General features: G+C 43.8%; 2 protein-coding genes across 5 annotated transcripts in view; one reads left to right on the top strand and one right to left on the bottom strand.

Annotated features, from left to right (window-relative positions):
- The first annotated feature begins 69,320 nt into the window (after positions 1-69,320).
- Positions 69,321-252,643, top strand: LOC311141887 (nuclear receptor corepressor 2-like). The gene is made up of 48 exons (XM_084177385.1): positions 69,321-69,467; positions 134,084-134,279; positions 135,115-135,227; positions 162,471-162,530; positions 164,238-164,415; positions 184,117-184,299; positions 186,441-186,557; positions 192,605-192,661; positions 194,950-195,002; positions 199,055-199,121; positions 200,478-200,650; positions 200,914-201,007; positions 201,682-201,860; positions 202,493-202,547; positions 202,675-202,773; positions 204,650-204,849; positions 208,228-208,388; positions 210,043-210,105; positions 215,730-215,872; positions 216,073-216,211; positions 219,032-219,446; positions 221,067-221,211; positions 221,633-221,882; positions 222,405-222,452; positions 222,875-223,042; positions 230,118-230,254; positions 230,360-230,510; positions 230,633-230,740; positions 230,904-231,007; positions 232,187-232,337; positions 237,950-238,069; positions 238,184-238,261; positions 238,394-238,638; positions 238,767-239,121; positions 240,285-240,524; positions 240,699-240,950; positions 241,065-241,217; positions 241,345-241,647; positions 241,865-242,048; positions 242,231-242,739; positions 245,229-245,362; positions 245,961-246,145; positions 247,139-247,267; positions 247,469-247,608; positions 247,721-247,774; positions 251,283-251,495; positions 251,815-251,991; positions 252,182-252,643. Exons 2-48 carry the CDS (start codon positions 134,175-134,177, stop codon positions 252,367-252,369), a joined length of 7,575 nt encoding a protein of 2,524 aa, XP_084033511.1. The 5' UTR covers positions 69,321-69,467; positions 134,084-134,174; the 3' UTR covers positions 252,370-252,643.
- An 11,000-nt stretch (positions 252,644-263,643) lies between these two features.
- The window catches only part of rflna (refilin A), a 10,646-nt gene continuing 2,614 nt past the window's right edge, over positions 263,644-271,675 (bottom strand). For all 4 annotated transcript variants that reach the window (XM_084177102.1, XM_084177103.1, XM_084177101.1 and 1 more), the window contains exons 3-4: positions 267,944-268,053; positions 263,644-265,570 (exon numbers count right to left, since the gene is read on the bottom strand). In XM_084177102.1, coding sequence (XP_084033228.1) covers positions 265,237-265,570; positions 267,944-268,053 — 444 coding nt within the window. In that variant the 3' untranslated portion in view covers positions 263,644-265,236. The remainder of the gene's footprint in view (positions 265,571-267,943; positions 268,054-271,675) is intronic.

Genomic DNA, 271,675 nt, shown 5'->3' with positions numbered 1-271,675 from the left:
AGTCCCTCTTTGCCATGAAAATTAACTTAATCCCCAAAACACATTTCCACTGCATTTCAGCCCTGCCACAAAAGGACCAGCTGCCATCATGTCAGTGATTCTCTCGTTAACACAGGTGAGAGTGTTGATGAGGACAAGGCTGGAGATCACTCTGTCATGCTGATTGAGTTAGAATAACAGACTGGAAGCTTTAAAAGGAGGGTGGTGCTTGAAATCATTGTTCTTCCTCTGTTAACCATGGTTACCTGCAAGGAAACACGTGCTGTCATCATTGCTTTGCACAAAAAGGGCTTCACAGGCAAGGATATTGCTACTAGTAAGATTTCTCCTAAATCAACCATTTATCGGATCATCAAGAACTTCAAGGAGAGAGGTTCAATTGTTGTGAAGAAGGCATCAGGGCGCCCAAGAAAGTCCAGCAAGCGCCAGGACCGTCTCCTAAAGTTGATTCAGCTGCGGGATTGGGGCACCACCAGTGCAGAGCTTGCTCAGGAATGGCAGCAGGCAGGTGTGAGTGCATCTGCACGCACAGTGAGGCGAAGACTTTTGGAGGATGGCCTGGTGTCAAGAAGGGCAGCAACGAAGCCACTTCTCTCCAGGAAAAACATCAGGGACAGAATGATATTCTGCAAAAGGTACAGGGATTGGACTGCTGAGGACTGGGGTAAAGTCATTTTCTCTGATGAAACCCCTTTCCGATTGTTTGGAGCATCCGGAAAACACCTTGTCCGGAGAAGACAAGGTGAGCGCTACCATCAGTCCTGTGTCATGCCAACAGTAAAGCATCCTGAGACCATTCATGTGTGGGGTTGCTTCTCAGCCAAGTGAGTGGGCTCACTCACAATTTTTCCAAAGAACACAGCCATGAATAAAGAATGGTACCAACACATCCTCCGAGAGCAACTTCTCCCAACCATCCAAGAACAGTTTGGTGACGAACAATGCCTTTTCCAGCATGATGGAGCACCTTGCCATAAGGCAAAAGTGATAACTAAGTGGCTCGGGGAACAAAACATCGACATTTTGGGTGCATGGCCAGGAAACTCCCCAGACCTTAATCCCATTGAGAATTTGTGGTCGATCCTCAAGAGGCGGGTGGACAAACAAAAACCCACAAATTCTGACAAACTCCAAGCATTGATTATGCAAGAATGGGCTGCCATCAGTCAGGATGTGGCCCAGAAGTTAATTGACAGCATGCCAGGGCGGATTGCAGAGGTCTTGAAAAAGAAGGGTCAACACTGCAAATATTGACTCTTCGCATAAACTTAATGTAATTGTCAATAAAAGCCTTTGACACTTATGGAATGCTTGTTATTATACTTCAGTATACCATAGTAACATCTGACAAAAATATCTCATAACACTGAAGCAGCAAACTTTGTGAAGACCAATATTTGTGTCATTCTCAAAACTTTTGACCACGAATGCACCACGAGTGCATTCGGAAAGTATTCAGACCCCTTGACTTTTTCCACATTCTGGAAAATACTGAAATATCACATTTATATACATATTCAGACCCTTTACGCAGTACTTTGTTGAAGCACCTTTGGCAGCGATTACAGTCTCGAGTCTTCTAAGGCATGACGCTACAAGCTTGGCACACCTCTATTTGGGGAGTTTCTCTCATTCTTCTCTGCAGATCCTCTCAAGCTCTGTCAGGTTGGATGGGGAGTGTCTCTGCACCGCTATTTTCATGTCTCCAGAGATGTTCAATCTGGTTCAAGTCCGGTCTCTGGCTGGGCCACTCAAGGACATTGAGACTTGTCCCGAAGCCACTCCTGCATTGTCTTGGCTGTGTGCTTAGGGTCGTTGTCCTGTTGGAAGGTCCCAGTCTGAGGTCCTGAGCGCTCTGGAGCAGGTTTTCATCAAGGATATCTGTACTTTGCTCCGTTCATCTTTCCCTCGATCCTGACTAGTCTCCCAGTAACTGCCGCTGAAAGAAATTCCCGCAGCATGATGCTGCCACCATGCTTCACCGCAGGGATGATGCCAGGTTTCCTCCAGACGTGAAGCTTAGCATTCAGGCCAAAGAGTTCAATCTTGGTTTCATCAGACCAGAGAATCTTGTTTCTCATGGTCTGAGAGTCCTTTAGGTGCCTTTTGGCAAACTCCAAGTGGGCTGTCATGTGCCTTTTACTGAGGAGTGGCTTCCGTCTGGCCACTCTAACATAAAGGCCTGATTGGTGGAGTGCTGCAGAGATGGTTGTCCTTCTGGAAGGTTCTCACATCTCCACAGAGGAACTCTAGAGCTCTTTCAGAGTGACCATCGGGTTCTTGGTCACCTCCCTGACCAAGGCCCTTCTCCCCAGATTGCTCAGTTTGGCCAGGCGGCCAGCTCTAGGAAGAGTCTTGGTGGTTCCAAACTTCCATTTAAGAATGATGGAGGCCACTGTGTTCTTGGGAACCTTCAATGCTGTAGACATTTTTTGGTACCCTTCCCCCAGATCTGTGCCTCGACACAATCCTGTCTCGGAGCTCTACGGACAATTCCTTCGACCTCATGGCTTGGTTTTTGCTCTGACATGAACTGTCAACTGTGGGACCTTACATAGACAGGTGTGTGCCTTTCCAAATCATGTCCAATCAAATGAATTTACCACAGGTGGACTCCAATCAAGTTGTAGAAACATCTCAAGGATGATCAATGGAAACAGGATGCACCTGAGCTCAATTTCGAGTCTCATAGCAAAGGGTCTGAATATTTATGTAAATAAGGTATGTTTTTTATTCTTAATACATTTGCAAACATTTCTAAAAACCTGTTTCTGCTGTGCCATTATGGGGTATTTTGTGTAGATTGAGGGGGGGGAAATAATTTAATCCATTTTAGAACAAGGCTGTAACGTAATTTCTTTAGGAAAAAGTCAAGGGGTCTGAATACTTTCCGAATGCACTGTAGGTTTACTTTTTAATAACACCTTTCCTGTTATATAACCGTTGGGAAATAATGGGAACTACTAATGTATAATAGGTTAAATCAAAAGATGGCAAGAAAACTCTCAACAGTGCCGTCTGTTTTCCCCTACTGGCTGGCTGCTGACAGTGACAGATATGTCAGAAGAGAAAACATTTATTGGGGAAGGAGGGCAGATATTCAGGCCTACAGCCACTCAGCAGATCACTGCTGGATGGGAGGGCATGCCACACAGTGTCAGGAGAGTCAGACTTTGTGTAGAAGGGCTATACACACCACTATAGTTAATGTTGCTTTCACTGCTAACATTAAAAAGACCAGTTTTGTAATATGGTTTGTTAACAGGAGCGCATAAGAAGACAAAGGCCAATTTAATGCAATGAATGATGTTTAATCAATTGTCTAAGTTACTTGGTCTTTAAGGACCGTTTGAAGGGCATGAACAGGCAGAAAACATCCTAACGAGAAGTGGATGTTTGTGAGGTGTCTCCTGTTGAGAGCTGGAGGGGAGATCCTCTGGCAGTGGAGACACGGCAGCATGTGGCACTATGCTGGGCACTACAGAAGAGAGTGAGACATGCACTTTAATTTAGAAATTATGTAATGTAGGCTAACATCTATTCTCAGTTACAACTCAACATAACTTACACTGATAAATGAGAACCAACAGCTTGAGGTTTGGAGAATATAAATAATTTTACATAAGAGATGACTATTGATAGGCTTTATAACCTTTGTAGGGTTATTTTGCAATAGCATTTCTTTATACATCAATATCTAAAACAGAAAATGTCCTGTTCTGTGGATTTACGCATGCTATCTTCAGCAGTGGTCTGTCCTTGTTCTGATTCGGGGCAGTGGGAATCCTTCTTGTTCCCCTTCTTGAATAGCTAATTATTTAAAGAGAAAAACATGTAAAAAAAAAAAAATAACAATGTCACAGCTGAACAACCTCATGATAATAACAATCACATCTACCACACCAGCACAACAACATTTATGATTGGTTTTGGAATGAATGGATGGTTTATGATTTTTTACACTCTGAATAGCATTATTGACTCACATTGTCTCCCACAACTGTTAATTTAAATAAGTCTGCTGTACCTTTAAGTTGCTCGTCAGCCTGGCCAGCCTTTGTAGGAAAGATAACTTCCCGCTGCTAGCCCTCACATCCTCAGCCAGTGGAAGAGCCTCAGGCCCGGTGGCTTTGACTGATGTTCTTGAGTCTGCCCTCAATGCCTCATTACATCTGTGGAGAAGCACTCCACTCAAAGACTTGACAAGAATCCTATCAAATGAAGAGTCCTGAGTCGACACGGCCAGTTGGAGGATTTTCTCTGAGCCAAACTCCTCCAACAGATTTTTGTAGACGGCCCTGTAGACTTTATGAATCCTCAGGTTCTCTGGATAGGCTTGGGTCTCAGAGCAGCCTGACCATGCACAGAAGACAGCAATAACTTTGGGGATCAGGTCTTGTGACTTGCGTGTGACGTCAACTGGGTACTCTTCTGTTGGGGTTTGGATTTTTGTTAGAAGTCTCACCACTAACATGCTGATGAGGCCGGTGAAGTCATCATCACTGCCCGAGTTATCAGAGGATGGGGTTGGAAGTGGGACATCTTTGACCATGTCTGGGCTGGTTGACATATCGTCCCTGACAATGTTCCGAGCTACACCAGAACAACTGGTGGTATCCACTTCCTCTGCATCCATGTTGGCCTTAACGTTTCGTGCTGCATTGGAGGTCTCACTCAGTGGTGTAGTGGTCCCTGGAGAAGTGGGTATACTCTCAGTATTCACCTTTTTTTTTTTTAAGTAGTCCAGAAAAAAGCCCTGTTTTAGAAACAGTGACATGTAAGACTATGATTTAGTTTACCCAAAAATATGTAATTTCTACTTGCACACTATTATAAAATGATCATGACTTGATTAGGAGCAGTTTGTAGTTACTACTGGTCACAAGAGCAGCCTGGATGAATGTAAAATGTATTTATCATGAGGCAAACAGGAAATGGTGTTTCGATTATTTTTTGCACATTTATTTAAATAAAATACTTCAAATCTGAAGGTGACAATGCATCCTTGTTCATATTGCTATATGCTTTGTTTTGAACATGTTCATTTACCGGTAAATCATTAAACAAAATATGTTACAACAATATTTAGTTAACAATTAACAAAAATATATGCATTAACAACACATCAACAGTGATATACTCTCTCAACCCAGCACTGGGTTTCTGACCTTTGCTCATACTACAGTATATTCCAGACAAATTTGCTTTCTGCAGGAGCTTTCACACTGCACTGTCTAGAACGCACCGAAGAGGCAGCACGATGGCTCTTCAACCAGGTCCTTGTATATTTTCTAGGATCAAACTTGGAAGTTGGTGGGCCGTTGATATTAATCATCATCAAGTTTGATATGTTTGAGATCAGAAGGACAGCCCTCTTGTCTGAGCTTATATTGTTCATAAGGCTAAAATTCCTCTCACACTCTGCTGTACCGACAGGGAATGTTTTCATACAGTTCATAAGTGGTTTTAGGTCCTTGGGCTCACTACTGGGCTCTTCCAGTAGGTCCCGCATCCCATTCAGTGCTTGGTCTGTGCACAAGTTAAATCGCTTGCACAGTCGCTTAACTTGTTCTTCACCATGGCGGATGCTGGGCTTTGATGGCCACTTACTCTGATCAAGGATGCTGAGGTCCATGATGGTCTCATCTTCAAAAGACAAGCGTTTCTCCAGATTGTTCACAAGGCTTTGTAAGAACTGGCCTGGATTGATAGACTTCAGCTTTGCATTTGTTTTCAGGGCTATAGACCGATACTCCCCAGTCTGTTTTGCTTCTAAAGCCTCACTATATTTCTCACCTGGACTCTCTTTGAATGACTGGATCACTCTGATTGAGCGTTTCAGCAGATGCTCTGCTCTGAGGAGCGTTATAGAACGAGACTGAAGCTCCTGTGACAGGAGACTTAGTTCATGGAGAGTGTCGTACATGAGGCCAAGGTCACAAATGAATTCTGGACTTTGAACACGGTCTAACAAACCTCTGTACATCTGCCTCTCTTTGGTGGACCTCATCTCATCACTGCAAGCATTTTTAAAGTGCTGCACAAGAGCTCCCAGGGATGTCCAAACAGCACGAACAGTCCGAAAGCTACTGGCCACCCAGCGTACATCCAAGATTCTGCCAATGCGAAGAAGTTGTGAGCCTACTTCAGCTGCTGCATTAACAAGTTCACGTTCATTTTTGTTTGACACACTATACAGAGAGTATAGCTTCTGGATAAAAGTTTTAAAGTGATTGACAGAGTTTACCTCATCAACTGCATCTGACACAGCAAGTTCAAGTCTATGGTTCATGCAGTGCCATACAAAAAGCTTTGGGAATCTCAAAGTCAGTCTGGTTGCTACTCCTGACTTCTTTCCTAGCATGACACTGGCTCCATCAGATACAAATGTTACCCAGTTTTCATGAAGCCACTCTTCTGTAAAGCCAGCATTAGTTAAACAGGTGAGTAACGCCTGTAATATGCCATCTGCTCTCTGATTTTCCAGTTCAACAAGTTCCAGGAATATGAACTCAGGGCTTTCTTCTTGAATTGATGCTTTAATAGAAACTGTCATGACAGCTTTGTGACTTAAAGAAGATGCCTCGTCAATTAGGACAGCTAACTTACTGGATGATGCTATAATGCTACTGATGATTTTGCTCTGCATCTCACTAGCAACATGTTGTATTATTTGTGTTGCACTGTAACGTGAATGAAGTATTGAGCCCATTTTTACACCATTCAGTTCCTGCAGCTCAATGAGGCTCTCATGGTCAGAAAAGGGTCGGTTCTTTTTGGCCAGATGGTAGGCTGTTCGAAACACAGCTTCAGTTTCCTTCATGTAGGACTCAGTCATAGTCTCCACTGTATTCTCAATGGCAGCTTCTTTCTGTTGCTCTGCCACCTTCACAGCCTGAGTGTGGGCCTTGGACAACGCATGTTTCCTCACCTTATTTCTCAAGATTGACAAACTTGTTGTTCTACTTCCCTGGCCAGACACTTGAATTTCAAAGTTCATCCATTCTCTTGAGAGCGATACACCTTGCTCCTTGTCGATCCCAATGGAGTTCACACTGCTACAGACCAGACATCCTGCGAAGCATAAACAAACAATGTAACTACTCCTGTATCCACAGCTGTACGTGTGCATGGTCCTTTACACACACACACACACACACACACACACACACACAAAGTTATCTGTGCCCACTGTTTCAGAAGTTACCCAAACTAGCAATCTACCTAAACTTACCCAATTTTTTGTTTTTGGATCCCAACCAGGGGTTCTTGGATTTGAAGTCTTCTGTTTGTTTAGCACTCCACAGGTCTGGCCAGTCATTATTGATGTCTACAGACAACAACAAAACTAATTATGCATCTCCCTGTCTCTCTCTCTCTCACACACTTACACACACACACACACACACACACACACACTACTGTGATCACAATAGTCATCAGCAAGACATGGGTCCCCCTCTTTACATTAACAATCTGCATAACCAAGTGGAAATATTTTCAGCAAGTGAAGCTGAAGCATACAGGAGATTAGTGAGTGAAATACTTGGGAGAGTTTATTTAACAAAAAAACAACAAATTTAACACAAAATGTACAAAATGTTATATAACAGTAGCATTGTAAAAAACAAACATGGATACAGACAAAATAAATAGAAGGGCAATAAAATAAATAACATCACACAGAAATTCAAAATGAGGCTTAATCTGTCAAAATCACCTTTTGTTACAGTGTGAGGCTTCACTTTTCAATAAACTGGAGATGCAATTTACTGCCTGTGTGTTCTGACCTGGTGGTGGTAGACTGGATCCTTCTCTATGCTCACACTGACTTGCCTGGCTAGCTCCCGGTTGAGAGCTGCCAGGGCTGCTGGTTTTAGGGGTGGGGTCTGCCTGGGCCTGATCTGGGCCTGATTTGTGCCTCTTTACAAAAAAGTCTGCAATATCTCCCTTCCTTTTCATGGTTACCTGTCCCTATACAAAATAAGACAGCCTGATTAGACCTCAATATTGTTTTAGGCTGAATCTTAAACTATTTGTCCCCATTCTTGTGTTTTAACTTACTTAAAAATCAACTACCAGCTTAGCTACTATGCAATTAAACTAGATCATATAGGTTAGTTAGGGCTAAGTAACTTGGCTAATGTTATAATTTAGGGCTTAGTAACTTGGCTAACGTTATAATTTAGACCTTTACAATAATAAACAAGCGTCATAAACATTGAGATAATCAGTTTCATCAGTCTGGTATGAAATTCTTATGAACTGGGTTGATTAAACACTTACTGAAAACCAACAATGCCCCGGTTTCCCCACATTATCCCAATCTACGTAGCTAGCTTCATAACGTTAGCCGACTCGCACTAACTATTGGCGGCAACATCTCTTCTCCTCTAAATGTGCAGTCACTGGCAATTTGCCAGTAGTTTAAAATAATGATTCATTTGGAAACCACCTTAAAACTTACCTCAGAATGATGTCTTCCATCAACTGGGGTGGCACACCGCCGCTTGTGTCCTTTCTTCATCCGTTGTTTGGTCTGCTGCCGTTATCGTAGTCAAGTGGCACCGGCACCTGAGTTTTTTTTTTTTTTTTTTTCACTGGCACCTGAGGTATTAGCGATATTTTCCTCGGCATGACCCGCCCTACTCTGCCTCTGATTGGCTCATCAGTCCTCATGCCTAAAGTTAACCAATCTAATCAGTGAAAGCAGCGAGTACCAGCCAATTAGAGGCAGAGGAGGGTGGGTCATGGCTTCACTATCCCCGAGGAAGAAAATAGGCAATCTGACTCACAGATATTACTGAATGATGCGCATCAGGGGGGATTTAGAAGTGGGTATACGCAATGCTGACTGAAAAATAAGTAGGTATACGCCGTATACCAGCGTATACCCTGGACTACACCTCTGGTCTCACTTGTTGCCATAATGACGCCAGAAAGACACAGCCGAGGGGAGGTCTTGCCACTCAATAGAATGCCCACATCAGTTATAGTGGTTTGAGATGCTTGGAGAGATTCAGTTGGAGAGGACCCTCTACTTTGTGCATCAGAAACCACAGAGTCCATGACCTGGCTTACCATAACTTTGGTAAAGAGACTGACTGTGTCACTAAATACTGATGAAGAAGAAGAGCATGAAATTCTATCTTCAGACACTCTAGCCAACACCCTGGCTCCCTGAGCCAAACTCGTTGAAGTTAAAAAGGGCACAAGGCTAGGAAGCAGGAGGCACTTAACAGACTCCTCTGCAAACAGCTGAACCAGCTCGTAAGTTGTGGGCTTCCCCACCTTGTCATTCCTCTTCAGCTTCGAAAGGACGGTATCAGATGCACTCTTTCCAGCCACCACTGTCAGTACCAGAGGGGTCAAGTTGCTCTCAGAAATTATGCGGTTGACTTGGTGACTGAGATCACGGGAGAGAGCACCAATCCTACCCTGAGATATGAACTCCTCCAGTCTAGCTATTGCAGCTGTTATATCAGGGTGAGATGTAACCTGCCCTTCTGCCTCTGGATATACCTTCTTCATGATGGTATCTGCTATCGCAAACATGCTTGTTCTGGCATCACACACCAATGTTTTTGGCTTAGTAGATCCGCTCATGTCGATGACTGAGCATCTTACAATGGGCTGAGAAGTACTCTCGGGTAACTCAGAAGGGATGGGAGTGCCAGGGAGTGCAAATTCCCACTCTGACTTCTGTGATTTGGCAGATGAGGATGACAACGAGGAGGAAAAGCGCAGTGACTCTTGATAGACCAGTTCCTCGCCACATTCACTGCTTATCTTCTCAATGTTCTCCAACATAGTTCCAACCACTTTATCTATTTGTGAAAGCTCTCCTGCAGTCACCATTTGGTCAGATTTGGACAGTTCTTTCTGAATGGAAACCAGAATATGGCTGAGGGTCTTTTTGGCTTGAGCCTTCGTTGCTTTGGCTTGTCTTTGCAATGAGAAATAATTCCTCATCTTTGCCTTCACATTGTTGTAAATAGTCTTTGCAGTTATCCAGATCTTCTTCTCAGATACTTCCACACCAGTCTGGGAGCTTACAGCTGCAGCCTTAGTGGCTGAGGTTTTCTCATCACTCTGTTGAAGCATAGAGTCTGCCTGCCATAGAGTAGTAGGAGACTCTGTGGGCAGGAAAATGCTCTTCATATCGTTCGCAATTGATCCAACAATTTCAAAAGCAGCTGAATCTGTATGCTTTGAGGAAATGGTGGATAATGCTGGCGACACTTGAGAATCTGTCTGGCTTGAACCGACTTTGCTGGGGAAGCGATCAACAGATTTGATCAGTATTTTTCTGACTTTGTTCGTTGCCTTCATCTGAAACGCTTCACTCGAGAGCTTCTCAATGACTGAGGCTGGAGTAACACTTACTCCCTCCAATGATGAGGAACTGGACACAGGCATGTCTTCTAGGTAAGACATGATACCATCCAAAAAGTCACAGACTTCGAGGGAGTTGTAAGAGGAACTCTCTACAACACTGGATGTGGATTCCAAATCTGCCCTCTCGGACCTATACACAGTCACAATCTGAGATAAGATCTCTTTGGTGCAGGGCTCCAGGTTTGGATCACAGAGAACAAGTAAAGGTTGGGAGTTCTCACTCTGGCATTTGCGGAGAGCACCACGTCCAGTTGAGTTGACCTCTTGCAGTATGGCCTCACTCTTACTGAGCAGAGGAGAGTTCTGACCATGAGTACAATCTGCTCTGGTCTCAAATGTTTTCTCTTCTACAGAGCCAGATGAATCACATCCACTAGGAACAGCAGATGAACTGCATTCTGCTACGGTTGATTCACTCCTTGCTGAAGATGAGTTCAGGGTTGAACCAGGCAGAACACTGGAGTCAGTGTGCCCCAGAAGCACAGCACTGGAGTCAGCTTTCTCCAGAAGTTCTTCCCTTTGGACTGCATCTCCACCCATTCTGTGAAATAATGCTTTTATCTTTGCCTGGAGCCTGTCACAGAGTCTACGAGCCGTGTGAAAGGGTTTTCGATTTGGCATACAGTGTCCCACTTGGGGATCTCTCTGGGTGCTTGTTGGCTGATCTAATTCAGCTTGCTTCATGATGTCTTTGACATCTTCAACAAAGCTATCAATTATGAATGGCGCCTCCGAATCCACATCGCTCTGTATGAGCCGAGTGGCCACGGAATGATGGATCGTGTCAGGGTCAGACACATTCATCAAGCTGGGAAAGACAGTAAATGAATGGGAATGTTGAACCAAACCAGAGGTTCCCCTGCGGAACCATCTCACTAGAATCTCGCTCACAGCCTTTGAGGCTTTGGTCTTGAACCTGGTACTTGACAGAATGTCAAGGTTTATCACCAATGCCTTGCAAGATATACACGAGTTCAGCTCCTCTGGGAAAGAAGATTCATCATCGTCCAGTTGCTCCACTGCAAGGTCACTGCCAGATGTCAACATTTTAACTTTCACAGCCACTTCTTGAAGCAGCTTAGCCGATTCTGCATCTTCTCCTTTCAATTCATCCACCATGTCTGCAATAACATTGATCACCTCTTCTGTTGCAGATGGAATGTAGGAATCAACATCTAACTGTTCCTCTGGAGTGGTGTGATCATAGAAAAACTTTTGGACCACGTTAATCATCTGTTCAGCGGCCTGAGTACCAGAGGCAATCGGGGAAGACCGCCCTGAAATGGTTCTACTGATGGTCACAGAGAGGGCCGAGTTGAGCTGTTCAAGCACCTCCTTGATAAGACCAACGGTCAGCTCAGGTGGGCAAGAGGCCAAAATCTCATGGTCAGCGAGTTGCTCCTGGACACTGCTGATGATACTGTCCTCTGGCATTCCCAAGTGGACTTTCATTGAGGTCTGGGAACTTTAAAATGAACAAGCAAAGCATGTTAATTGCTGTCTGAAGTTGGCAAATCGATCTCTTACTGCTAACAAATCTAACAAGCATTATAATTGTAGTATTCTAAATTTAATTTACATGTGTGCATTAGATATCGCAAAACACACCTGCTTGAAAGCTGGGAAATATTTAAAATGGAGAAGTTATTGTGCATCAGTTCATGAGTGTTAGGATTAACCGCACACACACACACATACATTATGGGGAACATACAGTACCTCTTGGAAGAGGGTGTGCTAGACCTTGGTTGGTGAGCCCTGCCGCCACTGTTACACATCTCCTTCGCCAAATAGTTCACTTCCTGGATGAGCTCCAGTCTTTTCTGCTCAAAGGCAGTGAAGGATCTTGCACTGCCGTCCCTCTTGGGTGAGTCAGTGTTGTCATAAAAGCCAGTCACCCCTAGAATGCGCGCCAGGGCCGGCAGCAGGATTTGCAGGGTGGTCTGTGCAATGAAGTTGACAATGGTCTTGCACAATTTGGCAAGCTGTTCCTTTGTCATCTGTATTGCACAAACAGAACAGAACACAGCAGGTTTGGCAATGAAACTGTGATGTAAAGTATCCTATATTGAACAGAATGCATGTTATCAAAATCATTTTTCTTGTCTGTGACTGAATTCAAAGTTGGATCAAGTCTGACAGATTAATGAACGTAATAGTAGAATATAATTATGATTAATTCCCCTCTCTTGATTCAACAGAACATTCCCAAATCAAAGGTCAAAGGCTGTTGGAGAAACGTACAGGTTTTTGTAATCCTTTATAGATCACCTGCCACTGCCTAGAAAATAAAAAATAAAAGTGTTTTAGTTGCTTTTTATTTCCTACTGCACAAGAGTTTAGACATGTAAAATATGTGAGGCTAGAGCAAAACATGGCCATAACATACTCATCAGTAAGATTGCGCATGAATGAGATGAGGATTGGGTAGCAGTACTCCATCTCATCTTTGTTGCCTGGGCCGAATGCAGCCTTAAGAGCATTCTTCTCCAGGAGCTCAATAACAGATCCTCTGTCCAGGTGTTTATTCCTCAATCCTAAAGGTGTGATTACCGTAGAGGAAAATTCTGGATAAATCAGACGCTTTTTCTCTTAATACAATACTTTGATAGTCCTATTGTAACAATTCTATTGAATAAATCTATCCATGCAACATTTCTTACTGACTCCAGTTTGACTACAGTTAGACTAAAGTTTCTAACATTACCTTTATCTGTGATATGCAGGTTTAGAGAACCAACATACTACAGAGGGAAAATCTATGACCTGCATCTGTATCAGTGCCCTGCTCCTCTGACTTCTTGGCACTACTTTTCCTCTTGGCCTTGGATAGAATAGAATAGATTCCAGATCACAAATAATAGACATGTTACATCAGGTCAATGCAGCTAATGTGACAATTGAGTGTTACTAGTCTAGTAGTTGCCCTGTCACTCCTGCCATCTTACCTTTCTTGTCTTCTTGGGCTCCTTCTTGAGCTGGGCCACTGGTTCTTCCTCATCAACCTTCCCCTCCCTTTGAGGATCATCATCATCTCTCTGTACTACCTGAAGGAATTTCATGTGTCAATGTCCTAGAGCTACAGCCATATCAGAGCTAAACTGGTGATTGACTTAATAGAGATAATTGTACATTTGTTTTGCAATAGCCTGTTATCTTAAATTACTTTTCCCTTATTTACATTACGAAATATTTTGTGTCATTTAACCTACCTTTTCTTCATCCATAATAACATACAGTATTTTTTATCTCGAAGAGCATGTCCTTGTCTGTGTTGATTGCATTCATGTAGAGTTTATTGAGGACAATATTGCAAGCACCGACTAATTAAGGGCTACATGCTACGTCATGGGATGTTAGACCTTTATGACGTTACTCAATATTTTTTGGGTGGAGCGCGGGAGGGGCTACATTAACATTCACTCATTAATATTGGGGGGGGAAATATATTGATCTAATCAGATTACACAATTTCCAAGGTGAAACGTTTTCGATACCGCTAGGCCCACAATAAAACAATTTCACTAGGCACTGCGACTCAGCAGGTCAAAACAGAAATAAACCTGGTCTAATTTCGTGTCCCCCTCTTGTGGATTTATTTCAGTACCCCATGTACCGTGAGCCAGTTGATAGATTTTCCGGCTACTTTCCAATTATCCCTCCTTCCTTCCAAAGCTTGCACTTGTTAACTGATTTGAAAGGAAATTACTGGTATAAGAAATATGGTGGAAACTACTGCGTCCCAAATGGCACCCTATTCCTTATATTATTGGGACTTATCCCTAGGCTATAGCCAAGACCTAAGCCAATTAGCCGTGAGTGCGAACCCAAAAGATTGGATAGCCAAAGGCCTATCAGAGCTAAATTGGTGATAATGTTCTACCTTCCCCAATATTTCACTTACCTTTTATTCTACCATAGCAAATGTTGTATCTCGAAAAGCATGCCCTTGACTGTGTTGGCTTGGCTACTTTCATGACGAGTTATGATAACAGGCCATTTCTGCAGACGCCGATTTTTAGTCCGCTACTTCATGGACTGTAGGAGTCTATGACATCACTATAGTTTTTTGGGGGGAGGAGCGCGGAAGAGGATAAATGGTTTTAAGAAATATGTATATGTCGCCGTCTTGTGGATTTATTTAGGTACAACAATGTATTGTGTAGGATCCAATTGATTGTTCTCTCCACATCCATGTCATAAACAGACTACTCCCTCACAGAGCAATACACATGAACAGAAAAGGGGTAACACTATTTGTTCAAAAGAACAGATTTGTTGTGAGAGTGATACAATTATTTGATACACCGCTAGGTGGCACTGTGGTGTCAGCATTGGGTTTATCAGGCACTTTTTTTCAGAAAACCCATGGCAGGTATAGCATCGCTCCCATGTCTGCACCTCCCTCTTCCATCAAAAACAAATTCACAGTTGATAGTTAGCTAGGCTAGGGTTTAGGGTTAGGGGTTAGGGTTAAGGTTAGAGTTAAAGTTAGGGTTTAAAGGGTTAAGGTTAGGGTTAGGGTTATGGGGAAGGGTTAGCTAACATGCTAAGTAGTTGCAAAGTACCTAAAAAGTAGTAATTGTTGAAAGTTTGCTAATTAGCTAAAATGCTAAAGTTGTCTGTGATGAGATTCAAACTCATAACCTTTGGTTTGCTAGATATTCGCATAATATACCCACCCATCCACCCTGACCAACCCCCCTACTTTAGTTTTTGCCTTAAATAACCATCTGTCTTATGTAACCATACCAAATGTAACATATCATAATAATGAGTGTCCCGGATTTACATTTACTATGTTACGTCTAGTCTATGAGACCAGGCTGATCACAGACATGAACAGAGTATTGGGTCATTGTAGTTATGAGTGTGAGTGTTAGAGATGGATTGGAGGATTTCGCTGTGGGTCACTGCAGAGCCAAGGATGGAGGACTTTTGTGGCATGACATAAAACCAGAAACCCCAGCATAGAAGAAACCTCTGAGGGCAATAATGGCTGGTCCCATTAAACCTGGGGGAGGAGGAGGTCGAGCAGACCTCAGAGGACAGTAGATGAATCACAGCACTTTACCAATTCATTCATATCATTAATGCTCTTGCTCCCCGAGTGTGTGTATGTTTGTGTGTGTGTCTGACAGAGGCATAAAGGGATGAAATACAGAATTGTGCGTTCATTTGTTGTAGCTTTCTATTATTGTAATAGATCATTTTCATCCCTAGCTGTTTAAGAATGAGGCTAGATGAAGTCAAACTTCTCAAACAAGAAACATGGTTGACTGTTTCCCTTCAGTCGATTTCCCTTGTAAAACAGCAATGATGCAAGCGCTCTGATCTAGAAGCCAGTGAAAATGAGAGGTTTTACAGCTAGCTGTAAGTTCAGCGCAGGAAAGCCCCCATGGCAGCACTTTGGAGTGTAGTGTTGTGTTTTCATATCTTCATTTCCATTGACAGTGTCTCCCGCATTCCGTTGGAGTAGATAAAGCAGTGCTGGGTAGAGCTGGTGGGGCTTTCAGAGTCAGTTTAATCTTTCTGCTCAGGCACAGGGCGGGCATCCAATGAAGTGTTTACCTCAGGAGGGCCTGATTTACCTCTGAGTGGTGACAAATGTGAGAGAAAGTGGGATCCGGGTGCTCTTTTACCGTTTTATGGATCTCTCTCTTTTTTCACAGAGCCGTGTAAGAAAGGAAGAAATGCCTTGGCTAATGACAGTCATATTCCAGTCAGAGAGATACTATCAATATTTGTGTTGACACATAGCCTACTGCTTCAGCCAGGATAGCAATACAGCTGGGGATTTGTTGTCGTCTGTCTGAGACGGAGATACTGGCTGAGCAGAATACATTTAGAGGTACATTGGGAAGAAATTCCTGCATATATGAAAAAGCCCACCCTGTGGGATTGAATAGGTTCAGCTGTCCCTGTGGTGTTCCTGTAATTATTTTAAGGTGATGCAAAGGAACATACAGTATATATCCTAGAATGGACAATATTTTATATTCTATTCTACCTTAATCCTGATAATAGAAACACATGGCATATCTATTTACCTAGCTTGCCACACTAAGGGATGCCATGGTCGGTCGGTTTCTGGTCACGGAGTCCCAGGGGGCTACCAACTAATGATGAACCTGCAATGATGCAGATCATTGCTACTGAATAAAGCCTACGTTTGTGTGACGTTCAAAGACCTTCAGCCATACCGAAGGGTTGTCATGGAAACCAATTGCTCCCCCTCTCTTCGCATATTATAGGGTTGGCAAAACAATGCCACGTGTCGTACAGTGTACCAATACTAATACCTCTATATGTGGTGTGGGTCATATCGATATACATTACCAGTCAAACGTTTGGACACACCTACTCATTCAAGGGTTTTTCTTTATTTTTACTATTTTCTACTTTGTAGAATAACAGTGAAGACATCAAAACTATGAAATAACACATATGGAATCATGTAGTAACCATAAAAGTGTTAAACAAATCCAAATATATTTTATATTTGAGATTCTTCAAATAGCCACCCTTTGCCTTGACAGCTTTGCACACTCTTGGCATTCTCTCAACCAGCTTCACCTGGAAAGATTTCCCACATATGTTTAGCACTTCTTGGCTGCTTTTCCTTCACTCTGCGGTCCGACTCATCCCAAACCATCTCAATTGGGTTGAGGTCGGGGGATTGTGGAGGCCAGGTCATCTGATGCAGCACTCCATCGCTCTCCTTCTTGGTAAAATAGCCCTTACACAGCCTGAAGTTGTTTTGGGTCATTGTCCTGTTGAAAAACAAATAATAGTCCCACAAAGCCCAAACCAGATGGGATGGCGTATCGCTGCAGAATGCTGTGGTAGCCATGCTGGTTAAGTGTGCCTTGAATTCTAAATAAATCACAGACAGTGTCACCAGCAAAGCACCCCCACACCATAACACCTCCTCCTCCATGCTTTACGGTGGGAACTACACATGCGGAAATCATCCGTTCACCAACACAGCATCTCACAAAGTCACAGCGGTTGGAACCAAAAATCTCAAATTTGGACTCCAGACCAAAGGACACATTTCCACCGGTCTAATGTCCATTGCTCGTTTTTCTTGGCCCAAGCAGGTCTCGTCTTATTATTGGTGTCCTTTAGTAGTGGTTTCTTTGCAGCAATTCGACCATGAAGGCCTAATTCACACAGTCCCCTCTGAACAGTTGATGTTGAGATGTGTCTGTGACTTGAACTCTGAAGCATTTATTTGGGCTGCAATTTCTGAGGCTGGTAACTAATGAATTTATCCTCTGCAGCAGAGGTAACTCAACGTCTTCCATTCCTGTGGTGGTCCTCATGAGAGCCAGTTTCATCATAGCGGTTGATGGTTTTTGTGACTGCATTTGAAGAAACTTTAAAAGTTCTTGAAATGTTCCGTATTGACTGACCTTCGTGTCTTAAAGTAATGATGGACTGTCATTTCTCTTTGCTTATTTGAGCTGTTCTTGCCATAATATGGACTTGGTCTTTTACCAAATACAGTGGGGGAAAAAAGTATTTAGTCAGCCACCAATTGTGCAAGTTCTCCCACTTAAAAAGATGAGAGAGGCCTGTAATTTTCATCATAGGTACACGTCAACTATGACAGACAAATTGAGAGAAAAAAAATCCAGAAAATCGCATTGTAGGATTTTTTATGAATTTATTTGCAAATTATGGTGGAAAATAAGTATTTGGTCACCTACAAACAAGCAAGATTTCTGGCTCTCACAGACCTGTAATTTCTTCTTTAAGAGGCTCCTCTGTCCTCCACTCGTTACCTGTATTAATGGCACCTGTTTGAACTTGTTATCAGTATAAAAGACACCTGTCCACAACCTCAAACAGTCACACTCCAAACTCCACTATGGCCAAGACCAAAGAGCTGTCAAAGGACACCAGAAACAAAATTGTAGACCTGCACCAGGCTGGGAAGACTGAATCTGCAATAGGTAAGCAGCTTGGTTTGAAGAAATCAACTGTGGGAGCAATTATTAGGAAATGGAAGACATACAAGACCACTGATAATCTCCCTCGATCTGTGGCTCCACGCAAGATCTCACCCCGTGAGGTCCAAATGATCACAAGAACGGTGAGCAAAAATCCCAGAACCACACGGGGGGACCTAGTGAATGACCTGCAGAGAGCTGGGACCAAAGTAACAAAGCCTACCATTGGTAACACACTACGCCGCCAGGGACTCAAATCCTGCAGTGCTAGACGTGTCCCCCTGCTTAAGCCAGTACATGTCCAGGCCCATCTGAAGTTTGCTAGAGTGCATTTGGATGATCCAGAAGAGGTTTGGGAGAATGTCATATGGTCAGATGAAACCAAAATATAACTTTTTGGTAAAAACTCAACTCGTCGTGTTTGGAGGACAAAGAATGCTGAGTTGCATCCAAAGAACACCATACCTACTGTGAAGCATGGGGGTAGAAACATCATGCTTTGGGGCTGTTTTTCTGCAAAGGGACCAGGACGACTGATCCGTGTAAAGGAAAGAATGAATGGGGCCATGTATCGTGAGATTTTGAGTGAAAACCTCCTTCCATCAGCAAGGGCATTGAAGATGAAACGTGGCTGGGTCTTTCAGCATGACAATGATCCCAAACACACCGCCCGGGCAACGAAGGAGTGGCTTCGTAAGAAGCATTTCAAGGTCCTGGAGTGGCCTAGCCAGTCTCCAGATCTCAAACCCATAGACAATCTTTGGAGGGAGTTGAAAGTCCGTGTTGCCCAGCGACAGCCCCAAAACATCACTGCTCTAGAGGAGATCTAAATGGAGGAATGGGCCAAAATAACAGCAACAGTGTGTGAAAACCTTGTGAAGACTTACAGAAAACATTTGAGCTGTGTCATTGCCAACAAAGGGTATATAACAAAGTATTGAGAAACTTTTGTTATTGACCAAATACTTATTTTCCACCATAATTTGCTAATAAATTCATTAAAAATCCTACAATGTGATTTTCTGGATTTTTTTTCCTCATTTTGTCTGTCATAGTTGACGTGTACCTAGGATGAAAATTACAGGCCTCTCTCATTTTTTTAAGTGGGAGAACTTGCACAATTGGTGGCTGACTAAATACTTTTTTTCCCCACTGTAGGGCTATCTTCTGTATACCTACCTTGTCACAACACAACTGATTGGCTCAAACGCATTAAGGAATTAAATTCCACAAATTAACTTTTAAGAAGGCACACCTGTTAATTGAAACGCATTCCAGGTGACTACCACATGAAGCTGGTTGAGAGAATGCCAAGAGTGTGCAAAGCTGTCATCAAGGCAAAGGGTGGCTATTTGAAGAATCTCAAATATAAAATATATTTCGATTTGTTAAACACTTTTTTGGTTACTACATGATTCCATATGTGTTATTTCATAGTTTTGATGTCTTCACTATTATTCTACAATGTAGAAAATAGTAAAAATAAAGGAAAACCCTTGAATGAGTAGTTGTCCAAACTTTTGACTGGTACTGTATATACTCAAACTCTGTGTACCAGTCTAGCTATGTGCCTCATGCTCATTGTTATGCCAAGATGATTAGTTTCAAAGCAAAAGGATTTGTAAACTGGTGGTGTTCCCTCAGTGGTGCTGATGTAGTGTTTTTGGTTACTACATGATTCCATATGTGTTATTTCATAGTTTTGATGTCTTCACTATTATTCTACAATGTTAAACATAGTAAAAAATAAAGAAAAACCCTTGAATGAGTAGTTGTGTCCAAACTTTTGGTAGTGTACGTATGCCATTTCTGAATATCTAAAATGAGGGCAACAGGATTTTCAAATTATAATAACCTACTGTGCATTGATAATGATAAGACAGCATACACTGCTACTACAACATTGCAATTCCTTCTTCAATTGATTGTGGAGTGGAACATTCCATTTGATAGCTAGCCATCTAAAGAATAAAACCCATATGATATGTGTTTATTGTCTGTTCTCTGTGGTCTGTCTATCCTGTAGGTGCAGCGGCCAATTGCTCTAAGTGATGAGTCAGACCCTGCTGCCTGATTCCAGGGACTCACAGGGGGAAAGATGTGCCAATGGTAATTGCTCTGTATGGGAGATAGAGTGAGGGAGCACCAGTGCCAGCACGCTCCACTTCCCCTAATATACTGATAGAAGGTGTCATCCGCCACTTTGAAAACGTACCATTGAGATATACAGGTAACTATGAAAATAAAGGAAACAACATAATGTGTCTTAATAGGGCGTTGGGCCACCACGAGCCGCCATAACAGCTTCAATGCACCTTGGCATAGATTCTACAAATGTCTGAAACTCTATTGGAGGGATGCTACACCATTCTTCCATGAGAAATTCCATCATTTGGTGTTTTGTTGAGGGTGGCTGTCTCAGGCGGGTTGAGATCTGGTGACAGAGAGACACACACACTCGTTAAACCCCCTATGCTCCTTTGAGATCCCTCTCTCTCATCAGTTTTCAGCAGCATCAGTCCAGAGCCAGATCCAATTCCCCCCCTGCCTCCCTCCTCTAATCTGCAGCAACTCACTAAACCCGCCTGTGATTTAGTTGGCGCTGCTATCCTTTGTGGTTTGGCTATTTTTAGACTTCATATCATTTATTTACTGAGGCCAGGGAAGACAGCCAAGTCACTTGACCTGAATTGCACTTCCCAAATACTCTCTCTCATTGGGGCATGCCAAATGCAATCAACAACTATAATTGAATATATCCAATAACAGAGGAACATAAACAAATCTATCAAAGCCTCAATTCATATCTAGGGATGTTTTGAAGGGAGCAGTTCCCAAAGCACTATCTATTTTTACCATTGTAAAAAAAAACTATACCGTTAGCTGTTGCTTGTATCTATTTGGAACTCCCTGTACAATACATTTTATTGTATCAAATTGTATGATGATAAACACCAGGGACACATAACAGTGAAAAATACCCCTATTTTCTGAGCAGCAAGTAAGTCATGATTTGGACAGTTGGAGATGTTTGTGTTGCAGGGAGGTAAGTTTACAGGTTGACACAATGAGACACTGCATGAAAAGGCACATTTACGGGTCAAACAAGTCCGAAAATGTACAGTTTGTGGAGATTTGCGGGCACGTGTCCAGCAGTGACCGGCCCGGCACATGTCCCGTAAATCTCAGATAATGGACCACTTTTGTGCACAGACATACACAAACATGTATATCCGGAAACGGTTCCGTAAATCCCCAGAAACGATCACACACGTCCACCCACTTACCAGGGCACATCTTGAAATTCCAGTGCATGCCTTTGACGTCAGTTGCAATACCTCCATCCACGTCCGCCCAAGTCTCTCCCATAAATGTCAGTAAATGGCTGTGTACTTGCTCAAGGTTGCGCACGCTTATTCGACCCACTGAATGCTAATGCTAGTCTTTTCTAGCTTGCCTTAGTGGCTGTCACTGCTATATTAAAAACACAATCAATTATTAAATGAATGATTGAATTACAGTGAATTAGGAATAAATGAATGAAAAATTTACTTTTAATTATTATTGTTATTATTAATAACCACACATCAGGGTTCCTACACCTTTTCAGAAATCAAATTCAAGCACCACTATCAAGGTTTTTCCAGCAACTCACGACATCGCTATCCTAATACAACTCTTAGTTCCTTGAGTAGCACACACAAATAGACTTCTTGAAGGATGACAATTTCAGTAAAGCAGGAGAAAGCGGGTAATAGCATCTGCATTTAGGCTAAGCAGGGCCTTAAACTAAAGTAACCGCCTATGGACGCTAGCCCTGGACAAAGCTGGATGACTCCTGCCAGTACTCTATTCTTTTAAAAACACTTGAATTCATCTTTTAAGTTCCAATGTGGTGCTTACATGGGTTAAAAGGGGTGGGGGGTATACCTTAAATGGAGGAATATAAAATTCAAAGATCAACAAAAGTGTTTTCAAAAGAATCAAACACAGTACTGACAGGAGTCATTCAGCTTGGCCCAGGGTAAACCTCCATTGGGAGTGCTATAGAGTTGAGGGTTGAGGGGTCTGTGGGATATTGGTTGCCTTGGTGAAAACTCTCCAGACATGAAGAGCATTAAGCATAACTGAGAGTTTCACTCTTATTCAGTGTTTGAATGAACAGAGAAAATGTAGTACAACATTAACAGCCGGTGACGTGTTCGTGCTTTTTGACATCGTACAGACACATTGTGCTATTGTGCTGGGAGGTACAGTGGGGGAAAAAAAGTATTTAGTCAGCCACCAATTGTGCAAGTTCTCCCACTTAAAAAGATGAGAGAGGCCTGTAATTTTCATCATAGGTACACGTCAACTATGACAGACAAATTGAGAAAAAAAAATCCAGAAAATCACATTGTAGGATTTTTAATGAATTTATTTGCAAATTATGGTGGAAAATAAGTATTTGGTCACCTACAAACAAGCAAGATTTCTGGCTCTCACAGACCTGTAACTTCTTCTTTAAGAGGCTCCTCTGTCCTCCACTCGTTACCTGTATTAATGGCACCTGTTTGAACTTGTTATCAGTATAAAAGACACCTGTCCACAACCTCAAACAGTCACACTCCAAACTCCACTATGGCCAAGACCAAAGAGCTGTCAAAGGACACCAGAAACAAAATTGTAGACCTGCACCAGGCTGGGAAGACTGAATCTGCAATAGGTAAGCAGCTTGGTTTGAAGAAATCAACTGTGGGAGCAATTATTAGGAAATGGAAGACATACATGACCACTGATAATCTCCCTCGATCTGGGCCTCCACGCAAGATCTCACCCCATGGGGTCAAAATGATCAGAAGAACGGTGAGCAAAAATCCCTGAACCACATGGGGGGACCTAGTGAATGACCTGCAGAGAGCTGGGACCAAAGTAACAAAGCCTACCATCAGTAACACACTACGCCGCCAGGGACTCAAATCCTGCAGTGCCAGACGTGTCTCCCTGCTTAAGCCAGTACATGTCCAGGCCCGTCTGAAGTTTGCTAGATTGCATTTGGATGATCCAGAAGAGGATTGGGAGAATGTCATATGGTCAGATGAAACCAAAATAGAACTTTTTGGTAAAAACTCAACTCGTCGTGTTTGGAGGACAAAGAATACTGAGTTGCATCCAAAGAACACCATACCTACTGTGAAGCATGGGGGTGGAAACATCATGCTTTGGGGCTGTTTTTCTGCAAAGGGACCAGGACGACTGATCCGTGTAAAGGAAAGAATGAATGGGGCCATGTATCGTGAGATTTTGAGTGAAAACCTCCTTCCATCAGCAAGGGCATTGAAGATGAAACGTGGCTGGGTCTTTCAGCATGACAATGATCCCAAACACACCGCCCGGGCAACGAAGGAGTGGCTTCGTAAGAAGCATTTCAAGGTCCTGGAGTGGCCTAGCCAGTCTCCAGATCTCAACCCCATAGAAAGTCTTTGGAGGGAGTTGAAAGTCCGTGTTGCCCAGCGACAGCCCCAAAACATCACTGCTCTAGAGGAGATCTGCATGGAGGAATGGGCCAAAATACCAGCAACAGTGTGTGAAAACCTTGTGAAGACTTACAGAAAACGTTTGACCTGTGTCATTGCCAACAAAGGGTATATAACAAAGTATTGAGAAACTTTTGTTATTGACCAAATACTTATTTTCCACCATAATTTGCAAATAAATTCATTAAAAATCCTACAATGTGATTTTCTGGATTTTTTTTTCTCATTTTGTCTGTCATAGTTGACGTGTACCTATGATGAAAATTACAGGCCTCTCTCATCTTTTTAAGTGGGAGAACTTGCACAATTGGTGGCTGACTAAATACTTTTTTCCCCCACTGTAAATCTGTGTGTCAGAGTCCTACATTTTCAATTCAAGAATGTCTTTACTATCTAATTGCCTTGGCAAAAATGTGTATGTGCACGCATCAGGGTTTGAACCGGGTTAGTTTGCTAGTTACCTAGCTAGTGTTAGCTAGATTATCACTAAAGATGGTGGTGTGCAAAACCACTAAATATACACCCATGCATTGTATGGGCAACAACAGTTTGAACATTAGTACAAACAAATTATCGAAGAGGCCTGTGTATAAAATGTAACAAAAACCCATGAACAGCTAGCCAACAACAACATAAGGTAAAAGTAGCTAGCTAGTAGGGAGAAATGGTAGGCTAGCTAGCGCCTAGCGTTGAGCTAGCTAACATTAGCGGTTAGCAATTAGCATGCAACCATTAGATACAAATGTCATTAAAAAGTAAACTTCTAAAATACATGTCATTAGTGTTGTTCATATGTGCAAACGTTTATAACAGAAATAAAAATAAATCTTAAATGCCATCTTGTTCTCATTAACCTACATACAAAGTTAACTAATTCAGTTTGGCTACACTCATATGAATGAGAAAATCTCACTTGTTTTTCACTCGGTCAAAACACGTACATTTTACATCAAAATGACCAGAAAACCCATCACAGTTTAGATAAACATGTTATCTCTAGATTTTGAAAGCGAAACTATGCTTATAAATGTTACAAACATGAAAACAGGATAAATAAGGAGACACAGAGAGTTGGCTTCTTTTCACTGGGCTTCTCTTCCAACACGAGGTAGAGAGGGACATGCCTGTGGCAGTTGAGAATTTACGCGACGTGCACGGTCCGGAAATTTCCAGAAACGTATTAATGCATAATTGGGAATTGAATTGAGAACACACAATGGTTCGGGGATGCGCGGAAAGTCTACAGGAATCCGCACACTCGCATTTTGAAATTCCCACCCACGACCGATCGTGCATCTCAAATTTCATGTGAATATAGCAGATCCAATTTCAACCAGAAACTCTGCTTTTCATGCAGTGACGTGTGTATGTGTGAAATAAAGTACAATTGGCTTCTAGGCGCCAGTTGTCATGCTAGCAGAATGGAAAAGACTCTCCCTGCATGGCAGCCAGACCTTTGGAAAGACAGCTCTTGATGTTGGCTCTGGGGAAGGAGAGCTGCAATGGCTAATGTTTAACTCACCACATCCATTCACTGGAACTGCAGCAGTGGGCCATGGAGCCAGGGGATAGAATAGTAGAATAGTGGTGAGGGGGTATGGGTATTGTGCTGGTCAGGAGAAGGAGTAAAAAAATACATGAGTCAGCGCCTCTCTCCTCTCCCCAGTCCTCTCCCACCCTCCATCCCCCGGTCACCCACCCCCTAAACAAACTCACACACATGCTGAAAGATTCATGTTCAACAAATGGAGGAGAGAGAAGGGTGAGTGAGGGCCCAGGTTCAGAGGTGTATTGTGCAGACAGCACCTCCACCCCCCTCTGAGGGCAGTAATCAGGGGCCCTGTCTGCAGGCCTGGGGGCCCAGGGGTGGCTGCCTCAATAGGATGTTATTTACTGGCCTGCCTCAAACCTCCTGCTGCCTCCTGCACTCCCATTGATCTTGTCCCGTCCCCCCATTCCATTTCCCCCCTCCCATTTCCCCCCTCCCCTTCTATCTTCTTTCCTTTCTATTTGGTCAATCCTGGGTGGGGGAAATGCAGACAGAGAGAGGCCTAGCGTTTCATCACTTGCATTGGTGGTGAGTCAACGTTTGGTAATGGGATCCATCATGAAGTAATAGACTATTTTTGTGGATGGATTGTAAATACATTCTCACTCATGGACTGAAGTGAAATTTCTCCTTATGGGGATGACATGATACACAGAGTTATGTTGGACAATCCTATTATTTTTCTCCACCATGCACTGGCCTATAGAGTAGCATGCCTGCCCATGGCTAGTTACAGTGGGGAGAACAAGTATTTGATACACTGCCGATTTTGCCGATTTTTCTACTTACAAAGCATGTAGAGGTCTGTAATTTTTATCATAGGTACACTTCAACTGTGAGAGAGGGAATCTAAAACAAAAATCCAGAAAATCACATTGTATGATTTTTAAGTAATTAATTTGCATTTTATTGCATGACATAAGTATTTGATACATCAGAAAAGCAGAACTTAATATTTGGTACAGAAACCTTTGTTTGCAATTACAGAGATCATACGTTTCCTGTAGGTCTTGACCAGGTTTACACACACTGCAGCAGGGATTTTGGCCCACTCCTCCATACAGACCTTCTCCAGATCCTTCAGGTTTCGGGGCTGTCACTGGGCAATACGGACTTTCAGCTCCCTCCAAAGATTTTCTATTGGGTTCAGGTCTGGAGACTGGATAGGCCACTCCAGGACCCTTGAGATGCTTCTTATGGAGCCACTCCTTAGTTGCCCTGGCTGTGTGTTTCGGGTCGTTGTCATGCTGGAAGACCCAGCCACGACCCATCTTCAATGGTCTTACTGAGGGAAGGAGGTTGTTGGCCAAGATCTCGCGATACATGGCCCCATCCATCCTCCCCTCAATACGGTGCAGTCGTCCTGTCCCCTTTGCAGAAAAGCATCCCCAAAGAATGATGTTTCCACCTCCATGCTTCATGGTTGGGATGGTGTTCTTGGGGTTGTACTCATCCTTCTTCTTCCTCCAAACACGGCGAGTGGAGTTTAGACCAAAAAGCTCAATTTTTGTCTCATCAGACCACATGACCCTCTTCCATTCCTCCTCTGGATCATCCAGATGGTCATTGGCAAACTTCAGACGGGCCTGGACATGCGCTGGCTTGAGCAGGGGGACCTTGCGTGCGCTGCAGGATTTTAATCCATGACGGTGTAGTGTGTTACTAATGGTTTTCTTTGAGACTGTGGTCCCAGCTCTCTTCAGGTCATTGACCAGGTCCTGCCGTGTAGTTCTGGGCTGATCCCTCACCTTCCTCATGATCATTGATGCCCCACGAGGTGAGATCTTGCATGGAGCCCCAGACTGAGGGTGATTGACCGTCATCTTGAACTTCTTCCATTTTCTAATAATTGCGCCAACAGTTGTTGCCTTCTCACCAAGCTGCTTGCCTATTGTCCTGTAGCCCATCCCAGCCTTGTGCAGGTCTACAATTTTATCCCTGATGTCCTTACACAGCTCTCTGGTCTTGGCCATTGTGGAGAGGTTGGAGTCTGTTTGATTGAGTGTGTGGACAGGTGTCTTTTATACAGGTAACGAGTTCAAACAGGTGCAGTTAATACAGGTAATGAGTGGAGAACAGGAGGGCTTCTTAAAGGAAAACTAACAGGTCTGTGAGAGACGGAATTCTTACTGGTTGGGAGGTGATCAAATACTTATGTCATGCAATAAAATGCAAATTAATTACTTAAAAATCATACAATGTGATTTTCTGGATTTTTGTTTTAGATTCCGTCTCTCACAGTTGAAGTGTACCTATGATAAAAATTACAGACCTCTACATGCTTTGTAAGTAGGAAAACCTGCAAAATCGGCAGTGTATCAAAGACTTGTTCTCCCCACTGTATATAGTAGCATGCCTGTGCATGGGTCAGTGAATGATTTATGCCTAGCCACTGCATGGTCAGCACATGTTCAGTGCAGAATGCAGCTTCAGTATCTGGTGTACACGTTGACTGCATCGTTGTCATGCGTGTCTGTTCTGTATTCCGGGTGCAAACAGATGTGCCCAATGATGTATATAAACCCTGGATTGTTGATGCTATGTATTGGCCAATGATAGGCTTTGAAGTACTCCCCAGAAGGAGCAGTCCTCCATAGTAAGGAATGGAATTCTACAGTATTCCAATTCAATGTTTAAAGGACAAAATTACATGTATTTAAGTATTTTGTTGTTGTAGTGGGGACAGTAACATTAGATCTGTCTCAAAATGGAAAATGTTTTTATAAATTATTTTCATTTTTTATTTTTATGCTTAGCTCACATAATATAATGTAAAAGTATGCATTAAGGTGTCTAATAGAATAAACGTAAACTATAGCTTCCAATATATTTTTTACAATGGTTGGGGACTGCAAAAATGGAGGCGCGGTGGCTTTAAAACAGCGCCCCATCGGTCATTTTGTGTATATATAAATCATTGTACGAGCCAGGCAGGATTCCTCTCTATATTGTTTATTTCTACGGCAACTGGATCCCATATGGGCACGCTCTCTATGATAGACCTTTTAGTGGAATGCTGGGCGATGCCTGGAATGTCTCGGCCATGATGGGAAACAGGTGTGTTGAATTGGCAGGTTGCCGGGAGATAATGGATGTGGATCACATGATCAGGGCTCTGCACGGACAACCCAGGGAACCCTGCTGCAGTACAGTACAGTACAGGACAGGACTGTATGTGCTCTCAGTACAGTGCACTCAGTACCCTCTCCTCTGGCACATCATGTTAATGTTATAGGGTAGGAAATGTCATAGGGTAAGGGTAGAGGGCACCCAGACGTACAAACAAACACAGATATGCAACCTTGCCGCAAACACCCATGAATGACTTACTATGTGCAGTACCTAGGAAGCTGAGCCGAACGGAGGTCATTCATCGGTTATTGTTCTGTTCTAACCACATCCAGAAATTACCTTCTGACAGCAGGGTATTCTGGTATCTACCACAGGCTGGAATGACACAGGAGAACAGAGGGTCTCTAAAAATACTTTGAGCATGCAGTCTGGTACATGCTTCTACCTCCTCCATGGAAGTCTATGCTCCGTTAAAGAAGACATTTTCAATTTAATCAGGAGGGGCACAAACAATCCTGTCCAAGAGCGAGAGACAAGATGGCATATTGAATAGAAAGCAGTACAAACCACCTCAAGATAAAAATATAATATTCAAAATCAGTAAGTTAGACTAAATATTAGCATTTCATATATTCGCAGTAAATAAAATTCAATCTGGATAATAACACAAAACAAATCATAAGGTTAGAGAAATATATCTACAAATATTACAACACGCAACACCCAAACATGTCCGAAGACAAACGAGGAGAACCAATCCCCAAGAGAAAACGCGACTCGTCGACTGATACAGATGATACAGTGGGGAAAACAAGTATTTAGTCAGCCACCAATTGTGAAAGTTCTCCCACTTAAAAAGATGAGAGAGGCCTGTAATTTTCATCATAGGTGCACGTCAACTATGACAGACAAATTGAGGAAAAAAAATCCAGGAAATCCCATTGTAGGATTTTTTATGAATTTATTTGCAAATTATGGTGGAAAATAAGTATTTGGTCACCTACAAACAAGCAAGATTTCTGGCTCTCACAGACCTGTAACTTCTTCTTTAAGAGGCTCCTCTGTCCTCCACTCGTTACCTGTATTAATGGCACCTGTTTGAACTTGTTATCAGTATAAAAGACACCTGTCCACAACCTAAAACAGTCACACTCCAAACTCCACAATGGCCAAGACCAAAGAGCTGTCAAAGGACACCAAAAACAAAATTGTAGACCTGCACCAGGCTGGGAAGACTGAATCTGCAATAGGTAAGCAGCTTGGTTTGAAGAAATCAACTGTGGGAGCAATTATTAGGAAATGGAAGACATACAAGACCACTGATAATCTCCCTCGATCTGGGGCTCCACGCAAGATCTCACCCCGTGGGTTCAAAATGATCACAAGAACGGTGAGCAAAAAACCCAGAACCACACGGGGGGACCTAGTGAATGACCTGCAGAGAGCTGGGACCAAAGTAACAAAGCCTACCATCAGTAACACACTACGCCGCCAGGGACTCAAATCCTGCAGTGCGAGACGTGTCCCCCTGCTTAAGCCAGTACATGTCCAGGCCCGTCTGACGTGCATTTGGATGATCCAGAAGAGGATTGGGAGAATGTCATACGGTCAGATGAAACCAAAATAGAACTTTTTGGTAAAAACTCACCTCGTCATGTTTGGAGGACAAAGAATGCTGAGTTGCATCCAAAGAACACCATACCTACTGTGAAGCATGGGGTTGGAAACATCATGCTTTGGGGCTGTTTTTCTGCAAAGGGACCAGGACGACTGATCCGTGTAAAGGAAAGAATGAATGGGGCCATGTATCGTGAGATTTTGAGTGAAACCCTCCTTCCATCAGCAAGGGCATTGAAGATGAAACGTGGCTGGGTCTTTCAGCATGACAATGATCCCAAACACACCGCCCGGGCAATGAAGGAGTGGCTTCGTAAGAAGCATTTCAAGGTCCTGGAGTGGCCTAGCCAGTCTCCAGATCTCAACCCCATAGAAAATCTTTGGAGGGAGTTGAAAGTCTGTGTTGCCCAGCGACAGCCCCAAAACATCACTGCTCTAGAGGAGATCTGCATGGATGAATGGGCCAAAATACCAGCAACAGTGTGTGAAAACCTTGTGAAGACTTACAGAAAACGTTTGACCTGTGTCATTGCCAACTAAGGGTATATAACAAAGTCTTGAGAAACTTTTGTTATTGACCAAATACTTATTTTCCACCATCATATGCCAATAAATTCATAAAAAATCCTACAATGTGATTTTCTGGAATTTTTTTTCTCATTTTGTCTGTCATAGTTGACGTGTACCTATGATGAAAATTACAGGCCTCTCTCATCTTTTTAAGTGGGAGAACTTGCACAATTGGTGGCTGACTAAATACTTTTTTTCCCCACTGTATATGCTTTTCACCACTGGGTCTGGTAAGTGTGGAAAGCGACCTGTTGAAGTCGATAAATGACAAATTGGGCATACTAGAATTGGTCAGTAAGGATGTAAAGGAGTTGAAAGCGAGTCTTGAAATGAGTGACGAAAAAGCTGCGATAATGGAGACAGAAACCAAAAAATTAAAAGTGACAGTCACTAGGATGGAAACGGAAGTTAGGGAACTTAAAAATGAGAACAACCTTCTGAGAGAAGCCTTACTAGACATCCAAACTAGATCGATGAGAGAAATTCTAGTACTTACGGGTATTCAGGAAAAGGAGGGAGAAATAACCGAGAATATTATGAAGGATTTCCTGCATACAGCGCTTCAAATCCCACTCGAGGCTGTCGATAAAATCCAACTCGAACGTGTATACCGTTTCGGACAAAGAGGACAGAAATATGATCGCCCAATCGTTGCCAAATTTGCATTTTTTTAAGGATAAAGCAATGGTTAAAAGCCTAGGTAAAAGACTTGCTGGCACAAAAATAGGCATGAATGATCAGTTCCCGAGGGAGATTGCAGAAAGGCGCAAAGTTCTGTATCCAATCTTCAAGGAAAATAGATTAAAAGGGAAACGTGTGGCACTTGTGGTCGATAAACTATATATTGACAACCAAATGTTCAGAGACACAAAGACTACTCCATGGCTATTCTAAAAGTTGTAATAGAGGAGTCGAATAATGGAACACCCAATACTAGCAATGATAGGGATTGGAATATTAAAGAACATTTATAGTAAGTATAGTATTTAAAAAAGGATAAAACGGATATAACAAGAAAAGATAACAAGCAGAATAATACATCTTCAAATACAACTAATTAGAACATGGCTTTTTTGGCGGGCAATTGTTGTTTTGGCGGACGGTTGTTGGAGTTGGTCCTGTGTTCTCCCTGGCGTCGTTTCCCCCTTGCGGCAGGTGTGGGGTGTGGGATGTGGGTGCGTTTGCACGCTCGGCCCATTTCCTCCGCAGTCAACCATGTGGTGTGCATTTCTGTGTTTAGAAAGGTGCGGCGTTAAGTGAGTGAGAGGGGAAATGGTTGCATATTCCAGAGCCGACGGGTGTCTATGAGCAGGGGTAGTGAGAGAGAGCGTTAAATTTTGTGTAGATGAAGGATATACATTTTTAAATATAGTATACATCTAATCTAATGTTTTATTGTCCTATCATGATGGAAAGATCCCCAACCCTATATCCTGGACACCCACCTGAGCGACCCATACACCAAAGAGAAGTTCCCATCTGTTTTATGGACCTGCTGTGAGTATGCAGCCTAAACAGAGAAATAAATGCAGTCAGAGACCTACTTGAGCAGCACCGCCCCCTCAAGATTCTGAGCCTGCCTGGCAGGGTTGGTCCTACAAAGCCAGAGCCCCCTGATGGGAGAGCATTATATACAAGGAAATTCTCAAAGCTGCTAATGAGAACCTTGAAGACCTTGTATCTAGCCGGTGGGGATTCCGGTGGGGTACCCCAATCCAGGTAGTGGCAGTGCTGGCAACACTGGCTGCAGTAACCCATGGGGAGGGGGGTCACACTCAGAGAGGGGGTTTATCATTGTGGCCCAGGTGGCACAAAATAATCAAAGGTCTGACTGCACGGAGATGCTTGGGAAAAATGGTTACAACGGGGGACCAGAGTGTTTGTGTCTCAGGTGAAGAGGGTGGATCTGATCTCCATCTCCTAGGACTTGACATAGATTAAGTACATTAATCAAATCTCACATTGTTGTCAATTTCTTCTCAATCTTGCATGCTTTCTCAATCAGCTGTAACTGTATGTGCACTCGTAAATCAGGTCCTTTCTTGAGTTGGGCTCTGGGATGTAACAACCGTTGAGTATCTGATTTTGTGGTGGATTGTGGAAGTGGGGGGTTGAGTGTGTTGGAGTATGTGAGTATGTGCGTGTCTGTTTGTCCGGCATCTGTTCTGGGTGGGTGGGGGTGTTGGGGGGGGTATGGGATGGACCGCGGTGGTTGTTTGCTGGGATAGTAATTGCTTGTCAATAGATTAAGTGTAATACAATGGCAATCCGGGTTACAGTGGGGGAAAAAAGTATTTAGTCAGCCACCAATTGTGCAAGTTCTCCCACTTAAAAAGATGAGAGAGGCCTGTAATTTTCATCATAGGTACACGTCAACTATGACAGACAAAATGAGGAAAAAAAATCCTGAAAATAGGTAAGCAGCTTGGTTTGAAGAAATCAACTGTGGGAGCAATTATTAGGAAATGGAAGACATACAAGACCACTGATAATCTCCCTCGATCTGGGGCTCCACGCAAGATCTCACGCCGTGGGGTCAAAATGATCACAAGAACGGTGAGCAAAAATCCCAGAACCACATGGGGGGACCTAGTGAATGACCTGCAGAGAGCTGGGACCAAAGTAACAAAGCCTACCATCAGTAACACACTACGCCGCCAGGGACTCAAATCCTGCAGTGCCAGACGTGTCCCCCTGCTTAAGCCAGTACATGTCCAGGCCCGTCTGAAGTTTGCTAGAGTGCATTTGGATGATCCAGAAGAGGATTGGGAGAATGTCATATGGTCAGATGAAACCAAAATAGAACTTTTTGGTAAAAACTCAACTTCGTCATGTTTGGAGGACAAAGAATGCTGAGTTGCATCCAAAGAACACCATACCTACTGTAAAGCATGGGGGTGGAAACATCATGCTTTGGGGCTGTTTTTCTGCAAAGGGACCAGGACGACTGATCCGTGTAAAGGAAAGAATGAATGGGGCCATGTATCGTGAGATTTTGAGTGAAAACCTCCTTCCATCAGCAAGGGCATTGAAGATGAAACGTGGCTGGGTCTTTCAGCATGACAATGATCCCAAACACACCGCCCGGGCAACGAAGGAGTGGCTTCGTAAGAAGCATTTCAAGGTCCTGTAGTGGCCTAGCCAGTCTCCAGATCTCAACCCCATAGAAAATCTTTGGAGGGAGTTGAAAGTCTGTGTTGCCCAGCGACAGCCCCAAAACATCACTGCTCTAGAGGAGATCTGCATGGAGGAATGGGCCAAAATACCAGCAACAGTGTGTGAAAACCTTGTGAAGACTTACAGAAAACGTTTGACCTGTGTCATTGCCAACAAAGGGTATATAACAAAGTATTGAGAAACTTTTGTTATTGACCAAATACTTATTTTCCACCACAATATGCAAATAAATTCATAAAAAATCCTACAATGTGATTTTCTGGATTTTTTTTCTCATTTTGTCTGTCATAGTTGACATGTACCTATGATGAAAATTACAGGCCTCTCTCATCTTTTTAAGTGGGAGAACTTGCACAATTGGTGGCTGACTAAATACTTTTTTCCCCACTGTATATGGCAAATAGAAATCCTATATGGATGGTGTTAAAAGATAGATGGGAGGTGTTGAATGGAATTGAAGGATGGGACTAATAACAACTAACAACAAACAATAACAAGATAACTAATCATGTAGGCACGCTGTGTCCATGATAAGTGTATGGGTTGTAGGTTGGGAGCTTTTGTGAAGGAGCACAGTTAGAAAGATATGGCATATAGAAGCAAACCGGATGGACATCATGAAAATGATTGGAGAGGTTGAGAGTAGAAGAAGTTCAGGAGAAAAAACAAACAAAATATAATTATTGTAAAATTGACTGAGTCCATAAAATGTAGATAGTAAGTATAAGCTGGAAGTAGAGGCCTAAGCATTGTTGTCCACTAGTTTACTCCAAGTAGGGAAAAGGTGGCGGGGTTGGAAAGTAATAAAAGGGGAATATATATATATTTTTTTAAAGGATATGTATGTGTGTGAGTATGTATGTGTGTGTGTATGTATATACAGTGGGGGAAAAAAGTATTTAGTCAGCCACCAATTGTGCAAGTTCTCCCACTTAAAATGATGAGAGAGGCCTGTAATTTTCATCATTGGTACACGTCAACTATGACAGACAAATTGAGAAGAAAAAAAATCCAGAAAATCACATTGTAGGATTTTTAATGAATTTATTTGCAAATGATGGTGGAAAATAAGTATTTGGTCACCTACAAACAAGCAAGATTTCTGGCTCTCACAGACCTGTAACTTCTTCTTTAAGAGGCTCCTCTGTCCTCCACTCGTTACCTGTATTAATGGCACCTGTTTGAACTTGTTATCAGTATAAAAGACACCTGTCCACAACCTCAAACAGTCACACTCCAAACTCCACTATGGCCAAGACCAAAGAGCTGTCAAAGGACACCAGAAACAAAATTGTAGACCTGCACCAGGCTGGGAAGACTGAATCTGCAATAGGTAAGCAGCTTGGTTTGAAGAAATCAACTGTGGGAGCAATTATTAGGAAATGGAAGACATACAAGACCACTGATAATCTCCCTCGATCTGGGGCTCCACGCAAGATCTCACCCCGTGGGGTCAAAATGATCACAAGAACGGTGAGCAAAAATCCCAGAACCACACGGGGGGACCTAGTGAATGACCTGCAGAGAGCTGGGACCAAAGTAACAAAGCCTACCATCAGTAACACACTACGCCGCCAGGGACTCAAATCCTGCAATGCAAGACGTGTCCCCCTGCTTAAGCCAGTACATGTCCAGGCCCGTCTGAAGTTTGCTAGAGTGCATTTGGATGATCCAGAAGAGGATTGGGAGAATGTCAGATGAAACCAAAATAGAACTTTTTGGTAAAAACTCAACTCGTCGTGTTTGGAGGACAAAGAATGCTGAGTTGCATCCAAAGAACACCATACCTACTGTGAAGCATGGGAGTGGAAACATCATGCTTTGGGGCTGTTTTTCTGCAAAGGGACCAGGACGACTGATCTGTGTAAAGGAAAGAATGAATGGGGCCATGTATCGTGAGATTTTGAGTGAAAACCTCCTTCCATCAGCAAGGGCATTGAAGATGAAACGTGGCTGGGTCTTTCAGCATGACAATGATCCCAAACACACCGCCCGGGCAACGAAGGAGTGGCTTCGTAAGAAGCATTTCAAGGTCCTGGAGTGGCCTAGCCAGTCTCCAGATCTCAACCCCATAGAAAATCTTTGGAGGGAGTTGAAAGTCCGTGTTGCCCAGCGACAGCCCCAAAACATCACTGCTCTAGAGGAGATCTGCATGGAGGCATGGGCCAAAATACCAGCAACAGTGTGTAAAAACCTTGTGAAGACTTACAGAAAACGTTTGACCTGTGTCATTGCCAACAAAGGGTATATAACAAAGTATTGAGAAACTTTTGTTATTGACCAAATACTTATTTTCCACCATAATTTGCAAATAAATTCATAAAAAATCCTACAATGTCATTTTCTGGATTTTTTTTTCTCTTTTTGTCTGTCATAGTTGACGTGTACCTATGATGAAAATTACAGGCCTCTCTCATCTTTTTAAGTGGGAGAACTTGCACAATTGGTGGCTGACTAAATACTTTTTTCCCCCACTGTATGTATATATAAAAAAGAAACATGGGGGATTGGAAGTGATGCAGACAAGAAAAAAAGAAAAAAATCCTGTCCAATGTGCAGACAGAGGGACGTAAATCACTTGTCTCTGTGTATCTGGGGTCTGAAAGGCCAAGGCAATATCCAGGATGAGACAGTCAAGATGGGGGAGGGGGCTTTAATGTGAGGGTGGTTGTTATTCTGCTAAACCTGCTCCTATTTAAGCTCAGAGGCAAACACAGTACACTCTTAGAAAAAAGGCTTACAAAAGGGTTATTCGGCTGTCCCCATAGACGGGTTGGTTGTTTAGCAACAAAACGGACGTGCGTGCAACTATGGGGCAAAACAGGCAGGGTTGACTTAGATTGTTGACAACGTGAACTATATTTAGTCTCCAATGTTTATTGAAAACATACATTTTCACAATGAGTACTTGTTGTCTCTCAAATACATAGTTACAGTTGTTGGTTAGCTAGCTAGCGAATTTTAGCATAGACGCGATTTCCGTCAAAACACCTCAAAACAAGACATGGTATCAAGAACAAGATAAAACTAACAAACAAGCCACCTACGATTCCCCACATGGCATTTTCTTGTCATTGTTGCTAGCTATCTGGCCATCCAGAATCACAACAACACACAGACTTCTGCCTCATTGAATCACCCGCATCATTTAATGACATTGTCTGTTAACCCATCTATAGGAGAATCCTTTTTGGTTCCAGGTAGAACCCTTTTGTGTTCTATGTAGAAAGGGTTCTACATGGAAATAAAAAAAGGGTTCTACCTGGATATAGCACCATTTTTTCGAAGAGTTTACACCGCCAGTGAGGAGTTTTCCATAGAAACTGGGACTCATTGTAGTGTAAGATTCTCTCACACACGCAGGGGAGGTAATTAACATTCATAACAACTTATTTCAGATTCTCGTAATGGCTATACACTAAAGTCACCAAATGTACAGCTAGATTTGCCTGATCATATAGTGTGGCTATGTTAGTGTCGCCTATTCTTTATTCTTCTACAGCTATTTTGGTATTGCCTTGTAGAGGGATAAGTACAGCCTTGAATATACATTTTTAGCTCAAATGTGATTATATTTATTTTGGCTTGTATTGGTATTTTAGTGTATGAAAATACAGCCTTAGCTACATAAATGTTTAGCTCTGCCACACATGCTAGGATTGCTGCTGTCAATATGGCTGTGTGTGTTGGTCTTGTGATGCTGTGTGTTTTGGTTTTGTGGTGTGTAGGGCTGTGGTGGTCATGACATTTCGGCAGCCGGTGATTGTCAAGCAAATAACTGCCGGTCTCACAGTAACTTACCGTTAATTAACAAACACATTTAGCATCTCCTGGCTTCCACACATAGCCTACAAGTCACTGATGCAGACCTTTGGTACATCTACATTTAAAAAAGTCTTATAAATCCATGTAATATAGCCTACACCATCACAATAAATCCATTATTTATTTTAGACGGGTCTAAAGAATCACAATATGAAGAAAATGTAGTCTATTTATAATAGCATACTCTGAGTTGTCCTTATGTTAGGCCCTGATCTGGCTATGCCATAAAGCTGTGGGCTACACTAGTTCATTTAGCAGACAAGATTTTCTTAGAATTCCGTGGCATTATTTTATATTATTTGATAGTATGAAGAATACAATTGAACATAGCTGAATTAAATATAAAGGATATTTTCTCCAAACGATTTGAGGGAGTGCACACATGCGATTTTTCTGTGTTGAGCTTCAACAAAAGGAACTGGTACTCCTATATGCTTAATTTAGAGTTATTTATGTAACTTTAATTGTGATACAAACGTTGGGCTATATGTTTTGATTTTTAATACATTCTAAATGCTGCATTTTGCGACTAATTATGATTTGGAAAATGTTGCATGAAAGGCATGAGCTCTGCTTTGTTTTTTTTGCGCAGGCTGTACACACTTCATCAGTCTTTCATTTACAATTTGACAAGCACTTGATAATGCCTTGAATTTCCCGGTGGCATTCCCTTTGTGTGGCTGTAATGCCCCCTAAACAAATCCATGCTTTTTGCGGCCAGTGGCCGTTGTGCCCTTGGGCTGAATATAATAATTATAATTCCCTTCTCCCGGCTGCGTGCTCCGAAGCACCTCTCACTCACATGGCTCTCCGTCATGTGATCGGGTCTTTCTCACAGGCTATAAGTGAAGACAGACACATCGGGGACACAACTGCGCGCGTCCTTATCCAATTCCGAGGTGCATATTGAAGATATTAGATAAACTGTCCACATTTACTTTTCGTCAGTCAACAAGATGAGTAGGCCTAACAAACAGCAAAAGCACTAGCCTATGTCAATCTACTATCCCCCATAGTACAAATGTTGACCTATTCTATTCTGTGTGAGAAATAAATATTCCAAACATAGTCTGGGATAGTTGTGGGATGCGATAGATCCCAAATGAATACAACCACTAGCACTAGCCACTAGTACTAGCATGTGGTCCTCTGTAGCTCAGCTGGTAGAGCACGGCGCTTATAACGCCAAGGTAGTGGGTTCGATCCCCGGGACCACCCATACACAAAAAAAATTATGCACGCATGACTGTAAGTCGCTTTGGATAAAAGCGTCTGCTAAATGGCATATTATTATTATTATATTATATTTAAAAAAGGCTGACACAACAGATCAGAACGTTTAGCTTAAAATGTTGATCAACTATTAGGCTATTTCTTCACATTATAAGCGCAGCAATGCGCACACAGCAGTAGGCTATAAACGCCAATGTTCCCTTAGCAGGAAAACACCAGGTGCTGTTTCTGGCCTTATTGCACACAAGCTGGGCATCATTCACAAGTGATAATATATAATTCACAAGTGATAGGCTAATATTGTCACCCATCAGACTATTCTTGATTTAATCTTGTAAATAATATATGTGTGAAATTTGTTTTGATTTAGAATGGACCATTATCATGCACCTGTCTGGAAACAGTAGCAGGGGAAAAAACATTTGTCATCTATGCACTTAAATAGCGAATGGATGACGCTTTTCCCGTGGTTCATTTTCACTCCTGTTGTAAAGAGAAGCAATGTGCTTAATATTAGGAAAGTTAAGAAATAAATATAGTAGGCCTAGCCTATAGAAAGCTGATGGGAACCTCCTCTTTTTAATAGAGGCCATCAAAACTGTTTTCTCACGCAATTGCATAGCCTATAGAAATGTTGCACAACATGAGCTCATGGGCTCTCATGAAGTGTTTGACTAGATTTTCGAATACATTTGCATTGATGTCAGAGTGATTAGAGGGACAATAGAGTGCTGAGTACCAGGCAGTTAGCAAGTTTGGTAGGCTACCAATGACCATCAGCAGCATCAGAGCTTGGAGAAGCCTAATTACCGTGACTAAAAGGAGCCATGGAATTTGACTGCCGTCATGACTCGTGACCACCGGTGTGGCAGTAATACAGTCACCACAACAGCCCTAGTGGTGTGTTGCTATGTAGCTAGGTGTTGTTGAGACTACTTCCAGCCTGTGAGCATGTCGATAATGAGCACCAGCCTCACTGACAGAATCGTTTACTGCCAGGAGGGCTGTGAGCCGGAAGGGGAGTGTGCATACCTGCCTCTAACCTACTTAAGCCTCACACTGCACAAATGGAAGAGTCGATATGCAACATGAGCTGCCCAGGTGGATAAATGTGAAAGATGAATGTGACGGAGAAGAGCTTAGTTTGAGTGTGAGTGTGTGTGTGTATACATGCATGCATATTTTTGCACTGTACTGTATGCAGATGACAGCATGTGAGAGTGATTGGTCCACACATATACACTGCGTGTACAAAACATTAGGAACACCTTCCTAATATTCCTCAGAACAGCCTCAATTCGTCGAGGCATGGACTACAAGGTGTCGAAAGCGTTCCACAGGGATGCTAGCCCATGTTGACTCCAATGCTTCCCACAGTTGTGTCAAGTTGGCTGGATGTCCTTTGGGTGGTGGACCATTCTTGATACACTCATGGGAAACTATTGAGCGTGAAAAACCCAGCAGCGGTGCAGTTCTTGACACACTCAAACCGGTGCGCCTGGCACCTACTACCATACCCTGTTCAAAGGCACTTCAATCTTTTGTCTTGTCCATTCATCCTCAATGGCACACATACACAATCCATGTCTCATGGACTGTCTCCTCCCCTTCATCTACACTGATTGAAGTGGATTTAACAAGTGACATCAATAAGGGATCATAGCTTTCACCTGGTCAGTATGTCATGGAAAGAGCAGGTGTTCCTAATGTTTTGTACACTGTGTATATTTACACTTATCAGCTAATCATTCTGGACACTAAATGGCTGGTGAGGGTCCAGTATGAATGGAAGAGAGAACTATATGTGTTCTGAATACATTAGGACCTTTCAGTGTAACAACTGAACTGACTGTAAAGGGGGACCTGCTTGTTGAGTTACATTAAGCTACAGAAATACATAAAATAAATACTGCATGTTTAATGGCTGCATCCACTAATGTCCGTTATGTACTCACATTCTACACTTTCTGAAAACTGGGAAAGTTGACTGGTTGGATGCACAGTCTTGATGTCAGCAATTGAGCTACATAGTTTCAGTGACTCAAGTCACCACCTCTTTCATATATCTAGGGAACATCCCCCAACTACCACACACGGACGCACGCACTCACGCAAACACGTACAGTGGGGAAAAAAAGTATTTAGTCAGCCACCAATTGTGCAAGTTCTCCCACTTAAAAAGATGAGAGAGGCCTGTAATTTTCATCATAGGTACACGTCAACTATGACAGACAAATTGAGAAAAATAAATCCAGAAAATCACATTGTAGGATTTTTAATGAATTTATTTGCAAATTATGGTGGAAAATAAGTATTTGGTCACCTACAAACAAGCAAGATTTCTGGCTCTCACAGACCTGTAACTTCTTCTTTAAGAGGCTCCTCTGTCCTCCACTCGTTACCTGTATTAATGGCACCTGTTTGAACTTGTTATCAGTATAAAAGACACCTGTCCACAACCTCAAACAGTCACACTCCAAACTCCACTATGGCCAAGACCAAAGAGCTGTCAAAGGACACCAGAAACAAAATTGTAGACCTGCACCAGGCTGGGAAGACTGAATCTGCAATAGGTAAGCAGCTTGGTTTGAAGAAATCAACTGTGGGAGCAATTATTAGGAAATGGAAGACATACAAGACCACTGATAATCTCCCTCGATCTGGGGCTCCACGCAAGATCTCACCCCGTGGGGTCAAAATGATCAGAAGAACGGTGAGCAAAAATCCCAGAACCACACGGGGGGACCTAGTGAATGACCTGCAGAGAGCTGGGACCAAAGTAACAAAGCCTACCATCAGTAACACACTACGCCGCCAGGGACTCAAATCCTGCAGTGCCAGACGTGTCCCCCTGCTTAAGCCAGTACATGTCCAGGCCCGTCTGAAGTTTGCTAGATTGCATTTGGATGATCCAGAAGAGGATTGGGAGAATGTCATATGGTCAGATGAAACCAAAATAGAACTTTTTGGTAAAAACTCAACTCGTCGTGTTTGGAGGACAAAGAATGCTGAGTTGCATCCAAAGAACACCATACCTACTGTGAAGCATGGGGGTGGAAACATCATGCTTTGGGGCTGTTTTTCTGCAAAGGGACCAGGACGACTGATCCGTGTAAAGGAAAGAATGATTGGGGCCATGTATCGTGAGATTTTGAGTGAAAACCTCCTTCCATCAGCAAGGGCATTGAAGATGAAACGTGGCTGGGTCTTTCAGCATGACAATGATCCCAAACACACCGCCCGGGCAACGAAGGAGTGGCTTCGTAAGAAGCATTTCAAGGTCCTGGAGTGGCCTAGCCAGTCTCCAGATCTCAACCCCATAGAAAATCTTTGGAGGGAGTTGAAAGTCCGTGTTGCCCAGCGACAGCCCCAAAACGTCACTGCTCTAGAGGAGATCTGCATGGAGGAATGGGCCAAAATACCAGCAACAGTGTGTGAAAACCTTGTGAAGACTTACAGAAAACGTTTGACCTGTGTCATCGCCAACAAAGGGTATATAACAAAGTATTGAGAAACTTTTGTTATTGACCAAATACTTATTTTCCACCATAATTTGCAAATAAATTCATTAAAAATCCTACAATGTGATTTTCTGGATTTTTTTCCCTCATTTTGTCTGTCATAGTTGACGTGTACCTATGATGAAAATTACAGGCCTCTCTCATCTTTTTAAGTGGGAGAACTTGCACAATTGGTGGCTGACTAAATACTTTTTTCCCCACTGTATGCATGCACACGCACGCAAGGCAAGGAGCTTTGTCAGCGATGTGGGAAGAGGGGTTGAGGTTTAGTTTCTGAGCTCCCACTGAGACAAGACACACTAATCCCTGTCGTGCGGTGTGGGGGTCTAGCTCTATATCGACGTTCTCAGGACCTTTTCAAACGTCCGAAATCAAAGTATATTTCTAGTGATCAGGCTGCTATATCTGAGACACCCCAAACTGTTGATGGAGGGGAAGGGAAGAGAAGGGGAAGGGGAGGAGGATGACGACAAGGAGGAGTAGGGGTGGATGATTTATTAATTAAATAATGCCACATCCAGACAGGCAGGGCTGTGATCATGGTTACACATGCCACAGCCAGACGCCACTGACAGGGGAAGAAAGAGGAGGGGAGGGGAATGGGCTCTGCCTTCCAGTCACCCAGGGCATATAGACCCATAAATACAGTCAATGATCCCAGGGAATGACACCCCTGCCCTTTACTGTGGGGCCTGTTTCCTCACTTCGCCATAATGACCCCCCCCCCAATGTACATGATACATTACTGCCTCAGCATGATGCCTCCAATTTTTATGGCAACATTTAACTAGAGACGAGAGCAGAGATATTTGATGTCATATGTATTAACTGGGACTGTGGGAGCCTACACATGTATGAATGGGCATATTACGGAGAGATAGAGATATGGGGATGGAGAAAGAGGGAGAGCAAATGATTTGCAGCTAAAACACACACACAGGTATGTTGGTATGTTCCAGAGAGCTTATAAATCGTCTACTGTTCCTGTACTCTGACGTAAAGTAGACATTACATTGTTACAAGCTCTACATAGGACACCCAAACAAAGCTTTTATGTCAGTAAATCATGCAGATCATAAAATGGAAGTATGATATTTTGGGGGGAATATTACAGTACATTGAATTAATGTTATCATGCAGGTGTTAGACATCTTATCTGTACACATGCTTATACTTTACTAAGAGTTATGTGTGTGTGTGTGTGTTCGCCATTCATGAACTAACACTTGATTGCCCCCCCCATTACTAGCTCTGACTTTGCTGAAAGCTACTTTATTGCAGGAAAATGTACTTACTATGACTGAGATATGTGGTTGTCCCACCTAGCTATCTTAAGATGAATGCACTAACTGTAAGTCGCTCTGGATAAGAGTGTCTGCTAAATGACTAAAATGTGTGTGTGTGTGTGGTGAGTAGTGAGTAGTCCAGCGTGTGAGGGGTTAACCAGTCAACCATCGTGCCTGGTGATGCATGGCTGACTCTTCTCAAAAGAGCATCATTAATTACATGCCATTATCAGAGCTGAATGCTGGCTGACTCAGATTAATGTTGCAAGGAACTGCTTCTAGGTTAAAGGTCATATCCTGTGTGTTAATGACCCAGCACCTCTGACCCCTGTGAGGAAATGCCTGAGAATGGGGACATTATTGCCAGCATACTGGGCACAAATTATTAACATGATTTAAAAAAGGTGTCCAGACAAGTGGAGAGAGAGAGAGAGTGTGCACTGCTCAAGGCAGCTATTACAGCTCACATAAGCACACACACACACAAACTGTCTTTCCCACTCATTGCTTTCTCAGCCTCAAAAGGCCTTGAGTATCTTCCAAGAAGGACAGATACATTTCTTGGTATTCAACAGAAAAGTGCCAAGGCTTAAACGCTACTTCTATATCATATTTCTCCTGCCCACACACACACATCTCTCCAACATTCAAAGATAATCTCTCCACTCGAATGTGACTCCCTAGTTCTGGCAGCAGAGGACTAAATTCCTACTTTGTTACACTCATACGATGACCACAAATCTTTTTCCATTGCTCCGTTTCCTCTTACTGCAGGGTTTCCCAAGCTCGGTCCTGGGGACCCCAAGGTATGCACGTTTTTGGTTTTTGCGCTAGCACTAACCAGCTGATTCAAATAATCAAAGCTTAAATTATGAGTTTATTATTTCAACCAGCTGTGTACACAGTGCCAGGGCAAAAAACTAAACGTGCACCCCTTGGGGTCCCCAGGACTGAGATTGGGAAAGACAGTCTTATTGTAAATAGGATATTCAGGCTGTTCATTGATTGTGTCTTACTGAGGGGAATAACTATTGTACAGGATTTCTTATACAATCAAACATAAAAGTTGTTTTTGATTATATAAACTGAAATAACAACTGATAGCCACAAGGCAGTAGTGTATTTTGTTCCCGTATCCAGTTCAGTTACATGAGGGTTATGGCATCATACTACTGTATTTATTGTAATGATACATCACTTTATGTATTAATGCTTTTCAGTATGATTTATCTGTAGAAGTCTCTACAAATAAGTCAATTCAGAAACAATGACGAAATCAATACATTATTGTTTTGTCTGTGATAGTAAAGATAGGGGAGAGAAGATTAAACCATGTGAGAAAATCGTGAATGTTCAGGCAGTGGATGCTTACAAGGCTGCCACTACGGTACTCTGTATTCTGGCTCAGTGGCTCTACTCTCAGAGGACCCTGTATTCCTGCATCAACATTTCTCCAGGAAGCCGACAGGCGCTTGGTTGAGTCTTGTATAGTGGAGTACTTTGCCTCCCTCTCTAGCAGGGATGTGTTAGTTGTGACCTTGATGTCAGCAGAGACAGACAGAAGCTGCTGAATAGGATATATTCCTCCCCCTTCCGGGACGCCCCTATACGGATGTGTGTGTGTGCGTGTCCTGAAATTTTACAAAAACAAAGCTGTGTGTGTGTGTAATGTGTGTGTTTGTTGTGTGCATGCTTCCTTTGATGCCAGACATTTAATTTTGACTGAAAGTGAGAGTAAGATGACTTTCCTCATGTCATTATATTGCTCTGTCATAGATATTAGTTTTGGGTGACTTATTCATAAATCAAAACAGAGAAATATAAAATAAATATCAGTTTAATTCAGCACTAGTTCAACTATGATATTGCGCTGCAGCGCTATATCTATTCATTTATTTGTTCTGAGGCCAGAGAACTTTTAGGGATCACCTAGACCATTACAAAAGCCAAGTTGTGCAGACATTGTGTTTCGGTAGCCGGGAGACCTGTCTGCTCCAGATGTAACTCACACACACAAACTTGAGTAGCATATTCACTGAGACCAGTGGCGGTCGGTGCCCCTTAAGATGAGGGAGGACAATATGTTTTTTTATGAGCATGATCTTATTTCTATTACAGCATATTGGATATCTGTCATTCATATTCCATTCACCCAGCTCAATGTAATATCGATAGGTTTAGGCTACTACATGATACTCTAAGTTTCCCTATACCCATCATGAGGTTGCTACAACCTATGAATTAAAGTTTACAACGTAGGTTGAGAAAATTTTTTGTAATCAAGGTGACAGACAGTGACATTCAATACCGCCTTGCACACTCTTGCCTGCATCTAGCTGATCTAGGTAATCATTAGTCCAACAGTTGCAAACGAGAGTTTCTATTGGACAAATTCAGGTATGTTTCTCCCCGTTTCGTTCAGTTTGAAACATTTTTCTACATAATCGGCTAAATGCATACACCCAAACACTGTTCACTTTCATAGCATTATCACTTTGCTCGTTGGAATTCCTTCTCGCATCTACACTCCTCTCTCACCTTTTTCCTTAACTTGTGGACTTCAGTGCACCACATATCAGCTGTCTGTGACCAGGCGAAAAAAACTTTCCAAACCATACCTTCATATCATAACCGCTACCCACAGCCTAAATCGTTGTCACCATATTCTCTAACATCATAGTCAACATAGCTAATAGAACTAACGCGTTAGCAAACCCGCTATAATCATGCAGTACAGTGTACAGTCAGCAAGCAGTTTAGCAGCTACACTGGTGGGCCCCGGTGGCAATATATTAATATATTAAAAGGTCCTGGGAATGTCGATATACAGCTAGACCCCCACACCGCATGACAGGGATTAGTGTGGGATTTACCTTGACTTGGAAGAGTTCCAGTGTTGGATAGCCATAGGCTAAACTAGCTCGGTAGCTAAGCTAGCTAAGTAAGTGAAAATAACATTAAATCAAATCAAATCAAATTTTATTGGTCACATGCGCCGAATACAACAGGTGCAGACATTACAGTGAAATGCTTACTTACAAGCCCTTAACCAACAGTGCATTTATTTTTATAATAAATAAAACAACAACAAAAAAAAAGTGTTGAGAGAAAAAAGAGCAGAAGTAAAATAAAGTGACAGTAGCGAGGCTATATATACAGGGGGGTACCGTTGCAGAGTCAATGTGCGGGGGCACCGGCTAGTTGAGGTAGTTGAGGTAATATGTACATGTGGAATATGAAATATAGCTAGCACTCTCTCTCACTCTCTCACTTCTCCTTAATTTAAGAAATGTATTTGTTCAAAACTGTTCAACTAGTGTCTTTCTCTCTCGAGTCAACTACTCACCACGTTATGCACTGCTAGCTAGCTGTAGCTTATGCTTTCAGTACTAGATTAATTCCCTGATCCTTTGATTGGGTGGACAAAATGTCAGTTCATGCTGCAAGAGCTCTGATAGGTTGGAGGACATCTTCCGCAAGTTGACATTTATTGGTTAAGTCTATGGAAGGGGGTGAGAACCATGAGCCTCCTAGGTTTTGTATTGAAGTCAAAGTACCCAGAGGAGGACGGAAACTAGCTGTCTTCCAGCTACACCATGGTGCTACCCTACAGAGTGCTGTTTAGGCTACCGTGTGTTTTAATCAATTATTTGGTAACGTGAATATATTTAGTATAGTTTTATCTAAAAATGACAGCTTTTTTAATGTTTTAATGGTCTTCCCCTTCCTCCTCTCAGGAGCCTCCACTGACTCAGACCCAGAAAACATAAGGAAATGGTAGTGAGGGCTATGGCTGCTGGTGAGCCCATTAGATCTGTCTAGTAACAGTGGGTCTTAAAAATAGCCCAGGCCTCTCCATTGTCCCGTGGCGGTTGGAGTGTTGGGCTGGCTACTGTGACTCATAGACAGCTTCTGAGGAAAGAAGAGCAGAGTTCTGGTCTGTTGGACAGGAGGTGTAAATGGCGGTGGTCTAAGGCACTGCATCGGAGTGCTAGCTGTGCCACTAGAGATCCTGGTTCGAATCCAGGCTCTGTCGTAGACTGCCGTGACCGGGAGACCCATGGGGCGGCGCACAATTGGCCCAGCGTCGTCCAGGATAGGAGAGGGAATGGCCAGCAGGGATGTAGCTCAGTTGGTAGAGCATGGCGTTTGCAACGCCAGGGTTGTGGGTTCGATTCCCACGGGGGGCCAGTATGAAAAAAAATTAACAAATAATAATTATAATTATACACTCACTAACTGTAAGTCGCTCTGGATAAGAGCGTCTGCTAAATTACGTAAATGTAATGTAAATGTGTAGAGAGGCTGAGGAGAGAGAAGGCAGTGTGAGGATGAACACTGACCTTAAAGCCACATGCTCTGTCTGTGGTGCTCCAGTCTGAAGCAGGCTATGCCCACGCATTGTATGCATAGGGTGCTCCTCTGTCTAGAGCAGTGTATGTACTGAGCAATGATATCTCTTTTTACAAGGAGAAGAACTATCAATCCACGCCAGGCCTTGGAGCCCTTTACAGTAAATATAGAAAGCAGACATAAAAAAAATGGCAATAAGCTAACTCTCCATTTGTGGCTTTACCTAACCTGTGTGATTAGCTGGTTCTCTTCTCACTCTGTCTGAAAGGCTCTTCCTTCAGAGAGTGTTACTCAATCCTGACGCACAGACTGACAGTACCTTGTGATCTCACCGCACAAAGCACATGACTAGCCTCAACTAGTACACACACACACACACATCACAGGCCACAAGTCAAGGCTTTGATGTACTCAGTGTGGTTAGATCATAAGGAACTGTCAATCCTTGGAGCTTGTGTGTGCCTCTGTGTGCATGCGTACGAAAGGCATGGCGAGAGAGTGGCAGACAGACAGACAGACTGAGAACATTTCTGTGATCCAAATCCCGTTAAGAAGTGAACCCCATTTATCAGTTCTAAAACTGTATGTGAGGTAACTTACAGCAAGTATCTGACTTTTCATTGCCTGTGATAAAAAGGTATCTGGTTTACTACAAATCAAAGTTAGTCACATGCACAGGATACAGTGGGTTTAAATGGTACAGTGAAATGTTTACTTGCAAGCTCTTCCTCAACAGTTCAATAATACATCAAAAATCAAAACAATTTATCCCACATGGAAAACTGGACAAAATTGTTGGCCCTAACCATCTCCAGTGGACAGGCAAAAATCATATTATTATATATTTTATTATCATATTGCCTTATAATAATTACAGAACTATGAACAATTCAAAATATCTGCAGGGTTATGCTCTCAGATATCTTGTCAGATGAAACACACTTTCCATGGCCTCATAACATATCACGTCTGTTTTATTCCAGTCCTCTCTGTTATCCCCACATATTCACAAGGACCCTTTAGACTGTGACTCTGCTGACATATTGTTTATGATCCCATATATAAGCAATGAGTAAATCAGCTCAGGTCACAAAATGTTTTGTGATGACCATAAAGCTTCCCCTTTAAACCACAGAGAAGGTATATGTAAGTGAACCTTATGACCCTTCAGCCTGTGACAGTCAAGTTCTGCTTCATTCTATTTCACTGTGTTATTGTGTGATCTTACAGATCCTTTAGTGTTACTGTTATCTTTCACAATCCTAACAATGACTGAAGAGCATAGCAATACTGTGTGGTGTGGTCTGTGTGTGTTTGTGAATAAGTATTTGTCTGTCTGTCTGTCTGTCTGTCTGTGTGTGTGTGTGTGTGTGTGTGTGTGTGTGTGTGTGTGTGTGTGTATGTGTGTGCATAGGCTCACTTAATTTATTTGCTCTGTATATTGAGCTACACCCTCCCTTCCTCCTCGAGCTGACAGCCTTTACTCTCTGTGTGACCACATTACACTGGCCTGTTCCCCTCCCCCACTGAGCGTGCCTTATAGAGCTGGGTCCTGGGGTGGACAACAGTGTGGAAAGCAGCCCTTTTCTCCAGTCCCACTGCTGTCATTGATGAGGTGAGCTAATGAATCTGCATGCTGTCCTCACAGGGATACTGAGGATACATCAGAGTATGGGTGAGGACCCAGCCACCTATTCCACCTCTCTCCAGACTCAACCGCCATTTAATTAGCTTTATTTATGGGGGTTCAGAGCTCTTCTGGTCCCTCCCTCTCAAAGTGTTCCTATTCTCTTCCTACTTCCCCCTCTGTATTTATTTCTCACTATCCCCCTTTCTTATAGCCTCCTCTTTCCTCAGAAACGATGTATTCTCTTCTTCCCACACATATTTTCCTGGCAACAAGTACTAGCCAAAGCCTTCTTTCATGTGAAGTCAAGATATGGAAAGCATGTGAACACACAGCACACTATCAAGGTGACAAAGGGCTGGATAGATAGCATATGTTTAGAATGGGATGGAGTCAGAGGGAATAGTAGCAGGCAGTCAGACTCCTAATGCAGGAGAAGCAGTGCGGCTCCATCCAGTATGGAGAGCTGCAACTGATCTGATTGGCTCTGGAAAGTGAGAACCACCTCAGCACTTCCAGCAGACCAGAGCCCTGTTTGAGTTGGTTGAATAGCAGAAATTCACCCCTGGGATTATGGCTTTGCCTTGACCAGTTAGTGTGGAGCAGGAGCCAGCGCCAGCTTTGTCTTTGGGCTAACGGGCTAATCAAACTCTTATCTTCACCGCAGGGGCAAATGTCAATTTACATGCCACTCATCCACACAGAGATGTTTGGTGTCTATAATTGACCATGTGGTTCAATAGCTGACAAGCATCTTCTATCCTGGTTGTGGTGTCTTAGGCCATAAGATGAGCTAGTACCACTAATCAGCCACAAACAAAACATTACTGCAGGGCTCAACAACAAAATCTTCATTGGAAAAAGAGATGCTGTGCTTAAAGAGCTTCACAGTAAGGCAACAATACTCCATCGCCTGATTTCATCCTATGTACTGTATATCTTAATGCTGTTACATTTCTGAGAAGTGAATGTTTTGGTTGTCTGTTTGATAGGCCTTTATGTTGTTTTATTGTTTGCATTGGCTTTCCTCTATCTATTGAATTCTCTTTCCAAGTGTTACTGCCAAACCTCCAATCCATTTGAAAACAATAAGATATACTGTATGTTGTACTGTAGGCCCTCCCTTGAACTCAAAGCTCCTTTGTAGATTGCAAAAACTGTCATTGACATCAAAAACTGTGAATTATAGTTTGCGAACATGTTTTTTTCATTTGAAAGAGGGATGGGATATTTCAACAATTCATGGAGGATATTAATGTCACAACTGTGATATTGGAATCTCTCCAGACAAGGTCCACTCTGTTTTGCTCTGGAGGGATACATGCAAACTAACAGATGGGTCACTGAGTAGAGCTCCAGCGACGCTGCCAATTTCATTACAGGGGTTCAGTTGGACCTGTAACAAATTTGAATAGGTCTGTCACGCCAACCACCACAGCCACACTGATAAAGAGATTTCAGATGTATTGAGCCCTACACAAAATACCCGAGATCACAATTATGTAATATCTGTGAATGTTTGTATTTATTCTATCAAACAGAAAATACTCTTCTTTGCACTGTGAGTTAATTTCTGCAGTTTCTGCAACATTTATGGCTTTCTAAGAAGTAAACCTCGAAAATGAATCATTTTGCAACACTTCTGCTTTTGTCAAACTGGAATGAATACGGTCGTGTTGGTATAGTAAAAGTAAGTCTATGTGGGAAAAGGAAAAAACAGAGTAAAGAGTACTTTGGCCGCAGTCCAGGTGGAGACAGACACAGGAAGCTGGAATTTCAACAATGCAAGCAGCCATTGAGTTCTTCAGTGGAATAGTGCCATTTATCTTTTAAACGTCTTTGTTGTGGTACTCAGAAAGTAGCAAGAGGTAGTAGGGTTTATGATGTTAACTTTTTAAAGTACTTTTATATCTGTTTTGTGCACAAAAATAATTCAGATCTCCAAGTGAGTTGTGCTTCCTCCAAAAATGTCCTAAAGAATTCAAACATTCTTGAAGACAGAATTTCAACAATTAATCCTGTCAACAATCACCTTTCTCATTTATTTCCTTTAATTTTTCCCTCTCCCTTACTCACTCCCAGTCCCTCGCTCTCATCCCCTTTCTGTAAAGATGGCGCTGACAGAGAAGGGCAACATCTTACGAGTTCCAATCCGACTATTAAGTGACATTTTTTAGTGTTTAACTTTTCTTTTTTTGTACAGAAAGTTCATACTATTATCACATATGACTTCCAAGCACTTCTGGACATCAGATCGACAGTAACTAACCTCGATTTCGACTTCAAATCTGACTTCAACTGCGACTCAGCTGTTCCCTTGTTCATACCGGACCCCATTCCTTTGTTTCATGGGCTACCAAAATGCAGCAGGCAAAGAGGCTGTAGACGAGCTGGTCACCTGATGAAACTGAGACGAAGAGAAAATCGACTGGCACTCCCCTCCATTCTATTGGCAAATGTCCAGTCACTCGAGAATAAGATAGGAGACTCTCGAACGAAACTAATCTATCAGAGAGACTTGAAAAGCTGCAATATTATATTCCTTGCAGAGACGCAGCTGGATGACTATGTATGTAGAAATCAGTGGTTTCTCCATGCAGCGGCACGATCGGACAAAGGCGGCCTCGGGCAAGTCCAAAGGGCAGGGGTGTGCCTCTTCATAAAGAACAACTTATGCGCTGCTTCCAGTGTGAAGGAAATCTCAAGCTTTTGCTCACCTGATATAGAATACCACATGGTAAGCTGCAGGGCTGTCTACATCCCTCCACAAGCCAAAAACACTTTGCCACAACAAATTGTATGAGGCCATAAACAAACAAGAAACCGCTCACCCAGAGACAGTGTTTCTATTGGGCAGAGACTTTATCACGGGGAGACTTAAAACCGTTCTACCTCAGTTTTACCAACATGTCTCCTGCACATCTGGGGGCACTAAAACTCTAGACCACTTTTATTCTACCCACAGAAATCCATTCAAGGCCCTCCCTCGTCCTACCTTCGGCAAATCTGACCACGACTCAATTCTCCTGCTTCCGGTTTACAAACAAAAGCTCAAACAGGAAGTACCAGTGATGCACTCAATACAGAAGTGGTCCGCTGAAGCAGACGCGAGGCTATAAAAATGTTTTTCTAGTACCGACTGGGATATGTTCCGGGATTCATCCGATAGAATTGAGGAGTTTATCACATCAGGCTTGAGATTCATCAATAAGTGCATAGATGACGTCATCGTCCCCACAGTGCCTATACGAATGTATCCAACCCCCCCCCCCCCCAACAAAGAAAAACAACAACATGGATTACAGGCAATATCCACACTGGGCTAAAAGCTGGAGCCACCACTTACAATGAACGGGACTAGGAAATGGACGCACGCATACAAGAAAGCCTGCTACAACCTCAGACGAGACATCAAACATGCAAAATAACAATATAGGAGGAAGGTGGAATTTTATTAAACCGGCTCCGGCGCTCGTTGTATGTGGCAGGGATTGCAGACGATAACAGATTACACAGGGAAACCCAGCCGTGAGATGCCCAGTGATGCAGAACTCCCAAACGAGCTAAATGCCTTTTATGCTTGCTTTGAGGAATACAACACTGAGTCTTGCGTGAAAACCCCTGTTGTTCTGGATGACTGTGTGATCTTGCTCTCCGTGGCCGATGTGAGTAAAACTTTTCAACAGGTTAACACTCACAAGGCTGCCAGGCCAGACGGAATGCCAGGGCACGTTCTCAAAGCATGCGCAGACTTCACTGACATTTTCAATCTCTCCTTGTCCCAGTCTGCAATCCCAATATGTTTCAAGCTGACCACCATTGTTCATGTTCCCAAGAACTCCAAGATAACCGGCCTAAATGACTATCGCTCAGTAGTGCTCACATCTGTAATTATGAAGTGCTTTGAAAGGCAGGTCATGACACAGATCAACACCATCCTCCCAGAAACTCTGGACCCACTAATTCGCATACGCCCCAACAGATCCACAGATGACGCAATCTCAAGTGCACTTCAAGAGAGGAAGTTATGTGAGAATGCAGTTCATAGACTACAGGTCAAATCAAATTGTATTTGTCACATGCGTCGCAAACAGGTGTAAACTAACAGTGAAATTATTACTTACGGGACCTTCCCAACAATGCAGAGAGAAAAAATTAAGAAATTGTAGAAAATATATAAAAAATGTGAACAAATTGAAAAATAATACCACAAGGAATAAATAGACAATGAGTAACGATAACTTGGCTATTTACACAGGGTACCAGTACCGAGTCGATGTGCAGGGATACGAGGTAATTGAGGTATATGCAGTGCATTCGGAAAGTATTCAGACTCCTTGACTTTCTCCACTTCGTTACATTACAGCCTCATTCTAAAATGGATTTTTTTTAAATCCCCCTCAATCTACACACAATATCCCATAATGACGAAGCAAAAACAGGTTTTTAGAAATGTTTGCAAATGTATTAAAAATAAAAAACTGAAATATCACATTAACATAAGTATTCAGAACCTTTACTCAATACTTTGTTGAAGCACCTTTGGCAGCGATTACAGTCTCAAGTCTTCTTGGGTATGACGCTACAAGCTTGGCACACCTGTATTTGGGGAGTTTCTACCATTCTTCTCTGCAGATCCTCTCAAGCTCTGTCAGGTTGGATGGGGAGCATCGCTGCACAGCTATTTTCAGGTCTCTCCAGAGATGTTCGATCGGGTTCAAGTCCGGGCTCTGGCTGGGCCACTCAAGGACATTCAGAGACTTGTCCCGATGCCACTCCTGCGTTGTCTTGGCTGTGTGCTTAGGGTCGTTGTCCTGTTGGAAGGTGAACCTTTGCCCCAGTCTGAGGTCCTGAGCGCTCTGGAGCAGGTTTTCATCAAGGATCTCTCTGTACTTTGATCTGTTCATCTTTCCCTGATCCTGACTAGTCTCCCAGTCCCTGCCACTGAAAAACATCCCCACAGCATGATGTAAATGCAGATCTAAAATGCTTCTTATTGTAATTTCTGCTCAGCATCAAACTAGTTTTCATTTTCAACCTCACCAAACTGACAGGTCTTTGACCCTGTAGGCTGTCTCATTGTTGTCGTTGATCAAGCCTACCACCGTCGTGTCTTCTGCAAACTTAATGATGGTGTTAGAGTCGTGCGCGGCCATGCAATCGTGGGTGAACAGGTAGTACAGGAGGAGACTAAGCACGCACCCCAGAGGGGTCCCCGTGTTGTGGATCAGCGTGGCGGATGTGTTGTTGCCTACCCATCAGGAAGTTCAGGATCCAGTTGCAGAGGGAGGTGTTTAGCTTAGTGATGAGCTTGGAGGGCACAATGGTGTCGAACGCTGAGCTGTTGTCAATGAACAGCATTCTCACATAGTTGTTCCTTTTGTCCAGGTGGAGTGTCCAGGGCAGTGTGGAGTGCAATAGAGATTGCGTCATCTGTGGATGTGTTGGGGTGGTATGCGAATTGGAGTGGGTTCAGGGTGTCTGGGGATGATGGTGTTGATGTTAGCCATGACCAGCCTTTCAAAGCCATCTACGTAAGATGCCGCTGACAGACATGGCAGCTCTGCTTCTAGCGCCTAAGCCACTTTGCAGTATTTTGTTTTTTGTGTGTGTTATTTCTTACATTATTAGCCCAGAATGTTTTGTGTGTTATTATATACAACCGTAAATAACTTTAGGATATCAGAGCGGCGGTAACTCATCAGCATTACGACCAGGAATCCGATTTTCCCGAATTGGATCCTTTGTTCGTACCCCCCAGAGCAATTGAATTTATCCCAGAGGCTGCTCCAAGACGCCGCCGGAGGAGAAGAGGTATTCGGAGTGGACTTCTAGTCCAACTCAGGAGGCTTGCACACCATCCACCACTTCCGAGTATATTACTCGTTAATGTTCAGTTTCTGGACAATAAAGTAGACGAGCTCAGGGCGAGGATCTCCTTCCAGAGAGACATCAGGGACTGAATCATGGCTCTCTCGGGATATACTGTCCCTGTCCATACAGCCAGCTGGGTTCTCAGTACATCGCGCAGACAGGAATAAAGAACTCTCCGGGAAGAAGAAAGGCGGTGGTGTATGTTTCATGATTAACTACTTATGGTGTGATTGTGATAACATACAGAAACTCAAGTTCTTTTGTTCACCCGACCTAGAATACCTCACAATCAAATGCTGACTGTATTACCTCCCAAGAGAATTCTCTTTGGTTATAGTCACAGCCACATATATTCCCCCTCAAGTAGATACCACGACGGCCCTCAAGGAACTACACTGGACTTCATGCAAACTGGAAACCACATATCCTGAGGCCACATTTATTGTAGCTGGGGATTTTAACAAAGCAAATTTTAGGAAAACGTTACCGAAGTTCTATCAACACATTGACTGTAGTACTCGCTCTGGTAAAAACACTCAACCACTGCTACTCCCCCTTCCGGGATGCCTACAAGGACCTCCCCCGCCCTCCTTTCGGCAAATCAGATCACGACTCCATTTTGCTCCTCCCTTCCTATAGGCAGAAACTCAAACAGGAAGTACCTGTGCTAAGGTCTATTCAACGCTGATCTGACCAATCGGAATCCATGCTTCAATATTGTTTTGATCACGCGTACTGTGATGTGTTCCGGGTAGCCTATGAGAATAACATTGACGTATACACGGACACGGTCACTGAGTTCATCAGGAAGTGTATAGGGGATGTTGTTCCCACTGTGACTATTAAAACCTACCCAAACCAGAAACCGTGGATAGATGGCAGCATTCGCTCTAAACTGAAAGCGCGAACCCCCGCATTTAACTATGGCAAGGTGACTGGAAATATGGTTGAATACAAACAGTGTAGTTATTCCCTACATAAGGCAATCAAACAAGCAAAACGTCAGTACAGAAACAAAGTGGAGCCGCAATTCAACGGCTCAGACACGAGACGTATGTGGCAGGGTCTACAGACAATCACGGATTACAAAGGGAAAACCAGCCACGTCGCAGACACCGACATCTTGCTTCCGGACAAGCTAAACACCTTTGTCCGCTTTGAGGATAACACAGTGCCACGATGTGTCTCGTTCTCCGTGGCCGACGTGAGTAAGGCATTTAAGCGCGTTAAACCTCGCAAGGCTGCCGGCCCAGACGGCATCCCTAGCCGCGTCCTCAGAGCATGCTTAGACCAGCTGACTGGAGTGTTTACGGACAGTGTTGAAAATGTCAGTGAAGACAATTGCCAGTTGGTCCGCACATGCTCTGAGTACACGTCCTGGTAATCCGTCTGGCCCCGGCCTTGTGAATGTTGACCTGTTTAAAGGCCTTGCTCATGTCGGCTACGGAGAGCGTGATCACATAGTCATCTGGAACAGCAGGTGCTCTCATGCATAGTTAAGTGTTGTTATCCTCGAAGAGCGCATAGAAGGTATTTAGCTTGTCTGGTAGGCTTGTGCCACTAGATAGCTTGCGGCTTCCCATTGTAATCTGTGATGGTTTGCAAGCCCTGCCACATCCGACGAGCATCAGAGCCGGTGTAGTAGAATTCGATCTTGGTCCTGTATTGACACTGCCTGTTTGATGGTTCGTCTGAGGGCATAGGGGGATTTCTTATAAGCGTCCGGATTATTGTCCCGCTCATTGAAAGCGGCAGCCCTAGCCTATAGCTTGCCTGTAATCCATGGCTTCTGGTTGGGGTACGTACAGTGCATTCAGAAAGTATTCAGACCCCTTAACTTTTTCTACATTTTGTTACGTTACAGCCTTATTCTAAATTGTTTCAAAAAAAATATCTACACACAATACCCAATAATGACAAAGAAAAAAACAGGTCTTTAGATATTTTTACAAATGTATTAAATAACAGAAATACCTTATTTACATAAGTATTCAGACCCTTTGCTATGAGACTCGAAATTGAGCTCCGGTGCATTACCGGTGGTAAATTCAATTAATTGGACATGATTTGGAAAAGCACACCTGTCTATATAAGGTCCCACAGTTGACCGTGCATGTCAGAGCAAAATCCAAGCCATGAAGTCGAAGGAATTGTATGTAGAGCTCTGAGACAGGATTGTGTCGAGGCACAGATTTGGGGAAGGGTACCAAAACATTTCTGAAGCATTGAAGGTCCCCAAGAACACAGTGGCCTCCATCATTCTTAAATGGAAGAAGTTTGGAACCACCAACACTCTTCCTAGAGCTGGCTGCCCAGCCAAACTGAGCAATCGGGGAGAAGGGCCTTGGTCAGGGAGGGGACCAAGAACCCAATGGTCACTCTGACAGAGCTCCAGAGTTCCTCTGTGGAGATGGGAGAACCTTCCAGAAGGACAATTATCTCTGCAGCACTCCACCAATCAGGCCTTTATGGTAGAGTGGCCAGACAGAAGCCACTCCTCAGTAAAAGGCACATGACAGCCCGCTTGGAGTTTGCCAAAAGGCACCTAAAGAAAACCAAGATTGAACTCTTTGGCATGAATGCCAAGCGTCACGTCTTGAGGAAACCTGGCACCATCCCTACGGTGAAGCATGGTGGTGGCAGCATCATGCTGTGGGGATGCTTTTCAGCGGCAGGGACTGGGAGACAAGTCAGGATCGAGGCAAAGATGAACAGATCAAAGTACAGAGAAATCCTTTATTAAAAACTGCTCCAGAGCGCTCAGGACCTCAGACTGGGGCGAAGGTTCATCTTCCAACAGGACAACAACACTAAGCAAATAGCCAAGACAACGCAGGAGTGGCTTCGGGACAAGTCTCAATGTCCTTGAGTGGCCCAGCCAGAGCCCGGACTTGAACCCGATCGAACATCTCTGGAGAGACTTGAAAATAGCGGTGCAGAGACACTCCCCATCCAACCTGACAGAGTTTGAGAGGATCTGCAGAGAAGAATGGGAGAAACTCCCCAAATACAGGTGTACCAGGCTTGTAGCGTCATACCCAAGAAGACTCGAGGCTGTAATCGCTGCCAAAGGTGCTTCAACAAAGTACTGAGTAAAGGGTTTATATAAATTAGCACAATTTCTAAAAACATGTTTTCACTTTGTCATTATGGGTATTGTGTTTAGATTGATGAGAATTATATATATATTTTTATCCATTTTAGAATAAGGCTGTAATGTAAGAAAATGTGGAAAAAGAATACTTTCCGAACGCACTGTATGTACGGTCACTATAGGGACAACGTTGTTGATGCACTGATTAATGAAGCCGGTGACTGATGCGTGTCACGGTTTCGGCCGAGGCGGCCCCTCCTCCTTGTTCGGGCAGGTTTCGGCGGTCGTCGTCTCCGGAGTACTAGCTGCCACCGTTCTATGTTTCTTGTTTGATTGGTTTTGTCTGTTTGTCACACCTGTTTTGTGTTATGTCTCATTAAGCACCCTATTTAGTTCCTTGTTGTTAGTTAGGTGTTGTGTGTAATTGTTTTCTTGCCGTGTTGCTGCGCTACCTATTTTGGTGCGCTATTTAGTAGTTTGCCTCCTTGTTGTTTTAGGAGAGATTTACGCACATGTTTAGTGCGCCCGTTTGGTTACGCCTGTGCTCGCTTTTCTCGCCTCCGGGCTGTTCTTGGATTATTTTGTGTTGATCTACTAAAGACTTTGTTTGGACTTAACTTCTGCGTCCTGCGCCTGATTCCACACCACACCTACCTACAGCAACTCTTGACAGAATTACACACCTTTTATGGAATCAGCAGGAGCACCCACCGACGTCATGGAGGAGCGTTTTCGTGGTCAAGAGGATCGAATCAACCAGATCGGGCACGCCTTGGACCGCGTCATGAACACCCTCCATCGATGGGAGACAAGCGGGGTACCCACACCCCCACCTATCGCACCATCACCATCGGACAGCCCGCCCGTCCAACTACCGGAACCCAGTGGGATTCGGCTCTCGCTCCCGAGGGCGTACGACGGCACCGCTGCCGGGTGTCAGGGGTTCCTATTACAAGTGGAGCTCTACCTTGCCACCATACACCCGGCGCCCTCGGGATACGAGAGCGTTTCCGCCCTCATCTCCTGTCTCACCGGCAAGGCGTTGGAGTGGGCCAACGCCGAATGGAGGGGAATAGACGCCGCCACAGTCACCTATGCGGAGTTCTCCCGCCGCTTCCGTGCTGTCTTCGACCATCCACCAGAGGGGAAGGCGGCGGGGGAGCGTCTATTCCACCTCCGACAGGGGATGAGGAGCGCTCAAGAGTTTGCGCTGGAGTTCCGGACTCAAGCGGCAGATGCAGGGTGGAATGAGAGGGCCCTCATAGACCACTTTAGATGTAGCCTTCGGGAGGACGTCCGCAGAGAGTTAGCGTGCAGGGATACTACACTAACATTTGACCAGTTGGTGGACATGGCCATTCGGCTGGACACCCTGCTCGCGACCCGCGGACGTCCCAGGTGGGGGCCTCCCATTCCACCCTCCAGCGCCTCCGAGCCGAGCCCGATGGAGCTTGGAGGTGCTGGCGCTAGAGGGAGGAGAGGAAGGAGCCCGAGGGGGGCAGTCTCCTGCACCAACTGTGGCCGCGGAGGGCACACCGCGGCTAGGTGCTGGGGAGGGTCCCCTGGTGAGGGAGATGGCAGGTCACACATTGGGGGGTCCTCCCAGGTGAGTAGGCGCCCTACTTACCCAGAGCTTTCTGTCGTACACATTACATTACCTGTTTGTTTCCCACAGGTTGCACCTCGTTCCCAGCATAAGGCGCTAGTCGATTCAGGCGCAGCTGGGAATTTTGTAGATCGTAAATTCTGTGTTAAGTTAGGGATTCCCCTCCTTCCAGTCGATAAGCCCTTCCCTGTACATGCCTTAGATAGTCGTCCGTTAGGATCTGGTTTGATTGGGGAGGTCACAGCGCCACTTAGGATGATGACGCAGGGGGGTCATGAGGAGACGATTCAACTCTATCTGATCGACTCTCCTGCGTATCCGGTGGTACTGGGGCTTCCCTGGTTGATTACCCATGATCCTACGATTTCGTGGCGAGAGAAGGCTCTTAAAGGGTGGTCTGCTCAGTGTGAGGGGCTATGTCTGGGTGTTTCCGTAGGGGCGACCTCGGTGGAGAGCCCGAACCAGATGCCAGCACTGCACATTCCGCCTGAGTATGAGGATTTGGCACTCGTGTTTAGTAAGACCAGAGCGGCACGGTTGCCGCCTCATAGACAGGGGGATTGTGCGATAGACCTCCAGATAGGAGCTGCGCTCCCGCGGAGCCATGTGTATCCTTTGTCACAGGAGGAGAAAAGGGCAATGGAGACTTACATTGCCGAGTCTCTGAGACAGGGATACATACGGCCTTCCACTTCTCCCGCGTCCTCAAGCTTCTTTTTTGTGAAGAAAAAGGATGGAGGTTTGCGTCCGTGTATTGATTACCGCGGTCTCAATCAGGTGACTGTGAAATATAGTTATCCACTCCCGCTGATTGCGACCATGACGGAGTCATTACACGGGGCACGGTTCTTCACAAAATTGGACCTCAGGAGCGCATATAACTTGGTGCGCATTAGGGAGGGCGATGAGTGGAAGACAGCATTTAGTACTACCTCCGGCCATTACGAGTATCTCGTCATGCCATATGGGTTAATGAATGCTCCATCAGTCTTCCAATCGTTTGTAGATGAGATTTTCCGGGACATGCAGGCGCAGGGAGTAGTGGTGTACATAGATGATATTCTTGTGTACAGTTCTACTCGGGCCGAGCATGTAGCCCTGGTGCGCAGGGTATTGAGGAGACTGTTGGAGCATGACCTGTATGTCAAAGCCGAGAAATGTCTGTTCTTTCAGGAGTCAGTTTCCTTTTTGGGTTACCAGTTGTCTGCGTCAGGGGTGAGAATGGAGGTGGACCGAGTGTCTGCCGTGCGTAATTGGCAAACCCCAACTACAGTTAAAGAGGTGCAGCGGTTCTTGGGTTTTGCGAATTACTACCGGAGGTTTATCCGGGGTTTTGGACAGGTGGCAGCTCCCATAACGTCTCTTCTGAAGGGGGGTCCGGTGCGCTTGCAGTGGTCGGCTGAGGCGGACAGGGCCTTTGGGAGACTGACGGACCTGTTTACCTCGGCTCCGGTGCTGGCGCACCCGGATCCCACTTTACCCTTCCAAGTAGAGGTGGACGCGTCTGAGGCCGGTATCGGGGCAGTTCTTTCACAACGGTCCGGCACACCACCTAAGCTCCGCCCCTGTGCTTTTTATTCTAAGAAGCTCAGTCCGGCGGAGCGGAATTATGACGTAGGGGACAGGGAGCTGTTAGCCGTAGTACAGGCCCTAAAGGTGTGGAGGCATTGGCTTGAGGGGGCTCAACACCCTTTCCTCATTCTGACCGACCACCGTAACCTGGAATACATTCGGGCAGCTAGGAGACTGAATCCTCGCCAGGCTCGATGGACTATGTTTCTCGCCCGGTTTGTGTTCAAGATCACTTACATCCCTGGGTCCCAGAACGGGAAGGCAGATGCCCTGTCCCGGCGGTATGACACGGAGGAGAGGTGCGTGGAGCCCATTCCCATACTACCGGAGTCTTGTCTGGTGGCACCGGTGGTGTGGGAAGTCGATGCGGAGATCGAGCGGGCATTACGCACCGACCCTAGCCCTCCACAGTGTCCGGTGGGTCGGACGTACGTCCCGCTCGAGGTCCGGGATCGGCTGATTTATTGGGCTCACACGTCACCCTCCTCTGGACATCCAGGTATTGGCCGGACAGTGCACTGCCTTAGTACGAAGTACTGGTGGCCAACGTTAGCCAGGGATGTGAGGGTTTATGTCTCCTCCTGCTCAGTGTGTGCCCAGTGTAAGGCTCCCAGACACTTGCCCAGGGGTAAATTACAACCCCTGCCCGTTCCACAGCGACCCTGGTCTCACCTCTCGGTGGATTTTGTTACCGACCTTCCCTCCTCACAAGGGAATACCACCATCCTGGTCGTTGTGGATCGGTTCTCGAAGGCCTGTCGTCTCCTTCCCATGCCGGGTCTTCCTACTGCCCTACAGACCGCTGAGGCTCTATTTACTCACGTCTTCCGGCATTACGGGGTACCCGAGGATATAGTGTCCGATCGAGGCCCCCAGTTTACCTCCAGAGTCTGGAGAGCCTTTATGGAACGGTTGGGGGTCTCGGTGAGCCTTACCTCGGGTTACCACCCGGAGAGTAATGGGCAGGTCGAACGAGTCAACCAGGATGTGGGTAGGTTTCTGAGGTCATATTGTCAGGGCCGGCCGGAGGAGTGGGCGAGATATGTGCCCTGGGCCGAGATGGCATAGAACTCTCTCCGCCACTCCTCCACTAGACTAACCCCTTTCCAGTGTGTGTTAGGGTACCAGCCGGTTCTGGCACCTTGGCATGAGAGCCAGATCGAGGCCCCTGCTGTGGATGAGTGGGTGCGGCGCTCGGAGGAGACGTGGAACGCTGCACACGTCCATCTGCAGCGAGCCATCCGTCGACAGAAGACGAGCGCCGACCTACACCGCAGTGAGGGGCCAGTGTACGCACCTGGAGATCGAGTCTGGCTCTCAACCAGAAACCTGCCCCTCCGCCTGCCCTGCCGGAAGCTGGGTCGGCGGTTTGTGGGGCCTTTTAAAGTCCTGAGGAGATTGAACGAGGTGTGTTACAGGTTACAACTGCCCATTGATTACAAGAATATTAACCCCTCGTTCCATGTGTCTCTCCTCAGGCCGGTGGTAGCTGGTCCACTCCAGGACTTTGAGATTGAGGAGACTCCTCCGCCCCCGTTGGACATCGAGGGGGCTCCGGCGTACACTGTTCGGACCATCCTGGATTCGAGACGCCGGATGGGGGGTCTCCAATATCTCGTGGAGTGGGAGGGGTACGGTCCGGAGGAGCGGTGCTGGGTGCCGAGGAGGGACATTCTGGATCCGTCCCTGCTGACCGAATTCCATCGTGGTCATCCTACGCGCCCTGCTCCGCGTCCTCCTGGTCGTCCCCGAGGCCGGGGGCGGCGCACGGCTGGAGCCGCACGTCAAGGGGGGGGTACTGTCACGGTTTCGGCCGAGGCGGCCCCTCCTCCTTGTTCGGGCAGGTTTCGGCGGTCGTCGTCTCCGGAGTACTAGCTGCCACCGTTCTATGTTTCTTGTTTGATTGGTTTTGTCTGTTTGTCACACCTGTTTTGTGTTATGTCTCATTAAGCACCCTATTTAGTTCCTTGTTGTTAGTTAGGTGTTGTGTGTAATTGTTTTCTTGCCGTGTTGCTGCGCTACCTATTTTGGTGCGCTATTTAGTAGTTTGCCTCCTTGTTGTTTTAGGAGAGATTTACGCACATGTTTAGTGCGCCCGTTTGGTTACGCCTGTGCTCGCTTTTCTCGCCTCCGGGCTGTTCTTGGATTATTTTGTGTTGATCTACTAAAGACTTTGTTTGGACTTAACTTCTGCGTCCTGCGCCTGATTCCACACCACACCTACCTACAGCAACTCTTGACAATGCGGTAACCTCCTGAATGCCATCGGATGAATCCCAGGAATATATTCCAGTCTGTGCTAGTGAAACAGTCCTTTAGCTTAGCATCCGCTTCATCGGACCACTTCCGCATTGAGCGCGTCACTGGTACTTCCTGTTTGAGTTTTTGGTTGTAAGCAGGAATCAGGAGGATATAGTTATGGTCAGATTTGCCAAATGGAGGGGTGAGGATGAGCTTTGTGTGTGTCTCTGTGTGTGGAGTAAAGGTGATCTAGAGTTTATTTGCCTCTAGTTGCACAGGTGACATGCTGGTAGAAATTACTGTAGGTAAAACTGCCACCATAGTGCCCTCAAAGCTCATCACTAAGCTAAGGACCCTGGGAGTAAACACCTCCCTCTGCAACTGGATCCTGGACTTCCTGACGGGCCGCCCCCAGGTGGTAAGGGTAGGTAACAACACATCTGCCACGCTGATCCTCAACACGGGGGCCCCTCAGGGGTGCATACTTAGTCCCCTCCTGTACTCCCTGTTCACACATGACTGCATGGCCAAGCACGACTCCAACACCATCATTAAGTTGGGCACGCCCCCATCCACATTGACGGGGCTGTAGTGGAGCGGGTCGAGAGCTTCAAGTTCCTTGGCGTCCACATCACTAAGAACTTAACATGGTCCACACACACCCACACAGTCATGAAGAGGGCACAACAGCGCCTCTTCCCCCTTAGGACGCTGAAAAGATTTTGTATGGGCCCTAGGATCCTCAAAAACTTCTACAGCTGCACCATCGAGAGCATTGACTAGCTGCATCACTGCTTGGTATGGCAAATGCACTGTCCTCGACCGCAAAGCGCTACAGAGGGTGGTGCGGACAGCCCAGTACATCACTTGGGCTGAGCTTCCTGCCATCCAGGACCTCTACATCAGGCAATGTTAGAGGAAGGCCTGGGAAACTGCCAAAGACTCCAGGCACCCAAGCCACCATAGACTGTTTACTCTGCTACCGTCCGTCAAATGGTACCGGAGCGTCGGCTCTCGGACCAACAGGCTCCAAGACAGCTTCTACCCCCGAGCCATAAGAACGCTAAATAGTTAATTAAATGGTTACCTGGACTATCTGCACAGACCCTATCTTGCACTGACTTTATGCACACTCACAAGACTATACACACACTACACTGACACTCTCACACAAACCCCCCCACCCCCACCCCACATACTGACACAACACAAACACACACTCTTACACAAACACATGCACTTTTTACACTCATCATATGCTGTTGCTATCCTGCACAGAGAACTAGTACTGGTACTTCCTGTATATAGCTCCATTCTTGTGTATTTTATTCCTTGTGTTACTATTTTTATTTTATTATAACTGTTTTACTATGCATTGTTGGAAAGGGCTCATAAGCAAGCATTTCACAGTAAAGTCTACACCCGTTGTATTCGGCGCATGTGACAAATACAATTTTATTTGTCTCAGTCTGAGGGGAAAGATAATTCTCCCAGAATGCTTGACCTGAGCTCTGTTGTGACTATAATAAATGCCAGGACTGGCAGAATGAATTATGTCTGGGCCTGAAATGTACATCACAGTCCAAGCAAGAACCTGGCATGTAATTCATTATATTGATGCTATATATAGAATCAGATGCCACAAAGAATCCATCACCTCCATTTAAACATCACATTTAAGCAGAGCCACATTACTTTTTGGATAAGGGACTTCATAACGATATGAGAATATATTTGACATTGCTTCAAATTTGAATTTGTATTGTAGTACATTGGTTTGGCCTTGGCAAGATGAGCACAAAATAGCCAACTGCTAGTTCTATAGTATTTTTTGAAAACTGACTTCCCAGCCCATAGAAACCATTATAATACAATTGACAACCTTCTCACAGATCATTTACTGTATATCAGTATATCAGTAGATTTAGATCAGTATACGTGATAATGCAGATTTAAACATGGTGATGGATATGTAGAGAGTGAAAATAAAAACTAGAGCATCAATCATCAAGGTCTCATTCACAATTGTTATGATTCAGGAAATACTGCATTATAACACAATAAAATTTAACATAGAAGTACAACATAATGAAATGGCCATCCATTATAGCAAGTGACAGTTTGGCAGGAGGTGGTTTGATATCAAAGCTGACATTCCACTGAGGGGGCCTCAATTAACCTAGTAAACTCCAGCTGCCAGCTTCTCTACTGAGAGCCTCTCTGCTCAAAGCTTTCATTCATCCTCCCTTTCTTTTCCCAGTGGTTTTCAGTTATTCATCATTTATTTGACTTGCTTAATGACTGTCTTCGATGCATCTATTAATGAGAGGAGGTGCTTTTATCTTCAGATGTAAACACTACTCACAGTAGTTTTTACTTTACTTTTCTGAAAATAAAACAGCCAAAATAAAATTGGCTCCCTCCAAGGCAGGTTGTAAATGATTACTGTAGTCACTATTATTTGTGCCGCTGTTGTAATAAACAACTATAACAATAAAACAGGTTTCATTCGTTTGTGCCTTTTAATGGACCTCTTTTCTATTTATTATGCCAAATGTAGTGTATATTGCATTCATCAGAAAGTGTCAAATAACTATGATACTGAAAACCATTGAAAGCCTAAGACTTTGTCTAAACACAAGGTTAACACTGCGGGCGGGGGATTGCTGCTCCTGATGAAGCACAGCTGTGGACATTAAAACTGGCAACTGAAAAACACTTTGTACTTTATCATTGAGCTGACTAATTGGGCATTGCAAAGATGGAGATAGATTAGTGAGACATACGCCAGGGTCCAGAAAGCCCAGCTGAAGTAAACAGAGCTCTTTCCTGCTCTGTGATGGGTGGATGGAGAGATGGTGGTTATGGTAGTTGTTAGACGGGGTCTCCCAAACCACAGAGCAAAAAGAAAAACACAGGAAAGAAAAACAATCTCATCTGACATCATGGAGCAGCAGGCTGAAGCTGAAATGTAGGTAAGATAAAACATGCTGCTCCCAATGTGACAATAACAAGTATAGTTAGAGAGAATAATGTTACCAAACCACCCATGCCTTGTTTAAACTATATGACATAATTCAAAACTGAGAATGGAAATAGGACAATTTATTAAAGCAGGCTACAGTGGGGAAAAAAAGTATTTAGTCAGCCACCAATTGTGCAAGTTCTACCACTTAAAATGTTCATCATAGGTACACATCAACTATGACAGACAAATTGAGGAAAAAAAATCCAGAAAATCACATTGTAGGATTTTTAATGAATTTAATTACAAATTATGGTGGAAAATAAGTATTTGGTCACCTACAAACAAGCAAGATTTCTGGCTCTCACAGACCTGTAACTTCTTCTTTAAGAGGCTCCTCTGTCCTCCACTCGTTACCTGTATTAATGGCATCTGTTTGAACTTGTTATCAGTATAAAAGACACCTGTCCACAACCTCAAACAGTCACACTCCAAACTCCACTATGGCCAAAACCAAAGAGCTGTCAAAGGACACCAGAAACAAAATTGTAGACCTGCACCAGGCTGGGAAGACTGAATCTGCAATAGGTAAGCAGCTTGGTTTGAAGAAATCAACTGTGGGAGCAATTATTAGGAAATGGAAGACATACAAGACCACTGATAATCTCCCTCGATCTGGGGCTCCACGCAAGATCTCACCCCGTGGGGTCAAAATGATCACAAGAACGGTGAGCAAAAATCCCAGAACCACACGGGGGGACCTAGTGAATGACCTGCAGAGAGCTGGGACCAAAGTAACAAAGCCTACCATCAGTAACACACTACGCCGCCAGGGACTCAAATCCTGCAGTGCCAGACGTGTCCCCCTGCTTAAGCCAGTACATGTCCAGGCCCGTCTGAAGTTTGCTAGAGTGCATTTGGATGATCCAGAAGAGGATTGGGAGAATGTCATATGGTCAGATGAAACCAAAATAGAACTTTTTGGTAAAAACTCAACTCGTCGTGTTTGGAGGACAAAGAATGCCGAGTTGCATCCAAAGAACACCATACCTACTGTGAAGCATGGGGGTGGAAACATCATGCTTTGGGGCTGTTTTTCTGCAAAGGGACCAGGACGACTGATCCGTGTAAAGGAAAGAATGAATGGGGCCATGTATCGTGAGATTTTGAGTGAAAACCTCCTTCCATCAGCAAGGGCATTGAAGATTAAACGTGGCTGGGTCTTTCAGCATGACAATGATCCCAAACACACCGCCCGGGCAACGAAGGAGTGGCTTCGTAAGAAGCATTTCAAGGTCCTGGAGTGGCCTAGCCAGTCTCCAGATCTCAACCCCATAGAAAATCTTTGGAGGGAGGTGAAAGTCCGTGTTGCCCAGCGACAGCCCCAAAACATCACTGCTCTAGAGGAGATCTGCATGGAGGAATGGGCCAAAATACCAGCAACAGTGTGTGAAAACCTTGTGAAGACTTACAGAAAACGTTTGACCTGTGTCATTGCCAACAAAGGGTATATAACAAAGTATTGAGAAACTTTTGTTATTGACCAAATACTTATTTTCCACCATAATTTGCAAATAAATTCATTAAAAATCCTACAATGTGATTTTCTGGATTTTTTTCTCATTTTGTCTGTCATAGTTGACGTGTACCTATGATGAAAATTACAGGCCTCTCATCTTTTTAAGTGGGAGAACTTGCACAATTGGTGGCTGACTAAATACTTTTTTCCCCCACTGTATGCCAAATCTAGGATTAAGAGGTGAATAATATTTTCTGGGATTTTGTTTTTAAGGGTCAAACTCTCTCTCTTGCTGAGAGATAATCTAAAATCTAAAGTTCCTCAATTGTAATTTGTGTGTCTTTTCTGTTAGATGTTTAGAAGGAGACTATGTGGTGGTGGTGGTGGTTCAGGGTCATGGCAGGTCCAGATGATCCAGAGTTAAACGTGTTCAGACCATTAACAGGGCACTGGCCTTCACCTACATCATCTGCTAAGCCCACAGCATGGGATGCTGTGATCTCCCAACTACTATTTTTCAATGTTAGTCAATGTATTCACAGCTTGTTCCCCTTCTGGGCATCAAACAGCACAGATGTAGAGGTCCACTCGAGAAACACTAAATATGGCAAAGGCTTACTAGGCTGATTGAATGAGTGGGCTTGAGGGAGAGGAAAGAGCAAGAGAGCGCGAGAACATGCGACCTATCGAAAGAGCTGAATCAAGAGAGGCGTTTCGGAACCATTCTCTGGGAGAGTAGACGCGACATTTGCCGCAAGTAATGTTAGAAAGGAGTGGAGCAAATGAGAACGAAAACTCTTATTTCGTGTGGATTACTTCTGGAAAAAGAAACCCCTACAAAAAGCGGAAACTAGTACAACATTAGAAACAACATACACAGATTGGAATAATACGGTAAAATAACACTGGTCACGGTATTTGTTAGCTATCACCCGTACTGCTGCTAAGGTTGTCACGCTACAGCTAGCTACTGTAGCCAAACCAGTATCATTTGTTAGGTTAGCTTCGACTCAGTTAGCTAGCTAACACAGCACTAAACAGTGCTAACTAGCTAGCTGACGTTATCATAAAAATAATGTTAGCTAGCTAGTTAATTAGCATAAATAATTAAGATTTACTGGCTGGTAGCGAGCCTTTCTAAATAACTTGGATTATCTAACTTGATGACTAGCTACACCTTGTCATAAGACAGCAAACCATTAGCTACCTAGCATAGTTAGCAAGCTAACTGGTAAGTGTTAGTCACCAACCAGGCATCTCCTAAAACGCACGTGTCTTCGTAATGTATTTTATCCATTTGGCTAACTAGATACAATTAATCATTTAGCTAGCAATGCCTAGTATGCCAGACATTCATTGATTTGTGATAAGCTTGTCAACACTGCGCTCGTGATTCACGTTGGTTGTTGTTGACGTGGGGGATCCTCTTAGTCTGATTAATCACGCTGTAATGCACAATTAATTGGTATAACTACAGCCTGAGACATTTGTGTGCAAAATCGTGTAAATGTTCATTACAAGCCAGAATGTTGAATAAAATTACATGTAAATTTACATGCTGACCAGACCGCTCGCGCGCATGTTGATTTTGTCCAGACGCGATCAGGACACGCAGGTTGAAATATCAAAACGAACTCTGAACCAACTATATTAATTTGGGTACAGGTCAAAAAGCATTAAAATGTATGTCAATTTTGCTAGCTAATTTGTGCTGGGTTATAAACATTGGGTAGTTTAGTGGTTAAGAGCGTTGTGCCAGTAACCGAAAGGTCGCTGGTTCTAATCCCCGAGCCGACTAGGTGAAAAATCTGTCGATGTGCCCTTTAAAAGGCACATAACCCTAATTGCTCCTGTAAATCGCTCTGAATAAGAGCGTCTGCTAAATGACTAAAATGTAATGTTATTTTACCTGAAATGCACAATGTCCTACTCTGACAATTCATCCACATATAAAAGGGTAAACCGAGTTCGTTTCTTCTTTGGACTTTATATGGCAGTTGGCAACCAACTTTAAGGTGCATTACCGACTGGAGTGTGGACCTCAGTTCATCTTTCAATCACCACGTGGGTATATGCTCCTAAAAACCAATGAGGAGATGGGAGAGGCGGGACTTGCAGCGCATCATGCGTTACAAATAGAACCAAGTTCTATTTTAGCGCCTGGGGCTACGCAGACAGTCGTTAATGCGTGCTAGCAGTGTTTGTGTAATGATTGAATAACATGTATGTGTACATTTCCTTTGCAACGCACATGCTGACCCCACCCCTAGCGTCACGAACTTGGTTTACCCTTTTATCTGTGGATTAATTGTCGGAGTCTTGTGCATTTCAGGTAAAATAACAACCCAATGTTTATATCCCAGGACAAAGTAGCTAGCAAAAGCAAGCTAGCTAGCTAAATTGCCATAAATGTATAATGCTTTTCGACCTGTCCCCAAATTAATATAGTTAGTTCAGAGTTCGTTTTGATATTTCAACCTGCATGTCCTGATCGCCTCTGGTGTGGGTGGACAAAATCAACATGCGCAAGCGGTCTGGTCAGCATGTCACTCTATCGGTTGTCTGTGCGGTTGGTCCTTCTGCTGCAAGAAATTTGAGACAAAATATCCAAGGGAAAGTATTGTTTACCTGACTTTTTTGAGAGCTGGTAGGTATATGGTTTGTTTCAGCTCCGAGGTAAAATTAGTTTTATGTTGGATATTCAGATTTCAATCTTTAACCACTATGGGATCCGTGTCCTGTATAAGAGACGGTTGAGCTAATGTGATTAGGATGGCTGTTGTGAGTAACAGCAAACTTTCCAGGACATAGACATTTCTCATATGGGCAGAAAGCTTAAATTCCTGTTAATCTAACTGCACTGTCCAATTTAGAGTAGCTATGTGGTCCTCTGTAGCTCAGCTGGTAGAGCACGGCGCTTGTAACGGCAAGGTAGTGGGTTCGATCCCCGGGACCACCCATACACAAAAATGTATGCACGCATGACTGTAAGTCGCTTTGGATAGCGTCTGCTAAATGGCATATTATTATTATTATTATTATTATTATTTATTACAGTGAAAAAATACCATGCTATTGTTTGAGGAGAGTGCACAACAACAAAAAACTTAACACGGCAACTGGTTTGAAACATTTACCTCTGAAGGTAAATAATGTACTTACGTTCATTAATCTTGCTCTGAAGGGTCCCAGAGATAAAATGTAGCATAGTTTTGTTTGATAAAATCCATTTTTATATTCAATGTAGGAACTGGGTTCTACAGTTTGAACCCCTGCTGTCTCTGGCTCCACACCCACCCATCTAGATGTGTGAGAGTTAGTGTATAAGCTAATGATCTATCATGTATGACATTCCTTGGAGTGTGTAAACTTATGTTTTTTATTACAATATAATTTTTGTATGTTCTCTATAGTTATGTACTTGAAAATATATCAGTTGACCAATTCTGCACATTTGGGCAGACTTTATACAAAATAGTCCAGTATTGCAATACATCACTGGATCAATCTGAAACTCTGCGCACACACTGCAATATTATATTCTGGCCTTTCTCTTGCATTTCAAAGATGATGGAACAAAATAATAATAATAGAAAACATTTTTTTTTTTTTCGAATTGTCTTTTACCAGATCTAATGTGTTATATTCTCCTACATTTAATTTCACATTTCCACAAACTTCAAAGTGTGTCCTTTCAAATGGTATTAAGAATATGCATATCCTTGCTTCAGGTCCTGAGCTATAGGCAGTTAGATTTGGGTATGTCATTTTAGGCGAGAAGGAAAAAAAAAAAGGGTCAGATCCTTAAGAGGTAAAAAAAAAAAGTATAGAAAAAGGTGTGGTGTTCTCCATCCTCGCCTGTTTCCGAATATACCATTTTCATAGCCTCTACGAATCTGAGATTGAAAGGGTGCGTTCCTAAATTCACTGGCTATCTACTCCGATTTCAGCGCACTCTCGTCTGAGTGTGCCAGAGCGCAGAATAACTGATGAATTTACAAACGAGCAACACCCGTTGAGTATGACCGGCAAAAAATATAATTAGATTGTTGCCAGCAGCACAGTTAGTCACCAATGCTTTAGATAACATGAAAACATGAATTTTACTGCTAGGGCGAGTAAAATGGTCAGAGTAAGGTGTTCTCTCATCTGTGTCTGGAAGTAGCTAGCCAACTTTAGCCAGTTAGCTTGGGTCCTTGACTGCCGTTGTGAGATCTGAACGCTCAGATCAACCCTACTCCTCGGCCAGAGTGTCCAGTGTGCACTCTGAACGCTCCAAGAGCGAAACGCTCTGAATTTATGAATGGACAATATGACAGCGCTCTGAATTTATGAATGGACAATATGACAACGCTCTGAATTTACGAACACAGCCGGTTTGTATTTTCAATGCTGACGCAATTCACATTCTGGCTTGCACAATATTTCAACAATGGCCGAGTTTAACCGAAGCACAGACCAAACGTTGTCCCACGCAATCAGCTGGCAAATTTCACAAGCACTTCCAGCTGATTGCAAGGGAATGCGCTCTGGTCAACAAAGTTTGGTTACATTCGGCTATTGTTTACATATTGTGCATCACATGAAATGCGTCAGGAGATGGAAAATACAAGGAACAGAACCTACCGGCGCCGCAAAAAGTTGGGTAAACAACACTTTCCTATGGTTAACCTATCTCAACTTCCTATCGCCAAAAGGACCAACAGCACGGACAACCTATAAAGTAAGTTTAAATATCATTATATATAACCTTCTGGCTTGTAGAGAGTATGGATTATTTTTTACATCGACTTCTTTCAGATGGATATCCATGGAGTAACCATGGTAACAGTGATGCTTGGTTCAATAGCTATTGACAAGAGAATCGAATATCCAATATAAAATGATATACCTACCCGCTCTCTAAAAAGTTGGCTAAACACTACTTTCCTGTGGATATTTTGTCTCAAATTTTGAGCAGCAGAAGGACAAACCGCACAGACAATTTGGTAGAGAACATTTTAAATATATTTTTATTTCAACATTCTGGCTTGTAAGGAACATTTACACAACTTTGCAGATTTGTAGTGCTTTTATGAGAAACAAACAGCTTTGTTGGCATATTATACAAAATGTATAAGCACAAATGAAAGGCTAGCTAACTATAGAACATGTTCTTGTTTGCCTGCAAATTACTTGCTTGCCTACTTTTATATGACATGTCTGAAAGTTGGGACAGAAGTGAAAGTTGTGCTGCACATAAAAATTCATAAAGAAATCAACAAAGGAATATCTCATGTCAGTGGGACAACCACTTCTTCTTTTTTGTTTTTTTTTATGATGGGGCGGGGGGTAGAAGGATTACTTTATACTATTCCAGGTATTCCTTAAAGAGGTAGGTTTTCAAGTATCTCCGGAAGGTGGTCAGTGACTCAGCTGTCCTGGCGTCGTGGGGGAGCTTATTCCACCATTGGGGTGCCAGAGCAGCGAATAGCTTTGACTGGGCTGAGCGGGAACTGTGCTTCCGTAGAGGTAGGGGAGCTAGCAGGCCAGAGGTGGATGAACGTAGTGCCCTCGTTTGCGTGTAGGGTCTGATCAGAGCCTGAAGGTAAGGAGGTGCCGTTCCCCTCACAGCTCCGTAGGCAAGCACCATGGTCTTGTAGTAGATGCGAGCCTCAACTGGAAGCCAGTGGAGTGTGCGGAGGAGCGGGGTGACATGAGAGAACTTGATAAGGTTGAACACCAGATGGGCTGTTGGATAAGTTGTAGGGGTTTAATGGCACAGGCAGGGAGCCCAGCCAACAGCGAGTTGCAGTAATCCAGACGGGAGATGACAAGTGCCTGGATTAGGACCTGTGCCGCTTTCTGTGTAAGGCAGGGTCGTACTCTCCGAATGTTGTAGAGCATGAACCTACAGGATCGGGTCACCGCTTTGATGTTAGCGGAGAACGACAGGGTGTTGTCCATGGTCACGCGAAGGTTCTTTGCACTCTGGGAGGAGGACACAATGGAGTTGTCAACCGTGATGGCGAGATCATGGAGCGGGCAGTCCTTCCCCGGGAGGAAGAGCAACTCCGTCTTGCCGAGGTTCAGCTTGAGGTGGTGATCTGACATCCACACTGATATGTCTTCCAGACATGCAGAGATGCGATTCGCCACCTGGTTATCAGAAGCGGGAAAGGAGAAAATTAATTGTGTGTCGTCTGCGTAGCAATGATAGGAGAGACCATGTGAGGATATGACAGAGCCAAGTGACTTGGTGTATAGAGGGAATAGGAGAGGGCCTAGAACTGAGCCCTGGGGGACACCAGGGGTGAGAGCACGTGGTGCTGAGACAGATTCTCGCCACGCCACCTGGTAGGAGCGACCTGTCAGTTAGGACGCAATCCAAGAGTGAGCAGTGCCGGAGATGTCCAACTCGGAGAGGGTGGAGAGGAGGATCTGATGGTTCACAGTATCAAAGGCAGCGGATAGGTCTAGAAGGATAAGAGCAGAGGAGAGAGAGTTAGCTTTAGCAGTGCGGAGAGCCTCCGTGACACAGAGAAAAGCAGTCTCAGTTGAATGACCAGTCTTGAAACCTGACTGGTTTTGATCAAGGTCATTCTGAGAGAGATAGCAGGAGAGTTGGCTATAGACAGCACGCTCAAGAGTTGTTGACATCTGAGGGATCGAGTGTAGGTTTTTTGAGGAGGGGTGCAACTCTCGCTCTCTTGAAGACGGAAGGGACATGGCCAGCGGTCAAGGATGAGTTGATGAGCGAGGTGAGGTAAGGGAGAAGGTTTCCGGAAATGGTCTGGAGAAGAGAGGAGGGGATAGGGTCAAGCGGGCAGGTTGTTGGGCGGCCGGCCGTCACAAGTCGCAAGATTTAATCTGGAGAGCGAGGGGAGAAAGAAGTCAAAGCATAGGGTAGGGCAGTGTGAGCAGGACCAGCGGTGTCATTTGACTTAATAAATTAGGATCGTATGTCGTCAACCTTCTTTTCAAAATGGTTGACGAAGTCCTCCACAGAGAGGGAGGGGGAGGAGGATTCAGCAGGGAGGAGAAGGTGGCAAAGAGCTTCCTAGGGTTAGAGGCAGAGGCTTGAAATTCAGAGTGGTAGAAAGTGGCTTTGGCAGCGGAAACAGGAGGGAGTGAAAAGATGACAGGTCCGCAGGGAGTCTAGTTTTCCTCCATTTCCGCTCGGCTGATCGGAGCCCTCCTCTGTGAGCTCGCAATGAGTCGTCAAGCCACGGAGCAGGAGGGGAGGACCGAGCCGGCCGGGAGGATAGGGGACATAGAGAGTCAAAAGATGCAGAAAGGGAGGAGAGGAGGGTTGAGGAGGCAGAATCAGGAGATCGGAGGGAGAAGGATTTAGCAGAGGGAAGAGATTATAGGATGGAAGAGGAGAGAGTAGCGGGAGAGAGAGAGCGAAGGTTGCGACGGCACATTACCATCTGAGTAGGGGCAGAGTGAGTAGTGTTGGAGGAGAGCGAGAGAGAAAAGGATACAAAGTAGTGGTCGGAGACTTGGAGGGGAGTTGCAGTGGGATTAGTATAAGAACAGCATCTAGTAAAGATGAGGTCAAGCGTATTGCCTGCCTTGTGAGTAGGTGGGGACGGTGAGAGGGTGAGGTCAAAAGAGGAAAGGAGTGGAAAGAAGGAGGCAGAGAGAAATGAGTCAAAGGCAGACGTAGGGAGGTTGAAGTCACCCAGAACTGTGAGGGGTGAGCCATCCTCAGGAAAGGAACTTATCAAGGCGTCAAGCTCATTGATGAACTCTCCAAGGGAACCTGGAGGGCGATAAATGACAAGGATGTTAAGCTTGAATGGGCTAGTGACTGTGACAGCATGGAATTCAATTGAGGAGATAGACAGATGGGTCAGGGGAGAAAGAGAGAATGTCCACTTGGGAGAGATGAGGATTCCTGTGCCACCACCGTGCTGACCAGATGCTCTCGGGTATGCGAGAACACATGGTTAGACGAGGAAAGAGCAGTAGGAGTAGCAGTGTTTTCTGTGGTAATTAATGTTTCCGTCAGCGCCAAGAAGTCTAGGGACTGGAGGGTAGCATAGGCTGAGATGAACTCTGCCTTGTTGGCCGCAAAACGGCAGTTCCAGAGGCTCCCAGAGACCTGGAACTCCACGTGGGTCGTGCGCGCAGGGACCACCAGATTAGAGTGGCAACAGCCACGTGGTGTGAAGCGTTTGTATGGCCTGTGCAGAGAGGAGAGAACAGGGATAGACAGATACATAGTTGACAGGCTACAGAAAACGGCTACAATAATGCAAAGGAGATCGGAATGAAATGAACTAAACATCTGGGAAAGCGAGAGAGCGGGGCCTCCCTCACTTACGTTTCACTGAAACACTCAAATATAACTCTCCCAACTTCCACTTTAGAAATTATAATTGTTGTAAACTACAGCGGTTCAATGTTTTCTAGGAATAGACTCTAACTTAGTTTATTCAGCTAGCTAACTTGGTACAGTATTCTTCCGTGAAAACCGTCCAGGGCACCGAATCCTATGACGCCATAGCCAACTAGCATGCCAGCCTCCAATAACAGGGTTTAGCACCAATACTCGATTACAACAAACCACCAGTGTGTTAACACGCCAAGCAGATCATTAGTGTCCGTGTCTAACGGTGTGTAAAGTTTTGGGTTAGTTTTGACAGTTTGAGTGAGTCCGTCGTCAATTTATTCAGCCAGTTAGTTAGCTAGAATAGTCAGCATACTAGCTAGCCATTGCTCTCTGCCAACGAACCAACCCCTCCTCCCACGGCACGAACACACAGAGAGAGCCAAGCTAACGTTAACTAGTCACCCATGTCCCGAATTCCAAGTGCAAAGCTAGCCACTGAATCGATTCAGCCAGTTCGCATCTATCCCAACGGAGAGAAAGCGTCTCCAAATATTAAAGCTAGGTCGTTCCAGCTATTGTTTACCTTTCGAGTACAGTAGCTACTAACTACCTAACGTTAACGCTTCAGATAATGAGGTTAGAAAAACAGCTGAATGGTAGGCAGCTAGCTGACATAATTACAGGTACTCTTAAGCGTGAAATAACATTGGAAACAACTATCCACAGTTGCTAATAGTTACCAGTAGCTACCCGCTAGGTAGTCCAGGTAGTGGGTTAGCTAGCCTCGTGCTTCACCGGGCTCAGCCGAATACAATACTTACCTACAATAATTACCTACAATAACCTACGATAACTACCTAGATAAACTACCTACAATACCTAACTACAATACCTACCTACAATCTAAATACATGGTTTAAGCTTTACTCGACACCATATAAGCCAAGCTTACCTCCCGCCAGAGAGAGACACAACCTCACCCGACGCCTCCGCCACTATCACTATCATGGTCAGAAAACAACTGAAATCTCTCTGTAGGATAAGTTATGGAATAGCAATTATTACACAATGTATTCAGAAATAATAATGCAGAGCAAACTCATATTTTAGCGTTAAAAGGTTTACTGACATTCATTTATAAGGGGTCTATCAGGGGCCTACATATATATGAGCCTCTTTTACAGTTAGCTCTACATATCAGACCACATCTTGATTGATTGATTCATATAAACATAGTGAAATTGCGCTGTAAGCATAATTTGAGGGAGCATGAAATTGGGGTAAGATGTTTTTCTTTATTTGCCCTTTGAGGCTCAGACCATAGTTAATAAGATCAAATCAAATTTTATTGGCCACATGCGCCGAATACAACAGGTGCAGACATTACAGTGAAATGCTTACTTACAGCCCTTAACCAACAGTCGAGGTAATATGTACAGTAGGGAAAAAAAGTATTTAGTCAGCCACCAATTGTGCACGTTCTCCCACTTAAAAAGATGACAGAGGCCTGTAATTTTCATCATAGGTACACGTCAACTATGACAGACAAATGAGATTTTTTTTCTCCAGAAAATCACATTGTAGGATTTTTAATGAATTTATTTGCAAATTATGGTGGAAAATAAGTATTTGGTCAATAACAAAAGTTTCTCAATACTTTGTTATTTACCCTTTGTTGGCAATGACACAGGTCAAACGTTTTCTGTAAATCTTCACAAGGTTTTCACACACTGTTGCTGGTATTTTGGCCAATTCCTCCATGCAGATCTCCTCTAGAGCAGTGATGTTTTGGGGCTGTCGCTGGGCAACACAGACTTTCAACTCCCTCCAAAGATTTTCTATGGGGTTGAGATCTGGAGACTGGCTAGGCCACTCCAGGACCTTGAAATGCTTCTTACGAAGCCACTCCTTCGTTGCCCGGGCGGTGTGTTTGGGATCATTGTCATGCTGAAAGACCCAGCCACGTTTCATCTTCAATGCCCTTGCTGATGGAAGGAGGTTTTCACTCAAAATCTCACGATACATGGCCCCATTCATTCTTTCCTTTACACGGATCAGTCGTCCTGGTCCCTTTGCAGAAAAACAACCCCAAAGCATGATGTTTCCACCCCCATGCTTCACAGTAGGTATGGTGTTCTTTGGATGCAACTCAGCATTCTTTGTCCTCCAAACACGACGAGTTGAGTTTTTACCAAAAAGTTATATTTTGGTTTCATCTGACCATATGACATTCTCCCAATCCTCTTCTGGATCATCCAAATGCACTCTAGCAAACTTCAGACGGGCCTGGACATGTACTGGCTTAAGCAGGGGGACACGTCTGGCACTGCAGGACTTGAGTCCCTGGCGGCGTAGTGTGTTACTGATGGTAGGCTTTGTTACTTTGGTCCCAGCTCTCTGCAGGTCATTCACTAGGTCCCCCCGTGTGGTTCTGGGATTTTTGCTCACCGTCCTTGTGATCATTTTGACCCCACGGGGTGAGATCTTGCGTGGAGCCCCAGATCGAGGGAGATTATCAGTGGTCTTGTATGTCTTCCATTTCCTAATAATTGCTCCCACAGTTGATTTCTTCAAACCAAGCTGCTTACCTATTGCAGATTCAGTCTTCCCAGCCTGGTGCAGGTCTACAATTTTGTTTCTGGTGTCCTTTGACAGCTCTTTGATCTTGGCCATAGTGGAGTTTGGAGTGTGACTGTTTGAGGTTGTGGACAGGTGTCTTTTATACTGATAACAAGTTCAAACAGGTGCCATTAATACAGGTAACGAGTGGAGGACAGAGGAGCCTCTTAAAGAAGAAGTTACAGGTCTGTGAGAGCCAGAAATCTTGCTTGTTTGTAGGTGACCAAATACTTATTTTCCACCATAATTTGCAAATAAATTCATAAAAAATCCTACAATGTGATTTTCTGGATTTTTTTTCCTCAATTTGTCTGTCATAGTTGACGTGTACCTATGATGAAAATTACAGGCCTGTCTCATCTTTTTAAGTGGGAGAACTTGCACAATTGGTGGCTGACTAAATACTTTTTTCCCCCACTGTACATGTGGGTAGAGTTAAAGTGACTATTAGGGGTGTAACGATTCGTTTTAACAACGATTCGATTTGTATCACGATTCATGGTTGTCGATACGATTCAAGGACGATATTGGTTCATTTAGAACGATACGATCTGAAACGATTCAGTGACTTGAAATCGATTCAGTAACCTTTTAGCCAAAAATTCAACCAGTGTGACTGAAATAAATACCTGGATACTGGACAGTGCAGGTGATGTTTCCTAGATTCCTGTTTCTTGTAAGGACCGCAATGGTGGCTTGATAATTTCTCGCTCGTCGGCTTCTCCTCTGTCGTCCGCCATGCTATGTTTTGTTGTCTTTGCGCCTTTGCGCTGCTGCTGGCGCGGGGCGATGACGTCACGGATAGGCAGACTGAATCGAGTAATGTTTAAAGCCTTTATCGTTAAAAGTGCTAAGAAAAAACATCCATATAAAGTCTGACGTGCTTAAATCCAATGGGTTATTTCCTAGTATCGATACAATCGATTTATTACATTTTAAAACGATGTTAGATTGATATATGTTGTCCAAAAGGCCAACTCGCCGAGCACAGATCGATGTAGTTGGATCATAGGAATATAAATCGATACATCGATGTAGTAGATGGATCGTTACACCCCTAGTGACTATGCATAAATAATAAACAATGTAGCAGCAGCGTAAAAGAGGGGGATGGGGTTGTGGGGCAATGCAAATAGTCCAGGTAGCCATGATTAGCTGTTCAGGAGTGTTATGGTTTGGGGGTAGAAGCTGTTAAGAAGCCTTTTGGACCTAGACCTAGAGGTTGTTATCCTGGCACCACACGGCCAGGTCTCTGACCTCCTCCCTATAGGATGTCTCATCATTGTCAGTGATCAGGCCTACCACTGTTGTCATCGGCAAACTTAATGATGGTGTTGGAGTCGTGCCTGGCCATGCAGTCATGGGTGAACAGGGAGTACAGGAGGGGACTGAGCACGCACCCCTGAGGGGCCCCCGTGTTGAGGATCAGCGTGACAGATGTGTTGTTACCTACCCTTACCACCTGGGGGCGGCCCGTCAGAAAGTCCAGGATCCAGTTGCAGAGGGAGCTGTTTAGTCCCAGGGTCCTTAGCTTAGTGATGAGCTTTGAGGGCACTATGGTGTTGAACACTGAGCTGTAGTCAATGAATAGCATTCTCATGTAGGTGTTTTTCTTGTCCGTGTGTGAAAGGGCAGTGTGGAGTGCAATAGAGATTGCATCATCTGTGGATCCATTGGGGCGGTATGCAAATTGGAGTGGGTCTAGGGTTAATGGTGTTGATGTGAGCCATGACCAGCTTTTCAAAGCACTTCATGGCTACAGACGTGAGTGCTATGGGTCGGTAGTCATTTAGGCAGGTTATCTTAGTGTTCTTGGGCACAGGGACTATGGTGGTCTGCTTGAAACATGTTGGTATTACAGACTCAGTCAGGGACATGTTGAAAATGTCAGTGAAGACACTTGCCAGTTGGTCAGCGCATGCTCGGAGTACACGTCCTGATAATCCGTCTGGCCCTGCGGCCTTGTGAATGTTGACCTGCTTAAAAGTCTTACTCACATCGGCTACAGAGAGCGTGATCACATAGTCATCCGGAACAGCTGATGCTCTCATGCATGCTTCAGTGTTGCTTGCCTCGAAACAAGCATAGAAGTGATTAAGCTTGTCTGGTAGGCTTGTGTCACTGGGCAGCTCGAGGCTGTGCTTCCCTTTGTAGTCGGTAATAGTTTTCAAGCCCTTCCACATCCGACGAGCGTCAGAACCGGTGTAGTACAATTCAATCTTAGTCCTGTATTGACTCTTTGCCTGTTTGATGGTTTGTCGGAGGGCATAGCGGGATTTCTTATAAGCGTCCGGGTTAGACTCCCGCTCCTTGAAAGCGGCAGCTCTACCCTTTTGCTCAGTGCGGATGTTGCCTGTAATCCATGGCTTTTGGTTGGGGTATGTACGTACGGTCACTGTGGGGACGACGCCATCGATGCACTTATTAATGAAGCCAGTGACTGATGTGGTGATGCAATCGGACGAATCCCGGAACATATTCCAGTCTGTGCTAGCAAAACAGTCCTGTAGCTTAGCATTTGCGTCATTTGACCACTTTCTTATTAACCGAGTCACTGGTGCTTCCTGCTTTAGTTTTTGCTGATAAGCAGGAGGATAGAGTTATGGTCAGATTTGCCAAATGGAGGGCGAGGGAGAGCTTTGTACGCATATCTGTGTGTGGAGTAAAGGTGGTCTATAGTTTTTTTCCCCCTCTGGTTGCACATTTAACATGCTGGTAGAAATTAGGTAGAACGGACTTAAGTTTCCCTGCATTAAAGTCCCTGGCCACTAGGAGTGCTGCATCTGGATGAGTGTTTTCCTGTTTACTAATAGCCTTATACAGCTCATTGAGTGCAATCTTAGTGCCAGCATCGGTTTGTGGTGGTAAATAGACAGCTACAAAAAATATAAATGAAAACTCTCTTAAATAGTGTGGTCTATAGCTTATCATGAGATACTCTACCTCAGGCGAGCAAAACCTCGAGACTTCCTTAGTATTAGATTTTATGCACCAGCTGTTGTTTACAAATATACACAGACCGCCACCCCTTATGGAGTCAGCCGTTCTATCCTGCCGATGTAGCGTATATCCCACCAGCTGTATGTTATCCATGTCGTCATTCAGCCACGACTCGGTGAAACATAAGATATTACAGTTTTTAATGTCCCATTGGTAGGATAACCTTACTCTTAGGTCGTCCAATTTATTTTCAAATGATTGAACATTGGTTAATAGGATTGATGGAAGAGGCAGTTTACTTGCTCGCCGTCGGATCCTTACAAGGCACCCCGACCTACGTCCACGATATCTCCGTCTCTTTCTCATGCGAATGACGGGGATTTGGGCCTTGTCGGGTGTCTGTAGGATATCCTTTGCGTCCGACTCGTTGAAGAAAAAATCTTAGTCCAATACGAGGTGAGTAATCGCTGTCCTGATATCCAGAAGCTCTTTTTGGTCATAAGAGACGGTGGCATAAACATGTACAGAATAAATTACAAATAACGCGAAAAACCACACAAAAAAATACAATTGGTTAGAGTGCTGTAAAAGTCAAGTGCATGCTTTCTGTTGTGATATTAAATGCCAGAGACCAGGCCAAGTGTTTAATTACAATAAAAGGCCTGAGGGAAATTAGCTCCAAATGCCATTCAGAGGATATTTGAATAATATGAAATGCTGGTGGTGGTTATTGAACAAGGTCAAGCCGCTCTGATGGGCATTTTGAGTAAAATAAATAGTCTAGATTAATAATATTTCTGTGGAATCGTCTTACAATCGAATATCAAATTCTGATTACGGCAAGAGTGCCTAGATCAGGGCTCTCCAACCGTGTTCCTGGAGAGCTACCCTCTTGTAGGTTTTCACTCCAACCCCAGTTGTAACTAACCTGATTCAGCTTATCAACCAGCAAATTATTAGAATCAGGTGCGCTAGATTGGGGTTGGAGCAAAAACCTACAGGACGGTAGCTCTCCGAAACAGGGTTGGAGAGCCCTGGCCTAGAGAACAGTTTGTTAAAGATTATATTTTTGACTTAAAAAAAAAAGCTGTGGTTTCATCTACGATTGGCTGCAATACAGCTACTATCTGCCTTGAGATGGTTTCTTCTGAGTTGATTGTGTCATGCATCATTATATGCCAAGCATATTACAAACACTTCCTATAAATTGAGTAAATCCATAATGCTCTATGTAGCAGCCTAAATAGCCTGTTTATTTTGTGCTTATTGATGCATCATTGAATGCTTCTCTGCTCAAGACCGACAAGAAACTGAGGAGGTGGGAGAACCTCTTTTATTATTGTAGTCTAAAGGTTTCCCCTGAATAGTGATGTGTGTTGTTGTTGAAGTGCAGTCCAGTCTCGCTCCTCTATTAAACAGGATCATCTGATCCAAGCAGGGATTGAGCTCACCAAGTCAGCTGCTAATCAAAGGTAGTGTGAGAAGAGGTGGTTTAGCCTTTTAAAACCTGTTAAATGTAGATTATAAACAATACCTAGTAATGCTTATACTGCCAGAAATATTCAAATCTCACCTTTCTGTTAAAAGTAGTTATAAATTACTGAGCTGTAGTCACTTTTGAGGACACAAGCTCAAGTGCACAGTACAAATATGAAAAATAATACCCCCCCCCCCCATTCAACAAAAGTGGGAGAATAAGGCTTGAAATGATTGAAATGCTTTCTAAATATAGTAACAATCAAATTCTAATCATCTTACTATAAGATTTCACCTAAACTGTATAATAAATATAATCATACTTAGTGACAGTACAAAATTGAACCATTTCAAATAACTGATGACAGATAATTATCTGCAGAGCGTCCTATGAGCAAAGCGGGGACTCCATTCAAATGTCAGCAGACTGGTTACAACTTCAGCTTTAGGTAGTGCTTTCTGAGATTGTTTCGGTTCAATTACGTTTTTTTCGATTTCAGTTTCAATCATTTTTTTAAACATGAAGCACTATGCATTATGTGGGTTGAATGCTGTAACAACACAGAATAAAACAATTAATACAAGTCCCATGATGGTAGTGACTGCCCATTACTGCTTATCACCTATTAACCATCATTTATTCACATTACTTTACTTTAATAAAATATTTCAGTTCTCGTGTATATTACATTTGTTTTATTTGATGACTTTATTATTTCATTCCAAGTCATTATCTCATCTCTATAGAGCTGCTGTCTGAGAAATCACTATTTTAGTAGTTCTTTAAAGTAAATAAGGCATTTTTATGACTGCTGAATACAAACTATCAATCACTTAGATAAAGTATTTTCAGGTAGAGATGCCTCACGAAGCAACTACTCTCTATCCCTCTCCATCGCACATCCTTCTGTCTCTTTTACATAGCAGGTGTGAAAGAAACACAAAGACCGGACAAGTAGGTGCACAATGGATTGTGTTCATTGTAGTTCATGACCAAATTTTATGTGCTAAACTATGTAGAATATTGGCCTGTTGGAACCTACAACTCCCTACTACATTGCACAGTTCGGGCTAGATCAGATGTATCTCTAGAGAAACTTCACAATGTGCACATTGAGCTCACAGAAAAAAACAACCAACAAAATGGAATTCAATTAATTCAATCGACGTCGGTCAATTAGTTGTTTTAAAACCTAAAAATAACCTACATTTCGGTTAATCGCTCAGCACTAGCTTTAAGCAAGAAGTGATTTCGTCCCTCTGTGACCAATAGAAAGTGGTCTTGTTTCAGTTTTACAAAATTATTTAATATTTTACCATGTTAAGAGCTCTAAATCCGTCTGAGAATATCACAGAGAGAAGGGACTGCTATCGCTGCATTCCCTACAGTCTCCCGTTTCATATGTCGTATTGCGAGCGGGGCTCTGAGGTTCACAGCCAGAAGAAATCGATTATTTGTTTGGATAGGCCAGAAAATGTGACGTGTTGCTCCCTATGCAAATGAGATGTCAGATTTCACATACTCCATCTCAGTTCAGAGCTGAAAGCGGCATCTGAAGCGGGACAACCAGCTCTTTCACGGAGTGTACAGCAATTGATGTTGCTTTCACAGAGCGATCTGTACACAAATGTCGGTAGGAACCGGTCCAGAACTGCTCAGTCCCCTAAATAGGGCACTTCACATCTAAGTTAAGTCCAGTCTCAGAGCAACCACGACACTGCCTGTCACCTGGACTCAGTCAGTCTAGTGGTTTGGATGGGGAAGGGTTAACCGTGCGTGTGAGTAGGGCTGGCACAATTTCCGTACAATTGTTGTAACCGATGGTTATGGATGAAGACGGGTATTAAAATAATGACGTTTTTTAACGAACAGCTGACTGAAGAAATTCATTGTTTGCTACAACACCTTGCGTGTAGTGTTGCATGGTATACCAAAACTTACAGTGCATTCGGAAAGTATTCACACCCTTTGACTTTTTCCACATTTTGTTACGTTACAGCCTTATTCTTAAATTGATTAAATTCATTTTTTCCCTCATCAATCTACACAGAATACCCCATAATGACAGTGGAAACAGACTTTTAGAAATGTTTGCACATTTATTATAAATAAAAAACAAAAATATCTTATTTACATAAGTATTCAGACCCTTTGCTATGAGACTCAAAATTGAGCTCCGGTGCATCCTGTATCCATTGATCATCCTTGAGATGTTTCTAAACTTGATTGGAGTACACCTGTGGTAAATTCAATTGATTGGACATGATTTGGAAAGGCACACACCTGTCTATATAAGGTCCCACAGTTGACCGTGCATGTCAGAGCAAAAACCAAGCCATGAGGTCGAAATAATTGGTCGTAGAGCTCTGAGACAGGATTGTGTCGAGGCACAGATCTGGGGAAGGGTACCTAAACATCGAAGGTCCCCAAGAACACGGTGGCCTCCATCATTCTTAAATGGAAGAAGTTTGGAACCACCAAGACTCTTCCTAGAGCTGGCCACCCAGCCAAACTGAGCAATCGGGGGAGAAGGGCCTTGGTCAGGGGGGTGACCAAGAACTCGATGGTCACTCTGACAGAGCTCCAGAGTTCGTCTGTGGAGATGGGAGAACCTTCTAAAAGGACAACCATGTCTGCAGTACTCCACCAATCAGGCCTTTATGGTAGAGTGGCCAGACAGAAGCCACTCCTCAGTAAAAGGCACATGACGGCCCGCTTGGATTTTGCCAAAATGCACCTAAAGGACTATGAGACCATGAAACAAGATTCTCTGGTCTGATGAAACCAAGAATGAACTCTTTGGCCTGAATGCCAAGAGTCACGTCTGGAGGAAATCTGGCACCATCCCTAAAGGTGAAGCATGGTGGTGGCAGCATCTTGCTGTGGGGATGCTTTTCAGCGGCAGGGACTGGGAGACTAGTCAGGATCGAGGGAAAGATGAACGGAGCAAAGTATAGAGAGATCCTTGATGAAAATCTGCTCCAGAGCGCTCAGGACCTCAGACTGGGGCAAAGGTTCACCTTCCAACAGGACAACGACCCTAAGCACACAGCCAAGACAACGCAGGAGTGGCTTCGGGACTAGTCTCTGAATGTCCTTGAGTGGCCCAGCCAGAGCCCGGACTTGAACCCGATCGAACATCTTTGGAGAGACATGAAAATGACTGTGCAGCGACGCTCCCCATCCAACCTGACAGAACTTGAGAGGATCTGCAGAGAAGAATGGTAGAAACTCCCCAAATACAGGTGTGCCAAGCTTGTAGCGTCATACCCAAGAGGACTCGACGCTTTAATCGCTGCCAAAGGTGCTTTAACAAAGTACTGAGTAAAGCGTCTGAATACTTATGTAAATGTGATATTTCCGTTTATTCTGTATAATACATTTGCAAAAATCTCTAAACCTGTTTTTGCTTTGTCATTATGGGGTATTGTGTTTAGATTGATGAGAAAAAAAAACAATTTAATCAATTGTAGAATAAGGTATAACATAACAAAATGTGGAAAAAGTCAAGGGATCTGAATACTTTCCGAATGCACTGTAGGTACTTTTTTGATTCTAGTACATGAAAAACAATTTGGTACTAGAATATTTGTTCCTTTTGGTACTCAAATGTGTTTCACGACATCTACTGATCGAGAGAGGATCAAGTCTGTCTATCAGCGCAGCCGGTCCCCTTATAGTGCAAGAGCACCTACTCATTGCTAGCGCTAGCCCAGTTGTCACCAACCTTTTCTGTGTCAAGATCACTTTCGCAGTCAAAAAGCAAGTCGAGATCTACCTCACAGATTTAAAAAAAACATGAACCTAATAAAAACAGTTCTGTAGGAATGAGGCCTAATTAGGGCTGATCCCATTTAGTCGACTGGTCGATTGTTTGGTTGATAGGCTGTTGGTCGACCGAGATTTCTTTAGTCGAGCAGGAGCAAAAAATATATCAATAATAATATTATGGTGTACAAGACACCTGTCTGATTCGGGCCTATCTGAGTGGACTGATCCATTGTGGAGGCCGTGGTGATGGCACAGTCCATCAGTCTAAGACATGCTACCGAAATTGTATATGGTTATATTACATAAGAACAATGGTGCAACACAGCGACCACAATCCAACACTTATTCCGGTTTTGGATAGTGGTCGCTGTCCGCGGTTCTGAAACACATTAGTGCGCTGTTGAATTGGCACCTTTACCTAGATCATGTTGCTATGTGCATAATAGCAAAGTTAACCAGCATATTGGTGTTGAGAACAATGTGGCGGAGGCAGCAGCATTTACATTTACATTTACGTCATTTAGCAGACGCTCTTATCCAGAGCGACTTACAGTTAGCATGAATGAGGAGATGAGAAAACAGCCCTTGCCTTATTGTCTAAGAAAAGTGAGGAGAGAGGAAATCTCAATTTAATTAGGTCTATAATCAATAGCCTAACTGTTAAATGTGCCTTGCTTTATAAATCATCAGTATATCTACAGAAATAAGACAGATAGTGCTTATGTTGCCTGTTTGAGTGTTTGTTTAATAGCCTACTGATTCCGTGAGCACTAAGCCTCATGCAACGACATGTCAAGTAGAACATTTCACAAATTCGACTGTTTTTAATCTTTACTTTGTGATCCTTGAATAATTTGCTTAAACAATAAATAAACCATTCCATTTCGGAAATTGCATTCACAAATTAATGCAACTGTTTTTAGACTTTGCTGTAATAAAGGCTTAACAGAAAACATTACAACAGACTCTCTGGTACGCTTATAATTTATTTAGTGTTGTTTACATTGTTCCAAATGGTCAGAAAAATTATATTGTAATCTATACAGCACCTGTTTGGCACACATAATATGCACGCAGCGCTTGCTCCTTACCTTTTTCTTGATCTCCAGTATTTTCCACAACTAGTGACATTTATTCCACACATCTGACTTCCCCTTTACCTCCTGATTAACCAGTAAACATTCCCCCGTTTTGAGTTTATTTGTCACGTCCTCTGCATCCCATTTTGCTGTCACGTGTTACGGTGTTCAGAATGAGTTATAACCAATGTATTGATGTGATGATGATATGCTATAGGTCAGGCCCTATTGTGCCCTATTCACACGGGATTCGTTTTATTGGGGGAGGTCGGTAATGTAATTATGTGCACGAGCACAAAACACCACATCTGTAATTTTAGTCCCGTCCGAATCTGCTATGTCAGTAATTGTTACATGGCAGGAGAGTAACAATTCCAGCCAGAATACCCAAGTGTTTTTGGGCGAACTCCAAGGTCCTCTGATAATACTAGTCCCGTGCGAATCGACGTCCCTGTGTTTTGAGAGAAATGTCTGAGTTTGAGAGGTGTTGCTCGCGGTTTGCTCAAGAAAACAATAACTCATTCGATAAATTGAACTAAGTGCTGCGCATAAGCTTTATATGAATGGCCCACATGTAGCCTATCAACTTTCACAGTGAATGCTTTTGTTTATATGTTTTGAGCATATTAATTGAATATTGCCAAATGCATCAGTAGAAAATATTGAACCTATTTAATGCAACCCTTGCTGTTAATAGATCACAAAGCAGCATACAACTGACCTAAACGTTTGGAAATGATAAGTTAACTTTCTCATCCATAGCCTTAAAACACATGTCAAGCGCAATGCACTGTTTAGCTCAAATTTGAAGGCTGGGGGGCATTTAGGACGTACTGCGGGTCGCTAAAATATCCTAATGATTATGATCACACTTCCTCAATTCAAATATTATGGCAACACTATACCAAAGATGGTTTGGTATGGTTTAGAAACTTGGGAACCAAGCTCGAGGTATCAGTATCACCTGGACATGTTGAAATACGGTATCTTCACGCATATAATAAAAACCTCCAGGCTTCTGTCATAACTGTCAAAAAAAAGAAAAAAAATGATTTCAAATCAAATCAAATTGTATTTGTCACATGCGCCGAATAAAACAGGTGTAGACCTGACAGTGAAATGCTTACTTGCAAGCCCTTAACCAACAATGCAATTTTAAGAAAGAATACCAAAAAAAAAACACAAAAAACATAAAATTAAAATAGAAAAAGTAATTAAAGTAACAAATAATTAAAGAGCAGCAGTAAAATAACAATAGCTAGGCTATATACAGGGGGTACCGGTACCGAGTTAATGTGCGGGGGCACCGGTTAGTCGAGGTAATTGAGGTAATAGGTACATGTAGGTAGAGTTATTAAAGTGACTATGCATAGATAATTAACAGAGTAGCAGCAGTTTAGAAGCTTCTTGGACCTAGACTTGGCGCTCCGGTACCCCTTGCCGTGCGGTAAGAGAGAGAACAGTCTATGACTAGGGTGGCTGGAGTCTTACAATTCTTAGGGCCTTCCTCTGACACCGCCTGGTATATAGGTTTTGTCGTGTCCTCATCACGACTGTCTTGGTGTGCTTGGACCATGTTAGTTTGTTGGTGATGTGGACACCAAGGAACTTGAAGCTCTCAACCTGCTCCACTACAGCCCCGTCGATGAAAATGGGGGCGTGCTCGGCCCTCTTCTTTTTCCTGTAGTCCACAATCATCTCCTTTGTCTTGATCACGTTGAGGGAGAGGTTGTTGTCCTGGCACCACACGGCCAGGTCTCTGACCTCCTCCATATAGGCTGTCTCATTGTTGTCGGTGATCAGGCCTACCACTGTTGTGTCGTCAGCAAACTTAATGATGGTGTTGGAGTTGTGCCTGGCCATGCAGTTATGAGTGAACAGGGAGTACAGGAGGGGACTGAGCACGCACCCCTAAGGGGCCCCCGTGTTGAGGATCAGTGTGGCAGATGTGTTGTTACCTACCCTTACCACCTGGGGGTGGCCCGTCAGGAAGTCCAGGATCCAGTTGCAGAGGGAGGTGTTTAGTCCCAGGGTCCTTAGCTTAGTGATGAGCTTTGAAGTCACTATGGTGTTGAACGCTGAGCTGTAGTCAATGAATAGCATTCTCACATAGGTGTTCCTTTTGTCCAGGTGTGAAAGGGCAGTGTGGAGCGCGATAGAGATTGCATCATCTATGGATCTGTTGGGGCGGTATGCAAATTGGAGTGGGTCTACGGTTTCTGGGATAATGGTGTTGATGAATGCCATGACCAGCCTTTCAAAGCACTTCATGGCTACAGACGAGATTGCTACGGTCGGTAGTCATTTAGGCAGGTTACCTTAGTGTAAGGGACTATGGTGGTTTGCTTGAAACATGTTGGTATTACAGACTCAGACAGTGAGAGGTTGAAAATGTCAGTGAAGACATTTGCCAGTTGGTCAGCGCATGCTCGGAGTACACGTCCTGGTAATCTATCTGGCCCTGCGGCCTTGTGAATGTTGACCTGTTTAAAGGTCTTACTCACATTGGCTATGGAGCGTGATCACACAGTCGTCCGGAACAGCTGATGGTCTCATGTATATTTCAGTGTTACTTGCCTCGAAGCGAGCATAGAAGTAATTTAGCTCGTCTGGTAGGCTCGTGTCACTGGGCAGCTCGTGGCTGTGCTTACCTTTGTAGTCCGTAATAGTTTGCAAGCCCAGCCACATCCGACGAGCGTCGGAGCCGATGTAGTACGATTCGATCTTAGTCCTGTGTTGACACTTTGCCTGTTTGATGGTTCGTCGAAGGGCATAGCGGGATTTCTTATAAGCTTCTAGGTTATAGTGGGCAATTTGGAAAAAAACGAATCCTGTCTGAATCGTCCTCTGGAATAACAGACATTCTGGAGTAATAATTACATAACCAACGTTCTTTAATAATACTAGTCCTTTGAGAATAGGTATTTGGTCACGTCCATGCGATACATACAAGTGTCATGTAAAGAGAGCAAGGGTTGAGGGAATAGGGAATGTTTTTCCTAAACAAATGTGGGATTTCGCTAACAGAACTTTTCAGTCAGAAATGACTAATTATGTTGTAGCTTCTGCAACACAGATAAACACTTGATGTTCTGTGGTGGTCGCTGCAGCAGAGAGAAGAGAGCGACAACGGTTGCTAGTCACACAATCACTCGCTGTCTTTTTTTTTAACACAGCTCCGCAAGTCTGAGCCGGGCCCGGCACAATCAAATAAATTGCTGGTCGGACGCCCTGTAGTCCTTTGTATGTCTTAATTATTTAATCAAAGAGTGTGCTTAAAGCATCAGACATTCTCAGTGAATATAGTTGATTTGATTAAAATACATAGGATGTGTCAATATATATAAAGATACCCGCGAAAAATTTAGACCAATCGGTTGATCGGAAGAACAGACGCCTCTTGGTCGACCAAGATTATTTTTTGGGTCGGGGACAGCCCTAGGCCTAATGCATTATCACAGCATATTGGCTATATGCCTGGCCTGCCAATATTCTTCTCAGACCATATTATGCTTAGAAACTCGAACTTTGATAACAAAATATATCAGTTGGTGTAGCACTTGAAAGGCACAGCTGAGCATAAATTGAAATAATTGTATTTTTTATTTTACTGGACTGATGAACTGCATCTGATGGTCATGGTGCTTTCAAATCAAATTGTATTGGTCATATACACGTGTTTAGCAGATGTTATTGCGGGTGTAGCGAAATGCTTGTATTTCTAGCTCCGACAATGCAGTATATCTAGCAAGTAATATCTAACAATTTCTCAACATATACCCAATACACACAAATCTAAGTAAAGCAATGGAATTAAGAATATATAAATATATGGACGAGCAATGTCAGAGCGGCATAGAATAACATACAGTAGAATAATATAGAATACAGTATATACATATGAGATGAGTAATGCAAGATCTGTAAACATTATTAAAGTGTTCCATTTCTTAAAGTGGCCAGTGATTTCTAGTCTGTCTATAGGCAGCAGCCTCTAATGTGCTAGTGATGGCTATTTAACAGTCTGATGGCCTTGAGATAGAAGCTGTTTTTCAGTCTCTCGGTCCCAGCTTTGATGCACCTGTACTGACCTGGCCTTCTGGATGATAGTGGGGTGAACAGGCAGTGGCTAGGGTGGTTGATGTCCTTGATGATCTTTTTGGCCTTCCTGTGACATCGGGTGCTGTAGGTGTCCTGGAGGGCTGGTAGTTTGCTCCCGGTAAACCGTTGGGCAGACCGCACCACCCTCTGGAGAGCCCTGTGGTTGCGGGCGGTGCAGCTTCCGTACCAGGCGGTGATACAGCCCGACAGGATGCTCTCAATTGTGCGTCTGTAAAAGTTTGTGAGGGTTTTAGGTGCCAAGACAAATGTATTCAGCCTCCTGAGGTTGAAGAGGCGCTGTTGCGCCTTCTTCACCACACTGTCAGTGTGGGTGGACCATTTCAGTTTGTCATTGATGTGTATGCGGAGGGACTTGAAGCTTTCCACCTTCTCCACTGCGGTCCCGTCGATGTGGATAGGGGCGTGCACCCTCTGCTGTTTCCTGAAGTCGACGATCATCTCCTTTGGTTTGTTGACTTTGAGTGAGAGGTTATTTTCCTGGCACCACACTCTGAGAGCCCTCACCTCCTCCCTGTAGGCTGTCTCGTCATTGTTGGTAATCAAGCCTACTACTGTTGTGTCGTCTGCAAACTTGATGATTGAGTTGGAGGCATGCTTGGCCACGCAGTCATGGGTGAACAGGGAGTGCAGGAGGGGGCTGAGCACGCACACTTGTGAGGCCCCTGTGTTGAGGATCAGCGTAGTGGAGGTGTTGTTTCCTACCTTCACCACCTGGGGGCGGCCCGTCAGGAAGTCAAGGACCCAGTTGCACAGGGCGGGGTTCAGACCCAGGGCCTCGAGCTTAATGATGAGCTTGGAGGGTACTAAGGTGTTGAATGCTGAGCTATAGTCAATTAACAGAATTCTTACAAACAGTTGAAGTCAGAAGTTTACATACACATCCATTTACAGTGAGGGGAAAAAAGTATTTGATCCCCTGCTGATTTTGTACGTTTGCCCACTGACAAAGAAATTATCATCCTATAATTTTAATGGTAGGTTTATTTGAACAGTGAGATCCACATTGAACAAAAAAATCCAGAAAAACGCATGTCAAAAATGTTATAAATTGATTTGCATTTTAATGAGGGAAATAAGTATTTGACCCCCTCTCAATCAAAGATTTCTGGCTCCCAGTTGTCTTTTATACAGGTAACGAGCTGAGATTAGGAGCACACTCTTAAAGGGAGTGCTCCTAATTTCAGTTTGTTACCTGTATAAAAGACACCTGTCCACAGAAGCAATCAATCAATCAGATTCCAAACTCTCCAGCATGGCCAAGACCAAAGAGTTCTCCAAGGATGTCAGGGACAAGATTGTAGACCTACACAAGGCTGGAATGGGCTACAAGACCATCGCCAAGCAGCTTGGTGAGAAGGTGACAACAGTTGGTGCGATTATTCGCAAAGAAACACAAAAGAACTGTCAATCTCCCTCGGCCTGAGGCTCCATGCAAGATCTCACCTCGTGGAGTTGCAATGATCATGAGAATGGTGAGGAATCAGCCCAGAACTACACGGGAGGATCTTGTCAATGATCTCAAGGCAGCTGGGACCATAGTAACCAAGAAAACTATTGATAACACACTACGTCGTGAAGGACTGAAATCCTGCAGCGCCCGCAAGGTCCCCCTGCTCAAGAAAGCACATATACAGGCCCGTCTGAAGTTTGCCAATGAACATCTGAATGATTCAGAGGAGAACTGGGTGAAAGTGTTGTGGTCAGATGAGACCAAAATCGAGCTCTTTGGCATCAACTCAACTCGCCGTGTTTGGAGGAGGAATGCTGCCTATGACCCCAAGAACACCATCCTCACCGTCAAACATGGAGGTGGAAACATTATGCTTTGGGGGTGTTTTTCTGCTAAGGGGACAGGACAACTTCACCGCATCAAAGGGACGATGGACGGGGCCATGTACTGTCAAATCTTGGGTGAGAACCTCCTTCCCTCAGCCAGGGCATTGAAAATGGGTCATGGATGGGTATTCCAGCATGACAATGACCCAAAACACACGACCAAGGCAACAAAGGAGTGGCTAAAGATGAAGCACATTAAGGTCCTGCAGTGGCCTAGCCAGTCTCCAGACCTTAATCCCATAGAAAATCTGTGGAGGGAGCTGAAGGTTCGAGTTGCCAAACGTCAGGCTCGAAACCTTAATGGCTTGGAGAAGATCTGCAAAGAGGAGTGGGACAATATCCCTCCTGAGATGTGTGCAAACCTGGTGGCCAACTACAAGAAACGTCTGACCTCTGTGATTGCCAACAAGGGTTTTTCCACCAAGTACTAAGTCATGTTTTGCAGAGGGGTCAAATACTTATTTCTCTCATTAAAATGCATATCCATTTCTAACATTTTTGACATGCTTTTTTCTGGATTTTTTTGTTGTTATTCTGTCTTTCACTGTTCAAATAAACATACCATTAAAATTATAGACTGATCATTTCTTTGTCAGTGGGCAAACGTACAAAATCAGCAGGGGATCAAATCCTTTTTTCCCTCACTGTAGGTAGTGCTGGGGGAGAATATCGCTACAGTTACATATCGGGATATTATTTTTGAGCATATATCGTATCGTCTTGACAGTATCGCAATATTATTTTTGCACTAGTTGGCTGTACCTGCTCCAACACTACAGTATTTTTTTCTTCATAGCTTGTTCTCCATCTTATTAAATAGGGAGCCAATATGTTTTCAGCACTTTTATTTCCATGACTGATCAAAACTCATTTTCTCACGTCTCTCGTCCCTCTTCAGCAGACATGTGGTGAGCATTATGTTTGGAACACCGAATCGCAATAAAATCACAGTATTGAATCGCAATACATATAGAATTGTGAGAATCGCAATACATATCGTATCGGCACCGAAGTATCGTGATATTGTATCTTGATGTCCCTGGCAATTCCAAGCCCTTGGAATATGCCTACTAATTGTAGACTAAAGCCTGTATCTTACCTACTTCCACCTAATGTCAAGCCAAAATGGCTGCATTTCAACATAAACATGATTTCATAGAAGTGGCATGAGGCTGGTATGTCCTGGCACACCTTTGTAAACACTTAAGTTGACATGCAGAACACAAAGGGAAATATGGAGCAGTCACCGTGAAACTGCCTCCCAGGCCTAGTCCCTCTTTCCGTCCTTGCTCACTGAATGAGTAACAACAGCTGTCTGGCATTTCTTGCTCACTGGATTCCTAGTGGACTGCACCTGGTAGATTCCGTGCAAGGCGAATGTTATGGTTGACTCAAACGGTCCAATGGAGTGGCATGATCCACTGCAGCTGTCTTCGAGAGAAGCCTCTTAATGAATCTCATAATGAAAGTAGCATTGAGTTGGACACACAGCCGCTTTGGTCCTGGCCTGATGTTGAGAAAATACCTACAGTACAGTTGACTGAGATTGCCAGATGGAAAGGCCTTGGGTTCAGGTTAGGACATGTGAGAAGAGAGCATGCCCTGTTATTGCTAAGACAAAGCACACCACACACTGAAGGAATCTACTTCAGATTGGGATTATGACGCTGTGTCAATTTACACCAGACAATGCAGGATACTTTATATTTTGAAAATGGCATTGCAGCACTCCAATATTAATAGGTCGAAGCCCGTTATAAATTCATAGTTTTGTTTCCTTCTGTATCTAGGCAAGGCTATATGTTTTCTTGCACTATGGTTGATCTCTATTTGTGGAGGCATGTTTATTGGTTAGTAGCAGTGTTTGTGGTTTGCTAGAAGCTCTTGAGGTTATTGATTCTGAAATCTAATTTTCTTATCTGCTCTTATTAAAAATAATCTGTCTGTCACTGTGGCAACAAAAGATGTCTGCACCTAGTTTAAAGGCCCAGTGCAGTCAATCTATTTCTTCCTGTGTTTTTTATCATATTGTACAACAGCTGATGAAACTAACACTAATTTTATTTTTAGATAATTGTTATTTCCTGATAGTTGCAGGTTGAAAAAACAATCTACACAGGACCTCCTTATAAGCAGGTTTGCATGGGCGGCAGTTTTGGCTTTCCATAGTGACATCACCGTGCGGTAAATTGGTTTGGCTACATCAACTGAGCAGCAACCGATCCAGTAGCCTGCGGTCACAATACTTCAATTCTCATGCCCATTACACAGTGAAGGCTATGGTGATCAGTGTGTGTGTACACACACACACCACAGCTGTCTCTAACATATTTTGGACAAAGTTGTGGAACTCGTTACTCAAAGGGGGAGTCTAGGGTGTATGGGGGGTGCTCCTGTGGCTGGCCCAGGGGTTAATGGGGTCTGGCGGCGAGACTGATCCTAAAGCTGTCACTGTGTGGAGCTCACCAGGACCAGAGCAGTATTTATGGAGAGGAGTTTTCATTAGACTGGGCAGAGGGCCCACTTTGTTTAGTGGGAGAGGTCCTCAGCTTGGCCTCAGTAGACATTAATTTAAATGGTGAAATGCTTGTAAAGATAGGCTACAGAAATTGGGCAGATGTCGCAACTTGCTTTCCATCCCTAGAATCCAGATCAATGCTGTACTCTGCCAATACATCAATTAGGCTAAACAACTTTCCTTTAGTTGCAAGGAAATTGGATTCTCCTCTCACTTCATTCATTACAGTAGAGAAGAAGGCTACACTAACTCACTCACAATTGTCACAACAGCATGTGTGGTGATGTGATTTAAAGGAGTCAGGCGCAGGAGGGTAAATCACAGACTAACAGGTTTATTCTGTTGACACAGCGGTACGCAGCAATGCTTCAAACACTCCAGTGCGGAAATATACATTGCACTGGAAACAACAAGGCACACGGGTGAATATCCCAGCGATACAAAAAAACAAGAGCTCCACCTAGCTAAACTAACCTCCACAATAAACAATCACACACAAAGACAAGGGGGCAGATGGAACACTTATACAGGTACTGATGAGGGGAATTGAAACCAGGTGTGTGTAATAAACAAGACAAAACAAATGGAACGATGAGATGAGGAGCGGCTGTGGCTAGAAGACCGGTGACGACGAACGCCGAAGCCTGCCCGAACAAGGAGAGGAGGCAGCTTCGGAGGAAGTCGTGACAGCATGCTGCCTATTGCCTTTAATTAGAAATGTTACTCCATCACAATAAGTAGTTTCCATTTCAAGGAAGTGGTTTTGCTCAAATAAAAAGCAAAGAAATGAAATTAGTGTGCTCTCTTCATGAATGTAGGCTACCCTTGTGAGTGGTTATACCAAAGACGGACACACTTTTACCTGTCACCCTAGACTTCAATTTGCTTACCGCCCCAATAGATCCACAGACGATGCAATCACCATCATACTGCCCTATCCCATCTGGACAAGAGGAATTCCTATGTAAGAATGCTGTTCATTGACTATAGCTCAGCATTCAACACCATAGTACCCTCCGAGCTCATCATTAAGCTCGAGGCCCTGGGTCTGAACCCCGCCCTGTGCAACTGGGTCCTGGACTTCCTGACGGGCCGCCCCCAGGTGGTGAAAGTAGGAAACAACACCTCCACTTCGCTGATCCTCAACACTGGGACCCCACAAGGGTGCATGCTCAGCCCACTCCTGTACTCCCTGTTCACCCATGACTGCGTGGCCAAGCACACCTCCAACTCAATCATCAAGTTTGCAGACGACACAACAGTAGTAAGCTTGGTTACCAAGTATGACGAGACAGCCTACAGGGAGGAGGTGAGTGCTCTGTGAGTGTGGTGCCAGGAAGATAACCTCTCACTCAACGTCAACAAAACAAAGGAGATGATCGTGGACTTCAGGAAACAGCAGACGGGACCGCAGTGGAGAAGGTGGAAAGCTTCAAGTTCCTTGGCGTCCACATCACTGACAAACTGAAATGGTCCACCCACACAGAGAGTGTGGTGAAGAACGCGCAACAAGAGCCTCTTCAACCTCAGGAGGCTGTAGAAATTTGGCTTGGCACCTAAAACCCTCAAACTTTTACAGATGCACAATTGAGAGCATCCTGTCGGGCTGTATCACCGCCTGGTACGGCAACTGCACCGCCCGCAACCACAGGGCTCTCCAGAGGGTGGTGCGGTCTGCCGAATGCATTACCGGGGGCAAACTCCCCACCCACCAGGACACCTAGAGCACCCGATGTCACAGGAAGGCCAAAAAGATCATCAAAGACATAAACCACCCGAGCCACTGCCTGTTTACCCCGCTATCGTCCAGAAGGCGAGGTCAGTACAGGTGCATCAAAGCTGGGACCGAGAGACTGAAAAACAGCTTCTATCTCAAGGCCATCAGACTGTTAAATAGCCATCACTAGCACATTAGAGGCTGCTGCCTATAGACATAGACTATAAATCACTGGCCACTTTAAGAAATGGAACACTAGTCACTTTAATAATGTTTACATATCTTGCATTACTCATCTCATATGTATATACTGTATTCAAATCAAATCAAATCAAATCAAATTGTATTGGTCACATGCGCCGAATACAACAGGTGCAGACATTACAGTGAAATGCTTACTTACAGCCCTTAACCAACAGTGCATTTATTTTAAACAAAAAAGTAAGAATAAAACAACAACAAAAAAGTGTTGAGAAAAAAAGAGCAGAAGTAAAAAATAAAGTGACAGTAGGGAGGCTATATATACAATAGAATAAAGTGACAGTAGGGAGGCTATATATACAGGGGGGTACCGTTGCATAGTCAATGTGCGGGGGCACCGGCTAGTTGAGGTAGTTGAGGTAATATGTACATGTGGGTAGAGTTAAAGTGACTATGCATAAATACTTAACAGAGTAGCAGCAGCGTAAAAAGGATTCTATAATTTTCTACTATATCTTTGTCCATGCCGCTCTGTCATTGCTCGTCCATATAGTTAATTCCATTCCTTACTTAGATTGTGTGTATTGGGTATATGTTGTGAAATTGTTAGATATTACTTGTTAGATATTACTGCACTGTCGGAGCTAGAAGCACAAGCATTTCGATACACCCGCAATAACATCTGCTAAACAGGTGTATGTGGTTGGTCTCTATCTCAGCTGCGTCATTCGTGGGGGACGACATGTTTATTGTTGGACGTCCACCACTGCGTGTGCCATGTTGAGTTGTCCTCCACCTGGATCATAACACCTTGTCATAAAGCAGCTATATCCCCCCCAAAAAACCTTTCAAAGCTATGTTTAAAATTGCCAAGTTCCTTATTCACTCCTGTGACATCACATATCACACAAATTAGGGCCAGTCTCAGTGATATGATTTGATGACATCATCGTCTGTGAATTCAATCAAATCCAACTGTTAGCAGTTGATGGTGAAAAACAAACCTGTTTTCATGACAGAGCCACAGACTTCTAGCCTGGGTACCAGTCTGTTTAACTGTCATTCCACACCTTGCTACTCAAGAATGCTAAACATGACAATTCCATCAGGAGTTTGCAAGAGTGCAGAAACAGACAGGCACACAGGCTAACAGACTTCTTCATATTCTTCAAATTTAGGATATAGCCTATTCAGACCTCAATTTAATAAATCCAATGAAAATCTAAAATGGTCAATTTGTTTACACAGACATGCCTTGCTGACTGTAAATCTACTGGTTGTTTTGTCTAATTTGTTTTTAATTGAGGTTTTTGAATCTAGGCTAATTAATTGGGAAACATTTCGCTGTTGTTGAAGAGACACACGGGCGATTCCATGTAAAAGTCAACCTGAGCATGCACAAATAAAGTTAGTCATTTTCATAATTATCCTTAAGGTCTAGGCTATATGTTGGAGTTCAGGCTTTATTTGAAAATAATTTTGACCAGTACAGAGTCAATCATATTTAAAGGTCCAATGCAGCCGTTTCTATTTCAATATCAAATCATTTCTGGGTAACAATTAAGTACCTTACTTTGATTGTGTTCAATTGAAATTGTCAAAAAGAAACACATAGCTTCTTAGCAAAGAGCAATTTCTCAAGAAATTTGCTATGACTGTCTGGGAGTGGTTTGAGTGGGGAAGGGAAAACTGAAAATGAGCTGTTAGGCTTATTGGCAGAGAGGGTTGGAACTCTCTTTCTTATTGGTCTATTAACTAATTTACCATTTACATTTTTACATTTACGTCATTTAGCAGATGCTCTTATCCAGAGCGACTTACAGTTAGTGCATACATTATTCTTTTTTATTTTCATACTGGCCCCCCGTGGGAATCGAACCCACAACCCTGGCGTTGCAAACGCCATGCTCTACCAACTGAGCTACCTCCCTGCCGGCCATTCCCTCCCCTACCCTGGACGACGCTGGGCCAATTGTGCGCCGCCCCATTGGTCTCCCGGTTGCGGCCGGCAATCTTGATATCTTGAAAATTGTGTTATAGCTAAAATATACTGACTTCATCTAGTGTCCAGAAAAGTGAATAGGCACATGTATATTGTCTCATTCACATATTTTCTTATAATATTTCAGAAATGGTCATACAGAAAAATCATATAATTGTGTCTAAATTCAACTGGTAAAGGTCAATTTTGATATATATACATTATATACACTGAACAAAAATATAAACGCAACTTGCAACAATTTCAAAGATTTACAGTTCATATAAGGAAATTAGTCAATTGAAATAAAGTCATTAGGCCCTAATCTATGGATTTCACATGACAGGGAATGCAGATTTGTTAATCACAGATACCTTAAATAAAAAGGTAAGGGCGTGCGTGGATCAGAAAACCAGTCAGTATCTGGTGTGACCACTACTTGCCTCATGCAGCGCGACACATCTCCTTCACATAGGCTGTTGATTGTGGCCTCTGGAATGTTGTCCCACTCTTCAATGGCTGTGCGAAGTTGCTGGATATTGGCGGGAACTGGAACACGCTGTCGTACTCATTTACATTTTAGTCATTTAGCAGACGCTCTTATCCAGAGTGCATACATTATTATTATTATTATTAATTTTTTTCATACCCACAACCCTGGCGTTGCAAACGCCATGCTCTACCAACTGAGCTACATCCCTGCCGGCCATTCCCTCCCCTACCATGGACGACGCTGGGCCAATTGTGCGCCGCCCCATGGGTCTCCCGGTCGCGGCCGGCTACGACAGAGCCTGGATTCGAACCAGGATCTCTAGTGGCACAGCTAGCACTCCGATGCAGTGCCTTAGACCACTGCGCCACTCGGGAGGTACTCGTCGATCCAGATTGTGTTCATTGTCCGTAGTTTATGCCTGCCCATATCATAATCCCACCGCCATCACGGGGCACTCTGTTCACAACGTTGACATCAGCAAACCGCTCGCCTACACGACGCCATCTGCCCAGTACAGTTGAAACCGGGATTTATCCGTGAAAAGCAAATTTCTCCAGCGTGTCAGTGGCCATCGAAGGTGAGCATTTGCCAACTGAAGTTGATTACGACACCGAACTGCAATGGCTGTGCATTTCTTATTTTTGTAGACTTGGCGCTCCGGTAGCGCTTGTCGTGCGGTACCAGAGAGAACAGTCTATGACTAGGGTGGCTGGAGTCCTTGGCAATTTTTATGGCCTTCCTCTGACGCCGCCTGGTGTAGAGGTCCTGGATGGCAGGAAGCTTGGCCCCAGTGATGTACTGGGCCGTACGCACTACCCTCTGTAGTGCCTTGCGGTCGGAGGCCGAGCAGTTGCTATACCAGGCAGTGATGCAACCAGTCAGGATGCTCTCGATGGTGCAGCTGTAGAACTCTTTGAGGATCTGAGGACCCATGCCAAGTCTTTTCAGTCTCCTGAGGAGGAATAGGCTTTGTCTTGCCCTCTTCACGACTGTCTTGGTGTGTTTGGACCATGATAGTTTGTTGGTGATGTGGACACCAAGGAACTTGAAGCTCTCTACCTGTTCCACTACAGCCCCGTCGATGAGAATGGGGGCGTGCTCGGTCCTCCTTTTCCTGTAGTCCGCAATCATCTCCTTTGTCATGATCACGTTGAGGGAGAGGTTGTTATCCTGGCACCACACGGCCAGGTCTCTGACCTCCTCCCTATAGGCTGTCTCATTGTTGTCGGTGATCAGGCCTACCACAGTTGTGTTGTCGGCAAACTTAATGATGGCGTTGGAGTCGTGCTTGGCCATGCAGTCATGGGTGAACAGGGAGTACAGGAGGGGACTGAGCACGCACCCCTGAGGGGCCCCTGTGTTGAGGATCAGCGTGGCAGATGTGTTGTTACCTACCCTTACCACCTGGGGGCGGCCCGTCAGGAAGTCCAGGATCCAGTTGCAGATGGAGGTGTTTAGTCCCAGGGTCCTTAGCTTAGTGATGAGCTTTGAGGGCACTATGGTGTTAAACGCTGAGCTGTATTCAATTAATAGCAGTCTCACGTAGCTGTTCCTTTTGTCCAGGTGTGAAAGGGCAATGTGGAGTGCAATAGAGATTGCATCATCTATGGATCTGTTGGGGTGGTATGCAAATTGGAGTGGGTCTAGGGTTTCTGGGATAATGGTGTTGATGTGAGCCATGACCAGCCTTTCAGAGCACTTCATGGCTACAGACATGAGTGCTACGGGTCGGTAGTCATTTAGGCAGGTTCCTTTAGTGTTCTTAGGCACACGGACTATGGTGGTCTGCGTGAAACATGTTGGTATTACAGACTCAGTCAGGGACAGGTTGAAAATGTCAGTGATGACACTTGCCAGTTGGTCAGCGCATGCTCGGAGTACACGTCCTGGTAATCCGTCTGGCCCTGCAGCCTTGTGAATGTTGACCTGTTTAAACGTCTTACTCACATCGGCTACGGACAGCGTGATCATACAGTCGTCTGGAACAGCTGATGCTCTCATGCATGCTTCAGTGTTGCTTGCCTCGAAGCGAGCATAGAAGTAATTTAGTTTGTCTGGTAGGCTCGTGCCACTGGGAAGCTCGTGACTGTGCTTCCCTTTGTAGTCCGTAATACTTTGCAAGCCCTGCCACATCCGACGAGCGTCGGAGCCGGTGTAGTACGATTCAATCTTAGTCCTGTGTTGACGCTTTGCCTGTTTGATGGTTCGTCGGTGGGCATAGCGGGATTTCTTATAAGCGTCCGGGTTAGAGTCCCTCTCTTTGAATGTGGCAGCTCTACCCTTTTGCTCAGTGAGGATGTTGCCTGTAATCCATGGCTTCTGGTTGGGTTATGTACGTACGGTCACTGTGGGGACGACGTCATCAATGCACTTATTGATGAAGCCAGTGACTACTGATGTGGTGTACTTCTCAATGCCATCGGAAGAATCCCGGAACAGTTGGAAGGCTGGTCATGGCTTACATCAATACCATTATCCCAGAAACCCTAGACCCACTCCAATTTGCATACCACCCCAACAGATCCATAGATCTTGCAATCTCTATTGCACTGTGCTAGCAAAATAGTCCTGTAGCTTAGCATCTGCGTCATCTGGCCACTTCTGTATTGAGCGAGTCACTGGTACTTCCTGCTTTAGACGTTTAAAATGGATGAGCATTTTCTTGTTTGTTTATGGCCTTATACAGCTCGTTGAGTGCGGTCTTAGTGCCAGCATCTGTTTGTGGTGGTAAATAGACAGCTACGAAAAATATAGATAAACTCTCTTGGTAAATTTTGTTGTCTACAGTTTATCATGAGATACTCTACCTCAGGCGAGCAAAACCTTGAGACTTCCTTAGTATTACATTTCGTGCACCAGCTGTTATTTACAAATATACACAGACCGCCACCCCTTGTCTTACCAGAGGCAGCTGTTCTATCTTGCCGATGCACCAAAAACCCCGGCAACTTTATGTTATCCATGTCGTCGTTAAGCCACGACTCGGTGAAACATAAGATATTACAGTTTTTAATGTCCCGTTGGTAGGATATTCTTGATCGGAGCTCATCCATTTTATTATCCAAAAGATTGTAAGTTGGCTAATATGACTGATGGTAGAGGCAGATTACCCACTACCGTTCAAAAGTTTGGGGTCACTTAGAAATGTCCTTGTGTTTGAAAGAAAAGCAATTTTTTTGTCCATTAAAATAACATCAAATTGATCAGAAATACAGTGTAGACATTGTTAATGTTGTAAATGGCTATTGTAGCTGGAAAGGTCTGGTTTTTAATAGAATATCTACATAGGTGTACAGACGCCCATTATCAGCAACCAACAGTCCTGTGTTCCAATGGCACGTTGTGTTTGCTAATTGTTTATCATTTTAAAAGGCTAATTGATCATTAGAAAACCCTTTTGCAATTATGTTAGCACAGCTGAAAACTGTTGTGCTGATTTAAAGAAGGAATAAAACTGGCCTTCTTGAGACTAGTTGAGTATCTGGAGCATCAGCAATTGTGGGTTCGATTACAGGCACAAAATGGCCAGAAACAAATAACTTTCTTCTGAAACTCGTCAGTCTATTCTTGTTCTGAGAAATGAAAGCTATTCCATGCGAGAAATTGCCAAGAAACTGAAGATCTATTACAACGCTGTGTCTACTCCCTTCACAGAACAGCGCAAACTGGCTCTAACCAGAATAGAAAGAGGAGTGGGAGGCCCCGGTGTACAACTGAGCAAGAGGACAAATACATGAGTGTCTAGTTTGAGAAACAGATGCCTCACAGGTCCTCAACTGGCAGCTTCATTAAATAGTACCCGCAAAACACCAGTCTCAACATCAGCAGTGAAGAGGCGACTCCGGGATGCTTACCTTCTAGGCAGAGTTGCAAAGAAAAAGCCATATCAGACTGGCCAATAAAAAGAAAAGAACACAGACACTGGACAGAGGAAGGTTGGAAAAAAGTGTTATGGACAGACGAATCGAAGTTTGAGGTGTTCGGTTCACAAAGAATAACATTTGTGAGACGCAGACCAAATGAAAAGATGCTGGAGTGCTTGATGCCATCTGTCATGCGTGGTGGAGGCAATGTGATGGTCTGGGGGTGCTTTGGTGGTGGTAAAGTGAGAGATTTGTACAGGGTAAAAGGGATCTTGAAGAAGGAAGGCTATCATTCCATTTTGCAACGCCATGCCATACCCTGTGGACGGCGCTTGATTGGAGCCAATTTCCTCCTACAACAGGACAATGACCCAAAGCACAGCTCCAAACTATGCAATAACTATTTAGGGAAGAAGCAGTCAGCTGGTATTCTGTCTATAATGGAGTGGCCAGCACAGTCACCGGATCTCAACCCTATTGAGCTGTTGTGGGAGCAGCTTGACCGTATGGTACGTAAGAAGTGCCCATCAAGCCAATCCAACTTGTGGGAGGTGCTTCAGGAAGCATGGGGTGAAATCTCTTCCGATTACCTCAACAAATTGACAACTAGAATGCGAAAGGTCTGCAAAGCTGTAATTGCTGCAAATGGAGGATTCTTTGATGAAAGCAAAGTTTGAAGGACACAATTATTATTTCAATAAAAAATCATTATTTCTAACCTTGTCAATGACTACATTTCCTATGCATTTTGCTATATTTCCTATTCAAACTCATTTCATGTATGTTTTCATGGAAAACAAGGACATTTCTAAGTGACCCCAAACTTTTGAATGGTCGTGTACGTCCCCGATATCTCAGTCTCTTCTTCATGCGAATGACGGGGATTTGGGCCTTGTCGGGTGTCTGAAGTAAATCCTTCGCTTCTGACTCGTTAAAGAAAAAATCTTTGTCCAGTACGAGGTCAGTAATCGCTGTCCTGATATCCAGAAGCTGTTTTCGGTCATAAGAGACGGTGGCAGAAACATTATGTACAAAATAAGTTACAAATAACGCGAAAAAACACACACAATAGCACAATTGGTTAGGAGCTCATAAAACGGCAGCCATCTCCTCCGGCGCCATTATATCAAATGTAAACCAGATTTCCGATTGAGCCGACATACATATCGCAGCGTCTACATTGATTGCAGTGTCCCCGACCGCGGAAACATTGCCTTTTAATTGTCAATCGCGCTATAAAGCGGATCTTAAGTGCTACGGATTGAATAGAGCCCTGAAAATAAAACGCATAGATTTTCACTCTTCTGGCAAATGGCTGCATTCTTGTTAATGTTTTCCTGTTTTAGTTTTTTTATGAATAAGCTTTTCATTATATCCCCCGTTTGCACAAAATACTTACATGCCAGCTTGCAATACAATATTTCAACAACCTAGCAGATGTGCGTAGGCATGGTCTAAAGTTTGCGGGGAGGTGAGCACATTATCACTTCAAGTATTTAAAAATAATAAGAAACTAGAAAGCTAGTATAACAGTCTTTGGCTAAAATGCTGCTAGCATTACACGCGACAAACTGAGCAATTTTCCAGAATCAATGTTCATTAATACTGGTCTCTGCTCTGCGTGCAATTTGAGGAGTTGAGACATAAAAAGGGTATCGTTAGAAAGGTTAACTTCTCTTCTATAACATTAAAATGTCTCAAGGCGTTTCTGTGTCCATATGACCGATTCTGTTGGACCAAACCTCAAATGCAAATAGCGAGTTGAAACCGCTTGTCAAAGAAGTGATCTCTCATATTTGTTGTTGTGAGTAGCAGGGAAAGCTTTCACTCGCCAAAATCTGTCCGAAGTAAGCCCAATGCTTTTCTATGGGCTTATTTTGGACCTAAGCTTGTCGACTGCCTTCCCGCCTTTGGGACAACGACTCCCATTTTAGGGCGGAGACATGAGCATCTCGTCATTATATACAGATCTATGGTGTAAATGTATTCGTGCGATACAGGCATTTGGAATATTGCGCAAAAACATACATTTGATATATCGCCCAAGCCCTAAGATGAATATCATGTATCCACAAAGATTGAAGAGAGGGCTATGAGGAAAGGTGTGTGTCTGGGAGTGATGCTTCTGGTGTCCCTAGGGCAGCGTTTTCAAAAAATTTTTTGCCCAAGCACAACACAGCTGATTAATATAATCAAAGCTTGGTGAGTTGATTATTTGAATCAGCTGTGTAGTGCCAGGGCAAAACCCAAAACGTGCACCCTTTGGGTTCCCGAGGACCGAGTTTGGGAAACACTGGTTTAACTCAATTCTGTTACTTATAGATTATTTGGATATGAAACGCGAAAATGCTTATATACAGTACCAGTCAAATGTTTGGACACACCTACTCATTCAAGGGTTTTTCTTTATTTTTACTATTTTCTACATTGTAGAATAATAGTGAAGACATCAAAACTATGAAACAACACATGGAATCATGTAGTAACCAAAAAAGTGTTAAACAAATCAAAAGTGTTAAACAAAACCACCCTTTGCCTTGATGACAGCTTTGCACACTCTTGGCATTCTCTCAACCAGCTTCACCTGGAATGCTTTCCCAACAGTCTTGAAGGAGTTCCCACATATGCTTAGCACTTGTTGGCTGCTTTTCCTTCACTCTGCCGTCCGACTCAACCCAAACTATCTCAATTGGGTTGAGGTCGGGGGATTGTGGAGGCCAAGTAATCTGATGCAGCGCTCCTTCTTGGTAAAATAGCCCTTACACAGCGTGGAGGTGTGTTGGGTCATTGTCCTGTTGAAAAACAAATGATAGTCCCACTAAGCCCTAACCAGATGGGATGGCGTATCGCTGCAGAATGCTGTGGTAGCCATGCTGGTTAAGTGTGCCTTGAATTTTAAATCAATCACAGACAGTGTCACCGGCAAAGCACCCCCACACCATAACACCTCCTCCTCCATGCTTTACGGTGGGAACTACACATGCGGAGATCATCCGTTCACCCACACAGCATCTCACAAAGTCACAGCGGTTGGAACCAAAAATGACCAATTTGGACTCCAGACCAAAGGACACATTTCCACTGGTCTTATGTCCATTGCTCGTGTTTCTTGGCCTAAGAAGGTCTATTCTTCTTATTGGCGTCCTGTAGTAGTGGTTTCTTTGCAGCAATTCGACCATGAAGGCCTGATTCACACAGTCCCCTCTGAACAGTTGATGTTAAGATGTGTCTGTGACTTGAACTCTGAACCATTTATTTTGGCTGCAATTTCTGAGCCTGTGTCACGGAATCTGCCGAGGCTGCTCCTCCTCCTTGCTCGGGCAGGTTTCGGCGGTCGTCGTCCCCGGAGTACTAGCTGCCACCGTTGTATGTTTCTATGTTCGTTTGCTTTTGTCTGATTGTTGTACACCTGTGGTGAGTTAGCGTTGATTATGTGTCCTATAAGTTCTCGTTTTGTTAGTCATGTGTTGTGTGTTATTGAGCGTCCTGTCTTCGTGTGTTAGGAGAGGTTTTCGCACTTTGTGTGCGCTTATGTATTTTTCCTGTTTGTTTACGCCTGTGTGCGTATCGCTCGTCTCCGGGCACTTTTGCTCGTATTTAATCACTAAAGACTGTTGTACGAAGCTTCTGTGTCCTGCGCCTGATTCCCGCACCTTCCACATACAGCACACCTTGACAGCCTGGTAACTCTAATGAACTTGTCCTCTGCAGCAGAGGTAACTCTGGGTCTTCGATTCCTGTGGCGGTCCTCATGAGAGCCAGTTTCATCATAGCGCTTGATGGTTTTTGCAACTGCACTTGAAGAAACTTTCAAAGTTCTTGAAATGTTCCATATTGACTGACCTTCATGTCTTAAAGTAATGATGGACTGTCGTTTCTCTTTGCTTATTTGAGCTGTTCTTGCTTTTACCAAATAGGGCTATCTTCTGTATACCATACCCCCCCCCCCCCCCCCTTGTCACAACACAACTGATTGCCTCAAATGCATGAATACGGAAAGAAATTAACTTTTAAGAAGGCACACCTGTTAATTGAAATGCATTCTGTGACTACCTCATGAAGCTGGTTGAGAGAATGCCATGAGTGTTCAAAGCTGTCATCATGCTATTTGAAGAATCAGAAATATAAAATATATTTTGATTTGTTTAACACTTTTTTTTGGTTACTACATGATTCCATATGTGTTATTTCATAGTTTTGATGGCTTCACTATTATTCTACAATGTAAAAAATAGTAAAAATAAAGAAAAAACCTTGAATGAGTAGATGTGTCCAAACTTTTGACTGGTAGTGTAGGTACAATTGACTTGAATTGGATGTGCCACAATTTCTAAAAAACATTTGAAACAGTGGCCAGGTAAACAAAACCAAAGCGTGGGTTGCTGTCATACCTCGTCTATAGACTGCTTACAGGGTAAGAAAACCAAAATGTCATTTTGTAATTTGGGTGAACTATCCCGTTAACATGGGGCGGGGTTCTTTAAAAAACATCACCTAATAGCAGGAACAGCACCATGTAGTGGTCAGAACCTGCCTGGTAATATGACAATGTAGAATGGGACATAAACATAACTTCAATGATAATTGTTCTGAACAGGGGAAGAAAACCATCACCATTACATAGGATGAAGAAACAATACTCAGAACCGCAGCTCCATAATACTTGTCCGGCATAGAGAACTGATACTGTATACTCGTTTTTGGGGTGGGATTGGTGTGGGGTGTGGGAGATCCGTGGGTGGCTTTTTGCAATTTCTTTGGGTTCCTCATGTGGTCCCGTGTGCATTGCGCTTGCAACGCCAGGGTTGTGGGTTCCATTCCCACGGGGGACCAGTATGAAAATTAGCTTAATTTCTCAAAGAACAAATTATTTTTCAACTAAATAATGTTGCCGGAATGCTTATCTTATCTGTTTCTAACTACAGCAACGATTTCAGAACAATCTGAGATGGTGGGTTTCGTGGCTTGCTGAAATGACATGGAACGACCCTGGGTAGATCTTCAGAAAGTACAAAGAGAGTGTATTTGGTCTGAGTGGTTATGCATAATTATACCACGGGTGGGTCTAATCTTGGATGCTGATTGGTTAAAACTGCATTCCAGCCGGTGTCTATTCCACAAGTTACCACTGGCTAAAGCTATGATGTTGAAATGCCTATTTACTCTGTTCCATCTCACTGCGCAATCCACGGTCTCATCAGCCCAGCCAGGCAATTTATAAACTTGATCTCCACTATAAAAAGCATCTAGACATTATCTTCCATTTCTTTTAGACTAGCATTTGGTTTTCAACAGCGGAGATTTGTATAAACCTTGCTGTCTGTCTCTGTCATGTACCACCACGTTTCAATATTGAAATTCGATCTCCAGCTGTCCCATAGTAATGAACGTGTCGGGATGAGACTGACAGGCAGACGGCTTTTCTGAGCCAGTCGAAATCATGAATCAGCTGCCATAATTTGTATGGATATATACAAATACATTTCAATAGAAAACAGGTAAAACGAAACGAAATGCAGCTAGTTTGCGGTCTTTCCAGCTTCAGTTTGAAGTGATTTTTTTATTTTTTTATTTTATTTTATTTCACCTTTATTTAACCAGGTAAGCCAGTTGAGAACAATTTCTCATTTACAACTGCGACCTGGCCAAGATAAAGCAAAGCAGTGCGATAAAAACAACAACACAGAGTTACATATGGGGTAAAAAAACATAAGGTCATAAAATACAACAGAAAATATATATACAGTGTGTGCAAATGTAGCAAGTTATGGAGGTAAGGCAATAAATAGGCTATAGTGCAAAATAATTACAATTAGTATTAACACTGGAATGCTAGATGTGCAAGAGATTATGTGCAAATAGAGATACTGGGGTGCAAAAGAGCAAAATAAATAACAATATAGGGATGAGGTAGTTGGGTGGGCTAATTTCAGATGGGCTGTGTACATGTGCAGTGATCGGTAAGGTGCTCTGACAACTGATGCTTAAAGTTAGTGAGGGAGATAAGAGTCTCCAGCTTCAGAGATTTTTGCAATTCGTTCCAGTCATTGGCAGCAGAGAACTGGAAGGAATGGCGGCCAAAGGAGGTGTTGGCTTTGGGAATGACCAGTGAGATATACCTGCTGGAGCGCAGACTACGGGTGGGTGCTGCTATGGTGACCAATGAGCTAAGATAAGGCGGGGATTTGCCTAGCAGTGATTTATAGATGGCCTGGAGCCAGTGGGTTTGACGACGAACATGTAGTGAGGACCAGCCAACAAGAGCGTACAGGTCACAGTGGTGGGTAGTGTATGGGGCTTTGGAGACAAAACGGATGGCACTGTGATAGACTACATCCAATTTGCTGAGTAGAGTGTTGGAGGCTATTTTGTAAATGACATCGCCGAAGTCAAGGATCGGTAGGATAGTCAGTTTTACGAGGGCATGTTTGGCAGCATGAGTGAAGGAGGCTTTGTTGCGAAATAGGAAGCCGATTCTAGATTTAACTTTGGATTGGAGATTCTTAATGTCAGTCTGGAAGGAGAGTTTACAGTCTAACCAGACACCTAGGTATTTGTAGTTGTCCACATACTCTAGGTCAGACCCATCGAGAGTGGTGATTCTAGTCGGGTGGGCGGGTGCCAGCAGCGTTCGATTGAAGAGCATGCATTTAGTTTTACTAGTGTTTAAGAGCAGTTGGAGGCTACTGAAGGAGTGTTGTATGGCATTGAAGCTTGTTTGGAGGTTTGTTAACACAGTGTCCAATGAAGGGCCAGATGTATACAAAATGGTGTCGTCTGCGTAGAGGTGGATCTGAGAGTCACCAGCAGCAAGAGCGACATCATTGATATACACGGAGAAAAGAGTCGGCCCAAGAATTGAACCCTGTGGCACCCCCATAGAGACTGCCATAGGACCAGACAACAGGCCCTCCGATTTCACACATTGAACTCTATCTGAGAAGTAGTTGGTGAACCAGGCGAGGCAGTCATTTGAGAAACCAAGGCTATTTAGTCTGCCAATAAGAATGCGGTGGTTGACAGAGTCGAAAGCCTTGGAAAGATTGTGTTAGCTATGTTGTTGGCTAGCTCCTGTGAACAACAGTGTCTTGACGAGAGAGCACATGTTCAATGCCAGGTGAAATTGCGCATCCTTAGCTCATTGTTATGGATGTATCCAAAGAAATGTCACAAAAAAACAGCTTAAACAAACGCAAATGCAACTACTTTGCTGTTATTCTGGCTGCACTGTTTGACGTGACTGTAAGTTAGCCGTAGTTGGCTAGCTAGCAAGCAAGGGATAAGAACGTTGCCAGCCAGTATGGCAATGGAACATTTAGAATGAACGACTGAGTCGCGTCCATAGATAACGAACAAAAAGACTTAACGACTGGGTCACGTCTCTGGCAACAGAGCCGATAGAACGAACGACCAGCTAGCAACCTTAGATTTGTGTCGGGGCTATATCTTGTGGAAAGATGAAATAGTATGAAAATATTCATCCAAATAATGTTTTGATGTGTCAATCATTATTTGAATATTTTGGTAACCCATTGTCTCCTGAGTGGCGCAGTGGTCTAAGGCACTGCATCACAGTGCTAGCTGTGCCACTAGAGATCCTGGTTTGAATCCAAGTTCTGTCGCAGCCGGCCGCGACCGGGAGACTCATGGGCGGCGCACAATTGGCCTAGCGTCGTCCAGGGTAGGGGAGGGAATGGCCGGCAGGGATGTTTGCAACGCCAGGGTTGTGGGTTCGATTCCCACGGGGGACCAGTATGAAAAAAATAAAAAATAGAATATGTATTCACTAACTGTAAGTCGCTCTGGATAAGAGCGTCTGCTAAATGACTAAAAATGTTTTTTTTTTAAATGATAAAATTGATAATGCCCTCGAAGCCGGTGTTTGGAGGATATATTGGTACGGTTTGCCGGCCTGAGACGAATATGTCCTCAAAACACTGGCTTCTCAGGCATTATCATTTAAGTGTGTGTGTGTGTACTAGGCCTATGTGATGGGTCTCAGCTCCTTTACTGTGTATTGGTGGAATGTCTGCGACACAATGGTTACTGGGATTCATAGTTGGCTGTTGACTTGTGGCAGAGTGTGAAGGCACTAGCTCTGGGCCTGGGAGGGGAGAGGGAGGTCCTTATGTAATCCACACAGTGTGGCTGAGACAGGAACAGGCAGGAAATCTAATACTAGCCTTGCTCTGCAGCCTGGATACAGCTGGACAAACACATCTGGAGGTACAGGCTAGCCAATCACTGGCCCAAGAACAGCTCTCCTCTCCACTTATTTGTCTTTCAGAAATGTTCCACATTGTCAATAAGGTTGTGGGACAGTAATTAGTCCAGGTTGTAGTATTAGCATCGGGTTGTAGTCATTTTCCAGTCATAGCTAGGAACAGGAATATTGATGTGTGCCACTGCCAGGAGAAAATACAGCCTGTCTGTGCTGTCTGTCAAATGTTGGACTACTCCAGATTTGTATGCACTGCAGTCCTAGTTGCTCCATGGAGCCGAATTAGCTAATGCGGTTAGAACAGTTATGGATTTCTTAATTGACTTAGCTTATTGTTCAACACACCAGTAAAGAGAAAACAATGAAGCAATATGTTTGCTGAGTTCTGCAATGTGAAAGCAGATTCATGAGATCGAGCCTAGCTGGTGCGACCACTGAAATCCTGTGTGAACATGAGGGAATATGTGTCTTCTGTCAGATGCAGAAGACACGTTGTTGTTAGTGTGTGTGTGGGTGTTGACACTTCTCTGGCAGCCTCTCATGTTAACAGTTGTATGCTGAGGGGTGACAGCAGATTCATATCCTGTCTGAGAGTTGAGCAGGGGTTAACTTGGGATGTTGCAGGTGATGGAACTACTGTTTGAGTACCTGACACACAGCAAATATCTCCCACATGTCTTGTCTGCCACTGCAAATACCTGACAATAACGTTTCATTTCCTCTGTGTTTGTCATCTCATTGATTTATTCTCTGGCCTGTCTGTCTAATTGGTTGGTTGGTACTGTAGAACCTCATTATTTGACATTTATGACATGCCAGAATGTCTGTAAATGATTATTGGGTTATTGAGATTCCTCTCCTAATATGAAAGCATTTTTGGCTGGTGGAGTGGGTTATTTTGTTAAGTCTGCTCAGAGGTACTGTACATTGCTACTGCCTGACTACGTCCAGTAAATAAAAGTATGCTGCCTGGAATCAAATCATACATTTACAAAATTAAAGTCAAACAATTGTCCATCTCTGTCAAACTGTAGTAGCATATAGAAGTCTATAATCATAGTGGTATGTGTGAAATCAGATGCCTAGGCTATAGCTTGGTGTACATGCAAATATTGTTGAATATGCAAAAATTGGCTACAATAGGTGTAGGCTGTGTACTGTATCTAAACAATTATTTCCCTCAGTTGATTGTTAGCTAAATTCACACATTGCCTTATCTAGCTTAGGCTACTAGCAAGTATTGTGCTGTCCTCCCAGACCCAGGCTGCTTTCACATCTTCTGGCAGAGCATCACACTTTAACCACAGACCACACCTTTAAGTTTCCATGTAGCAACAGCAGTTTTTATTGGATGTTGTGCTCATGCTATTTCCTCTCTCCCTCTCCCTATGGTGTCTCTGATTAGCCTGCCATTGGTATCCAATTATCAAGAAGTTGGCCTGGAGAAATGACTTATTTGAAACAACTATGAAATATTTATGAATAAATGTAGCCTACAGTTGCACTGGCGAGCCTTTTAAATTAAATGGTCATTCAGCTCAGTAGGCGCTTTGTTTTCAATATTATGGTTTGCCCTGAGTTATAGGCTGTGTTGTCAGTAGTTCATCTGAAAGTTCTGTACATTTTGGGTGTATGATCTTTGATAAACAACTGGGTCAAAGCGGCTTGGAACTGGGAGGGTTTAGTGATTCCATGGTGTCTGACCCAGATCCTTGTTCTTGCACTCTGACCTCAAAAAACCTCTAGGGAACCCCGAACACTGAAGCTTCAATAGATTAATTGGATGGCTTTGTTTTCATGTCAATGGCGAGAAAGGGAGAGAGAGAGAGTGTGAGTGTGTGAGTCAGGTTTAGCACCCAAAACAAGCCTTCAATGCTAGCTGGCCCAGCAGCAAGAATAAGTTATTTGTTGGATTTCAACAAGCCCTCGAACACTGCCAGTAACAGTCTTTGGAAACATTGAAAGAAAAGGTGTTGGTTTCTTAGGAAGGAAATGAAGGCAATGATATGCTGTTTCATGTGGCCAGTCGTGTGTTCACATTTCCTCTGAGTGTTGGAAAATAGATGCTTGGAGAGTTGCTTCATACCATGATTTAAGTCTCCAACTACAATATGAATAGATAAACACAATGACATGTCATTGTTCTCTGGTAATCGTGTGCCAATCAAGAGTATAAGTATTACAAATATTTTATGTGCAACGACCACATAATGTAATGTGGGGATGTTTAGTCAGTGGTACATAAAAGTGACTTGATCTGACATACTAATTGTGTGTGTGTGTCAGAGAGCGACGCCATTGCCTAGGCCCAGGGCCCTTTGGTAAGAGGATCCGGAGAGATAAATCCTTATGAGACCTGACATGGCTGTGTGCTCGATTGCATGGCTGTGTGCTCGATTTTATACACCTGTCAGCAACGTAGCTAAAATAGCCAAATCCACTAATTTGAAGGTGTGTCCACATACTTTTGTATATATAGTGTATTTGTAATCCAGGCTTTCCAAATAGGCTAGGCCTATTTCCTGTTCCTATGTATAAGAGGACATCAACAACAGACCTGATCATACATGAAGTCAAGGAAGTTTTGTGAGAGACTACTAATAAAAGAAAGCAGTTAAATGAAGATGGTATTTACCAGCTGGGCTGGAGTAATAAACAGGAGTAGGCCTATAGCATCATGCATTCATGTAAGCAAAGCTTTTGCAGATGCAATGACATAAAGATCCGATAATGAAATGGCCTCGGGTTCAAACAAATCTGCATCATGTAGCCTTAAAAGTCAACACACTGGTATGGAATATGACATTTATTTAATTTGTCCTATTGCTATGAATTGACAGTACAAAGCTCTAGCTGGTTCCTGGAAATGTTTCCTCAAGTCATATGTTGGCTACTCTTAGAGAAAATATCAATGTAAAATTGACAAATTCCTGACACACTCTTCGAAAGCTTGACAGATCTTGTCACTGTCTTTCTCCAAAGATATGACTGGCTCATATGCTTCCAGAAAAATCAAGCCATTGTTGGAAGTCATGCTCCTATTCTCCTTCTTGGCAGAACTAGCCTATATAGGCCCAGTCTTTGTGTGTAGGCTTGCATTTACAAAGCCATTCCTAAATTGGATAGGAAGGAAGACACAGAGATTAAATACAGGCTAGTGTATAACGCAGGTTTACTGTAGCTCTGTAGGAGTGAAGCCAGATAGATCGAGCTGAGGAAGCAGGGAAGAGCGAGTGAGAAGGGGGGAGCTGGAGCGTTACTGGGGTGAGTGAGTTCATTCGCAGTGTTGGCAGTGAGCCAGTGGCTTGCCTGTGGGTGTCTGTAGCAGTGCCAGTGGATGTGTTTAGCCTCCCGTCTGGAAGGCCTTGCTCAGTGTTTGTCAAAGCTTTTTCATTGTATCGGCTCGCTCATTTTAATTCAATGTTTTTCCCTGAAGGTCTTGTGACTGACTTCAAACTATTCCCCCCCCCTCCCTCTCTCTGGGAATCTCTGTGTAGGTTCATCAAAGAGAGGCCACTGAAGAGGAAAGCTTATCTCAGCCCTCTTTGTCTTGTTTTTGTTGAGCTCTTTCTCATTATAGGGTCGATGGGAGACAGTGTTTTTTCTAGGGTTGGTCGGTATCCTGATTTTCATATGGTCATACCGTTCTTCTCTCATCCCGGGATTTACGGTATTATGGGCTTAGTACACAAGGGGGCGCCAAAAGAAACTTGAAAAAGCCCATTGGCCATTTATTACCAGAATGCTAACAAAATTAGCACAAGTAATAGCGGATTTTGGTGGAGGCTGCTAGCTAAATATGCTAATGAGCGCAAACGAAAATAAACAAATTGCAAAGACAGGCAATCCAGCTCATAAAGTTATACGTATACAGTGCCCCTTCCCTTTTTCCACATTTTGTTACATTACAGCCTTATTCTAAAATGGATAACATCTACACACAATACCCCATAATGACAAAACGAAAAAAGGTTTTTAGAAATGTATTAAAAAGACTCGAAATTGAGCTCAGGTTCATCCTGTTTCCATTGATCATCCTTGGATGTTTCTACAACTTGATTGGAGTCCACCTTTGGTGAATTCAATTGATTGGACATGATTTGGGAAGGCACACACCTGTATATAAGGTCCCACAGTTGACAGTTCATGTCAGAGCAAAAACCAAGCCATGAGGTCCAAGGAATTGTCCGTAGAGCTCCGAGACAGGATTGTGTCGAGGCACAGATCTGGGGAAGGGTACCCAAACATTTCTGCAGCATTGAAGGTCCAATAGAACACAGTGGCCTCCATCATTCTTAAATGGAAGAAATGTGGAACCACCAATACTCTTCCTAGTGCTGGCTGCCCGGCCAAACTGAGCAATCGGGGGAGAAGGGCCTTGGTCAGGGAGGTGATCATGAACCCGATGGTCACTCTGACAGAGCTACAGAGTTCCTCTGCGGAGATGGGAGAAACTTCTAGAAGGACAACCATCTCTGCAGCACTCCACCAATCAGGACTTTATGGTAGAGTGGCCAGACGGAAACCACTCCTCAGTAAAAGGCACATGACAGCCCGCTTGGAGTTTTCCAAAAGGCACCTAAAGGACTCTGACCATGAGAAACAAGATTCTCTGGTCTGAAACCAAGATTGAACACTTTGGCCTGAATGCCAAGCGTTACGTCTGGAGGAAACCGGGCACCATCCCTATGGTGAAGCATAGTGGTGGCAGCATCATGCTGTGGGGATGTTTTTCAGCAGCAGGGACTGGGAGGCTAGTCAGGATCGAGGGAAAGATGAACGGAGCAAAGTACAGAGAGATCCTTGAGGAAAACCTGCACCAGAGAGCTCAGAACCTCAGACTGGAGCAAAGGTTCACCTTCCAACAGGACAACGACCCTAAGCACACAGCGAAGACAATGCAGGAGTGGCTTCGGGACAAGTCTCTGATGCAGGAGTGGCTTCGGGACAAGTCTAGGTCCAAAAGACTTCTCAACAGCTTCTACCCCCAAGCCATAAGACTCCTGAACAGCTAATCATGGCTACCCGGACTATTTGCACTGCCCCCCCACCCCATCCTTTTTACGCTGCTGCTACTCTGTTAATTATTTATGCATAGTCACTTTAACTCTACCCACATGTACATATTACCTCAACTACCTCAACTAGCCGGTGCCCCCGCACATTGACTCTGCAACGGTACCCCCCTGTATATATAGCCTCCCTACTGTCACTTTATTTTACTTCTGCTCTTTCTTCTCTCAACACTTTTTTTTTTTGTTGTTTTATTTTTACTTTTTTTGTAAAAAATAAATGCACTGTTGGTTAAGGGCTGTAAGTAAGCATTTCACTGTGATGTCTGCACCTGTTGTATTCGGCGCATGTGACCAATAAAATTTGATTTGATTTGATTTGAATGTCCTTGAGTGGCCCAGCCAGAGCCTGGCCTTTAACCTTATCGAACATCTCTGGAGAGACCTGAAAATAGCTGTGTAGCGATGCTCCCCATCCATCCTGACAGAGCTTGAGAGGATCTGCAGAGAAGAATGGGAGAAACTCCCCAAATACAGGTGTGCCAAGCTGGTAGCGTCATACCCAAGAAGACTTGCGGCTGTAATCGGTGCCAAAGGTGCTTCAACAAAGTATTGAGTAAAAAGTCTGAATACTTATGTAAATGTAATATTTCAGTTCAAATTTGCAAAAATGTCTAACCTGTTTTTTGTTTTGTCATTAAGAGGTATTGTGTGTAGATTGATGAGGAAAAAACCCAATTGAAACCATTTTAGAATAAGGCTGTAACGTAACAAACTGTGGAAAAAGTAAAGGGGTCTGAATACTTTCCGAATGCACTGTATAGGTGGGAGCTACCGAATGTCATTTTTGGTGAGCTTGGACATTTACAAGCTAATGTGAACGAGAGACATTGTGGAAATTAACAGTACTGGCTCTGGAGCAGCAGGTGTACACACTGTGTCTGTGTAGAGTCTGGAGTCGCTAGGGCAACGGGCCCGCCTGCTCTGCTTGGAGAAGATGGGGGAGCAGACAGGCCGAGAAATCAAAAGATGGCAGTGGCAGCTGTACAGATAACTCATCCAAAGGGCTTTGACTTCTCAAACAAGGCATAATTCCAACACAATTTGATGCCCCGTCACCTTATTAATTCAGCCACTTACTTAGATAACTATCAAGTAAAACTTAGGGGTTGCGTTAATGCTGTTTTCTTCGTTTTTCAAGCAGGAAAAAATTATAAAACGCGTAAGAAATATTTTGCTGCGTTTTGTGAACGCAGATCTAAAAATGCTTCTTATTGTAATTTCAGCTCGGCATCAGACAAATTTTGTGCTTCAGTTGCACTTCTCCACTCAGATGAGAATTCACGAACGGGCATTCTGTCAGCAGGCAGCGCTCTGACTGATGTGTAACTACGTTTCTCCTGTACTTTTCTCGGTGTAGCCAGCCTACTTTTCTCCGGTAAAGTGCAAGATTAACTTTAAGAAAAACATCTATGATACAACAGAAATATGATGGCCATTATTTAACCTACTTGTGTGGCTGCTAGCCAAATAGCATTGCACTTCTGTTGCCTATTTTCTACCTAATGTGTTGCACTAATGTACTTTCTGTGAAGGAAAACTATAGTTGCACATCCCTGATCACTCAATTGAAGCAAAAAAACACAGACTTTTAATATAAAGCGTGACCCCTGTCAATACACAGCTGGACTCACTTACTACCGCATTGTCCAGTTGTGCTATTTGTTAAACTGTTCTGGGGAACTACGTAAGCTTCATAATGTCAAATAATGTGACAAGTTAAAATGAAGAACGCAATCTGCTTTATTTTCTAACATATTGCACAAGTTGACTACAGGTAGCTACAAATATTAAAATGTATAGAAAATCTCCAAATAAATAGTTTCGACGGTACTGAAAATCCAACGCGTGGCTTTTTCGAAATACCCTGGTCTATGGTATACCGCCCAAGCCTAATACATTGTATAATTTAATAAAGCACAGGCCTTGCAAGTTTGCTTTCAAGCAGCCTCTGAGGGCCAGAGAGGACAAATAGAGCACAGCTTCATGACAGGCATGTTTTTCAGCTTTACGACAGGCATGTTTTTCAGCTTTACAGCAAAGAAAAATACCTGTCTCTAGCTCAAACGGTTAAAGAAAAAATACCCATATTACCGGAGCTACCCTTTTTTCTTCCTCTGCGATTTTGCGTAGATTTGATATAATTTCACAAACTATGTTTTAAAGTAATCCCAGGTCTCTAATTATTGGTTTGATAAACAACGTTGTTCAGTCGTTACCTAACTAAGAACCTGCCAACTTTACATTTTTGTCATTTAGCAGACGCTCTTATCCAGAGCGACTTACAGTTAGTGAGTGCATACATTATTTTAATATATATTTTTTTCATACTGGCCCCCCGTGGGAATCGAACCCACAACCCTGGCATTGCAAACGCCATGCTCTACCAACTGAGCTACATCCCTGCCGGCCATTCCCTCCCCTACCCTGGACGACGCTGGGCCAATTGTGCGCCGCCCTATGGGTCTCCCGGTCACGGCCGGCTACGACAGAGCCTGGATTCGAACCAGGATCTCTAGTGACACAGCTAGCACTGCAATGCAGTGCCTTAGACCACTGCGCCACTCGGGAGATAAGATAACTTGACAGTAGGGCAAATTTCTTCAGAAAGTATTCATACCCCTTGACTTATTCCACATTTTGTTGTGTTACAGCCTGAATAAAAAATGGATTAAATAGATTTATTTTCTCACCCATCTACACACAATATTCCATAATGACAAAGTGGAATTATTAAGACATTTTTGCAAATGTATTGAATATGCAATACAAAAATCTAATTTAGACAAGTATTCACACCCATGAGTCAATACTTTGTAGAAGCACCTTTGCCAGTGATTACAGCTGTGAGTCTTTCTGGGTAAGTCTCTCTAAGAGCTTTCTACACCTGGATTGTAAAACATTTGCCCATTTATTATTTTCAAAATTCTTCAAGCTCTGTCAAATTGGTTGTTGATCATTGCTAGACAATTTTCAGGTCTTACCATAGATTTTCAAGTAGATTACAGTCAAAACTGTAACTCAGCCACTCAGGAGCATTCACTGCCTTCTTGGGAAGCAACTCCAGTTTAGATTTGGCATTGTGTTTTAGGTTATTGTCCTTCTGAAAGGTGAATTCATCTCCCAGTGTCTGGTGGAAAGCAGACTGAAACAGGTTTTCCTCTAGGATTTTGCCTGTGCTTAGCTCCATTCAGTTTATTTTTTTATCCTGAAACACTCCCCAGTCCTTAACGATTACAAACCCCCATAACATGATGCAGGCACCACTATGCTTGAAAATATGGAGAGTGGTACTCAGGAATGTGTTGTATTGGATTTGCCTCAAACATAACACTTTGTATTCAGGATATAAAGTGAATTGCTTTGCCACATTTTTTGCAGTATTACTTTAGGGCCTTGTTGCAAACAGGATGCATGATTAGGAATGTTTTTATTCTGTACATGCTTCCTTCTTTTCACTCTGTCAATTAGGTTAGTATTGTGGAGTAACTACAATGTTGTTGATCCATCCTCAGTTTACTCCTATCACAGCCATTAAACTCTGTAACTGTTTTAAAGTCACCATTGGCCTCATGGTGAAATCCCTGAGCGGTTTCCTTCCTCTCTGGCAACTGAGTTAGGAAGGACACCTGTATCTTTGTAGTGACTGGTTGTATTGATACACCATCCAAAGTGTATTTAAAAACTTCACCACGCTCAAAGGGATATTCAGTGTCTTTTTTTACCGTTCTACTAATAGGTGCCCTTCTTTGCGAGGCATTGGAAAACCTTGCTGGTCTTTGTGGTTGAGTCTGTGTTTGAAATTCACTGTTCGACTAAGGGACCTTACAGATAATTGTATGTGTGGAGTACAGAGATGAAGTAGTCATCCAAAAATCATGTTAAACACTATTATTGCACACAGAGCGAGTCCATGCAACTTATTATGCGACTTGTTAAGCAAATGTTTACTCCTGAACATATTTAGGCTCGCCATACAAAGGGTTTGAATACATATTGACTGAAGACATTTTAGCTTTTAATTTTTTATTAATTTGTTTAAAAAATTGAATAACATAATTCCACTTTGACATGATGGGGTATTGTGTGTAGGCCAGTGACAAAATATCAATTGAATCAATTTTAAACCCAGGCTGTAACACAACAAAATGTGGAAAAAGTCAAGGGGTATGAATACTTTCTGAAGGCACTGTAGGCCTAATGTAAGCCTAAACTATATAAAACATCAATCTCTTTCTGGTACTCCTTACATTTTACATTTTAGTCATTTAGGAGACGCATACATTTTTTTCTTTTCATCCATAAATTTTGTTTGGTGCCTAACGTTTTTAAGTTGGGAGCAGTGTTTGTATGTGTTTGTGGGAGAGGGAGTGGTGTGTGTGTGTGTGTGTGTGTGTGTGTTTATGAGAGAGAGGGAGACAGAATGCGAGTCTGTGTGGGTCTGTTTACTGAAGAGTAAAGAAGGTTTCATGCAGTGTTTTTCCCTTGCTGCCACAATGACATGCAGATCATTATGCATGTATGTTCCATCCTCTCATTTCTCCAAATCACAGGTAGGCCTTTGCAAATATGAGCAAGTCAGCCATTCTATGCAGTATTCTATTATACAGTGTGAAGTTAAATTTGATGTGTTGTTTTGAGTAGAAGTGTGAATATCACTGACAGGTTGTTTTTGGAGCACATGCGCATAACATTTAGAAAACGGGAACAAGTGTCGGGGTGAACAGGACGGTAGGCCACTTAATTTTTTCCCTGTGGTATCACGATACTACTCGATATCGTGATATGATACATGGCCTGGTATAATATAATTAGTAAAATATTGGTATCGTGACGCCACTAATATAGCCAGTCTCATAAAAAGATGCTGTTGTTCACGTTCATTCTAAAATGTAACAAAAAGATGTCACAAACATGTTGTTGAAATGTTTGTTTCCAGTATTGATATTAGGAGGGGAAGAATTTGGGTTAACATTACTACCTATAATCCAGTAGAATGTCCAAGAGTATTTTTTATTTAACCTTTATTTAACTAGGCAAATCAATTAAGAACACATTCATATTTACAATGACGGCCTACTAAGAGGCAAAAGGCATCCTGCGGGGAAGGGGGATTAAAAATAAAAATGTATTCAAGCTCTGCAGATGTGATCATAAGAGAATTATAAATACTTGGGTCTTTGAGAATGGGACTTTGCAGATGTTGCTTGTAATGCTTCAAGTATCTGATTAGATATTGATCTATGTGTTATGCCAGTTAGAGTGAGTGAGGCACCAGGAGACTGCTGTGTTCTCCCTTCTGCATGGCCCATTGGTGTGAGACTGCAGTGTGCCTGTCTATTCTCATGGCATCTCAGTGTGTGCATAAAGCCCCTCTGTTCCTCACTAGCAGACCCACGCTCAGGGTTTCATAACGCTGCGTGACTGTGAAATCAAATGAAACTGTGTGGCAGATAGTGAGACAGGAATGAAGGCCAGATAGTGCTCCTCATTAGGAGAATCTCAATTGCATACTCCTCACGTCCTCGCTTCCGCAAAACCCATTTGGAGGAGACGGCCAGAGTGCAGGGACCTCTGGCTTTCTGTAGACTTGGGCGGAGTACCGTATATACTGTATACTGGAGTATTTGGAAAAAGTCACAGAGTGGTTTTTCAATACCATCAATACCGTTGAAACTATTTATTTGAAGTTTTGAATATTTGTAGCTACTTTTTAAGTGAATACCTGCAGTCAACTTGTGCAATACGTTAGTAGATCAAGAATATTGCGTTCTTCATTTCATCTGTCACATTATGTAGCTTATGGTAGTCCCCAGTCACGTGGTGTTTGTTTACAAGCACACAACGACATGAGACCGGAGCCTTGTGAGTCACTCACTGTCGTGCAGCATGCGCCAGGTGATGTAATTACAGTATGAAATTCACAACTAAATGTTTTCCGGCTAGATATCTTATATCAATTAAGTTAACTGTCTAAAGTGTGCTAAATGCTCTGCAGTTGTGCATTTGGTTTTCTAAGCTAAGTGGTTAAGCTTCTTCCAAAATAAAGCATTCGCTTGGTAACAGCAGAGAATCCCCTCCTGGATCAAGAGCCTTGCTGGCTAATATTCGTTTTGTGCGTGCATCAAACATTGAGTAGTGTTTTTGAGTTACTTATATACTTGTATAGTTTAGGTCTGAAACTGTACAAAATGTTCAATGCGCTAGTTAGCATTTAGTTAGCTTTGTCTATGAGGATTCATTAGTACTTGTTAGCATTTTGTTAGCATTCTGGTAAGTAATGTTTTTTTTTAGCTTTGAATATTTGTACTTTTTAAATAAATACCTGCAGTCAACTTGTGCACTAGGTAATAGATAAACCAGATCGCGTTGATCATTTCGCCCATTAGATCATTTTTCATTATGAAGCGGTTTGAGCCGGTCACGTGTGTTTGTTTACAAAGAAGGACAACTAGCAAAATGGGAGCTTTTGTGAGGTGCATCGCTCCTCAAATCCAATCAAATGTTATTGGCCACATGCGCCGAATACAACGTGCAGACATTACAGTGAAATGCTTACTTACAGCCCTTAACCAACAGTGCATTTATTTTTTAATGAAAAAGTAAAATAAAACAACAACAAAAAAGTGTTGAGAAAAAAAGAGCCTGAAGTAAAATAAAATAACAGTAAGGAGGCTATATATACAGGGGGGTACCGGTGCAGAGTCAATGTGCGGGGGCACCAGCTAGTTGAGGTAGTTGAAGTAATATGTACATGTGGGTAGAGTTAAAGTGACTATGCATAAATAATTTAACAGAGTAGCAGCAGCATAAAAAGGTGGGGTGGGGGTGGGGGGGGGGCCGTGCAAATAGTCCGGGTAGCCATGATTAGCTGTTCAGGAGTCTTATGGCTTGGGGGTAGAAGCTGTTGAGAAGTCTTTTGGACCTAGACTTGGCACTCCGGTACCGCTTGCCGTGCGGTAGCAGAGAGAACAGTCTATGACTAGGGTGGCTGGAGTCTGACAATTTTGAGGGCCTTCCTCTGACACCGCCTGGTATAGAGGTCCTGGATGGCAGGAAGCTTGGCCCCAGTGATGTACTGGGCCGTACGCACTACCCTCTGTAGTGCCTTGCGGTCGGAGGCCGAGCTGTTGCCATACCAGGTGGTGATGCCACCAGTCAGGATGCTCTCGATGGTGCAGCTGTACAATTTTTTGAGGATCTGAGGACCCATGCCAAATCTTTTCAGTCTCCTGAGGGGGAATAGGCTTTGTCGTTCCCTCTTCACGACTGTCTTGGTGTGTTTGGACCATGGTAGTTCGTTGGTGATGTGGACACCAAGGAACTTGAAGCTCTCAACCTGTTCCACTACAGCCCCGTCGATGAGAATGGGGGCGTGCTCAGTCCTCTTTTTTATTTTCTGTATTTCCTGTAGTCCACAATCATCTCTTTTGTCTTGGTCACGTTGAGGGAGAGGTTGTTACCCTGCTAAATGGCATATTATTATTATTATTATTATTATTATTATTATTATTATTATTATCCTGGCACCACACGGCCAGGTCTCTGACCTCCTCCCGATAGGCTGTCTCATCGTTGTCGGTGATCAGGCCTACCACTGTTGTGTCGTCAGCAAACTTAATGTTGGTGTTGGAGTCGTGCCTGGCCATGCAGTCATGGGTGAACAGGGAGTACAGGAGGGGACTGAGCACGCACCCCTGAGTGGCCCCCGTGTTGAGGATCAGTGTGGCAGTTGTGTTGTTACCTACCCTTACCACCTGGGGGCGGCCCGTCAGGAAGTCCAGGATCCAGTTGCAGAGGGAGGTGTTTAGTCCCAGGATCCTTAGCTTCGTGATGAGCTTTGAGGGCACTATGGTGTTGAATGCTGAGCTGTAGTCAATGAATAGCATTCTCACGTAGGTGTTCCTCTTGTCCAGGTGGGAAAGGGCAGTGTGGAGTACAATAGAGATTGCATCATCTGTGTATCTGTTGGGGCGGTATGCAAATTGGAGTGGGTCTAGGGTTTCTGGGATAATGGTGTTGATGTGAGCCATGACCAGCCTTTCAAAGCACTTCATGGCTACAGACGTCAGTGCTACGGGTTGGTAGTCATTTAGGCAGGTTATCTTAGTGTCCTTGGGCACGGGGACTATGGTGGTCTGCTAGAAACATGTTGGTATTACAGACTCAGTCAGGGACATGTTGAAAATGTCAGTGAAGACACTTGCCAGTTGGTCAGCACATGCTCGGAGTACACGTCCTGGTAATCCGTCTGGCCCTGCGGCCTTGTGAACGTTGACCTGCTTAAAAGTCTTACTCACATTGGAGAGCGTGATCATATAGTCATCCGGAACAGCTGATGCTCTCATGCATGCTTCAGTGTTGCTTGCCTCGAAGCGAGCATAGAAGTGGTTTAGCTCGTCTGGAAGTATTGTGTCACTGGGCAGCTCACGGCTGTGCTTCCCTTTTGTAGTCTGTAATAGTTTTCAAGCCCTGCCACATCCGACGAGCGTCAGAGCCGGTGTAGTACGATTCAATCTTAGTCCTGTTTTGACTCTTTGCCTGTTTGATGGTTCGTCGGAGGGCATAGCGGGATTTCTTATAAGCGTCCGGGTTAGAGTCCCGCTCCTTGAAAGCGGCAGCTCTACCCTTTAGCTCAGTGCGGATGTTGCCTGTAATCCATGGCTTCTGGTTGGGGTATGTACGTACGGTCACTGTGGAGACGACATCATCGATGCACTTATTGATGAAGCCAGTGACTGATGTGGTGTACTCCTCAATGCTATCTGAAGAAACCCGGAACATGTTCCAGTCTGTGCTAGCAAAACAGTCCTGTAGCTTAGCATCTGTGTCATTTGACCACTTTTTTATTAACCGAGTCACTGTTGCTTCCTGCTTTAGTTTTTGCTTATAAGCAGGAATCAGGAGGATAGCGTTATGGTCAGATTTGCCAAATGGAGGGCGAGGGAGAGCTTTGTATGCGTCTCTGTGTGTGGAGTAAAGGTGGTCTAGAGTTTTTTTCCCTCTGGTTGCACATTTAACATGCTGGTAGAAATTAGGTAGAACGGATTTAAGTTTCCCTGCATTAAAGTCCCCGGCCACTAGGAGCGCTGCCTCTGGATGAGCGTTTTCCTGTTCACTTATGGCCTTATACAGCTCATTCAGTGCAATCTTAATGCCAGCATTGGTTTGTGGTGGTAAATAGACAGCTATGAAAAATATAGATGAAAACTCTCTTGGTAAATAGTGTGGTCTACAGCTTATCATAAGATACTCTACCTCAGGCGAGCAAAACCTTGAGACTTCCTTAGTATTTGATTTTGTGCACCAGCTGTTGTTTACAAATATACACAGACCGCCACCCCTTGTCTTACCGGAGTCAGCCGTTCTATCCTGCCGATGTAGCATATAGCCCGCTAGCTGTATGTTGTCCATGACGTCATTCAGCCACGACTCGGTGAAACATAAGATATTACAGTTTTTAATGTCCCGTTAGTAGGATAACCGTAATCTTAGGTCATCCAATTTATTCTCAAATGATTGAACATTGGCTAATAGGATTGTTGGAAGAGGCAGTTTACTCGCTCGCCGTCGGATCCTTACAAGGCACCCCGACCTACGTCCACGATATCTCCGTCTCTTTCTCATACAAATGACAGGGATTTGGGCCTTGTTGGGTGTCTGTAGGATATCCTTTGCGTCCGACTTGTTGAAGAAAACATCTTCGTCCAATACGAGGTTATAAGAGACGATGGCAGAAACATTATGTACAGAATAAATTACAAATAACGCGGAAAAGCACACATACAGTGGGGAAAAAAGTATTTAGTCAGCCACCAATTGTGCAAGTTCTCCCACTTAAAAAGATGAGAGAGGCCTGTAATTTTCATCATAGGTACACGTCAACTATGACAGACAAATTGAGATTTTTTTCCCCAGAAAATCACATTGTAGGATTTTTAATGAATTTATTTGCAAATTATGGTGGAAAATAAGTATTTGGTCACCTACTATGGCCAAGACCAAAGAGCTGTCAAAGGACACCAGAAACAAAATTGTAGACCTGCACCAGGCTGGGAAGACTGAATCTGCAATAGGTAAGCAGTGAAAAAAAAAAAGTAAGCAACTTGGTTTGAAGAAATCAACTGTGGGAGCAATTATTAGGAAATGGAAGACATACAAGACCACTGATAATCTCCCTCGATCTGGGGCTCCACGCAAGATCTCACCCCGTGGGGTCAAAATGATCACAAGAACGGTGAGCAAAAATCCCAGAACCACACGGGGGGACCTAGTGAATGACCTGCAGAGAGCTGGGACCAAAGTAACAAAGCCTACCATCAGTAACACACTACGCCGCCAGGGACTCAAATCTTGTAGTGCCAGATGTGTCCCCCTGCTTAAGCCAGTACATGTCCAGGCCCGTCTGAAGTTTGCTAGAGTTCATTTGGATGATCCAGAAGAGGATTGGGAGAATGTCATATGGTCAGATGAAACCAAAATATAACTTTTTGGTAGAAACTCAACTCGTCGTGTTTGGAGGACAAAGAATGCTGAGTTGCATCCAAAGAACACCATACCTATTGTGAAGCATGGGGGTGGAAACATCATGCTTTGGGGCTGTTTTTCTGCAAAGGGACCAGGACGAATGATATCGTGAGATTTTGAGTGAAAACCTCCTTCCATCCTCTGCGGAAGCATAGTTCCCGCTCAGCCCAGTCAAAACTGTTCGCTGCTCTGGCACCCCAATGGTGGAACAAGCTCCCTCACGACGCCAGGACAGCAGAGTCACTCACCACCTTCCGGAGACATTTGAAACCCCACCTCTTTAAGGAATACCTGGGATAGGATAAAGTAAACCCCCCCCCCAAAAAAAAAAAAAAAAACATATTGTAAAGTGGTTATCCCACTGGCTATAAGGTGAATGCACCAATTTGTAAGTCGCTCTGGATAAGAGCGTCTGCTAAATGACGTAAATGTAAATGAAACGTGGCTGGGTCTTTCAGCATGACAATGATCCCAAACACACCGCCCGGGCAACGAAGGAGTGGCTTCGTAAGAAGCATTTCAAGGTCCTGGAGTGGCCTAGCCAGTCTCCAGATCTCAACCCCATAGAAAATCTTTGGAGGGAGTTGAAAGTCTGTGTTGCCCAGCGACAGCCCCAAAACATCACTGCTCTAGAGGAGATCTGCATGGAGGAATGGGCCAAAATACCAGCAACATTGTGTGAAAACCTTGTGAAGACTTACAGAAAACATTTGACCTATGTCATTGCCAACAAAGGGTATATAACAAAGTATTGAGAAACTTTTGTTATTGACCAAATACTTATTTTCCACCATAATTTGCAAATAAATTCATTAAAAATCCTACAATGTGATTTTCAGGATTTCTTTTTCTTATTTTGTCTGTCATAGTTGACGTGTACCTATGATGAAAATTACAGGCCTCTCTCATCTTTTTAAGTGGGAGAACTTGCGCAATTGGTGGCTGACTAAATACTTTTTTTCCCCACTGTAATAGTACAATTGGTTAGAGGGCTGTAAAACGGCAGCCATCTTCTCCGGCGCCATTCTGCAGCGCAATTTAAGTGAGGTCATCAAGTTACACTACTATTGTTTGCTAGCTATATATCTTAGAACTATTAAGTTAACAATCTCAAATAAATTCTCTCCAGCTGGGTTTTGCTAACTTGCTGATGGTAGCTAGGTGGCTAACGTTAGCTTGCAAGATCAAGCTTCTTTGTAACAGCGGAAGAGACACTCCCCTCCTGGATTAAAATCCCTGCTGCCAGTGGTGTAAAATACTTAAGTAAAAATACTTTAACCACTTAAGTCGTTTTTTTGGGGTATCTGTGCTTTACTTTACTATTAATATTTTTGACAACTTTAACTTTTACTCCACTACATTTGTGTGGTCCTCTGTAGCTCAGCTGGTAGAGCACGGCGCTTGTAACGCCAAGGTAGTGGGTTCGATCCCCGGGACCACCCATACACAAAAATGTATGCACGCATGACTGTAAGTCGCTTTGGATAAAAGCGTCTGCTAAATGGCATATTATTATTATTATTACATAAAAAAAAAAAAAAGATGTCCTTTTTACTCCATACATTTTACCTGACACCCTTGAATGCTTATTAGCAGGACAGGAAAATGGTTCAATTCACGCACTTATCAAGAGAACATCCCTGGTCATCCCTAATGTCTCCGGCGGACTAACTAAACACAAATGCTTCGTTTGTAAATTATGTCTGGGTTTTGGAGTGTGCCCCTGGCTAAAAAACAATACAATTGTGCAGTCTGGTTTGCTTAATATAAGGAATTTGAAAGTATTTATACTTTTGATACTTAAGTATATTTAAAAGCAAATACTTTTAGACTTTTACTCAAGTAGTATTTCACTGGGTGACTTTCAAGTTTGCTTGAGTCAATTTCTTTCAAGGTATCTTTACTTTTACTCAATTATGACAATTGGCTACTTTTTAACCCGCTGCCTGCTGCCTAATATTTGTTTTGTGCGTGCTGCAAACTGCGTTTTGAGATACTTGCATAACTTTATGAGCTGGGTTGTCTGTTCTAGTAGTAAATGTTTGCATGTGCTTGTTTAGCATTTACCTAGCATCTGCAATGAGAATTCCTTAGTACTCCTTAGCGTTCTGGTAAGTGAAGTTTTTGGGGCTTTTTTTACGCTTTCGATCCTTGTGTGCACTACCGGTAATACCGTATATCCCGGGATGGCACATGCATGGTATGGAAATCTGGATACCGCCCAACCCTATCGTTCTCATCCAATGGGTTTTGATAAGGAGGCGGGGAGAGAGGATGCGAGCAGTATCCAATGATGATTTTCCCAATGTGTCGTAAACTGTGAAAGTCAGGGAGAAAGCAGCATGGGCAGAATGAGAAGCCATGGATAAGGAGGCTGGTACATTGGTTGTTTTGACCCGTCCCTCATAGACATACTGTGCCCTGTGCTTTATGGTTTTGAAACTTTATGAACAGATTTTTTTAATCAGCTAACTGAAGATTACCTCCGATATAGCCTACTGTATGTTATTCAATTGTCTGTGTAGCATTTCTTTAATAAAGTAAGATGAAACTGAAATGAAGAACTGATATAGCCTAGGCATAGCAGGTTAGTGCAGGGTTTCATGATGACTTGACTACTGGGAAGTGATATTGTACTGTTTTCAGTTCTACAGCTGCAACTCTTTAGGCCTAGTAGTATCTATGCGAGAGAGAGAGCTCTGGTTTGGGTGGTTGCTCGAAGCCAAGGCACTGTAGCATCACATCATGTTAGACCATAGTGCTGGCAGCCATACGCACCGTCCCTCCATGTGTAGACTGCCGAGCAGTGGTGACACATGAGCTACCAGGGTCTTCATTCCTCAGAGGCCCAGGGAAATGGCAAGGGTCCTAATGCCTCTTTTGGCAAGAGTCACAGGTCACAGGTAATGAGTATCCTACTCCCAGTCCCTGTTACTATCAAAATACAGGGTTTTGTGAATGTCGTGCTTATGTGAATGTCTGATGAATCTAAAAGTGATCTTCCTCTTTCAGTTTTGTTTCACTCTATTCACTCTATTCTGCCATCTTTTATAACCACCCACCCACGTATTTGAGACATTTAGGTTATTGATAAGGATTGTTTCAAATTAACCACTAGTTCGCTTAAATCCAATGTCCTCCCTGCTCTGTAAAATCAAACAAAATCCTTGACTGCAGGGTAGAGCTGGGACGATACACCGAAAATTATCGACACCGACCATACCGATCACTTATTGCAGGCATTTTGCTGATATTGTTCATTACGATAAGTAGCCTATAGTAGAGAAATGCTAATTTTGAAATGAAATAAGTTTGCTAATAGGGGTAATTGTTAATAGGGCAATTGATGGCTACAACCGTCAAACTAGTAGTCGTAGTTTACAGGACAATAAAAAACTACTGAGGAAGGGGTCATAATTTCAATCACTGAATTAAATATTAATTATATATATGAACTGAATATGGTTGTCTACAACTTCCAATTTAATTAACTAAACATGGCCGTTAATAACACAAAGCTACAACAACAACTACGCTGAAGTTATAGGCTATTTATAAAATTTGTTTGCCAGCTCTGGTAGGCTACACTCACGCATTCACTCACTCACTCACTCACTCACTCAGCAACAGCCTGCCTCTGCCTGATAGTCAGCAGCAGGTCACAGTGAAATAGTTAAAAAAAATTTTTTTTAGATAATTGCCATGGCGGCCGCGGTGCAACTTAGAAGTAGCTCAAAAACCTGCAACCCGCGACCAATACATTTTCACCCACGACATCGTTTTCAAAGTAGCCCAAGTTCGGGAAAACCGCAGACATGGCAACCCTGGTTAGCGCATCAATTCAGGCAATTTACTGCAATATGGATTTTTGTCCATGTCGCCCAGCTCTGCTCCAGGGGATTTGGTACTGTAAATCTCTGCTTTATAGGCTATATGCTGCTGTGTTCTATAGCAATCTATTTTCTCTCATTAATGTGTATTGTAATAGGTATGAAAACAGTAAGAGGATTACACCTCTCTCTTCCCACTCCTCTTTTATTTTAATTTAATCACAGTGAAGGATAGGAGATCTTGTCCATGAGCTTTTACAAAGTGATTGTGGGGGAGAAGCCTACTCAAACAGCACAGAGCACTCGTCGTATCCCTCCATTTTGAATCCATCTCTCAATCACACTAAAAGTGCACTCGCTGCCGTTTGGTGAAATGTCATTGGCGTTAACTTAATTGGTGTCGGAACATCCATACTTAACATAGTGTATTATTTAGGGTGCATGGATATCCCTGTTAAACCCTGGGCATTAGGTTATCAACTAGCTGCTTGACTTAGCCTAGCTTTTCATAGACATAACTCCTCCAGTGCGAGGGACAGAAGGCCATTCAGTGTGAAGGCAGGCAGGGCCAGGGAGCCAAGTATCCGGCCAAGCAGGTGCAAGATCTGAGTCCCCTCCACCAGGAACAGTGGAAATGCTAGCAGCTGCTGGAGAGAGGTGCTGACCCTCTTATATACAGGATGCACTGACACATTTGTCTCGAACTGGTCCAAAAGAGCTGGTGGCCAAATAGCATTTAACCGTTCTCAATCTACATACTGCTAGAATGATTATTATTGTTCTGCAGAAAGCTGATAACTGTGCCTAAGACTACCAAAACCCTGATAGGACTTATGACTTCAAACTGGCTTGATTTGGGTTGGTCAACTGTCCTGACTTGTAAGTGACAAGTGTCTCATCATGCTGTTCTCTTCTCCCTACAGGTCGCTGTCTGCTGGACCAAACCCATGATGTACCACGCCTGCTCTGCAGCCCCACCCACATCCTGTCTGTAGAGGAAGCGGCCGCACCAGCATGTCCTCCCACCACCAATCCTTGCCTCAGGGCCGGAGGGCTGTGGACACCCGCCACCTGCCAAACCCTGCCAGTCTACCACTCCAGCTGGCACGGGCACACACGGTAAGAGCCCTGGGAAACCCTGGACCAAACTAGCTGGAGACAGGAACACTGGTACTTCACATGAAAAGCTCAGTTCATAATGATCTACATGTAGATGTTACCCCGGTGCCCTTAGATTAGCTGTGTTTTAGTCAACAGAGAATTATCCTGCACTGAACAACTACACTGTTGAGGGTACACTGTTGTGCACACAGAGGACATGCCGCCCTAGAACCTGCTCCCTTATTAGATGTTTGAGTTGAAAGTTCATGTTTTCATGGTGGAATCATGTTAAAGATTTCTCCATTATGCCCTCATTTCTTCCCTCATTTCTTAATCGCCATGACTGTTGTTTGAAAGGATCAGAGGGACACGTGTCTTGTCTTCCCAGAAGAGGCCCCTAGGTAGTACGTAGGTTCATCTCGTGGCTTGTTGTCCCGTGTTGGTGTGAGCTTCTCCCTCTATTCTAAGGAGAGAATCCAAGGGTTACCCCCCAGGATCCCCACAGCTGACCCTGCTTGTTAATCCCCCCCACTCCCACTTGTCATCACGTTGAGGAGGAGATGAGGGCAGATGGACAGTCCACAACCCACAGTTAGTCCCCTCAGCCTCAGCTCAGTGAGAGAGGCACAGGTGTAGAGGAATGGCCACTCTCTCACATATGTGTGAGGGAAATGGAGAGGATTATAATGTAATGACCAAGAAGGAAGAGGTAGATGAAGAGAGAGAAAATGAGGGAATGGGTGAATAAACATTAGAGACACGCTATCATAAACTTGTCTTGTCTCAGATTGGAAGAGTTCTGGTATGCTCCAGTGCTCTCCTCATGCGTTGTTGTGTTGTGTGTGTGTTTCAGGATGTGGGACTGGTGGACTACCACCCTCACTCTCGGGACTACAGCTCACACCTGGCTCAGCCCCACCGCCGCCGGCCCTCTCTGCTGTCCGAGTTCCAGCCAGGGAATGAGAGGTACGTAGCTAACTACTACTGTACTAGACATGATAACACACACCATCTGCTCTCCCTCAGGACCCCCTGGTTTCTTTGATCTCTCTTTTCTAGAAGCCTAAATCACTTTTTAAACCTTTGACGCGTCCGATCACATATTTGTGATCATTGTTGAGTGGTCCCTGCAGCTTACCATCGCAGTTATCTGATTGGAACAGTAGCAACAGAACATATGATGCAACAAACACGTCTAAACAGCATTGTTGTCAGAAAAGCATCTAAACAATGTTTTGAACTGATGGGAAATAAAGATCTTCACACCTTTATTCCTCAATTTGATATTTTATTGTAAAAGATAAATGCGAACTTCATCATCCAAGCATCACAAGGAACACATCCACAGCCAAACTCATTCCATAAACCAGTCTAAATAACCGGTTATGCTGACAAAAACTAAACATAAGTTAGTGACCTAACATCTAGACTTGGTGAGCACAAGGGAGACATGTAATATTGTTTAGAAAAGAGATGTGTGTCAGCTAAGCTAACAGCAGCTAAATTCTTTATGACGGCAACCATATTTGTTTATGTTTGACAATCAGAAACTCCCTAATCCCAGAATGCTGTTCACTATAAGACGCAAATAAACAAAGTCAAATCCAAAGATGGCTGCGCCCATTGCCCGAAAATATTAACTTAGTTTGGCCACTTTTCAGCATATTACAAATCTTCGATGTACTTGTTACAGTGTACACAAGATCCGGAGCACATTACTTTTACAAGTCGTTTACAGTTTTTGACAAATCACAAAGCAAATAATATTATCACCTCACAGATCATCACCCCAAATACAAGCGCGAAAGCTAAACAGGGTTGCCAGATTTGGATAAAAATCCATTTTAGTCCATGGAGGGTAGAAATGGGGGAAGGTATCATGAGGGGATATGATGCAGGAAATACGGTGTATTCGGAAAGTATTGACACCTTCACTTTTTCCACATTTTGTTACGTTACAGCCTTATTCTAAAATAGATTAAATCGTTTTTTTCCTTATCAATCTACACACAATACCCCATAATGGCAAAGCAAAAACTGGTTTTTAGAAATGTATTAAAAATAAAGTACCTTGTTGAAGCACTTTGACAGTGATTTACAGCCACACCGATTGAATTTACCACAGGTGGACTCCAATCAAGTTGTAGAAACATCTCAAGGATGGTCAGTGGAAACAGGATGCACCTAAGCTCAATTTGGAGTCTCTTTATTAAAAATTAAAAACAGATACTTTATTTACATAAGTATTCAGACCCTTTGCTATGAGTCTCGAAGTTGAGCTCCGGTGCATCCTGTTTCCATTGATCATCCCACTTGGAGTTTGCCAAATGGCACCTAAAGGACTCTGACCATGAGAAACAAGATTCTCTGGTCTGATGAAACCAAGATTGAACTCTTTGTCCTGAATGCCAAGCGTCATGTCTGGAGGAAACCTGAACCATCCCTATGGTGAAGCATGGTGGTGGCAGCATCATGCTGTGGGGATGTTTTTCAGCAGCAGGGACTGGGAGACTAGTCAGGATCGAGGGAAAGATGAATGGACAGAGAGATCCTTGATGAAAACCTGCTCCAGAGCGTTAAGGACCTCAGACTGGGGTGAAGGTTCACCTTCCAACAGGACAAAGACTCTACGCACATAGCCAAGACAACGCAGTGGCTTCGGGACAAGTCTCTGAATGTCCTTGAGTGGCCCAGCCAGAGCCCGGACTTAAACCTGAACTAACATCTCTGGAGACACCTGAAAATAGCTGTGCAGCGACGCTCCCCATCCAACCTGGCAGAGCTTGAGAGGATCTGCAGAGAAGAATGGGAGAAACTCTCCAAATACATGTGTGCCAAGCTTGTAGCATCATACCCAAGACTCTAGGCTGTAATCGTTACCAAAGGTGCTTCAACAAAGTACTGAGTAAAGCATCTGAATACTAATGTAAATGTGATATTTCCGTTTATTTATTTATTTTATTTGCATAAATGTCTATAAACCTGTTTTTGCTTTGTCATTATGGGGTATTGTATGTAGATTGATGAGGGAAAAAAAGATGTAATCCATTTTAGAATAAGGCTGTAAAGTAACAAAATGTGGGAAAAGTAAAGGGGTCTGAATACTTTCTGAATGCTGTGTGTGTATGTATGTGTGTGTGTATATACAGTGGGGGAAAAAAGTATTTAGTCAGCCACCAATTGTGCAAGTTCTCCCACTTAAAAAAATGAGAGAGGCCTGTAATTTTCATCATAGGTACACGTCAACTATGAAAGACAAATTGAGGAAAAAAAATCCAGAAAATCACATTGTAGGATTTTTTATGAATTTATTTGCAAATTATGGTGGAAAATAAGTATTTGGTCACCTACAAACAAGCAAGATTTCTGGCTCTCACAGACCTGTAACTTCTTCTTTAAGAGGCTCCTCTGTCCTCCACTCGTTACCTGTATTAATGGCACCTGTTTGAACTTGTTATCAGTATAAAATACACCTGTCCACAACCTCAAACAGTCACACTCCAAACTCCACTATGGCCAAGACCAAAGAGCTGTCAAAGGACACCAGAAACTAAATTGTAGACCTGCACCAGGCTGGGAAGACTGAATCTGAAATAGGTAAGCAGCTTGGTTTGAAGAAATCAACTGTGGGAGCAATTATTAGGAAATGGAAGACATACAAGACCACTGATAATCTCCCTCGATCTGGGGCTCCACGCAAGATCTCACCCTGTGGGGTCAAAATGATCACAAGAACGGTGAGCAAAAATCCCAGAACAACACGGGGGGACCTAGTGAATGACCTGCAGAGAGCTGGGACCAAAGTAACAAAGCCTACCATCAGTAACACACTATGCCGCCAGGGACTCAAATCCTGCAGTGCAAGACGTGTCCCCCTGCTTAAGCCAGTACATGTCCAGGCCCGTCTGAAGTTTGCTAGAGTGCATTTGGATGATCCAGAAGAGGATTGGGAGAATGTCATATGGTCAGATGAAACCAAAATAGAACTTTTTGGTAAAAACTCAACTCTTCGTGTTTGGAGGACAAAGAATGCTGAGTTGCATCCAAAGAACACCATACCTACTGTGAAGCATGGGGGTGGAAACATCATGCTTTGGGGCTGTTTTTCTGCAAAGGGACCAGGACGACTGATCCGTGTAAAGGAAAGAATGAATGGGGCCATGTATCGTGAGATTTTGAGTGAAAACCTCCTTCCATCAGCAAGGGCATTGAAGATGAAACGTGGCTGGGTCTTTCAGCATGACAATGATCCCAAACACACTGCCCGGGCAACGAAGGAGTGGCTTCGTAAGAAGCATTTCAAGGTCCTGGAGTGGCCTAGCCAGTCTCCAGATCTCAACCCCATAGAAAATCTTTGGAGGGAGTTGAAAGTCTGTGTTGCCCAGCGACAGCCCCAAAACATCACTGCTCTAGAGGAGATCTGCATGGAGGAATGGGCCAAAATACCAGCAACAGTGTGTGAAAACCTTGTGAAGACTTACAGAAAACGTTTGACCTGTGTCATTGCCAACAAAGGGTATATAACAAAGTATTGAGAAACTTTTGTTATTGACCAAATACTTATTTTCCACCATAATTTGCAAATAAATTCATTAAAAATCCTACAATGTGATTTTCTGGATTTTTTTTTCTCATTTTGTCTGTCATAGTTGACGTGTACCTATGATGAAAATTACAGGCCTCTCTCATCTTTTTAAGTGGGAGAACTTGCACAATTGGTGGCTGACTAAATACTTTTTTCCCCCACTGTATGTGTGTGTGTGTGTGTATATATACAGTGGGGAAAAAAAGTATTTAGTCAGCCACCAATTGTGCAAGTTCTCCCACTTAAAAAGATGAGAGAGGCCTGTAATTTTCATCATAGGTACACGTCAACTATGACAGACAAAATTAGAAAAAAAAATCCAGAAAATCACATTGTAGGATTTTTAATGAATTTATTGGCATATGATGGGGGAAAATAAGTATTTGGTCAATAACAAAAGTTTCTCAATACTTTGTTATATACCCTTTGTTGGCAATGACACAGGTCAAACGTTTTCTGTACGTCTTCACAAGGTTTTCACACACTGTTGCTGGTATTTTGGCCCATTCCTCCATGCAGATCTCCTCTAGAGCAGTGATGTTTTGGGGCTGTCGCTGGGCAACACAGACTTTCAACTCCCTCCAAATATTTTCTATGGGGTTGAGATCTGGAGACTGGCTAGGCCACTCCAGGACCTTGAAATGCTTCTTACGAAGCCACTCCTTCGTTGCCCGGGCGGTGTGTTTGGGATCATTGTCATGCTGAAAGACCCAGCCACGTTTCATCTTCAATGCCCTTGCTGATGGAAGGAGGGTTTCACTCAAAATCTCACGATACATGGCCCCATTCATTCTTTCCTTTACACGGATCAGTCGTCCTGGTCCCTTTGCAGAAAAACAGCCCCAAAGCATGATGTTTCCAACCCCATGCTTCACAGTAGGTATGGTGTTCTTTGGATGCAACTCAGCATTCTTTGTCCTCTAAACATGACGAGTTGAGTTTTTACCAAAAAGTTATATTTTGGTTTCATCTGACCATATGACATTCTCCCAATCCTCTTCTGGATCATCCAAATGCACTTCAGACGGGCCTGGACATGTACTGGCTTAAGCAGGGGGACACGTCTCGCACTGCAGGATTTGAGTCCCTGGCGGCGTAGTGTGTTACTGATGGTTGGCTTTGTTACTTTGGTCCCAGCTCTCAGCAGGTCATTCACTAGGTCCCCCCGTGTGGTTCTGGGATTTTTGCTCACCGTTCTTGTGATCATTTTGACCCCACGGGGTGAGATCTTGCATGGAGCCCCAGATCGAGGGAGATTATCAGTGGTCTTGTATGTCTTCCATTTCCTAATAATTGCTCCCACAGTTGATTTCTTCAAACCAAGCTGCTTACCTGTTGCAGATTCAGTCTTCCCAGCCTGGTGCAGGTCTACAATTTTGTTTTTGGTGTCCTTTGACAGCTCTTTGGTCTTGGCCATTGTGAAGTTTGGAGTGTGACTGTTTGAGGTTGTGGACAGGTGTCTTTTATACTGATAACAAGTTCAAACAGGTGCCATTAATACAGGTAACGAGTGGAGGACAGAGGAGCCTCTTAAAGAAGAAGTTACAGGTCTGTGAGAGCCAGAAATCTTGCTTGTTTGTAGGTGACCAAATACTTATTTTCCACCATAATTTGCAAATAAATTCATTAAAAATCCTACAATGGGATTTTCTGGATATTTTTTTCTCAATTTGTCTGTCATAGTTGACGTGTACCTATGATGAAAATTACAGGCCTCTCTCATCTTTTTAAGTGGGAGAACTTGCACAATTGGTGGCTGACTAAATACTTTTTTGCCCCACTGTATACAGTGGGGAGAACAAGTATTTGATACACTGCCGATTTTGCAGGTTTTCCTACTTACAAAGCATGTAGAAGTCTGTACGTTTTATCATAGGTACACTTCAACTGTGTGAGACGGAATCTAAAACAAAAATCCAGAAAATCACATTGTATGATTTTTAAGTAATTATTTTGCATTTTATTGCATGACATAAGTATTTGATCACCTACCAACCAGTAAGAATTCCGGCTCTCACAGACATGTTAGTTTTTCATTAAGAAGCCCTCCTGTTCTCCACTCATTACCTGTATTAACTGCACCTGTTTGAACTCGTTACCTGTATAAATGACACCTGTCCACACACTCAATCAAACAGACTCCAACCTCTCCACAATGGCCAAGAAGAGAGAGCTGTGTAAGGACAACAGGGATAAAATTGTAGACCTGCACAAGGCTGGAATGGGCTACAGGACAATAGGCAAGCAGCTTGGTGAGAAGGCAACAACTGTTGGCGCAATTATTAGAAAATGGAAGAAGTTCAAGATGACGGTCAATCACCCTCAGTCTGGGGCTCCATGCAAGATCTCACCTCGTGGGGCATCAATGATCATGAGGAAGGTGAGGGATCAGCCCAGAACTACACGGCAGGACCTGGTCAATGACCTGAAGAGAGCTGGGACCACAGTCTCAAAGAAAACCATTAGTAACACACTACGCCGTCATGGATTAAAATCCTGCAGCGCACGCAAGGTCCCCCTGCTCAAGCCAGCGCATGTCCAGGCCGTCTGAAGTTTGCCAATGACCGTCTGGATGATCGAGAGGAGGAATGGGAGAAGGTAATGTGGTCTGATGAGACAAAAATAGAGCTTTTTGGTCTAAACTCCACTCGCCGTGTTTGGAGGAAGAAGAAGGATGAGTACAACCCCAAGAACACCATCCCAACGTGAAGCATGGAGGTGGAAACATTATTCTTTGGGGATGCTTTTCTGCAAAGGGGACAGGACGACTGCACCGTATTGAGGGGAGGATGGATGGGGCCATGTATCGCAAGATCTTGGCCAACAACAACCTTCCCTCAGTAAGAGCATTGAAGATGGGTCGTGGCTGGGTCTTCCAGCATGACAACGACCCGAAACACACAGCCAGGGCAACTAAGGAGTGGCTCCGTAAGAAGCATCTCAAGGTCCTGGAGTGGCCTAGCCAGTCTCCAGACCTGAACCCAATAGAAAATCTTTGGAGGGAGCTGAAAGTCCGTATTGCCCAGCGACAGCCCCGAAACCTGAAGGATCTGGAGAAGGTCTGTATGGAGGAGTGGGCCAAAATCCCTACTGCAGTGTGTGCAAACTTGTTCAAGACTTACAGGAAACGTATGATCTCTGTAATTGCAAACAAATGTTTCTGTACCAAATATGAAGTTCTGCTTTTCTGATGTATCAAATACTTATGTCATGCAATAAAATGCAAATTAATTACTTATAAATCATACAATGTGATTTTCTGGATTTTTGTTTTAGATTCCGTCTCTCACAGTTGAAGTGTACCTATGATAAAAATTACAGACCTCTACATGCTTTGTAAGTAGGAAAACCTGCAAAATCGGCAGTGTAGCAAATACTTGTTCTCCCCACTGTATATATATATATATATATATATATATATATTAGTCATGCTTTTTCTGAGGATGAGTCTTGATGAGTAGTTATGAATTATTTATATGCATTCCATGAATTTTGCATGGCACACAGAGGGTAGGCCTTGAGCATGGAGTCAATTTTCTACATCAGTTGATTGAAGTAGCCGATATTCCTGCATATGTTACATGTGAAAAAAAGTACAAGACGAAACTAAAGTGTGAAGTGTATCTTCAACAAACACTTTTCTCATGAGGTCAGCTGCAACTGGATACTAGTCACATGGCTGTCAAAGCAGTGCTGTGCATCAGCGGCTCTCCGGGAGGTCTTCATATTAATTTGAATTAGTTCACTGTCTGTCCTCTCCTCTCTAGAAATCCCCCTGCACATATTTCTTTGCAGTTGAAATGGAGACTCTGTCTCCGGAAGTCACGTGCGTTAGGCAACATTACCCTCAGGAATGTTACGGAGACACATTGGCCGACACCAGATGGTCGATGTGTAATGTGTAGCAGTGTGTGGCTAACCATTTGTGTGTGGCTGGCTGTGTCTTGTCTTCCAGTATCAGTCAGATAGGATTACGGGCTCTCTGAGACTTTGTTTTTGAAAAACCTGCTTAGGCAGCATTGCCCAGGGAGCACTGTGTCCTTCCTTAACCACTGTAATTCTCTGTCCTGTCCTTTTTCTGTGTACAGTAGAGGACTCCACTAGTTCTGTCAACACAAATGAACACCACACTGTTCTCTCCCTCTTCCCAAGAGGATGTTGATTAGCAGCCACTCCTGAAAAGTAAAACCATGATGGAATAACAGCCTAGTCTCTGTGTACATGTGCTTCTTTCAGGGGGCATGGATGAGCTGTGTGATTTTAGCTAGCCTAGTACCTAATGTGTTGTTCAATGTATCAAATATGGCAGGACTTCACCATATCAAGCTTTATCTTGGCCAGGTCGCAGTTGTAAATGAGAACTTGTTCTCAACTGGCTTACCTGGTTAAATAAAGGTAAAAAAAATAGCTATTATTAGAGATTAGGTTTCTTGTTTTCATCAGTGATTAGCCGCAGGTTGACCTGAGATGCCACTCTGAGACTCTGCAGTCTCACACAAACCAATTCTGAATACTGTGAATCTTTCCTTGGCAAAGCATCAGTCTCTGTCCCTCTGGGATGCCAGGTTCTTACTTCAGAAGCATAGTTCTAGGCACTCTGTCTCCATATTTGGTGTCTGATCATCCTCCTCATTGAGACAGGTCATTCATATTAGAATGATAACCTAATGAAGTTCTAACTGAAAAGTTAGAGGCATAGCCTAGTATTGTCTCTGGCCTCTACACCTGCAATTATAACTCACACTTTCATTACCCAGACTGAACAGAATATTGTATCTTAGTTGTTGTAGGATGTAGCCTATCACTGTAGTTATGCTCTCAATTTTTTTTTCTTGCTGACAAACTAAATAGCAGGTCACTAAACCACATAGTTATGTATAGTAATCGTAGGCTATATCTACTGCATGATGGTAATTTCATTTCCTAAGTAGAGCAGCATTCTCTCTGTCAGTGTGCTTTTCATACACTCAGTCTTTCACTCTACAGTCTGACACTTACTACAGTTGAAGTCAGAAGCTTACAGTGCTATGAAAAAGTATTTGCCCCCTTTCTAATTTTCTCTACTTTTGCATATTTGTGATACTGAATGTTATCAGATCTTCAACCAAAACCTAATATTAGATAAAGGGAAAATAAGTGAACAAATAACACAACAATTACATATTTATTTCATAAACAAAGTTATGCAACACCCAATTCCCCTGTGTGAAAAAGTAATTGCCCCCTTACACTCAATAACTGGTTGTGCCACCTTTAGCTGCAATGACTCCAACCAAATGCTTCCTGTAGTTGTTGATCAGTCTCTCACGTCGCTGTGGAGGAATTTTGGCCCATTCTTCCATGCAGAACTGCTTTTACTCAGTGACGTGTGGATTTTCAAGCATGAACTGCTCGTTTCAAGTCCTGCCACAACATCTCAATTGGGATTAGGTCTGGACTTTGACTAGGCCATTCCAAAACCTCCAATTTGTTGCTTTTTAGCAATTTTCATGTAGACTTGATTGTGTGTTTTGGATCATTGTCTTGCTGCATGACCCAGCTTCGCTTCAGCTTCAGCTCACAGACGGATGGTCTGATATTCTCCTGTAGAATTCTCTGATACAGAGCAGAATTCATGGTTCCTTCTATTAAGGCAAGTCGTCCAGGTCCTGAGGCAGCAAAGCATCCCCAAACCATCACACCACCACCACCATGCTTGACCTTTGGTATGATGTTCTTACTGTGGAATGCGAAAACCAAACACTGCATTCCACAGTAAGAACATCATACCAAAGGTCAAGCATGGTGGTGGTGGTGTGATGGTTTGGGGATGCTAAAAAGCAACAAATTGGAAGTTTTGGAATGGCCTAGTCAAAGTCCAGACCTAATCCCAATTGAGATGTTGTGGCAGGACTTGAAACAAGCAGTTCATGCTTGAAAACCCACACGTCACTCAGTTAAAGCAGTTCTGCATGGAAGAGTGGGCCAAAATTCCTCCACAGCGACGTGAAAGACTGATCAACAACTACAGGAAGTATTTGGTTGGAGTCATTGCAGCTAAAGGTGGCACAACCAGTTATTGAGTGTAAGGGGGCAATTACTTTTTCACACAGGGGAATTGGGTGATGTATAACTTTGTTTATGAAATAAATGAAATAAATATGTAATTGTTGTGTTATTTGTTCACTTATGTTCTATTGATCTAATATTAGGTTTTGGTTGAAGATCTGATAACATTCAGTATCACAAATATGCAAAAGTAGAGAAAATTAGAAAGGGGGCAAATACTTTTTCATAGCACTGTACATACACTTAGGTTGGAGTCATTAAAACTCGTTTTTCAACCACTCCACAAATTTCTTGTTAACAAACTATAGTTTTGGCAAGTCGGTTAGGACATCTACTTTGTGCATGACACAAGTACATTTTCCAACAATTGTTTACAGACAGATTATTTCACTTATAATTCACTGTATCACAAGTCCAGTGGGTCAGAAGTACACTAAGTTGACTGTGCCTTTAAAAAGCATGGAAAATTCCAGAAAATGATGTCATGGCTTTAGAAGCTTCTGATAGGCTAATTGACATCATTTGAGTCAATTGGAGGTGTACCTGTAGTTGTATTTCAAGGCCTACCTTCAAACTCAGTGCCTCTTTGCTTGACATCATGGGGAAATCAAAATAAATCAGCCAAGACCTCAGAAAACAAATGGTAGACCTCCACAAGTCTGGTTCATCCTTGGGAGCAATTTCCAAACGCCTGAAGGTACCACGTTCATCTGTACAAACAATAGTACGCAAGTATAAACACCATGGGACCACGCAGCCGTCATACCGCTCAGGAAGGAGATGTGTTCTGTCTCCTAGAGATGAGCGTAGTCCCGTGTAGCTCAGTTGGTAGAGCATGGCGCTTGTAATGACAGGGTTGTGGGTTCGTTTCCCACGGGGGGCCAGTATGAAAATGTATGCACTCACTAACTGTAAGTCGCTCTGGATAAGAGCGTCTGCTAAATGTCTAAAATGTAAATGTAGCGTACTTTGGTGCGAAAAGTGCAAATCAATCCCAGAACAACAGCAAAGGACCTTGTGAAGATGCTGGAGGAAACAGGTACAAAAGTATCTATATCCACAGTAAAACGAGTCCTATATCGACATAACCTGAAAGGCCGCTCAGCAAGAAAGAAGACACTGCTCCAAAACCGCCATAAAAAAGCAAGACTATGGTTTGCAAGTGCATATGCGGACAAAGATCATACTTTTTGGAGAAATGTCCTCTGGTCTGATGAAACAAAAATAGAACTGTTTGGCCATAATGACCATTGTTATGTTTGGAGGAAAAATGGGGAGGCTTGCAAGCCGAAGAACACCATCCCAACCGTGAAGCCCGGGAGTGACATCATCATGCTGTGGGGGTGCTTTGCTGCAGGAGGGACTGGTGCACTTCACAAAATAGATGACATCATGAGGAAGGAAAATGATGTGGATATATTGAAGCAACATCTCAAGACATCAGTCAGGAAGTTAAAGTTTGGTCACATGGGTCTTCCAAATGGACAATGACCCAAATTATACTGCCAAAGTTGTGGCAAAATGGCTTAAGGACAACAAAGTCAAGGTATTGGAGTGGCCATCACAAAGCCCTGACCTCAATCCTATAGAAAATGTGTGGGCAGAACTGAAAAGGTGTGTGCGAGCAAGGAGGCCTACAAACCTGACTCAGTTACACCAGCTCTGTCAGGAGGAGTGGGCCAAAATTCACCCAACTTATTGTGGGAAGCTTGTGGAAGGCTACCCGAAACGTTTGATCCAAGTTAAACAATTTAAAGGCAATGCTACCAAATACTAATTGAGTGTATGTAAACTTCTGACCCACTGGGAATGTGATGAAAGAAATAAAAGCTGAAATAAATCATTCTCTCTACTATTATTCTGACATTTCACATTCTTAAAATAAAGTGGTGATCCTAACTGACCTAAGACAGGGAATTTTTACTAGGATTAAATGTCAGGAATTGTGAAAAACTGAGTTTAAATGTATTTGGCTAAGGTGTATGTAAACTTCCGACTTCAAATGTACGTTCTCTTTTCCCTTCAGCCTCTTAACAACCCTTACAGTCTTGAAAATTGGCCTAAATGGATAGGGCCAAATCAAATTGAAATGTTTATAACAGAAGAACTATAAAAATAAGCATATGCGTGACCATGGTAGCAACTGAAACAGTTTGGAGATTATGGGGAAATTGTCAGACCAAAGGTGAATACAGAACAGTTAACCTGGCACAAGACTGAATCTTAACATTAAACTGTTGATTTTATGACTGCCCCTCCCTACCTTCAGGCTATGCTCAAACCCTACACCCCATCCCGAGCACTCAGTTCTGCCACCTTTTGAAGAGGTAGTGTTTCAGATGTTTTCGGAAAATCGGCAGGGACTCTGCTGTCGAGCATCAGGGGGAAGCTGGTTCCACCATTGGGGTGCCAGGACAGAGACAAGCTTGGACTGGGCTGAGCGGGAGCTGCCCTCCCGTAGGGGTGGGAGGGCCAAGAGACCAGAGGTGGCAGAATGGAGTGCTCGGGTTGGGGTGTAGGGTTTGAGCATAGCCTGAAGGTAGGGAGGGGCAGTTCCTCTTGCTGCTCTGTAGGTAGGGCTGTTGTGTTGACCGTATTACCGCCAGACCGGCAGTCATGAGTATGACCACAGTAAAATTCCACGTGACTGTTGAGTCACGGTAATCTCCTTTTATGCACTCTGGACATGCTTTGTTAGTACCCAACTTGCTATCTACTATCAGGTCCTACTGGCCTGGTACTCAGGGCTCTATTGTCCGTCTAACTACTCTGACATAAATGCAATCTTAAATCACATCAAACACTTATCATCAAAAAAGTAGGCCTATCTTACTTTTTAAACTCCCCTCACTGTGATGATCCATTTGAAGAAAGAAATTCAAATGCAGGTTGAAACAGTGTGAAACATGGTTGTTGTGGATGTTGTTTCAAAGCCTAACACAACGAAATGGACAGCGCTTTCTAAGGTAATGATTAATTCAAGGCATCCTATACGCATATTAGAGCTTATGCATAGGCCTTATGAGGCCGGAAAAAAACAACCTGAATAAAAAATAATGGTTGTGCCTTTATACAATACATAGCCTACCACATATTACTAATGGCAGAAAAACATAAAACAAAACTGATTTAAGATGTCTTTGTACCTAATAGCCTATACTCCAAAATTCGAGTAATTGCCTTTGAGTGTGGAGTGTATTATTATGCATACCGGATGGACTGGTTACCTTATGCTATGCTCCAAAATGTATATCCATGAGTCTGGGAGAGAACCTAAAGCCGTAGGCGACGCTGTTGGTTCATTGATTATGAAGGGCGGCTTACAGTTAGCCTAAAATAAGTGAATTTGTATTTGATTTTGAGTAGCCTAGTAATAGGGATTTTCTTTAATATTTTCATAATTAATTGGGTGACACTACCTTTAGCTATACAGAATATCTCACCACCATGCGTTTCCATCTCCTCGTCGCTCTCCTTTATTCCTTTCTGGAGCCCACAGTTTAGTGAAATATGTTTAGTTGCGAAAACATAGCGATGTTCCCAAACAGATTTCACATAGTTTCCCAAATTAAGCACTGGGAAGCTGCAGGAACAAGGTTGGAGAGGTCATGGCATACAGAGTTTGGGCGAAATGTCACCTGTCGTGCAGCGAGAGCATGCTCCTCAAACAGTGATTCATGCCTGGAGTGAGATAAGTGTTCTTATATTTATTTCTCAGCTGCTCATGGTAAACACATGCTCCGCTATAAAACCGAATTAGCCTACAAAACGGACCGACGGGAAAGGGCTCGGCCTCCATTCGCTATTCCAGTGCATACAGATGACATTTGTTTTTTCCCCTGCCACTGTTCCTGCCCATTTAATAATGTGCCATTCTAAATCGAAACTAAATGTACATATTAGTAAAGATTAAATTGAGAATAGTCTGATTGGTGAAAATGTGATCCGTTGATGAGAGAACAGCTGTGCAGCCTGAGGCAAGGAACAGAGCAAGCTTTTTTTGCTACTTTCTCAAATCATCAATAGCCTATAGTCGCACCATGCAGCCCATATATGTGACCGACCACCTCGATTCGGCCTTATGTAGCAACATTTGAAATTGTGTTTTTTACTTTGGATAAAAGTAGAGACTCGGAGCTAGAAAATGGTATATCATACACTGCAGTTGAGGAACAATGGGAAAGTAATTCTGTTTTGAAAGTTGATAAACTTGTAACCCCACTTTTGAGAAAATGATCCTTGAATGTTTTGGTACACCTACTGGAGAGCTCTTCTTCGTCTACACCCATTCAGCATCGTTCACACCTTCTTAAGCCTTAGCCCCACCCATCTCTTTAAGGATTCACATGTGAGGACATGTGCTAAACAGAGTGGGTAGTTTAGTAAACAACCAAAGATTTCAAGACTAAAAGTGGTAAAAGTAGAAGCCTACAATAAGAAAAAACTCCACGTAAAAATACACTTTCTAGTCCTTGGTCAATATCCTAATCTGACTTTGGTGCAGGTCATGTTGTTCTTCACATTACCGTCTCTGGTAAACACACACTATATCAAATATAATTTACGTTTATTTGTTACATGCACAGGATACAGAAGGTGTAAATGGTACAGTGAAATGGTTACTTGCATAGTAGCAATATCAAAAACAGAACGTGTCCAGATAAAAATATTGTATAATTATTAGATGACGCTTACTCGACACACTTGTCTAAATTGATGGTTAATGTGAAGGAAATGCTATAACCACCCCTCAACCATATCTAGCTAAGTGGATGGGTCACTATTGTCTAGACATGTTCATGAAATATTACTTTAATCACCCCCAGACACACCTGGCTAACTTGATGGGTCATGTAATCATCTGGTAAAGTGGAGTCTTTTTTGTTTAGATAATGAACCAGCATAATCCCAACTCATACTACTACCAGTACAAACATTGTCATAGTTGTAGTATGAATCTGCAGGTAGCTAAAGCTAACAACTAGGTCCAATGTTAGCTAGCTAACATTAGGCTGTAGCTAGCAATGCAAATGTGTTTCTGATTCGAATAATATTACTAAACAGATCATACACGTAACGTTAGCAGGTTTCCTCCAGACGTGACGCTTGGCATTCAGGCCAAAGAGTTCAATCTTGGTTTCATGCCAGAGAATCTTGTTTCTCATGGTCTGAGAGTCTTTAGGTGCCTTTTGGCAAACTCTAAGCGGGCAGTCATGTTCCTTTTACTGAGGTGTGGCTTCCGTCTGGCCACTCTACCATAAAGGCCTGATTGGTGGAGTGCTGCAGAGATGGTTGTACTTCTGGCAGGTTCTCACATCTCCAGAGAGGGACTCTGGAGCTCTGTCAGTGTGACGATCGGGTTCTTGGTCACCTCCCTGACCAAGGCCCTTCTCCCCCGATTGCTCAGTTTGGCCGGGCGGCCAGCTCTAGGAAGAGTCTTGGTGGTTCCAAACTTCTTCCATTTAACAATGATGGAGGCCACTGTGTTCTTGGGGACCTTCAATGCTGCAGAAATGTTTTGGTACCCTTCCCCAGATCTGTGCATCGACACATTCCTGTCTCAGAGCTCTATGGACAATTCCTTCGACCTCATGGCTTGGTCTTTGCTCTGACATGCACTGTTAACTGTGGGACCTTATATAGACAGGTGAGTGCCTTTCCAAATCACGTCCAATCAATTGAATTTACCTCAGGTGGACTCCAATCAAGTTGTAGAAACATCTCAAGGATGACAATGGAAACAGGATGCACCTGCGCTCAATTTCGAGTCTCATAGCAAAGGGTCTGAATACTTATGTAAATAAGGTATATCTAAAAACCTGCTTTTGCTTTGTCATTATGGGGTATTGTGTGTAGATTGATGAGAATTGGTTTGAATTTAAATCCATTTTAGAATAAGGCTGTAATGTAACAAAATGTGGAGAAAGTCAAGGGGTCTGAATATTTTCCGAATGCAAAGACGTTCTAAGGTTTATCATTCACAACTAAAGTTGCCAAATAAGTCTAAATCTAGTATGTAGGACCTGTTTCAAATGATCACTTTTACACTCAACATAGCCACTTCATATGTGCACTCACTCTGTAATGGGAAAAATATCCTTTATTTTATTCAGCTAAGTTCAATTATATTATTCTTACTTTAAAATCACACAAAATAAAATAGTGGCACAGGATTTATAAGCATATCTTGTCAGCTAATTAAACAAGCCTACAGCCTATGGCATTGAGCATAGCCAGATAACATATATCTACAGTAGGCCAACTCATAGTCTGTTAACCTGAAATACATTTTCTTCATATCATAATGTTTCTTTAGACCTAACTAAAATAAATAATGGATTTATTGTGATGGTGTACATTTTAAATTGGTTTATTAGACTTTTTGTAAATGCAGATGTTCCAAAGGCACGCAACAGCGGCTTGTACAGTGAGGGAAAAAGGTATTTGATCCCCTGCTGATTTTGTACGTTTGCCCACTGACAAAGAAATGATCAGTCTATAATTTTAATGGTAGGTTTATTTGAACAGTGAGAGACAGAATAACAACAAAAAAATCCAGAAAAACGCATGTCAAAAATGTTATAAATTGATTTGCATTTTAATGAGGGAAACAAGTATTTGATCCCCTCTCAATCAGAAAGATTTCTGGCTCCCAGGTGTCTTTTATACAGGTAACGAGCTGAGATTAGGAGCACACTCTTAAAGGGAGTGCTCCTAATCTCAGCTTGTTACCTGTATAAAAGACACCTGTCCACAGAAGCAATCAATCAATCAGATTCCAAACTCTGGCCAAGACCAAAGAGCTCTCCAAGGATGTCGGGGACAAGATTGTAGACCTACACAAGGCTGGAATGGGCTACAAGACCATCGCCAAGCAGCTTGGTGAGAAGGTGACAACAGTTGGTGCGATTATTCGCAAATGGAAGAAACACAAAAGAACTGTCAATCTCCCTCGGCCTGGGGCTCCATGCAAGATCTCACCTCGTGGAGTTTCAATGATCATGAGAACGGTGAGGACTCAGCCCAGAACTACACGGGAGGATCTTGTCAATGATCTCAAGGCAGCTGGGACCATAGTCACCAAGAAAACAATTGGTAACACACTACGCCGTGAAGGACTGAATTCCTGCAGCGCCCGCAAGGTCCCCCTGCTCAAGAAAGCACATATACAGGGCCGTCTGAAGTTTGCCAATGAACATCTGAATGATTCAGAGGAGAACTGGGTGAAAGTGTTGTGGTCAGATGAGACCAAAATGGAGTTCTTTGGCATCAACTCAACTCGCCGTGTTTGGAGGAATGCTGCCTATGACCCCAAGAACACCATCCCCACCGTCAAACATGGAGGTGGAAACATTATGCTTTGGGGGTGTTTTTCTGCTAAGGGGACAGGACAACTTCACCGCATCAAAGGGACGATGGATGGTGCCATGTACCGTCAAATCTTGGGGGAGAACCTCCTTCCCTCAGCCAGGGCATTGAAAATGGGTTGTGGATGGGTATTCCAGCATGACAATGACCCAAAACACACGGCCAAGGCAACAAAGGAGTGGCTCAAGAAGAAGCACATTAAGGTCCTGGAGTGGCCTAGCCAGTCTCCAGACCTTAATCCCATAGAAAATCTGTGGAGGGAGCTGAAGGTTCGAGTTGCCAAACGTCAGCCTCGAAACCTTAATGACTTGGAGAAGATCTGCAAAGAGGAGTGGAACAAAATCCCTCCTGAGATGTGTGCAAACCTGGTGGCCAACTACAAGAAATGTCTGACCTCTGTGATTGCCAACAAGGGTTTTGCCATCAAGTACTAAATCATGTTTTGCAGAGGGGTCAAATACTTATTTCCCTCATTAAAATGCAAATCAATTTATAACATTTTTGACATGCGTTTTTCTGGATTTGTTTGTTATTCTGTCTCTCACTGTTCAAATAAACCTACCAGTAAAAATTATAGACTGATCATGTCTTTGTCAGTGGGCAAACGTACAAAATCAGCAGGGGTCAAATACTTTTTTCCCTCACTGTATGTGTGGAGGCCTGGAGATGCTAAACGTGTTTATGTTAAAGATAATTACCGTGAGACCGGCAGTCTTTTGCATGACAATAATCGGCTGACAACATTTCATGACCGCCACAGCCCTATCCGTAGGCAAGTACAATGGTCTTGTAGTGGATGCGAGGTTTGACTGGAAGCCAGTGGAGTATGCGGAGGAGCGGGGTGACATGGGAGAACTTGGGAAGGTTGAACACCTGGCGGACTGCAGCGTTCTGGATAAGTTGCAGGGTTTGATGGCACAAGCGGAGAGCCCAGCCAACAGCGAGTTGCAGTAGTCCAGACGGGAGACGATAAATTGCCTGGATTAGGACCCGCTTCCTCTGTGAGGTAGGGTAGTATTCTACGGATGTTGTAGAGCATGAACCTGCAGGAGCGAGTCACTGCTTTGATGTTTGCAGAGAACAACAAGGTGTTGTCCAGGGTCACTCCAAGGTTCTTTGAACTCTGGGAGGGACACCGTGGAGTTGTCAACCATGATGGAGAGGTATTTGAGCGGGCAGGCCTTCCCTGGGAGGAAGAGCAGCTCAGTCTTGTTGATCTTGAGGTGGTGGGCCGACATCCAAGCTGAGATATCTGCCAGGCACGCAGAGATGTGTCGCCACCTGGGTGTCAGAAGGGGTGAAGGAGAAAAGTAGTTGAATGTCATCCGCATAGCATATTCTCACCATGTGAGAATATGACGGAGCCAAGGGACTTGGTGTACAGAGGAAAGGGCCTAGAACCGAGCCCTGGGGGACACCAGTCGTGAGAGTATGTGGTACAGACACAGATCCTCTCCCTGATACCTGGTAGAAGCGGCCTGCCAGGTAGGATGCAATCCAAGCGTGTGCAGAGCCTGAGACGCCCAGCCTGAGAGAGTGTAGAGGAGGATCTGATGGTTCACGGTGTCGAAAGCAGTGGATAGATCTAGGAGGATGAGAACAGAGGAGAGAGAGTCAGCTTTTTCAGTGCAGAGAGCCTCCGTGACACAGAGAAGAGCGGTCTCGGTTGAGTGACCCAAGTCTGCTCTAATAACCTTTTTCTCAGCATTAGCTTTTTATTGAGGTGCTTTTTAAAACCAAAAGGAGACCTTTGTGTGTCAAAAGAATAGATGAGCAAGCATGAGTGAGATGTGCTAGCATTAGGCAATCTGTTGGTTTGCCCTGTGCGGAAACAATATCATTGTTTTGAACTCAAGATATGTGTTCTACCAAATTCTCTGAAGGACACTGTAGCTCAATATTTTCCCTTTCGTTCCTTTCACTGTATGTTTTTCCTGAGGCACAGCAATGTGTCTAGGCGATTGCATCATGTATAAGTTATCCTCTTCATTTTTGACTAACTATCAAACACAATTGTCTCTGATGATGTTCAGTTTGTGTGTGTGCCATTCAGGGGAAGGGTAATCCCATTTGTATATTTTTCACGTTCTCTCCTTTTTGTCTTGCTATTACTGTACTCTATTTTGTTCCCTGCCATGGAACTCCTACTCCTGGCCCCCCCTCTCTCTCCCAGCCTCCACTGCTCTCTGCACAGCTGCAGAGCTAAGCTGGTCCTTGGGGGGATGGTAGTGGAGAGATTGGCCGAGGCACAAACACGTAGTGTTTTCACGATAACACTACGCTATCAGCACGCATGATCTGTGGTCTGCTCATAATGAGGCCTGAGTGAGAGACTAATGGAGCCGTTGTTGGGGCGGGCTTGATGATGTGATTATGTAAGTGCCAAGCCTCTATGGAAATCAGAGGCTTTGTGTGTGTGTGTCAGGGAAGGGAGTAAGCAGGGGGAAGGGCTTTCACTCACCATCTGGGTTTTCATTTATTTATTTATTGACATTTTTTCAGCAATTATACACAGAAACGTCCGTAATTTCTCAGTCCAGGCCACCCCATTACACCTTTCATATTCAGATTCAGCATTGCATAATACATAAGTAATAAATATGTCCTTGCTACATCCCTGCTGTCTAGTCGTTAGGGAGAATATAGCAGACCGTGTCGGCAGGTAGCTTAGTGGTTAAGAGCGTTGTGCCAGTAACCGAAAGGTCGCTGGTTCTAATCCCCGAGCCGACTAGGTGAAAAATCTGTCGGTGCCCTTGAGCAAGGCACTTAACCCTAATTGCTCCTGTAAGTCGCTCTGGATAAGAGCGTCTGCTAAATGACTAAAAATAAATAAAAATAAATGATTATAGTACCACTGGCGTCCTGCAAGACAGAAACACTCTGCTCTCTGGCACTAAAATAAACCACAGTAGGCCTTTGTGGCTCTGTACTGGCAATTATGGTTGTGTTTCCCAGTTTTCTCCCCCCCCCCCCCCCCCCCCATGAAGCCACTTCCATTTTGACATTAGCAGTCTTGTTACTGATGCTGTTTTTACATGCAATTTACAGTATATTGACAGATTTTTCTTTAGGGCCAATGTTTATATGACCCCTTTACAAACGGGCCTATTTTTACCACATTCTTGCCTGCATGCGCCTTTTGTAACTCCCGTGCGCCTGCAGGCATGCCGGTGACTAGTGGTGTGCAGATGTGGGTGGGAATCTATTTTAATAAATCCATTGATTTATACACCATCAAAAATAAATCCATTATTAATTATTTTTGGCAGGTCCTGAGAAACATTATAAGACTAATAAAATGTATTTTCAAAATAATAGAATGGCATATTTTGAGTTTAATTATGTTACGTCCAAATGAATGTAATGTATAGTTCATTAAACAGACAAGACACACCTACCCCGATCACAGTCAACACACATGCACTGAGTGTACAAAACATTAGGAACACCTGCTCTTCCCATGACAGTCTTACCAGGTGAATCCAGGTGAAAGCTATGATCCCTTATTGATGTCACTTGTTAAATCCACTTCAATCAGTGTAGATGAAGGGGAGGAGAGAGGTTAAAGAAGGATTTTTAAGCCTTGAGACATGGATTGTGTATGTATGCCATTCAGAAGGTGAATGGGCAAGACAAAATATTTGAAGATGCAAAATATTTTTTATTGTGAAACAAACAAGAAATAAGACAAAAAAAACAGAAAAATTGAGCGTGCATAACTATCCAACATTCCTTCAATTCTGACCAGTTTCCCAGTCCCTGCCGATGAAACACATCCCCACAGCATGATGCTGCCACCACCATGCTTCACTGTGGGGATGGTGTTCTCGGGGTGATGAGAGGTGTTGGGTTTGCGCCAGACATAGTGTTTTCCTAAATGGCCAAAAAGCTCAATTTGAGTCTCATCTGACCAGAGTACCTTCTTCCATATGTTTGGGGAGTCTCCCACATGCCTTTTGGCGAACACCAAACGTGTTTGCTTATTTTTTTTCTTTAAGCAATGGCTTTTTTCTGGCTACTCTTCCGAAAAGCAGCTCTTGCTGCTGGTGACTCTCAGATCCACCTCTACGCAGACGACACCATTTTGTATACATCTGGCCCTTCATTGGACACTGTGTTAACAAACCTCCAAACGAGCTTCAATGCCATACAACACTCCTTCAGTAGCCTCCAACTGCTCTTAAACACTAGTAAAACTAAATGCATGCTTTTCAATCGAACGCTGCTGGCACCCGCCCACCCGACTAGAATCACCACTCTCGACGGGTCTGACCTAGAGTATGTGGACAACTACAAATACCTAGGTGTCTGGTTAGACTGTAAACTCAACTTCCAGACTCACATAAAGAATCTCCAATCCAAAGTTAAATCTAGAATCGGCTTCCTATTTCGCAACAAAGCCTCCTTCACTCATGCTGCCAAACATGCCCTCGTAAAACTGACTATCCTACCGATCCTTGACTTCGGCGATGTCATTTACAAAATAGCCTCCAACACTCTACTCAGCAAATTGGATGTAGTCTATCACAGTGCCATCCGTTTTGTCTCCAAAGCCCCATACACTACCCACCACTGTGACCTGTATGCTCTTGTTGGCTGGTCCTCACTACATGTTCGTCGTCAAACCCACTGGCTCCAGGCCATCTATGAATCACTGCTAGGCAAATCCCCGCCTTATCTTAGCTCATTGGTCACCATAGCAGCACCCACCCGTAGTCTGCGCTCCAGCAGGTATATCTCACTGGTCATTCCCAAAGCCAACACCTCCTTTGGCCGCCATTCCTTCCAGTTCTCTGCTGCCAATCACTGGAACGAATTGCAAAAATCTCTGAAGCTGGAGACTCTTATCTCCCTCAATAACTTTAAGCATCAGTTGTCAGAGCACCTTACCGATCACTGCACCTGTACACAGCCTATCTGAAATTAGCCCACCCAACTACCTCATCCCTATATTGTTATTTATTTTGCACCCCAGTATCTCTATTTGCACATAATCTCTTGCACATCTAACATTCCAGTGTTAATACTATTGTAATTATTTTGCACTATAGCCTATTTATTGCCTTACCTCCATAACTTGCTACATTTGCACACACTGTATATATATTTTCTGTTGTATTTTTGACTTTATGTTTTTTACCCCATATGTAACTCTGTGTTGTTTTTATTGCACTGCTTTGCTTTATCTTGGCCAGGTCGCAGTTGTAAATGAGAACCTGTTCTCAACTGGCTTACCTGGTTAAATAAAGGTGAAATAATTTTTTTTTTTTAAAAGCCCAGCTCTGTGGAGTGTACGGCTTAAAGTGGTCCTATGGACAGATACTCCAATCTCCGCTGTGGAGCTTTACAGCTCCTTCAGGGTTATCTTTGGTCTCTTTGTTGCCTCTGATTAATGCCCTCCTTGCCTGGTCCGTGAGTTTTGGTGGGCTGCCCTCTCTTGGCAGGTTTGTTGTGGTGCCATATTCTTTCAATTTTTTTAAATGATGGATTTAATGGTGCTCCGTGGGATGTTCAAAGTTTCAGATCTTTTTTTATAACCCAACCCTGATCTGCACTTCTCCACAACTTTGTCCCTGACCTGTTTGGAGAGCTCCTTGGTCTTCATGGTGCTGCTTGCTTGGTGGTGCACCTTGCTTAGTGGTGTTGCAGACTCTGGAGCCTTTCAGAACAGGTGTGTATATATACTGAGATTATGTGACAGATCATGTGACTCTTAGATTGCACACAGGTGGACTTTATTTAACTAATTATGTGACTTCTGAAGGTAATTGGTTGCACCAGATCTTATTTAGGGACTTCATAGCAAAGGGGGTGAATACATATGCACGCACCACTTTTCCGTTATTGATTTTTTTGACTTTTTTGAAACAAGTAATATTTTTCATTTCACTTCACCAATTTGGACTATTTTGTGTATACATGACATCTAAATAAAAATCCATTTAAATTACATGTTGTAATGCAACAAAATAGGAAAAACGCCAAGGGGGATGAATACTTTTGCAAGGCACTGTATTCCAATATTTTCATCATTCATTGATATTTATTCCCACAGTAATTATTTATGAATCCATTCAGTTGTGGTTAAGATAACAGCGTATGCTCAGTGGTGGGCTATGTGAAGAGATGGGAGAAGTGACATGCCTTGCAAAGTTTAGAACTGGCAGGAGGATGGTTAAATGGTGCTGCCTAGCAACCATCAAGAGTTTAAGAACGTAGTGTGTGCAAATGCCGCCTCAGCATTACAGCCGTAGGCAGAAAGTTTACCGAAATGATTTCTAGGTTGTTAGTCGGAAATAAAAGTTTCTGCTTTGATACCGGCAATACCTTTCAGAGAGTGTATAAGGAAAAGGCGGAAAAAAGTTGGTGGTATGGTAAAGTTGGCGGAAAAATGTCTTAGTATGAAAGAGAGATGACATTCCAGCATCTAGGCCTACCTAACAATGCCTCGAAGGCAGGCGTTTAGAAAATCATGGCCTCATATGGAACAGAGCAACATTTTACTACTCATTAACCTTTACTGATGTAAGTAGTGAACTGATTATTCAAAGCTTTTCATTTCACAAAACATTGACGCAAACAGCCGTCTTTTCCAGACCCTTGTTTATAAAGTTTATACTTATTGTTTGAATTCCCTGAGTTTGATGAATAGCGTGTTTGAGTCTAAAACCACATATACAGCAGATCATGACCTATCGTTTTACAGCCCAGCTCCCCTCTCCTCCCCTCTACCCATGACTTTGGTCATGTAATTGTTAGCATTCCAGGCCACCCAGCTCTTTTCTGGTTGTGTGGTACAGTACAGGGATGTTGCAGGGGAGGTCAGACTTTAGACGCCACGCATTGGTTTTGGGCATCTGTGTGTGGCCTAGTGAGTAGTGACCACATGACAATGCAAAGCTCAACAAATTGAAGAGCAACTAGGCTTTATGCTTTGTTTTATTGTATTGTATTAGTGTCTAGAGTCTGAAGGTCTGTTACAGAACTATGTACCTTTACATTTTGGGGGTCTGTTTGATCTGCCTCAGTATTCCAGTCTACCAAAAAACTGTTCCCTCTGAGTCATGGGCGTGGCATAGACACGCCTTTAGCTTATCGTGTCAGACTGTACAGACACAAGTAATATTTAAGGTCATTATGACTTTCAAGCTTTTAGCCAATCATCCAGGGTTTGTGTGCAGACATGAAATGCATCAGGTAGGCTAGTATGCGAAGGCCATATGCTGCTCTGAGTGAGTCAAGCAATGAGTGGGATAGGCCTAGTTGTTCTCGTGTAGTTTCCTCTTTTTCAGACCACTCACCGTGTTGGCCTCACAAATGGATGAGTTAATCATTACAGTCATGATGTCAAATCCCATGTCTCCCCGAGGAACATTATCTGCTTTGAGTGTTTCATGGATTGACACTTTTTCATGTAGCAGAGTGGTGTTCTCATGTGATGAAGCACTTCTACCACTGTGCACTGGGGGTAGAGGAGCTCTTAGGAATAGATATTGGCAACCACTCAAGGGGGGAAATCAGTCATAGTCAAAGAAACCATTCAGGACAATGACCATGAATAACTCAATATTACTCTAATACATATAGGCCTAATACACAACGGAACATTCTTTTGTTCATAGAGGGCTTTTATTTTCTACCCCCTAACATTGAACTTGATCTGTGTGATTTGATTAAACAGACTTACAATTCTAAATATCCAGTTTTTCTTTAAATTAAATGTTCATTTGCACAAAGCTGTCATGGTGCCAGTTTGCTAATGTGTCCTCCTGCTAGTCTGCTAGAGGGCAATTCCACTGTAATGAAGTTGTGCTGAGACTCAGACTTTTCACTTCCTTCAGAAAGTATTCACACTCCTTGACTTTTTCCCCATTTTGTTGTGTTACAGCCTAAATAATAAATTGATTAAATTGAGATTGTTTGTCACTGACCTACACACAATTCCCCATAATGTCAAAGTAGAATTGTCTTTCAATTTAAAAAAAATAATAACAATTATTATAAATGAAAGCTGAAATGTCTTGAGTCTATCTTGGCCAGGTTGCAGAACTTGTTCTCAAGTGGCTTACCTGGTTAAATAAAGGTTAAATAAATAAATACAAAATTAATCCCCTTTGATATGTACTCCTGAGTGGCGCAGTGGTCTAAGGCACTGCATCACAGTGCTAACTGTGCCACTAGAGATCCTGGTTTGAATCCAGGCTCTGTCGCAGCCGGCCGCGACCGGGAGACTCATGGGCGGCGCACAATTGGCCCAGTGTCGTCCAGGGTAGGGGAGGGAATGGCCGGCAGGGATGTAGCTCAGTTGATAGAGCATGGCGTTTGCAACGCCAGGGTTGTGGGTTCGATTCCCACGGGGGGCCAGTATAAAAAAAAAATCACAAGTTGCATGGACTCGCTCTGTGTGCAATAATAGTGTTTAACATGATTTTTGAATGACCACCTCATCTCTCTACTCCACACATACAATTATCTGTAAGGTCCTTCAGTCGAGCAGTGAATTTCCAACACAGACTCAATCACAAAGACCAGGGAGGTTTTCCAATGCCTCGCAAAGAAGGGCACCTATTGGTAGATGGGTAAAAAAAAAATTAACAGACATTGAATATCCCTTTAAGCGTGGTGAAGTTATTAATTACACTTTGGATGGTGTATCAATATACCCAGTCACTACAAAGATACAGATGTCCTTCCTAACTTAGTTGCCGAAGAGGAAGGAAACCGCTCAGGGATTTCACCATGAGGCCAATGGTGACTTTGAAACAGTTACATAGTTGAATGCCTGTGATAGGAGAAAACTGAGGATGGATCAACAACATTGTAGTTACTCCACAATACTAACTTAATTGACAGAGTGAAAGGAAGGAAGCCTATACAGAAAAAAAAAAATCTTCCAAAAAGTGCATCCTGTTTGCAACAAGGTACTAAAGTAATACTGCAAAAAAATTGACAAAACAATTCACTTTATATCCTGAATACAAAGTGTTATGTTTGGGGCAAATCCATTACATCATATTAATGAGTACCACATATTTTCAAGCATAGTGGTGGTTGCATCATATTATGGGTATGCTTGTAATAGTTAAGGACTGGGGACTTTTACAGGATAAAAAAGAAATGGAATAGAGCTAAGCACAGGCAAAATCCAGTCTGCAAAAGTTTCAGTATGCTTTCCACCAGACACTGGGAGATTAATTCACCTTTCAGCAGGACAATAACCTAAAACACAAGGCCAAATCTACACTGGAGTTGCTTACCAAGAAGACATTTAATGTTCCTGAGTGCCCGAGTTACAGTTTTCACTTAAATCTGCTTGAAAATCATTGGTAAGACTTGAAAATGGTTGTCTAGCGATTAGGCTTTGGAGCGGGATACCGTATATACCGTATACCGGGGTATTTGGAAAAAGCCACAGGATGGTTTTTCAATACTGTCAATACTGTCTACTATTTATTTATAGTTTTTCAACCCCCCAAAATATTTGTAGCTACTTTTTAAGTTAATACCTGTAGTCAACTTGCAATACGTTAGGTGATAAAGCAGATTGTGTTTTTCATTTCACCTGTCAGATTATTTTACATTATGAAGTTTAGCGTAATTCCCCAGAACATTTGAGCCAGTCATGTGTTTTTGTAAATAGCACAACGTGAGAAAGCGGTTCTATATAATTGTTCTATATCTATCGGCAAGCCTCTGATGTGCAAAGCACAAGGTGAAGAAGTTACACTTGTATGCAATTCACTACTTTCTGCAAGCTGCCATTTTTTCCCCCTGTGCTTCCTACCAGTGTTTTTTTCCTCCTCCGCTCTTCTCCCCTCTGCTCCGCGAACACATGCTGCTCTTCCTTTAGAAATGCATGCATCACGTTGTTCATTTGCACAATTTCTCTCGTTCACCTTCCCTTGTAAATATCCACACTCACCGAAAATGACATTTGGTAGTTACTAGCTATGCTTGTATAACTTTATGAGCTAGATTTGCCTGTCTTTGCTATTAGTTTATGTTAGTTTTCACTCGTTAGCATTTAGTGAACAGCGTCTGTGATTTTGCTGTTACTTGTGCAAATATATCTAATCAATTTTTAATTCAGGCTGTAACAATAAAATGTGGAATAAATCAAGGGCTATGAATGCTTTATAAAGGCACTGTATGTCAAACAAAAAACATTGATTTCAAAGTTTAACAAACCACATGACTCTATTTACAAGGACTAGGTTTGGGCGGTATCCAGATCTTCATTCCGACCTTCTGCCATACCAGGATATTCGGTAATACCGGCACTGAACACAAGGGGTGCTTTTTTCAAACCCCACTCATACTTTATAACTTGAAGGTTAGCAATGCTAACAGTACATGTACAATCCCATAGAGAATGCTAACTAATGCTAACAAGCACATTGTGAACATTTTGTACAGTTTCTGACCTAAACTATACAAGTATTGCTACTCACATTTGCTATATGCACAAAACAATCCAGGAGGGGATTCTCTGCTGTTACCAAACGAATGCTTGATTTTGGAAGATGCTAACCACTTAGCTAGATCGCTAACTAGCTACTAAATTGGCAAACCAAATGTACAACTGCAGAGCATTTAGCACATTTTAGACGGTTAACTTAATAGTTATAAGATATCTACACTGTTTACACTGATATCTACACAATTTACACTGAAACTTTTACAAAAACACATTTCAAATAAAATCAAACCGGGAAATGCTTACTTACAAGCCATAGCTAACAATGCAGTTTTAAGAAAAATAAGAGCTAAGAAAATATGTACAAAATAAACTAAAGTTTAAAAAAAGTAACACAATAAAATAACAACAACGAGGCTATATACAGGGGGTACCGGTACCGAGTCAATGGGGGGGAGGGGGGGTGTCAATACAAAAATAGTCCGGGTAGCCATTTGATTAACGGTGGAATGCTGAAATCAAGGCCGGACCAAAAATCAAGGCCGGACCAAAAAACGATGTCTGTGGACTTTGAAATCAAGGCCAGGGCAGATTGATGAAATGTATGACTTTTCAACTTCCATATACGTCCAGTGTCAGTCGGTGCTCAGTGGTTGAGGATGCTGGTTACAGTAAATGGAAAGGGAGGGAGCTCATGGGTAGGTGTAAGTAATAGCCGAAGGAGGTGACATTAATTGGAGAGAAGAGAGGGAGGGGCTGTCCAGACTTTTCACACTCTGCTTTGACCACCAGATGACAGAAAGAGAAAGAAAACTGTTATCAGCTGAACATAACAGTATGCCAGTGGAAGGGAGGACAGTAGCATGTGACCCAACTGTGGTTTGTAACTACTATGATTTCACATTGTAGCCAATTCAATTGCAGAAATTCCTTCACCGATTTTTCTGAAATTCTGTTACTGATTTGGTAACCGAATTCTGAGTTTTAATCACTTAATAATTAATAAACAAAATTGATATCAGTAAAAACACTATAACTAATGGATAGGTCTACCTTTACTTATTACTTCTGTGAACTTTCATTATCCTCCCTCATGAGGGAGAGAAATTAGAAAATATATCTTCAAGATATGTTGGTTTTTGGTAACAGAATTTCAAGGCACAAGGCAATGTTTCTTAAACGTACAGAAGGCAGAACTAATTATCCTAAACTAAATATAAGTGTTGATATTAAGTTGGCAGGGGTCTTTAAATTCTGTAAATTCTAATACCTTTTAAGACTTTTTCTGGTAGTCCCCTTTTCCATCTATTTGACAAGAAATCAAAGCCTTTGCGTATTCCTAATTTTTAGGATGGAAAATGATTTAGAAATGTATATATGCCTTAATTTCTCTAAAATATAGACTCTTAGCTTTCATTTGACACCCAATTTGACATGCTCCTATTAACTTCACATGTTGTTGCTCATGGGTCCTTTTACATGGAAATGACCTATACCATAAGTTAATTGGTATAGTTGTTAACCTGTCTACTTCTCTCCCTGTGCTTTCTCCTTGCAGAGGTCAGGAGCAACACATCCGCTATGAGCACATCTACCTACCTGAGCCCAACAACCAATCAGAGGTGGAGTATGCTGAGATAAAGCGCCCCCGCCTGGACCTGGGGGCGGAGTCTCTCATGCGGCACTCAACCCACCGCCCACAACTTCCTCTGGGAGGGGCTGAGGACATGTCAAAGGTCAGTATTGATTACTTGACAGGAGGATCTCAAAGGCCAAAGTCGATTAAATCTCTTGAGGGACTTTCATTTTGAATTGTTTGTTTGTGTTCTGAAATCCAGCAGCTGGGTAATGCTGGCATGTCAAAGGTCATGGTTTGATTACTGACTAAAATGACTCCTGCTTTGATGTGTGTTTGGCTCAAAGTAGGGCTGACCCCAATTAGTCGACTGGTCGATTGTTTGGTCCTTATGCTGTTGGTCGACCGAGATTGTTTTAGTCGAGCAGTAACCTGTGCTTAAGGGCTTGTAAGTAAGCATTTCACTGTAATGTCTACACCTGTTGTATTTGGCGCATGTTGCAAATAAAATTTCACTTGATATATATACAGAAGTTTGGACACACCTACTCATTCAAGGGTTTTTCTTTATTTTGACTATTTTCTATATTGTAGAATAATAGTGAAGACTTTAAGACTAGGAAATAACATATATGGAATCATGTAGTAACCAAAAAAGTGTTAAACAAATCAAAATACATTTTGATTTTAGATTCTTCAAAGTAGCCACCCTTTGCCTTGATGACAGCTTTGCACACTCTTGGCATTCTCTCAACCAGCTTCATGAGGAATGCTTTTCCAACAGTCATGAAGGAGTTCCTACAAATGCTGAGCACTTGTTGGCTGCTTTTCCTTCACTCTGCAGTCCAACTCATCCCAAACCATCTCAAATGGGTTGAGGTTGGGTGATTGTGGAGGCCAGGTCATCTGATGGAGCACTCCATCACTCTCCTTGGTCAAATAGCCCTAACACAGCCTGAAAGTGTTTTGGGTCATTATCCTGTTGAAAACAAATGATAGTCCTACTAAGCGCAAACCAGATGGGATGGCGTATCGCTGCAGAATGCTGTGGTAGCCATGCTGGTTAAGTGTGCCTTGAATTCTAAATAAATCATAGACAGTGTCACCAGCAAAGCTCCCCCACACCATCACACCACCTCCTCCATGCTTCACGGTGGGAACCACACATGCGGAGATCATCCGTTCACCTACTCTGCGTCTCACAAAGACATGGCGATTGGAACCATAAATCTCAACTTTGGACTCATCAAACCAAAGGACAGATTTCCACCAGTCTAATGTCCATTGCTCGTGTTTCTTGGCCCAAGCAAGTCTCTTCTTCTTATTGGTGTCCTTTAGTAGTGGTTTCTTTGCAGCAATTCGACCATGAAGGCCTTATTCATGCAGTCTCCTCTGAACAGTTGATGTTGAGATGTCTGTTACTTGAACTCTGTGAAGCATTTATTTGGTCTGCAATATGAGGTGCAGTTAACTATAATGAACTTAACCTCTGCAGCAGAGGTAACTCTGGGTCTTCCTTTCCTGTGGCGGTCCTCATGAGATCCAGTTTCATTATAGTGCTTGATGGTTTTTGCGACTGCAATTTTTCGGATTGACTGACCTTCACGTCTGGAAGAAACCTGGAGCCATCCCTACGGTGAAGCATGGTGGTGGCAGCATCATGCTGTGGGTATGTCTTTCAGCAGCAGGGACTGGGAGACTAGTCAGGATCGAGGGAAATATTAACAGAGCAAAGTACAGAGAGATCCTTGATGAAAACCTGGTCCAAAGCGTTCAGGACCTCAGACTGGGGCAATGGTTCACCTTCCAACAGGACAACGACCCAAAGCACACAGCCAAGACAACACAGGAGTGGCTTCGGGATGAGTCTCTGAATGTCCTTGAGTGGCCCAGCCAAAGCCCGACTTGAACCCGATCGAACATCTCTGGAGAGACCTGAAATTAGCTGTGCAGCGACGCTCCCAATCCAACCTGACAGAGCTTGAGAGGATCTGCAGAGAAGAATGGGAGAAACTCCCCAAATACAGGTGTGCCAAGCTTGTAGCGTCATACCCAAAAAGACTTGAGGCTGTAATCGCTGCCAAAGGTGTTTCAACAAAGTATGGAGTAAAGGGTCTGAATACTTATCTAAATGTGATTTTTAAGTTTTACATTTTTAATACATTTGCAAAATATTCTAAAAACCTGTTTTTGCTTTGTCACTATGGGGTATTGTGTGTAGATTGATGAGGAATTAAAACAATTTAATCAATTTTAGAATAAGGCTGTAACGTAACAACATGTGGAAAAAGTCAAGGGGTCTGAATACTTTCCAAATGCACTATATATGCCATTTAGCAGACATCCAAGCGACTTAGTCATGCGTGCATACATTTTACGTATGGGTGGTCCCGGGAATCAAACCCACTACCCTGGTATTACAAGCACCATGCTCTACCAGCTAAGCTACAAAGGACCACTGGTGGTGGTATACACAGCAGCTAATGATAGTGAATATTTCCTCAAGGGATCAGTTCAGTCATGAGTGAGGTAGATTGCATTTCACTTTTAGAGGTCATAACCTACTCCACCATCAGTCATCAACTGTGCTCTGCTCTAACTGCACTGGTGCTGTGGCATGTAAAGTGGCAGACGCAGATGTGTGGAATGTTAGCTAGCTCTGAGAATGTGTCCCGTGATCTGGGCTGGTGCAGTCAGTTTGTGTTACTTTCTACAGGGTCTGTTTCTAGGTCAGAGGCTCAGGGGAAGGTTGTGCTGCTCACTGCTCTGCTCTCCTCTCACCAGTCATCAACACAGAGGATGACACACTACTAGTACCGTTTCTTTGCTCATCAGCAAGTTCTAGCACCTAGAAGGAATGATTGTTCCCACTCATACTCATAAAAAATTGTCATTTTAGCAGACGCTCTTATCCAGAGCGATTTACAGTTAGTGAGTGCATACATTTTTTTTTTTTATACTGTTGTTAGTAATTTACATAGTGCTCAGGTAACAACACACTTGCTGTCTCTGTTTAGCTAGCTACGTCCAGTTTGTATCTTCTACACGTCAAATGTTAGCAGAATAGTAGTTTTGTCAATTTTCTTAATCTTTTCCAGATTATTCATAATTTAGGTCATCTTTGAATAAGGGGCAAAAGAGGGTGGCTGTGCCTCAGTGGTGAAACTAGCCTTTCTCTGCTATGGCCTGCCTGTGGGACAGCAGTGTGTGTGTTTTCTGCTTGAGATCCTGCTGAGTGGCAGCATCTTCCCCTGGGACAGCCAGGGTGTTATTAGACACCGCCACTACCACAATGTGATCCTGGGACTGGGAGAAGGATGAGGAAGGGGATTGACCTTAATGCTGTTGACCTTAACAAGAGCTCCAGGACCAGTGGAAGCAAAATAGCCTTATAACATCAGAGATCCACCACCATATTTTTTTTTGTAGGTGTTTGGTTATTTTCTGCTTATGCATCCTTATTTCAACGCCAAACCCAGCACTGGTATGCATGGCCAAAGAGCTCTATTTTCATGTCATCCAACAAATGTAAATCCTGGGGCTTCATTTATCAATATTGCGTAGAAACTACATACAAACAGAATTGAGAATGTTTGTATAAATAGAAGTGTGATTTATGAAACAATCCTACCAGCATCATACACACACCGGTAGGAGATAATAATTTAAATACCAGTTCTCAGCCTCAGTGCTTGTTTACAACCTTGGCTATTTACATTTCGAACGCCCCCTAATTAACCATTTATGGTCAAAATCATCCCTTTAAAGCCCTTGGGAATATACAACGCCGTACCATGAAATTACCAACTGCGCAACCAAAAAAAAGCTACGAAAAAATATTTTTCCTAGACTGAAATAAATGTGCTAGTGTCAGATTGAATACAACCAGAAGGTTTTATTTGGCTCACTCAGTTGTGCTTTGACCAGTAAAAATAAAACACAGCTACAAAGAGCGGACCATTAGGACAATTCAAGTTGACTTAGTAATGGCAAATATTCTTCAAATGAGTAGACAACACTCACCAATAAGCCATCCATCCTCAACAGCTCTAGGCCAACATTGCTGTTCTGCAGAACGAACAAGTTGTGCGTTCCACCTGTCCACCCTGCCACCACATTCAACAGCGTCTTTTATCCATCACATAACCTATCACCTTCACATTAAGAGTGGAAGCCTTTTTTGTTCACATAGTTTAACTTGTTTTGGGATAGTCCGGGTAGCCATGATTAGCTGTTCAGGAGTCTTATGGCTTGGGGGTAGAAGCTGTTGAGAAGTATTTTGGACCTAGACTTGGCACTCCGGTACCGCTTGCCATGCGGTAGCAGAGAGAACAGTCTATGACTAGGGTGGCTGGAGTCTTTGACAATTTTGAGGGCCTTCCTCTGACACTGCCTGGTATAGAGGTCCTGGATGGCAGGAAGCTTGGCCCCAGTGATGTACTGGGCCGTATGCACTACCCTCTGTAGTGCCTTGCGGTCGGAGGCCAAGCAGTTGCCATACCAGGCGGTGATGCAACCAGTCAGGATGCTCTCGAAGGTGCAGCTGTATAATTTTTTGAGGATCTGAGGACCCATGCCAAATCTTTTCAGTCTCCTGAGGGGGAATAGGCTTTGTCGTGCCCTCTTCACGACTGTCTTGGTGTGTTTGGACCATGATAGTTTGTTGGTGATGTGAACACCAAGGAACTTGAAGCTCTCAACCTGTTCCACTACAGCCCCGTCGATGAGAATGGGGGCGTGCTCAGTCCTCTTTTTTTTCCTGTAGTCCACAATCATCTCCTTTGTCTTGGTCACGTTGAGGGAGAGGTTGTTATCCTGGCACCACATGGCCAGGTCTCTGACCTCCTCCCTATAGGCTTTCTCATCGTTGTCGGTGATCAGGCCTACCACTGTTGTGTCGTCGGCAAACTTAATGATGGTGTTGGAATCGTGCCTGGCCATACAGTCATGGGTGAACAGGGAGTACAGGAGGGGACTGAGCACGCACCCCTGAGGGGCCCCGTGTTGAGGATCAGTGTGGCAGATGTGTTGTTACCTACCCTTACCACCTGGGGGCGGCCCGTCAGGAAGTCCAGGATCCAGTTGCAGAGGGAGGTGTTTAGTCCCAGGATCCTTAGCTTAGCGATGAGCTTCGAGGGTACTATGGTGTTGAATGCTGAGCTGTAGTCAATGAATATCATTCTCACGTAGGTATTCCTCTTGTCCAGGTGGGAAAGGGCAGTGTGGAGTGCAATAGAGATGGCATCATCTGTCGATCTGTTTGGGCGGTATGCAAATTGGAGTGGGTCTATTGTTTCTGGGATAATGGTGTTGATGTGAGCCATGACCAGCCTTTCAAAGCACAGCCAGTTGGTCAGCACATGCTCGGAGTACACGTCCTGGTAATCCGTCTGGCCCTGCGGCCTTGTGAGTGTTGACCTGCTTAAAAGTCTTACTCACATTGGCTACGGAGAGCGTGATCACATAGTCATCCGGAACAGCTGGTGCTCTCATGCATGCTTCAGTGTTGATTGCCTCGAAGCGAGCATAGAAGTGGTTTAGCTCGTCTGGAAGTCTTGTGTCACTGGGCAGCTCGCGGCTGTGCTTCCCTTTGTAGTCTGTAATAGTTTTCAAGCCCTGCCACATCCGACGAGCGTCAGAGCCGGTGTAGTACGATTCAATCTTAGTCCTGTACTGACTCTTTGCCTGTTTGATGGTTCGTCGGAGGGCATAGCGGGATTTGTTATAAGCGTCCGGGTGAAAGCGGCAGCTCTACCCATTGATGGCAAAGAAACCCCTCTTGACTTAAACCTGTTGTGCGATGGTGTATGGAAATGGTATGTTACAGTTCATTTTGCTGAAGATTGCATCCAAGATATTGTCTCATCGAGGGAGGTGAGATGCCGATCGGCAAGCTCCTGCTGAAAAGTGCTTGTTGCCAAGAACCTGAGGTTGTATAGCACTTGGATGTGCACTGGAATGACATGTATTTGCTTTTCTAAAGTTGGTATTAAATCCTCACAAAAATCCTATAAGATTGGCTCATCAAATATCTTTCCCCAAAACCAATCTGTACTTTCTGCAAAAAAAGTCCCACCTGTCTCTAAAAACCCGCTCTCTGCGAAATGCAGCGTGTGCCAAATCTTCCAACAGAGCAAGATCAGCCATCTCTCATTCGATTTCCCATTATCTCAGGTTTTTATACTATAACAACAATGGTTTTATTTTCACACATGCCTCTAATTGAACAAATTACTGTACATTATATTAATTATTATCGTAACAAATGCACTGATGTGGTCAAATCATATGGTATAGCCTATCAAGTTATGTTGCATGAATTCACAATTGAAATACAATGAAATTGAAAAATTATTTAGTTTTTACTCTCACAATTTCACACATTTTCAACATATTTTCCCCATTCAATGCTTGACAAGCAGTTCCCTTATTCCACCACTTGGCACTGTGTTGTACACATGGTCATGGCTTTGCGTAAATTTATGCACACTCTCAAGCAAACGTTCCTGTTGATTAATCTCACACCTTGCATGGAAATGATCCCATGCATAGGTTGAGCACAGATTGGTCGCAAGCTAATTTATAAAACCCTCTTAGGCCTCACTCCCACCTATCTGAGATGCATACTGCAGCCCTCATCCTCCACATACAACACCGTTCTGCCAGTCACATTCTGTTAAAGGTCCCCAAAGCACACACATCCCTGGGTCGCTCCTCTTTCCAGTTCGCTGCAGCTAGCGACTGGAATGAGCTGCAAAAAACACTCAAACTGGACAGTTTTATCCTTCATTCAAAGACTCAATCATGGACACTCTTACTGACAGTTGTGGCTGCTTCGTGTGATGTATTGTTGTCTACCTTCTTGCCCTTTGTGCTGTTGTCTGTGCCCAATAATGTTTTGTGCTGCTACCATGTTGTGCTGCTGCCATGTTGTGCTGCTGCCGTGTTGTGTTGCTACCATGTTGTTCTCATGTTGTGTTGCTTCCATGCTGTGTTGTCATGTGTTGCTGTCATGCTATGTGGTTGTCTTAGGTCTCTCTTTATGTAGTGTTGTGGTGTCTCGTCGTGATGTGTGTTTTATCCTATGTTTTATTTATTTATTTGTAATCCCAGCCCCTGTCACCGCAGGAGGCCTTTTGCCTTTTGCTAGGCCGTAATTGTAAATAAGAATTTGTTCTTAACTGACTTGCCTAGTTAAATAAAGGTTCAATAAATAAATAAAAATAAAAATGTACTGCATACTCAGCCCAGAGGCCCCTTCTGAAGCACTCTGAACACTAACACGTCTACATTTACAATAACACACTCAACATCAGTATCAGGAATGTATAAGAGGTAGTAATCTCAGTGAATGAATTTGCCTGTAAAATTAGTTTTGATTGAACAAGGACAAAGTGATACAGTACTACAGTGCATTCGGAAAGTATTCAGACTCCATGACTTTTTCCACATTTTGTTACGTTACAGCCTTATTCTAAAATGGATTAAATTGTTTTGTTTCCTCATCAATCTACACACAATACCCCATAATAACAAAGCAAAAACAGGTTTTTAGAAATTTTGGCAAAAAACGGAAATAACATTTACATAAGTATTCAGACCCTTTACTCAGTACTTTATTGAAGCACCTTTGGCAGCGACTACAGCCTTGAGTCTTCTTGGGTATGATGCTACAAGCTTGGCACACCTGTATTTGGGGAGTTTCTCCCATTCTTCTCTGCAGATCCTCTCAAGCTCTGTCAGGTTAGATGGGGAGCGTTGCTGCACAGCTATTTTCAGGTCTGTCAAGAGATGTTCGACCGGGTTTAAGTCCGGGCTCTGGCTGGGCCACTCAAGGACATTCAAAGACTTGTCCTGAAGCCCCTCCTGCGTTGTCTTGGCTGTATGCTTAGGGTCGTTGTCTTGTTGGAAGGTGAACCTTCGCCCCAGTCTGAGGTCCTGTGCGCTCTGGAGCAGGTTTTCATCAAGGGTCTCTCTGTACTTTGCTCCGTTAATCTTTCCCTCGATCCTGACTAGTCTCCCAGTCCCTGCCGCTGAAAAACATACCCACAGCATGATGCTGCCACCACTATGCTTCCCCGTAGGGATGGTGCCAGGTTTCTTCCAGACATGACACTTGGCATTTAGGCCAAAGAGTTCAATCTTGGTTTCATTAGACCAGAGAATCTTGTTTCTCATGGTCTGAGAGTCTTTAGGTGCCTTTTGGCAAACTCCAAGCGGGCTGTCATGTGCCTTTTACTGAGGAGTGGCTTCCGTCTGGCCACTCTACCTTAAAGGCCTGATTGGTGGAGTGCTGCAGAGATGGTTGTCCTTCTGGAAGGTTCTCCCATCTCCACAGAGGAACTTTAGAGGTCTGTCAGAGTGACCACCGGGCTCTTTGTCACCTCCCTGACCAAGGCCCTTCTCCCCCGATTGCTCAGTTTGGCCGGGCTGTCAGCTCTAGGAAGAGTCTTGGTGGTTCCAAACTTCTTCCATTTAAGAATGATGGAGGCCACTGTGTTTTTGGGGACCTTCAGTGCTGCAGAAATGTTTTGGTACCCTTCCCCAGATCTGTGCCTCGAAACAATCCTGTCTCTGAGCTCTGCGGACAATTCCTTCGACCTCATGGCTTGGTTTTTGCTCTGACATGCAGTGTTAATTGTGGGACCTTATTTAGACAGGTGTGTGCCTTTCCAAATCATCATGCTTTTTCATTATGGGGTATTGTGTGTAGATTGCTGAGGAAAATGTTTTATTTAATCCATTTTAAAATAAGGCTGTAACGTAACAAAATGTGGAAAAAGTCAAGGGGTCTGAATACCTTCTGAAGTCGCTGTATATCTCCTCAGGCCAGTTATACATTCAGCAAATGTATAGTACCATCACTGTTCTCACCGTAGTAGAAATTAAAAACTGTAAAGCTGAAATGCTCTTTACAGATTTATTGTACTGAAGCCGGTTCATTCATGTACACGCGTGCTCTAAATTAAAATGTTTCATTGGTAGCACTGGTGCTTCCAACTTAAAAATACTAAAAGCACAACAACATTTTGGGCCACCAGAAAATAAGATTTGTGAATAACACCTTCCTAATATTGAGTTGCACCCCCCTTTGCCTTCGGGAACAGCCTCAATTCGTCGGGGCATGGACTCTACAGTACAAGGTGTTAGAAGTGTTCCACATGGATGCTGGCCCATGTTGACTCCAATGCTTCCCACAGTTGTTAGGTTGGCTGGATGTCCTTTGGGTGGTGGACCATTCTTGATAACACAGGAAACTGTTGAGCGTGAAAAACTCAGCAGCGTTGCAATTCTTGACATGCTCAAACCGGTGCGCCTGGCACCTACTACCAGGAGTTTGGAGGGGGAGGCTACTGAGGGCTTGGAAGGTCATTCTTCACACCTCTGAGCTATGACTTCACCAAATGTCCATGCATGACACACACTGCCCACACTGCTCTAACATGTGGCCTGACCTGTCAGTCTGACAGTGATATTTATGCTGTTGTGGAAACTAGGGCTGTTGGGGTGATCATATTACCACCAAACTGGCAGTCATGACTGCAGTCAAATTCCACGTGACCATTGAGCGACGGTAATCTCCTCTTATGCACTCTGGACATGCGTTCAGTACCCAACTTGCTAATGACTCATGTTGCTAATGGCCTGGTACTGACATAAATGCAAATGCAATCCAAAATCACAACAAACACTTATCATCAAAACATTACCGTGCTTTTAAAACTCACCTCACTGTGATTGATCAATTTGAAGAAAAAAGTTCAACAACAGGTTGAAACTAAGTAGAAAATATGGTCGTTGTGGATGTTGTTTCAAAGCCAAACATAACAAAATGGACAACGCTTTCTAAGGTGATTAATTCAAAACACCCATAAGCATATGAGCTTATGCATTCGCATTGGCCTATATACACTACATGGCCAAAAGTATGTGGACACCTGCTTGTCGAACATCTCATTCCAAAATCATGGGCATTAATATGGAGTTGGTTCCCCCCTTTGCTGCTATAACAGCCTCCACTCTTATGGGAAGGCCTTCCACTAGATGTTGGAACATTGCTGCGGGGACTTGCTTCCATTCGGCCACAAGAGCATTATTGAGGTCAGGCACTGATGTTGGGCGATTTAGGTCTGGCTTGCAGTCGGCATTCCAATTCATACCAAATGTGTTCGATGGGGTTGAGATCAGGGCTCTGTGCAGGCCAGTCAAGTTCTTCCAGACCGATCTCAAAAAACTATTTCTGTATGGACCTCGCTTTGTGCACGGGGGCCTTGTCATGCTGAAACAGGAAAGGGCCTTCCCAAAACTGTTGCCACAAAGTTGGAAGCACGGTATCGTCTAGAATGTCATTGTATGCTGTAGCGTTAAGACTTCCCTTCACTAGAACTAAGGGGCCTCCTCCACCAAACTTTACAGTTGGCACTATGCATTTGGGCAAGTAGCGTTCTCCTGGCATACGCCAAACCCAGATTTGTCCGTCGGACTGCCAGATGGTGAAGTGTGATTCATCACTCCAGAGAACGCGTTTCCACTGCTCCAGAGTCCGATGGCGGTGAGCTTTACACCACTCCAGCTGACGCTTGGCATTGCGCATGGCCCATTTAATAATGTGCCATTCTAAATCGAAACTAAATTTACATATTAGTAAAGACAAGATTAAATTGAGAATAGTCTGATGGGTGAAAATATGTTCGATCTCTTGATGAGAGAAGCTTTTCTTGCGACTTAATATCCTATAGTCGCATCATGCAGCCCATTGTGCCTTCGGAAAGTATTCAGACCCCTTGACTTTTTCAAAATTTTGTTAAGTTACAGCCTTATTCTACAATGGATTAAATAAATAGAAATCCTCAGCAATCTACACACAATACCCCATTATGACAAAGTCAAAAGAGGTTTTGAGACATTTTTGCAAATGTATTACAAATAACAAACAGAAATACCTTATTCACATAAGTATTCAGACCCTTTGCTATGAGACTCGAAAATTGAGCTCAGGTGCATCCTGTTTCCATTGATCATCCTTGATGTTTCTACTACTTAATTGGAGTCCACCTGTGGTAAATTCAATTGATTGTACATTATTTGGAATGGCACACACTTGTCTATATAAGGTCCCACAGTTGGCAGTGCATGTCAGAGCAAAAATCAAGCCATAAGGTCGAAGGAATTGTCCGTAGAGCTCAGAGACAGGATTGTTTTGAGGCAAAGATCTGGGGAAGGGTACCAAAACATTTCTGCAGCATTGAAGGTCCCTAAGAACACAGTGGCCTCCATCATTATTAAATTTCCACCAAGACTCTTCCTAGAGCTCGCAGCCCAGCCAAAGCAATCGGGGAAGAAGGGCCTTGCTCAGGGAGGTGACCAAGAACCCGATGGTCACTCTGACAGAGCTCCAGAGTTCCTCTGTGGAGATGGGAGAACCTTCCAGAAGGACAACCATCTCTGCAGCACTCCACCAATCAGGCCTTTATGGTAGAGTGGCCAGACGGATGCCACTCCTCAGTAAAAGGCACATGACAACCCGCTTTGAGTTTGCCAAAATGCACGTAAAGACTCTCAGACCATGAGAAACAAGATTCTCTGGTCTGATGAAACCAAGATTGAACTCTTTGGCCTGAATGCCAAGTGTCACGTCTGGAGGAAACCTGGCACCATCCCTACGGGGAAGCATGGTGGTGGCAGCATCATGCTGTGGGGATGTTTTTCAGCGGCAGGGACTGGGAGACTAGTCAGGATCGAGGCAAAGATGAACGGAGCAAAGTACAGAGAGATCCTTGATGAAAACCTGCTCCAGAGCGCTCAGGACCTCAGACTAGGGTGAAGGTTTACCATCCAACAGGACAATGACCTTAAGCACACAGCCAATTAAACGCAGGAGTGGCTTTGGGACAAGACTCTGAATGTCCTTGAGTGGCCCAGCCAGAGCCTGGACTTGAACCCGGTCGAACATCTCTAGATAGACCTGAAAATAGCTGTGCAGCAACGCTCCCCATCTAACCTGACAGAGCTTGAGAGGATCTGCAGAGAAGAATGGGAGAAACTCCCCAAATACAGGTGTGCCAAGCTTGTAGCGTCATACCCAAGAAGACTCAAGGCTGTAATCGCTGCAAAAAGGTACTTCAACAAAGTACTGAGAAAATGGTCTGAATACTTATGTAAATGTTATTTCCGTTTTTTGCCAAAATTTCTAAAAACCCCCAATCCATTTTATTTTTTAAAATAAATTATCAAACATTTCTAAAAACCTGTTTTTGCTCTGTCATTATGTGGTATTGTGTATAGATTGATGAGGAAAAAAAACTATTTAATCAATTTTAGATTAAGGCTGTAACGTAACAAAATGTCGAAAAAGTCAACAGGTCTGAATACTTTCCGAATGCACTGTATGTTTTGATTTCTAAGACATTCTAAGGTTTGTATCATTCACAACTACAATGCCTTGCAAAAGTATTCATCCCCCTTGGCATTTTTCCTATTTTGTTGCATTACAACATGTAATTTAAATGGATTTTTATTTGGATTTCATGTAATGGGCATACACAAAATAGTCCAAATTGGTGAAGTGGAATGAAAATAATTATTTGCTTCAAAAAATTCAAAAAAATAAATAACAGAAAAGTGGTGCGTGCATATTTATTCATCCCCTTTGCCATGAAGTCCCTAAATAAGATCTGGTGCAACCAATTACCTTCAGAAGTCACATAATTAGTTAGATTGCACACAGGTGGAATTTATTTAAGTGTCACATGATCTCAGTATATATACACCTCTTCTGAAAGGCCCCAGAGTCTGCAACACCACTAAGCAAGGGGTACTACCAAGCAAGTGGCAGGTCAGGGACAAAGTTGTGGAGAAGTACATATCAGGGTTGGGTTATAAAAAAATATCAGAAACTTTGAACATCCCACGGAGCACCTTTTTAAATCCATTATTAAAAAACTGAAAGAATTTGGCACCACAACAAACCTGCCAAGAGAGGGCCGCCCACCAAAACTCACGGACCAGGCAAGGAGGGCATTAATCAGAGGCAACAAAGAGACCAAAGATAACCCTGAAGGAGATTGGAGTATCTGTCCAAAGGACCACTTTAAGCCGTACACTCCACAGAGCTGGGCTTTATGGAAGAGTGGCCAGAAAAAGCCATTGCTTAAAGAAAAAAAAAATGAGCAAACACATTTGGTGTTCGCCAAAAGGCATGTGGGAGAACACCATCCCCACAGTGAAGCATGGTGGTGGCAGCATCATGCTGTGGGGATGTTTTTCATCGGCAGGGACTGGGAAGCTGGTCAGAATTGAAGGAATGATGGATAACGCTAAATACAGGGAAATTCTTGAGGGAAACCTGTTTCAGTCTTCCAGAGATTTGAGACTGGGACGGAGGTTCACCTTCCAGTAGGACAATGACCCTAAGCATACTGCTAAAGCAACACTCGAGTGGTTTAAGCGGAAACATTTAAATGTCTTGGAATGGCCTATTCAAAGCCCAGACCTCAATCCAATTGAGAATCTGTGGTATGACTTAAAGATTGCTGTACACCAGCGGAACCCATCCAACTTGAAGGAGCTGGAGCAGTTTTGCCTTGAAGAATGGGCAAAAATCCAGTGGCTAGATGTGCCAAGCTTATAGAGACATACCCCAAGAGACTTGCAGCTGTAATTGCTGCAAAAGTTGGCTCTACAAATTATTGACTTTGGGTGCGTGAATAGTTATGCACGCACACGTTTTCTGTTTTGTTTGTTTCACAATAAAAAATATTTTGCATCTTCAAAGTGATAGGCATGTTGTGTAAATCAAATAATACAAAACCCAAAAAAATCCATTTTAATTCCAGGTTGTAAGGCAACAAAATAGGAAAAATGCCAAGGGGGGTGAATACTTTCGCAAGCCATTGTAAAGTTGCCAAGTAACTCTGGCATATAGTACCTGTTCCAAATTATCACTTTTATGCTCACTTTTACGCTCAACATAGCCACTTCATATGCACACTCGCTCTTGAATGGGAAAAATATGTATCATGTTCAATTATATTCTTCTTACTAAAAAATCATGTAATATAAAATAATGGCTCGGGACTTGTAAGCATATCTCATATTCTGTTCTTTTGAAATAATTTTCTTGATAATATAATGTTTCTTTAGACCTGCCTAAAATAGATAGTGTATATTAAATGTATTTATTTGGCTTTTTAAATGTAGATGTTCCAAAGGCACGCATCAGCGGCTTGTATGCGTGGAGGCCTGGATATGCTAAATGTGTTTGTTAATTACCGGTCAATTGCCGTGATTCCGACAGTCATTTGCATGACAATAACCGGCAGACACATTATTATGACCGCCACAGCCCTAGTGGAAACCCAAAGAGCTTTCATGCAAGACTGGGATGATCTGGAGGTGAACAAGTCCATGCCAGACTGCTTGGATGTCGTAGTTGTGTGTGAGTGCGTGCGTGCGCTGCCCCTTCATTTAATTTCCCACACATTCTCCAGTCTGCTGGACTGTCATGAGGTGGATTGTTCTGTATTGTCAGTTATAATACTGGCAGCTCTGTATCTGTACTGATTAGCTTTTGGAACAGGCTGTTTTTATGGTCAGGGTTAGTCAGGCTTCACACAGTTGTCTGAGTGATTTAGGCAAATCCCACTTACTGACACATGCTGTGAATAAATTTAGGGTGCTTGTTTCTTTGGGTTCAAACATTGCCGTTGACACCAAAAAAATCTTAGAATAGTTGTGCAGCTGCTGTAGTGTTTTGTTATTGATCTCTCCCTCTGTGTGTGTGTGTGTGTGTGTTTAACAAGACTGAATCATGTGATATCAAGAACACCTGCTAACATGAAACCAACAGGATGTTTATCCCTGCTCCTTTCAAGTGTCTTATGGAGTGTACATATATGTTCACTGACACATACTGCACATACAGCATGCATGCTCTATCAAAGCTTGTGCTCACTCAGCATGCATTACACATGTTTGTGTACACGTACACACAGTCTAAAGTTAGCCTAAAGTTGGTTGAATGAGTGAGATTTTTCATGAGTGGTATTAGCCAGGGTATATAATCTGCGCAGGGGACAGGCTTTAACTTGGGGGTCACTTATACTGAACAAAAATATAAACCCAACAATTTCAACGATTTTACTGAGTTACAGTTCATATAAGGAAATCAGTCAATTGAAATAAATAAATTAGGCCATAATCTATGGATTTCTCAGATGATCCCGCAGGTAAGGAACCTGTATGTGGAGGCCCTGGGCTGGCGTGGTTACACGTGGTCTGCATTTGAGGCTGTTTGGACATACTGCCAAATTCTCAAAAACAACGTTGGAGAGAAATGAACATTCAATTCTCTAGCAACAGCTCTGGTGGACTTTCCTGCAGTCAGCATGCCAATTGCACGCTCCATCAAAACTTGAGACATCTGTGGCGTTGTGTGACACAACTGCACATTTTAGAGTGGCCTTTTATTGTCCGCAGCACAAAGTGCATCTGTGTAATGATCATGCTGTTTAATAATATTATTTATATGCCACACCTGTCAGATGGATGGATTATCTTACATTTGAGAGAAATAAGCTTTTGTGCGTTTGGAACATTTCTGCAATCTTTTGTTTCAGTTTATGAAACATGGGACCAACACTACATGTTGCGTTTATATTTTTGTTCAGTATATTTTCACACTCTGTATGCTAGCAGTCTGTGGAAATGTTGCTCTTTACAAGTACAGAAGACAGTCATGGTGTAGGTCCTAGACATGGTGTGTTTACTTGAAAGCCCAGGAGAACTAACCCTATTTTTGAAAGATCGCCCTCTCACCAGATTAAACCCCCCAACTCTGGTGTAAGAGGTTGCAGAGCTCAAGTGGTTGCTGTTCAGACAATTGTACTGAAGGTCTTAATGCTGAGGGCCCTCTACCTACCATTTTATGACATTTCAGTGTTTATTGAAGTAGGCCTACAATTTCCTCCTACGTTGCCTTTCTTTAAAGACATGATATCAATGATTTTCCTTCCAAATACACACACTCACACAATGACACAATCTTTTCCTAACCAACCTAATCTCTTCTTTCATCTTGGCCAGTCTCTGCTTTTACATCATAATTTCACTCTGATAGATGGAATTGAGACTGCGTCAATACAAGCTAGTGCCCTTAAAGCGACAATCAGCGATTGCTACATCCTTTTTTGGACTTAAATTAATGAAATGTACCCATTAATTATTGAAGAATAAGACATATAAATGCCTCGAGCTTAGTTTAACTGACATACCCCATCAGAACCCATAATATAGGCTAATGTAGGCAATGTTTGTAAACAATGTAATTGTAAATAAACACTGTATAGCCTCAAAACATAGTTAAAACGATACATTGGTCAGGTCCTTGCATTTGAGAGTGGTTTTATTTCCACCAGCTCCATCCATCAGCTGTTTACCAAATCAGTGGTGGGGTGCCCACTTTGTTATCGTTTGAAATGTATATTGCCCCTTTAAGCTATGTCCTATAACGAGGGGTTGTAGCAGCATTCCAAGTCTTTGATTAGAAATGGATATGTTTAGCAGACAAATAAAGCACTGGTATGCTTGTTTGTGTGTCTGGGATGTGATGGACGTGTATGACTAGCAGCCTGGGGCCTCATCCCAGCCAGTCCATTCCATCCCCCTCCTCCTGACATTTCAGCTGCAGCAGGTCAGAGAGCAGCTAGACCCAGCCTGAGCCTGCCTGCCTGCCTCCCCTAGATTAGCCCAGTTATATAACGCTCATTACAGCAGTTTAAAAATAACACAGTACAAAACCCAAGCTGAATCACACACTCTCATTTACTGTGTCTCTCTCTACACACACATATACCATGCGCTAGGGCCGGGACTATACCAGTATTGCAATACTCGTTAGTATCATGGCAAGGAAGTGCTTTGAAAGGCTGGTCAAGGCTCACATCAACACCATTATCCCAGAAACCCTAGACCCACTCCAATTTGCATACCGTCCCAACAGATGCGATCTCTATTGCACTCCACACTGCCCTTTTCCACAAGAGGAACACCTACGTGAGAATGACTATTCATTGACTACAGCTCAGCGTTCAACACCATAGTGCCCTCAAAGCTCATCACTAAGCTAAGGATCCTGGGACTAAACACCTCCCTCTGCAACTGGATCCTGGACTTCCTGACGGGCCGCCCCCAGGTGGTAAGGGTAGGTAACAACACGTCTGCCACACTGATCCTCAACAAGGGGGCCCCTCAGGGGTGCGTGCTCAGTCCCCTCCTGTACTCCCTGTTCACCCATGACTGCATGGCCAGGCAGTTAAGTTAAGTTTGCCGACGACACAACAGTGGTAGGACTGATCACCGACAACGATGAGACAGCCTATAGAGAGGAGGTCAGAGACCTGGCTGTGTGGTGCCAGGATAACAACTTCTCCCTCAACGTGATCAAGACAAAGGAGATGATTGTGGACTGAGCGCGCCCCCAATCTCATCGACGGGGCTGTAGTGGAACAGGTTGAGAGCTTCAAGTTCCTTGGTGTCCACATCACCAACGAACTATCATGGTCCAAACACACCAAGACAGTCGTGAAGAGGGCACGACAAAGCCTATTCCCCCTCAGGAGACTGAAAAGATTTGGCATGGGTCCTCAGATCCTCAAAAGGTTCTACAGCTGCACCATCGAGAGCATCCTGACTGGTTGCATCACCGCCTGGTATGGCAACTGCTCGGCCTCCCACGCAAGGCACTACAGAGGGTAGTGCGTACGGCCTAGTACATCACTGGGGCCAAGCTTCCTGCCATCCAGGACCTCTATACCAGGCAGTGTCAGAGGAAGGCCCTAAAAATGGTCAAAGACTCAAGCCACCCTAGTCACTAACCGGTGCCCCTGCACATTGACTCTGTACCGGTACCCCCCTGTATATAGCCTCCCTACTGCTATTTTTTTTCACTGCTACTCTTTAGCTATTTGCTTTTATTTTAAATGTTTTCTTAATTAACACTTTATTTTACATTTGTCTTTAAAAAACTGCATTGTTGGTTAAGGGCTTGTAAGTAAGAATTTCACTGTAATGTCTACACCTGTTGTATTCAGCGCATGTGGCAAATAAAATTTGATTTGATTTGAAGTAAACAAAACGCAAGCTATAGCACACAATATTTTACATACAGCAGGTTTTTAATCTACCAAAGAGTCGTTTTCATTTTTTGACATGGAAAAAAATATTGCGATACTGGTATCGTCACAGCCATACCATACACATGATGAAACATACACTCACACACTTCTATTTTCTCTCCCAGTCTCTCTCTCACACACACACAGACACACACACGCACACAGTGGGTTTACTATGGGGGATTAGTGGCTTTTTGGGAGTTGTGTTGCAAAAAGATGCTGTAGTTATTTTCAGAAAATTCATTTGTACACACTTCCCATGCTTGTAACATGAATAACCTTTGAAGTGTTGCTTCTGTCATCTTGGGCTGAGATTAGGATGTACGGTACTTTAACCGTCAATACAAATACCTAGTCAATGCTTGTAAAATGCTAAGCTACACGGAACAATTATGGACTATAGTCCTGTTTGCCTGTCCCTACTGTATACAGAATACATTGAGTAGAATATGTGAATGGTACTGTAGTTATAATGGAGATGGCACACCTCGCCTGCTGACATTGTTATTCCTCAGAGAAGTAAAGCCTGTAAACTGTCCAGGCACAAAGCAAAGCCCTCCTCCTGCAGTCAGCAATACCACTGAGACCGCTAGACTATGCTGCTGAGTGGGGCTCTCTGGACCCAAGGCACAACATAGCCCATCCTTTCACTTCTATGTAAAGAAGGCATTGCAAATTAAGCTATCCAGAGTAGGGCTGGGTGTGAATACCGGTATACTGGTATGGATCCACATTCCGTTATAGATTTTTACAATACGTTCTATAAAGGTATTTTGATAGTGCTAAATAAATGCAAAGTTTTACAAATTGGACTACTTCACTGTTGTTTTTTGTCCTACTTTGGGTGAGTGTAAAACCATCAGAATGAAGAAAGCCAAATATAATCACTTAGAATTCATTTGTGGTCATTCACTACTCAAACATTAAGAACTTTTAATATTCTGAAACTTAAAATACTGTCAAATACCGCCATACTGTCAAAAATATTGTGATATGATATTTGGTCCATATCGCCCAGCCCTAATCCAGAATTTAGTTTCATAGATGATGCAGTTGTAGAATTTCTTAATCTCCTCACTCCCACCTTGTATTGTCCTTCTGTGTATTTCGTTCTTCAAATCAAACAAAGAATACTCAGAGCCAGGTTCCATCATCTTAGAATAGACCTGATCTGGTCTATGAAGTCTGATTTTATATTCATTAGTGTGGTCTAGTGACTGTGAGGCACTGACACAGGCTTTCATTACCCAGAGGACTTAATTACCATAGCGTGCTGCTGCCTTCCTAAAGGAGACACAGGCAGGGTGTTAAGATCACGTGTTTATCAGAGCAACCCATATCACAGACCGCACACAGATGCAGACATACACACAAAAGGAGAGAGAGAGACAGAGATGCAGGATGTCATTGTTGCCTCTAAACCACTAACTGGCTGGGACAGTTTAGAGTTGCTTTCTAATCGATGGCTGTCTAATCGATGGCTGCAATCTAAACATACAAGCAGATTTATCTCTTCGCCTCATCTCTGTCTTTTCTAGAGGTTCCAGTTTTAACTGCATACTCTGTGTGTCTTCTGTTTGCCAAGCAACATGACAATATGCATAATGTACTATGTAAACGGTGTTGGTATTGTGAAACACCAGTAAACTGTTGAATTAATGTCCTCTGTCACCTCTATCTCCCTCCAGGACATGGGCAGCTCCATGGGAAAGCTGGAGCCCATCTCCCCCGTCAGCCCGGCCCAGATGGACCCTGATCTGGACCTGGTGCCAGCCCGCTTCTCCAAGGAAGAGCTCATCCAGAACATGGACCGTGTGGACCGGGAAATCACCATGGTGGAGCAGCAGATCTGCAAGCTACGCAAGAAACAGGTACAGGTACCGTACAACCATGGGCTATACTGTAGGTCCTCTTCTCTCCGGTTTGTTTGGTGCTTGTCTGTATTTGTCATTATGAGACTGTGTGCTTAGTTGACTGTTTCCATCTGTATTTAAATCTATTATCCCTCTCATTGCCTGTCTTCAGTGGATCTTCACACAGTAAAGCTTTTAGACCAGACATGGCTGTATTGCTGTAATTATTGTGCTGAGTTACTGTAGTTAGGGCTCAGTCAGCCTGCCACAGTGCTCTGCTTCTAGGCAGCTGCATTCTCTTTTGCTTTTGCTTTTCCTTCCTCCTCTCTTCCTTTTTTAGGAGAAAAGTAGGTTAAAAATATATAAAGCCATAAATAACAGCTTCCCCCGGGGGAGAGGAGGATTATGGTGGAGGTTTTGTGACTGTTAAATCACTCATATTTCTTCCTCGCTGTCTCCCTCTTGGCTGCCTGCCACCTCATGTTTTATAGAAGAGCTCTATGGTGCAGCCCCCCCCCCCCCCCCTCCCCCCACACCCCACACGTCTCTCCATTGGCTGGCACTCAAAATGCTGCTTCGTAAATCTAAGCCACCTGCAACCCATGGCACGGTCCACTGTGGGAGGTGCAGGGGGGTGGGCGGAGGGGGGTGGGCAGCAGCAGTGAAGAGAGCGAGGAGTGATGAGGCCCAGTGAATGATTGAACAAGTAAGCTCTGCTACCTAGAAAAGTAAATCAAGCCCACTCCCCGTCCCTTCCCTCAACACACACTATGCTTTTTATGGATGTTTTCTTTTTTTACAGTGCAACCCCCCCCCCCCCCCCCGCCATAACGCTTTCCTCTCTTCAGCTCTCTCCAAGCATTAAAACATCTGGAGCAATTAAGTGGTGTGGTAAAACTTTATTTAAAGAGTTCTGGCAGAGAGGGGGGGCTGGGGCTCAGGTTACAGCCAGCCTGTGTTGACAGCCAGGCTCAGGACAGCTGGTTTATTTTAATTTTACTCTGCCATGGGTTTGGAAGAAGGGGTTCTGGGAATGTGTGCGTTTTCCTCCCCAGCTGCTTATCCATCCCGATTGGGGCCCAGGATGATCCATCACGCTCCATTCTGCTGTGGATCCTCTGAGGGCCCAGGATCAGCTCTCTCTCCCCCTGCTGAGGCCCTGGCCCAGGCTTCTTTCTGGGGAAGGGGAGGGGAAGGGGGAAGGAGACTGGCTCTGCTGTAGATCACCTCCTTGCAGAGCATGCAGCACACTGACAGGGAGCCCTAGCCCCCAGAGAAGCAGCTTCACTAAAACCTCTGACTCACCACTCACATCTGCAGCCCTGCTGCCACAGATGACCAGAACTGCCCCTAGTCTGTTTAGACTGCTTTTCGTATTACTCCTACTTACCTATCCTGTATATTGGAACATCATACCACTTTTTATATTTTACTTGAAGTTGTAATGGACCCTTACGTCAGTTATTGCAGATCTACAATTCTGGTTATGCTGTGAGGAGGCCATAATGTCACCGCTAAATACACATCATGGATGTAATGGATCAGTTCAGTGGATGCTGCTGTGCCATTGCTTTGGCTATAGGCTCTGTCCTGTGGCCTGTTCTCCTGTTTTTATCCCTTGTAAAAAGCCACCAAGATATTGCCCAGAGAGTTGGAAAAGCAAGGCTTTCCAGTACAGGATGGATGTTGTGTTGGCTGACAAAGGGAAAATAGTGTATCCTCCTGACCTAAGAGATACTTTGTCTCCTCAGTCCTACTCACACTCTCCCTCCTCCTCTCTGGCATGCGGCTGGCTCTGTCTGGCTTTGTTTACACCATGTTGTGGTAACCTTCTGGTTAACTGGACCCAGGGGACTTAATAGCTATTACAACTAATAGGACAGTTAGGCTCATCACTGCTGGAGATGATGAGTAGCAGGAGGGGGGGGGGAGCTACACACACACACACACACACACTGCCCGAGTAACCTGTCTCCACGGAAACAGAGAAGCACAAAGGTGCTGCAGGATCAGGGATTTTGCCTTTGTTCTCGGCTTGTGATTAAGGTTATCTGTCATCTGTCTCTTGCATGTTCTTCTCTCCCAACCTGATTCAAAGGGACATCTTGTCTACACACTGTGTTTAACAGTAACCCTGAGTGTTTGTTTGTGACCTGCAGCAACAGCTGGAGGAGGAGGCAGCGAAGCCTCAGGAGCCGGATCGGTCCATGATCTCCCCCCCGCCCAGTGAGGCCAAGCACCGCAGCCTGGTGCAGATCATCTATGATGAGAACAGGGTCAGTACCATCACACACATACACACACACTAGGGATGGGCACGGTTATTGGACTCTAGTATTAAATTACTTGGGAGAGTATTCATTTTGGAGAGAAAAATAGGCATTTTAAGTCTTTGTCTAAAATTAAATAAAATTATCTATATGACATTGCTACAGAGCCTACAAGGATAAACCATTACATTCAACATTTTTATAAAACAACAGTTTCATGACAGTTTGTATGAGTGCGCCCCATAAAAAAGATTCACCAGTAGCCTACACACGTGTAGCTTGTTGTTATTGTGGGTCAATTAAAGCGCTGCTGCAGTCAGAGGCTACATGTGTAGCAAGTGAAGTGGGAGATTTCTAATCAATGCAAAATGGAAATAAAATTACAGAATTAAGTTGGCTAAATGAGAAGGAGTAGGCTACAATGATCAACCAACAGGTAGGCTGTTGTCTCATATGAATGGAGTTGTAGACAAGGACGGGGAGCGCAGCAAAAAAGCCTCAATTAGCTAGCCCTGCTACGTTAGCTAGTTAGAAAAACTTGTTGCTGCCATAGATTATCTATCATACCATTTGGTAGGGCCTGTTTTGACTGCATCAAATCGTTATAAAGAAGCTAGCTAGGTGGCTAACTTAACTGGCTACTGTAGCTAGCTAGCTTCTTTACAACGATTTGATGCAGCCAAGACAGGCACTACCAGATGGTATGATAGATAACCTATGGCAGCAACAAGTATGTCTAAATAGCGCGAGTCGGTTTGGCTTCTCTCTCTCTCTCTGTCTCTGTCTCTGTCTCTGTCTCTGTCTCTGTCTCTGTCTCTCTCTCTCTCTCTCTCTCTCTCTGTCTCTCTCTGTCTCTCTCTGTCTCTCTCTCTCTCTCTCTCTCTCTCTCTCTCTCTGTCTCTGTCTCTGTCTCTGTCTCTCTCTCTCTGTCTCTCTCTCTGTCTCTCTCTGTCTCTCTCTCACTCTCTCTCTCTCTGTCTCTCTCTGTCTCTCTCTCACTCTCTCTCTGTGCCACACATAGACTGTCACACACACACAGTCCCTGGTCCTCTCGCGCCCCTCCCCCACGTTCTGCTGAAACAAGCAGAGCGTAGCATAGTCTCTCTCGAGCCGTGCGAGCAAGTCTCCATTGAAGCTTCCTAAAAAATATCATGATATTATTGGAATGCCCTAACACACACACACACTGTTCTCTCTCTGTGTAATTATGAGTGTGTCTCAATCAGTGCTCAGGCTGTAATGACTGTAATCAGTGCTCATTCCTAAATCACCTCACAGGTTGGCCAATGTTAGAATACATGTATTGACCGCATTATGTGAGCTAGCTGTACCCCGTGGTTCATTATGATCCTAGTTGTTGGGGTGGTAGTGATGTAAGATAATGAGCAAAACCATTCCAAAAACTCAGTCAGACTCCCTTTGAATGAATGTTTCTGTATGACTGAAATAGTGTTTTTTTATTGGATTCCATACAGTGTTATTGGGTTAACAGAAATTGCTTGATTGTAAGTGTTGAGAATGAGACCAAAGCTGTGGAGGGAGACTGGGAGCATCTGGATGAGGTGCAGAGGATGTCTGACAGCTCTTTGATGATGAAAAACGAATATGATAGACTGTCACTCTGCTTCTCCCTTAGACATTGGATTCATGCTGTTTGAGAACTTATTTAGCTAATTGCCGCTATGGAGGGCTGAATGGAACTTAATTTGTATTCGGAGCATTCTGCCGTGACAATGATTGTGAAGAGATGAATGTGTGAGCTCTGTCATTGCTGTTACTTAGCTCGTTATCCCCCCCCCCCCCCTCCCACACAAACACACACACACACACACACACCTCTCTCATGTTTCTCTACTACTGTAACACTCGTCTAGCAGCAATCCAAATACTTTACATTTTTTAAAGTCTAAATTTATTTTTATGTTTACATTTTTAGAACGCAAGGATTTCATACAGATCTACGTCGATCAAAGTAGATTGTTTGATGAGTAGGATATTATCTAGTAGTAGTTAATAATGCATTCATTTCCAATACTCTTAGTCCACCTAGTGGTAAGCACTGCTCCTTGCATACAGATACACAAAACTGAATACAAATGTTTGTGTAGATTGCAATGGTATATAAGGAGTCTTTTCCCACTCATTATGCCGACCCCAGATTGTCCCCTGAATGTGTAAGGGTCACGACCTCTGTACATTTCCTTGCCTTGCCGGGTCAGAATTTTATGGAAGGTCAACTCTTAAAGTAAAGTAATCAATTTAATGATCTAAAGAGAGAGACCTGTTGACTGACAATACTACTGTATACCTTTCACCCCATATACTTATCAGCTCAGAGCTGAATCATGATGGCACCACTGAATCCATGCAGAAGGAGTTGGCTGTGCACAGAAAGCGTGATGATCTCAAAGCCTGGAAGTGTAAGGATGACTCATCCAATGTCCCTGAACTCTGGAAAACGTTCCACTCCACTCTGAGTCCTGCTGAGCCCCACCACCACCACTACACTGGGAATTGCCAGGGACCTCACGATACGATATCATCACGACTCTTACGTATCGATACAATGTGTATTGCGATTTTACACTGCAATTGAATTGCAATTTGATGTTTGACATCTACTGCTGTGAGACGAGAGAGCATGAAAAAATGAGTTTTTATCAGTCATGGAAATAAAAGGGCTGAAATTGTGTTGACTATTTAATAATAAGATGGAGAACAAGCGCTAGCTAACGCTACCTACCTACCAACAAAACAAATAGATACTTGGTGTCAAAGTATCGATTATAATATAGTCTAAAATAATATAGCAATATGTACTGTAGCACCCCCCCCGTCACTACTATCACTGAGTGCTGCTGAGCCCCACCACCACCACCACACTGGTCTGGCCGCACACTCTCCACTCTCCAGGGTGTCCCAGTCCACATGACTTGGTCAGCTCTGCCTCAGTCTATTATACACTTCTCTACAAGTCCCAGCCCTTATGGTGTGGCCCTGTGATTGATTAATTGATTGTTTGTTTGTTTGCATATCATATAAAGGCTCAGAACGGGAGATCCACATTTGGTGCGACGTGTGTGATCCTTAAGTGTATGTGAAGAAGGCAAGGCATTCATGCATGGGTGTTGGTGTTTGTCTTAGGTGTGTCTGTGTGTGTGTGTGTGTAGACCACTGCCTTCCGAGTGGCGCAGTGGTCTAAGGCCACTAGAGATCCTGGTTCGAATCCAGGCTCTGTCGTAGCCGGCCGCGACCGGGAGACCCATGGGGCGGTGCACAATTGGCCCAGCGTCGTCCAGGGTAGGGGAGGGAATGGCCGGCAGGGATATAGCTCAGTTGGTAGAGCATGGCGTTTGCAACGCCAGGGTTGTGGGTATGAAAAAAAAATAAAAAAAATAATAATAATGTATGCACTCACTTAACTGTAAGTCGCTCTGGATAAGAGCGTCTGCTAAATGACGTAAAAATGTTAAATGTGTGTGTGTGTGTTTCAGCACCTGGCTGTAATTACTCCAGTCTCAGCAGCAGCGTGCCTCTGAGTCAGGCCTGGTGTCACTGGTGTCCTCTGGCCCTGTGGGCTTAGTGTCACCTCATCTCTCAGGGACAGGGATACACCCACAGGCCTTTGTCAACACCACAGGCAACACCACTCAAGTTCACTCATCTCATATTAGAAAATGGCTGCCACACAAATACAAGAGAGACAACCGTGACTCACTGGAACTGCACTATCACAGTTCCACTGTCACACACACACACACACACACAAGGTACACAGAGATCTCTCAAGTCACTGCACCTTCCCTCTTTGCTTGTGCCAATATTAAACCCTCTCATTTTAATTACGTATTTTTTATGATGTAGCCCATATTTCCCTTTTCTATAGACTGGAAATGCTTCTGTGACTTCTGTGAGGGAAGAGCAGCTCAATTAGTTTTCTGCTCCAGTGGTAGTCCTCCTGTCTAAGCACTAGGGGGCATATTTGAGTTGGACCAGCCGCACTCACATTCACAATCACTGGCTGCTAATTTAATCTCAGATGTGACTGTTTGACTGGTTGAGATGTATTGGAGGAGGAACTGTAGCGTGTCAAAGCGCCATGTTGATCAACAGTGTTGTCATTGCCCGTCTTAATTTAGCATATCTAAATCTCTTATCTTTATCCCCTTCTCTTTGTTGACAATGCCATTGATCATAGTCTTTGATATGTCCTTAGTCTTGCAGATCTACAGTCGTGAGGTTGCTTCTCAGCCAAGGGAGTGTGCTCACTCACAATTTTGCCTAAGAACACAGCCATGAATAAAGAATGGTACCAACACATCCTCCGAGAGCAACTTCTCCCAACCATCCAAGAACAGTTTGGTGATGAACAATGCCTTTTCCAGCATGATGGAGCACCTTGCCATAAGGCAAAAGTGATAACTAAGTGGCTCGGGGAACAAAACATCGAAATGTTGGGTCCATGGCCAGGAAACTACCCAGACCTTAATCCCATTGAGAACTTGTGGTCAATCCTCAAGAGGCGGGTGGACAAACAAAAACCCACAAATTCTGACAAACTCCAAGCATTGATTATGCAAGAATGGGCTGCCATCAGTCAGGATGTGGCCCAGAAGTTAATTGACAGCATGCCAGGGCGGATTGCAGAGGTCTTGAAAAAGAAGGGTCAACACTGCAAATATTGACACTTTGCATAAACTTAATGTAATTGTCAATAAAAGCCTTTGACACTTATGGAATGCTTGTAATTATACTTCAGTATACCATAGTAACATCTGACAAAAATATCTAAAAACACTGAAGCAGCAAACGTTGTGAAGACCAATACTTGTGTCATTCTCAAAACTTTTGACCACGACTGTATATCAGTACAATATTATGAGAAAGTCCTGATCAGGAAATGGCAACATGTAGAGACGTTTCCTCTTCTCCCACTTCTCTCATTAAATGGTGCTTAAGAAGGAGGGTTCTCTGAGGTAAGTTAGTCATCATCTGCAGTGTGTTACACCTTCTCTTGGATGAGGAAGTATTAGAAAGGAAAGAAGAATGAATAGAAAGAAGTAGTGAGAGGGGAAGATGATCGAGGATCATTTTTCTGAGGGGGAATATGAAAATATGACCTTTTATGTGTCCCTTCCACTTTAACTGCCTACTTAAAGGAATATGGGGGGGTGCACTCACTCCCTCTGCCAGGCGAACTGCTGTGTTCACTGAGGGAAATTAACTGAGATGGAAAGCAATAGAGTATGTGGTGTCACTAAGGAGAATCTATCGGACCAATGAATCAGAGAGAAAGTTACAGAGGAAAAAGAGGAGAGTTGGAGCGAGTGCGTGTGGCTAAATGTATAGAGCTCAACTGAGTAGAGGTCATCTGTGATAGAGGCACAGCGATGGAGTTAAGCCTTCTCTCTCTCTCTCCCAATCTATCTATCTATCTGTCTGTCTGTCTGTCATTTAGCAGACACTTATCCAGAGCGACTTACAGGAGCAATTGGGGTTAAGTGGGCACTGGGCACAGCGACAGATGTTTCACCTAGTCGGCTCTGTGATTCGAACAAGCAAACTTTTGATTACTTGCCCAAAGCTGTTAACCGCTAGGCTACCTGCCGCCTCTAGTTCTCGCGCGCTCGCTCTGTCTGAAACCACAACCTAAGAACGCTGTGAGGGGAGATCTTTCTCTCTGTTTCGTCAGATGTCCCTTATTGGAGAAGCACTGCAGCCATACAGTCTTACTCTCTCTCCCAGTCTCACTCGCTCTTGCTCTTTCTCACTTTCACTCTCCTGCTTGCTCTCGCTCTACCCCTCTCTCTCTCTCCTGGAATCAGTGCTCGGGGAGGTGAGTCATCTTTTATCCAGGAGAGGAGAAGAGCGAGGGAGCTAAGGCGAGGTGCTGCCTTGTGTTAAAAGCTCTAATAATAGTTGCTGCATCCAGAGTGCCCATCCAAACGTCATTGATTGAGTGAGCAGGCTGCTGTGTTGCCTTGGTGATGGGAGACGTGAGGCTTTGTTGTTGACATGTGCTGAATGTGTTGATGTGTCTGTTCTCTCCTCAGAAAAAGGCAGAGGAAGCTCACAGGATTCTGGAAGGACTGGGACCTCAAGTAGAACTGGTGAGTCTCTGCTGTTTTTTCACCTCTTAATGGTCATCTGAATAAAAAATCTATCAACATCTCATTTTCACATTATTTGACCTTGGGGAGGAGGGATAAGTAACGGAGGAGAAGTTTGTCTGAATTCAAAGATATGGGTAGCAGGGGGTTTAGGGAGCAGGCCCTGGAGAGAAAGCATGAGGTGGGTTTAGTTTTCTGTTCAGGAATGAGCGTGAGAGATAGACCGACAGAATGATGGTGCTGTCTGTCTCTGATGGCTAGGAGCCAGACACAGCAAGTGTTTGATTACTGTGCTGCTTAATGTCTGGAGGAGAGGATCTTACTGACAATATCAGTCAGAGCCAGTCATCATACTTGCTCTTTTTAGGCTGATTTAGGTTTGACAATAATACCTAGTATTCAGCTAGTTGCTTTAGAAGGATTTTGTTATGAGCAGTTGAAAATCTAGTGGAGAACCACAGTCACTATAAATGGCAGGCATCTGATCAGGGTTCTGAAGGAATATTAAAGTCATAGGATATAGTATGGCTCATTGCACACATTCAATTTCAGTTCCCTCCAACAATGTGATTACAGTAATCCCTCGTTTATCGCGGGGGTTACGTTCCGAAAATGACCCGCGATAAGTGAAATCCGCGAAATAGAAAACTTTTTTTTTTTACAATTAGCAACTATTACATGTATACAAATACAGTGACTCACGTGTAGGCCGTTTCACTGCTCTTCAGACTGGGCCGCTGCATCCTGACTGCGCTCTGCAGTGTTCTCTTCTTCTGAAGCCCGCGGTGCAGGTGTGTTTGTTCGGGAGAAGAACATAGTGATAGGCAGCTGTTGTCGCTCTTTTTTCTTCTTTGCAAAAAGATCCTTGTACACCGACATGCCACCATCGATTACGTTGGAGAACTGTAATGAACGGCTCATCAAAGGGTCCCATTCCTCAGCTACTCGCTTAAGTTCAGTGGCCATTCGCACCATGGTTGCTAAGCGACCAAGCGTTAGTCCTTCCTCCTCATCTCTCGATTCATTGATTCCGTAATGGCGAGCAACGGCTGCATAGCTTTTACCTTCCCTTAGCATGTCCAGAAGTTTAACTTTATCTGAGATAGGTAGCATCTTCCGCCGTTTGGGCCCATCCGCAGGTGCTTTTGTCGGTCCAGGCCGTTTCGTCGACATTATGGGTTTAGGAGATGTTCGAAATTACAAGATAATTTGGCCAACTTAATGTAAATTTGCCAAGCTGTTTTATGTACGTACACATAACTGCACGAGACGACAAAATGATAGCACAATTCGTAGCATGTTTTGATACAAGAAGCGGGAGTGAGTTTTTAGCGAATCAGAATGCAGAGCACAATGCACCAAAAAAAAAAAAATGCATTATGAAAATCCGCGAAATAGCGAATCCGCGATAAGTGAACCGCGAAGTGGCGAGGGATCACTGTAATGTGATTCACTTAACTGAAATAGAGGAGTTTTGTTGGTAAAATAGTTGGACCATAAACAACAAGTTCAGATTCAAATGTTTGACCCATGAAAGCTGTTTGTCATCCATTGGGTTCCTCAACTTTTTAACTCCCTTGTGTCATAAAAAAAAAAAAATGTTTTCGTTTTGGAACCAAACTAATAACAATTTTACCCAAAGATGGACTTCTTCACTTATGAGTCTGGAGTGAGAACAGTCTTTAGAAGTGCTGGATTAGGATGTCATGTCGTCATTCTGCTTACTAGTTGTTGTTGTCAGCTTGGCACAGCAGTAACAGTTATATAGTACTATGGAGCTCAGGGTGATCCTCAAATGAGCCTCACGACGGCCTTTGTTTCACACTCTCTCGCAGACATATTTATTAATTTTGGGCCTTTGATTAAATTAATAATAGATTAATTAATAAATAGAATTTGATTGTTCAGTTGGTTGAGTTATTGATTGATGGTACAAAATCTGAGCCAAACTTTTTGACAGACCTTTCTCGGATATTTGTATAAACCAGTATGATATCACACCATCATTTCTCTGTCAGACTCTGTTGTTCAATCTCAGATATTCAACATGTTGTTTGTAGAATGTAATGGGTGAATGTTGTTACTGCATCTGGCATAGTAGCTTTGCAATGACACCAGACAGGGTGCAGAGAAGGGAGCGTAGAAGCTGTAGATGTGTGTATAACCTCCTAGCCTTCATGTTCCATACTGCTGTGAAAATGAATTCCCACCTCTGGCAGCATCACTAACCCTTTCATCTCTCTCTCTCTCTTTCTCTCTCTCTCGCTGCTTCTCTCTCCCCCTCTCAGCCTCTGTACAACCAGCCTTCCGACACCAAGCAGTACCATGACAACATCAAAATGTAAGTTAGCCCACCCTCTGGGGTAAAGGCACTGGGTTTATGCTTGTGTGTGTGTGTGTGTGTGTGTGTGTGTGTGTGTGTATGTCTGAGTGTATGTCATCTGTCCCTGTGGGCTCTGTGATTGCTATGGTCCTAAATGCCATTACTGTGCTCCTTCTCTAGTCTAGAGAGTCCCATCCCAACAAACAGACACAGACCATCAGTGTTTCTGTGTCAACCACGCATGCAATCTTTATAGCTGTGGTAATGCACTGAAACAGTATTTAATCTTGTGGTCTCTCTCTGGTCATGTTTTTGTGGAAATGAATTTATAGTGTACCTTTTTTCATAACAATAGCAACGTAAGTGAAGGATTTTTATTTTAACATATGAATATGATGCAAAATGTGCCAATGGGGTAAATGAGATGGCCACTTTAGCTCTTAGTTGTCAGTGGAGAAGGAGTTGGATGGTATGATACTAGACATGACCTCTTACCTTCACTGCCCCTCTTTCTCCACTCTTTGATCCCAGCACTGTTTGATCAGTATTATTGCCTCAAAGCAATTAGCAGAAAGGGTGTGTGTGTGTGTTATTAAATACCGCTGTATAGCTTTGATCCATCACAATTGACTTCTTTGTGGTGCCCCTAACCAGTTTCATAACCTTGGCACCCGTCCCTGTTGAGAAAGATGAGTACCTTGGATTCATAGACACCACCCTCAACCCTGCTCCCTACCCTACTTAACCTCTCTGCTTCCTCCGTCCGCTACCCCTCTCATCTCCCACACTGACACAAGGTTGGGGCCAATAGCCAGTGTTCAGTATGTCAGAACCTAGAATATATAAATCCATGGAAATATATCCACAGGTAGCTCTTTATTGTTTATTTTCCACCGTAATCTTACACACATTACAGAACGGGAATATGGACCATGCTTGCGTCTTTAGTGCGGCACATATCAACATGAAAACACTTCTTTTGCACAACTATACTTTCCACGTGCCTCATGTTTCTGGTGCCGTTTACACTAAATTACAGTGTACTGTGATTTCTCAGGAATATGGTGCATGCTTAGTGTTGGACAAACGAAACCTATTGAAACAGTCCAGAGCAGCTAATCTCTCCTTCCACCATCTGGTGTCCGGAGCCCAATGCCACCTCTGTCTTTAAAGGACTTAACCTGTCAGTCCTGGTCTGGCCTTGATTTGATTTGATTTGATTTATTAGGCTCTCCATTAGCCGATGCCAATGGCGACAGCTAGTCTTACTGGGGTCTGACACTTTGCGAAAAAAACACTACAGAAAAAAGACTTTACAATTTACATACATTTAAAAACATGAATGTGTGTCTGTGTGTGTGCATCTATCAGTTACAGAAGCCTGCTTCTCCTCTGTGCACCTCTAACATCTATCTATAGAAACATGTCTGCTATGTGTGTACATCTGTGTGTGTTTTTGTCTGTTGTCTGTATGTATTACGTCTAGTGAATCAGTGTTTATATGGGTCTCAGTATGTGTTTACATTTTAATGTGAGTTTAGATGTTTGTTTATATAGGAACATGTGTAGATGGGGGGTGTCTTTATGTTTTGATGAAGAGGTCATCGTGTCCACTTATTTTTAGACTGCGTTCTGTGATGTCTCCTGCGTAACGCACAAGTGCGCACACACACGGCTTCCTGCTGTCTGTCTGTCCTTGGCTGTGACACCAGCTGATGTGACTCATGTAGAATAAGATTACATTCATCAGGAGGAATGTGACCTTACAACTGACAGATTAAGTGTCAGGAATAAAACTTAATTTTACACCAAAGAAAGAGATGATGGAGGGAGCGGCTGCCAAAGCAGATTACTGCCCTGACCTTTATTTGAAGAACTCTGGCTGTCTCTCCATTCCTGGGCCACACCAGCTTTAAATGTTTGGCTCCTTGTGTATGCTCTCTTGGGTAAATAAATTAAACAAGCTCCAGTAATCTTTTTGAGTGTGGACTGTATCACTGTATTGTACTATACTATATTATATGGACTGGAATTACGCACCTCATTCAAACCCTGAAGCTGGGAGAAAACACCCGATGCTGGTGCAGGACATGCAGCCTACAAAGCTACAATAATACAGTAGTAGGCTGACGCATTATCCTACCTTTCATAATATTTCCCCATGTTGTGCAACGTGCATATTACCTCTTTCTCTCTCTATTGTTGCTTCATTCCTTCCTTGCTCTCTCAACAGTTAAATGAAATAAGTTTTGTCGTCCTTATCCTCATCACTGTAATGACATGCTCGAATAATATAGGGCTAGAATAGGATGAAGACAGCTTTTGCTTCTTTCTTCACGAAGATTGAATGCTAATGGGTCGAAATAAATAACTGCATCACGCCACCTCTCTTCTTTCAAACTCCCTGCTGCTGTATTTAACATTCAGCAAACAAAAGAGCAAGTTTGCATCCCTCTTCGAATAGTATATTAGTATAAGAAATGCAAAAAACAATGCCCAATAAACTATTCTAGCTTTTCCTGGGACTCTACAAGACTGAGGAGAGAGGGCAGCTGAGAGCAGGTGCATATTGCACAAGACAACAAAGATTGAGGCTATAAGTTTGAAGCGTATGCATTCATTAGCTAAATATAAGGCTAATACTACATTGAATGTATTACCTGAAAGAGGTATGCTAGGACATATATATATACATTGAGTATACCAAACATTATGAACACCTTCCTAATATTGAGTTGCACCCCCCACCCCCCTTTGCCCACGAGCAGCCTCAATTCATCGGGGCATGGACTCTACAAGGTGTCGAAAGCGTTCCACAGGGATGCTGGCCCATGTTGACTCCAGTGCTTCCTACAGCTGGATGTCCTTTGGGTGGTGGACCATTCTTGAGACACACAGGAAATTGTTGAGTGTGAAAAACCCAGCAGCGTTGCAATTCTTGACACAAACTGTTATGCCTGGCACCTACTACCATACTCTGTTCAAAGGCACTTAAATATTTTGTCTTGCCCATTCACCTTCTGAATGGCACACATACACAATCCATGTCTCAATTGGCTCAAGGCTTATAAATTGATCATTAACCTGTCTCCTCCCCTTCATCTACACTGATTTGAAGTGGATTTGAAGTGACATCAATAAGGGATCATAGCTTTCACCTGGATTCACCTGGTCAGTTTATGTAATGGAAAGAGCAGGTGTTCCTAATGTTTTGTATGCTCAGTGTATATCAATCTTGAACAGGATTATCTATTTTGGATGCAATTTGAGTAGAATTGTTGGAGAGACAGGGCTCGCGTGCACACTGATTTAAAGCAATAATATTCTAGTCATAGGCTATTTTTAAAACTCTGCAGATACAATTTTAAAAAATACGTTGACCCCCGAAAGCCAAATGGAGATATGGAAATTAGACGTGCATTAAGATATATTAGTCCTAATATTTCTGTAGCATTTTCACAAGGATAAGGTTACCAGCTGATGAGATGATAAATGCATTGTGAACTGCGCGCCATACTGAGATGCGCTGTCTGTCCCCACCCTGAGCATTAATGATTGATAATGCAGATAGCAGAGCAGAGAAGGCCGTAGAGAAGCCAGGTTAGGACATTGCATATAATTGAACAGTTCCATTTCATGTCATGCTGTTCATAGAAATAATCTATTATAATTTACCGTTTTACTCGCAGTTATTTATTCTGGGAAACGGGAGTGGATTTGGGCAGGAAATCTCTAATTCTCGCTAATGTGGTTCCCGCTATTAAACCCTAATAGAGACTGCCGTTGCATGCCTGTGGTGTGTGTGTGTGTGTGTAAGGGGATAAGATGGAGTTCATACCTGGAAAGCGGGACACCGTGTGCTCACAAAAGCTTATTGTTGTTGACATAAGAGCGCCAATCATTGAATGTGTGAAATCATAGAAATAAATACATGTTATTTCTTTTCTTCCCCAAAATATCTTCATCTTCAGCAATATTTGTGTTGATTTTCCACTTCTCTGTCTATGTGTTCTCCCTTTCCAACTGCCTCTTTTATTTATCCCTCTTTCTCCTTTCTTCACCCTTCACAGAAACCAGGCGATGAGGAAGAAACTCATTCTGTACTTTAAGAGGAGAAATCATGCTCGGAAGCAGTGGGTGAGTACAGAACAGTGTGCTTCTCTGCTGGGACTGCTCTATGACCGATGACCAGACTGAAACTGGGCCAGAAGCTCCTTGAAGAGAGTCCATGTTCCACAGACCAAAGGGAAAGAGCTCTAGGCCCTTGTGCCTGTTCTTTATTAACACTGTAGCAGTAGCTAGTCCTATGCAGTGTTGGAGCACGGCTGTTACGGCTTTTGAAAAATTAAGGTCTAAAAAATTCAGCTCTCCCAGGACTTTTTTCTCCATCACATCAAGTCTGCTTCCTGTCTGGTTAGGAGATAGCAGATAGTATAGGAGAATCACCACTGCTCTCTCTCTCTCTCTCTCTGAGTGTGTGTGTGTGTGTCAGTGATTGAGCAGGACCGAGGCAGCAGGCAGGGCTATAAATAACCCTGCTATCGATTGTCCATTCTCTGAAGTCAGAGTTAGGCAGACATCCTCAAAATCACCCGCCCTGACAGAAAATCTTTACCACAAATCAAGCGCTGACTTTTCCTGTGTAATATATTTCCACAGGGATACACTATGTTTAAGAACCATGCATCATATCTGTGCATCAGTAAAAGGACATCTGTAAAAATGCAGGAGAATTGGGAATAATTGTATTGTTGCACAGTTACACTAACCCTTAACTCTAAATGCAGTAACTATATCTAAACTGTAATGTATAGAGGGGCACACCCACCGCCCCATAGCACTATTTGATGAGCCTTGCGCTGTATCCACTATCCAGTCATGGTGTTTAGTGTAAGGAGAGGTCCCAGGCCTGCTCCAGACAAGAGAGGGGGTAGTTGCAGAGTGCAGATGTTTTAAGAGGCTTCAGAGGCCTGTGTCTCCTCCAGGGTTAATAGTTTGCTTTACTGCCTGCCCTGCTGAGGAGCTGGGAAAATATGGAGCTCTGTTCTTGTCATGAGTCAAGGTTACACTCAGTCTCTGCAGAAGCACAGTACAGTATGCTGCATGGACGAGCATGCTAAGAAGACCGGGAGGGAGAAAGAGAGATTGTAGGGATAAAGAAACTGAGAGGAGGGAATAGAGCACATGTAAACAATTATTTGCATTGCCATAGTCACCTTCCATGGGAATATGGCTAGAGAAGGCAACCTGAGTACAGTAAGATGAGTTGGTATGAACAAAAGCATATCAATAGAGCATATTACTAGTCTTTTCACTGATTTCACTTCACTCAACTACTAGGCTTATTTCCTTTGAATTCTGGATTGTGGCACATGCTATTTCAGATGTTAAAATGACATTGTGATATGAAGAGAAAAAGGGACACTTGTTATTTGGTATGAGTTGATTATGTTCTTTGAAATGGTGATTGACCCTGTGTGTTCGTCCTCTCAGGAACAGAAGTTCTGCCAGCGCTATGACCATCTGATGGAGGCCTGGGAGAAGAAGGTGGAGCGCATTGAAAACAACCCCCGGCGCCGGGCCAAGGAGAGCAAGGTGCGAGAGTACTATGAGAAACAGTTCCCTGAGATCCGCAAGCAGAGAGAGCTGCAGGAGCGCATGCAGAGGTGAGTCAAGGCCCGGGGCCTCTTGCTCCTCCTGAATATTCTAGGTTGGGAGAGAGTCTAGTGTACTGTATTTGTCAAAACATAAGATAAGTGATTCCAGTCTGTAAAAAAAAAAGTCTGATTACATTGTGTTGAGTTGTTGCTTGGTTACAGTATGGACAGAAGTGTGTGTGTGTGTGTGTATGATGTCAAAGAAGGAAGAGCTCAGTTCCAGTACCTGCAGTGTGTTGACATGTCCTCTGTGTTCCCCTGGTGTGGAGCAGTCGGGTGGGGCAGCGTGGAGGAGGACTGGCCTCATCTGCAGCCCGCAGTGAACACGAGGTCTCTGAGATCATCGACGGCATATCAGAGCAAGAGGTGAGCTCTTACACTTCAACTCCCTCTCTTCACCTCTCCTTCCATCCTCTCTCTCCTCTGGACCAGCCATTTCGCCCATCTCTGATTATACAGTGTTCATGTCATGCTTGTGGTTTGACTCACTCAAGCACCAATTTATTTGTCACACAAAGGCTACAGGGCACAGTTTACTGTAGCTGCATAACACTTATAACTAGTTCAGGAAGCATGTGATCCAGACAGATGCACGAACACACACACACACACACACAGTAAATAGACTATAGTTCTGCCACTTGCACAAACAAATCGTTTTTACTCTGCACTGTGGTTGGGGAGAGTATTTTGAGTGTTCCACAGGAAAGGCAGAGTTGGCTTGTGAATAAGAGGGCTAGTCATCACACTGAGTACAGTACAGGGGCAGTGTTTCTCTGTAAGGTCAGCCCCAAGTCTCTCTCTTCCCCTCCTCCTCCCCCCCAACCTCAAACTTCCTCTACATCTTATGACCTCTTACACACTTAACACAACTGCTGCGCCTGTCTCACCACCACTGCCTCTATACACTGTGTTTATCTCTGCCTTGGTGTACACTACAGTGTACTCACTCCAAGACATTTTGTCTGTTTGTGTGTGTGTGTGTGTGTGTGTGTGTGTGTGTGTGTCTACACGTGTGTGCGGGTGCGTGTTTGTGTCAGAACACTGAGAAGCAAATGCGTCAGCTGGCAGTCATCCCTCCCATGCTGTTTGACGCGGAGCAGCAGCGCATCAAGTTCATCAACATGAACGGCCTGATGGACGACCCCATGAAGGTGTACAAGGACCGGCAGGTCATGAACATGTGGAGCGAGCAGGAGAAGGACACCTTCCGCGAGAAGTATGTTGCACACACCGTAGAAATACACTGCATAGAATGGCAGGAATGTGTGCTGTACAGTAGTAGACAAAGCATTGTTTTGTTTTGTTTTTCTGATAGCAGTCAGACTGAGATTGGACTAGAAATGTCTGTGAACTATCCAAAGATCAGGGAGTCAGGCTTCCCCGGTGCAGAGAGGGAGAGAGAGAAAAGTAGAGAGAGCGATCTGGATGTGATGCCTGCTGCGGCAGACTGAGAATTGTCTTGTCCTCTCAGCCCATATAAAAACACATCAATAAGAGAGAGTAGGAAGAGATGTAAGCAATGCTCAGTACTGGCTGTGGTATCCTATTGGGATATAGAGTAATGTTAGGCAGGATGTGCTGATAGAAGTATGGTGAGGGAGCTCTAGGTTAGTGTTGATGAGAGCATGCTTTAGATGAATAATAGAGAGTGAGAGATCTCTGGAGAGATGGATATGTGACTGTTGTGATGTCAGCACTGATGAGAGCCTCTTCTCCCATCAACCAAACTACACATACGTCACTCTCTCCACAATTTACCTGCATATCAAGGTGCTATCAGAGTGCTTCTAGATAATTTATTAGATTTTTTTTATATATATATTAATCTCTGTCTGCTTTGTGTCACAGGTTCATCCAGCACCCAAAGAACTTTGGCCTGATTGCTTCTTTCCTGGAGAGAAAGGTACAGTTTGGAAGATCCTTCCCCCTTCACTCCATGCACAATGATAGATCCCGAGTCCTGACACTTGAGTAGTCTTTTTCTCATCCTGCTTAGGAGATGAGGTCCTAGTAATGTTGTTTTGTTTCAGACGGTGGCAGAATGTGTCCTCTTCTACTACCTGACCAAAAAGAATGAGCACTACAAGAACATTGTGCGCAGGAACTACCGGCGCCGTGGCAGGAGCCAGGTACTGTAGTTACGGAACTTAACTGAACAACTTCAAACCACTTCAGACTTGTGAAGGCATTCTCAAGGTGAAGGACGGTTGTCAGTAGAACTTACATGGAGAGGTAAAACACCCATGGGGCTCTGTCTGAGCAGTGGGATCAGTTGAGGATAGGTCATCATGCAAGCAACACACCGATTATGTGACACGTGCCATTGTGCTCCCCCTTCGTGTCAGCACCAATGTGTCCGTATCGACTTTATTTATTTTTAAACAGGTGGTTTCCATTGCTAATGAGCTCCCAGTTATTACTTAGGCCCAGATCGGGTGTTAGGCAGTTAATCCAGCGGCGGTGCGGTGTGTGCTAATGAAATGGTGCATTAATTAGCCAGCGACGTTTCTGTGGGCGTCGGCTGGGTGTCTCCTCCTCATCTCTCCCAGCTCATTACCTAGCTATTCGACGTTCAGCTCAGCGCACAAACACTACAGGCGCGTTAACAGAGCGGCGTGAGCACTGGGGCTAACGCTAATAACACAGGAAGAGAATACAGGGAGATCGAGAAGGAACGCATGAGATGAGGGAGGTAGAGAAAGGGAAAGAGGGAGTCAGCGAGTGAGAGATTTGTATGAAAAGAGGGAAAAGGGAGAGAAGAGTAACAGCTCAACAGGACCACAACAGCTAATGTTAATGACACCTAGAGAGAGAACAAGAGGCGGGTGAGTACAGAACAGTACGTAGTGTAATAACAACAAAAAAGCTAATGCGCGCCCAGCCTTAATGAATATTTTCTTCTTCTTTTTTTGTTGTAAAGCAGAGTAGCAGAGCATAGATACAGTAGCAGGCTTTTAGATATCACCTGCCTGGGCCTGACTCATTTAAGACTCCTGTGAATGGCCGTGTGTTTGCTGTTCGGTCTGTTTAGGGTCATGACTCCATAGAGATAATGACAGTCTATTGAGATGGTTAGGCTGTTGTTTGTTGTCTCCAGGTTCCCAGTGGGAGGGAGGGAAGGAGGGAGAGAGAGAGAGAGAGACCATGCTTATCCACTGGAGAATCAATCGGTGTTATTGAGTTATGGCTTTTATTTGCTTTGGGTTGAGTTAATCTTTTAGAGAGGTGGGACATTAACTCTAGTGACATGGTTCAAATGGAGCAAGGTATCTCTGTGAGAAAGGTCCATTTTGATTTAGCCTCCCCCTCTCTTACTCTCTCTCGCCTTTTTGTCTTTCCTTACCCAGCGCTAGATGTAATAACTCTGTTATTAGAGTAGACATGTCTTCACCTCATTTACAGAGCTTTCAGAAAAATACCTTAACACACAGCAGAACTCCCATATACTGTCCCGTGTAGCTCAGTTGGTAGAGCATGGTGTTTGCAACACCAGGGTTGTGGGTTCGTTTCCCATGGGGGACCAGTATGAATAAAAAAAAATAAAAAATAAAGAATGTATGCACTCACTAACTGTAAGTCGCTCTGGATAAGAGCGTCTGCTAAAAATACTGGTGCAACTGTCCTTTACAATGCACGAATAAGTGTCGTTTCCAGCAGTTATAACAGTGTTAGTGGCAGGTCTTTGGCAGTCTGCAGCATTTATTTCGTGATATGAACCTGAGCCCAGACAGACAGGAAGTGGAAGAGGAAGTGGTTCTGGGTGCCATATGAAGGAAGACATATGGGCTGTCTGTGTGGTGTACATACTGGCATGGATGGCAGAATGACCTCAACACTACTACACGGCTCATGTATCTGGTTTTGTGTGTGTATATAGGTTCTTATATATGTTTTACATGTGCTTACATGTCTGGAAGTATGCATGTGTTCACGCCATGTTTCCTGTTACCAGGGATCATGTTTGTAACGAACTACGTGTTGTCGTCTTTTCTTCCACCCCAACAGCATGGCCAGCAGCAGCAGCAGCAGCAGCAACAACAACAACAACAGCAACAACAACAACAACAACAACAACAACAACAACAACAACAACAACAACAAGTGAACCGCAGCAGCCAGGAGGACAAGGAGGAGAAGGAGAAAGAGAAGGAGGGAGAGAGGGATGAGGAGAAGACTGAGGGGGAAGAAAAGGAGGATGTAATGAAGTGAGTTTGCTTGCCTTACACTCTAAATGGAGTTAGATTTGGCTGCCCTGACTAGATCTGGAAAGGTAATTATCATAGCCCTGACTAGTGAAAATGAGTCTTCTTCTTATTTTTTCGTTTTGTCACTCCCAGTAGGCTACCAAAAGTTTTAAACCTACAGTGCCCTCAAAGTATTCACACACACACACCCTATACCTTTTTCCCCATTTTGTTGTTACAAAGTGGATTTAAAATGTATTTAATTGTAATTTTTTGTTAACGATCTACACGAAATACTCTAATGTCAAAGTGGAAGACCACCCCCCCCACCCCCCCCCCCCCCCCAAATTCATTAATGGAAGATAAAACCGTAATATATCTTGATTAGACAAGTATACAACCCCCTGCGTCAATACATGTTAAATCACCTTTGGCAGCGATTACAGCTGTGACTCTTTCTGGGTAAGTCTCTTTCCACACCTGGATTATGCAACATTTGGCCATTATTCTTTAGAAAATTCTTCAAGCTCTGTCAAGTTGGTTGTTGATCATTGCTAGACAGACATTTTCAAGTCTTGCCATTGATTTTGAATCCAATTTAAGTCAAAACTGTAACTAGGCCGCTCTGGAACATTCAATGTCGTCTTGATAAGCAACTCGTCTTGGTAAGTGTATATTTGGCCTCGTGTTTTAGGTAATTGTCCTACTGAAAGGTGAATTTCTCTCCCAGTGTCTGTTGCAAAGCAGAGTGAACCAAGTTTTCCACTAGGATATTGCTTGTGCTTAGCTCTATTCCATTTATTTTGATCCTAAAAAAAAACTCCCTAGTCCTTGCGGATGACACGCATACTCATAACATGATGCAGCCACCACCATGCTTGAAAATATGTGTTACTCAGTGATTCGTTGTGTTGGATATGCCCCAAACATAACACTTTGTATTCATGACAAAAAGTTGATTTCTTTGCCACATTTCTTGCAGTATAACTTTAGTGCCTTATTGCAAACAGTATGGATGTTTTGGAATATTTTTTTTCTTTACAAGCTTTCTTCTTTTCACTCCGTCAATTATGTTAGTATTGTGGAGTAACTACAATGTTGTTGATTCATCATCAGTTACCTCCTATCACAGCCATTAAACTCTGTAACTGTTTTAAAATCACCATTGTCCACATGGTGAAATCCCTGAGAGGTTTCCTTCCTCTCCGGCAACTAAGTTAGGAAGGACTCCTGTATCTTTGTAGTGACTGGGTGTATTGATACACCATCCAAAGTGTTAATTAACAACTGCACCATGCTCAAAGGGATATTCAATATCTGTTTTGTTTTTTTACCCGTCTAGCAATAGGTGCCCTTCTTTGTGTGGCATTGGAAAACCTCCCTGGTCTTTGTGGTTGAATCTGTGTTATGAAGTTCACTTCTTGACTGAGGGACCTTACAGATAATTGTATGTGTGGGGTGCAAAGATGAGGTAGTCATTTAAAAATAATGTTAAACAGTTATTGCACACAGAATGAGTCCATGCAACTTATTGTTAAGCACATTTTTACTCATTGACTTATTTAGGCTTCAATAACAAAGGGGTTGAATAATAACAAAGGGGTTGAATAAACATTTCTAAAAATGTAATTCCACTTTGACATGATGGGGTATTGTGTGTAGATCAGTGACACACAATCTCAATTTAATCCATTTTAAATTCAGGCTGTAAAACAACAATATGTGGAAAAAGTCAAGAGGTGTGAATACTTTCTGAAGGCACTGTATTAGTGACTTTGTATATATCTGGTGAATATTTTCACTTTGCTTGTGTTATGTGTTTTTGAGATCACTGCTTGAAATGCTATGATCAGCCAATGCTAGACCACTATAGTCTACTGTACCCGTTTATATATTGGAGCGATAAGAATGCAGCCAATGCTATGTGTTTTATCAGATATAAATTGGTGCTCCTCTTGTCTATTTCATGTTTGGGTGTGAAAATAATTGTTTATAACCTCAGATATTCTTTGCATATCTGATGAAATGCGGTTTCACTGTGAGCCCTAGTTCTTGTGTTGTGGCCATGTTCAGATGACATGTCATAGATTCTCTGTATGATTTTCAGTTCTGGGTATGACTAATAACTGTCTTCTAATTCAGCAGAACTCTAGCCGATCTGTTGTGTAATCCTTCAACTCCTACTTTTATAAACAGCTGTTTTCCTGTTTTTCTTTTCTCACTCCCAGTAGCCTACCAAAAGTCACATTTTTAAGATTCCATACTTATTTTCTTTATTTTTTCGATGGGGGGGAAAAGTGGTATGATTGACAGCCTAGCAACACCATTACTGTGCTGTCGGTTGCTCCAGAGTCTCCAGAGCTGGGAGCCACTCCTACACAGTGAGAGTGTGTGCTGTGCTGTGTGTGATGCTGCCTTGCCCTGGCATCTCCGTAGGCATAGTGCCAGCGTGAAGGAGAGGAGGATGGTGAAATCAGTCAGTGCTGCTGAGCACTTCAATCTATGTGAGCAGAGCAGTGGAACAGCACTCACTCAATGCAGTGTTGTTGTCTTCATGAGAGTCACATGTTTCAAAGGGAAGAATGTAGCCCCGTGTAGCTCAGTTGGTAGAGCATGGCGCTTGCAACGCCAGGGTTGTGGGTTTGTTTCCCACGGGGGGCCAGTATGAAAAAAGTATGAAAATGTATGCACTCACTAACTGTAAGTCGCTCTGGATAAGAGCGTCTGCTAAAATGACTAAAATGTAAAGAATAGTGAATGATGGAAGTCCATCATCATGTCCAATGTTCTAGTCAAGCGAAGCCCCCAGCTCTCTGAATAGAGGTTGGATAGGTTGGAGTTGTTTGGTGCTGCTGAACAGTGAACCAGAACAGTGAACAGGAGTTGTCCTGCCTGTCTGACTGAGTGGTGTTGATCATGATGTACCTGGGCTGAGGAGAGCAGGCAGAGGAGTCCCTGACTCCCACTACACCCCTGTGGTGCTGCCTGTCACCCCTGGCACAGCTGGCACTCCTATATCTGGTGTGCCAGGTAGCAGGACAGGTCCCCTTTAGAAGATGAATGATGTCGGACCAGGTGAAAATGAATGGTAGAACACCGGCTACAAAATCACTATCTGTTAGCCTGCCATGACACTGACAGGGGATATATTGCCTTGCTTGCAGAACTCCAAACTACTCTCTCCTGAGCCTTGAGGCCAGTGTGTGTGTGTACCTGTGCATGTCTGTATGTGCTTTAGCACATACTGTAGTTCTTTTCTGTTTTTTAACCCAGACAAACCTCTGCACTTTGTCAGGTTTTAAGTTCACAAACAGTACACAAGTGCAGGCCAGGCAGTGAGGAAGAGGAGGGTGCTAATGATGATGAAGGTGGTGTGACTGACTGACAATCTCCCTGCAGGGACGACACCTCTGGCGAGGACGGGGAAGACAAAGAGCCCACGGTGGCCTTAAAGGGTCGACGCACGGCTAACAGCCAGGGCCGCCGCAAGGGCCGCATCACCCGCTCCATGACCAGCGAGGTGGAGGAGACCACCACGCCACCACTCAGCAGTGAACTCGGTACGCCTCACTCTACTGCTATAGTCTATACGGCTGCCTGATATCTTTTACTGCATGTTCACACGCTGCTGTTTTCACCTAACTAGATTTTCATCACTATGTTATGAGCTACACAACTCATAAACCAAAAGAGCCAGGATCTCTGAGTAGAAACATTTAACGTCTGCATTTTGGTCTAAAATGTCTCTGATTGGAGGTGTGTTTGATGGAAAATATGGCCATGATACTGCTGAAGCATGTCTGTTTAGTAGGTCCATCTGATTTAATGTAAACTGAGCATATGAACACTACCATCATTGCTGTGTGTTTATTTCCCATCTGATATCCCACACCACAAGGGTGCACTGTAGCTCTCTGTCTCAAAACAATTTTACACACATGCACCAAACACACACAGACCTTGGCCTGGAAGCTGCCATTAAGATTATTTTTGCTTAAACAAGAGAGACAGCCAATAAATGGATACTTAATGAGAAAATACCAGGGATGCTTTAAGAAATGAGGAGATGGGAATCTCAATGGCCAGTGAATGGAGGAACGTATAAAGCCCCACCCAGCAGACTGTCGACCAATCGCGTTCACATTGTTATGCTGCGTCACGCGGTTGCTAAGCTAATCGTCACGCAATCCCTTCTAAAAGTCAGGTTATTAGTCGAGAAGTATGCCTATTTTCCTCAAGTACGTAATGTCACAATTTCAAAGCTATACGATATTACAGAACAAGTTAATTATCTCACATCTCAGAAAATACTTGTAATGTGGATAAGAGCGTCTGCTAAATGATTTAAATATAATGTTGTGCTTTTTGTTTACGTAATTCATGCTAATGTTGGGTTTTTGAGCTAGCGCCCAATTGACTCCCATTCACTCCTAGGAGTGCACTTCTCTTCCCAGAATCATTCAGAATGCACAGCATGGCTTATTGACAATGTAGGGCAACGTACACAATGGGCGTTAATACGAGTATCCCCATTTCATTTCTTTAAAGTATCCCCGAACGTAACCATTAAAGCAGCAATACTCATCTGTCTCAGCTTTTTATTCCCTCTGCAGTTCGCAAGGCTGCATTTATACACCCAAACACACACACACACACTCGCTGTAGCTGTAGGCGATCAGGGTTTTGATGTTTCAACACTTCAGTGGGTGGTTGGTTGCTCCTGCTGCTGCTGCTGTGGGTTAGTCCCTGGGAATCCACAGGTGGCCTGATCCAGCCAGCTCTGTTCTGATCAGCAGCTCTAGTCTCTCTTCTCACTGTTACTGGGCTTGTTCCCCTTCCTCACCTCTCCTTCACAGCCCTACTGAGAGGACACAACAGCACTGAAACCACATCTCCTCTTCTCATTTTCTCCCCTGTCTTCTCCTCTGCCAGGGTCAGGCTGGCCCCTACTGTAGACAGGTGGAACAGCCACTTGTTATGTCTATAATCATTAACTGACTTTCTCCTGGGCTTCCTACCTCTTAAACAAACAGCCCCTGTCGACCGGCTCTACCGTGCTGCACCAGCAAGGAGCAAAGGCAGCCCTGCCCCCTAGCTTTTCTCTTTCTTTTATCTCTCTCTCTGCCTCTCGCTCGCTCTCTCTCTCTGTCTACTTGAGCCTCCCCTCCCTCCTGCCTGCTCTCTAACGTGGTGGTTCTGCTTTTATCCTTTTAGCCAATCTGGAGATGAATGAGAGCTCTCGCTGGACTGAGGAGGAGATGGAAACCGCCAAAAAAGGTAAAACAAACAATCCAATAAAAAACAAGTTACCTCTGTGTGTGAAATACGACCCAGCAGCACCATTGTCATTCAAATGTAAACTTTCCTTGTCAAAGAGAAAACCACCCGTGCAATTAGCTTGGTGAGGTTTTCTCGAAAGCGGTGACAAGTGCATATGCCTGTGACTTCCTGTGAGATAGGCTAGGCTGCAGCCACGTGCTGCAGCCTAGCCTGTCTGTCAGTCTATCTGCAGAGCTGTGTGGGGCTCCACTCTGCTGCTCCAATGCCTGACCCAGGGCTGTGTCCTACACTACTGCCATGGCTGTTGCTGTAAAAGTCCCACCCTCTTATCTTTGGCTAGAACAGCTCCAACTGCAGAAGTCTGTTTACTCTTTACATGGCCTGTTTATTGTCTTTGACTGAAGATTACCCTGGCCTCGCCTGGCTTGTGGGTCCTGCAGAGAGAAGGTGGCCGTGATTCTGCCTGTCTGTTTGCTGTGCTGTGCACAGAGCTCAGTCGATTATTTTCTGGACTGGATTGTCGGTGGGCCAGAACGTAATTATAATAACTTGTACACTGCAAATTGATCACAACTAAGCCCAATAACAGATTGTTTTTGAAAATAATAATAATTTCATAGGTTGATTACATTGAGACAAGATCACATACGTCTCTTTTTTTCATGGGAATACTTGGGAACAGATTCCCCAAGAACGTTACAAAAAAATCACTTGCCGGCTGGTTTTGGCCTGTTTAGATGTGTCATAGATTCTCTGTATGATTTTCAGTTCTGGGTATGACTAATACGTGTCTTCTAATTCAGCAGAACGCTATCCGATCTGTTGTGTAATCCTATATTTTATTTCAAAAAGTTCCTTTATCACCGTGAATGTGCTAGTGAAGGGAGATGTCTGATGCAGCAGACACCCAGTCATTCTGTCTCGTGGTGTTATTTCTCCTGCTGCAGGCAGTCTGCAGACTCGGTCTCGGGGGGCTGTTGTGATGACTGGCGCTGGCCCTTAAACATGGCCCTGCGTTGTAATCCTGCTTAATGTTTTCAACTCCATTCTCCCGCAGTGGGATTAGTGGGCCGCTCCATCCCAGGGGATTAGTCCTGCAGCCTGGTGGGATCTGGGCTTCTATGAAGGGCTTATGTAACCACAACCACAAGGCCCCCGTCTGGGGGGGAGGGGATCTTACACTCTGCCCGGCATTGCTCATCAGCCAGTAACCATGGGTGATACCCATGCCTGCCAAAAGGGCTTCCCCCTCCACGGCTCCTCATATGTAGGCTAACCCAGTAGCCCACCCGCCACCAGTCCCAGTCCCAGCCCCGCTCCCCTAACCCTGGCCTGAATGTAATGCCAACCCGGCAGTCAAGGTGCACACTCCACTACCAGGAGCTTGACCTGTATATGTTTTAAAGAGGCTTACACCTCCTCATGCTTATGTGTTTATCCCCTTGTGCTAAAAAGATCTCAATAATGAAATGTATAGCATGGAACCTCCCATGGGCTGGCAAGGCCACACACTTCGATGGATTGCCTCTGTCTTTCCTAGTCATAAAGCCTGGCATCTTTAACAAGGGATTGTAGAGCTTTGTAAAGTCTCCCTCCCTTGTCCTTGTATATCCCTTTGAGCGTGTGTGTGGTGTGTGTAATTAAGGTAGGGCTCTACGCTGATATTTTTACAAGGAGCACACAAATACATTTGTTCTTTATTATAAGAAGTGATTAAAAGTTCATGAATAAAAGGTTTTTGGAGTGCTCCATGCTCAATCAAGTACAATGTACCCTAAAATATTTGAGTCAATTAGGTGAGAGAAAAATGTTCAGCTGCCCCTTTAAGGGGCGGGCCGGTAACGTGGTGGGACCAATCATTTATATATATACACTAGATGACTGACGGGCGATGTTTTGAAGCCACCGCGCCTCCATCTTGACACTCCCCCACCATTTAAAAAAATATTTTGGAAGCTATAGAAATGCATTTATTAATGTCTACATTTGTTTTTGCCACGATGATTCTATTACAGACACCTTAATGCATAATTTTCGGGTAAATTCGACCAACTTCTATGCCTGTGGGCTTCTAAAAATTAATATTTCAGCACTTCACTCACAGTGCGCTTAGCGCCCCAGGCACTGTTGCTGCGCGAGGTGGGATATATAGGACTCTAGTTATTTGTGTGATTAGCTACCAGCTATGAAACAAAACAGCAGAAATACTTAGAAAATGTTTCTGTTGCTATAAATCACCACTCACACAGATGCTCATATTTGACTTTTTCAGTTCACACACATCTATTTTTAAGTGCAAATGCGATTTAAAATGGTCGCACTGTAGAGCCCTGTAAGATAGTGTGTGGGGGGAGCAAAGCGTGTGTGTGTACTCGCTCCTTGGCTAGTGTTTATTATGTAAGTTCTCTAATCTAGCGGGCTTACTTGGGCACAGTGAGGCAGCCAGGCAGCTGGATAATCGGGTCCCTCCCTCCTGCCCTCCATGCCTGCTGTAGTGTACAGTACTGTACCGGTCCTTTTAAAGGAGCAGTAGGTAGAGCTCTCTCTGTTGTGTTCTGCTGTGCTCTGGGCTGTTGGAGTGGATCAGGCCAGAGGATTCCTCTCCTCTCTCTCTCTCTGTCTTGCTCTCACTCTCACTCTCTCTCGCTCTTTCTCTCTATTGCTCTCTCCTTTCGGCTCCCAGTCAGTGTGTGCTGAGATGGGAGGAGAAGGCACAGGCCCAGATTGGCAGGAGCTGTGGAAGATAGTTTTTTTCCTTTTCGCTCTCTCCCCGTCTCGGTGTTGTTATAGACTGGAGAGGGGTCACATTCAAGATGAAAAGCAGGTCAGTCAGGAAAAATGTGAAACCCTTTATGCTTTCTCATGGTATCAACATCAACTCCCCCTTTCTCTTCCTTTCCTCCATTGTCCCTCTAGTTCAACTCCCCTGCTTTCGCGCACTCTCACCCTCTCTCCTCTGTTTACCCTCGGACTAGCTGGGTGTGTATCTGTGTTAGAGAGAGAGCGAGCGATAAAGAGAGACTGAGTGAGTGTGCTTGTGCATGTGTTTGTGTGTGTGTTTATGTGGATGTGTGTGTGTGTGTGTGTGTGCAGCTCTGCCTTCTGGCAGAGTGAGCGTGAAAGAGAGAGAGAGAGAGGGAGGGAGGGGGAGTGAGAGAAGAAAAAAAAGAGAAAGATAGAGGAGAGATCAGATGAGGGGAGAGAGGCTGAGCACGTAGCACCGCCCCACAGTCCCACTTTCCTGTGAAAGTCCTCCCAGACAGCAGCCATTGGGGAAAGACACGGCAGAGAGCAACGGACTAGCCCTGACAGAGAGCGAGCGAGAGGGAGTGGGGAGTGAAAGGGCGAGGAAAAAGCAAGGGAGAGGCGAGAAGCGGAGCATGTGCTGTTTTGAGCATGTCAACCTGACACTGGCTCCAGTATCAGGCCAGCAGGAGGGGTGTAGAGGCTGAGCTGGGGCCTAGCTGTTTTCTTTCTCTGCCCCTCTGGAGTGGAATCACCGGGAAGCCCAGCCTGGGTGTCTCCCTGCCTGCCTTCTCCACAGAGATCAGACTGCCGATAGCGTGATACAGACCAGGGGCACAAGGGACGGCTGGAGTGACAGGCACGTGAGAAGGGGGACACTCACTCCCCGGGCCTGACTAGGTGTTGATTGGGCCGTCGATGGGAGGAACTTATGGAAATGGAGGGTCATGATTGGTGGAGGGAGTTTGCCACCTGCTCTAGCTGAGCAGCAGCTGATTGGATGCCTGCTCCTCGTGTGTTGCTCCACCGGCCGGGACCTGAGGCCAATGGAACTGGAGCTGCTTGGGATTGTTTCTGTGCTCTGGTTAAACTGAATGGACTGGATCTGTGAGAGGGAGTCGTAACAAAGTGACCCTTGACTTCCAGTGAATGAATTGCAGTGTTATTGCTTCAGGTTAATTGGGTAGAGCAAAGTGTGTGTGGATGTGTGCGTGTATGCGTTCTCGTGTGTGTTCTTGGTGTGGCACGTAGCAGGGTGTCTGGCTGGACTTGTGTGCTATGGGCTCAGTGGGCTGTCTCCCTGCACCCCGGGAGAAGGCTGTAAAAGGTTAATAGGTGTTGATCACGTGTTCCTCTCTCTTGGAACGAGCCTGGTCGTCCGGCCCTCTGTCTCTTTCTCTCTCTCCGTCTCTCACATTTCTCCTGCTTTGCCTTCCACACCTGTAATGAATATTTAAAATGAAATACCCAGTCTAGTTTTAACACATGACGGGTTGTACATACACACAGGCCCTGAGAGGGAATATGACAGTCAAGTCTTGGACTGAGGCAGTGTTTGCGTGTATATGGGGAAGCAGTAACTTCATGCTAACATGCTCAGACTTCTTTCTATTCCATGAAGCATGGTTATTGCTCGTTTTTCCAGAGGGTATTCTAATTTGCGGTTGAGGTGGTATTTTTTAACTCTAGTAAACTTTCGTTGGGTAAATAAATAAAAGATGGATAGGAGTGTTTTGTAAAGTGTCTTATCGTGTGGTTGTTGTTAGATTGTTGTCCCACTGCCATCGTTTGGAGATAATATCTTGGGAACCCATGTCCAAGGTTGTTGTCCTAGGAAGTTGTTGGGTCCATGCCCACTGATAACGAAGCGTGGCCTGGCCCATGAGAGTCTGTCCTCATGCCAGAATCTGTCAGGCTGGCACAGGAAACGATTGGGCGTTGTAAGCTCCTTACAGCGGCTACTGTTAATGAGCTGCCCTTAGCTGACTGGACACTCTGGGGGCACACTAAAACACACACACACATTGGGCTTGTTCCACATTGCAACCACCACTGCAAGCGACTGCCTAATGACTAATCTACAAATCAACTTGTATCATAAGTAGCTACTCATTATTATTTGTAGATCAGTCAGTCACAATGTACCCACAATGCATCACAGATGCGGTCAACTCGAACGCGCTCATTCTCTTTTCTTTCTCTCGCTCTAATTTTGTTGCTCACTTTAGCTCATTCTCTCACACACACACACACACACACACACACACACACACACACACACACTGTAGCAGTGTGGTCCCATGACAGGTTGATCTGTCTCAGCTCTGGGCCCAGCAGGGCTTCTAGCCTCTTGTGTAAGGCGCTATCATGTGGTTGACTGGGTAAAGGACCAGTCTTTCTGTGACCTGGATCACATCAAAGTTTGACATAATGTGACCGAGAATGACCCCAGCCCAGAGTTGAGAATAAGTGATGTCATTAGTTAGATTGATATGACAGGTTCAGCTAAGAACAGCACGGGTCCCGTGTGGCTCAGTTGGTAGAGCATTGCGCTTGCAACGCCAGGGTTGTGTGTTCGATTCCCACGGGGGACCAGTATGGGAAAAAGTACAACAATGTATCCACTCACTACTGTAAGTCGCTCTGGATAAGAGCGTCTGCTAAATAACAAAACAAAAATAACAAATATATTCTGCAATTTGACAAAACTGTTGAGCTAGAGGGGGAGGGGAGGGAGGAAAAAATATCTCAGACTCAACTGACAGATGTTTATTGACAGATCGTCATTCTTTATGTAGTAAATTATTATTCTATGTAATAAAGTCTGGGCTTGTCTGCGTGTGCTGTAGTCTAATCCTTGTCCATGTTTCTTCCAGGTCTTCTCCAGTATGGTAGGAATTGGTCAGCCATCGCCAAGATGGTGGGCTCCAAAACTGTGTCCCAGTGCAAGAACTTCTACTTCAACTACAAGAAGAGGCAGAAACTCGACGAGATTCTGCAGCAGCATAAAATGAAATCGGTAATGTCTCGTCTTTCTTTCTAGAACAGTTAAATTATCAACTCTTTGAAAGAGAACCTATAGTCTGACTAAGTAATGCACCTATCTTAGTGCAGGCCATTTCTCTGAGTTACAGACAGAAGTAGGCACATTTACCTTGTAGTTCTCAGAGTGTGTTGTTCCCAAGTTGTGGTATTTAGTGTGTGTTGGTTTTCACCCAGGAGAGAGAGCGTAAGGCACGGCGTAAAGGCAAAGCCCTACAAAGTGAAGAGGCCAGCGCCCCGTCTGCTGCCGAGGAGGAGGAGATGGAGGGCTCCGGGGCCAGCGGTAATGAGGAGGAGGCCCCCGAGGATGGAGAAGGTAGGAACAACACACACACACACACACACTACAATAATCAACTTAATAGAGCACAGGGACCCATTGTCAGTATGCTGTCCATAAGCACTGTCAGAATACTTCCATAAACTTGCAATCACTCATTCACATGGACTGATTAGAAACCAGCCATGTACAATTTATGTTGAGACTAGTTTATGAAACAGTTTTCAATCAATTTGAAGGTGACGTTATGTGATGGCAGTATTTCTTCATTAGAAATATCTGGAGTGCCTCGTGTGTGCTGAAGGAAGAATGAAGTGCAATATGGACTTTTAACAGAATCCCAATAATGTCTGTGTACAACATGGAATTGGAGGCGATTCTGAGAATAGAAAGACTTCAATCATCAAAATATGAGATTCTGACCATGGGCGTATGGGAATTCGAAGCATATAGCTAAAACATTAATTATTTAGATAAATACTTTTTTGCTCTGTAGCAATATCTGCGTTTTTAATTCTAGAATATTCTTTTGGATCCTGGCTGATTTGCTCATATTACTGGTAGACTCATTTAAATACCCTGGGTTGACAACGGCCCATCAACTCGCTTTAGCCAAATTCGCAATACTGTTTACTGTTATTGCTCATCGTTTCTAATATATTAGTAACCATGTAGAGCTGTGGAACCTTGGCATCTCAAAAGCTCAGTGTTTGCATCTAAAATCAATATTTGTGGGAATACTTTTTTAACAGATTTCCTAAGTATTATATATTTTTTGCTAAATTCCTGGTGAATTTAGTATTTTTGACCAAAAACTAAAATCACATACAGTGAATTTGGAAAGTATTCAGACCTCTTGACTTTTTCCACATTTTGTTATTTTAAAATGGATTAAATTGTTTTTATTACCTCATCAATCTACACACAATACCCCATAATGACAAAGCAAAAACTGGTTTTTAGAAATATTTGCACATTCATTACAAATAAAAACTGAAATATCTCATTTACATAAGTATTCAGACCCTTTACTCAGTACTTGGTTGAAGCGCCTTTGACAGCGATTACAGCCCTGAGTCTTCTTGGGTATGCTTCTCTGCAGATCCTCTCAAGCTCTGTCAGGTTGGATGGGGAGCATCGCTACACAGCTATTTTCCAGTTCAAGTCCAGGCTCTGGCAGGGCCACTCAAGGACATTCAGAGACTCATCCCGAAGCCACTCCTCCATTCTCTTGGCTGTGTGCTTAGGGTCGTTGTCATATTGGAAGGTGAACTTTCACCCCAGTCTGAGGTCCTGAGTGCTCTGGAGCAGGTTTTCATCAAGGATCTCTCTGTACTTTGCTCCGTTCATCTTTCCCTCGATCCTGACTAGTCTCCCAGTCCCTGCCGCTGAAAAACATTCCCACAGCATGATGCTGCTACTACCATGGTGCCAGGTTTCCTCCAGACGTGACGGTTGGGATTCAGGCCAAAGAGTTCAATCTTGGTTTCATCAGACCAGAGAATCTTGTTTCTCATGGTCTGAGAGTCCTTTAGGTGCCTTTTGGCAAACTCCAAGCAGGCTATCATGTGCCTTTTACTGAGGAGTGGCTTCCGTCTGGCCACTCTACCATAAAGGCCTGATTGGTGGAGTGCTGCAGAGATGGCTGTCCTTCTGGAAGGTTCTCCCATCTCTACAGTGGAGCTCTGTCAGAGTGACCATCGGGTTCTTTGTCACCTCCCTGACCAAGACCCTTTTCCCCCGATTGCTCAGTTTGGCCGAGCGGCCAGCTCTAGGAAGAGTCTTGGTGGTTCCAAACTTCTTCCACTTAAGAATGATGGAGGCAACTGTGTTCTTGGGGACCTTCAATGCTGCAGAAATGTTTTGGTACCCTTCCCCAGATCTGTGCCTCGGCATAATCCTGTCTCTGAGCTTTACGGACAATTCCTTCGACCTCATGGCTTGGTTTTTGCTCTGACATGCACTGTCAACTGTGGGACCTTATATAGACAGGTGTGTGCCTTTCCAAATAATGTCCAATCAATTGAATTTACCTCCGGTGGACTCCAATCAAGTTTTTGAAAAATCTCAAGGATGATCAATGGAAACAGGATGCACCTGAGCTCAATTCGGATTCTAAAAACCTGTTTTCGCTTATCATTATGGGGTATTGTGTGTAGATTGATGAGGGAAAAAAATAATTGTATCCATTTTAGAATAAGGCTAAAACGTAACAAAATGTGGAAATAGTCAAGGGGTCTGAATACTTTCCGAATGCACTGTGTATATGTGTATATATAACATCACTCGCAGGCTGGTTTTGGTTTGTGTTCTCCCTCATTGTACAGTGAAACCCGATTAAGTGGAAAAGTGGCACTTTGATAAATCTTGTTTTAGAGAAAGAAGCGGGATCGAAGTGAAAGAGGACAAGAGGATGTTACATGATAGCAAGATGGCACCGATAGACATGGTCGCCCTGTTCTTGGCTCCTAAGCAACTTTGCAGTATTTTGTTTTATTACTGCACTGTTGGAGCTAGGAACACAAGCATTTCGCTACACTCGCAATAACATCTGCTAAATATGTGTATGCGATCAATAAAATGTGATTTGATTTACTAGGTTACTACTCAGCAAGGCAGCCTGTGTAACATCTGCGGTCTTCCCTTTGTCTGTCTCTGTCTCTCTCGCGCTCTCTCTCTCTCGCGCTCTCTCTCTCTGTCTCTCTCTCTCTGTCTCTCTCTGTCTCTCTCTCTCTCTCTCTCTCTCTCTCTCTCTCTCTCTCTCTCTCTCTCTCTCTCTCTCTCTCTCTCTCTCTCTCTCTATCTAATATATCTTATCTATCATATATATCTGTCCTTCTCGCTCTCCTCTACCAGGTGGGGCTAACAACAGCTCGGACACAGAGAGCCTGCCCTCTCCGCGCTCATCTGAGGACAGCAAAGCTAAAGAGGAGGGTAATGGCAGGGCCAAAGCTGGCTCCAACTCTGGGGACAAGGAGGCCTCAGGTTCCCACATGGGCCAGGGAGGAGATGAGAAACCCCCAGGAGAAGTGGAGAAGGCCATCAAGCAGGAGGTGAAGACAGAGGCAGGGGAGGGCAGCAAGGAGCAGCCCAGCGAATCCACAGACCAAGACATGAAGCCCCTCACTGCAGATGCAGAGGAGAGCAAAAGCTCATCCAAGAGCTCCAAGAGGGACCATGGGCCCAAGACGGGCTCCCACGCAGACAGTGACTCTAGTGCCACCTGCAGCGCTGACGAGGTGGAAGAGTCGGACAGCACAGAGAAGAACAGGTGGGGGCTCAGAGCTGGGTGGGGTAGGGGGGGTTGCATGTGGGGGCTCAGGGCTGGGTGGGGGGGTTGCATGTGGGGGCTCAGGGCTGGGTGGGGGGGAGTTTCATGTGGGGGCTCAGGGGGCTGGGTGGGGGGGTGGGCGGGGATTGCATATGGGGGCTCGGTGCGGAGGGGGATTGCAGACAAAGTGTTTTAAATATTAGTTTTTTGACGTGCATCCTCTGACTTTGACGTGCATCCTCTGACATATAGGACTCTACCTATATGTGTATTTATCCTACTGTTTTTACCAAACAAGGTGTCTCAGTAGGCCCTTCAGTTTGGCCTGGTATCCCGCTAGTTGGATTTTCTGGATTCCCTACTGTAGCAAGGCCTACATCTGGACTGGGGAAGGGAAGGGAGGAGAGGGGAGAGTGTCACTAGTTTTCTTCTGAATGGCCCTAAGATGTCAAGCAATTTGTGGCCAATACTCTACAACCATCATCAACCACGAACTCCAACGGCCTTTGTGAGTGTGTGCATATGTACTAGAGTTGGGTGACATGTACAAAAATCCATATCACGATAAATCAACTGATCTATAACGAGAACTCTAACGATACGTTTTTAACATTAATGTGTACACAGTTACTTTTTTATATTACCCTTAAAACCACTACTACTACTTTAAATGCTGTAGATCATTTGTCCCGTTAGCAATCGCCTATATAGACAGACTTCACATTTCTCTTCACAATCAAACACATTTTTTTCTAGTATAGGCAACTTATCGTCATTATCGCTATCGGTAAAATGTCCTCATTTTGTATGTACATGCGTGCTTCTGTGTGAGTGTGTTTGCCTGCAGGCGCAAATGTATGTGTCAAAGATGCGGGCTGCCGGCTTGGGGGAGTGGTGATTCGTCCTGCAGTGTTTGCAGGGTATTTGTTCTGTTTTTTCCATGACAGCAGACTGCATGTATTGGCAGAGCTCAGGGAAAGGTTGCGCTCTGTGCCAAAGTAAACAATGGGAGGGAGTGTGTGTGCTCCCCAGTCTCGTGTGTGTGTGTGTGTGTGTGTGTGTGTGTGTGTGTGCGTGCCAGAGTATCTTTGTGTGTTTGTATGCGTGTATCTGCAAGTGGGGGATGGGTGGTTAGGCATGTGAGATGGAAACACAATCAGAACCTCTGCTCTCTTTGTGTTTTCATAGTGCGAGGTTCTGCTCGTGGTCAATCTGTGTTTATTGGGAAAGTAAATAAGAGAAGTCGGGCTGTGGCCATATTAAGGAATGCGTGGTACATCCATTAGCAGGCTACTGAATGGGGAACTCTGTGTTCTAGTTACTTCTCTCCCTCTCTCATTTTCTCTCTCTCTCTCCCTCCCTCTCTCTCTCTCTCTCTCTCTCTCTCTATCTATCTCTCTCTCTCTCTCTCTCTCTCTCTCTCTCTCTCTCTCTCTCTCTCTCTCTCTCTCTCTTGCTCTGTCTCTCTCTCTCTCTCTCTCTCTTGCTCTCTCTCTCTCTCTCTCTCGCTCTGTCTCTCTCTCTCTCTCCTCCTCTACTTCTCTCGCTCGCTCTCGCTCTCTCTCTCTCTCTCTCTCTCGCTCTCTCTCTCTCTCTCTCTCTGTCTCTCTCTCTCTCCAGGATGACGTCTCCCAGCCGTCCCAGCCTGCTGAACTATGCTCATGATGGGGTCATCTCCTCCCCCATGCAGAAGCCCATGGACCTGAAGCAGCTCAAACAGAGGGCTGCTGCCATCCCCCCTATTGTGAGTCTTACCACTTTCTGTGTGAGTCAGTGCATCCCCCTCGTCTCTTTACACGCCAGGGCCACAGCCTGTATCTTTGTCTCCTCCATCCTTGGAAAGCATATGGGAGCCAGCCAGGTAGCATCAGTAACAGATACATCCTTGGATTAGTCCAGCCTGTTCATTCTACCCCCTAGTGGTATTAAGGCCAGCCCTGTAATGACAATACTGCTTCTTACACAGATAACAGCATGGCGAGTAAAATGATGAAGTCCTATCATATTTGTATTAGATAAGCAGGCCAGCTGGAGGAGAGGGGATAAATTGACCGAGAGGAGAAACAAGATGCCAGGCATTAGGGAAAATAAGAGGAACCGGGTCATTAGATGTGGGATCTCCCAGTGTGTATATTGTGTGTGTGTGTATCTGTTGCTCACCATGCTTCTCTCTCCTGTGTTTGCAGATGCCCCCAATGTCGGATGGTGGACCTCGGGGCGGGGGTAGTAAGGCCGAGCTGCCCCCCCATGCCCTGGCTCTCTACCAGCAGCAGATCACCATGGCCCACGGAGAGTCCTCCCAGGAGGCCAAGCAGCAGCAGCATGCAGGTCAGCCCAGCAAACAGCACCCCTACCCAGCACAGGGAGACAGAGACCCCCACAACATCAGCAGCCCCCGCGTCTGCCCACGCAGCCCCTCCGCCAGCGACAAGGACGGTACGAGCATCAGCCCTCTCTCTCCAGCTCCTCTCACCCTCCTGCTCAGTCTAAACACAACTCCCTACTTCAGCTAAACTGTTATTTTGATTCTAAGTTGCTGCTATTGTTTAGAAGCTCCTGATGGCTCTGGATGATTCCATGCTTACTTGAGGACTCTGTCAGTTCTACAGTGTGTTGTCTAAAGTGCTGGTATTGATCGTTCGGCTCACAGTCTGGTATCCCCATGCAGTGGGAGCTGCGTTGAGTTGTTGAGTTCCATCTTGGATATCATTGTGGAGTTGTGCTCCATGTGAATTACTAGACCTATCCAGACCTAGTGTTATTTAGAAGTTAATTAGCAGATGTTTACACAAAATTCTCTACTGTTGAGCTGGAGTTATAAATAGTCAGACAGAATTATGGAGGCCTGAAGAGTGTCCATCTGGGGATTCGAGACGCATGGACATGTGTACGTGTGGCAGTGAGTGTGATGTAAGTACCAGGTATGTGATCAGCTGCAGTATGTCTGTGTCCCTGCAGAGCTGGAAGGCAACGAGAGGTGGCTGCAGACTCTACTTCACGGATTACGTAGGTTCACACCCCGCCCCACCCCGATCTATCCCTAACTCATACCCCTTCGCCCAACACACACCTAGCTAAATTCACTTCCTCAGTGGGATTTGATTGTGTGTGTACACTAAACACTATCAGTGGGTTTGGCAGTATGTGTGTAATCTAAACACAAGCTGTGACACTGTGGCTGTGTGGAGCAGCGTTGCTGTGTGGCTGACTGCGCAGGCGCTGCCTGGCTGCACTCCTTGCTATGATGATGATGATGAAGATGATGATGATGATGAGGAGGAGTAGCAGCATAAAAAGCTAGCGCTGACCAAGGGATGGCTCTCAGCTTCCAGAAAGATAGCAACAACCCCCATCTTGGCCCTTACTGAGTGTGTGTTTGTGTGTGTGTGTGTGTGTGTGTGTGTGTGTGTGTGTGTCCCGTCTTACAGATAAGTCCCGGGCCTTCTCTCCTCATGGTGACCCTAAGAAGCAGGAGGTGGGGCCAGAGGACCTGAGGGCCACTACTCTGGGCCGGCCCGTCATGTCCCCCTACCCAATGTCCCATCGAGACATGGCCAAGCTCAGCCACGACCAGCACCTGCTCCACTACAACTCCTGTGAGTCCCACTTATAGTTGAAGTCGGAAGTTTACATACACTTAGGTTGGAGTCATTAAAACTTGTTTTTCAACCACTCCACAAATTTCTTGTTAACAAACTATAGTTTTGGCAAGTCGGTTAGGACATCTACTTTGTGCATGACACAAGTAATTTTTCCAACAATTGTTTACAGACAGATTATTTCACTTATAATTCACTGTATCACAATTCCAGTGGGTCAGAGTTTACATACACTAAGTTGACGGTGCCTTTAAACAGCTTGGAAAATTCCAGAAAATTATGTCATGGTTTTAGAAGCTTCTGATAGGTTAATTGACATCATTTGAGTCAATTGGAGGTGTACCTGTGGATGTATTTCAAGGACTACCTTCAAACTCAATGCCTCTTTGCTTGACATCATGGGAAAATCATTTCCAAACGCCTGAAGGTACCACGTTCATCTGTACAAACAATAGTACGCAAGTATAAACACCATGGGACCACGCAGCTGTCATACCGCTCAGGAAGGCGATGCGTTCTGTCTCCTAGAGATAAACATACTTTGCTGCGAAAAGTGCAAATCAGTCCCAGAACAACAGCAAAGGACCTTGTGAAGATGCTGGAGGAAACAGGTGCAAAAGTATCTATATCCACAGTAAAACGAGTCCTATATCGACATAACCTGAAAGGCCACTCAGCGAGGAAGAAGCCACTGCTCCAAAACCGCCATAAAAAAGCCAGACTACGGTTTGCAACTGCACATGGGGACAAAGATCGTACTTTTTGGAGAAATGTCCTCTGGTCTGATTAAACAAAAATAGAACTGTTTGCCCATAATGACCATCGTTATGTTTGGAGGAAAAAGGGGGTGGCTTGCAAGCCGAAGAACACCATCCCAACCCGTGAAGGACGGGGGTGGCAGCATCATGCTGTGGGGGTGCATTGCTGCAGGAGGGTCTGGTGCACTTCACAAAATAGATGGCATCATGAGGAAGGACAATTATGTGGATATATTGAAGCAACATCTCAAGACATCAGTCAGGAAGTTAAAGCTTGGTCGCAAATGGGTCTTCCAAATGGACAATGACCCCAAGCATACTTCCAAAGTTGTGCCAAAATGGCTTAAGGACAACAAAGTCAAGGTATTGGAGTGGCCATCACGAAGGCCTGACCTCAATCCTATAGAAAATGTGTCAGCAGAACTGAAAAAGTGTGTGCGAGCAAGGAGGCCTACAAACCTGACTCAGTTACACCAGCTCTGTCAGGAGGAATGGGCCAAAATTCACCCAACTTATTGTGGGAAGCTTGTGGAAGGCTACCCAAAACGTTTGACCCAAGTCAAACAATTTAAAGGCAATGCTACCAAATACTAATTGAGTGTATGTAAACTTCTGACCCACTGGGAATGTGATGAAATAAATAAAAGCTGATCCTCTGTAGCTCAGCTGGTAGAGCACGGCGCTTGTAACGCCAAGGTAGTGGGTTCGATCCCCGGGACCACCCATACACAAAAATGTATGCACGCATGACTGTAAGTAGCTTTGGATAAAAGAGTCTGCTAAATGGCATATTATTATATTATTATAAATCATTCTCTCTACTATTATTCTGACATTTCACATTCTTAAAGTAAAGTGGTGGTCCTAACTGACCTAAGACAGGGAATTTTTACTAGGATTAAATGTCAGGAATTGTGAAAAGCTGAGTTTAAATGTATTTGGCTAAGGTGTATGTAAACTTCCGACTTCAACTGTAGGTCTGTTACGGTGACCGTATTACTGCCACATCGGCGGTCACGATTCATGACCGCAGTCAAATTCTACGTGACCGTTTAGTCACGGTAACTAGGCTTCTCCAAGCTCTCATGCTGCTAATGGTCATTAGGAGCCTACCAAACTTGCTAACTGCCTGGTACTCAGCACTCTATTGTCCCTCTAATTACTCTGACATCAATGCAAATGTTTTTCGAAAATCAAATCAAACACTTCATGAGAGCCCATGAGCTCATGCTGCGCAACATTTCTATAGGCTATGGAATTGCGAGAGAAAACAGTTTTGATGGCCTTTATTAAAAAGAGGAGGACCCCATCAGCTTTCTATAGGCTAGGACTACTATACTGAACAAAAATATAAATGCAAAATGCAACAATTTCAACGATTTTAATGAGTTACAGTTCATATAAGGAAATCATTCAATTGAAATAAATATATTAGGTCCTAATCTATGGTTTTCACATGACTCTGCAGGGTTGCAGCCCAGGCCCACCCACTGGGGAGCCAGGCCCAGCCAATCAGAATGAGTTTTCTCCCACAAAAGGGCTTTATTACAGACATAAATACTCCTTAGTTTCATCAGCTGTCTGGGTGGCTGGTCTCAGATGATCCTGCAGGTGAAGAAGCCGGATGTGGAAGTCCTGGGCTGGCATGTTTACACGTGGTCTGCGGTTGTGAGGCCAGTTGGACGTACTGCCAAATTCTCTAAAATGACTTTGGTGGCGGCTTATGGTAGAAAAATTTACATTAAATTCTCTGGCAACAGCTCTGGTTGACGTTCCTTTAGTCAGCATGCAATTGCACGCTCCCTCAAAACTTGAGACATCTGTGGCATTGTGTTGTGTGACAAAACTGCACATTTTAGAGTGGCCTTTTATTGTCCCCAGCACAAGGTGCACCTGTGTAATGATCATGCTGTTTAATCAGCTTATTGATATGCCACACCTGTCAGGTAGATGGATTATCTTGGCAAAGGAGAAATGCTCACTAACAGGAATGTATTTGAGAGAAATAAGCTTTTTGTGTGTCTTGAACATTTCTGGGATTTTTTATTTCAGCTCATGAAACATGGGACCAACACTTTACATGTTGCGTTCATATTTTTGTTCAGTATATATTTATTTATTAACTTTCCTAATATTAAGCACATTGCTGGCATGAAAATTAACCATGGGAAAAGCGTCCTCCATTCGCTGTTTAAGTGCATAGATTACATCTTTCTTTTTTTTTTTTTCATGCCTCTGTTCTGAGACAGGTGCATGATAATGGTCCATTCTAAATGACAACTAATTTCACACATGTATTATTTAGTATATGTAAAGACAACATTAAATGAAGAATAGTCTGATGGGTGACAATATTAGCCTATCACTTGTGAATGATGTATTATCACTTGTGAATGATGCCCAGTGTGTGCAGTAAGGCAAGAAACAGCACATGCCTTTTTTTTGCGACTTTTTCAAATCATAGTCGCACACTTCATGTAGCCTAGCCCATAGGCCTATATGTTTCGATAAGGTTTGTATCACAACTAAAGTGGCCAAAACTTCTTAAAATTAAGCACATTAATCCGCTTTACACCCTGTGTAGAGCCTAACTGGCATACATAGGCGGTGCGTGAGTTTCAATTTTGTGAAAGATCATTTTCGCCATAAATATGCACCTTTTTATAATAAAGAATTACATGCATAATTGCATTTGCGGTTGCTTTTGAGAACAGTGTTTTCCCACTAATTGATTGCATATTGGAACATTCACTCTTATAGCCTACTGCCGTGTGCGCATTGCTGCGCTTATAATGTCAAGAAATAGAAATAGCCTAATAGTTTATCAACATTTTAAGCTAAACGTTCTGATCTATTGCATCATCCTCATTGCTTTTGAAAGGTTTTTTGATGCGTGTGGTTGTATTAATTTGGGATCTATCGCATCCCACAACTGTCCCAGAGTATGTTTGGAAATGTATTCCATGCACAGAAGGACAAGTTGACCAATAGAATAGGTAAACTTTTTTACTATGGGGGATAGTAGATTGACATAGGCTATTGCTTTTGCTGTTCGTTAGGCCTACTCATCTTGTTGGCTGACGAAAAGTACAGTGAGGGAAAAAAGTATTTGATCCTCTGCTGATTTTGTATGTTTGCCCACTGACAAAGAAATAATCAGTCTATAATTCTAATGGTAGGTTTATTTGAACAGTGAGAGACAGAATAACAACAAAAAAATCCAGAAAAACGCATGTCAAAAATGTTATAAATTGATTTGCATTTTAATGAGGGAATTAAGTATTTGACCCCTCTGCAAAACATGACTTAGTACTTGGTGGCAAAACCCTTGTTGGCAATCACAGAGGTCAGACGTTTCTTGTAGTTGGCCACCAGGTTTGCACACATCTCAGGAGGGATTTTGTCCCACTCCTCTTTGCAGATCTTCTCCAAGTCATTAAGGTTTCGAGGCTGACGTTTGGCAACTCGAACCTTCAGCTCCCTCCACAGATTTTCTATGGGATTAAGGTCTGGAGACTGGCTAGGCTACTCCAGGACCTTAATGTGCTTCTTCTTGAGCCACTCCTTTGTTGCCTTGGCTGTGTGTTTTGGGTCATTGTCATGCTGGAATACCCATCCACGACCCATTTTCAATGCCCTGGCTGAGGGAAGTAGGATCTCACCCAAGATTTGACGGTACATGGCCCCGTCCATCGTCCCTTTGATGCAGTGAAGTTGTCCTGTCCCCTTAGCAGAAAAACACCCCCAATGCATAATGTTTCCACCTCCATGTTTGACTGTGGGGATGGTGTTCTTGGGGTCATAGGCAGCATTCCTCCTCCTCCAAACATGACGAGTTGAGTTGATGCCAAAGAGATCCATTTTGGTCTCATCTGACCACAACACGTTCACCCAGTTCTCCTCTGAATCATTCAGATGTTCATTGGCAAACTTCAGACGGGCCTGTATATGTGCTTTCTTGAGCAGGGGGACCTTGCGGGCGGTGCAGGATTTCAGTCCTTCACGGCGTAGTGTGTTACCAATTGTTTTCTTGGTGACTATGGTCCCAGCTGCCTTGAGATCATTGACAAGATCCTCCCGTGTAGTTCTGGGCTGATTCCTCACCGTTCTCATGATCATTGCAACTCCACGAGGTGAGATCTTGCATGGAGCCCCAGGCCAAGGGAGATTGACAGTTATTTTGTGTTTCTTCCATTTGCGAATAATCGCACCAACTGTTGTCACCTTCTCACCAAGCTGCTTGGGGATGGTCTTGTAGCCCATTCCAGCCTTGTGTAGGTCTACAATATTGTCCCTGACATCCTTGGAGAGCTCTTTGGTCATGGCCATGGTGGAGAGTTTGGAATCTGATTGATTGATTGCTTCTGTGGACAGGTGTCTTTTATACAGGTAACAAGCTGAGATTAGGAGCACTCCCTTTAAGAGTGTGCTCCTGATCTCAGACCGTTACCTGTATAAAAGACACCTGGGAGCCAGAAATCTTTCTGATTGAGATGGGGTCAAATACTTATTTCCCTTATTAAAATGCAAATCAATGTATAACATTTTTGACATGCGTTTTTCTGGATTTTGTTGTTGTTATTCTGTCTCTCACTGTTCAAATAAACCTACCATTAAAATTATAGACTGATCATTTCTTTGTCAGTGGGCAAATGTACAAAATCAGCAGGGGATTCCCTCACTGTAAGCTAAATGTGGATGGACAGTTCTTCAAACATATTCAGTATGCTCCGCGGAATTCGATAAGAAGGATGCGTGCAGTTGCGTCCCCGACGTGTCTGTCTTCACTTGTAGCCTACTTTTTAGCTGAGATGCCTGTGAGAAGGACCTGATCACGTGACGGCAATTGGCTAATAAGAATTGAGATATCTGAGAGAGCCATGTGAGTGAGAGGTGCTTCGGAGCACGGCAGCCGGGAGAAGGGGCACAACGGCCACTTTGGCTGCAAAAGGCATGGATTTGTTAGGGGGCATTACGGCCACACAAGGGGGATGCCGCCGAGAAATTCTAGGCCTGGTGAGAATATTATCAAGTGCTTGTCGAATTGTGAATAAGAGACTGCACAAGAAACAAAACAGAGCTCATGCCTTTCATACGACTTTTTTCAAATCATGATTAGTCGCATCATGCAGCCTTATAATGTATTAAAAATCAAAACATATAGCCAGACATTTGTATCACAACTAAAGTTGCATACATATCTCTAAATCAACCATATAGGAGGACCTGTTTCTTTGTTAACTGCTTAACACAGAAAATGCCACAGAATTCTAAGCAAATCTTGTCTGCTAAATGAACTAGTGTAGCCCACAGCCATATGGCATAGCCATATCAGGGCCTAACATAAGGACAACTCAGAGTATGCTATTCTTCTTCTGAAAGAGACTACATTTTCTTCCTATCATGTTTCTTTAGACCCGTCTAAAATAAATCATGGATTTATTGTGATGGTGTAGGCTATATTACATGGATTTATTAGACTTCTTAAAATATATATGTTCCAAAGGTCTGCATGAGTAGGCTATGTGTGGAAGCCAGGAGATGCTAAATGTGTTTGTTAATTAACGGTCAATTACCTTGAGACCGGTAGTTATTTTTTGGCAATCACCGGCTGACAAATTTCATGACCGCCACAGCCCTAGTCCCATTGTCCCACTACAACCCTTCTCTAGCCCCCAGGCCTTCCCTACCTTACTATTATTCCCTGTAGTCAAACCCTCATCCCTTCTATTCCCCCATCATCAGGCCCTCATCCCTTCTATTCCCCCATCATCAGGCCCTCATCCCTTCTATTCCCCCATCATCAGGCCCTCATCCCTTCTATTCCCCCATCATCAGGCCCTCATCCCTTCTATTCCCCCATCATCAGGCCCTCATCCCTTCTATTCCCCCATCATCAGGCCCTCATCCCTTCTATTCCCCCATCATCAGGCCCTCATCCCTTCTATTCCCCCATCATCAGGCCCTCATCCCTTCTATTCCCCCATCATCAGGCCCTCATCCCTTCTATTCCCCCATCAGGCCCTCATCCCGTCTATTCCCCCGTCATAATGCCCTCATACCATCTATTCCCCCGTCATCAGGCCCTCATCCCATCTATTCCCCCATCATCAGGCCCTCATCCCATCTATTCCCCCATCATCAGGCCCTCATCCCTTCTATTCCCCCATCAGGCCCTCATCCCCTGTAGTTCAAGTTTCATCTCCCATTGTTATGCCTCCTTGCTCTGTGCTATTCTTAGCCAACCCTCTCCTACTCTGCTTCCCACTCCTGCCCTGTCTATTTTTTAAGTATCTGTCTTTCTGTGTGCTCAGCTTTCCAGCAGGCTGGCCACTCTGGGCCCCCTGGTCTGCAGCACGATGGTGTCAGATTGGCAGCTGGGCTCCCCCTCCACATGCCAGAGCCACCCCCTCTCATCTCCTCCAACAAGCCAGGGGGGTCTATCACACAGGTATAGGACTCCAGAGAGCTATAGCACCCATTAGATGTTGAGTTATTGTGAAAGTGAATTGAGTGTTGCCATGCACCATGCTCACTGTTGTTGTGTGGTTCGCAGGGCACCCCAGTGCAGCTGCATAGCCCGGCTCACGGGATGGACCATGGGAAGATGCCCCCTGCACAGATGGGTTTGTCCTGGATGGATCAGAGGAAAGTGGGTGAGTCCAAGTGTCTGGAGTGGGTGCAGCACTCCCAGCCTTGGTTTGCTGGTGAGTTGCCCTCTTCTTACCCTAACCTTCAATTGTAGAGTTTGGGTGTCCTGGGCTTTCTCCACTGACACTCTCTCTGCTCTTGTCTCACTCTGTCCCTCTCTGACTCGCACACACACCAGGTCCCTACCCAGTGGTGAAGCAGGAGCAGCTGTCTCCGCGGTGCCCGTCCTCCCAGGCAGAGAACCTATCCACGCAGGGGCAGCCCCATGACACCAATGCTAGACGTGGTGAGTTCACAACTAGATACACTCCACACCCCTCGATGTTGGGCACCCAGAATTTGCACTGCTCTCTGCTTATACAGATTATCTTATCTGTTATTGGTGCATAAACAGATCTCTATGCCAATATAAAGCCCTGACTCTGCTCCTGGATGTGTTGAATTTGCAGGGTCTTTGCCAGCAGTGCAGGGGGGCAGCATAACAAAGGGCATCCCAGGGACCAGAGTGCACCAGGACTCCCCCATCTCCTACCGGGGAGGCTCCATCACCCAGGTAAGAGCAACACACTGACCACAACACTACAATGTGCTTCTGCTTACTGTGCCTTATTTATTATCATGACTTTATCAGCTTTGACCTAAAAGTGTCATTGGACTGTTTATTGTATGCCTTCAAATGAAACGAGGACAACGACACAGGCGTGTTGAGAGGTCATGAGCCCAGGCTGGAAAGTTAGTCAGGCTCAGGCAGTGCTCATGCAGGGCAGGGTGAAGGCTGGGGGCTACAAGCAGGCAGGATCTCCCTGCTGATCCTGCCTGCTGTGACATAACCGTGGCTCTGACTGCTTCCTGTCGCCCTAGCAACAGGTACACACTGTACCACGTCTGTTCTCTACTTTATTTATCTGTTTACTCTCTCCACTCACTAAGCCCCGTCACTGATATGCACAGTCTTCAGCCTGCTGTAATATCTCCCTCGGCCAACTGGCCTGGAAATGGGGTGATGTTATATATGCCCAGATAGATAACTGAGGGAAAGGTGAGAGAGATGTAATCAGAGTGGGTGGGGATGTTGCACGGCTGCTTCTTTGTTTGTCTAGCTGACTGCTAGGCAGAGCGAAAGGCTTTGTTGTATCAGGTGCGTAGGTCGCTCGCATCTCCCTTAATGAAGTTGAATGCTGAAGGTAGATGAGGGAGATAGGAAAGTCGTGTAAGCTGAGCCCCCCGATCCTGTAAGGTGAGCCCCCCCCCCCCCCACTCCCTATCGGGCTCCAACGACAGCCCCGTGTGCTCTCTCTCAGCCTCCCAGCAGGCTTACATAAACACTGTGGCCACTGCGGACATATGACTCACAGCAAAGTGTGCCAGAGATATGACTCAAAGCCCCGACCAAACCCGCTGCTGCCGTTTTGTTACCTGGTGTTCGCACTGCAGAGTGTCTGTGGGGCTTATTGTCTGAGACACAAATTGTATTCTTATGTGACTATGTGGCATCAGTGCATTATGTACACTCCGTATGAACTTACTCACCAGAACTGTCACAATGGAAAATACAATTCAGAAAAAATATACATCTTACAACAACGAGCAATGAAATCTGTTAAACTTATATCTGCTGTATTGAAATCTGTTAAACTGATATCCGCTGTATTGAAATCTGTTAAACTGATATCCGCTGTATCTTGTGAGATGATTGAGTGTTGTTCCTATGTCTGTCCCCCTCCCTCTTCAGGGCACCCCGGCAGACGTGCTGTACAAGGGGACCATAACCCGTCTGATCACAGAGGACAGCCCCAGCAGGGCAGAGCGGGAGCAGGATGAGGCCCTGTCCAAAGGACACGTGGTCTATGAGGGCATCAGCGGACACATCCTCACCTATGACCGTCAGTACTCTAACCTTCTAGAAACGCTGTGCTACTTCACTTACAGTTGAAGTCGGAAGTTTACATACACCTTAGCCAAATACATTAAACTCAGTTTTTCACAATTCCTGACATTTAATCCTAGTAAAAATTCCCTGTCTTAGGTCAGTTAGGATCACCACTTTATTTTAAGAATGTGAAATGTCAGAATGATAGTAGAGAGAATGATTTATTTCAGCTTTTATTTATTTCATCACATTCCCAGTGGGTCAGAAGTTTACATACACTCAATTACGATTTGGTAGCATTGCCTTTAAATTGTTTAACATGGGTCAAACGTTTCGGGTACCCTTCCACAAGCTTCCCACAATAAGTTGGGTGAATTTTGGCCCATTCCTCCTGACAGAGCTGGTGTAACTGAGTCAGGTTTGTAGGCCTCCTTGCTCGCACACACTTTTTCAGTTCTGCCCACACATTTTCTATAGGATTGAGGTCAGGGCTTTGTGATGGCCACTCCAATACCTTGACTTTGTTGTCCTTAAGCCATTTTGCCACAACTTTGGAAGTATGCTTGGGGTCATTGTCCATTTGGAAGACCCATTTGCGACCAAGCTTTAACTTCCTGACTGATGTCTTGAGATGTTGCTTCAATATATCCACATAATTGTCCTTCCTCATGATGCCATCTATTTTGTGAAGTGCACCAGACCCTCCTGCAGCAAAGCACCCCCACAGCATGATGCTGCCACCCCCGTGCTTCACGGTTGGGATGGTGTTCTTCGGCTTGCAAGCATCCCTCTTTTTCCTCCAAACATAACGATGGTCATTATGGGCAAACAGTTCCATTTTTGTTTCATCAGACCAGAGGACATTTCTCCAAAAAGTACGATCTTTGTCCCCATGTGCAGTTGCAAACCATAGTCTGGCTTTTTTATGGGTGGTTTTGGAGCAGTGGCTTCTTCCTCGCTGAGCAGCCTTTCAGGTTATGTCGATATAGGACTCGTTTTACTGTGGATATAGATACTTTTGTACCTGTTTCCTCCAGCATCTTCACAAGGTCCTTTGCTGTTGTTCTGGGATTGATTTGTACTTTTCGCACCAAAGTACGTTCATCTCTAGGAGACAGAACGCGTCTCCTTCCTGAGCGGTCCCATGGTGTTTATACTTGCGTACTATTGTATGTACAGATGAGCGTGGTACCTTCAGGCGTTTGGAAATTGCTCCCAAGGATGAACCAGACTTGTGGTCTACACATTTTTTTCTGAGGTCTTGGCTGATTTCTTCTCATTTTCCCATGATGTCAAGCAAAGAGGCACTGAGTTTGAAGGTAGGCCTTGAAATACATCCACAGGTACATTTACATTTACATTTTAGTAATTTAGCAGACGCTCTTATCCAGAGCGACTTACAGTTAGTGAGTGCATACATTTTCATACTGGCCCCCCGTGGGAAACGAACCCACAACCCTGGCGTTGCAAGCACCATGCTCTACCAACTGAGCTACAGGGGACAGGTACACCTCCAATTGACTCAAATTATGTCAATTAGCCTATCAGAAGCTTCTAAAGCCATGACATCATTTTCTGGAATTTTCCAAGCTGTTTAAAGGCACCGTCAACTTAGTGTATGTAAACTTCTGACCCACTGGAATTGTGATACAGTGAATTATAAGTGAAATAATCTGTCTGTAAACAATTGTTTGAAAAATTACTTGTGTCATGCACAAAGTAGATGTCCTAACCGACTTGCCAAGAAATTTGTGGAGTGGTTGAAAGACGAGTTTTAATGACTCCAACCTAAGTGTATGTAAACTTCCGACTTCAACTGTACATACAGTGCCTTCAGAAAGTATTCGTACCCTTTGACTTATTCCACATTTTGTTGTGTTAAAGCCTGAATTTAAAATGTATTAAATGTATTGTTTTTCTCATTCATCTACACACAATACTCCATAATGTCAAAGGGAAAATGTGTTTTTAGACATTTTGCAAGTTTATTTGTATTTATTATGGATCCCCATTAGCTGCTGCCAAGGCAGCAGCTACTCTTCCTGGGGTCCAGCAAAATTAAGGCAGTTAAACATTTTTAAAAACATTACAATACATTCACAACAGATTTCACAACATATTAAGTGTGTGCCCTCAGGCCCTACTACGACATATCTACAACACAAAATCCATGTGTACGTGTGTGCATAGTCGTATGTTATCGTGTGTTTGTATGCATGTGTCTGTGCCTATGTTTGTGTTGCTTCACAGTCCCCACTCATCCATAAGGTATATTTTTATCTGGGTTTTTTAATCTAAGTTTACTGCTTGCATTAGTTACTTGATGTGGAATAGAGTTCCATGTAGTCATGGCTCTATGTAGTACTGTGCGCCTCCCATAGTCTGTTCTGGACTATGAAGAGACCTCTGGTGGCATGTCTTGTGGGGTATGCATGGGTGTCTGAGCTGTATGCCAGTAGTTCAAACAGACAGCTCGGTACATTCAACATGTCAATACCTCTCACAAATACAAGTAGTGATGAAGTCAATCTCTCCTCCACTTTGAGCCAGGAGAGATTGACATGCATATTGTTAATATAAGCTCTCTGTGTACATCCAAGGGCCAGCCGTGCTGCCCTGTTCTGAGCTAATTGCAATTTTCCTAAGTCCCTCTTTGTGGCACCTAACCACACGACTGAACAGTAGTCCAGGTGCGACAAAACTAGGGCCTGCCTTGTTGATAGTGCTGTTAAGAATGCAGAGCAGCGCTTTATTATAGACAGACTTCTACCCATCCTAGCTACTGTTGTATCAATATGTTTTGACCACAGATTACAATCCAGGGTTACTCCAAGTAGTTTAGTCTTCACAACTTGCTCAATTACCACATTATTCATTACAATATTTAGTTGAGGTTTAGGGTTTAGTGAATGATTTGTCCCAAATGAAATATTTAGGGCTAACTTATTCCTTGTCACCCATTCTGAAACTAACTGCAGCTCTTTAAGTGTTGCAGTTATTTCAGTCGCTGTGGTAGCTGACGTGTATATTGTTGAGTCATCCGCATACATAGACACACTGGCTTTACTCAAAGCCAGTGGCATGTCGTTAGTAAAGATTGAAAAAAGTAAGGGGCCTAGACAGCTGCCCTGGTGAATTCCTGATTCTACCTGGATTTTGTTGGAGAGGCTTCCATTAAAGTTTATCGAAAATGACATAGACATTTCTAATTTACTTACAGTGCATTAAGTATTCAGACCCCTTCACTTTTTCCACATTTTGTTATGTTACAGCCTTATTCTAAAATGGATTACATTGTTTTCCCCCCCCCTCATCAATCTACACACAATACGCCTTAATGACGAAGCAAAAACAGTTTTTTTTATAGAATTTTTGCAAATTTATAAAAAAAACTACAACTGAAATATCACATTTACATAAGTATTCAGACCCTTTACTCAGTACTTTGTTGAAGCACCTTTGGCAGTGATTACAGCCTCAAGTCTTCTTGGGTATGACGCTACAAGCTTGGCACACCTGTATTTGGGGAGTTTCTCCCATTCTTCTCTGCAGATCCTCTCAAGCTCTGTCATGTTGGATGGGGAGCGTCGCTGCACAGCTATTTTCAGGTCTCTCCAGAGATGTTCGATCGGGTTCAAGTCCGGGCTCTGGCTGGGCCACTCAAGGACATTCAGAGACTTGTCCCGAAGCCACTGTGTTGTCTTGGCTGTGTGCTTAGGGTCGTTGTCCTGTTGAAAGGTGAACCTTCACCCCATTCTGAGGTCCTGAATGCTCTGGAACAGGTTTTCATCAAGGATCTCTCTGCACTTTGCTCCGTTCATCTTTCCCTCAATCCTGTCTAGTCTCCCAGTCCCTGCCGCTGAAAAACATCCCCACAGCATGAGGCTGCCACCACCATGCTTCACCGTAGGGATGGTATTGGCCAGGTGATGAGTGGTGCCTGGTTTCCTCCAGACGTGACATTCAGGCCAAGGAGTTCAATCTTGGTTTCATCAGACCAGAGAATCTTGTTTCTCATGGTCTGAGAGTCTTTTAGGTGCCTTTTGGCAAACTCCAAGCGAGCTGTCATGTGCCTTTTACTGAGGAGTGGCTTCCGTCTGGCCACTCTACCATAAAGGCATGATTGGTGGAATCCTGCAGAGATGGTTGTCTTTCTGGATGGACTCCCATCTCCACAGAGGAACTCTGGAGCTATGTCAGAGTGACCATCGGGTTCTTGGTCACCTCCCTGACCAAGGCCCTTCTCCCCCGATTGCTCAGTTTGGCCAGGCGGCCAGCTCTAGGAAGAGTCTTGGTGGTTCCAAACTTCTTCCATTTAAGAATGATGGAGGCCACTGTGTTCTTGGGGACCTTCAATTCTGCAGAAGTTTGTTGGTACCCTTCCCAGATCTGTGCCTCAACATAATCATGTATCGGAGCTCTACGGACAATTCCTTCGACCTCATGGCTTGGTTTTTTCTCTGACATGCGCTGTCAACTGTGGGACACAGGTGTGTACCTTTCCAAATCATCTCCAATCAATTGCATTTACCACAGGTGAACTCCAATCAAGTTGTAGAAACATTTCAAGGATGATCAATGGAAACAGGATGCACCTGAGCTCAATTTCGAGTCCCATAGCAAAGGTTATGAATACTTATGTAAATAAGGTATTTCTAAAAACCTGTTTTTGCTTTGTCTTTATGGGGTATTGTCTGTAGATTGATGAGGAACATTTTTTATTTAATACATTTTAGAATAAGACTAACGTAACAAAATGTGGAAAAAGTGAAGGGGTCTGAATACTTTCAGAATGCACTGTTCACTGTATTCACACCCCTTTTGTATTCACATCCAATTTCCTTTGATCATCCTTGAGCTGTCACTACAACTTGATTGGAGTCCACCTGTGGCCAATTCAATTATTTGTACATGATTTAGAATGAAACACACCTATATGGAGCCAAATACAGGCAACTCCTTGATGAGAACCTGCTTCAGAGTGCAAACGACCTTAGACTGGGGAGAATATCTAAGTTCCAACAAGACAATGACCCCATGTATACACTCAAAGCAACGCTGGAATAGTTTCAGAACAAGAATGTGAAAGCCCTTCAGTGGCCCAGCTAAAGCCCAGACTTGAATCTCATTGAAAATCTGTGGAAAGACTTGAAGATTGCTTTTCACCGCCGCTCCCCATCTAACTTAACAGAGCTTGAGAAAAACTGCAAGGAAGAATGGGAGAAAATCCCCAAATCTAGATGTGCAAAGCTGATACAGACATATCCAAGACGACTCAAAGCTGTAATCGCCACCAAAGGTGCTTCTACAAAGTATTGACTCAGTGGTGTGAATACTTATGTAAATGAGATATTTCTGTATTTCATTTTCAATACATTTGCAAAAAATAAAATATATATTTTCACTTTGTCATTATGGGGTATTGTGTGTAGATGGGTGAGAAAAAAGTATATTGAATCCATTTTGAATTCAGGCTGTAACACAACAAAATGTGGAATAAGTTGAGGGGTATGAATAATTTCTGAAGAGTAAAAACCACCCCTCAATGCCATCTGATGCTTGGTATTTCTAGGTGGACTATCCCTATTCCTCTGTTGACAGTTGTTTGTGCTGTGTTCTCCTCAGGCCCACCCTCTCAGAAAGATGACGGCCGGGGCCAGCCTGGGGAGATCTTGGGGCTGAAGCGCCCCTATGATGTCAGGGGGTTGCCCATGAGGGAGACACTGTCTGCAGCTAACTGTGAGGGTAAGTTGAGGAGTCAGCTACCCTCTAACAGCTCTAGCATGTACTTTACGTAGACTAGAGGACTACAATGAGGTAACCAATGCTATTCTTTCTTCACTTCCGCCTCTACTTCAGGTCTGATAGGCAGAGCCATATCTCACGAGAGAGACAACCCACACCCAACCCACCACATCCGTGGTTCCATTTCACAGGGTAAACAAATAGACCCACTCTCTTTTATTCCATCTGGGAATTTTCACCTCACCTAGTTGTACAATGGCTCAAGAGAAGTTCCAATTTTAACTCCTGTGTGTTTGTGTTCCACCCCTCCTCTCCTCCCCCCAGGTATCCCCCGTCACCTGGACATCCAGGATGGCTACATGAGGCGGGAGGCCAAGCAGATGAAGAGAGAGGGCTCCCCGCCCCGAGGGACTGGCCAGATGGCTGACCCCATGAAGGGCCGAGAGGCCATTGTGCCCACCGTGAAGGAGGGGGGCCGATCCATCCACCTCATCCCCAGAGAGGAGCTCCGACTGATGCCCGAAGGCATGATGATGCCCAAGGCTGGCAAAGAGGGCATCATAGCACAGGTGAGTGGAATGCCACACTGTAGATGCACTGCGTGTCAGTGCACAGTGCCTCAGGAAAATAAAAAAGCAAGAAAAGTCACTATTGTTGGTAGAAATATTCAGTGTTTCTCATTATGTCCATTTTTCAGGGCACACCTATGAAGCAGGAGCAGGGTGGCTCAAGGAAGGGGCACGACGTTCGGTCCATAATCGCCAGCTCCCCACGCTCCCACTACGGCATGCCCTCCCATCTGGAGATGCGGGGCCCTGAGCAGCGGGGTCGCTACGAGGAGGGTCCTAAGGGCCGTCCCAGCACTGTGGTCAGCACGGCCAGCTCCGTGGCTCGCTCCTCGCCCCTGGCAATGGGGGGTGAGCAGGGTGGCAAGGCTCACCACAGCCCTGTGGGCTACGAGGAACACAAGGGTGGCATGAGGGCTCCCTACCCTGGGCCTTCTCACCGAGGATCCCCCCTATCCAGAGACTCAGGCCAGCGGCAACATGAAGGTATGTCACACACTGAGACCTGACTGTACACTGTCATAGGGATGTGACAAATGGAAACATTTTCTTATCGTTTAAACAGTCATTTTTAAAATCAGTTTTCTGTTGTGAATTCACAATGCAGCTGCACTGCTGCAAGCAACGGTTTTGTGTCCCTTTCAGATAGTTAAGTGTTGCAACTGTACTACCATTACTGTACCTCAGTTTGCATTTCCTTCTCATTTAACTTCTCAAGGTATTGCCATACAGGACTTCGCTGCTGTCGCTTGCCTTTCTCTGACATTTTTACAACTGTTAGCAATGATGACGGAGTGGTGGAGTGGTGGAAAATAATTGATTCCTTGACTCCTGTTGTCGACTACCATTTCTGAGTGTCAAGATTCGATTCCGCTAGGAATACACTCCTAAGATTGAGTATTTTTGGAATGGAGGAGACTGATTAGTTGCCGTACTTCCGAGAACACAAACCCTCGCATCTTTCATAGCGAGCTAGCGAGGGGCGGAGAGAGAGGGGAGGGGCACAATATAAGTAGGTTGATCTCTAGGCAGACAGTCAGAACCGTGCACTAGGCTTATCTAACGTCAATCAAAAGCTGTATCACGCAATGGAATGCTGTATCTTACCATTTCTTGGCCTGCAATGTCTCGCAACTTCAGTAAAGCAGGGCCTATCATCAATGAATAGGCTAGGATATTTTACATGCAACAGACTGAAGACTGAACACACACTCACATTATTAATGAAGAGCACGAGCAGGCGAGCCAGCGTGAGGGAGAGAGAGGAGGGGGCAGGCAGGAAGAATGTCTTGGTAATCTGTATCTCGCAATGTCTTGTCTTGCATAGCCTAAAGTTCACCTCTTCCTCTCTGGTTTTATTTAAATTACACAACTATCGTCTAGTTAGGCTATAATGTGAAAAATGTGTTGGGTGGGAAACAAAAAAACAACGATTTTCAGTTAGGGATTTTTCTTAACGTTAAGGATCCCAACGTTAAAACGTTTAAACGTTCACTCCCCTAGCCTGTCTGATTGAGATGCATTGATTGTTATTTGCCCTAGGTTGAGTTGCTCTCCCCTAGTGTGAAAATACCTAATATGAAGCCCACAGTGTGTGTGTGTTCTAAAGCATCCTGCTCTCTCCCATCTCTCCTCTCTGTGTGGTCCAGGCTCCAATAAGAACCAGCCTCAGGAGCGCAAGGCCACACCGACCCCTCGGGAGATGAGCTCCGGCAAGTCACCCCTGCCAGGCGTTGCCGAGCAGCAGGCCCAGCAACAGGCCCAACAACAGGCGTCCCTGGCATCGTACGAGCGTCTGCTGCAGGGTCTGGGGGCCGACGTGTACCGAGGACAGATCCCCCTATCCTTTGATCCTGCTTCCCTGCGTCAGGGCATCCCCATCGACCCAGGTACATAGTACACAACTGGTCCATTCTCGTGTCCACTGTACAGTACACTACAGAGGAGCTCCTTAAATAACTCCTCTTTCTGTCTGTTGAAAGGATGTGGTTCGGGGGAAGGATTATGGGACTTTATATGATGGCACGATTTGATGACATCTCTTTGTCTTCCTCCCCATTTAGCGGCCTACTACCTGCCTCGCCACCTGGCCCCTAACCCTGGCTACCCCCACCCCTACCCCTACCTGATCCGGGGCTTCCCCGACACGGCGGCCCTGGAGAACCGCCAGACGCTGCTCAACGACTACATCACCTCCCAGCAGATGCACCAGTGGCCTGCAGCCGCCGCTATGGCTGCCCAGCGCTCAGACCTGCTGAGGGGGCTCTCGCCACGGGACCAGCCCCTCCAAATGCCCTACTCTGCTGCCCCGCGCGGTGAGCCTCACTCTGGTCACAGTGCAAACACACGCACACAAAAAGGAAGCCTAGCTGGACCAGTGTAGTATACTGTAGTTTTGACTAGTGTTCTTCTTGCCTTCTCTTCCCCAGGGATCATTGATCTGTCTCAGGTGCCACACTTACCTGTCCTAGTCCCTCCCTCTGCAGGATCTTCCAGCTCCCCCATGGACCGCATCACTTACATCCCCGGGGGTCAGGGAGCCTTCCCCAGCCGGCCCTACACCACCTCCCCAATCTCACCAGGTACTGGACTATACTCTACACACCAGCCAGCGCCCTGGGAACAGAGGAGTTGTCTGTGTTTAAAAGGGTTGATGTGTGACTGACTCATCTGTGTGTGTTTTGTTTGTGTCTCTCCTTTGCTGTGTAGTTGGGCCCCAACACATGAGCAAGCAGCACGGCACACCATCGTCTGCTGACCGCGAACGGGAGAGAGACCGGGAGAGAGACCGCGAGAGACACCGCGAGAGAGACCGTGAGAGAGACCGCGAGAGAGAGAGAGACCGCGATAGAGACCGCGAGAGAGAGAGAGACCGCGAGAGAGACAGGGAGCAGGAGAGAGAGCGGGATCGTGAGAGACAGCGAGACAGAGAGCGGGAGAGAGAGCGGGACCGGGACAGAGAGAAGGGGATCTCTCATGGCAACGTGGAACATGCACCCATCTGGAGACCAGGTGTGTAAAGATCTAGACACACTCGCTGCCGGTCTGTTTCTCTGCTATTCCATTATTACGCTGTGTTATGTTATATTATATGTTATTACCATTATAGTAGCGCATTTACAGCACATGGTCTGTATGTGATGTGTATGCTGATGTTCTATGATATGAAAGATGTTACTCTGTGCAGTGTGTAATGTGTGTACTGTTTTCTCTCTGTTCCCTCCCTCAGGCACAGAGCACAGCTCCGGTGGTAGCAGCAGTGGCAGTGTCAGGCCCTCCTCCGGCTACAGCCACCAGCACTCCCCGATGTCCCCTCGTACCCAGGACAGTGTCCAGCAGAGGCCCAGCGTCCTGCACAACACTGGGGGCAAGAGTCTGCCTGTCAGTGACCACAACAACCCCTCTGTGCTAAGGTAAGCTGCACGGTAACATGTCGGATAAATGGCTAAGTGTTTCCTACAGTATGTACCTTGGTTCACTGAATATCATGTGCTCCTTCTGTGTTTCTTCTAAATATGATGTGCAGACTGTAGCGGGGGTCATCTGTGGTTGGCATGTTCACTGACTGTTTAAGTGATTGGTTTACTTCTCCCAGGTCCATGCCAGGCTCCAGTCGCTACCCAGGCTACGGCCACCTCCAGAGGACCGGGATGCCTCCTGAGGGCTACCCACCAATCATAGACCCCAAGGAAATGGGCCGGGATGGTGGCAAGAGCAGGGGAGGCCTTCCTAAACACACCCAAGACCAACATGGGCCCTCTATATCCTCCAGCAAATCTGACCCCAAGCTGGCCAGCCCTAACCAAGGGGGTTACCCCGTGCCCTACCCCCAGGGCTCTGCAGCCTCTCACCACTCAGGCCGGCCCCCACCTCACCTGCTGCCCCCCCAGTCGGATAACCCTGTTGGCCGCGGAGAAAGTGGCACGCCTAGTAGGGAAAAGACTCAAAACAAACCGATGTCCGTTCAGGAACAAGAGCTCCGATCACTCGGTAAGACCACCATGACTGCGGCCAACTTCATAAACGCAATTATCATGCGTCAAATTTCTTGTGAAACGGGGATGCCAGAGACGGGCTCGCTCGTGGCCAACAGCGCCAGTGATGGTAAGACGCTCTGGATCCCAGGGTCCCCTCATCAACCAGACCCTCCCCCCGTTCTTCTGTGGCATATTGCACGCTGTGGTGGTTGGCATTATCAAATCAGTCCAATTCATTTCTACATGTTATGTTTTCGGGGGTTTTCCCAACGCTATAATATTTTTGCTTTTTTTACATGTAACTTAGAACTATGTCAATTTTACTTGAAGACCACCAAAGGTGACCTCTGGAAAAGAAAAAAATATCCATACGTGACCATCTAATATTATTATTTAACCCGTTTTGACATTCAGAAGAAAAAGCAGAAACTGGAGCTGACTTACTAGATATGGACAGAATATTAAGGAGATGAAAGCAGCTTACGAGCTGGATAAATCAAATTATCCAGCTCATTTTATTAAATTATTATGTATTGACCATTATTATGGTAAAAATACAGAACACAATTGGTATTTCCTTGAAGAGAAAGATCCTAGGTGCCCTTTAAGGTATCATTCATATAAAATGTAAGCGTAATATTCTTTGCTGCTTCTTATTTTCATTTTAGGATGTGACGGCCTACCATGTGGCACCCCCCCCCCCCCCCCCCCCCTCCCCATATTGCAGACTTAGTTCATCTGTAGTGTTCGAGAGTTCCATATTAGAAACTAATCTATGAGATGTAATGTTAGTATGCTTATGAGGATTGTAGTAATTCTGTTAGTATTTGATTAATAGTTAGTAATGACACCTTCCTTACAGACTCTCACCTCACAAAACCTAAAATGTGCCAGAAATAAGGCAGAATATTGCTAGCTAGGTTACCTAAATGACAAAAGAGAAAACTTAGATGGTGTGTGACAGTCGGTCTCTCAATATAAACCAGTGTGAGTCATGTAGTAGGAAACATCCAGGCGAGCCTGTAAGGGTGCATCATGAGCCTAAAGCCCCACCAGACAGACAGACAACCTCCCTGGGGCTCCAGACAGCGTTGCTCTTCCACTGGAGGGGGGTCGAGGTGGGGGGCAGGGAGAGGGCGTGAGGGGTGGTGGTGAGACCCATAAAAAGATCCAGGGTGGAGGGGGGTGCTGCAGCTTCTGGCCACAAAATCTCTGCATGTCCTTATTACGCCTCACTGTAATTTATGCTGATTTTTCCACATGCAAACCGCTCAACGCATACCTCTCAACAAAACCTTTTCCCATCACAAAAAATGTTGATCTTGTTTTCTTGTTTTTCCACTTGTAAAGCTATGTGCCACATCAATATTTATGACATGCATATAGGGCACGTGTGCATGCCGAGCTCAGATAAGTGTTGTGGTATAACATACTGTGATAAATGTATATATACTGTTGCATGTTCAGTACGGTCGATTAGGAAAAAGCTAGACAGTACATTCACAATGCTACAGAGAGAAGACAGTAGTGCACTTTAAAGCTGCATTTCAAATGGACCGGAGACACTATTTTCTGAGAGAGTGTCATGTTGTTCCTAAGCTCTAGCAACAGAACAGAGGAGTGTCTTCAACACAGTGGGACTCCAGGGAACTATGCTGCCCTCCAGGGGTGGACTGACTTACATCAGCTGCTCCAAAGATTAATGCTCTGGTGCAGAACATTTCCAGAGCACAACACAACACACCCAGACTGTATGCGCATTGCGAAACAGTTTCTGTAATGAAAGCAAGAGATTAGTCAAATTGGCTTAGGGCACTCCTGAAAGCCCCCTGGGAGAATGACCTCAAAAGAGTTCCCCAATTACCCTTAATGACACACTAGGGCTGACTGAGAACATTCTGGTCCATTTTAACTGGTACTATACTACACTATACTGGCAGGAAACCCGTTTGATCTCCCGAAATCTAGGCCTATATCATAAATATAGAAGTGAAAAGCAGCAGCAGTGTTCGGTAGTTCTTAAATTTGTCGACATTTCTTCAAAGCTCATCAATTTAAGGACCATTTTATGTCACCGCTAAGCTTCTTGGGTTTGAGATTTGTGCATCTCTCCTTTGAGGAGAATGCAATATGTAAATAAGTCAGTAGTGATCAAAAGTAGCTTGTCACATCCAATCAAATGTAGCTTGTCACATCCAACACTGGCTGACAACACTTAGTAGAGACAGACGATTTCTGCAGCAGGGAAACTGCCGTTGCACTATTATGCACAGCAATGTTTACCGAGCACAATGTCTGCTGTGCACATAATGGACTTGTTTTGAAAACAATACATTTTTTAATTATGCATTTGTTTTGGTTTATTTTATAACAAGTTCTCTGCCTGTAAGCTGCCTCTATTCAAACTTGCCCAAGCAACTGAATTTTCTCCTTCTTTGTCCCCTCTGTGTGTGTCTGTGTCCCTGGTGGTGCTGCTTAATTTGTGTGTGCAATCTGTGTGTGTGTGTGTGTGTATGTGTGTGTGTGTGCGCGCTCTGTATGGCTCCACCCCTGTGTGTGTAATCTGTGTGGGTGCTTGTGTGTGTGTGGGTGTTGGGCTGTGTCCTGGACCCTCAGCTCAACAGAAGATGATGCCCATGGAGCAGCACGGTCTGTACCGGCCTCCCTCCGAGGAGAGGCTGTCCCCGGGCCAGCAATCCCCCCTGATCAAAGGCAGCCAGAGGGTGGTCACCCTTGCCCAGCACATCAGTGTAAGCCCCCACACACAACTTCCTCCACAAGACACAGATTCACTTCTAGTTAATGACATGTTCATATTGATCTTTTTTTTTTTTTTTTTTTACATCTTTTTTTTGATCTTAAAGAATGATTACATTTTGCTGTATTATATCAGTGTTGCATTTACCATGATAAGGATGATTTCAAATACAGTTCTTCTTAGATCAAAGTCTTCTGTAGAAATGAAATGGGGAGCTTTTCTTGTGGGCTGAATAGTGGAAGGGAAAGCTCTTGCTGAACGGGTTGGGGATGTGGGAGTATAGAAGTCACTACTCCCGAGTGGCGCAGTGGTCTAAGGCACTGCATCGCAGTGCTAGCTGTGCCACTAGAGATCCTGGTTTGAGTCCAGGCTCTGTCGCAGCCCACGGGGGGCCAGTATGAAAAGAAAACACAAAAAATAATAATAATAATACATGTATGCATTCACTAACTGTATGTCGCTCTGGATAAGAGCGTCTGCTAAATGACTAAAATGTAAAATGTAGAAGTAGGTAGGTTTCCTCCTTGCTGCCTGACCTGTGTCTGACCTGTGTCTGACCTGTGTCTGTGATTGTTGTTTGTGGGTAACAGGAGGTGATCACCAAGGACTATACCCGGCAGAGCCAACAGGCCCAGCAGCAGTCCTACCACAGCAACCCAGTCCTGGACCTGACCCGGCCCCCCAGCGCTCCCCATGCCCTGCCTGCCTCCCAGGAGCCTAGCCAGGGACCTCGCTACACTCCAGAGGAGGCAGGAGGGGAACGTACCCGAGACAGGTATGGCCCAGGACTGTGTGTTACTTCATGTACACCCTCAACGGGGTCGACACAATCGGATGCATCCGGTTTTCACGGGAAATGGAAGAGAGCCTGTGGTGCGACTTCCGCCTCTGGACGTTAACAAGGCGGCACTCCATTTTAACTCCTCCTTCACATTTACTGGATTGGTTGAACAGTGCAGAAGAGAACCTCCCACCTTTTTCTCACCAGGAGCAAATTGAGGGGTGTCCCAGTCAGGTTTTTCTTTTACCCCTGCTACGTTAGGTTACTTCATGTACAATATGTCCACTTACATGCAGACTAGATGTGCGTCTGCATCGCGCGCATGTTGATTTTGTCCATCCACACCAGACGTGATCAGGACACGCAGGTTGAAATATGAACGCGAACTCTGAACCAACTATATTAATTTGGGGACAGGTTTAAAAGCATTAAACATTCATGGCAATTTAGCTAGCTAGCTTTGTCCTGGGATATAAACATTGGGTTGTTATTTTACCTGAAATGCACAAGGTCCTCTACTCCTACAATTAATCCACAGATAAAAGGGTAAACCGAGTTAGTTTCTAGTAATCTCTCCTCCTTCAGACTTCTTCTTCTTTGGACTTTATATGGCGGTTGGCAACCAACTTTAAGGTGCATTACCACCACTGGACTGGAGTGTGGACCTCAGTTCATCTTTCAATCACCCACGTGGTTATATGCTCCTAAAAACCAATGAGGAGATGGGAGAGGCGGGACTTGCAGCACGTCAAGCGTCACAAATAGAACCAAGTTCTATTTTAGCACCTGGCTACGCAGACACTCGTTGCAATGATTGAATAACATGTATGTGTACATTTATTTTGCAACGCTCGCACACATAACGCGAGCAGTGGTGTCAGCATGTTATGTACAATATATCTATCAGCATGTGGAAATGTAGAAGTTGAATATTAACTACTATACTCAGCCAGACCACAGTGGCTTATTTGTGTGTGTGTATCCTAGGTCTCCTCAGCCCAAGGCGTCACCTGTCAGTATGTCTGCAGACGGCATTGAGCCAGTGTCCCCTGCAGGAGCCATGTCTGAACCAGAGACACAAGGGGCCTGCTACCCCAACGAGCAGGGAGAGCAGGGGTAAGGCCTCACCCTACCTCCTTCCCTTTCTCACACAGCTAGTAATCATTTAATCACTCTAACCCACAATGTCAGTTACGTACTCCTTATTGTTAACAAATTCTCTGGACAACTCTTGGTAAAAATGGAGGGCTGTATGTTCTGTTATGTATAGTACAGTAGTTCTCCTGATGCTAACCAGACGTGGACGTCTCCCCACAGCATGGGCTCTCGCTCCCCTCCCAACACCCAGCCCCCAGCCTTCTTTAGCAAGCTCACTGAGAGCACCTCAGCCATTGTCAAGTCCAAGAAACAGGAGATGATCAAGAAGATGACCGTGGTCGGCAGTGATGCTGATTTCAGTGAGTCCCACCACCACAGTGACCGCATACAGCATTGATACTGTAGTACTGTAGATACTATATTCATTGACAAAAAGAATATGCTTTAAAAATATTATGTTTTTATTTCCAGATGCTGGCCAGCCAGGAACAGAGATCTTCAACATGCCTGCCTCTACCACTGCAGGTAAAATAGAGATTAATTACCATGGGATATTAGTGGTGAGAGGTGGATTAGTGTTACTTTCAACCACAATGCTGTTGTATAACGTGCTTAGAGTAGTCCTAGTTTTTCTGTGATTTATGCACCGTAGACTGTGCTAGCTAGATTTGCTGTTATGTGACTATCCGGGTTGGGTAGATTACTTTCTAAATGTAAGCCGTTACAGTTACTAGTTACCTATCCAAAACTGTAATCAGTAACGTAACTTTTGGATTACCCAAACTCAGTAACGTAATCAGATTACTTTCAGTTACTTTTAGATTACTTTCCCCTTAAGAGACATTAAAATAAGATAAAATAATATTACCAATTGAACGACATCTATAGCAGGATAAATCAATGTTAGATTTTACATAGCTGGCCATACAGTGGCTTCGGAAAGTATTCAGACCCCTTGACTTTTTCCACATTTTGTTACGTTACAGCCTTATTCTAAAATTGATTAAATTGATTTTTTTCCTCATCAATCTACACACAATACCCCATAATGACAAAGCAAAACAGGTTTTTATAATTTTAGCTAATTTATATAAAATAAAAAACTGAAATATCACATTTACATAAATATTCAGACCCTTTACTCAGTACTTTGTTGAAGCACCTTTGGCAGCGATTACAGCATTGAGTCTTCTTGGGTATGACGCTAAAAGCTTGGCACACCTGTATTTGGGGAGTTTCTCCCATTCTTCTGTGCAGGTCCTCTCAAGCTCTGTCAGGTTGGATGGGGAGCGTTGCTGCACAGCTATTTTCAGGTCTCCAGAGCTGTTCGATCAGGTTCAAGCTCTGGCTGGGCCACTCAAGGACATTCAGAGACTTGTCCCGAAGCCACTCCTGCGTTTTATTGGCTGTGTGCTTAGGGTCGTTGTCCTGTTGGAAGGTGAACGTTCGCCCCAGTCTGAGGTCGTGAGTGCTCTGGAGCAGGTTTTCATCAAGGATCTCTCTGTACTTCACTCCGTTCATCTTTCCCTCGATCCTGACCAGTCTCACTGTCCCTGCCGCTGAATAACATCCCCACAGCATGATGCTGCCACCACCATGCTTCACCGTAGGGATGGTGCCAGGTTTCCTCCAGACGTGACGCTTGGCATTCAGGCCAAATAGTTCAATCTTGGTTTCATCAGACCGGAGAATCTTGTTTGTCATGGTCTGAGAGTCTTTAGGTGCCTTTTGGCAAACTCTAGTGGGCTGTCATGTGCCTTTTACTGAGGAATGGCTTCTGTCTGGCCACTCTACCATAAAGGCCTTATTGGTGGAGTGTTGCAGAGATGGTTGTCCTTCTGGAAGGTTCTCCCATCTCCACAGAGGAACTCTAGAGCTCTGTCAGAGTGACCATCGGGTTCTTGGTCACCTCCCTGACCAAGGCCCTTCTCCCCCGATTGCTCAGTTTGACCGGGCGGCCAGCTATAGGAAGAGTCTTGGAGGTTCCAAACTTCTTCCATTTAAGAATGATGGAGGCCACTGTGTTCTTGGGGACCTTCAATTCTGCAGACATTTTTTGTTACCCTTCCCCAGATCTGTGCCTCGACACGATCCTGTCTCGGAGCTCTACGGACAATTCCTTCGACCTCATGGATTGGTTTTTGCTCTGACGTGCACTGTCAACTGTGGGACCTTATATAGACAGGTGTGTGCCTTTCCAAATCATGTCCAATCAATTGAATTTACCACAGGTGGACTCCAATCAAGTTGTAGAAACATCTCAAGGATGATCAATGGAAACAGGATGCATCTAAGCTCAATTTTGAGTCTCACAGCAAAGGGTCTGAATACTTATGTCTAAGGTATTTCTGTTTTTTATTTGTAAGACATTTGTACAAAATTCTAAAAACCTGTTTTTCGCTTTGTCGTTATGGGGTATTGTGTGTAGGTTGCTGAGAATTTTTTAAATCCATTTTACAATAAGGCTGTAACGTAACAAAAGGTGGAAAAGGTCAAGCCGTTTGAATACTTTCCGAAGGCACTGTAAATGGATGTTGCATTTTACTTTATGGGTTGGTTATGTTGGCTTCTTCTAACCCATAGCTTCTAACCCATTGCTTTCTACTACAGATAATAATACGATTAGGTTATATCTTTACATTAAAACCCAAAGTCTGTCAGATTTCCAGTCATTCCAATTAATTTAGCCCTTTGATCTTCAAGAATAGGACTTGGAATTATGGAAGTATAGATTAGCCAAATAGTTTTAGAAGATATAGTTTGGACTGTAGCCTACAAAAGCCTGTTCCTGCTCTTTTCCTGCGATCCATCCGCATTGGTGTGTCATCATAGTGGTCTCAGGCGGAACAAACTTAAAGTTGCACCTTTTTTCAATTCTGAATTGAATGTCATTGAGAAAACAGAAAGGTGTCAGAATTTTCAGGCAAATATCCTTTCTGAATTTAGAAAGAATCCTAGTTTTTCAAAAGTATCTGTAATCTGATTACAATATTTTGGCTTGTAACTGATTAATTAGTTTTTTTTGTAATCCGTTACATGTAATAGTTACTCCCAAACTCTGGTGACTCCCAAACTCTGGTGTAGTGGTATAGATCAGCATGGTACAGTAGAGGCTCTCCTCCGGTTTGTATAGATACGGCCATGTGCCCCTGATTAACCCCTAGTAGACAGCTAGGCTTTGGGCTGCGGCTTTAGGGCATGTGCATCAGCTGGGCTACTCACAGGAGACTGGAGAGAGCCGTAGCTACATCCTGGGTGTTATCTAGAGTACATCACCCCCTCTCTCCTCTGGCTATCCTCTGGAGACTCCTAACCCACATAATGCCCACTGACAGACCAACATGTCTCTCTCTCTTTCTCTCTGAGGATGTGCTGACTGGTTTATTCTTGCCCTCTGCTGTTCCACTGCACTCTCTCTTTCTATCTCCCCTTCCTTTTCTTTCCCTTACTCCTCATACTCATATTGGCGCTTGTCCATTTCAATTATATTTTACTCTTTCTTGCTCAATTTATTTGTATTTCACTCTCTTTCGCTCTCTCTCCCGCTACTCAATGCCTTGGTTCTGTCCCTCTCACCCTCTCTAACCTCCCCCTGTCCCCTCTCACCCTCTCTAACCTCCCCCTGTCCCCTCTCACCCTCTCTAACCTCCCCCTGTCCCCTCTCACCCTCTCTAACCTCCCCCTGTCCCCTCTCACCCTCTCTAACCTCCCCCTGTCCCCTCTCACCCTCTCTAACCTCCCCCTGTCCCCTCTCACCCTCTCTAACCTCCCCCTGTCCCCTCTTGCCCTCTCTAACCTCCCCCTGTCCCCTCTTGCCCTCTCTAACCTCCCCCTGTCCCCTCTCACCCTCTCTAACCTCCCCCTGTCCCCTCTCACCCTCTCTAACCTCCCCCTGTCCCCTCTTGCCCTCTCTAACCTCCCCCTGTCCCCTCTTGCCCTCTCTAACCTCCCCCTGTCCCCTCTTGCCCTCTCTAACCTCCCCCTGTCCCCTCTCACCCTCTCTAACCTCCCCCTGTCCCCTCTTGCCTCCCAGGACCTGTAAGTATCCGCAGCCACCCGGCTACTGAGGCGTCCGGTAACACCATAGGCCTGGAAGCCATTATCAGAAAGGCCCTGATGGGCAAGTATGATGACCAGGTCGAGGAGCGCTCGCCCTCCTCCAATGCTATTAACCCCATGGCTGCCAGTGTGCCTGCCGCTATTCCTCTCGCTGACGGACGGACGGAGGACTCTTACTCGCTACTAGGTGTGATATTACCCCACAAATCTCCCTCTGTCATAAGCCTCCACTCAGTTACAGGGTAGGGGTATTGTCTCTGTGTATTGTATGTACTGGTGTTCACAGCGGGCAGTATTTCCAATTATGAAACCGTAATGTATGTGTAACAAATTAAATAAATTAAGTGAATTTTTTATATTGTATTTAGGCTACTTAATTAGTATTTGTTAGACTAGTTTCTCACAGTTGTAACTTCAGATGCATGGAATATGGTATGTAGATAAATGTGGATAGAACTGGTCAATAAACCACAGGGCTGTGTTTTGTTCCCTTCCTCTATCTGCAGGTGGGGGAAAGCCAAAGGGTAGCGGGCGCTCTAACGGACGGAAGGCCAAATCTCCCGGGCCGGGCCTGTCAGGGGGGGAGAGACCATCCTCTGTGTCCTCTGTCCACTCTGAGGGGGATACCAACCGCCGCACGCCCCTCATCAACCGTGTCTGGGAGGACCGGCCCTCCTCCACAGGTACTGCTGCCTCTCTCCCTCCCCTTACTGCACCTCTCACGTGTACACCATCTCATCCCTCACTGCTCATATTCAACTGTATCAAATACAGGAAACCCATCACCCTTTAAACCCTGTGTATTGCAGTCTGCTACCCATGGCATAATGGTCAGCACTCAATGATTTATTGTTGCTGTTCTTCCTCCTGCAGACTCCACTCCCTTCCCGTGTAACCCCCTGACCATGCGTTTCCCCAGTGGCATGCCAGTGGCAGCGCCCTCCCCCTCCTCTGGCCAGCTAGGGGCCCAGGGACCCGGACAGGGGCAGGGACGGGCCTGGGAGGAGGAACCTAAGCCCCTGTTGTGTTCTCAGTACGATACCCTGTCTGACAGCGAGTGAGAGACCCTGCCATGGAACAGAACAGCACCCGCCAACTATCACCCACCTCTACTTCTGCTGCAGGCACACAGACACTCCACGCTACGCTCTCCACCCAGGAAAGGAGTGCGATATGACCTCTTAGCCTCCCATCTCACACGGCTGACTGAGCATCTCAAGCGCTGATGGTGGTGTGCTGAAACACTGCTGCTCAGTGAGTGTGTGTGTGTGTGTGTGTGTGTGTGTGTGTGTGTGTGTGTGTGTGTGTGTGTGTGTGTGTGTGTGTGTGTGTGTTCTGTGTATGCACTCACTCCAGGACTACTCTAAAGGACAAATTACTTGTTTTTTTACTTTATTGCTGGCCTTATCAATACGGACACATCAACTCACTCGCTTTTTTGTGTACGTTTCTATTGTCTTCTACGGATTGTGGAAGGGACTTGATACGGTCACATAGTCTAATGCTCATGTGTTTTAATCTGACCTGTTGATGGATTCACTGGCCCTGGTCAAGGATGGATGTCTCCCTGCTCTACTCTGTCTGGGCTCTGTGAGCAGGGCTTCAACCTGGAGCTTCAACTTGGAGAAGCCTGCTGCCTCCACTGACCATCTCTATCTCTCATTCTCTCTGCCAGTGACCCCATGGACAGGGAGTTTAACCACACAGAGCTCTGCATGGAGAGGTCTGCTAGGGAAGTGGACTCCTTCACTGGCCCATGTCACTGTGCAGAGGGCAGTGGGACAGGCAGGTAGCCAGGCATGGCATCCATAGTACAGTACATTACAGTGGACACTGTGTGCAGACGGCCGGTGCATTTCTACCACTATCAGATGATGGACAGGAGGAAAAAATGTGTTGGTTATTTAGTTTTCTCCTTTTTAAATCAAGTCAGTCCAGTCTTGTGTTTGAAAGTGAGCTGAGACCGTTAGTACTTTTGATGGTGAATTTTGATGGTGTCAGTTATTGTCTCTTATTTGCAATGATCTATCTTGGGGGGTATGTGGGAGGGTTATATCATTGGTTTACAGGGTAAACATGCTGTCCATTGCTGATGATGTCATCATACATTTGAAATGTTATTGGAGGACGGTATGGTCTCCAGGCATCCAATAGAGAGAGCTGACTGTGGGTGTGATGGATGGCACTAAGAGACAAGTGACACTTTCTCACTGTTTGTATATGAATCATGTCTATGTGTTTGTTGAGACTGTTTGTATATGAATCATGTCTATGTGTTTGTTGAGACTGTTTTTGGATGTTAAGCACTTAGTTGTCAATCTGTTCACAATGGCATTTTTAAGAATCTGTGTTTCGGGCAGGCGAGAATGGACTCAAGAAGAAGAGTGTAGAATCGTACTAATAGAGGCGTCCTCCTCCTTTAACATCTGTTTGTTTCTTTTGGTCTTGCCACCTACATTATTTAGTGTTCCCACACTCAAGCGACAATCACAGTTAGTGAAACATTACCTAGTCCGCTTTGAGCGGGTGGAGACCAACCTTAAAGCTGCTTTAGGGCAAATTTCCCAGCATTAGAGTTGGAATTTGCTTGCATTAAAGAGGTGACAAATAAAAGCCATCTATGTTTCTATGCCCCTTGGACCATGGTGGTGCTGGCTGGAAGCCCATCTCTAGGATGGAACACCTAATGTCTCTAGGAGCTGCCTGTTGTGACGGTCTGACCTCTGAACTTTTACTGTCTAGAGGAAGAGGAGCGCTGCCGCACGCCAGGCCAGACGCACCTTTTTATCTAGACCCGATTTTGTACATTTATAAGATTTCTAGTGTTGTGCCATTTCTTTTACTTATACAGTACTGAAGATACCAAGTGACGCACCATTCTTTTTCTTTTGTTCTTTTTTTATACATGCCAGGGTTATAAGTGTTCATGCAGGGAAATGTTGAAACCAAGAGCAGATGAAATGTCCTTCTTTTGATGTATTTTTTTCCCAAATCTGTCACAGCCTTAGCGCTTAACTGTCACTGTCACTTACAAATGATTTACAATGGCGAGCTGCTAACTTACTGTTGTGAATGTGAAGAAATGAAAAGCAGTGCATTCTGTCTGAGGAATTTAGAACGTGCTGCTGTCACATCAGGTTACCATAACAACGGGCAATGACATGGTCAAAGTTGAATGTCCTCTTGCTCTTTGCCGGCTAAGCAATAGCTATATTAAAGGTGAATGCCAAGAAGAAAGATGTACAAATGGGGCTGTTTGAAAGGCGATCATATAAACATTGCCCAATTTGTTTTTGCTGGCAACATACCGTGAGTCCTTTGTGAAAGGTAGAATATTCTGTCATGGTCCTGATTCAGAGGAGGTTTAAACAGTCCAAAAGTTAGTGTTACATTTGTGTGATTAAGTTTTTATCCATTTTAATGATGGTGTCCATGGCTTGTATTGAGGATGATGGTGTCAATGGCTTGTATTGACTGTTGAAGCCAGAGAAGCACAGCTGTTCTCAGTGTGACTTGTTTAGAGGGACTGCACTGCAGTGGGTTATCCTGTCCAGTCCACTAGTTGAGAGTGAGTTGTGTTAGTCATGATGGAGACGTGTTAGTAATGAACATGTGTAACAGACTGCTTTCACTCTCCTTCCCACTCCTCTTCACTGGATTACATAAAGTTTCTACTCTGGCTACCTATTATACTGGTCATGTTTTAGATCTAATCAGTCAAGGTGAAGCTAAATGAAAAGTTTGTAACTGGACTCAATCAAACAGAAGTTAACCCCAGCTTTGTATTATAATATAGTTTCAGTGTCTTTACTTGTATATCAATTTACTACTCATGAAGTCATTGGGAGAGCAAAGTGACAGCAAAGTTTGACATGACAGGAAGACAAAACCATATCCAGATGTGTTAGCTAAATAAATAGCAGAGGAAACTAGAATAATCAGTTGTTTTTAAATGTACTGATGTGTATTTTAATGATTTATGCTTTCTCCTCTTGTTTATGCTTTCCCCTCTTGTTTCTGTTTGTTCTTACACCGCTTGCTTTGATTACAGTCATGTCACTCTCCATGCTAATAGTTATCATTTCATTTGTAATGAAAGGAATGATTTTTAAAAACGAACGAAAAACAAATGAATCGAATGGCCGATACGATCTCTGTATTGTCCACAGGTGGGCGGGGGGATGGCATTGACATTGTTCAAACGTATTGTGCGTAATGATTTCTTTTTATTATTATTATAAACCACTGTATAATAGCCAGGATTGTATATAGAACTGAAGAGATGTAAATATTTATGTGGCTTGCTGCAAGGTTGGTATTTACAGAAAAACTATTCACACTGTTTAATTTTACATGCCCACCAGCAAGCTTTGTGGATAGCGGTGTAAAAAACACACAAAAAAACACTGCCTTAATGTTTAAATAAAAAGCTTATTGCCATTGAAACGGATGCTGTTCATGTCGTTCTGGATACTTTGATTGCCATTTATTACATTGTTACAAATGTACAGTACCAATCAAAAGTTTGGACACCTACTCATTCAAGGGTTTTTCTTTATTTTTACTATTTTCTACATTGTAGAATAATAGTGAAGACATCAAAACTATGAAATAACACATATTGAATCATGTAGTAACCAAAAAAGGGTTAAACAAATCAAAATATATTAAATATTTGAGATCTTCAAAGTATCCACCCTTTGCCTTGGTGACAGCTTTGCACACTCTTGGCATTCTCTCAACCAGCTTCATGAGGAATGCTTTTCCAACAGTCTTGAAGGAGTTCCCACACATGCTGAGCATTTGTTGGCTGCTTTTCCTTCACTCTGCAGTCCAACTCATCCCAAACCATCTCAATTGGGTTGAGGTTGGGTGATTGTGGAGGCCAGGTCATCTGATGGAGCACTCCATCACTCTCCTTCTTGGTCAAAGAGCGCTTACACAGCCTGGAGGTGTGTTTTGGGTCATTGTCCTGTTGAAAAACAAATGATAGTCCCACTAAGCGCAAACCAGATGGGATGGTGTATCGCTGCAGAATGCTGTGGTAGCCATGCTGGTTAAGTGTGCTTTGAATTCTAAATAAATCACAGACAGTGTCACCAACAAAGCAACCCCACACCATCACACCACCTCCTCCATGCTTCACGGTGGGAACCAAAAATCTCAAATTTGGACTCATCAGACCAAAGGACAGATTCCCACCGGTCTAATGTCCATTGCTTGTGTTTCTTGGCCCAAGAAAGTATCTTCTTATTATTGGTGTCCTTTAGTACTGGTTTCTTTGCAGTAATTCGACCATGAAGGCCTGATTCACGCAGTCTCCTCTGAACAGTTGATGTTGAGCTGTGTCTGTTACTTGAACTCTGTGAAGCAATTATTTGGGCTGCAATCTGAGGTGCAGTTAACTCTAATGAATTTATCCTCTGCAGCAGAGGTAACTCTGGGTCTTCCTTTACTGTGGCGGTCCTCCTGAGAGCCAGTTTCATCAGCGCTTGATGGTTTTTGCGACTGCTCTTGAAGAAACTTTCAAAGTTCTTGAAATTTTCCGGATTGACTGACCTTCATGTCTTCAAGTAATGATGGACTGTAGTTTCTCTTTGCTTATTTGAGCTGTTCTTGCCATAATATGGACTTAGCCCTATTTGGTAAAAGACTATCTTCTTTATACCACCCCTACCTTGTCACAACACAACTGATTGGCTCAAACGCATTAAGAAGGAAATGAATTCCACAAATTAACTTTTAACAAGGCACACCTGTTAATTGAAATGCATTCCAAGTGACTACCTCATGAAGCTGGTTGAGAGAATGCCAAGAGTGTGCAAAGCTGTCATCAAGGCAAAGGGTGGCTACTTTAAGAATCTCAAAAGTAAAATATATTTGGATTTGTTTAACACTTTCTTGGTTACTACATGATTCCATATGTGTTATTTCATAGTTTTGATGTCTTCACTATTATTCTACAATGTAGAAAATAGTAAAAATAAAGAAAAACCCTTGAATGAGTAGGTGTGTCCAAACTTTTGACTGGTACTGTACAGTGGGGAAAAAAGTATTTAGTCAGCCACCAATTGTGCAAGTTCTCCCACTTAAAATGATGAGAGAGGCCTGTAATTTTCATCATAGGTACATGTCAACTATGACAGACAAAATTAGAAAAACAAATCCAGAAAATCACATTGTAGGATTTTTTATGAATTTATTTGCAAATTATGGTGGAAAATAAGTATTTGGTCAATAACAAAAGTTTCTCAATACTTTGTTGGCAATGACACAGGTCAAACGTTTTCTGTAAGTCTTCACAAGGTTTTCACACACTGTTGCTGGTATTTTGGCCCATTCCTCCATGCAGATCTCCTCTAGAGCAGTGATGTTTTGGGGCTGTCGCTGGGCAACACGGACTTTCAACTCTCTCCAAAGATTTTCTATGGGGTTGAGATCTGGAGACTGGCTAGGCCACTCCAGGACCTTGAAATGCTTCTTACGAAGCCACTCCTTCGTTGCCCGGGCAATGTGTTTGGGATCATTGTCATGCTGAAAGATCCAGCCATGTTTCATCTTCAATGCCCTTGCTGAAGGAAGGAGGTTTTCACTCAAAATCTTACGATACATGGCCCCATTCATTCTTTCCTTTACACGGATCAGTCGTCCTGGTCCCTTTGCAGAAAAACAGCCCCAAAGCATGATGTTTCCACCCCCATGCTTCACAGTAGGTATGGTGTTCTTTGGATGCAACTCAGCATTCTTTGTCCTCCAAACACGACGAGTTGAGTTTTTACCAAGAAGTTCTATTTTGGTTTCATCTGACCATATGACATTCTCCCAATCCTCTTCTGGATCATCCAAATGCACTCTAGCAAACTTCAGACGGGCCTGGACATGTACTGGCTTAAGCAGGGGGACACGTCTGGCACTGCAGGATTTGAGTCCTGGTGGCGTAGTGTGTTACTGATGGTAGGCTTTGTTACTTTGGTCCCAGCTCTCTGCAGATCATTCACTAGGTCCCCCCGTGTGGTTCTGGGATTTTTGCTCACCGTTGTTGTGATCATTTTGACCCCACGGGGTGAGATCTTGCGTGGAGCCCCAGATCGAGGGAGATTATCAGTGGTCTTGTATGTCTTCCATTTCCTAATAATTGCTCCCACAGTTGATTTCTTCAAACCAAGCTGCTTACCTATTGCAGATTCAGTCTTCCCGGCCTGGTGCAGATCTACAATTTTGTTTCTGGTGTCCTTTGACAGCTCTTTGGTCTTGGCCATAGTGGAGTTTGGAGTGTGACTGTTTGAGGTTGTGGACAGGTGTCTTTTATACTGATAACAAGTTCAAACAGGTGCCATTAATACAGGTAACGAGTGGAGGACAGAGGAGCCTCTTAAAGAAGAAGTTACAGGTCTGTGAGAGCCAGAAATCTTGCTTGTTTGTAGGTGACCAAATACTTATTTTCCACCATAATTTGCAAATAAATTCATAAAAAATCCTACAATATGATTTTCTGGATTTTATTTTCTCATTTTGTCTGTCATAGTTGACGTGTACCTATGATGAAAATTACAGGCCTCTCTCATCTTTTTAAGTGGGAGAACTTGCACAACTGGTGGCTGACTAAATACTTTTTTTCCCCACTGTATATGATCACCAATTGAATAGCGTATTTTAATAAAGATTATTGTAAATTGAGGGGGGAAAAAGCATAAAGACTAGATATACAAACAACTATCTTGGATCTCATGAGAGAAAACCGAAGATACACTATATATGCGAAAGTATGTGGATACACCTTCAAAGTAGTGGATTCGGCTATTTCAGCCACACCCGTTGCTCACAAGTGTATAAAATCGAGCACACAGCCATTCAATCTCCATAGACAAACATTGGCAGAATGCCCTTACTGAAGAGCTCAGTGACTTTCAACGTGGCACCGTTATAGGATGCCACCTTTCCAACAAGTCAGTTCGTCAAATTTCTGCCCTGCTAGAGCTGCTCCGGTCAACTGTAAGTTGGAAGTGGAACCGTCTAGGCGCAACAACGGCTCAGTCGCGAAGCGGTAGGCCACACAAGCTCACAGAACGGGACCGCCGAGTGCTGAAGCGTGTAGCGCGTAAAAATCGTCTGTTCTCGGTTGCAACGCTCACTACCGAGTTCCAAACTGCCTCTGGAAGCAACGTCGTCACTGTTCAGCACTGTTCAGAACTGTTCGTCGGGAGCTTCATGAAATGGGTTTTCATGGCCGAGCAGGCACACACAAGCCTAAGATCACCATGCACAATGCCAAGTGTTGGCTGGAGTGGTGTAAAGCTCGCCGCCATTGGACTCTGGAGCAGTGGAAACGCGTTCACCATCTGGCAGTCTGACGGACAAATCTGGGTTTGGCGGATGGCAGGAGAACTCTACCTGCCCCAATGCATAGTGCCAACTCTAAAGTTTGGCGGAGGAGGAATAATGGTCTGAGGCTGTTTTTCATGGTTTGAGCTAGGCCCCTTAGCTCCAGTGAAGGGAAATCTTAACGCTACTGCATACATTTACATTCTAGACGATTCTGTGCTTCCAACTTTGTGGCTAAAGTTTTGGGAAGGCCCTTTCCTGTTTCAGCATGACAATGCCCCGTGCACAAAACGAGGTCCATACAGAAATGGTTTGTCGAGATTGGTGTGGAAGAACTTGACTGGCCTGCACAGAGCCCTGACCGCAACCCTATTGAACACCTTTGGGATGAATTGGAACGCCCACTGCGAGCCAGGCCTAATCGCCCAACATCAGTGACCGACCTCACTAATGCTCTTGTGGCTGAATTGAAGCAAGTCCCCGCAGAAATGTTCCAACATCTAGTGGAAAGCCTTTTCATTAGAGTGGCTGTAATAGCAGCAAAGGGGGGGACCAACTCCATGTTATTGCCCATGATTTTGGAATGAGATGTTCGACGAGCAGGTGTCCACATACTTTTGGTCATGTAGTGTATATTTAAAGCTGATCTAGTCTTAAAAAAAAGGAACTATCCCAGTCTAAATTGCAGTATAGATATAGTGCAGTGGAAACCAGCCGCCACAAGTGGGTGCTAGACTCTTATTATTGGATGTGGTTGTTGGGACAATGAGCTGCCTGGATAGCTTTGCCACACACTGCTTCTCTGATTTACCTGACTCACAGTAAACAGAGTACCATAAAACACACGAGGAGAAGGAATGCCAATCAAATTAGTGGTTAATGAGGGAGTTAAATGCATTGATCTGAGGACACGCCTTTCAGGTGTGCTTCATTTAAACATTTAACATTTTTGTCATTTAGCAGACGCTCTTATCCAGAGCGACTTACAGTTAGTGAGTGCATACATTATATATTTTTTTTAACTGGCCCCCCGTGGGAATCGAACCCACAACCCTGGCGTTGCAAACGCCATGCTCTACCAACATCCCTGCCGGCCATTCCCTCCCCTACCCTGGACGACGCTGGGTCTCCCAGTCGCGGCCGGCTACGACAGAGCCTGGATTCGAACCAGGATCTCTAGTGCCTTAGACCACTGCGCCACTCGGGAGGCCTTGCTTCATTGGCTGTCCAGCAATTATGAGTTAATGAACTATGAATCCCCAGGGGTTAATTGTGAACAATACCCAGCTAGCGCATTTGGTTCCTTGGAAGTTGTGCGAACAAAGCCATACGTTTCCTGACCAGTAAAACTGAACTTTTTTTTTTAACATTCTGAGAACAGAAGTGAAAATGTTGCTTGTTCTGGGAACGTTTATTTTTAGGTTGCAGGCAGGTTCTGAGAACGTTTTACTCTGGTTCCTTGAAAGTTTTTCAGGGGAGGTTTTATTAACACTCAGAACGGAAATGATAGGTTATTTTGAGGTTTTTGAACTTCCTTAACTTTCACTGAATTATTCAATAAGACTGCTAGCTTATTTTGCACAGATAGGACATATGGAAATTAATTTCCTTAAGCGTTAATCATGCAACCACATTATTTTTTTTGTGTGACATAGCATCGGTGACATTCAAACCTATAATCTTCTGTTCTCTTTCCATGGAATTAGTCCACTGCGCCACCAGGATGGAGCTAGCATGCCATGTTTTTTTTTTACAAATACAAGCTGTTCATTTTAGTCTATTCAAACCATAGAGATAGATAGAGGACTCATCTTTGTATCTGTGACAGCATGGGCAGCGCCATTGAGGCAATCTCCATTTTGAAGTAGTCCATTTTCTTCTTCACGATTGGCTTATCCCTCCTGATGACCCAGTTGGACATGACTCAAAACAGGGTCACCTGGAGGAATCAGACAATGAAGTTGAAGTCTCACCCAGTTGACTACATTAAAATGGTAGAAGCCCTCAATGGTGCTGCCTATGCTAATACAGCCTTTTGGCCAATAGAGGCCTCTATCATTCAATTAGTGGGCACGGCCAACACACCTGAACACACTTAACAAGATAGAGAATAGAGAGAGTTTTGTTGATGCTGAGAACGGAGTGTATATGTTTTTAAGTAACATTCGTAGAAAGTTCTCTGAACGTTACTAAAGTTTTCTTGTGGTTTTTATGGAACGTTTCTTAACGTTCTCTGAACAATTTGAGAACATGACTTTAAATAGAACCATGAGGAAACCTGTAGGAAACGTTATGCTGAAGTACTGAAATTGCCACAGAAGAACGTCGTTAACGTTCTTCGAACAATTTGAGAACCTGACTTTAAATCGAAACATGAGGAAACCTGTAGGAAACACTATGCTGAAGTACTTAAATTCCCACAGAAGAACGTTGTTTCTTAAAGTTCCCTGAACTATTCTTAAACCAGTTGGAGAATGTTCCTAGAATATTACCAACATTTTTAATACATGTAACCATGTTTGAACTTTTAGGAAACCTGTTAAAGTAATGAAATACCAAGAAATAATGTTTTTTGTAAAGTTCCTTAAATGTGCTGAGAATGTTCCAAAGCCATGCAGAAGTGGAGAATAGGATGGTACATTTTTGTGTGGAGCACTTTTGGATTATGCTAAAATAAAGACCGCTTGCTGTCAACATTGGTGAATAAATGGAGCTACTAGAGTGCGGCTTTTCTTTTTCTTTAGATGCACTTTTGGATTATAACAGAGCCATATATTTATGTCTAAACAGATGGCTCTGGGTTATACCAACTATTCTCATGTTATATGTTTGTCCCTCTGTTGTGCTGAGACTGGCTACAATTTCACCACTGACTGCCGTGTAGCTTTAGAGGAACAAATGAGAGTGGAGCCTTCAGTTCTAAAGTCTTGGTTGGGCCCAAACCCTAGTCACAGCTCCTGTGTGACATCTTAATCCTGTCTGGTGCTATTAGCTTCAGAGTGAGGGAGGAGGTGCTGATGGATTTGTGCTACTGAGGAGACCATGTGGCTCTGAGGCATACACCCAAACCCTTCTACGTGCCCTCTGCCAAACGAGAGAGGCAGAGCTGCTGTTATTTTAGTATCACTTGGGTATTAATAGGATGGATTCATGGGACGGAATAATGCTTGAGTTATAGATGCTAAATATTCAAACTTTGGAAACAACCATGATTGTTGAAGTGTTGACTGTAATGGATATGAGTATTTCTGGGGAAAGTTCTGCCTTTTTACTTTCAAGTCTATGAGTATCTCATTTTCATTTTTCCTCTCCTTCACTCACTTGTTTACTCCTTTAAAGTGTGAGGCAGAGCAGAACCTTCAACAGTTAAGGAGTTGTGCCATATTTAATGTGACCTTTTCCTTGGCGCTCTATGTCTGGGGAACTTCCTTTTTCCTGTGCTGCTGCTGGATAAATGATATTCCTTTCCGTTGTGGTGAACACAAAATTAAAATAATGGCCTGTCTTTAATAATGGAAAAATAATGGCCTGCATTGTTTGTTCCTGGCCCTATCTTTAACTTTGGACAAGCCATGGGAATTCTTCTGTGAATTTAAGTCAGGTTGTCAATACTGCAGCTTTGTGTTCCAGGCTTTTAGGCTCTTTTAATCTGCTGAAAATAAAATACTGAGAATACAAGAGGCCATAGTGCAATTTGTGTTTTGGGATTTTGTTTTTTATTCAATTAAGGTATACATTTGTCTTTTTAAATTATTTTCTCTTGTCCAAAACAAAAAAGATAATTGACACAGGAAATATACAAAAATATAAAGAGAAGTGCCTCAATGCCACATATACAACAGGAAAGTATTTTACAATAACAAAATCAATCGTTAGCTAACACTAACTTTATTAATAAGAAAAACAACCAAACACAGACCCCTAGACTTTCATCACCTCAAACGTAGCAATAATGATTTCTCACATACCTTTTGCACATCACAGAAACCCACAACAATCTTTCCAGTGAACTGTCTTTCTGTGCAAGCCACTGTAATACCTACGGTTCAAACCCTCAGTATTGTAAGTATTCAGAACATCTTAACCCTCAAGAAACCCTCCAAAAACCGCTGATAAAACTACACAGCCTCTCTTCACTTTCTCTCCTTACTTTCTTCTGTCCATATTCTTTTGTGTATAAAACACACCTTTCTTTGTACATTTTCAACACCTACATTAACTGCAGTTTTCATTACAAAAATAGCTCAATATGTCAATTAAAAGTAGGGAATACACATATTCAATGAAATAGAGTAGAGATCTAAAGAAACACTGAGGTAAGTTATCTGAATTCATAATACACAGTTCAATATTTACCAGGTTCCACAATCCATATCCATATGTATATAATGTATATTACATCTGTATTATTTTCCTATAACAACACCTGACAGCAGTATATAAATCCAAGCCACCCATTTCACTATCCTGTATATTACAACAGTGTGCTGGAGAGAGTATATGTTGGGATTTTTATGGTTGTATTTACCAGTCTGCCAAACAACCAGAACATCAGAGGCTAGAGCTGGCTATGTCTAAAAACAGACAGAAATGTTCCTCAGCTTTGCCCAGCTAGTGACAGTATTAACTGGCTAGCTCTGCTCTCCCTCCTCCTCTCTGGATCCAAGGTTGGCATTTGCAACTGGCAGGTTGGCTTGTAGTTATGGCAGCGACAAAAAGCATCTCCTTCACCAGAGGCATTCTATAACAGAAACCTTGACTGTCTGTCTGCCTGCTGTTCAAGGTGCCTGCTAAGACTCTGTTTCTGATTTGTTGTAGAAAATGGTGTGGAGAATGTGATATTTTCCTTTAAAAGACCTTTGTCTATCAGACAAAAAAGGCAGATTCTAGAGTTTATATCGTGAAGATGTGGTTTGGTGTCAAAGCAAGACAGCAGAGCTGCAGAGAGGAGTTTGACATCACTGGAGACTACAATAATGTACTCATGACACCCTCAAGATGTGGTGCAATGAGAAAGATGTGATTTAGATCTAATGCAGGAGTCCTTTCTGACAGTTTGATGAGGTTGTGACAAAGACATGACTCACTACTAGGGTGAAACCTCCTTTGTTACAAAATCTTTGGTCCATTCTTTCAAATACTAAGTATTGCATTTCTGTTTCCCCCTCTTTTCAGAATACCCACATCATTTACACAAAGGCCGCTTTTCATGAGTGTGTCTGTGTATTCTTAAATTTTCCCTTTTGAGCATTCATGAATATGTCATTTCTATAATGCATATTGACAGTCCAACAAGATGTGTAACATGCTACCATCAACCCTTAATTAGTCATGCTCAGCTATCAGAGGTGTTCCTGGAGATGAGAGGAGGCTACAGACTGGCAGCGCTCAACTCAATAAGACAAATAATGAACCATGAAGTACTGCTCTTTAAAGGCCTATGAGATTTGCTGTACTTCCCCTACAGTACCCCTCCTACATTATGCAATATGACCACGCTCTGTGTGTCAGTCTGTCAGTCTTCCTGTGTGTCCACCCGTCTGTCCGCCTCTGTGTGTGTGTGTGTCCATAACAGTAGGATTCGCCAGGCAGGTCTGGGATCAGGTTTAGAGGTCCTCTGTGTAGATGATGCAGGGGCTGCTATCCTCACTGGACTCCAGCTGGACAGTGGAGACAAACCAGCGGCGGGAGCCCGTAGCGTTGTAATTGAGCGTGGTGCGGTAAGTGTTCTTGGCGTGTTTGGGGTACACTATGGTGGTGCTCTGGTAGTGCAGGGGCCTCTGGCGCGGCTCTAGGTACACCTGGGACTTGTAACTCCTCCAGGTGCAGTTCTGCACGGCAACGACCGTCTCGCTGTAGGACGTCACTGTTGGAACGGGAGCGCAGTACACCTGGTCCCGGTAGTGCTTGTCTGAGTCATACTTCACCTCAGAGTTACACCTGGGGAGTAGAACCAAAGACATGGGATTAAGTACTGAAGTACCAAAGTACTTTGAAGAGCTATTGTGTTATTGACTGTATGTTTTGTTTTATCCCATGTGTAACTCTGTGTTGTTGTTGTTTTTATCGCACTGCTTTGCTTTATCTTGGCCAGGTCGCAATTGTAAATGAGAACTTGTTCTCAACTGGCCTACCTGGTTAAATAAAGGTGAAATTAAATAAAAAAACATTAAGTCATAGATTCTGCAGTAAATGGTATATAGCTGATCACTAGATGGCACTATTAAGTAGGGCTGGCACAATTACTGTATAACCTTGTAACCGACAGTTATGGATGAAGACCATCATTATTATTATTATTATTATTTATTTTTTTGGGGGGGGGGCAGCTGACTAAAGACCAGATGGCCGGGCATCCGTGAGGCAATTTGACTGTTAAAAACTCATAGGTACACTCGCAATGGTTGCCTGGTATTGTGATGCAATAATTTCCATGGTAATGTAGAATGTTCATTCAAATTATGTTAACTGATGTGGCTCATGCAATGGAATGTTTTTTTTGTAATGTCAGTTGAGTTGAATCAGCAAATCTGGGTACACTTCATTATTTTACTTCCTGCTTTGCAATGGTCGCCAGTCCACCCATTATACCATCATTGACTTGAATGGGGACGCCCATTCTATTCAATCTATTTCTATGGCAGCACATGCAGTCAGGAGCGGAGGAGAAAATGTGCATCAAAATTTATGTATATATATATATATATATATATATATATATATATATATATACTACCGTTCAAACCTTTGGGGTCACTTAGAAATGTCCTTGTTTTCGAAAGAAAAGAAAAAAAATGTTGACTATTAAAATAACAAAATTGATCAGAAATACAGTGTAGACATTGTTAATGTTGTAAATGGCTATTGTAGCTGGAAACGGCTGATTTTTTAATGGAATATCTACATAGGCGTAGAGAGGCCCATTATCAGCAACCATCAGTCCTGTGTTCCAATGGCACGTTGTGTTTGCTAATCCAAGTTTATCATTTTAAAAGGCTAATTGATCATTAGAAAACACTTTTGCAATTATGTTAGCACAGCTGAAAACTGTTGTGCTGATTAAAGAAGCAATAAAACTGGCCTTCTTGAGACTAGTTGAGTATCTGGAGCGTCGGCAATTGTGGGTTCGATTACAGGCTCAAAATGGCCAGAAACAAATAACTTTCTTCTGAAACTCGTCAGTTTATTCTTGTTCTGAGAAATGAAAGCTATTCCATGCGAGAAATTGCCAAGAAATTGAAGATCTCGTACAACGCTGTGTACTACTCCCTGTGTATGTCAACAGTGAAGAGGTGACTCTGGGACGCTGACCTTCTAGGCAGAGTTACAAAGAAAAAGCCATACCTCAGACTGCCCATCTTAATCTTTTCTTTTTATTGGCCAGTCTGAGATATGGCTTTTTCTTTGCAACTCTGCCTAGAAGGTCAGCATCCCGGAGTCGCCTCTTCACTGTTGACGTTGAGACTGGTGTTTTGCGGGTGCTATTTAATGAAGCTGCCAGTTGAGGACCTGTGAGACGTCTGTTTCTCAAACTAGACACTCTAATGTATTTGTCCTCTTGCTCAGTTGTGCACCAGGGCCTCCCACTCCTCTTTCTATTCTGGTTAGAGCCAGTTTGCGCTGTTCTGTGAAGGGAGTAGTACACACAATTTCTTGCATGGAATAGCCTTAATTTCTCAGAACAAGAATAGCCTGACGAGTTTCAGAAGAAAGTTATTTGTTTCTGGCCATTTTGAGCCTGTAATCAAACCCACAATTGCTGATGCTCCAGATACTCAACTAGTCTCAAGAAGGCCAGTTTTATTGCTTCTTTAATCAGCACAACAGTTTTCAGCTGTGCTAACATAATTGCAAAAGGGTTTTCTAATTATCAATTAGCCTTTTAAAATCATAAACTTGGATTAGCAAACACAACGTGCCATTGGAACACAGGACTGATGGTTGCTGATAATGGGCCTCTGTACGCCTATGTAGATATTCCATTAAAAATCTGCCGTTTCCAGCTACAATAGCCATTTACAACATTAACAATATCTACACTGTATTTCTGATCAATTTGATGTTATTTTAGTGGACAAAAAAAATGCTTTTCTTTCGAAAACAAGGACATTTCTAAGTGACCCCAAACCTTTGAACGGTAGTGTATATATATATATATATATTTTTTTTTTAAAGAAATGCTATTCGAACGGTTATTACGGTGAACGCGGTCATTTGGCTGGCCAATTACCGTCATCCAAAATTCCATGACCGTCACAGCCCTACTATTAATAGCAAGTCATTCTGTATGTAGTTTGGTGAAGGGTCACTCACTTGATCTCTGTTTCAGGTTTTGGGATGACCTCGATGCTCTCCCCAAAGAACACAGGGTACATGCGTGCCCTCGGGTCCGTCCCCGTTGAGTTCAGGAGAAGGTACGGCAGCTAGGGGAGGATATAGGTATGAGGTTAGGGAGGCCATTCTTATAAATCCATCACTTTACCCCCTGTTAATGTGTAAAAACGAACCTACTGGTGGTGAGGGGAAGTGAGCTGGCAGATGAGGGAAGTGGGCTGGCAGAATCCATTCTACAGGCAAGAGTAGACTGTCCTGCGAGATCCCACTATTAGCAGCCCAGTTGTATGCTTCTGAAAGAACTTCCAAAGCCAGCCATCCTGTCTGCCTGTTGTGTAGCTGAGAGGGCTAGTTGAGAGCATTCCTCCACCTCTGTGTCTCCTGGACCTGGGCAATGTCACTGCTTCAACTGCTCAAGCCATTAGAACCGCTCTGCTCCCTCCACTAAATCAACCCCACAGAGCGCCTACAGTCCAGACACACACACCAGCCCAGCCAACAGCACACATGGCTGTCCAGGACAGGAGAGAGGCTACTGTCTGTCTGTCTGTCTCTGTCTGTCTGTCTGCACTACACAACAAACCCTGTCCCAGAGAGGTCACATACATGTTAAGGTTCATTTTATTTCATTTGACTGTAAATGGATGAAGCCTTGTAGTCAGTGTTGTCAACCTCATGGCACTGTATGTATCTCATCAGAGTATGTCTCACATACGGTACAGTATAGCACAGTATGACAAACTGGTTAGACCATGTCATCAGAGAGTGAAATACCCTCTAGTAGGTGTCAGTGTTAGATCTTTCCTATGCTCCAGACTTGGTTCACCTGTTACACCCAGCATTCTGACTGAGAAAGACCTTATGAGAAGGCCTCTCCATAGGGACTTTGCTGTCCTGTCCCACCATCTGCCTAGAGACCAATAAAGTCATAGGCACAAACCCATACACTGTAACTACCGCTTCTGGAACCAATTAGCAAATTCTAAATCCTTTGCCAAGTCTATACAGTGCTGCTGTCTTAGCCCATAGGCATGCACGGATGTCATCCAGTCAACATGACATCTAGTCATAATGCCATCCAGACAATACACGTTTTGTTGTGAGTCCAAGACGTCCAACTAACACTTTTATGTGTAATTACAGGATCTCCCCAAACACGAACTTCCTGAATCAACTATATCATTCTGCTCCCACCATCTCTCTTTCTCTCCCTCTCTTTCTCTCTCTGTCATTACAAAGGGTAGATCGAGCAAAGTTGTCACGTTAAGGTTTGGCTGCACATGTCTCTCCAACATCATAGCTCTTGGGACAGGTCAGAACAGGCCAAGGGAACAGCAGAGGTGCCACCCAAATCACTGTGCAGCACACAGCTCTCGTCTTACCCAAACCCCCAAATCGGCACCCAACAAAACCTCACTCTGTGGGCTGTACTGTACCCCAGCTTGCAACTTCAGCTCTGCTGAGTATATCACTCTCACTCAGATGAGAGCTAGTGTAACCAATAACCATGCTACCCTCATTGCTGTTAATCCCTGTAAATGGACCATAATCTGCAAAGTCATTAATTTTCCACTGTGTGCTGCTGGCATCAACATATTAAAAGAGTGTGATTGGCATGTCTTCTGTGCTCTGGCAGAAGCAGCATCCTGGCTGTTTATCCAGAGGAATTAATGTGTTGGCAGCCTTTGAAAGTGTAAACACTTTTGAATGGTAGGTGGGCTCCAGGCTAGGGGCCCAGGACCACTCTTCACAAATTAAATGACAAGGGAAATTACATTTTCACCCAATGGGTTGCACTAAAGCATTCCCACAAATAGCACATTATCCGAACAGGTAGCCTAGCATATTTACTTCACACAAAGTCGCCATACATTGAAAGTACGCGCATAATTGACACTGCCGGACTGCACACAAGACCCGACTGCAGTTTAGAGTTCTCATTAGAACTGAAAATGTGATCCCGGTCCTACCCAAGCCCGGTGAACTGAAGCCCAGGCCTGGTCCGATTTCTAGAAAACAGTAGGCTATATTGATTTAAACTGGTGTTGTGAACAACGCAGCAGAGGTGGGCGGCAGTCGAGTAAGGAGACAAGGAAACAGCCATTGGGCCTAGAAAAAGCGCAGAGGAAAATTCACCTTAGTTATGATCAACTAATGTTACAAATATTGGAATAAAGTAGGCTAATGCAATTGAAGCCATGTATCAAATGCTTTCTTATACAAAAACTCCGAAAGTCATATCCAACCGTTATATTAATTTAAGGCAATAGTCGTGTGTGGTCACCTAGATGATAACTTCAGCACCGTTTTGATTGGGACAGCGCCATCGCGCTGCTTTGAGACATTTAAATTTTAGTCATTTACCAAACGGTATGAGAGTAGATATGGATATTTGTTTTTAGTTGGTCCCCGTTAAGATACCTTGATATTTAAACAATGTCCTCTCTTCATATCCCCGTTATTCGTGAGCTGATATGCTATCTGTATAATTATCGACTCGATTTAGCAAAATAGGAGATATTCTGTCATTCGTTAGAGGTTATCTAGCAAGCTTGGTCATTTGACTTTTGTTTGACTGCCGTTACAAAGTTTGTATGATTCGACAATGCTATAGCCTACTAGAGGTGCGCTCTATGCGTCCTGAGCGCGCTCTTTGTCCATATAGACTAGGCCTACTGCTGAAATGCGCTGAATTAATTTAGGAAAATGATAACGCTCGGAATTTATGAACGGCCTGTTTCGCAATTCACAACAATGTCATTGGCGATCAAACTTACTCTATCATTACTATCAGTTTCACTTGCTGTGAAATCTTTACATAGTGGCGCAGCCAAGCCGGCAATGTGGCGCAGTGACAATCTTATTTTGGGAGAAGCCTGGGATAGTAACCATATTTGGTTTTAAACGCTTTAAATGGGCACTTACGATTTTTGTGGTATTTCCCGGGACTCTCGGGATAAATATGAATTATTCCCGGTATTGAAATTTGGTAGATTTTCGGGAAAATGTTCATCCCTAATCTACAGTACCCAAGCAGCAGCACACATACGGAACTCATTCTCCCGGAAGCACATCTCTACCCACCTAGTCGACGTGGTGTGAAGCTAAGCATAAAGCTACATACAGTACAATACACACTCAAACAAAGAGCAACTCTCTCACACACTCGAGGTAGATCACGAGGAACTGGAGTAAGGAAAAAGTCATCATCATCACACAGTAAACTGCTGACTGAGTATAGTAGATGTCCTCAAACTCCAGCATCACTATCAATATCAACACTACAGTTGGAATAAGCACCTAATGACACAACACGAGTCTCCTTTCTGTCCTATACACTAATCCAGGGATAGTTATAGTGCTGACTGAGCTCCTTGACTGGGCCAGAACACTGACACATGAGAGGGACTCTCAGCCCCCCCCCCCCCCCTATAACAGTGTAATGAACAGTCTAATAACCAGAATATAAAGCAGGAGTTTTACTGTGATACAAATAAATGTATATCCAAGGGGATACAGTTGAACCTGCTCACCCCCTCCATTGACAACTTCCTTTCATCTGATATGCTGCTTGTCAAGTTTTCTGCAAGTGCATGCATGTGTTTATGCAAGTGCATGCATGTCTGCCTACTGCCAGTGCCAAGCATGCACATACTGTATATAAAAGAAAATAGCCCAAACTCCCACAAAAAAAGCTTTGCAAGCCTTTTC

This window comes from Coregonus lavaretus, assembly GCF_964263955.1.
Source record: "Coregonus lavaretus genome assembly, chromosome: 14".
Classification (NCBI taxonomy): Eukaryota; Metazoa; Chordata; class Actinopteri; order Salmoniformes; family Salmonidae; genus Coregonus; species Coregonus lavaretus.
The sequence above is the reverse complement of the archived record's forward strand: the minus strand, read 5'-3'. Positions and strand labels throughout refer to the sequence as shown.

Coding starts and splice junctions, on each gene's coding strand:
- LOC311141887 (XM_084177385.1), top strand. CDS start 134,175: ATGTCCTCCCACCACCAATCCTTGCCTCAGGGCCGGAGGGCTGTGGAC. Junction 219,447..221,066: donor GACAGCACAGAGAAGAACAG/GTGGGGGCTCAG, acceptor CTCTCTCTCCAG/GATGACGTCTCCCAGCCGTC. Junction 241,648..241,864: donor TGCACCCATCTGGAGACCAG/GTGTGTAAAGAT, acceptor TCCCTCCCTCAG/GCACAGAGCACAGCTCCGGT.